The sequence below is a fragment of the Callithrix jacchus genome, chromosome 11, assembly GCF_049354715.1.
Source record: "Callithrix jacchus isolate 240 chromosome 11, calJac240_pri, whole genome shotgun sequence".
Taxonomy (NCBI): Eukaryota; Metazoa; Chordata; class Mammalia; order Primates; family Cebidae; genus Callithrix; species Callithrix jacchus.
Window position 1 is genome coordinate 41,730,536 of NC_133512.1, and position 243,793 is coordinate 41,974,328.

The window sequence follows — 243,793 nt, forward strand, 5'->3', positions numbered from 1 at the left end:
GAATTATTATTATTATTATTATTTTTACTAGGCAAAGAACTTTATTAACCTTGGTTTCAAACTTGATTCCCAGGCTTCTTCGGCTTAATTAGCTACAAAGAATGAATTGTGTATAAGCAAAAAACTGAAAAGAGCTGCAGTGTCCAAGGGGCTTGGGCTTAAAAATATTAGAGATCTATATTTTATCAGATCCATAAACAAAAATTTCTTTAAAAGCAGTCATAATATAAAATAGCAGCTCCCAGTAACTTCTTCAAGTTTGATCTTCAGTTGACTCAATTCAGTTTGCCTCATTCTTGGAAGCCTCGTCAAAATTCTCCACAAGATCTGGAACTTCATCATCATCCTCCTCTCCAGTAGCAAGCGGTGCTTTTCCACCCACAGATTGTTTGGGCAGAGCTTCAGCCAGTCTCCTGAAACTGGTCAGACTGTCTGCCCCACCCAAGCTGGTTTAAGATGCTGGGTAGCATTTCTGTCCACTGCTTTGTCTCAGCATGGCCTGTAATAGTGAAAGTGTTCGCTGCCAGAGATGCCTGAACTTTAGGGTTGTTAAAGTGGATCACTGTTCCTTGGTTTGTAAACATATTCACCTTTTCAATACCAGAGATATTGTTCACCCCTAACTTCTTTAAGGAGAACTGAAGTTTTTTATCATCTGCTGTGGCTGTTCTATGAACCACCTTCTTCTTTCTGCTAACAGTTCCTTTCCCACCAATACACACTTGTGCCTGCAGTTTGGCAAGTTTTTCCTGGCTCATGATTGTTTCTTTCATCTTGTCGGAGCGGATAAGGGGTCGTGCTTGGTGCTCAGGGGGTCTCGGGTGGACCAGCTGAGATTAGGCGCACACACGCGGGGACACAAGATGGCAGCTAAAGGGGCTGTGAGAATTAGTAGTAATACTGAAATAAAATTCAGAGCTGTATATAAGAAACACTTATTTACAAAAGTGAACTGAATCCTACATGTAATCTAAGAGCACTACCGGATCAAATTAGTAATGTGCTAAGTTTCCTGGTATGGTTCTTCCAGTGTTAAAAAGTGGTCTGTAAATTAGCTATTAAAAAGCATTTAGTTTTGCATAAAGCGGCTTTCATTACGTGCCTTAATTAAAAGCCACAACTCAATTATTTATGTATCACTCAGGGTATTCAAATGATTTAGAAGAACTAGCAAGTGACATTTTACAGATTTGGGCCCACTGGCATAAAATAACTCAGGGTAAATTAAAAATACTGTTATGCCTTTAATTCTTTGGGTTTGTATTCATTAGCTTTTAGAGAACACTGCCAGCTAGTGCAGTCTCTGCTGAGATCAAAAGCCAGGGAGATGCTAGACGTATTCTGAATACTTATTTAAAAGTACTGAGAAATTTGAAGTTTTAAAATTTTTACTAGCCCAAAGGAGAACAGTTAGGCTGATAATACAAACAGATCTTTTCCCCCAAGACAGAGTCTTGCTCTGTGGCCCAGAACGGGAGTGCAATGACACCATCTCAGCTCACTGCAACCTCCCCTTCCTGGGTTCAAGCAATTCTCTTGCCTCAGCCTCCCGAGTAGCTGGGATTACAGGCGTGCACCACCACACCCAGCTAATTTTTTTTGTATTCTTAGTAGAAACGGGGTTTCACCATGTTGGCCGGTGTCAAACTCCTGACCTCGTGATCCGCCTGCCTGGGCCTCCCAAAGTGCTGGGATTACAGGTGTGAGCCACCGAGCCTGGCCATACAAACAGATTTTTAAGAGCTAGTTAATAATCACAGCCAAAGAAAGAAGACTCAGGTTTCTAATGCAACTAGACCTCTGCACTCAGTGGTGACTAGGTGGGCTCCGAGGGTGTTGATGTCCCCATTGTGGTGAACTCCAGACATGGGCAGCTGCCTGCCTTGCGGATGAAGGGAGAGGAGTTTAAGGACATCAGCACCCTCAAAGCCCACCTAGTCACCACCGAGCTCAGAGGTCTAGTTGCATTAGATACCTGAGTCTTCTTTCTTTGGCTGTGATTATTAATTAGCTCTTAAAAATCTGTATGTATGGCTAGGTGTCGTGGCTCACACCTGTAATCCCAGCACTTTGGGAGGCCCAGGCGGGCAGATCACGAGGTCAGGAGATCGAGACCATCCTGGCTAACACAGTGAAACCCCATCTCTACTAAAAATACAAAAATTAGCCAGGCATGGTGGTGGGCACTTGTGGTTTCAGCTACGCGAGAGGCTGAGGTAGAACTCTTGAATCCAGGAGGCAGAGGCAGTGAGCCGAGATTGTGCCACTGCACTCCAGCCTGGGTGACAAAGCAAGACTTCATTTCAAAAAAAGAAAAAAAAAATGAAGAAAAGAAAATCCACAATGAGATATTACCCCAAACCCATTTGAATGGCTACTATAAAAAAATAAAAATAAAAAGAGAGTGAAAGAAAAGAACAAGTGCTGGCACTGAAGCAGAGAAAGTGGAACTCTTGTGCATCATTGATGGGAATGTAAAATAGTGCCACTGCTACAGAAAACATTAAAGTGGTTCTCCATTGGAAGACAGTGTGGCGATTCCTCAAGGACCTAGAAATATTAATTCCATTTGACCCAGCAATCCCATTACTGGGTATATATCCAAAGGACTATAAATCGTTCTACTATAAGGACACATGCACACGAATGTTCATTGCAGCGCTGTTTACAATAGCAAAGACCTGGAACCAACCCAAATGTCCATTGATGATAGACTGGACTGGGAAAATGTGGCACATATACACCATGGAATATTATGCAGCAATCAAAAACGATGAGTTCGTGTCCTTTGTAGGGACATGGATGAACCTGGAGACCATCATTCTCAGCAAACTGACACAAGAATAGAAAATCAAACACCGCATGTTCTCACTCATAGGCAGTTGTTGAACAATGAGAACACATGGACACAGGGAGGGGAGCACTACACACTGGGGTCTGTTGGGGGGAATAGGGGAGGGACAGAGGGTGGTGGGGAGTTGGAGAGAGATAGCATGGGGAGAAATGTCAGATATAGGTGAAGGGGAGGAAGGCAGCAAATCACACTGCCACGTGTGTACCTGTGCAACTATCTTGCATGTTCTTCACATGTACCCTAAAACCTAAAATGCAATAAAAAAAAACATTAAAGTGGTTCTCAGAAAACTAGTAATAGAGCTACCATATGATCCAGCAATTCTACTTCTACACACATATCTGAATTGAAAATAGGTCTCAAAGAGCTATTTGTACACCCATGTTCATAGCAGGATTATTCACAATATCCAAGGGATGGAAGAAACCCAAGTGTCCATCAACAGACGAGTGCATAAACAAATGTGGCATATACACACAAGGGTGTATGACTCAGCTTTCAGAAGGAAGAAAATTCTGACGCATGCAACAAGATGAATGAACCTTCAGGACGTTATGCAAAGTGAAATAAGCCAGTCACTAAGACAAATACTGTATGATGCCTCTTATATGAAGTATCTAAGGTAGTCAAATATTTAGAAAGTAGAATGGTGGTTGTCAGGGGCTGAGGGGAGAGGTAAATGGGGAGTTACTATTTAATGGGTGTCTTAGTATCAACTACTACAACAAAATACCATAGACTGGGTGTCTTATAAAGAACAGAAAAGTATTTCACAGAGAGACTGGAAGTCTGAGATCAGGATGCCAATATGGTCATGTTCTAGTAAGGGCCATCTTCAAGGTTGCAGATTGTCAACTTCTTCTTGTAACCTTATAAGGGGGAAGAGGGCTAGAGAGCTATGTGAGGGTCTCTTTCATAAGGCCTAATTTCATTCATGAGGGCCTCACCCTTATTACCTCCCAAATTGTCTTCTAAAGACCCAGCCCGCTAATACCTTACATTGGTGGATTTCAACGTATGAATTCTGGGGAGACGCAAACATCGGTCCACTGCAACAGATATAGAATGTCAGTTTTGTAAGATGAAAAAGTCCTGGAGATTGGCTGCACAGCAGTGTTAATATAGTTAATGCCACTGAACTATACATTTAGAAATGGTTAAGATGGTGATGTTTATGGTACATATCTTTTACTACAATAAAAAAGTATTACTGAAACTTTCTCAAAACATCCTCGTTCTAATACATTTAAATCACTACATTTTCAATGTTTAAAATTTTGAAGAATTTATTCTTCTGAAATTACTAAAACTTAAAACTGTAGTTGGACTTTCTAAATCTCCTGTGCTTTGGGACTTCTTTCCATTTATGACAGATGGTGTACACCGTTAGTGGGCTTTAGGTTTGCAGAAGAGTCATTGCTCTAAAATCCATGTTGCAAATGAAAGCTTCCATATTACTTAGAAATACTTAAGGTTTACAAAGTTTGTATGGATTTGAAACCATTTGCATGGTCACAGACATTTCAATATCACATGTGGCAATGAAAGAGTGAAGTGCCATTAGATTCTTAAAATATAATTTCAAAGGTATATTTTTGTTTCTTTTCAAATGTATATTTTTGAACGGTCATAAGAACTGTTTAAATTTTTTCAATTATAATTATAAAAATTTTCAAACCTATAAAAGAAAAACAGAAATGCACATGCAAGGCACAAATGACCCTACTGAGAAGAGTTGATGGAAGAATCAGAAGATGCATAAACATATTGTGCTACAGAGAATGGGAAATTTTTTTTGTCGTGTTTTAAAATGACAATTTTAAAAATTAACAAAGTATTTATTTGCAAATAAAGTTTTACAACTAAGAAGGCTATGTTGGTCAGGGTGGTCTCGAACTCCTGACCTCTTGATCTGCTGGCCTCGGCCTCTCAAAGTGCTGGTATTCCAGGCGTGAGCCACTGCACCCAGACTTTTAAAGATGTCCTTTTCCTAATCTCTGGAACTTGTGAATATGTTACTTTACATGGCAAAGTGTAATTTACAGATGTGATCAAGAAAGGATTTTGAGATGGGGAGAATATCCTGGATCATCCAGGTGGGCCCCATAGAATCACAAGGGTCCTCTAAGAAGGGGAGTAGGCTCTGTGACCAGAGAGGTAGAAGCTATACGGCTGGCTTTGAGGCTGGAGGAAGGGGCCACTGGCCAAGCAATGTGAGCAGCCTGTAGTAGCTAAGAAAGGAAAGCACCTGGATTCCTCCCTGGATCATCCAGAAGGAACGCAACAACTCTGCCTATTGTAAAATAATACATTTGTGTGGTTTTAAGCCACTACATTTGTAATAATTTGTTTCAATGCCAATAGGAAATGAATGTAATGATCTGTAATCAACTGTCAGCCGTGTCTTTTGTGGGATTTGCATATTTAGTCTTTGGCATTGCTTTTAGGTTTGTGTTTCTGAGACTAAAGCTGTTCAGGTGGCCGCCCATGTTTACTGACCAACCTGAAGGTAGCTGAAGTCTCAGGTGAATTGTGCTACCTAAGCTGTCTTATAATAAATAACTAGAAGCTGGTGTGGGGTGGCTGACACCTGTAATCCCAGCATTTCAGGAGATCCAGGTGGCAGATCACTTGAGGTCAGGAGCTTGAGAACAACCTGGTCAGCATGGTGAAGCCCTTTCCCTGCTAAAAATACAAAAAGTAGCCGGGTATGATGGCGGGTGCCTGTAATCCCAGTTGCTTGGGAACCTGAGGTGGGAGAATCGCTTGAACATGGGAGGTGGAGGCTGCAGTGAGCCTGCCACTTCACTACAACCTGGACGACAGATCGAGAATCCATCTTAAAAGAAAAGAAAAAAGGCTAGGATTCTCCTACAGGTGGCTAAGCTATAGATTAGAAGTCTCATTTGCCATAGCAAAATCACTAGAAATTAATTTTAAGATAGACAATTTTGAGGAAGATTTAAGGAAACACCGGTACCTAAACTCAGTTAGTGACTCTTATCAGGAAATGTTAACTCTTTATCTCTGCTGAATCTAATTTGGGTTTCCTGTAAATTTGAGTAGAATTAACTCACCCTGAACCTTTATTATTTGAGGTTAAGTCTAGAACCATCCAGCCAAATTGATATAAAAAATATTTCTCCACTGCAATACTTTATTTTCCTTAATTAAATATTGATCTTGGAAATTTCCTCTGGCTATCCTCTCACCTATTTAGTTCAGAGTCCAGATTGTCTACTGCTTACTTCTGTGTCCATGTGGAATAAAAATATTCTATCCCCCTTCATTCTCTAGGCCAAATTCAGTGCTTGCTCTCTCGTCCCAGCACTTACCTTCTGAAGTAGTAAACGGAGGGCTGTTCTGCTGTGTGTGTCCTCCAGTACTTTTTGCTACAATCTTGCTGAGAGATGGCCTGTGGGAGTTCAAATTTTAAAAAAGGCAAAGCACAGTTAAATTTAGTTCATTCTGGGTACTGCAGCCCTGAGAACCAGCACCAGCACTAACCATGCCAGTCACGTTGCAAAATAGATCTTCAGCACTGTTTCCTCATTTTTGAATTTGGTTTTCAGTGTTTAGGGGAAGAAAAAAAGAATGCATCCAAAAACAACACTACTAGACTATTATCCTTAATTGACTATTCGACAATTCAAATTTATTACCCGAGTTATTTTTCTTTTTTTTTAATTTAAGACAGGGTCTTGCTTTGTTGCCCAGGCTGCAGTGCAGTGGCACAATCACAGCTCACTGAAGCATCAAACTCCCAGGCTCAAGTGATCCTTCCACCCCAACCTCCCAAGAATCTGGAACTTCAGGTATGTACCACCATGACCAGCTTTTTTTTTTTTTTTTTGAGACAGAGTCTTGCTTTGTTGCCTAGGCTGGGGTGCAATGGCACTATCTCAGCTCACTGAAGCCTCCTGCCTCAGCCTCCCAAGTAGCTTGGATTTACAAGTATGCAGTATCACACTCAGCTAATTTTTTATGTTTTTGGTAGAGATGGGATTTTACCATATTGGCCAGGCTGGTGGTCTCGAACTCCTGACCTCAAGTGATCCGGCCACCTGGGCCTCCCAAAGTGCTGGGATTGTAGGCGTGATCCACCACACCAGGCCCTGGTTATTTTCTTGACTTTTTATACAGATAAGATCTCACTATGTTGCCCAGGCTGGTCTTGAACTCCTGGGCTGAAGTGATCTGCTTGCCTCAGCCTCCCAAAGTGTGGGATTACAGGTGAGTCACTGGGCCTGGCCTATGACTTGAGTTTTTAAAAACAAAAAAATAATTTGAGTTATCTACTTCATAGTTCTTAGAACATGGGCCTTTGCTTTTTTAAATCTTTTCTCCCTCAAACATTATTATGCAGTGTTTTAGGCTCACTGCTGAGTTGTGGACAGGAGAAGGGGGCCATTGGAGCAGGGACTTCATTATGCCAGCACCAATCGACATACAATTCCTTTTTGAATCTCTCTTATTCTTCACACCACATTTTCCCCTTTCTTCATTTTTCCACTGTGAGAATATATCAGAAGGAAGAACAATCCTTAGGACAAAATGAGATATAATTAAGAGACTCTGATATTCAAAATGGCACATACATTTCATGTGAGAGGCGGGCTGTTGGCTATAACTAACTTCCATGAGTTACTTTTGGCAAGCCCTCACTAGCTGGGTGCTATTTGTTTTTTGCAGAAGTGGCATATTCTTTCATGTGTTCTATGTAATTTTCCTGACTGCACACATTTTTAGCATATTTTGCAGTCCAGTTTTCAAAGGCATCTACTGAATTACTTCGGTTACAAATCTTTCACCGTTAGAATCATTGTTTACTTTCAGAATGATTTTAAAAACTAGAATATTTTCCCCATATCTCATATAATGCACAAATCAGAATAGATTCTGGGGCGTTTGTTTGCTTCTAACTTTGTTGGTCATTGTATATGGAAAATAACTTTTTTTTAATTCAAAAGGGGAATATCAGTGGCTTTTATTAATTTCATCGATTGTTAAAAAAAATCGTGATTTGTGCACTTCGAAAACTTTTCAATCTCTCTCTCTGTTTTGTTGTTTTTTTCTTTTGACATAGGTCTCATTCTATCACCCAGGCTGGAGTGCAGTAGCACAATCTTAGCTCACTGTAATATCAAACTCCTGGACTCAAGCGATCCTCCTGCCTCAGCCCCCCAAATAGCTAGAACTCTGGCTAATTTTTTATTATCTGTAGAGACAAGTCTTACTGTGTTGCTGGTCTCAAACTCCTTCTTTCAAGCAATCCTCCCTCCTTAGCCTCCCAAAGTGCTGCAATTACAGGCATGAGCCACCATGTCTGGTCTAATCTTTCTTATAATTGTTTTTAGAGTATCCTGAGAGTGTCAATTCAAAGAGATCAGAAGGCAGTTTTGGATAATCTTCAAGTCTCAGGTCTTATTTATGGAACTATGTAATAGTTCTTAGAAATACTCAGAGAAATACTAGAGGTCATCATGTCTAACTTCTGTGTTGCAAGAGAAGGAACCCAAGACAAGGGGAGATAAGAAGGAACAGCAGAGAAACTATGGTCTTTGAATCCCAACCTGATGCACTGGTCTCCAAAATTATACTACTTCAGACTTTGAACATAAACAAATATGGTTCCCCAGAAACTACTGCAACAATGAAAAGGTTGTGATAGCTACTTTAGAGATTTTCCTGGACAGTTTAGGGAAATTAATTTTTATCTGAAGGAAACTTGAATTCATAATATTTGCAGTACTTAAAAAAATATAATCTTGTTATCCCTATGAAATGGTGTATAAGTCTGTTCTCACAATGCTATTAAGAAATACCCATGATTGGGTGATTTATAAAGGAAAGAAGTTTAAATGACTCACAGTTCAGCGTTGCTGAGGAGGCCTCCCTCAGGAAACTTAAAATCGTGGCAGAAGGCACAGAAGAAGCAGGCACCTTTTTCACAGGGCACAGGACGGAGTGAGTGCCAGCCGGGGAAATGCCTGATGCTTATAAAACCCTCAGCTCTCGTGAGACTCACTCATTATCAAGAGAACAGCATTGAGGGAAACTGCCCCCATGATCCAATCACCTTCCACCTGGTCCCACCCTTGACACGTGGAAATTATTACAATTCAAGGTGAGATTTGGGTGGGGCCACAGAGCCAAACCATATCAAATGGAATAATCACATAATGGTTAAGACCATGGTTTCTGAAGTTAATTTGTTTGCTTCCAATTTTGTTGGTCATTGTATATGGAAAATAACTTTTTTTAAGATTGCATTGGATCCATTTTTATTATCTGTATGAACTCGGGTGTGTTCCTTTTCTATCTTTGTAATATGTGAAAATATAATCACATTGACTTCAAAAAATTTATTTGTGAAGATCAAATAAAATAAGGCATGCATAAGGTTTATTTAACATAATTGCTAGAAATATAGAAGTCACCCAATAAACATAAACTACTAATTTTATTGTTGTTAATAAATATGGAGATACATTAATTTTGCCATCAAGTAAGAATATCTCTTGGAGAGATATGATATGTCAGAGAAAATGAGTTTTTTTTTTTGTTGCTGTTCATTGAGTTGCCTACTTTCTGATGAAATGATGAAATGAGCTAAAAAAGAAGCTAATCTGAACTGAAAGTGAACTACAGAATTAATAGACAGATCAATGATTACCAAATTTTTTAAAAGAACAATGACTAAAGATACACATGGACACACACACACAACATAATAAGGATCAGTGTTCTTATGTATTAAAATATGCTATTCCTAGTCTCCAAGTCTCTTTGGTCATAATTAAGGTCTGTATGGATCAATATGTGGAACTTATTTTATCTTTTTAAGACTAGTCAAGTGAGGTGGGGCACAGTGGCTCACACCTGTAATGCCAACACTTTGGGAGGCTGAGGTGGGTGGATCACTTGAAGTCAGAAGTTCGAGACCAGCCTAGCCAACATGGCAAAAACACATCTCTAAAAATACAAAAATGATCTAGGCATGGTGGTGCACACGTGTAATTCCAGCTCCTCGGGAGGCTGAGGCAGGAGAAGCCCTTCAACCCCGGAAGGCGAAGGTTGCAATGAGCCGAGATCACACCACTGCAATCCAGCCTGGGCAGCCTGGGCAACAAAATGAGACTATGCCTCAAAAAAAATTTTTTATTTGCATATATGGGAAAATTCTTAATTTTCTTAATTAAAAATAACTGTAACTGTTCAAAACAAAAATTAATGTATTCTGAAGTCTATAATGCTTATAGATGTAATATATATGATAACTATTATATAAATGATTGAGGAGAGGGTAAATAGACCTGTATAATTACAAGGTATATTTTATGCAACAGGTTATAATATTAATTCTCACTAGACTGAAAATTGAAGATTGTACAGTGAAATCCCTAGGACAACTACTACAAAGATAACATAAAGAGGTATAGCTAAAAGGCAATAGATAAATTAAAATGGAATTCTAAAAAATATTCAATTAATTCAAAAAGGAGACAGGAAAAGAGGGAGAGAGGAATAAAACCAGAGGGAACAAGCAGGAGAAAACTAAAATTATAGACTTCAAGCAACCATCTTAATAATGGGTTAAACATACCATTTGGAAGGCAGAAATTATCATAATAATTTTTTTTTAAGCAAGACTTGGCCCAGTGCAGTGGGTCATGCCTGATATCTCAGCACACTGGGAAGCTGAGGCAGGATTGTTTGAGCCCAAGAGTTTGAGATCAACTTGGGTAACTAGGGAGACCCTGTGTCTACAAAAAATGTAAAAATTAGTCAGGCATGGTGAGGTGCGCCTGTAGTCCCAGCTACTCGGAGGACTGAGGTGGAAGGATCACTTAAGCCCAGAAGGTCAAGGCTGCATGATCACATCACTACACTCCAGCATGAGCAACAGAGTGAGACCCTGTCTCAAACAAAAAACAGAGAGTTGCAAGACTTAGTAATGTGTTCTGTGCAGAAAAGTCATACTTTAGCAAACAATATGACTAAAAGGGTGGAGTGGCTATCCTAATGTCAGATAACGTAGACAAGAGGGCAGGTGCGGTGGTGCATGCCTGTAATCCCAGCACTCTGGGAGGCCGAGGTGGGTGGATCACCGAGATCAGGAGTTCAAGACCAACCTAACCAACATGGAGAAATCCTTTCTCTACTAAAAATACAAAATTAGCCTGGTGTGGTGGTGCACGTCCATAATCTCAGCTACTCACAAGGTTGAGGCAGGAGAATTGCTTGAATCAGGGAGGTGGACGGTACAGTGAGCTGAGATGGCACCATTGCACTCCAGCCTGGGTAACAAGAGCAAAACTCTGTCTCAAAAAAAAAAAGACAAGAAAAAGATTATTACCAGGTAAAGAAGAACATTTCATTGGCCAACTCATGAGAAGGACATAACAATCATACATGTGTATGAATCTAATACCAGAGCTTCCAGGTATATAAAGCAAAACTGACCAAATTAAAAGAGAAATATACAGTTTACAGTCATAGCCTGAGACTTTAATGCCCCTTTCTCAGCAATTGATACAATCACCTGGCAAAGAAACATAAAACAAAACAAAAACATTAAAGATACAGAACTTCTGAACAACACTATTAACTACCAAGACCTCATCGATATTTGTAGAACACGCCATCCCACAACTGTAGCATACACATTGTTTTCAAGGGCAAATGGTAAATTCACCAAGACAGACCACGTGCTGGGCTATAAAACAAGTCTCAATAAATCTAAAAGCTTTGGACTCTTACCATGTATGTTCTTCTACCACAACGAAATTAAACTAGAAAGTAATTACAATCACATATTTTAAAACCCAAATATATGGAAATTAAACAATGCACTTGTAAATAATTTCACTGGCCATTGCCATTGCTCAGAATATTTCAAAGCCATTTAGCAGGTACAATCTATGATGTGAAACAGGGTGTGATTTGAACAAAATACTAGAGGCCACCTGGGCAAAGGGAACAGTTTTTCTAAAAATCCGTGAAAAACTTTAATTGTTGGTGCAAAGCAAGATAAATGATCAAATATTTCATCTGTTATTTTATTCTCAGCATAAGAATTTTAAAATCCTTGGTTGCAAGCTAGTTAGCCTAGTACCCTTTTATCTAGACTGCTAGAAGCATGTACACAGAAAATGCATCTTTCCCTACTCTGTTGCCCCCATGTTCTTCTCTATTCTCCGAAAGTTTTAGATATGTTGCAAATAGTCATCTCCCAGATTTCCTTGTGTTTAGGAAAGTTGTTTGGTATTACAACAAAAATTGTTATTTGGTTGTAATTGTTGATGAACACACTGGAAAAAAGAAAAAAAAACTTAAATACATTTTCACTTTATTGCTCAATAAGATAAAAAAAATCGAGAAAGACCGGTTTTAGGACTATTATTTTTCACAGTATTTCCACACATGTGGGAATGAGTTCAGATTAGCTGTCATATAGCTACAGGGTACTGACATCTTCTATCCTCCTACATTGGGTAAAACCCGTTGAAGGATGCCAGGTCATCTTGCCCTGAGAGATATTTGTCAGTGTTTAATCTGTTTTCAGGAAAAATGCAATCTATCATCTCACTAATCCCTTATCCTGTGCCAAAGCCTGATCCTGCCTCAGTTCTTGTCTGTTTGTCCTTACGTCTCCTTGAGAATGTGATCCCAGATGTGTTGACACCTGAAATTTGGGTTAGGTCAGTGTTGTTAAGCCCAAGCATGCGTCCGAATTATCAGGAGAGCTTGTTGAAATAGATTGCTCTGGTTTTGTGTATCTGGGGGTGGGATCCTGACAGTCTGCATTTCCAGCTAGCCCCCGGGGAATATCAATGCTGCCAGTCTGGAGACTACACTCAGAAAACCATGAAGTTTTCCTCCTAAAAAGAAAAGATGATGCTACAAAAAGGTCTGAGATTCCTCAAAGGGTTTAGTTGGTTGTAAAACATCAAGGACTGCTTCTTCCCTGGGGTCTAAAAAATCTTTTTAAAGAAGTTTCCCACCCTTCTGTACCTTTTAAAATACTTTAGAAGTATTTTATTTTTGAGACAGATTCTGGCTCTGTCACCCAGGCTGGAGTGCAATGGTTCAATCTCAGCTCACTGCAACCTCTGCCTCCCGGGTTCAGGCAATTTTCCTGCCTCAGCCTCCCAAGTAGCTGGGACTACAGGCATAAGCCACAATTACAGGCATATCCGGCTAATTTTTGTATTTTTAGTAGAGATGGGGTTTCACCATGTTGGCCAGGCTGGTCTCGAACTCCTGACTTCAAGGGATCCGCCGGCCTCGGCTTCCGAAAGTGCTCGTCTTACAGGCATGAACCACTGCATCTGGCTGAAAAGTATTTTTAAAAATACTTGAAAATATCTAAAGAGTAAAAAAAACTTTAGGATTTTAGGAAAAAACCCTGAGAAATAGAAAGTAAATGTTTTCACTTTCACATAAACGATGGGCATACATGGACAGAGTAGAAGAATAGATACTGGAGACTATGAAAGGCAGGGGTGGGACTGAGGGTTGAGAAATTACGTGTCAGGTACAATGTACACTATTTGGGTGATGAGTATACTACAAGCCCAGACTTCACCACTACACAATATATGCACCTAATAAATCTGCACTTGTACTACTTACATTTATAAAAATTTTGAAAACTTTAAAAAGAGGATCCTAAATTGGTATTGTTACAGAGACTGGTTAGACAATCCTCCTCACAGGAAGGTTTTTTTTTTTTTTTGCTTCGTTTGAAAACAATAAAGTGTCAGGAGTATTTCATACATGAATTATGGGCCCACATTGTATTGGCTCTGTTTCAGAGAATGACATATTCAATAATGATGCATTTTTGTTTAGTGCATTAATCCAAATTCTCATGAAGTAGCAGTCAGGTGGTGGTTCCAATGCTGAACTTTTTAAAGAAGGTATAGGAACAATTTAAGATGAATTTATCATCAGCTCTTTAAAAAGGAATTCTTAATGCACATTCACTATTTAGACATTCAAACTTTACGGGACACCAACTTCCTGGCAAGCTGTGTGCTACGCTGTATGGCGATTGAAGATACAGAGTTAAACAAAATATAATCTGTCACCTTAACTGAAGACATAATGGACTTCGGAAAGTCAGCCCAGAAATGGTGCTTAGTAACCATTTGGCCTTGCAGTTCGCCAAGTATGGTTCTGACAGAGTGGTGTCATCTGGGAACTTGTTAGAAATGCAAATCCTTAGACCCAGCCCTACTGAGTCAGACACAGGCTGGCAGGGGTGCCATCAACTGTAACAAGCCCTTAGGTGATCCTGATGCAGGAGGATCAGCAAGGTAGCCCAATCATATTTTACTTTTCTTAGGTTACAGCTCACTGACACGCTGATGAAAAGTTTTGCAGATTACTTTGGGTGGCTCACAGTATTGGTTTAAGGCTGAATCTTATCCAGGCTCTTATTTTTTACAATTAAGCAAAGTAAATACCAAGAGTTAAGTGACTAGCTAACTAGTTTAACAGCAAATTAAATGGCAGAATGGTGTCTCCATGCTTAAGTCAATCAATTCCAAGTTCCTATCTCTACCCCTCCACTTACACAGCGGCAAAAGCCAAATGTGGGAAGAAATACAAAGAACCGAGGCCACAGTAGTTTATGATTTCATTTAAATATATATATATATATCTTGCCGATAAAGATGTGACTACTCTTCCAGAAAAGACATGGATGATGTGCTCCAACTATTATCTCTGAAAAACAGATATGTACCTAGAAATTGTTCTCTGCCAAGAACATAGTGCAACATTCAGGCTCATTAAAAAATAACGTTCTCATGTTTCACATGTTCCTGCTGAGAGCTGGGCATTATTGTTGGTAGGTCAACTGTGTCTACTTAATCACACACCAGAAAACAATGAAACATGAAGACCAACAACAAAAAAAGGCAAAACAAGGTTGAGTAAAAGAAGACATTAACAAAACAGTATTAAATGCATCCATTTCAAACACCAGCAAAAAGATTCCAGGATCATGATTTCCTGGGTGGACGCTGAGGTTGGGAGAGGCAGGAAGAGGCTGACATTTGATTTCTTCATTGGATCACTGATTACACAGGTGTGCTATTTCCATTCAAGTTAACAACTTTGATGCACTTTTCTATATGTTGTGAGTCAATAAAAGTTAAAACACACATAAAACCAAGATGTAAAGGTTTCAATTATGCCAATATCAGTTTTAAAAAGGTGTTTTACATGGAAGAAACATTTTAGACCTATCTATTCCAGAAGTCAAGGGTCATTACAGTGTAGGGCATACCAGGAGGGACCTTGAAGACTATCGTTTGTCAGAAGTACAGAGAGCAGACAGGAAATCATTTCCATTAGTTCAGAGCAGGTGAGGTCAGAAACACTGAATCAGCATGAGCTGGGAAGGCATTTTAGAAATTAGTAATTGATACACATCGTCTCAAAACAAACGATTCTATGAGTATCCAAGACATGGTATGTTTCACAGCCGCTGGTTTCTTGGTTTGAAAATTAAACATTTTTATTTTCCTCTACCCCAGCAAAATTTTACAAATCGGAAACTGCTGAATTCCGGAAGTTTCAAAGTGTAGCATTCTATTTTTAGATACTAACAAATAACTTTTAATTTCTTATTGAAATGATATTGCCTTGAACTATGCCCCATACGGGAGTAAAATGTATTTAAAAGTATAAATGCAAATCCAGAAAGTGAGATCACATTGTGTTAAAATGTTCAAATCCTTTGACCCAAATTCCATGTTTTTTCTAAATAATCATAGATGAACAAAAATTTATATGAAGGTATATTTTAAAGGGTAATTTTTAAAAGCATAAAGATACCTTATACACAACTCTGGAATTATCAAATAAATTGTAACCTTCCAGACCAAGAACAATGATATGTTAAAAAAAACACATGTTTTTAAAGAATAGTTATTGATATGGTAAAATACAGAATATGATTAAATAAAGAGCAGGATATAAAAGTAATATAGAATGGACTGAATTTTTTAAGAATTAAGCAAAACTATATTTGTAAAAAATGTAAGAATGTTAGAAGTTCTAATTTTTGTGGTTGAATACTGTGTAACGTCTGTTTTTTTCCTAAAACTTTTTGATGTTTTCCAAAATAAACACATTAATTTAAAAATTATGACTGTATCAGATACTCCAAGGAAATCTAAACAGGTATTAAGAATAAAAAGAAAAATTATTCTTTCCTTTTCTTCCGTCATTGTCCAAGATACATACAGAAATAACATTTATAACAATTATTAGATAATATTATTGAGAATATTATTTTTCTTTTACGTATTTATAAAGGTATATATACACATAGCTTTTTTGATGTAAAAAACCACATTCTTTAAAACTTGTATTTTTCCTTTAATATTTTATTAACGTGTTCTTTAGTTTGCCTTAACTTAAATTCCCTATCTCAAGTTTTGTTTGGAAAAAATACTTTGTGCTAGAAGATGTTAAGTAGTATTTTTCTTTCCTGAGGATAAACAGGAAATTAGAAAACCCTCTTTAGATACAGGATGATGAGGATACAACAATGATAAGTTTTCTTTTGCTTATTTTAATGAGTACATGGGTTACTAATGTATCATCCTTTTGGTTCTAGTCTTAAATAAAATGTTTCCTTCTTAGGGATTACCATCATCCTTAGCAGCAGGGCAGTACCTTAAACTTTTTAAAAGTTAAAAAAAAAAAAAAGGACTTCTGTAATATAGTTTTCCCAAATATTCAGATATTTCATACTCTTACTATACTATTGAGAGAAGAATAACTTAAAGAATAAGGTTAACCTAAGAATAAAATAACTTAGTCATAAATAAATACAAAGACTTAAACCTATATATATAAATTAGCTCTTCTCTAAGTAGGGAGAAAATAGAGCTGAGGAAAACAACCAATGTGGAACATATATTTATATGCTTAATTAATAATATAACCATGGTATTATCAATAAGACCAATGTACATGTATTTTGGGGTTAATTTCTCCTTCACCATGACTCATGAGATGAGAAACAGAATAGTTTTAATAGGTGACAAGAAATATGACCATTCAATATTGTGGATGAGAAGAGAAAAAACACTGAAATACCACCTGTGTAAGAAGTCTTGTACAAGAAATAAAAGCTCTGACAATATGAGCCCAGATTTTTAAAAAGCCATTTATTTTAAAAAACTGGTTTGTCAAATCACATACACGAGCAGATACACAACTACCAAAGTGGCCTGTAATAGACACCAGTGGGGCGATCACCACACAGTACCTGAAAAATACAGCTAAAAAAAGAGGAGTCTGTTGAGTATTTAATTTCAGATTCCTACTTGACTCCTTGTTGAATGGCTTTAAGTTAGCATATAGTGAGTGAGAGGTAGAGTCCCAAGTATAATAGCTGATGCCTCAGGGCTCCATTTAAAACAAAACAAAAACAAAACCATTTCCCCTCTGCACAAGGGAAGCCTATCCTATTATTGTTTTTCTTTGCAAAAACAGAAGCCAAGTTTCTCTTTCCAAATGGTTCAGCATTCCCAATCAAAAAGTGGTGTGTGGTAACCCAGGTATTGTGCTTGTTGAGCCATTTAATTCTCTTCACCTTCCGATTCAGATTCTAGGAGAGAAGAAAGAAAGAAGTTAGGTATCTCCCCCAATTCCTCTAATTAAGGTCATGAATTTCTACAGTCACCAACTCAGAAACCTGCCATTACCCCAGGTTACTTTTATCCTAGGTACCCCTTATAAGGTAAAACAGTCACATGAGAAGAGACAGCAAACTCTTGCTCTTTACTGCTTTCAGGTAAATTTTGCCTGTCTAAAAATGCAACATGCATATATATATATATATATATATATATATATATACACACACACACACACACAAATATTTAACATATAATATCAAATATATAAATGTATATATTACATATATTAAATGTATACATATAAATAAAATTTGAATATATTTGAATATATATAAAATTGAACAATATAACTTTTCTTCTTTGGATTACCTAAGATAAACTTTTTATTCTTAATCGAATTCACTCTTTTTATTGACTGATTGATTGATTGAGATGGAGTCTTGTTCTGTTGCCAGGCTGGAGTGCAGTGGCACGATCTTGGCTCACTGCAACCTCCACCTCCCGGGTTCAAGTGATTCTCCTGCCTCAGCCTCCTGAGTACCTGGGAAATCAGGTGTATGTCACCACGCCCCACTGATTTTTTGTAGTTTTAGTAGAGATGGGGTTTCACCATGTTGGCCAGGATGGGATTTCATGATCCACCTGCATTGCCCTCCCAAAGTGCTGGGATTACAGGTATCAGCCACTGTGGCTGGCCCTGAATTCACTCTTATCCATTATTAGTCTTCTACCTTGTATTTCCATTATTTAAAGTTGCCAGTTAATTGGTAAAGGTGTCATAAAAAGCTATCGAGTTCCATAATATGTGATTAAGCTAAATGTATTTTTCTCCTTTTACATCTACTGATTGTTTCTTCCTTATTTTCCTCCATCAGAGTAGATAATTCAAGCATTTCATTTCTTTTTCTTTTTTTTAACATGTAGAAATTTTTATAGCCATGATTTCAGAAAGGAGAACTAAGATGTCAGCAAAAGGTTTGATACACCTCAATAATTTTAGTTTTAGGAAAGCAAGTACAATCTGTGGAAGAGGTAAATATTTTGATGGATAAGGAGACAGTGTTTAAAGGCCATCAAAATTTTTAAACAGAATCATACCTTCTTCTGCATTTTGTAACCACTCAACAAATTTCTTCATCTGGTCAAGAAAAACACTTTTGCCTTTAGCAACATGTGCTTCCTTATACCATTTCAGTATTGCTTCTTCGCTCAGCACATCAGCTGCAATTTTAAATCAAAATTCCAAAGTTACTATACAAATGTCATGTTTTAAAATAACCTCATGTTTCCTCTACTACATTAAGAGAAAACAGATATATTAGCTAGGTTTCCTACAGGTTTCAAAGAAAAAATTAACTATTTTTTGTCCAAAACTCTAAATTCCACAAATGTGCTTGGATATTCTCAAGATACCATTAATTGAGAGTATTGAATGTTAAGGATAGGAAGGAGAATATAAAAATGAGTGTACATATTCTCCCACTGTTCTAATGGGTTGTTCTAACATTCTTCTAATGTTCTGATGTTCCCGTGTTCCAATGGGTTGTTGTTTGGGAATTTGTAGTGGGAAACAAGATAAAAAACAGGTATAAAGGATTTATTATTGTTCCCGAGAAGGGCTCAATTCATTATAAATACTGGTGAAGCTATACAATGTTAATAAATTACTCAAAATATAATTTCAACTTATGAAAATGACAGAAACAATTTAATATTGTTTTCATTTAAAACATCACTGACATTTTCATAACAAATAGTGGCTTTTTTTCTTTTTAAAGAATTACTGGCTCTTGTAAAATGTTCTTGAATTAAATTGAAGAGACTGAGCTGGCTAAAATGAACATAATTTGTTTATGAAAATGAAAGTTTTTTTTAACCTGTTTATTATTATCATTAAAAACACTACATCTTGCAAAGGAAGCAAGATGTCTACATTTACTTACAGAGACTGGATGCAAAAATGACAATCAGGAGTTTACAGAATCACTCTTTGCTTCTAGTTATTTTAGCTCTTTGTTTCCAGCTCTCTAGTGAGATGAAAGAAATTTTTACCAGCCATCAGAGCCAAATTGTCCTAGAGTTGAGGAGCAGACAGTTGTGTCCTGTGGAAATGATCTGTTATTGTGTAAGACTGCCTTGCAGAGACTTTTCGAGAACATTAACAGGGATTTTAAAAGTCCCTTTTATATAATTTGTAAATTATCTTTAAGATGCTTGTGACCAGTAATTATCAAACTGCTTTGATCATGTCTTCCTGCCTATAGGATAATTTTAAGCATGTACACCCAATATATGGTTTTTTTTTGAGTTTATAAATTATATTCATGTACTATCGAACTATCATTAATATTCTAAACAAACAATATAATTTTAAAATGTGACAAACATGGAAAAGAGAATTGTTTTTTTTCTCCACGCCTTACTGAATTGAGGATGATACAAAGTACAGGTTGGAAAGCTGATGTATCTGCAGTTTAGTGATATTATTTGTCTGGGTTTTCCTTTTGGAGGTTGAGAGCTCATTCCTGTGTTTTATTGCCCCGCAGAGGCTGAACGAGACCATGCAACTACTAAAATGCATGTCAATGTCAGTGTTTGTGAAAAGCACACTAAATGACAGGTAAAACCAATCAAATGCATTGTTTATTGCAAACCTTGTGCCTTGATATTCTTAAGTTACCATTAATTGAGAATATTTAATGTTAAAAATAGGAAGGGGAATTTAAAATAAGAGTCTACATAGTAACCATGCAATGTTGAATTCTTAGAAGAACCCAATTTGGTAATAACTACTTGCTGAAAGATCAAACTTCTAGTACCCAAGAATTATTAATTAAACGCTATTGCAGTATCCACACAGAGCACCTTACGGGGCAAAGCATGAACATCAAAGAGTTTAGGAAGAAATTCAACTTCTATTTAGTGAAAGGAAAGGTCTAAAAAGGAAGGAACCCCTTGAAGGACAAAGAATCCAGACAATTTCTTCCCCCACTAAGGATAAAGTAGGGAAAACAGTAATTAAAACTGACAAACCATTTTTGGTTAGATGTTTCATAAACACCTATTAGGAATACAGAATAACAGTAAAAGACAGTAAGAAAAAAAGACATTGTATGATGGCTGGCATGTAGAGATTAGAATATATGTTTTTCCCTTCTATCTGGCCAACTTCTTCCTGATGTCTGGTAAGATACATGCACCTCTTGAGAGCCTTCACTTGTACCCCTCCAAATTAGCTTTAACAAGTTAGGTGCCCTTCCTCTGTTTTCCTCGGATACCCTCTTTGTGAACCTTATTTCAGCAAATGACATGGTGAGTACAATTCTTTATTTTCTTCTGTATCATGAAATTTAGGAAGTCAAGGACTATATTTTGTTCATCTCATTTCCAGCATTTAAAGACCTGCCCTTTAGTATCCATTCAACACATATATAGTGAACAAATTTATTATCTTAGCGAGAAAAAATAAATATTTCTCAATTTGTAGAGTTCTAACATGTTCATGAGGATCTAGGAGAAAATATTGTAAAAGTGGCTTGAGAAATGCTATATTTTAGATCATGTTGGTTATTTAGAAAGTTAGGCTATAACTATGTCACTTGAAATTTTTGGAAATTCAGAAATTTTTTATTAGGAGTATCACATAGGGACACAAGTAAAAAATAATTTATTTACCCTAAGAATGCTGGGAATTTATGCTCAGAAGGGCACTCACCTTTTTTTAGAACTAGAATAAAAAACTCCTTTTAGAAAAATTTGCATGCAGGATAGAATGTAACCTAAAAAATTTCTGCAAACAAGAAAACCCATGATAGAGATAATAATAGTACTTGACAAGGAAGTTTTCTATATTTTAGACCATGCTGAGTCTATGGCACTTATCTTCAGGGAAAAAGGAAGCGAAAATTATTTTAAAAAGTCAATAATGTGATGCCTGAAAGTTAGCAATGGATTTACTCTTTCTTACCGCCTCAGAAATATACAAATCTAAATTTTAATACAGAAACACAGTCTTTGCAAAATGAAGAATTGCTACCCTTTTCTCTGCTATTATTTACTTTATTTGCTTTTATTCCACTGTTACTTATATAAAAGATTTATAAATCTTTCAATAATTATATTCGGTTAAGTAATTAGGTTTGCCAATGACGACATGGCTAATAATATGCCCAAGTTTCCATTATCCTCAAGTTCTGGACATGTTGGGAAAGGGGAGGTGTGTGTGTGTGTGTGTGTGTGTGTGTGTGTGTGTGCGTGCGCGCGCACGCTGTGTAAGAGAGATACAAAAATGAAAAAGAAAAAGGAGCAACGGTCTTCATTACATTTTAAAAACCTGTTTCAGAGCACTACGTTTCTTATGACAAACTAAAGGAATCCACAGAAACTTGATAAAAGAAGCAGAAGACACTATTTCATATTTGTAATATGTGCACATGTACATGAAATCAAAGGTAAGTATAATCTTGAACATATTAGTGGAGTTCATAGAATCTGTTGCTTCTTGAATTCTATACACTTTACACCAGTCATCCTAGTATAACAGTCACAGCATCACCTTGGAAACTTGTTAAAATGTAAATTCTCAGGCCCAACCCTGGCCCTACTGAATCAGAATCCCTGGGGTAGCTGTGTTTTACAACAAGCTCTCTGGGTAATTCTTAGGCATATTAAGAAAGGAGAGCTTTAACATGCACTGATTATTAAATCTTTCTAGGCATATAAAACACAGAATAAGAGCATCCAAATCTTTACAGAAACAAATCAAATACATGTCTCCTGGTGCACAAAATAAGATCAAAGGAAAAATCTGGCAAGAAAGAGAGGAGATGGTAAACACAGTTAACACAGCAATGCTCTTAATAGTGGTATGGCACAATCATTCCTCAGGGATTCCATGTTCTCAAGAGAACATGTAATTATTTCACTTAGGAAAACAGACTATATATATCATTTTGTGGAAAATTACAAAATTACCTAGAAAATGATATTTAAAATGTTAGCTCAGTGATATACTTTAGGTTTCCATTTTTTAAAAAGTTTCCCAATTTCATTACCAAAAATAACTAAGGCTGAATTAAGAATGATGTTGACACGCACCCTTCCTGTGTTCCCTAGGGCCAGGTCACACTTGCCACAGATCTCACTAACTTTGGATTATTTAAATGCTGATTACCAAATGAGTGGTCTAAGAGCTCATGCCTCTTCTTTTTACTTCCTAGTACTCACTTCTTGAGTTGTTTTGTAATTTCAGGTCATACTGACCCTTAGCATCTGGGGCTAATGAATAAGAAAAACTCAAAGTAGCCAGTTTTACTACCTGTCAGTAGTTATTTCAAGAAGTCTAAAGGAAAAGGAGGTTGGTGTTAGTGGTTAAAATGTAAAATCAGAAGGATTTTAATAGTCCATATGCCACCTAGATGCCATTTCCCATAACAAGGGGTTTGTTGTTTCTTTTGTGACTGCATTTTAATAGTAAGATGGGGTGCTCATGAAGATGAGACTCAAACAATGATGTCTCAAGTTAAAAAAAAATTTGGTGAGAAACACTTGTTGGGTTATCTTTTAAATGACAAGAAAGCAAACTATGGTCGGGTAACTCATTTATGAATTGTTTGCTTTTCTGTAGTGGAAAAAATCTACCATCATCAAAGCAAATGTGAAATCTGTCCCATAGGTCTCTCTACCAGTTTTACAAATGGAGCCAGCTGTGGCCATTGAAGGGTGGGCCCCACTTCTCATTCTTGGCTCCTGGGTGCCATCTATGAGTTGGTAATACGGCTTGCAGGTTTGGTTCTGATGGATCACTTTGGGTATCATTGGGTGAGGCCTAGTTTTAGGACACTGCTATCTTATGACTACATCAAAAAAGACCCAACTCAGATCTGGTTGGAGAAAACACCAATTACTGAACTTCAAATGGCAATGGTGGCCATCATTGGCCTAGTGACTATTATAATTGCTGCTGAATACCTTAGTGTTCTGAAAAAGTAAAATATGACCTAAATACTTATGAACAAGATTCATTCATTTGAAGAATCTATATAGTCAATTAAAATTCATTGTGAAATGCTATTCAACATTTTTAAAAGAGCTATTACTTATGTAAAACCTTTATTTTCCAAATTTCCAAGATATCATTCAAAATAGATAAATTTAGGAACACATCAAAAAGAAAAGAAACATTTGGCTGGTATTAATTTAACTTTTCTGACATCATGATGCTTATGAATATAATAACAAAATAAGCATGTTATAATGTTCAAAATGTATAATTAAGTGTTCCTTTTTCTCCCTCACGAAACGACATAAATTTACGCCTAAAAAATAGCCTAGGACATTTTTGTATGCTGTAGGTATACAGATTGAGATCAGTTAAAACCTTTAGCATTCATTTTTTAGTGCCAGTTGTCATGGTAACCTAATCCTTATAAATACAATGAAAAGACAGTAAATGTGGAAACCTAAAAATAGCCATTCCCTTGGAAAATAGGAGAATGGCTGGGCCAAGTAACTAAAATCCAAAGTAAAAAGTCTAATTATTTCAGTAATTTTAAAGTCAGTTTTATGGTGCCTAAAAGCATGTCAACATAATATATATAGCATTTTGATAATCATTGTTATTAGAGCTAATCCTTGCAATTCAAAAACAGGCTCAATTTTACATAACTGCATTTTTTTCCCACTATCCCTAAGAAACAATAATCACTAGTTCATCTACCAATGAGAAGGGCCCAGGGGCCTAAGCAGGATTTCCGAGGCAACGCATATATGGCGTGTGTGCCTCCTCTCTCTCCGTGGTAACGTTGCCTCAATAAAACTTCCACAAATTAGCATCTTGCTGTTCCTCTCTAAACAGAGCCCAGTGACCTCCTCTGCCTCATCCCCTGCTCTGCCCCTCAAAGAGCTTCAGCAAAACACAGAAGCACAGCAGTGGCACGTGGATGAATACCTTTGTAAAAGAGAACCACGATCTTCTGAAAGGCTTTCATGAAATGGATGTTGTCGTAGCAGTATTCCTGAACTTTCTGGAGGAGGATCAACTCTGACTGGCCTTGGGAGCTGAACACAGCCAGCAGGGGAGCATATTGCTAGAACAGAAGTAGAAAGTAAAAGCCATTACTTACATGGGAGGTACAGGGCCTACACTGCTGAAACCATAACAATAACCTGGAGGGTTGCTTAGAAAAGATTCACTTTCAGGATTAGTACCTTCTTATCATCATATTGTGCCCAATGGGGTGAGGGGAACAGAACAGTAAGAACAAAGCAGTATGGTGGACCTGTGAGGGCCCTGGGAAGAAGATTCACACTCTTTCAACGGCAGAGCCACAGTCCATTAATGCAATGGAAGTATATCAGGATATGATCTCATTTTCACAATATCCCTTAGACAGAGTAGGCACAGCAATTATCTTTAACACAGGCAGATTCTCTTATTTGGTCTCTTAGAGGGTACAGGGAAAGAATCTTGATGAGCTGCCAGGATAAAAAGCATTCATTTAGAAATGCCCTTGACTTTCTGACATTGATGCACAGCCATTGTTTTTTCTGAGACTTACTCAGTTCAACACTTATCTCCTCCAAAGGGCCTTCCCTGATCAAAGTAACATGCACAGTTTACTCACTGCTATGTTCTCATGAACGCTGAGTGCAACCTTGAAAAATAATGGGAAGTATATGTTTAGCCTGAGTCTGAGGTAATTGTAGTTGGAACCCATTTGTCTTAATTAAGACAAATGTGGGCCAGGTGTGGTGGCTCACACCTGTAATCCCAACACTTTGGGAGGCTGAGGCAGAAGGATCACTTGAATCCAGGAATTCCACTTGAATCCAGGAGTTCAAGACCAGCCTGGGCAACACACTGAGCAAACATCTCTACCAAAAAATGAAGAAATTAGCCAGGTATGGTGGCAGGCACCTGTAATCGCAGATGCCTGGGAGGCTGAAGAGGGAAGATGGTTTAAGCTCAGGAGTTCAAAGATGAAGTGAGCCCAGGTCGTGCCACTGCACTCCAGCTGAGGCAACAGAGTGAGACTGTCTCAAAAAAAAAAAAAAAAAAAAAAAAAAGCCGCAGTTTGCCCTCAGCTGGGTCAGTTCCTTGCTAAGAGATGTTACCTTTAGGTGCTTCAGAGCCTGCTCTGCAACAAGTTCTTCCTTCTTGTTCCACTCAACAGCATTCATTATACAGGTCCACAGAAGACCAATCACAGCTGTTTCTGGAAGATCATTCCTCTTCATTTCTTCTTTAACATAAAGCACCACCTACATTTCACGGAAATGGGGTCAGAAAGTATCAGACAGATGGAGAGCTCCCAGCTCCCACCTAGCTGCCCAGTCAATCAAGGCTTTGTGGCAGCTGAGAAACAATCTGCTTCGTTTCTCCTTTCCTTGTCTGCATTCTCAGACTAGAAGAGGGAGAAAAAAATTTAATAATTTGTTCTCAAAGCAGATTTATTTTTAGCCCCAAAATTAATAGGCTTAGCTCTGGCCAGGAGCTGCTGGAGAGGATTTTTGTTTCCTCATAGAGAAACCCCTTTGAGTCTAGTAGAGTAAAGATACTTGAGCCAGTTTGACTTTTTTGAGATTTAAAGAAGGCAATAGAGTTGTGAACTTTTATCTCCATCCCTAAACTTTAAAACCTCTTGATAGATACCATCTTGGGTTTGTACAAGTCCATTCTCCAAAATTTATTCTTCAATGATTACTTTTGATGATCCTTATGCCCCATCGCAATGAAAAGTTATTTTGTGAATTAATTTTAAAGTGCAAGGTCAATTTTTTAATTTCATATATAACAATTCAGCAATATTTATGTCTCCAGTATACTACTTTGTGAGTAGTGGTAAACCTTTTTTTCCTCCCTTTTCTTTTTCAGTGGAAACACAATGCTTTCTTTACTTCTGGCCTGGAGTGCAGAAATGACAGCAGTGACTTGAGTAGCCTTCAAAAGCAGAAAGAGCTGGGCAGTCACAGTTCCTGCGTTGGCTGGAGGAAGCCACATAAAAGTGTGACATCAGGGCATCTACGAGCATCACAAGGCTTTTTGTTTTTGCTTTTTTTTCCTCATGGAAAGTAATGTGCAAGTTCTTGCTTGGAGAAATATGATTGAATATACTGCTAACCTTAATACCATGAGACATAAGAATATTTGTTATTCCAACACCCCCACCTGCTGGATACTATCAGTCCCACATTCTCCAGCCTTCAACCATGTGAGATGCCACGCAGGGCTTGGAGCATGGAAGAAGGTGGAGTGGGTCAGGCATTTTGGAGCAAGTGGAAAAAAAGAAAGGATTGTATATATTAATTTTTAACTGTTGTGTTAAAGATTGTAAAACTTCAAACAGAAAGCTTTCTCCAGGTACATTAAAAATTTAAAAAGATAATAGTCATAGCTTTCTGAACTATACTATGTAGCATGTGTATACTATAGTTATATGTATTATAAAAATACATGTATAACTGTGCATACATGTATTTTTGTATATGCATATTATAAAAAAACAGAGCTTTTACATTATAGGGAAACACTGCTATTGCGAGTGTCAGTGGGATTAAACAAGTCACTTATCCAACTATTCTTTTCCCATGATGTGAATTCAAACTTTCCCTTTCCAAATAAAAAGCCGACATGCTCATACACAGTGATGAACAAAAAATCCAGTGTTGATTCCAAATTTTACCGCAGGTTAGATAATCTGCAATCAAATGTAAAAACCACCATATACGGATAGTGGCTGGTCAAATCTATTCGACAGATGAAGTATTTTGATAATCATAGCCCAGTAAAATATAAAATAAGTCATTTGTGTGGCAATCACTTACTTTCTGGACCATCCTAGAATGTTAACAAAATAGATTCTGAATCAATACTTTGAAGCTTAGTTAATTTAAGTGGTAGGAACAAGTGGATAAAGTTTACAGTAGTAAGCACAGGGCAGTCTCTTTGAGGGAACCAAAGTCTTTGTTACACAGCCCACATAATTCCTCTTGTTCATGTATATCATGGTGATGTCTGCCCATGGTCTCCCACCTCCTTGATTGGGCATTCCTGAGAAAGACGCTCCTGGAGCTCCTTCTGCAGTTCCTTCCTGGTGCCCAGGGACTGCTGGACTCGGAGGAAGTCGGAAAGCTCCTTAAGACCTGCGTCAGTGAAGTATTTAGCAAAATGATCCACACTCTGTCTGTTAACTGGAAAGAGTTCCTGAAAGAGAAAAAGAGACAGCTATGTAAGAAGCCATTCAAATTTCAGGAATTATAAAGGACAAAAATCTTCATTTCGATTAGAATGTCTCATATTTGGAAGAAAAAAACAAGGACTGTTTTTCAAAATAACAAATTGCTGGTATATTTATTGAGCTAAACATCTTCTGAAATCAGGCAGTTTTACATAGAAAGAGAAAAAAAAAGCTGTGCAATTGAGATAAACTTGGACCTTACTATGGCAGTATTTAGAGGTGAGGCTTTTAAAGAGTTACTGGATTATAAGGGCTCTGCCCTCATGAATGGATTAATCCATTCATGGATTAGTGGGTTATCTTGGGAGGGGACCTGGTGGCTTTATAAGAAGAGGAAGGGAGACCTGAGCTAGGACACTCAGCTGATATCATCATGTGATACTCTGGGCCTCCTTGGGACTCTGCAGAGTCCCCATCAGAAAGAAGGCCCTCACCAGATGCAGCCCCTTGACATGGGACTTAACCTCCATAACTGTAAGAAATTAGTTCATTTTCTACATAAATAACCCAGGTTTTAGGTATTCTGCTATAAGTAATAAAAAATGTCTAAGACACCCACCCTACCAACTCGTTTATTATATAATTCTGATGGAAATTTTCAAAAAGAGCAATATACCATAGCTGCTCTCATATTTTCACCTCATTTCCATTTTACCCTACACAGTTTGGCAGAATCTCAGTAACACTTAGTCATGATCTAATCCTGGGTAAGTTCAACACCCATCTAAGAAATTAAGGTGATTTTCACAGCTCCCACATTTTTCAGACTGCTGCAGGGTCTAAAAAATACATCCAAGCTTTTGTATTGGTTAGACTTGCATATATACGGCCAATGGCTATGTGGTTCCAGGAAAAGCCTCAGTAGAAAGAGCTGTAATGGGTTTGCCACCACCTAAAGGAACACAGCTGGAGGGCTCCTTTGTCAGAATTCAAATTTCAATGTTCTATCATCCTATTAATTTCCCCTGTTGAGTCATATGTTTCAAAATCTCAGAAGAGAGTTGGTGGGAGCAGCTATCAAACACACATTCATAATAAAGCAAACATTTTATACCACACTGAAACTGCGTCACTGATATTTCCTCTGCTGGTCCAGATCTTCCAAATCTGCGGGGCAGGGAACTAATTTATTTTTATTGAGTTTTTTCTATGAATCAGAATGTACTGGCACTTTCCTCGTAATTGTGTAAATCGGACATTTTCCTAGTTTCAAAAAGGTTAAGCAGCTTGACCCAATTTATGTCGCCAAAAATATTTAAGAATAGAGCTGTGTGCCCCAAAGTCAATACTTATTCCATTATTCTGTGGTAGCACTCAATATTCCATTTAGGAAGAGTGTGATTGCAAAGTCTGATTTAAAGTTATGTCCAGAGCAATATGCCATTAAACATAATACTTGTAGTTCACTTAGGAACTACGTCCCCAGTTTTTGTTTTTGTTTTTTTTTTTTGAGGCAGAGTTTTACTCCATTGCCCAGGCTGGAGTGCAGGGGCACAATATCAGCCCACTGCAACCTCCGCTTCCTGAATTTAAGTGATTCTCCTGCCTCAACCTTCCAAGTAGCTGGGATTACAGGCACACACTACCACTGCTGGCTAATTTTTGCATTTTTAGTAGAGACGAGGTTTTACCACATTGGTCAGGCGGGTCTTGAACTCTAACCTCAATGATCAACCTGCCTCGGCCTCCCACAGTGCTGGGATTATAGGCGTGAGCCACCATGCCTGGCTCAAATTCTTAAGAATAGTATATAATACATTGAAAATTATTATCCAGATTAAGTTGAGGGGAAGCCAGTCTAAATCACACTGTGTCATTTTTTTGGCTTGGAACATGGTTTGTATTTTTTAGAGAAACTCTACCCTGGTACAAATCTCTATCATCTCATCCCTGGATTAAGGTCTCCCTGCTTTTGCTCTTGCTCCTGAGTCTATTCCTAAAGTGACAGCAAGAGTGGTCCTGTTGAAGCTCAAAAATCACATTACGCACCATTCTGCAGAGAATTTCCAAAAGCTTTCTCTCATTTGGAATACAAGCCAAAGCTCCAGATGATATGGGCCTTGTTATTTTTCTAGGCTGATCTTCTATTCTACACTTTTGCTCTCCCCACGAAGTCCCCAACAGCCAGCCCCCGTTCCCTTTGCCTGGAATGCTGTATGTGGAGATATTTAAACAGCTCACTTTGTACCACCCTCAAGTCTTTACACAAATGTCATCACAGAGGCCTTTCCACTACCAAAAATTACAGCCCACATTTGGAAGCTCTTTAACTCTTTGCTACTTAATATTGTTTTGTTTTGAGACGGAGTCTTGCTCTGTCTTCCAAGATGGAGTGAAATGGCACAATCTTGGCTCACTGCAACTTCTGCCTCCCAGGTTCAAGTGATTCTCCTGCCTCAGCCTCTGAAGTAGCTGGAATTACAGGTGTGTGCCACCACTCCTGGCTAATTTTTTGTATGTTTAGTAGAGACGAGTTTTCAACATGTTGGCCAGGCTGGTCTTGAAGTCCTGACCTCAAGTGATCCACCCACCTCGGCTTCCCAAAGTGCTGGGATTACCAACACACCCGGCCCCTACTTAATTTTTACCTTTATTATAATACATATTTTATGGGTTTTAGTTTATGGCCCATTCTCCTGAAATAGAATATAAGCTTCATGAAGGAAAGGGTCTATACGTTTGGTTCCTTTCAATCTCCCCAGCTCTTGGAATTTTCTGGCATATAATATGATCAATACACATTTAATGAATAAATAAAGGAAGAGAGCAATATCTTCAATTTCTTAATCACCACTCTCTTTGTCAATAATAAGGGTTGGCTTCTCCCATGCCCTCTCCTCTCTGAGTTGCTATAAATTGTTCTTTCTTCTGTATTATAATAGTGGGTGATAGCTAAAGTCTAGTAATACACTAATTTTCCTAAAATACAGTAGTTCAGAATGAAAGAGGATTTTGTTGTATATGTTCATGAAATAAAATTTCCTTCTTAACAGTGGAACTGGCTGGGCATGGTGGCTCACACCTGTAATCCAAGCACTTTGGAGGCCAAAGTGGGCAGATCACCTGAGGTCGGGAGTTCAAGACCAGCCTGACCAACATGGTGAAACCCAATCTTAAAAAAAAAAAAAAAAAAAAAGAAAGAGTGGAACTGACTCACTAGTTTCTCATTCTCTTGTTGATTCAACAACCATCGGGCAGGCATAGTGCATAGGAAACTAACCTGTCCTCGCCCAGTTTACATGTTTCTTGCAGAAACCATCATCTATATTTCATATGTATATAAACACACACATAGATACACATACACACACACACCCTAATAAAAACAGCTAAATGACATGTGTTTCCAAAAAGAAAATGAATTTTGTGAATGAAGTAATCTCATTAAGTTAACCAGCTATGGTTGTGAGTATATTTAAGAAAACTGCTTTAAGAAATAACTGGAAAGATTGTATCTTTGTTTCCAATCATCCACCTCCTCTCCTTCAAGAGGGTACTAAGAGAACGCCCTCCTTGCTATGTCTATCTGCAGAGGTGGAGAAGAAGCCTATTAGTGGACTGGATTTTCCTAGTCTGTTGCCAGACACGGCAGTAATCCATAGGTGAGTTTTTAAGGTACTTGAGAGGTTCAGTTCAGTCTCTGTGTTCCGGTACTCTGCCTTGAAGACAGAATGGCCCAGATGGGAGCTGCTCCTTAGCCTGGGTCCCTGAATTGAAAAGGCATGTGGAAATGAGCCAGTTTTAGCCAAGATAGAGCTAACCTACAGACAACCCACAGCCTCATGGACAAGAGATATGTTCCCTTTAATATGAATCTCCACCTTCCTCAGGAACCTATTCCCTTATCTTCTGCAAATTTTGCTTCTATTTATAGGGATTTGCACTAAGTCCACTAGAAAGCAGGTTCCATGAGGGCTAGGAACTTTTCTATCCAGTTCTCTATGGGCTTTGCAGCTTGTGGTACCATGCCCAGCAGAGTACGCATTCAGTAAATGTGTGAGGAATGAAAATTATTATGAACTAGAATCTAGACTTCTGTAAAGCTTATTTCCAGAGAAATCTTGCTTAAACTTTCATTTTTTAGCACACTATTAACACACATTTGCAATTAGTGCACTCTGCTACTCAAGACAGACACCACAAGTATTTGACGAAGTGAGACTGATGAAATTTTCATCATATTAAAACCTTAAAATGTCTAGAAAGTTATGGTTATAGGCTGGGTGCAGTGGCTCGCACCTGTAACCCTAGCACTCTGGGAGGTTGAGATGGGCGGATCACTTGAGGTCAGGCGTTTAAAAACCATCCTGGCCAACATGGTGAAATCTCATCTCTACTAAAAAAAAAACAAAAACTAGCTGAGTGTGGTGGCAAGCCTGTAATCCCAGCTACTCAGGAGGCTGAGGCAGGAGAATCATTTGAACCCAGAAGGCAGAGGTTGCAGTGAGTGAGACTGTGCCACTGCACTCCAGCCTGGGTGACAGAGAGAGACTGCGTCTCAAAACATAGAAGTTATGACCATAAAATTAAGTCTTAATTCTGATGAAATGCTAATACTATGTCAGCGAACTCCCAAATTTGAAAGCCTAAGATTCTTTAATTTTATTGTGCCACTTGCTGACACAATAAATATTAAAATGAAATTAGTTTCTACTACCAATTACACAGAAATAAAAGAAACAGTGCTTCAAGCTGACACAGATCCAGGGATCTTATTCATACACTACATTGCAGGCATTGCTTATGCTCCAAGAAAGGTATCATACATACAACCCTTTGACCAAAAAACACTTACGAGCAGCCTCTTGTCTAAGTTGGCTTTTCTCAAAGACGAGGTAACAGAGTTGGCATCTTTTTCTGCCATCCATGCTTTAAAAAGCTTGACAGCAAATGAGGCTGCAATGCCTGTTCAAAAACGAAAGAGAATTCCTTTTATGAACAAAACCAATTGTGATGTTGTGCAAAGCAATCAGGTTTCCTGAAATGCGTAAATAACTAAAAGACTAAATTTGGTACAAAGGAAAAGTCAATAGACCTCTAGGCAAAGTTCCCCTCATTACTGAAAATAGAACATTTTCAAGAAAAGGAAAAGAAATTAAACTATTTTTAAACTTGGACTCCTTTAATCCAACCACCATGGTCCAACTGTAAGTTTATTTTATTTTACCTTGGTCAAAAACACCCAGTATCTCCGGGGTTATTGCCTTTATTTCACCCTCTAGTTCATAAGTATTTCATGTTTATAACAGCGACCTTGAGGCACAAGAAAGTAAATTAGTAGACACAAAACTGCAATGTCAACCTTTATCACTAATTTGCTAATAAAGGATGCTAGTACAAGAACACTGAGAGTGATAGATATAATAATTATTGCTACAAATAGACAAACATGCATCATTTACCTTAGTTTTGCTTTTTATAAAAAGCATTTTATTTATTATTATTATTTTTTTGAGATGGAGTCTCACTCTGTTGCCCATTCTGGAGGGCATTGGCATGATCTTGGCTCACTGCAACCTCCGTCTCCCAGGTTCAAGTGATTCTCTTGTCTCAGCCTCCCAGGTAGTTGGGATTACAGGCATGCACCATCAAACCCAGCTAATTTTTGTACTTTTAGTAGAGACAGGGTTTCACCATGTAGGCCAGGCTAGTCCTGAACCCCTGACCTCAGGTGATCCACCCACCTTGGCCTCCGAAAGTGCTGGGATTACAGCCATAAGCCATTGTGCCCCGCCATAAAAAGCATTTTAAAATATTCCTGAGTTAAGCTATAAAAATATCAAGGCTGTTTCAAGTGAAACTTTTCTGAATTTTAAAAAATGGTTATTAAGCTAGTTATCTTAAATCAGGAAACCATCCAATCACATGTTCATATGTACATTATCACTTATTTCCAAATAGAAATAACCAGATCACAAGAAGACAGTTCTTTGAGCACTTCAAATTTCTAAATTTAGGGTATGATTATTTAATGAAGAGTTAAGATATAGTTGAAAAATTGAACTGAATTTTCTAAACTGAAGGTTCCACTTTGTTGGTGGCCTAAGCAGCCTCTATTCTCTTTACCTTTTTCCTAAGAGAAGTCCCATTTTATCCAGGCCGGGTGACTATTGGTTACTGTAAGTCCTAGTACCACCTCTTTCTGATGATTAATTTAGTGACCTCACTTAACCTCATCTGCCCAAGGCACCCTCCTTGCAATTGCTACAGACCTGCACTGGTTATGCAGTCTGTGGCAGCCAATCAGCTGAAGGAAAGATAAATCATCCTATGTTCAGGAGATGTGTTCCTCCACTGAACCTGAACCAGGAAGAATCTTCCATAAGTGTACCAACAGACATTTTACAACACCGAGAGGGGGGCACCATCCTTGGGATGAAGTTAATGCTCTGAATGATAACAGAAGAAAATACCTGAGTCCTGAGTAATATAACTGTTCAGCCTGAAGTCTGTCCTAATTTTCAATTTATTGTTACATAAGAAATACATCCTTATATATTAATTTGACCCAGGTCTTCTAGTAACTGGAAGGTAATTGCCCTATCAATCAGATAGCCACCAACTAAACCTGATTTTCTTCTCTTGAATAAGCAGAGAAACTAAGTTTAAAAAAAATGGCTATGACAATAAGACATGCATTACACGTAAACTGAAAGTTTATGTTAAACAACTTTTTAAAATGAATTTTTAGCATTATCATTCGCTCATAAAACCAATATAGTTTGGGAGGCTGAGGTGGGTGGATCACGAGGTCAGGAGTTCCATACCAGTCTGGCCAACATAGTGTAATCCTGTCTCTACCAAAAATATAAAATTAGCTGGGCGTGGTGGCAGGCACCTGTAATTACAGCTACTCGGGAGGCTGAGGCAGGAGAATCGTTTAAACCCCAGAGGCAGAGGGTACAGTGAGCTGAAATCACCCCATTGCACTCCAGCCTGGGTGACAAGAGCAAGACTCTGTCTCAAAAACAACAACAAAAAACCCAATATAAATTTTAATATAAATTAACACTAGGCTGTAATCTGTACTGTAACTAAAGAAAAAGTATGCTTGAAATTAGGAGTCTAAAATTGAGATTTAACTTTCTTTATAGTTACTCCTCTACTGAATAGAATAATCCCATCTCACCTGGCCATTTATTGGATGGGGAGTTGGGGAAAAGTATAATTTCTTAATCATTTTCTTTCTCTCTCTTTTTATTTTAGATGGTCTTTCTCTGTTGCCCAGGCTGCAGTAAGATGATGCGATCACAGCTCACTGTAGCCTCAAACACCTGGGCTCAAGCAATCCTCTTGTCTCAGTCTGTCGAGCAGCTGGGATTGCACAGATGTGCCAACACACCTGTCTAGTTCTTTTTTTTTTTGTAGAGAAAAGAGTCTTGCTATGTTGTCCAGACTGGTCTCAAACTCCTGTCCTCAAGCAATCTTCTTACCCCAGCTTCCAAAACTGTTAGGATTACAGTCATGAGTCACCATATCCAGTCTATTTCTTAATCCTTTTTCAATTAGGAAGCAACAGTTTAAACCTCTGGTTTCTAAAAGATGGTAGAGTTTAAGGAAAAGCCATATGACAGAGGCACTATGTAACTTCCATAGCAAAGTTATTTTTCTCCTCATCATGCAGCCAATATTTTACTGTAATACTTTCTAGACATACAGAAAAGCTGAACAAATTGAACAATGAACACTCATATGCCTACCATCTAGTTTCTACAACTAATATTTTGCCATATTTGCTTTATCACATATCTATCCATTTAATAATGTAATTTTTGGATATATCATAAAGGAAGTTACAGACATCACTTAGGTTTTAAAAAGAACTAGAAAGGCAATCATTTTCTGTTATGTTGGCTAGGATAATATAAAAATAATTAATAATTAACATTTATATTTTATGTTGATTTTCTGTGTGTAAAATGGCAAATAGCAAAAATAAGATGTGTGTTGTACTGTGAATTTTCTTCAGGGAAATACTTTAAAATGTCATAATACTAATAACATCCAACAATTACAGAGTCTGAATTGTCATAAATTTGAGTGATTTTTAAGCTAAAAACTAGAGAGAGTCTCTGAATAAGACCAATTGACTCTCAATTTACTATTCTTTTCTTAGCTACAAGAAAACTATAACCCCTTTCTTCAACTACAGGCATGAATGAGGCTAGGGCTTCATATACGTAGGAGGAAAACTTTTTAAGTTCTCAGAAGAAACAGACATTCTCACAAAAGCTCTTTTAATTTATTATTAAGGAAAAATAACTGTGTTTTGTGCTGCACTGTAATTTGACTATCATTATCCTCCTACAAGTAAACAGCCCCACTTTTGTTTTATTCTATAACCAAATCATAGTATGCATGCCTATCCAACTCTTTTATTGCCTTAAAATTAAAACAAGACTCCTTCCAATGCAGCAGACTTAAAACTGTTTTCTAAAACTGAGACAATGTATATCTTAAAAAGTGCAATCAAAATGAATATGTGAGCATCAGTTCCCCTAGACCTTGAGAGGGGGATATTTTTGGTTGTTATAACAGCGGGGACAGTTAAAGGCTGCCATTTTGTGTCAAAAAGCAAAAAGATTAGATGTCTCACAAAGAACAAAATATTCTTCCAAAATGAAGAACTGTCCTAACCTAATATGCCAGGAGCATCTAAGTTGAGAGAAATTATTTAGACCAGGTCAATTGCAGAGTATTTGACCTAGGCATCAAGTCTTCCATATGAGATTTTAATTTGCTATTAGTCTTTCTTAATATGTCTTTATACAGGTATGCATACTTTTTCCTTCAAATTTCCTACAATTAACATGTCCACTCCTTTTATTATTTGAAAGGCAATATACACACATCCACAGATATTCTCTTGTGTGAAGAATGAGTAGTAGAGGATACCAAAAAGAGCCACTGGCATTTTCTATCTGTGGCTTGATTTTTCTTTTGTTGTCTGATAGGCAAGAAAACAGGAGCCTCCTTACCTTCTTTGACTAAGCTGTCAGTGAAGAGACTGGTGAGGATGGTGGCGGGCAGGGTGCCGTTGCCCAGCAGAATTCCTGACAGCATCGCCAACTTTGTCTGCTCTGTTTCGGAAAAGGCTTTAAGGAAAAGGAGAAGCTGTGGGTCAAAAAAAAACAAACAAAATGAAATCATATCTATGAAGCAAAGGACTGAAGTTGGAAGATAAACAGTGTGAACATCCATGGCTAAGTGGCACACACACAATAGGTCATATGCAAAGCATAATTTCAATTCATGATAAACTGGATGCTGTGGAAAGTTTGAGCAGGCAGAGTTCCTCTCTTCTCAGTTCATTTGTTCACAGCTGTAGATAACATTCACGGGAAGGAAAAGAGATACTTGGATGACATGTAAACAGATGGATTTACGTTTGACTATGTGCATGCAAAAGGGTTAAGTATACACAATGGATATGTTTTCTGAAATGTATTGTTTTTCAATTTTTCTACTTCTTTGGGTGACTACCTCTTCCCCTGATACATGTACCCATTTTCTCTGAATAGAATTTTTGCAGCAAAAACATGCAAAAAACAGCCCCACAAAAACAAAGAACCAGGAAAGAGTTGATGTTAAGCTTTGACATTTAATATATACTATTCTGAGCTCACAGAACACAATAGTCTTCAAAACAAGACTGCTGGGGGAGAAAGGGGTTTTCTAGGTTCTTGATTTTTTTTTTGGTAAACTTTTAGACTCTCTTGCCTCAAGAGGCAAGGACCTGAAAAAGTAGCAACCCTAGAATGTTTGAATGTAAGCTAAAGGCAAACAAAACATAAAACTCACTTCTTGTATTATATTCTAAGAGTTTGGAATTTAAACTGTGGGATGCCCTTCTCTTTCCTAACTGTCCTCTGCTTTGTGCTTTGACTACATTCTACAGTTACTTTCTCCATTTCACCAGTTACTAACTAGGGCTTGCCATGGAAATTCCTCAGAGGCCACTATCACTACAGAGGCCTTGCAGATTTTCCATTAGTTTGCACCAATGCAGAAATCACTGGCATTGATAAAACAAGTGTCTCCATCCTAATGACATAATATTCCACTAACTGTGTAGGAGGTAAGAAAATATTAATTTACTATGCCCCAACAATTGAAGAATTATTGTATTATAGACTATTTACATTATGTGTAAGTGACAGAACTGAAACCAAACCAGTCCATTTGATTCTCAATTTATACCTATTAGATTCTCAACAAATTAAAAAGAAGTTACTATCTAAGTAAGTCCCAGGGAGTGAGGGAATGAGGGTTTCAAAGGCTTAAGTTCCAAGGAGCACCAAGAATGGGGAAGAGTGAAAGAACTATGATAACATAGAGAGTTCATGTCAATTTGTCCTTTTCCTCCATTATAAAAATAAACATCATTTAAATGAGAATTAAAAATAACCTCTAAAATAAATTTTCACACCACTTCTTTAAGCTCACGAATGTAATCATATTCATTTAAAATATACTTAATCACATAGAAATGGTAGAAAAATTAGATCATCTTAAAAATAATAACCACATTGCCCAATTATATTAATCAACATTAATACAATAAAAACACAATTTAATCAACATCAAAACATAATTACATGTATACACACATACTGTTTTTTATTGCATCATATGCTGATGATAGCTAAAGCTTGTTTAGTGGACCAGACACTCTACTGATCAATTTATGTGTATTAATACCTACAACAGGCTCAATCTCCAATTATAAAACATTAAGGTACAAAGACATTAACTAATTTGCCCAAGGTCAAACTACTACCAAATGGTTGCTTTGCACCTTGCGTTTTCCATTTAATTTGTCATGCACGTTTTCCCTTATTAATACATGGAGTTATGCCTCATTATTTAAAAGACTGCATAGTATTCTATTGTACTGATAGACTGTAATTTAATTATCTAATCTTCCTCTCCCACCAACGAACATTTAGGCTATTTTTCAATACTTGGGTGACATCTTTATACATATAGCTTTATATATCCATGGAAATAGATTCTCATCAATCCATGATGGCTGGGTCATGGGTCATGTAAGAAAAATTTCTTTTAATGACTATTGCCAAATTGCTCCTCCATATTATACATGGAACCACTTTGAATGGGGTGGGGCAGGGAAGGGGAGAAGTGGGGAGAGTAAATAAATAGGAAAGAAGTATATGTTACGCTAACTTTTTTACTTTAGATAGATATCTAAAATTAGAAACAATGACAAATCTGGAAAAAGTAAATGTAGTAGGTTCTGTATATAAATATAGGAGTTACCAACTGGAAGAGGGAACATGCAATTACTCAAAAGAGGCCATCTTTTAAGGAGGTGCTACTGCTGATTTGACTAGAGACCAATTACTACACTGAGCCCCTTATGTGTTATCTCATATAATTCCCACATCAACCATGAGGTATGCCTCTTATTATAGCTATTTCACTGATAAGAAAGAGCACTGAGATTTACACCCATATACTCTTATCTCCAAAGATATGTTTTTATTCCCTTTGATACAAAAAAAATCAAAGAATTTTACCGAACATTAGCTGCTGTGCTATGTTTTTTCACAGGCTTTAACTACTTAAATCACTTTATCTTGATTCTAGTTTTAATTTTAATTTTTTTTTTTGAGATGGAGTTTCGCTGTTGTTACCCAGACTGGGGTGCAATGGCATGATCTTGACTCACCGCAACCTCCGCCTTCTGGGTTCAAGCAATTCTCCTGCCTCAGCCTCCCCAGTAGCTGGGACTATAGGCACGCACCACCATGCCCAGCTAATTTTCATATTTTTAGTAGAGACGGGGTTTCATCTCATTGACCAGGATGGTCTCGATCTCTTGACCTCATGATCCACCCGTCTCAGCCTCCCAAGGTGCTGGGATTATAGGCGTGAGCCACGGCGCCCGGCTTCATTTTAATTTTTAACCTCTGCAAGGTCAGATATTATAGTCCATAGAACTATTCTTACTGAACAAAGCACACTGTCTTACATTAAATATTAACGGAAAAAGTCCAGAATAATTACATATTTCTTCCTATGGCTATTAAATTATGATCTTTCATACTCATCTATTTACTAAACATTTATTACAAACACTATGTTTTTCACATTCATGTTACTATGTATATGGCACTTTGGAGTATCATTGTACATGTAAAGTTTTTAGCCCCTTCCATTTCATCACTATAAAACAGATAGGCATTATATCTGAATTTTACCTTTTTCATTTCATCTTCAAATGCCTTTTCCAAATACTTATATCTCCTGATGAGTTTATTGAAGACCTAAATATAAAACAGAACCATAAAATACTAGGTCAACCAAAAAGGCATAGGAGGTATAGAAACTCACCATATTGACACCATAGATCTACATTAATAAATATGTATAGTTAAACATTCACACACTGTACTATGAGAACTATAAGCATTTCAAAGATGTTACCATGACCTAGGAGGAAAAAATAAAATCAAAATGCACATGTAGGAGAAAACAAATTCATTCAAGAATATAACAGGTGGGAAAAAAAAAACTTTGATGAAAATAAATGTGATTTTCAAACTGTGAGATGCAGAGATTGAAAATCACTGAAATGAAGCTGTTAAAGATATAATCACGATCCAAGATGGCTGATAACTAGCAGCTCAGGATTGTAGCTCCCAGTGAAAGCGCAGAGAACGAGAGGACACCACACTTTCTGAAGAATTTTTGTTGCTCACGGACCAGGAGAGTCCCAGTGGAGGAGCCCCATGGGTTACCAGCGTGACTCTTGTGGCTGGCATGGCGGTTCACGGTGCAGAGTAAACAGGACTGTGTCCCCTTTTGGCCGATGTTTGGAGCCCCAGGAAGGCAGAGTCGCCTATTCAGCTGATTGAAGGATGGATTCAAGAAGGAAGCCAGACCAGAAATTCCCAGGCAGAAAAACACCATCAATCTTAACACCACTGTTTTAGCTGCGCAGTGGGTTGCTCAGATTCCGGCACTGGGAATCAACTAATTGGACGTCCACTCAGAAACCTAATTAGAAAGTCAGTAGTTACAAAGACGACAAATGGATAAATTTATAACGAAGGGAAGAAACCAGCCTAAAAAGGCTGAGAATACCCAAAATCAGAACGCCTCTCCCTCTACAGGGGATGACAGTTCCTCAACAGCAACAGAATAAGGCCTGATGGAGAACAAGTGTGTTCTATTAACAGAAGTAGGCTTCAAAAGGTGGATGATAAGAAACTTCTGGGAGTTAAAAGAACTTGTTCTAACCCAATGCAAAGAAACTAAAAACTTTGAAAAAAGGTTTGATGAAATGCTAACGAGAATAGACAATATAGAGAGGAATATAAGTGAATTAATGGAGTTGAAAAACACAACAGGAGAACTTTGCAAAGTATGCACAAGTTTTAACAGCTGAATTGATCAAGCAGAAGAAAGGATATCAGAGGTCGAAGACCAACTTAATGAAATGAAACGAGAAGACAAGATTAGAGAAGAAAAAGTAAAAAGAATGAGCAAAGTCTCTAAGAAATATGGGACTATGTGAAAAGACCTAATTTACATTTGATAGGAGTATCTGAATGCAACAAAGAGAATGAATCCAAGCTGGAAAATAGTCTTCAAGATTATTCAGGAAAACTTTTCCAACCTAGCAAGGCAGGACAATATTCAACTCCAGGTAATACAGAGAATACCACAAAGATATTCCTCAAGAAGAGCAACCCCAAGGCACATACTCATTAGATTCACAACGGTTGAAATGAAGGAGAAAATACTAAAGGCAGCCAGAGAGAAAGGTCAGGTTACCCACAAAGGGAAGCCTATCATACTCACAGCAGATCTCTCAGCAGAAACCCTACAAGCCAGAAGAGAGTGGGGGCCAATATTCAACATCCTTAAAGAAAAGAACTTTCAATCCAGAATTTCATATCCAGCCAAACTAAGCTTCACAAGCGAAGGAAAAATAAAATCCTCTGTGAACAAGCAAGTACTCAGAGATTTCATCACCACCAGGCCTGCTTTACAAGAGCTTCTGAAAGAAGCATTACACATAGAAAGGAATAACCAGTATTAGCCTTTCCAAAAATATACCAAAAAGTAAAGAGCACCAACATAATGAAGAATTTACGTCAACTAATGGGCAAAACAGCCAGCTAACATCAAATGGCAGTAATAAACTCACATATATTATTATTAATCCTAAATTTAAATCAACTAAATCCCCCAATCAAGACACAGCCAAAACCCATCGGTATGCTGCATCCAAACCCATTTCACATGCAAGGATACACAAAGACTCAAAACAAAAGGATGAAGAAATATTTACTAACCAAATGGAGAGTAAAAATAAATAAATAAATAAAAATCAGGAGTTGCAATTCTCACCTCTGATAAAATAGATTTTAAAGCAACAAAGATCAAAAGAGGTAAAGAAGGTCATTACATATTGGTAAAAGGATCGATGCAACAGAAAGAGCTAATGATCCTAAATATATACGCACCCAATACAGGAACACCCAGATACATAAGACTTATAAGGAGACTTGTACTCCCACACAATAATAGTGGGAGACTTTAACATCAATATTAGATAGATCAACAAGACAGAAAATTAACAAGAATATCCAGGACTTGAACTCAGATCCAGAACAAGTAAACTTAATAAACATTTATAGAACTCTCCACTTTAAATACACAAAATATACACTCTTATCAGTACCATATCACACCTACTCACAGGTTTAAATGAAAATATTGGTTGGCTGCTTGTTTGTTATTTTCTTCCCTCATTTTTTCCTGTCTCCATTATTAAGCACAATTATTGGCATAAAAGAGGTTTTCAATACCCATTTTTAGACTGCATTCTAGCCAGGGCAATAAAGCAACACTCCTGTTCTCTCTCCCTCTTCCTCTCCTTCATTTTTTTTTCTTTCTTTTTCTTTTTTTCAAAAAAAAAAAAAGATATAATCACTTAGATAACGATGCGATGGAGAGGAGAGCCAAGTGCAGGACAGATTCCACTTAGGTGGACAACAAACATGCTTCTAGCAGATGAGCAAAAAATGTTACTATTTACTGGCAATACAGGATGGCTGTCCCCCATAACTCTGTTAGAACTCTAAAGCAGGGTTTGCAACTGTATCAGCAGGATTTTAGACAGTTTTGTAAGTGGAATGATGTTTTTATTTAAATGGGGATTTTGCAAATATTGGTTATTTTAATAACTCTGGAAATACTTTCTTAACCTAGTTTCTAATTCTCCTGCCTCAGCTTCCCAAGTAGCTGGGATTGTAGGTGCCTGCCACCATACCTGGCTAATTTTTGTATTTTTTAGTAGAGACAGGATTTCACCACGTTGGCTAGGCTAGTCTCAAACTCCTGACTTCAAGTGATCCGCCTGCCTTAGCCTCCTTAAGTGCTGGGATTACAGGTGTGAGCCATGCCAGCAGGCCTATTCTTGCAGTTTTAATGCCCATTCTTTTCGTATGTTTAAAAGCTATCTAAGACTCCTATTTAAAAAGTGAGTGGGCTATAGAGATTCTGTAGTGTTTTCCTCAATCCTCTTCAATGCTTCAAGGGCAATCTCTCAAATAAGCTCTACCTGAGCATAGTTTCGGATGGTTTCATGATCTTCATTTGCTGAAAACACACAGTGGTTGGTCATCTTGGTCTTGTCACCATCATCTATGCGTGTTCCTCCAGGGGCTGAAAAGAGAAGGTAATCATAGTTAGGATAATACTGAAATTGAGAACAGCATTTGCAGAACAGATCAATTCCGGCAAATGAAAGAAAATAATGAAAGTACATATGAAATGTAAGAGTCACATAAAATTTCAAAGAATGACACACATGAGTAGATGTACACATATTGCTATATATTTTTTCCTTTTTTTTTTTTGAGACAGGGTTTCACTCTGTCATTAAGACTTGAGTGCAGTGGTGCAATTATGGCTGACTGCAGTCTTGACCTCTGGGGTGCTCAAGTGATCCTCTCACCTTAGCCTCCCAAGTAGCTGGGACCACAGGTGTGTGCCAACATGCCTACCTATTTTTTTGTAATTTTTGTAGAGACACCGTTTTCCTATGTTGCCCAGGCTGGTCTTTAACTACTGGGCTCAAGTGATCCTACTGCCTCAGCATCCCAAAGTGCTGGGATTACAGGCGTTAGCCACTGTACTTGGCCTTGTGTACTTCATGTTTCCAATATAATACAAATTAGTTGTTTCATTTCATACTCCCACCATAGTGTCCTTCATTTTTGTTCCACATCCTTGCCTTCACTACATCTTATCACTGTAAGTCTGGATCTTTCCAAAGTATATTCTTAATCATGGAAGCTAAAGAACAACCTTTATTCAGTAAATTTTATTTCATTATTCTCAATGCAACACCAGATACTTCCCACTCCAGGACATAGTTCTTTCTTCAGGCTTGCTAACATTTTGCAAGTATTTTGCAGATACTCTATGCTATAGAACTGACCAGACATGACTCATACATCTTTTTGCTTTCTACTTGGGTGGCTATTACCATTGCTCCCTCCTTCACTAACCCAGTTATCCATGCCTGGTTGAGTAGCATGGACTCCAATCCTTGCTATTTGTATTTGACAGCCCAGCTGCTATGTTGGCTAGGAGACAGTATTTTAATCTCTCTCTTTTTTTTTTCTCCATGGACTTAATAGACTAGAACCAAAGAATGCCTTTTTCTTTATTTAATTAACTTTCCATATTCAAAAGTTCCTCCTCTAAGTTTCAATGATAGCCATTAGAAACCTTAGTTGATTAGAAGAGCAGAATGAGAACATTAAGAATTTCTGTTTTCTAATTTTACTTTGTTGTAATTAAGTTAGAAGCTTTAAGCAGGCCAAATTAGATTAGTATCTTTCAAATATACAACAAATGTTTGCAGTATATATACGTATAAGTGTTTGCAGCGTATATACGTACAAGTGTTTGCAGTGTATATACTTACACCAGGTGCTGTGCTAGGCACCAAGTATACAACGGTCAAAGTTGAAAAGACAAACACTCTTTACTCATTAGCTACTCCCTTTATGTTTGTATATTGGTGTATAACCACCTTGATTTAACTTGTGATTTCAGGATCTCTGGATTAAAAGGGCAACCCACAGTCACCTTTGTTAGCAGATACAGGCAAATGAGAATTCAAGTGAGTTATACTTTTCTTAGCTTATCATCCCCTCTATGAGCTTCAGACTCCAGCATACAGTTTTGTAAGTAAATTAGTTTTCGGAGAAGTCAGCTTCTTCAGGAGTCTCTTTTCACTCAATTAATTTATGCATGAGACTTAATTAGCCCTTTTAAATGAATACAACCACCTGGAACAAACTTTTATTAAGATAATCATCTTCTAAAAATTCTGGTGTAATTATTGCTATTGCTTTTGATAGAAATTACGTAACTGAAAAGTTTGATTTTGAAACTGCAGACTTTTGAGTTGAGAGGTATGTTTTTAAAGTTACATTAACAAAATAAAACACTTATTACACATTAATAATATTGCTACAGCTTGAATTAAATTTTTTTTCACTTATATTGGGACCAAGTATTGTTTGCATTCCTAATGTTTTTGGAGTGCCTGCTGTTTTTCTCAAGATAGAGGTAGAAGTAAACTTAATATATTTATTGTATTTACTATACAAAGGACAATATGAAAGACCAGATAGCTGTTGTTTTAAGAACAATGAGGTCGGGCATGGTGACTCATGTCTGTAATCCCAGCACTTTGGGCCGGATCACCTGAGGTCGGAGTTCGAGACCAGCCTAGCCAACATGGTGGAAACCCCATCTCTACTAAAAATACAAAATTAGCTGGGTGTGCTGGTGCATGCCTGTAATCCCAGCTACTTGGGAGAACTGCCTAATTCCAGGAGGCGGAGGTTGCAGTGAGCTGACATTCCAGCCTGGGCGACATTATAAAAGAAAAAAAAGAACAACGGAAGAAGGTAAACTCTGAGTGTCAAGAAAATTTCTACATACTTAATAATTAAACGAAGCATTTATATAAGAAGAATGAACTTAGCTGGCTTCAGTCCTTACATTCTACATCAGACTTGATAGACATCTGGTGTTGTGCAGCTTGTGCTAAGTAAATCATATGAAACATTTGGCCCTAGCTTCTCCTTGAATGTATACACAAGGAGGGAAGAAGTGAAATCTGGGCTGCAGAGATAAATGTACTGATTATGGTAAATGAAACTTTAAGAAACTCAATGCGAAGTATACAGATGATCTTATGGGGGGGGGCAGTTAATGATGGAAGCCAGGAGTAATGTAAGAAGTGGCATCCAGAGACAGGAGAAGGTCTAAGTGGTCTCGTGTAAGGGAATAAAATAAAAGAGTTCAAGAATGATAGAAAGGGCCCATAAGCGACTATCACAGTCGTGTGACTTTGGCAAGAACCAAAACTCACTGAAGATTACTCGGATAAAAATATATCATAATTGATGAAATACTAGAGGTCAATAGTATATTAGGAAATATTCAACATCACTATTAAAAGTTTTAAAATGAAAATACTTATCACTTACCTAATTGACAGAGATCTAGAAAACTGATGAAACTGACTAGCTAACATTGTGAAAAGTGTCTGTAAATAGTAACTCATAATTTTTGATAAATTATATATAATATTCCTTTGAAGACTGGTTTTCTCTCTCAGCTAGGTAGATGAAGACAGATATAAATATCTCCATCTTTTATTTAATCCATTAATCCCTTGCTAAGTAGGTAAAGATGTAATCAGGTAAAAGCACAAAGATATATATGTGCATTCAGACACTGATAACTGTTGTTTATAATCACAGCAACTGGGAAGTAGACTAAATATTCTTTAACATCCATTTGGCTTTAATTCTTTTTAGAATCATCCAGTATTACACTCATGGGTGTGCAAGACAGCAACATATTGCTGAATAAATAGACATCATCATTTAAAATATCATATTTGCATAGTATCACCCATTCTCAAGAGTTTATGAGGTAAAGAGTTTTTGTTTGTGACAGAATCTCCCTCTGTCACCCAGGCTGGAGTGCAGTGGTGCAATCTCCGCTCACTGCAACCTCCGACTCCCAAATTCAAGCGATTCTCCTGCCTCAGCCTCCTGAATAGCTGGGATTACAGTGGCCACCACCATGCCCAGTTAATATTTGTATTTTTTATAGAGATGAGGTTTCACCATGGTAAGGCTGGTCTCGAACTCCTGACCTCAGCTGATCCACCTGCCTCGGCCTTCCAGAATGCTGGGATTACAGGTGTGAGCCACCATGCTCGGCTGGTAAAGAGATTTCTAGAAGTGAAGTAACCAAAATATTAACAATGATTATTTGTGGGTAATGGGATTTGAGCTCAATATAGATAGCTGTTATACTTAGACTTGAATTATCTACAGTCATAATGTAAGCTCTTCATAAACAATAAGAACAACAAAAGTAATTTAGGATGTGGTGAAAACCAGCAATGCAGAATGACAGAAGGCCTAGTAGTCAATGGGGCCATGTACCAAAACAGATTGCTTGAAATAAGAGCTCAGAGAAAAACGAATTTAAGGGCAGTTCCACCTCAAGATGAAGGAATGTATGCACAGTTTTTTTCAAAGCCAAGGTAGGCTGGCTTAAGCAGTGTTTTCTCAATAAAAGGCAATGATGCCATTTTGGGCAAGGCAATCTTTCATTATGCTGTATATTTTTTACACAGGAGAGTAGACAGATATCTGCTCTCTCCGCTGAAGTTTTTTAACAACCAGAACACTTGCACATATTTGCAAACTGAAAATTCCTGGTCTAGGAAATTTGACCATTTCTAGTGATTTATAGCTACCAAAGAACTCAGATTTAAGAATGACTATGAGAGGAAATTGGGTGGTTATTACATTTAATAAACATTAGAATCAACTACTTAATAAACTTAAAGCCTTCTTTCATGATGCCTCTATTCTATAAGGTATAGTTTTTATTTTTTTATCTATCTTTAATGACTTCTAATCCTCTGTCTTTAATTTTTCTAGTAAAATAAAATAAATTTTTACAATTTATTTTATTTTTTACTTTAGGTTCTGGGGTACATGTGCAGGTCATGCAGGGTTGTTGCATAGGTGCATACATAACCAGGTGGTTTGCTGCCTCTATTCCCCCTTCATCTATATCTGGCATTTCTCCCCATGTTATCCCTCCCACCCACCCCACCTTCCTCTGACCCCACTGTCTCTCCCCTATGCCCCCCCAACTAAACCCAGTGTGTGATGCTCTTCTCCCTGAGTCCACGTGTTATCATTGTTCAGTACCTGCCTATGAGTGAGAACATGTGGTGTTTGGTTTTCTGTTCTTGTGTCAGTTTGCTGAGAATGATGGTTTCCAGATTCATCCAAGTCCCTACAAAGGACATGAACTGATCGTTTTTTTATGGCTGCTAGTATTCCATGGTGTATATGTGCCACATTTTCTTTCTCTAGTCTATCATTGATGGGCATTTGGGTTGGTTCCAGGTCTTTGCTATTATACACAGAGCTGCAATGAACATACATGTGTCTTTGTAATGTAATGATTTATATACTGGGTATATACCCAGTAATGGGATTGCTGGGTCAAATGGAATTTCTATTTCTAGATCCTTGAGAAATGGCCACACTGTCTTCCACAATGGTTGAACTAATTTACACTCCCACCAACAGTGTAAAAGTATTCCTATTTCACCACATCCTCTCCAGTATCTGTTGTCTCCAGATTTTTTAATGATCGCCATTCTAACTGGCGTGAGATGGTATCTCATTGTAGTTTTGATTTGCATTTCTCTAATGACCAGTGATGATGAGCATTTTTTCATGTTTGTTGGCCTCATATATGTCTTCTTTTGAAAAGTTTCTGTTTATATCCTTCACCCACTTTTGAATGGGTTTTTTACTTGTAAATCTGTTTTAGTTCTTTGTAGATTTTGGATATTAGCCCTTTGTCAGATGGGTAGATTACAAAAATTTTTTCCCATTCTGTTGATAGCTGGTTCACTCTAACGATTGTTTCTTTTGCTGTGCAGAAGCACTGAAGTTTAATTAGATCCCATTTGTCTATTTTGGCCTTTGTTGTCATTGCTTTAGTGTTTTAGTCATGAAGTCCTTGCCTATGCCTATGTCCTGGATGGATTTGCCTACATTTTCTTCTAGTGTTTTTATGTTGTTAGGTCTTATGTTTAAGTCTTTAATCCATCTGGAGTTAATTTTAGTGTAAGGTGTCAGGAAGGGGTCCAGTTTCTGCTTTCTGCACATGGCTAGCCAGTTTTCCCAACACCATTTATTAAACAGGGAATCCTTTCCCCATTGCTTGCTTTTGTCAAAGATCAGATGGTTGTAGATGTGTGGCATTGCCTCCAAGGCCTCTGTTCTGTTCCATTGGTCTCTATCTCTGTTTTGGTACCAGTACCATGCTGTTTTGATTACTGTAGCCTCATCGTATAGTTTCAAATCAGGTAGCATGATGCCTCCAGCTTTGTTCTTTTTGTTTAGAATTTTCTTGGCTATGTGGGCTCTCTTGTGGTTCCATATGAAGTTTAAGGTGGTTTTTTCCAGTTCTGTGAAGAAGGTAATTGGTAGGTTGATGAGGATAGCACTGAATCTGTAAATTACTTTGGGCAGTATGGCCATTTTCATGATACTGATTCTTTGTAACCATGAGCATGGAATATTTCTCCATCTGTTTGTGTCCTCTCTTATTTCATTGAGTAGCCATTTGCAGTTCTCCTTGAAGAGGTCCTTTACATTCTTTGTTAGTTGTATTCCTAGGTATTTTATTCTGTTTGTAGCAATTGTGAATGACCGTTCCTTCTTGATTTGGCTCTCTTTAAGTCTGTTATTGGTGTATAGGAAAGCTTGTGATTTCTGCACATTGATTTTGTATCCTGAGACTTTGCTGAAGTTGCTTATCAGTTTCAGGAGATCTTGGGCTGAGACGATGGGGTCTTCTAAATATACAATCATGTCATCTGCAAATAGAGACAATTTGACTTCCTATTTTCCTAAGTGAATACTCTATTATTTCTTTTTCTTGCCTGATTGCTCTGGCTAGAACTTCTAATACTATATTGAATAGGAGTGGTGAGAGAGGGCATCCTTGTCTAGTGCCAGATTTCAAAGGGAATGCTTCTAGTTTTTGCCCATTCAGTATGATATTGGCTGTCAGTTAGTTATAAATAGCTTTTATCATTTTATGATATGTTCTGTCAATACCTAGTTCATTGAGAGTTTTTAGCATGAAGGGCTGTTGAATTTTGTTGATGGCCTTCTCTGCATCTGTTGAGATAAGCATGTGGTTTTTGTCTTTTGTTCTGTTTATGTGATGAATTATGTTTATGGACTTGCGTATGTTGAACCAGCTTTGCATGCCCAGGACGAAGCCTACTTGATCGTGATGGATAAGCTTTTTGATGTGCTGTTGCAATCGGTTTGCCAGTATTTTATTGAAGATTTTTGCGTTGATGTTCATCATGGAAATTGGCCTTAAGTTTTCTTTTCTAGTTGAATCTCTGCCTGGTTTTGGTATCAGGATGATGTTGGTTTCATAGAATGAGTTAGGGAGGATTCCCTAACTCATAGTTTCAGAAGGAATGGAACCAGCTCCTCTTTGTACATCTGGTAGAATTCGGCTGTGAACCCATCTGGACTTGGACTTGTTGTGTTTGGTAGCCTTTGATTGCTGCCTCAACTTCAGTTCTTGTTATTGGTCTCTTGAGGGTTTCAACTTCCTGGTTTGGTCTTGGTAGAGTGCAAGTGTCCAAGAATTTATCCATTTCTTCCCGGTTTTCTGGCTCATGTGCATATAGCTGTTTGTAGTAATCTCTGATGGTAGTTTGTATTTCTGTGGAATCAGTGGACATATCCCCTTTATCATTTTTTATTCCATCTCTTTGATTCTTCTCTCTTTTCTTTTTTATTGGTCTCGCTAGCAGTCTATTTTGTTGATCTTTTCAAAAAAACAGCTCCTGGATTTGTTGATTTTTGAAGGGTTTTTTTGTGTGTCTCTATATCCTTCAGTTCTGCTCTGATCTTAGTTACTTCTTGTCTTCTGCTAGCTTTTGAGTTTTTTTATCTTGCTCTTTCAGCTCTTTCAATTTTGATGATTGGGTGTCAATTTTAGATCTTTCCTTGTTTCTCATGTGGGCATTTATTGCTATAAATTTCCCTCTTGACATTGCTTTAAAGGTGACCCAGAGATTCTGTTAAGTTGTATCTTCATTCTGACTGGTTTTGAAGAACATCCTTATTTCTGCCTTCATTTCATTGTTTATCCAGCTGACACTCAGACACAAGTTGTTCAGTTTCCAAGTAGTTGTGTGGATTTGAGTGAGTCTCTTAACGCTGAGTTCTAATCTGACTGCGCTGTGGTCTGAGAGACTGTTTGTTATGATTTCCATTTTTTGCATTTGATGAGGAGTGATTTACTTCCAACTATGTGGTCAATTTTAGAGTAAGTACAATGTGGTGCTGAGAAGAATGTATACTCTGTGGATTTGGGGTGGAGCATTCTGTATATGTTTATTAGGTCTGCTTGGTCCAGATCTGCATTCAAGTCCTGGATGTCCTTGTTAATTTTCTTTCTCGTTGATCTGTCTAATATTGACGGTGGAGTTGAAGTCTCCCACTATTACTGAGTGGGAGTCTAAATCTCATTTTAAGTCATTAAGAACTTGCTTTATGTATCTGGGTGTTCCTGTGTTGGGTGTGTATATATTTAGGATAGTTAGTTCTTGTTGTTGGATTGATCCTTTTACTGTTAATGTAATGCCCTTCTTTGTCTCTTTTGATATTTGTTGGTTTGAAGTCCATTTTATCAGAGACTAGGATTGCAACCCCTGATTTTTTCTGTTCTCCATTTGCCTGGTAAGTCTTCCATCCCTTTATTTTGAGTCAATGTTTGTCTTTGTATGTGAGATGGGTTTCCTAAATATAGCACACCAATGGGTCTTTACTTTTTATCCAGTTTGCGAGCCTGTGTCTTTTGATTGGGGTGCTTGGGCCATTTACATTCAATGTTAATATTGTTATGTGTGAATTTGATCCTGCCATTTTGTTACTGGCTTGTTTTCTTGCCCATTAGTTGACTCAGTTTCTTCACTGAATTTTTGGTATTTGCCATTTGGTGTGCTTTTGCAGTGGCTGGTACTTGTTCCTTTCCATGTTTAGTGTTTCTTCCAGGAGCTCTTGTAAGGCAGGTCTGGTGGTGACAAAATCTTTCAGTAATTGCTTGTCCGTAAAGGATTTTATTTCTCCTTCACTTATGAAACTTAGTTTGGCTGGACATGAGACTCTAGGTTGAAAGTTCTTTTCTTTATGGATGTTGAATATTGGCCCCCACTCTCTTATTGCTTTTAGGGTTTCTGCAGAGAGATCCGCTGTGAGTCTAATTGGCTTCCCCTGGCCTTTCTCTCTGGCTGCCCTTAGCATTTCTTCCTTCATTTCAACGCTGGTGAATCTGACAATTATGTGCCTTGGGGTTGCCCTTCTTGAGGAATACTTTTGTGGAGTTCTCTGTATTTCTTGGATTTCCATGTTGGACTGCCTTGCTAGGCTAGGGACGTTTCTCCTGGATAATATCCTGGAACATGTTTTCCAGCTTGGATTCATTCTCCCCATCACATTCAGGTACAATGATCAAGCATGGATTAGGTCTTTTCATATAATCCCATATTTCTTGGAGGCTTTGCTCATTTCTTTTCACTCCTTTTTCTCTTGTCTTGTCTTCTCTTTTTATTTCATTGAGTTGATCTTCAGTCTGATATCCATTCTTCTGCTTGATTGATTTGGCTATTAAAACTTGTGTTTGATTCAAGTAGTTCTTGTATTGTGTTTTTCAGCTCTATCAAGTCATTTATGTTTGTCTCTAAGCTGGTTATCCTAGTTAGCATTTCATCTAACCTTTTTTCAAGGTTTTTAGTTTCTTTGCACTGGGTTAGAACGTGTTTCTTTAGATCAGAAACGTTTGTTATTACCCACCTTATGAAGCCTGTTTCTGTCAATTTGTCGCACTCTTTCTCCGTCATTTTGTGTTCCCATGTTGATTGAGGAGTTGTGATCCCTTGAAGGAGAAGAGGCATTCTGGTCTTTGATGGTTTCACCACTTTTACGCTGTCTTTTTTCCATCTTTGTGGATTTACCTGGCTCTGATCTTAGGGAGATGCTTGATGAGGTTGTTTGTCTGCCTGTGGAGGAGCTACTGGGTTTCCAGGGACTCCTTCAGGTTACTAGGTAGGTTTCCTGTGTTTTTTTGTTTACACTGAAAGGTTAGGCCCACATCTTCCACTGACTTGGAGGCACTGTTTGGTGGTCAAGAACACCATCCAGTTGCTAAGTAGGCTTCCTGTGTTTTTTGTTAAAACATGAAGCCTAGTCCTGCCTCTTCAATGATGGGTTGGCCTTTCCTCCATGGAGCTGGATCATTCAGGGTTTAGCTCAGTCTGAGGCACTGGCTGTGCAACCTGCCAGGGTTAGTGCTTCAGCCCTCTGGGGTTTGTGGGGGAGGGTAGAGACCTGCCCGGCTACACAGTCTGTCTCCCGCTTTCAGCTCCCTCTCTCTCTGGGCAGGGGGATGGGGTGATAGCTTGGTTTGCAGGCTCTCCCAACCAGCTATGGGCTTATGTGTTTGCTTAGATCTGTGTGAAAATCCGGGACACCGTCTCGGATTATTATTCAACTCTATGCTCGTAATTTCCAGCACTTGACTGGCAAAGATCCCCTGTTCCGTGTACTGCTGAGGCTTTAGGGGAAGCGCTGTATCTGGACCAGGGTGCCAGAAGGGGAGCCTCCGACTCACCAGTCAGATATACTTTCCGGGTGAAGCAGGAACCCTCCCTGTCTCAGTCTGCTCTGCCTGGGCTTTTTGCTCACCATCCGACCAGACTTGTTGAAAGGCACCTAGTACCTTGGTTGGAGCTAGGAGATCTCTCTATTTCTGAGTCTCTCTCTCTGGGTGTTGTGCACCAGAGTTGTGTCTATTCAGCCATCTTGTTCCCCTATACTTACAATTTAAATGATTTTTCAAAAACCAGGTTTAAACTGTATTTCTTTATATGTTTTATTACTTATAGATGAAGTGGCATTAGTTCCATCTTTAAAATTTATACACTAAGTTATAGTCTTTTGCAGAAATTACCCCTTTTATGGCCCCTCCAAAAACACTGAAAGACTAGGGACATATGAGAAAGGTGGCTTTTAGGTGAAGCAAAGTGGCCAACTTTGTAGTAATGTCAACCAAAGTCCTCTGTTCTATGCCTCTATTAACCAATAATCATTTCACATCTGCATTAATACTATTCCAAATCCTAAATCAGGTAAAAATCATAAGCTTCCATTTGTATTTTTTATCCACTCTAATAAAAATAAACTTATAAAGACTCTATCTTATAAGAAAATACTTCAATGAATTAAAAATATATAAATATACTCCAAGATACAATAATGCACATTTACCAAGCATACTGCCGGCCACCAGGATATCGAAGAGCGTGTCTGCATAGCGACGATAATCTAATCTTGAGCCTGTGGAGTCCAGAAATTTGGCTACAGCTTCAAGATCATCACCAGCCTCATTAAGCCCTTGGACAAGTGTATCCCTGAAGACTGTAGGTTCGAATTTCTCTTTTTCATCTAAAATAAAACAATTTAAAATAACCATCAAATAAATAAATACTGATAAATAGTATAACAATCAAAACTTAATTCTATTTTATCTAAGACAGGGGAAAAAATGTACAGAGTATTGCCAAAGAATGCAGGAGAATATACAAATATAAACAAACAAAGATGGTAGTGGGGAATAAGAAGGGATATCTCTTTTTAAAAGAAGTTATTACAGGCCGGGCGTGGTGCCTCACACCTATGATCCCAGCAGTTTGGGAAGCTGAGGTGGGTGGATCACTTGAGGTCAGGAATGCGAGATCAGCCTGGCCAACATGGTGAAACCCCATCTCTATTAAAAATATAAAAAATTAGCTGGGCATGGTAGCAGGTATCTGTAATCCCAGTTACTTGCGAGGCTAAGGCAGGAGGATCACTTGAACCCAGGAGGTAGAGGTTGCAGTGAGCACAGATGGCACCACTGCACTCCAGCCTGGGGGGACAAGAGTGAAACTCCATCTCAAAAAAAAAAAAAAAAAATTAAAGAATTTATTGTGAGTACTTAAACATCTAATAAATGTAATGAGCCATATATGTATATCTACAGGTTCAGAACAGGATGTACTAAACATTTTGGTCTCATGACCTCTTGACACATAAAACGTATATTTGGAATTAGGATTCCAAAGGATTCTCTGGAATCCTAATTACAAAGTATTCCAAAGGGAGTTTTTGTTTATGGAACTTCAATCTATGGATACTTATTTTAAGAAATTAAAACAAAACATTTTATCTTCTTTATTTAACAAAAAATTAGTGAGAAGGATAGTACTGTTTTATACTCTTGCAAATCTCCTTAATGCCTGGCTCAATGGCAGACAGATCAATTTTTATATCTACTGCATTCAATCTATTGCAAAATCACATATCCTCAAATTCTAGAAAACTCCACTGTAAAATTATGAGAGAATGTGTGAAACACATGAATAATATCTTGGTATTATTATAAAAATGGTTTTGATTTTGTGGGGCTTCAGAGGATTGAAAGGGATATAGATATTATATAGCTTTTTTTTCCTTAGCAAAAATACAGAGTGATCACAAAGGCACACATTAAAAGTATAAATGAGCTGTCACAGTGAAATAGACACATGAGCCTGAGAAGTAGTTTGATGTGGTGACTGGGAGTCTGGGTTTGGAAGGAGTTTTAATCTAGACTCTAGCAAGACCTTGCGGAAGGTTGGCTTGGAGCCAGGTCTTGAACAAAGCAGGGATCATATACTGTTGAAAAGAGTGAAGATGACAAACTACATGCCAGATTAGGTGGAAATAAATGAGTAGATTAAAGGGAAAAGGTCTATAGTTCAACTCGAAGGACATTACTCTTTTCTCCCCATCAATGAAGGAGAATAAGACTGGATGTGAGGAGAGACAAGCAAAGGATGAACCTAAAACTTCGAAAGAAAAAAAAAATCATATCAAAGATATCTCTAGAGAGTAAGGTGAGAGATATTGCAACAAAAGTGGAGGGAGGGAAGGAAGAGAATACTATAAAATATTTCATAAATAAAGAGTTCTTGGAAATAAAAAATATGATAGAAAAAGTAAAACAGGTGGGCACAGTGGCTCACCTATACACCCGTAATCCCTGCACTTTGGGAGGCTGAGGCAAGCAGATCACGAGGTCAGGAAATCCAGACCATCCTGGCCAATATGATGAAACCCAGTCTCTACTAAAATACAAAATAATTATCCAGATGTGGTGGCACGTGCCTGTAGTCCCAGCTACTCAGGAGGCTGAGGCAAGAGAATCACTTGAACCCAGTGGCAGAGGATGCCATGAGCCAAGATTGTGCCACTGCCCTACAGCCTGGGTGACAGAGCAAGACTCCGTCTCAGAAAAAAAAAAAAGAAAAAAGAAGAAGTAAAAAACTCAATGGAAGCATTAAGAGAAAGCTAAGATTATCTTTTAGAAACTAGGAAAAAAGGTCAAAGATCTAGAAAATAGTAAAAAGAAGAGAAAAAAGGCAGATCTGTCAAATATCCAAAAAATACATCTAACAGAAGGGCAGAATGAAAAAACAAAACAAAGGAAATTAAAAAAAAAATCTTAATAAACCTCATAGAATTGAAAGATGTCAGTGTTCCCAAGCACAAGGCTATCTGGGAACCCAGCGCAAAGACTGAAAGTGGAGTCGCACGAGCACATTGATTATTGTGAGATTTCAGAATACTGGGAACAAAGCAACTATCTGAAGTTTCTGGAGCAAAAACAAAACAAAAAACAAGCAATATGTAAAAATGTAAAAAGTATCAAGAAACTCGATTGCTCAAGAGAAATACCAGATGCCAGAAGATATTTCTTCAAAATTCTTAGAAAAAGAATTTCCAGCCTAGAATTCTTGTTTAGTGTTCAGCCAAAAAAAATTATTTTTTGAGACAGGATCTGTCACCCAGGCTGGATGCCAGTGGTGCAATCTTGGCTCTCTGCAACCTCTGCCTCCTGGGTTCAAGTGATTTTCCTGCTTCAGCTGCGACTACAGGTACATGCCACCGCATCCGGCTAATTTTTGTATTTTCAGTACAGACAGGATCTTGCCATGTTGCACAGTCTGGTCTCAAACTCTTGGCCTCAAGAGATCCACCTGCCTTGGCCTCCCAAAGTACTGGGATTACAGGCATGAGCCACTGTGCCTGGTCCAGCCAAACTACTCATCAAGGGAAGAGCAATATGAACATACATATAATGAAACACCCAAGGCCTCAAAAATAGTTAATAACTCAAGATTAAGTCATGAGATTGCAGGCATGAGGGAAAAAACAAGACAGGCAATAGTATTCTTTCAAGGATATTTCAAGCTTTTCCTTAAGTGTTTTGTATTAAGAGATCCATACAACAAAGGGAAAGGTTAGGGTTGGCTAATTTTAAGCATAGAAAACTAAGCCCCCCCACTCAAGAGAGAATTACACTATTAAATCAAGAGATAACAAAATAGTGTTGATTTTTAAAAAATGTAATCATATAACAGTTCAGCTGTGAATAGCATGTACAAAGTCACAGAAATGTAAACTCTAAACATTGGTGTAGCTGAAACTATGATACAATGAAAGACTAGAGAAGGACAGGAAGTAAGGCGGTGGGGGGAAGCAAGCAATGAAAGAGCTGAATCATCATTTTCCATAGTAGAAAAGGCATATTTAATATCTCCAACAGAAAAATCAAGAACTAGCCATACTATGTGTTATGCATAACCTTGATAAAATTAAAAATTACATTTTAGAACCACACAGCAACTGCCTAGTTTGTACTGCTTGTAGGGGTCTAATAGAAGGGCAGGGTTGTAAGTGGTTAACACTAGTCACATCAGGATGAGAACCAGAGAAGAATGGCATTCCCAGTACCAGTCAGAGTCACGTAGTGTGAGATACCATAAAGACACACATAAATTAGCTGCGACAATATTCATCATGAACAAGAGATAAAAAGTCCTTTTGATGCTGTAAGCAAAACATTATGCAGTCAAGAACATGCAAATGGTGACTGCAGAAAAAATATAATTAGGATCTTGTTGTGTAGAGGGGGAGGAAATGGGGAGGAATTCTAGAGGAATACATTAGGTGGAGCTGGAGGAGGGGATAACTGTTTCCACACAAAAGGAACCCAATGGCAGGTACAGAAAACTTTACTTCCCAGTCAGGGTCTAGCCAACAGGCAATTATCCTTCCCCATTGGAAAAAAGATATTTTCTTTCCTATCATATGACAATGGCAGAAGTAAAACTACATGCTATCTATTAAGTCTTGTGACCAGTTCCAAAATCAAATAAGGTCATCCCACATCCCCACATGGTTGGATGTTGATTCAGGTGGTAGAACAGATTTTGATGATTTGAAAATTACAAATGGAGGCACTGGGAAATATACATGGATAAATAAGGAAAAACCCAGACTATGCCAAGAATCCATGCAGAGGACTTTGTTTTGAATTTAAGACACAACTTAAAAACTTGTTTTGTAAAAATATCTTTATTATTCCATTCCAAAAGAATTACCAACAAAGAGAAAGGAAGACAGCATATTACAACCAAGGATATTTCAACAGTGAGCAATAGGGTGGTAGTCACAATGATTACTTACAGGTTGGGAATCTTAAAAAGTCATGATAGACCTGATAGGACTAATAACTGTTTTGCAGGCTGAAAAAAGCTCCCAGCTACTAAAACAAAGTACCCATCAAGAAGACTACAAAATTCCCACATAAGAAAATGGCAAGAACACGAATGGAAATTTGAGAAACAAGACAACATTTGACCTAACGAGTCTTTTTCATCTGAAACTACAGTAATGTAGTTTGTATTTTATTAGAGGACAGTCTAGCAGAAATACTAACAAAATTTGAATGAAAATATGCCACTGCCTTCTTGGGTTTCCATTTGGCAGTTCAAGTCTCCTTGAAGTGAGAAGGATATAATTAGGGTCTCCAATTTAAACTGTGCTGGTGAACCACAATGATGATAGTCAAGAGGCATTAATGGACCTTGTACTGACACAGAGAAGAAATGGGCCTAATTCTGACACTCAAATATGCCTCCTATATGTTATCTAACTTGCTTACTATGGGAACCACAGTAACTGGTTAAAAACATGTTAGTGAAGTGATATAATAACATAACTTCTGACTGTCATTGAGGTATAGTACTGAATTTTTTAAATCACATATTTTCTTTCTTTTCCTGTAAAATCAAATGTATCTTCTAATTATATATATACATAAACATATATCTTTCCAGATTTAAAGCTTTACTCATTTAGTTATTAACACCACTTACCATAAAGCTAAAGTGATTTAAAAACCAATATTATGTCCCTGGGCATGGTGGCTCCATGCCTGTAATCCCAGCACTTTGGGAGGCTAAGGTGGATGGATCACTTGAGGCCAGTTCTGAGACCAGCCTAAGCAACATGGTGAAACCTCCTGTCTACTAAAAAAATATGAAAATTAGCTAAGCGTGGCAATGCATGCCTGTAATCCCAGCTATTTGGGAGGCTGAGGCAAGAGAATTACTTGAATCCGGGAGACAGAGGCTGCAGTGAGCTGAAATTGCACCACTGAACTCCAGCCTGGATGACAGAGCAAGAATCTAACTATAACAACAACAACAACAAAACCATTATCACAAAGCTAAAAGTCTCAGGGAGAAACCTGAGCACATGGTTATGCTGAATGCCTGCAGTTTGGCCTTTTTTTCCCCTCTCTCTTGTTTTCAGTAAATATAATCCAATTTTTCTAAAAACGTGCAGAAAGACCAGTTCGTTTATTAAATGTTTCATTTAGCAAAGCATAACCCAATTGCTTGGGGAGAAATGTTCATTCTTTCAGATTTCCACAAGCCACAGTAGAAAACATAATTACTTTGGAGAATGTATCATAAGCAAGATGTATTTCATAAAGGAAAAGAGAATCTGATTAGTGTTCTATTATAGAATGTGTCCTACCATGATGTTTGTATTTTAATGCTAAGCAATAAGAAATAGATTGTCATATTAACTTGGCATGCAGGAGCACTGGCTTTGCTAAGAAATGTTTCAAAGTGAGGAAAATCTTCAGAGAACAGCCTATCACAAGGACCTTGAAATAGCCTCAGCAGTAATTTTCCCCAGCTCTACAAAATTGCTAACCATTTATTTGAAGTCAGCCCCTTCATAATAGCAAAGAAAAGTTAAGGATGAGAAATCATCAGGAGGCATTTCACTACTAAGAGGAACAGAAAATGAGGTTGACTCATTTTTTTCCCCCCATCAGCAGTTTGGCACAAAATGGCCCAAGTGTTGCTTAAATCGCCAAAAAATATGAGTTATATAAATCCAGATTAACTGGAAAATAATATCTATTTCTCAGTGGCTCTCCCTGAGTACTCCAACAGCACAATCTTGACCAAGCGATTCAGGGACAAGCCCTGTTCTGAATGAGAGAAAACTTTCTGGTTCTAAACTGTAGACAAACTGTAAGGGCCAGTTTACTCGCTGACTCACATCTGCTATTGTGCAACACATTCTAGGGCCCTCTCTTGAGCTCAGTTCCCGTGAATTCACGTCACATTAATAAAGCTACTTGAGCTGGAGATCCAGCTCTGAGATTAACACGTTTCTCAGCGGCAGGCAATGGCAAACATTTCTGTGCCTCCTAGTTGTACATATATTGGCTATTGTCACAGTAGTAGGCTCCACGATCCCTTAAGTATAAGTAAGTTTCTGAACTATATTGTTGATGACTGATAAATCCTTTTAAAACCTTCCAGTCCTTTCTTCCAAGGCTGCTTTAAACAGTAAGACTATGAATGCATTCTAGTGAGCACTCTGGGTTTGATATCTGCTTCCAGATTCCAGGCAGGAATGTAGTGGGGCACGATTTGTAAGACTAAGATGAAGACTAAATGAGAAGTGGCTCAGGCTATACTTGTATTCATTCTTCTCATGGGGTTAGGCCAGAAATGAAAAGAAATAGGAAAAGCGGAGCGCAAAACAGAAAAACTGTACAAAGTGACTACTTTGTGCTTAAATTTTTTTTTAATCTTCATATTTTACTGTGAACATGAAGCTTCCCAGCAGACAGCAGAGATTTAAATTCAATCTTACTGTTTCCTACTGAATCTTAAAAACTCTTCTGCCCCAAATGATCTATTATACGGCAATTTCTTTTCCGTCTACATGACTAGACTTGTTACTTAAATGGACATAGCACTGCAAGAGAACACAGGCTGCTTAACACTGACTGCCAAAGGAATCTAAACTCAGTTATCAATGAAATAATTTAGCCCTCCAAGATCAGTACATGGGATTCTGCTCCAACATCTTTTATGTTTATACATACTTCCTCAAATCTTTTTCAGTAATTCCCTTCAACTTTATTTAACTTCATCATCTATATCATCTTTCCTCTTTGAAAAAGTTTCCCTAGTGAGTTTCAGTTCAGCTATTCTTACATTCAAAAAGACCTCTATATAATTATGCAAAACTGACTAAATATAAAATCATGTTTAAAATATTCTTGGCTGGCTGTGGTGGCTTATGTCTGTAATCCCATCACTCTGGGAGGCTGAGGCATGAACGTTGCTAGAGCCCAGCTTCAACAACACAGCAAGACACTGTCTCCACAAAAAAAATTTAAAAATTGGCTGGGCATGGTGGCTCACGCCTGTAATCACAGCACTTTGGGAGGCTGAGGCAGGCGGATCACCTGAGTTCGGGAGTTTGAGACCAGCCTGACCAACACAGAGAAACCCTACCTCTACTAAAAATACAAAATTAGCTGGCCGTGGTGGCGCATGCCTATAATCCTAGCTACTTGGGAGGCTGAGGCAGGAGAATCACTTGAACCTTGGAGGTGGAGGTTGTGGTGAGCTGAGATGGTGCCATTGCACTCCAGCCTAGGCAACAAGAGCAAAATTCTGTCTCAATAAATAAATAAATACATAGCTGGGCATGATGGCTACTTGGGTGGCTGAAGTGGGAGAAGCGTTTGAGCCCAGGAGGTTGAGGCTGCAGTAGCTGTGATTGCACCTCTGCATTCTAGCCTGGGTGTCAGAGCAAGACCCTATCTAAAAAATAAATAAGTCAATAACTAATTTAAAATAAATAAATAAATAAAATCGTCTTTATACAGGTCAGGTGCAGTGGCTCACAACTGCAATCCCAGCACCTTGGGAGGCTGAGGTAGGAGGACTGCTTGAGACCAGGAGTTTGAGATCCTGTCTCTACAGAAAAATTTTTTTAAAGTTAGCCAGGTGTGGTGGTGTGCACCTATAGTCCTAGCTACTTGGGAGGCTGAGGTGAAAGGCCCACTTGGGCCCAGGTGTTTGAGGCTGCGGTGAGCTATCATCACACCACTGCCCTCCAACCTGGGTGACAGAACAAGTCCCTGTCTTTAAAACAATAAAATAAAATATTATTTACACAAAATATATGCTAAGATGAGTATTATATAAAAAAGGTCGCTCACACAAATAGAAATCTTATCAGTCATCAAAATGGGTCTATAACTACTCTTCCCAGAATTAAAGACACTTGAAAATATGGTTTTTAAGGGGAATTTACAGGAGTAAATTTTCTAAAAAATTTTAAAACTCTTCAATATTTCACTTCCTAATTTACTTTACTTTTCATGTTATCATCTTTGCCATCAATGTTTTCATAAAACAACAAAGAAAGCAAAAACCAAATACAAACTCTAATGCCAAAACCAGTAAAATTTATCAATTGTCTTCATAACCTCACATGAAAGTAAGACAACCTGAACAAAGATAATTATCCATTCTGTAGATGAAAAGAAGTAGCTCAGGCATATTAAATAACTTGCCCAACATCAAACACCTAAGTAATTGGCAGTTCTATCGTTTGACTAAAGCACTTCAGATTCTACACCAAGAGCTCCAATGAGTAGAATTAGAGAGGTGGGGGAAAACAGGTGTCGTTCAGATTCTTCTTCTCCAATCTTATATTTTGGTTGCAACTTTAAACACACACATGCACAACCTACCCCTTTTCCGAGTTTTGAACCGCTGGCCTGTTAGCACTGGCTTCTGATGCTTATTCATAAAATTTCTGAAAACAAAGAAAATAAATATTATGTATTTCAAATAAGCAATTTATATGAAAAATATACAGCTAATATGCTGGTTGAACTTACGTTCAAGCTCACCCATTACTACATATACTTTTTTATTCTTTTTTACGAGACAGAGTCTCACTCTGTCGCCCAGACTAGAGTGCAGTGGCACGATTTCAGGTCACTGCAACCTCTGCCTCCTGGGTTCATGCAATTCTCCTGCCTCAGCCTCCTGAGTAGCTGGGACTACAGGTGCACACCACCACGCCCTGCTAATTTTTGTATTTTTAGTAGAGATGCAGTGTCACCATGTTGACCAGACTGGTCTTGAACTCCTGACCTCGTGATCCACCTGCCTTGGCCCCCCAAAGTGCTGGGATTACAGGGGTGAGCCACTGTGCCTGGGCTAAATGTACTTTTTAAAATGACATCTAATTTTAACTTGGACTAGCAAACATTTTAAAGTTTACCAATACTCAGTGTTGGCAAAGGACATAGGAAAAACAACTACAGACACCAACTTTGACATAAAGGCTGTATTTTGAGGAAGAATTTGGTGAGTATCTATAAATATTTACATGGCATAACCTTGGTCCAGCAATACCTTACTGGGAATTTATCCTATAGTTTTATTCACACAAGAATGCAAATATACTTGTATATGTAAAAGGATTTAGTTGCAGCATTGTTGGATACATAAAAAATGGAACATGAAATGCCCTCAAAGAAGTGATAATTTAGCCACCAAGCGGAACACCATGAAGCTTTATGAAAGAATGAATTAGATTTAACTGTACTACATTTCTGATCCATATGTGTCTCTTTTCTGACTATGTATGTGTATTCAATACACACCTCGTCTCATCACTCATTGAGTTACAGTCACATCGATCTCTTTCCTGTTCTTCCAATAGGCCGGATAAGTTCGGCCTTCTGAGGTTCTATACCTGCCCCTCTTTCAGGAAAGATCTTCCCCAGCTGTCCACATGGCTATCTTCTTGCATTCATTCAAGTGCCTCCCTGAAAAGGGAGTTCTCTGACCACTTCCACCTAAGTGGCCCCTTGTCACTCACTCTCCTTACCTAGTTTTATTTTTCTTTAGCAGCACCTGCCATTTTATTATTATCTGATTGTTTGGGGTCTAGACCCCTCGTGAGTGTAACCTCCATCAGGATAGAAACCTTGTAGGTTGTTTATTCCATAGTGTTCCTTTAGCTCCTCCATTCTGCATCTTTTACTCTGAGTAAAGTATAAACATATAATAAATAATTTTCAAATAAGTTGCTGAACTGATATGGAGACATGCTCAAGGCATAAGATAGTGAAAAAAAGCAAGCCGAATAAAAGAATGTAAAGTACTTGGTTAAAAGGAGGGTGTATAGAATAAATGGTTTTTAACGCAACAACAATTTAAGAAGGATACAAGAAATGGGTAATAGATTTTTTATTTTTTGGTTTATCTTAATGGACAGGGATTTGGGTACTTCATATTATTTTAGTGGATTTAATAGACAATTTAAAAAAATGTAGTATGTTATCTTTGAAAACATGTTAAGTTTGTTCCACAAGACTTCTCAAAAATTGAGACTACGTTTGCTGACATAAACTGAAAATATGTCTAGATTGCTTAAATTATGAAGGCCAAACATTCAATATAGCATGCATTATTCAAGCAAATTATTTAATTACCTTCCAAAGCTTTTAGACAATTTGAAAATGTCTAGATTTTCTTATTTACACCACCAAACAATAAAAAATTTACAGTACTAAAGTAATGTAATTACTCCTGAAAGCTTTTTTAAAAAAATCCTTAAGAACATAAAAAAATTATTTATATACCAAATCTTCCTTCTCACTGCATAAAAAAGAAGCTAGTAGATTCACATAAAAAATCTGTTTATTATTGAAAACTTTAAGTTAATCATTATTTTAGAAGGGAAACTAATTAAAAGTCACATAAAAACACAAAAAGTAAATTATGACATGGTTCAAGAAAGAATTTTTATCAACCCTGTAAAGTAAAATGAACTTAATACATCTTGTTTGGAGATTAAAAAGGTCATTAAGCCAGAATCCATGCCCTTGAAGAACTCACTGGAAGGGATAAAATTCAAACATTTGCAACACAATGTAATAGTTCCACCAACAGAAACGGAGACCAGGCCAGGCTTGCGCCTATAATCCCAGCACTTTGGGAGGTGGATGTGGGCAGATAACTTGAGGTCAGGATTTGGAGACCAGCCTGGCCAACATGGTGAAACCGGTCTCTACTAAAAATATGAAAAATTAGCTGGCGTGGTGGCGCATGCCTGTCATTCCAGCTACTTAGGAGGCTGAGTCAGGAGAATCGCTTGAACCCAGGAGGTGGAGGTTGCACTGAGCCGAGATCCCACCATTGCACCCCAGCCTGGGCAACAAGAGCGAAACTTCATCTCAAAAAAAAGAAAAGAAACACAGACCAGAGGGAGAACAAAGTATTTGATTGCTTATGTGTATGGGCCAACAGCAACACACTGAAATCGTTACAAATGCTATAAACTTAATCAATGAATTCCAATTTCATTTGATGGATGTTGAAAATAGAGCTTCTAATGCATCACTTATATTCACTGCAAAAGTTTCATTCACAATCTTTCCTGCTGGCATTATAAACAGATTCACTCAGGATCAGCAAATACTTCATTATTGCAAAGGTGATGATAATATACATGTATCACTGTCTCCATACCTCCCAAATACAAATATTATATAAAATTTATTTGTGTTAGCAAAGAAAAATGTGTCGAGAATTTGGGCCTTGTACTAAGATGCAAAAAGAATGTAGCTCAATTAGACATGTCTCCGACAGACTTCTCTGCCAACAATGGTTTTCTTCTTTTGTCCTTCCTTTTTCTTTCTCTTCCTCCCCTCCTTCCGTTCCTCCCTCCCTCCCTCCCTTCTCTCTCTACTTCCTTAGAGATGAGGGTCTTACTATATTGACCAGGGTGACTTCAAACTCCTGGACTCAAGCAATTCTCCCATCTCAGCCTCTTGAGTAGTGGGAATTACAGGTACATACCACTATGCCAGGCTAAAGATGTTTTTAATTTGTAATTTCAAAAATTCTAAAGTGTGAGTCCTTCCTAAAAGTTTTATTTTGGGGCTTAGAATACAAACTCCTGGAATTCCTTAATTAACTCTTTGCACCTTGTTTCTATTTCTTTTTTCTGTTAATGGAGAAGTACCACCAAACACAGCATATGAAAGAACTAGTGTATTTTAAAATCTTTAGCTTTTATGTTACTTCCCTTCTAAGCATAAAAGTTTGTTTCTTTATAACCCAGTTATGTGGGCTTGCTTTTCATACCCTCAATATATTCCATGTAGAAAAACATATAACAACACATAAACATAAAAATGTATGCAAGGACTTTGATATAATACCCAAAACTAAAACTAAAACTCACCCACTGGTGGTGACAGACTAAATGAAGATATTCTGCTCTCCAAGAGTGTCTAGGCTTTAGCTGTTACTATTTGGAGCAGAGGCCCCGCGTCCCTCTAAATTTAGCTCTTCATGCTACACTATAATCTGCTCCAGTGAGGGTCAGCCTTTATAAGGTACTCACTGAGTACTTATAAAAGCCCTGGCCCAAGAGAAGCAAGGACACTGAATAAGAAACTGCTAGCGTCAACCTAGGAAAATCACAAAGAAAGAATAACAAAGGCCTATTAGGCCAATGTCAAAGGCTGAAGTATACTGCCCTACAATGTACAGTTTCAAATCTAATAACTAAAAATACGTATGTTTAGAAAAATAAAAGTCTAACAGTATCCTCAGAAACAAATCCCTATGGAGTACAACCTATGCATCATGACAATTTGGCTTCTGTTTTAAAAACCATAAGCCACACACAAAATAAGCACATATTCCACCAAAACGGAATAGTTCCATGGTTTAAAACAGTATTAAAATTGTACACAAAATGGTAAACAAAATGGACTTAAGAATTTCATGTCATCTAAGAGACTACATTTCTTGGATACTCTACATGGTAAAAGGCTATAAGAATACTAAAATGGTTCAATCAAATCAAATATTAAAAATTTTGATACTGTATTAATGAATTGAACACTTTTGCATAAATTCCCATTTTAAGTGTAAATTGGAAGGTTTTTAGATCTAGCCTATTACATCTATTTTATTCTGTTAATCTTCTAACTGTCCTAGCATCTTTTGCAAATTCTGTCCCTTAACTTGCAAAGAGACTCTAGGCCTAGGTGTGACAATGAGCCACACTGACATGGATGCATCTCATGGCAACTGTGCACTGATCCTTCTGGTTGCCCAGCCCGCCTTAACTGGATTAGCACCTTTGATGTAGACTGTTCAGTCTTACCTGGGACTCATCCTTAGTTCTCTCCATTTTGGAAAGGAACTGATCTACCAGAGGACTTATCTTCTAGTTGTCCCTACAAGGGAATGATTGCTCCTGTCTAATTATTCAGCACTTTGGTCTGAGATTCTATTTTTGACTCTGGTCTGACTCATCTTTGAACTATGATAACCTGCCTTATGTAACATGCTATATTACTAACATGTGCTATGTATATGTTATTCAAACAACTTTAACTTTATAAGCATATATACTCTAAAGTAGAGAACACAACATTTTTTGTAAAGAAATAAAAGGAAAATATTTTACTCTCTCTGGAGGATATAAGGCTTCTGTTCCAATCAGTCAATTCTGCTGTTACAATGTGAAAGCAGCCATAGGCAATATGTAAACAAACAGTCATCGCTGTATTCCAATAAAACTTCATATTAACACAACAAGTGGTGGACCAGATTGGACCCCCAGGTGGTCCTTTGTCAACGCCCATTCTAGGGCAGTGTATCCAACAGAAGTGTCTGTGATGATAGAAATGTTCTACATCAGCAATATCTAATATGGTAGCCACTACAGATCCCTTGAAATGTGGATAGTGACTAGGAAACTAAATGTTTAATTTTATTTTATTTCCATTAACTAACTTTGAACAGTGTGTCTAATGGTTACTTATGTTGGGCCACAAAATTCCAATGCAATTCTTATGCCCCAAAATACTTAAATTTGATACAAAGATAAAAATACATCTAAAGAATAGACATTTTTAATTAATATTTTTCAAATAAAGTAGTTCTAAGAGTATTCTCTACAAATTTCAAAGCAAGGAAGAAGAAAAAATCAATACATTTCAAAGTAACACTCTGTGTACAGTCAATATTGTTTAAGACTTTAGGGAAAAAGACTTTAACTAAGTTTTTATATTTTTGCTGGAGATAGGGTTTCCCCATGTTGCCCAAGCTAGAAGAAAAGACTTTGGAGTCTAAAAATTATAGAACAACAATATCATTCCCAAAGTACAAAATGTTTCATAAAGATGTAACACACAAAACTCAATACAATTGAGAAACTTCTCAATGCTCATGAAGTACTAATGAAGTACTTTGTGTTCAAGTTTCAAGAATTACCTTTTATTCTATATTTTAAATGAGTAAACTTATCTACTATTAAAATAAACTTTAAAAATTACCCATAATTATACACTGTTTTCCTTTCCATTAATGCTAAAATTAAAAGAACAAGCGACAAAATCCTTTACAGAAAACAAAGGAATCCAGAAATCTTTTGGGTTGGTAACATTGTATCATTATTCTCTCCAAAGAAACAAAAACAATTAAGTTGGTTCTAAAAGTTTAAATTATTGACACTCTAAGAGATAAACTAACTATATGCCTATAATAACACTATACAATTTGTTGCCTGAAATAACATAGCTTGTTTAATATCCTGATCATGATTTTCTAACAGCCTCTGTCTACTTACAAATCACTCAGCAAATACAAAAAGCTTAATTACTAACAAATTCTCTGAAAGTTACAGCATTATAATAATTGAAAAAAAAATTAAAATTTGAAATAGCCAATAGTCCAGCTCTAAGGGCAAAATAAAGTCAAATAGTCTCTTTCCTAATATAAAAGTATTGCTGTCATATCCATATTCCCTTCATTCTTATCCTTAATAATATAAAATAACAAAAATAACTTTAAAAAAAAAAGCATCAAACAGGGTCAGACAAGGATTCCCAGCAATTTGGGAGACTAGGGCAGAAGAATTGCTTGAGCTCAGTTGGAGACCAGCCTGGGCAACATGGTGGAACCCCATCTCTTAGAAAATAAAAATAAATTTTTTAAAAAAGTATTAAACATATAGTCTCTTCAAAAATGTATATATTTTCCAGTGAAGAAGTTTAATGGTGGACTTTTTACTTCTGCCAATTAAAGACTTTATAAAGAATGATTAAAGCCCAAATAACTTGTGTCACGTGAAAGAGAGCACTTGAGTAAAATATGTTAATGCTAATCTCCTTTAAGAAAACATAGCCTGGGTGTGGCAGCTCAGGCCTAGAATACCAGCACTTTAGGAGGCCAAGGCGGGTGGATCACCTAAGGTTGGGAGACCAGCCTGATCAACACAGAGAAACCCAGTCTCTACTAAAAATACAAAATTCGCCAGGGGTGGCGGTGCATGTCTGTAATCTCAGCTACTCGGGAGGCTGAGGCAGAAGAATCGCTTGAACCAGGGAGGTGGAGATTGCAGTGAGATCAGGCCCCTGCACTCCAGCCTGGGTGACAGAGATGTTATCTCAAAACAAAACAAAACAAAACCAAAACAAGCAAGCAAAACAAAAAGCCATAAAGGCACCATATTAAGTTTTCATTTTATTATAATACTTTGAAAACCACTTTACACCTTAAACTTATTAGTAGACCTAAGTTGTAAATGCTTGTTTTAAATCTTTTAAATAAAAATCGAAATATTATAAAAATTACAGTTTAAATATCCATGTATTACCTCTCATAGAAACAAATTAAGGCAACTATACAATGTCATTTGGTTTATCTCAATGAAGCTATTTTCAAAAACTTTTAAGAGGTATAAATTAATTCCTAAAATCCTTTCACTCTAGGGATCACCCCATCCTCTCTAGTTAATCTAATTCTACTTTTCTAAGAGGCCCCTTAAGGTATGTGCACTCCTTCCTCTGGGCCTTTGCACTTTCCCCAGATGGGTTATCTCCCAGGCCCTGCCCTTCCCCCAACAGCTGGCCAGCTCATTCAATCTTCCAGATGGTCTGATTTTGCTGATGTCATTCTCATGTCTTTCAACAGTCTGAAAGACACAAACACAAACACATACACTACCCACATCGTAGCATACTTTGGCTTTTAGAAAACTCATCCTTCAAATATAATGTTTCAGGGTATTTTAACAAAGTGCCCTAAAACGTCTGCTCTCAATAAGTTAAGACCCTTCTGTCTGAAATTTCAATGAAGTGCTGAGGTTAAGAAAGCCTACTCTAGAGAGGAAATAATGGTGAACAAGCCAGAGATGGTCCCTGCTCTCAAGGGCTGATAATTTTGTACCCAGGTCTAAACATACCAGTGGCAACTAGGCATGTATTTCATTGAACTAATTACTCATATTTGCCAAACACTGGTGGCAAATTTTAGAAAAAACAAATTTATCACTGAATAGTCATATCTCAAACCAAAAGTACAGTTAAAATGTACAAAATACATGTTTCCCAGTCTCTGATATGAACAATTTATTTCTGAAATTGGTAATTTGGCATCTTCTGCAATTTAGGGGGAGGGCAGAGGACAGGTAAGAATATGGGTTTTAAAGATAGATGAAAAAAGAAGCTCAAAACCAGCAGACAACCTTTTTCTACTTTAGGATATTTCATCAACGGAAACAAAAACAAGAAAGAAAAGAAAAATCTTAATATGGAATGTGTGACTTAAAAACAAAATTGTCTAATTTCTATGCCTTTGAGAAAACAAGGACATGCTATGCAGATACAGCAAATGCAGTATTCTATATACATGATGTGATAAAATACACTAACATCAAATGGTGGTCACCATGAGTAGTGGGGTCCCAGGCACATTTTATTCTTCTTACCTATACTTGTCTATATTTTCTGTACATAAATACATATCATTTTTATAATCAGAAAATTGTATACACTAAAGTGAAAAGGTTTTAACCTCTTTTGAAGTTCAAACCAATTCCCAAGGAGTCATAAGCAATAACATTTTTGCAAAATAAGATATGTGCCACAGGATCTAAATATCATTCCCTACTGAAAGAAACCAAGGTTTCTTGGATAAATGGCTGATTCCAAGGTTGGAGCAGGGGACATTCACTATGATCCTGGGACGTCTTATGTTAGAAAATTCAAGTGTCTAAAAAAAGAATCAAGCTAGATCAAAACAACACAAGAGCCATCTTGAGGATGACTTGACTGGCCTAGCCCAGGACAATTTGAGGATCCAAATAACTAAGGACAACAACAGCTAATAACCCATTCAACAAAATACAAAGCCACAGGTCCATGCTCATAACTTTTATTCATTTTAAAGTAAACAAATTTTTCAGTACACAAGGAAATGAAAGTACGTACAAGATTTTCTTTCAGTAGAATGTCAACTAATAATAAACAGGGAATGAAGCGTTGAATTAGAAAATCGCTATTTTGCAATAATTACATCAAAAATTGATTTATGCAAGAGTCATCCACGTATGCTAAACCTATATGGGTGTGTATGTGTGCTGGGGAGTGCTTGATGATCAGCAGGATACTGACATGGCCTCCAAACATCTTCACATTAAAAAAAAGTAAACTACACATTGGAGAAACAAAACAATCCCTTAACCCAAAGGACAACAGACATCACCGCAACTCCAGATGTTTTACACTTTGAACACACTGCTCATGTGGTATTCTAAACCAAAATACGTGACCCAAATATCTAATCATGAGGAAATATACGTGTTATCTAGGGACACTCTCCAAAACAACTGGTCTGTATTCTTCATAAATGGCAACATCTTTCCAAAACAAAGGCTGAAGAACTGTTCCAGGAGAATTAAAAGGACATTGCTAAATGCAATGCACATTCCAGGACTGAATGCTGTCCTGGGAAAAAATATGTATGTATAGATAATCATTCATGTATATGTATATTCATCTATATAGTCATTAGTCATATATATATATATAGATGTATAATATATATATGACACTATTGGGACAACCTAAGAAGGTGGAGTATAGACTATAGAGATAAAATTATGGTTTCTATGTTAAATTCACTGAATTTTTTTTACACTGTCATTCTGTAAGAAAAGTATCTTATTTTTACAAAATAAACACTTCAACATCAATATTAGATAGATCAACGGGACAAAAAATTAATAAGGATATCCAGGACTTGAACTCAGATCCGGAACAAGTAAACTTAATAAACATTTATAGAACTCTACACTTTAAATACACAAAATATACATTCTTATCAGTACCACATCACACCTACTCACAGGTTTAAATGAAATATTGGTTGGCCATTATTAAGCACAATTATTGGCATAAAAGAGGTTTTCAATACCCATTTTTAGAATAAAATAACACTCCCGTTAAAAAAATAATAATAAAAACTAAACACTGAAGAAATAAGGGATAAAGGCAGAAAGTGTATGTGACCTACTTTCAAATGATTATGAAATCGATTATGTATACATAGGACCATGGAGCAATGGCAAACACAAGAAGCCATATGTATTTTAAGGCCAGGAGTGATGGCACAGGCCTGTAATCCCAGCACTTTGGGAGGCAAATATCGTATGATTTCAGTCATGTAGAATCTAAGAAAGTTGGTGTCCTAAAAGTAGAAAGTAGAATAATAGTTTCCTGGAGACATAGGAGAGAACAGGAGTGAGGCAGGGATGAGGAGACATTGGCAAACAGGTACCGCCACAGATAGGAAGAATAAGCTCTAGTGTTCTATTGCACAATACAGTTATTATAGTTAACAATAATGTGTCATATACTGCAAAATAACTCGAAGATTTTATTTGATCTTACCACAAAGAAATGACAAGTGTTTGATATAATAAATATGCTAATCACCCTGACTTAATTATTACACATGTATATGTGTATGGAGACACAACACTGTACCCCATTATATGAGCAATTACTGTATGTCAGTTAAAAACAAAACTTTAAGAAACTCTTCAAAAAATTATTTTTTTACAGAGTATTTTAAATATTTTTCAAAGCAATACACATAAACACAAAATGTTATATAGTAACAAGTGATTTTTAAAAAATGTTTTCTAGCATTTACCCATCAAAGTAATTTTTTCCTTCAACAAAGAAAAACTATAAATTAATAATGCTTCCATTAATCAAAACTCCTTTTAATTAATAGATTAACAAACCTTTTTTAGAATTTTCTCTAGAGTCTACAGATCATTCTTTTGATTATCCTCAATGATGAGAAATTTCATTGTTTGATAGAGGATTTAATTTTAGAAAATTGCCAGTTATAATTCAGAGTCTAATCCATTGAAAAAAGTAGGTGGCCACCTTGAAGCTATCTGGTGTGTCTAGGCAGGTTTTTATAACAAAATGCTGAAAAGAAGCAAAAAAGTAGGTGATCAAGGTGACAGCACTTTTATTAAAAGTGAGAGGGGTAACCTTCAAAAATGACTGACTATAAGATCAGTTCATCATGCATATTATAGGATATTCAGGAAAAAATTAGGAAAAACTATCAGTCTAACTTTCAGTAATGACCACTGTTCACATTTAGACGTAGTATATAGGTCGGGCACGATGGCTCACGCCTGTAATCCCAGCACTTTGTGAGGCTGAGGCAGGTGGTTCGCCTGAGGTCAGAAGTTTGAAACAAGCCTGGGCAACATGGTGAAACCATGTATCTACTAAAAAATCCACAAAAATTTTAGCCAGGCATAGTGGTGCATGCCTATAAATCCAGCTACTTGGGAGACTGAGGCACGAGAATCACTTGAACTCCAGAGGCAGAGGTTGCAGTGAACCAAGATTGTGCCAGTGTACCACAGCCCGGCTGACAGAGCAAGATACTGTCTCGAAAAAAAAAAAAAAAAGCCTCCAATTTTTTTTTAAGGGGGGTGGTGGTGATGTTACATATAAAAATAAAATAAAATAAAATTCTACCATCCTTTCTCAAATTATACTAAATTACAATTTAAAAATTATTTGCATTTGGACTTGGAGCTATATAAATTGATTCAGTGACATCCTCTAGAATCTTTATTTTAAAAGTCATCTGTTCCACTGCATCACTTCAGGAAACGCAGAAACTCTTATAGAGAGGTAAATGTCCTTGAAATTTGTTAATAATAGTATAATCTGGCCAGGCTCACGCCTGTAATCCCAACACTTTGGGAAACCGAGGCGGGTGGATCATGAGGTAAAAAGAGACGATCCTGGCCAATATGGTGAAACCTTGTTTCTACTAAAAATACAAAAATTAGCTGGGCTTGGTGGCGTGTGCCTACAGTCCTAGCTACTCAGAAGGCTAGGCAGGAGAATCTCTTGAACCTGGGAGGCAGAGGTTGCAGTGAGCTGAGATGGAGCCTGGAGGCAGAGCAAGACTCTGTCTCAAAAAACAAACAAACAAAAAAATTGCCAACTCCGCCTTCCTTGGATTCTAATGCCTCCCAAGTAATTAATTTTTGTATTTTATTTTTTTTAGTAGAGATGGTGTTTTTTCATGTTGGCCAGGCTGGTCTTGAACTCCTGGCCTTAAGTGATCTGCCCACCTCGGCCGCCTAAAGTGATGGGATTACAGGCATGAGCCACCATGCCCAACCAGTCTCTATATTATTTTAACTAATCTTGTAAAACTATAAAGAATAATACAGTGATGGCAAAAATAAAACAAACAGAAAACCCCAACACAGCACAGAAGGGTAGTGCTCTGCCCAGTCTTTCATTCCTGACCTTATATCCTAGCCCTACTCCACGGAAATGACAATAATTTAAACCCTTTAACATCATCCTATATAATCTTTTAGAAAACGTCTATGCATTTGAGATTTTCACCTCCAGTGAAGACAAAAGTAATATTTATTAATGAATCTCCTCATCTCCAATGTTCCTATCTCCAGAAAAGTGCTTTTTCATGGGAAGATACTTAAATACATGTTGAGCTTTATGTAGTAGAGGAGAAAGACGGTTTTATATGAGATTTACTTTCCACCTAGAGGAAAGGAGCACACACAACACTGACCTTTCTAACTGAGGCGACTAGACCCAGGGATGAAAATCAGCAAGGAGTGGAGTGGCAGATGCCAGAGAACAAGTTAGTTTATGATAGACACAAAACCACTGGGAGTGCTGGTGATTATTAGTCCAATGGGAAATCAGAACGTAAGTTATTATAGTAAAAAGGTGTTGAAGTGTTTGCCTCCCTTCAGAGGATTTTAATCAAGGAAGAGGGGAAAATAAAATCTTCAGAAAAAAAAAAAAGAAAGAAAAACAAAAGCAAGGCCTAGACTAGTAACCAGTGAGAGAATTGTTTTGGAGCAAGTGCTTAAACACCTTCTTAACAATGGACCTTCAGGAAGCTCAACGGTGGTGGTAGGCATGAGTCCAAATACTTGCTCAATTATTAGTTCTCTCAACCACGAAACTCCCATCTTCCCAGAAGGGGACCTGCCCAAGCCTGTCTAGCAGATGAAGCTTTATTTGAAGAGTTGCACACACACAAAGTTACTTTCCATACGCACGCTTATTACACAATGACAGCATGAACTGGATAGAAATGCCAAGCTTAGTCTAGGGCACACTGATGATATGGGACTGTATTCCCTGACACAACTTTATAGAAGTGGACCATAAAAACTTGAATTAAAAAAATAAAAAATAAAACAGAACTAGTACAGAGCTACTAACTCTCTTAATCATACCTTTTAAAAAAGGTTTAAGCCAGGTACGGTGGCTCACACCTGTAATCTCGGCACATTGGGAAGCCAAGGCTGGTGAATCACCTGAGGTCAGGAGTTCAAGACTAGCCTGGCCAATATGGTGAAACCCCGTCTCTATTAAAAATACAAAAAATAGCCGGATGTGATGGCAGGGGCCTATAACCCCAGCTACGTGGGAGGCTGAGGCAGAAGAATCACTTGAACCCAGGAAGCAGAGGTTGCAGTGAGCCAAGATCGTGCCATTGCACTCCAAATTGGGCAACAAGAGAAAGACTCTGTCTTAAAAAAACGGCCTAAATCTACAGTCATTTATTTACTTGTTTACAAATACACTAGGTCTGGTACTAGTCAACAGGGATGCAGCAAGCACGAAATCAGGCAAGTTTCATAGAGATCACTTTCTAGCAGGTGGAGCTTTGTTCCAAGTATTGCAGAATCGGGCAGAGAAAGTTAGCAAGTACGGATGGTCTCCAGTATGTTTAAAGACAACATATGATGCATTCGACTTGCAGCTGTGTTTATTAACGTTTTAATAAATGAGTGCATTTTTTTTTACTTTTAATCTTTTTTCTTTTTCACCTGCAACTGTCTTTTTATAACTCACTTTTTTTTTACTTTTTAACTTACAAGTGGCATCCATGCAGAAGAGAATACTTGGAAAACCATGGATTTAAGCCCGGTCCCTAAGCTAACCCTCAGATAGGCACTGAGATGTCAAACCACTTGGCTGAGGTCAGGAATTCCATTTTAGCATTGGTAAGACAGTAGAGATCAAAGCAGAAAGATCCCTGCCCATCTGGAGCTTGTGCACGTGAAAGAGTTGGGGCCAGAACCCAATCCACTGTCTCTACTCAGCGCATTTTCTAGGGAGCCAACTAAAGCTGTTGCAATGTCTTAGAGAATTATTTATATGATTCTCGAAGGCAGCTTTTTCATTATTTGCCTCATAAATTTTACAGTTTGGAATTAGGTGGAGTAGAGCACAAATATTAATTTAAAGTTGAGTTCAGCACTTGGATAAATTGAATTAGCATATGCTACTTCCAAAATACCAAAAAGTTCTCCATAGAGTTTCTACTAAGAAAAAAAAAAGGCATTTATCTTTAAAGAGAGAATTTAACAATACTGCCTCTTAGGGACATACAAATATTAGAAAATTTATGGCACCATAATTTCTAGCACTATAAGGATCCAGTTTTTAAATTGTTTCCTGCAGAAGCTCAGCTCTGCAAAAACACAATCTTCACACTCCCAAATACTAACACTGCATCCTTTTCCTCCAGCCAGCAGTTTCCTCTGCACCATCAACTAGGGGTTCTCCTTCCTGTTTATAACAGTCCCATTCTATTACCTTGTACAATAAGAAAAACTTATGACTTTTTTTTTCTTCTTACAAATGACCATAAATCCAGGTTAGTTTGAAAAGCATTAAAGTCTTCGCTGTGGATATATACAAAGGATGATATTAGATTATCATAAAACTACACATCCATTAGTAGCTTACAATATATTCTCTACAGTGATAAATGTTATTATTCCTTATTATTTATCTCTGCCCCAGGACTTTTCTTGAGATTTATTTAGAAGTCCTCAAAAATAACAGTACACCTGCTATATTTTTAAAGTTCACATCTAGCATAAAAGTAAGTTGAGATGTGAAAAGAAAAAGACATAATTCTACATCTGATGCCAAAAATAATTCTACATTTTATTCTTTTTTCTACGAAAATATTAATATTTTCAAACTTAAAAGAATTAAAGATAGCCAAGAATTATACCATCTAATAGTATATAGGGCACTATACTATTAGATTATACTGTCTAATAGTAACAGGGTATTATTCTTTCTTATTGTCATTACACTTTTTTCCTTTCCTTTTTGACATAAATTTAAAAAACATCAATGGAAACATGTACTGCTAAAAATCAAGACAGAATAATGAGAACATTGTCTTTTTGGCATTTAACAAAGAATAGTTCATTCAGTGAGTTATCTAAACCTTTATTTTCAAAGTAGTTTACAAATATGACTATCTGAACATTTTTGGCACTCTTCACTCAATACATGCCAAATTTAGAACAGAGCAAATCATTCCACTTGGCACCTAGCTGCCCCAAAGATATTTGCTAAAGAGCACCACAGCCTCAATACACAGACATCAGATTGAGTTAAGAATGAAAAGTATTCTTGTTTATGACCCGCTAATATTTGTGGATTTCATATTAATTAAGCATTCTTTTAAAAATCCCAAAGTCTAGGATGACATGTTATAAATGACACTTCATATATCTAGCAATCAAGACAAAAAATTTAAACATCAAAAAATAAGTGTAGAAAATTGCACGAATCAGAAAGTAGGTGTCCGAGGAAGTATTCAGCCAAGTAAACACTGAGTAAGAACCCACCAGTCACACCTTATCCTGGGCCTGCGCCTGATTTTCCTAGACTAATATACTTATCCTAACAGTGCTGATATTGCTCGAAACAGTTCTGGTACTCCCTTTTTTGGAATGCCTTCTAAGTTGGATTATGAGGCATCAAAGAAAATCAGTATCTCTACTTCATTCACAAGTTGATTTTATCAAACTAAATATATCTGTACCCCTTCTTCAGAATTTTCTGTAAATTACTTTGTCAATTTTCAAAAAAGATGAAGATTAACTACTGGTAAGATATTCATCAATTTGTTCCACAGTCACTGAGTAATGCCACCAAGCTTTTAGTTTTGTGGAGAAGTTAAAATGTGCTATGAAATGTTTATGGAAATGCATTGTTCACAAGACAGTTCTTTGCAGATTTAGGTGTAACTGCTTTAACACTTAAATGAATAATCACATAAGCGAAACTCCAAGTATAGAAAAAAGAACATTTGTATTCATATTACTTTCTTATGTTGTGTTAAAAAAAAATTCTTAGAGGCTGTAATACTTCCAAATTTTCTTTTTAAAAACTTCATTATGAAAAATCTCAAATATATCCAAAAGTAGAGTGAACAGTATAATCAAGCAAATGTACTCATCACCCATCTTCAACTGTTAACATAGTCAATTTTATCTCATCTATATTCTCATTCAGTCTCTCTTCCTTTCTGTCACAGAATTATATTAAAGCAAATCTCAGATGTCTTATCATCCAGTTCTGAAATAATTCAGTTCCTATCTCTAAAAGATAAGTAATCTTTTAAAAAATATAACCATAATCGACTTCAAACCTTAAACAAAATTACAATTTCTTAATATTATCAAATATCCAGTCAAGAAATATACCTAAGTATAAGAGAAAACGTCAAATGTCAAGAAAACCCCAGTACTCTGAAAGATGTAATACTCAAAAATGCAATAAAAAGGCAACATTTTCTTAATGTAGAGAGCTGGAGATCAGGGGCTTCAATGAGGTAAATCTAGGAATGGCATGCCAAATTTCTAACATATGCATAGGAACAATTTTTCTTGGTTGATAGCATTCATCAGAATGTCAAGAAGCTTGAGATCCAAAACATTTAAAGACTTTTTGCCTCTGGTTATGATTGTGTGTGCTTAGTGCCACCTCACCTCACATTGCCAGGAAGGATTAGTCAAGTAGGAAAACAAATCCACCTAAAATAACGTAGAGATCAAACTGAATTCAACCCAGCTGGTACTGAGCATACACTAAGTGCAAGACATTGGGTTAAATCTTGAGAAACAAAGATAATTTTGACCTAGTTAATGTATATTCTAGGATGAGAAGAGACCAAACAGATTAATAATAATAACTATAATAGAATGTGATGAGAAAGTGCTGGCTTTAGTTATTTTCACAGAGATCCAGATGAAGAAGCAATGTCAATTTAGCTGGTGAAGGGGGTGGAAGCAGTAAAAGGGGTTGCTAGAATCCATAAGAAGAGAGAACTAAAGGCTGCCAGTCATGATACCAGCAGCCATGTTGCATATCAATATCCTCCATACAAAGATTTTACTTATAACCCTTGCCAAGAGACATGAATAAATGTATTTACTAGCATGTATATTTCCCTTACTGGATAGAGAGGGGGAGATGAATATGAAAGCTCAATAAAAGAGGTTTTGTTTAAATTGTGTCTGGAAAGTTGAATAGTTCATCAGATCTGGAGAGGAGATTCAGTGAAAAGGGAAGGGAAGTCATTCCAGGAGGAGAAAAGCAGGAACAAAGCGGTGGAAATTACTGGCAGGTTGGGGAACAAGCAGAGTGGTGACCTTAGAGCCCGGTGTATGGGAAGGCCCAGATGACTAGAAATGCCTGCTGAGACCACTGGTGGACTGGAACCTTCCAGGACAGATCTAGTCCTCTATTCTGTGGCCAGAGGAGAGAGCCATTCACAAGATGACAGGTGCTCAATGTTTATTGAACTGGTAGTTCCCTGAATTAGCTAGAAGGAGACAGGTGGGAGAGAAGCAGGCTATTTAAGATGTACTGCAATAGGTCTAGAGTGCTAGTAGTAGAAAAAGATATGAGAGGACACATACAACATTTCAAACATTTCAGAAATCATTATTCCAATTCTGGCTCTGACATTCCTAATATGGGATTGTGGGCAAATTATTTCCCTTCATTTTTGTCCTCTTATTTGCAGAAATGGAGACAATACTGGCTAATTCCTGGGTTGTCATAACACTAAAATAATTCTATGCAAAGCATCTAGTAGAATATCTAGCAAACTAAATACTCAATATGCAGTAGCTATTTTACTATCAATAAAACTTCTTTGATGTGAATCTATTTTACTATGCTCATTATCTTATTCCTACATTAAAAATTTACACTGTACAAAACTACTAATGTAATCAATCCATCTAATGAACAGTGCCCATTAGGCATCTGTTTCTAGAAATATAAACTCAACATGATCTATCTGCATTTCTAGGTAGTTGTTAGATTCTCTTCAAATGTTATTGTCCCTAAATTCACTGGCCACGTATTTAGAGAGAACTAACTACCAAGCAGGTGTCATACGGCATTAAGAAAACAGATAGTAAGCTGCTCTCCTCGAGGAACTGACAACCCCAGTGAGACAAACAGGTGTGACCTTCAAGTAACCATGGCCCAGATTTGGCACAAGAGATGGAAATACTAGCAATGAAGTACCCAATTCTGTGTACGCATCTGCTGGTAAGATGCTAAATCACATGTTCCAGGAGGTTACTACTCAAGCATTTTTTTAGGTTTGTGGGTTTCTTCTGCATGATACTATGTTATAAATCAAGTAACTCTGGCACTAACCGCATTACAAAAGATTGGTCACTCTCAGAAAAGCCTTACTCTTGTTTGAACAGCCACATCATTATTAAAGCATCATCCAACAAAAGTATCTTTGTTATACACTGAGATGAATAATTTCAAACCATTTTCATGTAAGATGTGCTGGCTCAGATCTGCCCCAGTTTAGAGGGGGGAAAACAGCTGGAGTTTAGGAAAGATTTTTGCTAAAGGCAGGAAATAATGATAAACATATTCCAGGAGATTTCAGATGTATTAGTGAAAGCTTCACGCAAAATGAATGCCTAAGGCCAGAGGAAAATGCCTTTCACTTTTTGTATAGCACTATGAGAAGAAACAGTGGTCCTGGGGATGCTTAAAAAATAAAAACACCTACACAATTATTCAAATATTTCTCTTTGACACATACACGTCTCTTTGACACACATATTGAGAGAAACATCAATACTACTCTGTAGGGAAGCAATAGTAAAACATAAACACTAATTTGCAAAGAAACTTTCATTGATGATGTAAATATAAACGTGCACCCTGGAGAAATGACTGATTCCCACATTTTAGCAAGCAAGTCTTCTTTCTAAATACACACTTGTATTTACCCCCATCTACGTATAGTCGAAGCTCTACATATTACACTTGAATGAAGGTTGGATTAAAAGGCTAATCTAAGACTATATATAGGCAGCAACACCAATTTAATCTCCGCCCTCTCCAACCTCCCCACCCTCCACTCCCTATTTCCATAAATCTCAAGATCTGAGTTACAAAGGGAACTGAGAACTCTAGCAGAGCAAAGAGGCCTTTCCCTCCCCCTCCCTCAGGTTGTCTCTCATAAACGAAGTATTAGTGCAAGTGTAAATTGTTTCTAAACATCCTTAACAGGCAACATAGGGCCATCAGGTCCGGTTTTCTTACACAGCTTCCACAGAGGCCAAGGAGATGACAAGTGGTGGGGAGGGCGAGGATCATCAGCAAAAAAACTATCGTCTCCCAAGTCTATTCTCATCAGGCACTCACTCGCTCCTAACGGGGCGCTCTCCTCCCCACCCCTAGCCCAAGCCCCCGCCCCAGCCTGCCCGGGAGCCGCGTCTGGCGGTGCCACGCACGAGACCATGTGCACCCGCCACTTCTCACCGCGTGGCTGGCCCCCGCCCGCCGGCCCGCGGTCCCAGGGTCTCCCGGGACGGCCAAACGAGACGAGTCTAAGGTCTTCATCTCCATCCTGGGGCACTGATACCCCGTGCGCGCGGTGATGATGAGGTGAAGCGAGGGCTTCTCCGAGACGCAGGAAGCCGCCCCAGGAGGCACACGATTCCTCCCCGCCAGCTCCGGCCCGGTGGAAGCCCCTGAGGGGCGGCAGTCGCGGCTCTCGCAACCCTCCCGGCACCCCCAGCCTCACCTAGGCAGCTTCTCACCTGTCCGAGGAGGTAGCGACGACGCGCAAGGCTGGCGGCTGCGGCGATTCGTGCAGCGGCAACGACGGCAGCGGCAGCAGCGGCGGCAGACAATGGAGGAGTGAAGGACAGACACATTGACATAGACACACGGAACCCGGCGCAGTCCCGCCTCCCGCACCGCCCCCGCCTCCCAGCCCGCCCCCACCCGGACCACGCCACTCCTGGGGGCATGGTGGGGATACGGCGACAACCGGGGGTCTCTGCACGCCCCAGAAAGCCGTCGTTGAACACAGAACCAATATCTAGGAAATTATTCAATACTACACGTGGCCAAATATTTGAAGCGGACAGGATAGGGGTGCGGAACGTGTAGGAGGAATTTAATTCCCCCCTCCGGGTTTCTGCATTTGGTTTTTCCCTCCCAGGTTGCTCCAATGGCGGTCTCTCGCTGCCGCCTCCTGCGGCTCCTCCTCCTCGGCCGGCCCAATGACAGGCGGCGGGCGGTGACTGCCGCGAGGCCTGCAGAGACCGCCCGCTCGGCTCGCCCGAGCTCGCCCGCTGTCCGCTAGCCTGCTGGAGGCAGGAGAGAAGCGGAGCGCTTCCGCGGTTGGCACTCAGTGTCTTGGTCTCAACTTGCCTCTTTGCGGCAGGCGTTCCCAATACAGACGCATCATTTCTTTTTTAATACTTCCTAAGACACGGAATAACCTTCAAGCTGGCGGGACCAATGGTTCACATAAAGAAAGGCGAGCTGACCCAGGAGGAGAAGGAGCTGCTGGAAGTCATCGGGAAAGGTATGGGTGCTGGGCTGCGACGCGGACGCTGCGGGCCTGACCGGGGGGCGTGGCGGAGCCCGGGGGGCGCCCCTGGCCTGAGTGGCCTTTGGCTGCGGTTCTGCAAGGTTGGCAGCCTGGAACCGGGAAAGAGCGTTTCTCCCTTTGGTCCGGGACGGGTTGTGGGTCAGAGAGGGGAGGTAGAAGCAGTGCTGGGACAAGAGAGGTTACAGAGGCTCGGCCTCTAAATCCGCTTTCGGAAACGTACGGATTTCCACGCCCAACCTTAGATTAATGCGAGTGTCCCGGGGCTTGGGCCCCAGTGTGTGCCTTCTTCACTGCTCCCCGGGGATTTTGACCACGGTGGGTCCTGGTGGTTTCAGGTTCTTAGGCGGGTGTCTAAAGCGCCCTTTAGACTTCCGCAGACCGAATGATCTGGATACTTTGCTGCGCCCCGCCCCCGCTTGGGAGTGTAGGGCGCCCTTAGGGAGAGGGGTTCTTTATAAGGGCACAGAACTAGGTCTGTAATTTGGTGCATTGAGACTTCCGCATCCAGAGCCTCCCTGGCTTCCATAAGCCCCCACAGCCGCAGGAACCCTAGAGAGACGAGGAAATTGGCGAGGCGTCCACACCCACCCCTCGGCCCACGTTGCACAGCAGCGACCTTCTCATTGTGCTCCTCCGTGCTTTCTCATCCACTCTCCCGATGCGTGCCCCACTTCCGCTCACAGAGTCCCGGCAGGGAGCCCCAAAGAGGAGCCAGAAGCCATATTTTCCCGAAGTCCCCGAGTGGACGTCCCAGAGGAGTTCCCTGCCGAGTCCCGTTACCTGGCAGGTGACATCAGCGTGACTGCATGCTTCTCCTGCACTCTCACGGCGCGGGGCTGGGGATGCCTGGGACTGCGGGCATAATTAATGTGGTGATTTTAAACGCAATAATAATATAGCCATGTCTGCCCTCGAATGGCAGAGGTTCCAGTCTTTGTAGCATAAGGCTTCCTAGTTTCCAATTTTATTTACTTAGTAGCCAGGCCAAAATGTGGAATCCTAGACAACAAGGCAGACTTATTCTTCATAGAAACAAGGAAACTCAAGGAGAAAAAATTCAGGTTTGAACTCAACAGGTGCTGATGAGCTGAGCCCACCGGATCAGATCTCAACTATTCTAAATCAATCAATTTATCAATAATGTGTTCTTTGCATGGAATTTGGGGATTCGGGTTAGAGTTTTTATTGTTGCACTACATGGTCCTCTCTGACCTATTTGACATTTCAGTCTTTCAGTTCTTCCTGTCTCTGGGTAATTTCTCCCTGCCTTTGATGGCTCCGGCGTTCATTTAAGCAAACATGCAAGTTCTCGCTGTGTTCCAGGTACTGTGTTGGGCACAAAGGAGACAAATGATCAATTCACAGTCCACCAGGGACAAAAATTCTTTTAAACCTGACAGAGCTAGTACATGTCCTCTCTTTTTTTTCTCTCCCTCTCTCTTTTGTTTCATTGTTTGAGACAGGATCTTGCTCTTCACCCAGGCTGGAGTTGCAGCTCTTTGCAGCCTCCACCTCCCTAGTAGCTGGGACTACAGGTGTGAGCCACCATGCCTGGCAACTTTAAAACTTTTCTTTTTTTTTTTTTGTAGAGATGGAGGTCTCCCTATGTTGCCCAGGCTCGTCTTGAACTCCTGGACTCAAGTGATCCTCTGCCTCAGCTTCCCTAAGTGCTGAGATTACAGGCATGAACCACTGGGCCTGGCCCATCATGAGTGCTCTTAAAAGTGGAAAATAGTGAGCAGTTTTATAAATTGAGTCTCTGACAGGGGAGAAGGGATTCCTTGGATACATTCTCAGGAGTCCACCAGTTTTTATTTCAAAGATTATATAAACTTGAATGAATGTGCATTTATTCTGGTTAGTGCTGTGAGATTTCTGAGCTCACATGGTACATCAAGTTTCATGAGTGCATTGATGCTTTCATTGCTTTAATTGGCCCACGCCATTGAGAAAAGAACTGATGTGGACCTAGAATGTGATGCCTTCTTGTCAAATGAAGGTCTGTGGGATATCACTTGCACTCACAAAGAAGAGTAATGGGCCAGGCACGGTGGCTCATGTCTGTAATTCCAGCACTTTGGGATGCTGAGGTGGGCAAATCATGAGGTTAGGAGATCAAGACCATGTTGGCTAACACGGTGAAACCCAATCTCTACTAAAAATACAAAAAAAATTAGCCAGGTGTGGTAGTATATGCCTGTAGTCCCAGCTACTCAGAAGGCTGAGGCTGGAGAATCGCTTGAACCCAAAGCAGTGAGCAGAGACTGAGCCACTGCACTCCAGATTGGGTGAAAGAGAGACACTCCATCTAAAAAAAAAAAAAAAAAGAAAGAAAGAAAAGTAATGGGAGAATGGGAGATAGGAGATGAACAACCATAGCCAACATTTATTGACTGTTATCGCCAGCCACACATAATTTTAAGTATTTTAAACATATTAATGCATTTAATTTTGATGAGCTAGGAATTAGTTTTAAGCTATAACAATATGAGAGACAGCATGGGATAGTGGTTAACCATGCAGGCCATGTTTGAAATTCTAACTCATTTACTGGTGATGTGGCCTTTGGGCAAGTGACTTTTCCTCAGCCTCAAGTCCTCCATGTGAAAAATGGGAATAATAATAATACCCACCTCCCAACGTTGTTATAAGGATGAAAGGAGTTAGTATAGTTAAAGCATTTAAAGCACTGCTTGTGTTTGAGATAAATTTGGTAATCTTCACTTTATAGGCAAGGAAACTGAGGAACCTGGGGAGTTAGGAAACAGTATCAAATAGGTGAGTGGCAGAGCAGAAGTATCACAGGGCAGTAAATAGGCTGTACTTAAAAGCAAACTAAATGAAATGTGAAACCAGCACCATAGCAGTCCATACAGTATTCACTCTGAGAGGTCATTTAGGTTTACCAAAACAGCATCTGTCAAGTTATCTCAGTTTTAAATGTTACTGATTTTGTAGTTTTGTGTGCATTAAATATAAAATAAATTTTTATTTTATAGTTGAAGAAAAATCATAAGCAAAGTTTATATTTCTGCCAAAAATAGCCTTTTTTTTCTTTTCTTTCTTTTATTTTTTTTTTTTTTTTTTTTTTTTTTTTTGAGACAGTTTCGTGCTTGTCTCCCAGGCTGGAGTGCAGAGGCGTGATCTCAGCTTACTGCAGCCTCCACCTCCTGGGTTCAAGTGATTCTCCTGCTTCAGCCTCCTGAGATTATAGGCACCTGCCACCACACTGGGCTAATTTTTGTACTTTTAGTAGTGACCAGGTTTCACTATGTTGGCCAGGCTAGTCTTGAACTCCTGACCTCAGGTGATCTGCCCAGCTTGGCCTCCCAAGCATTTTTTTAAAAAGTGGGTGAAGTGAGGGTTTTTTTTTGTTTTGTTTTGTTTTGTTTGCTTTCATACATTTTTCAACTTTGAAAAACTCTAGACTAGACAATAAGTTCTAGTACTTTGAACTAACAGTAACTTTTCAGCAAAATCTGGCCTGGCATCTTGAACAATCTAAAATGAACTTGGCAAATATTTAAGTGATTCCCCACCTGCCAGCCACTGCTCTCCAGAAATTAGCAGACTATAAATGGGACGTTTTATTTATTAGAATGCCAAGAAGTTCCAGATGAAAATAAAAATATGTTTCCAACGTACTCATTTAATAGTTAATGACAGCATTCATTTAACAATATGTAAGAGAAAATTGAAATCACCGAACTGTGTTTAATTGGCTTATATTACATGTAGAGTGACCCATTCTTCTAAGCTTTGATACCTTTTTCATTAATATCTGAGCAAGCACTATTGTGAAATAAATTAAACCTTTTTTTTTTTTTAAAGACTGGGTTTTGCCATGTTAGTCAGGCTGGTCTTGAACTCCTGACCTCAGGTGATCCGCCCACTTTGGCCTCCAAAGTGCTTGGATTACAGGCGTGAGCCACCACGCCCAGCCAATTAAACCTTTTCCAAGGCTATGAACTAGATGATTTTCCCATTACTTATTTAGTACCTGAAATTCCTGAGCTCACTGTTGCTAACAAGAAAGTGATATATTTCCTATTTTTTAAATCATATCTGTGTAAAAGAAGCTATGAAACAGGTTTGGACAATAGAGGTTTTCTTACCTACTTTATTGAGATGCAATAAATTGCACATATTAAGGTACACATTTTTTAAATCAGTTTTGATTTGAACATATGTCTGTGAAACCATCACTAAGATCAACGTAATGAACATCTCTATCAACCCCAAAAAGTCCTTATGCCTCTTTGTAATCTGTGACTACCTTCCCCCTCATCTGCAGGCAATCACTAACAGATATCTGCCTCTTGATTAGATTCTATTCCAGAATTTTATATTAGTGGAATCGTACAATAAGTATCCTCTTTTTGAGGGGGGTACCTGGCTTCTTTCATTCAACATTATGATTTTGAGGTTCCTTTGTATTGTGTGTACCAGTAGTATGTAGCTTATTTTCTTCTTTCATTTCCACTGGAAGGATATACTATTACAATTGTTGTTTCCAATTTGGGACTATTGAAGTAAGATCCTGTTCTAAGGTCCTATGCAGTTAATAATACTTCTAGTGACTTTATGGTTGAGAAACATTCAAGTCTGCTTATAACCAATTATAGTACAGAGTTCAAAGAAAAAGTTAACTTAAAATATATGGTTACCATTAGTTGTATGGCCAGACAGGTTATGCAACCTATATGGGCTTTATTATCTTGATTTTCACAACAGTAGCTCTTTTAGAAACTCTCAATGTTATACCAAGCTCTGTAATACTAATTTAAGATCATTTTGTTACAAAGTCTAAAAATAGATATGAGGAGAAGACCTTTTAGAAACATCACACAAAGTCACTATTTAAAAATACATGTTATAATTAGGTGGCTCACGCCTGTAATCCCAGCACTTTGGGAGGCCGAGGTGGGTGGATTACGAGGTCAAGAGATTGAGACCATCCTGGTCAACATGGTGAAACCCCGTCTTTACTGAAAATACAAAAAAATTAACTGGGCTTGGTGGCGCGTGCCTGTAGTCCCAGCTACTCAGGAGGCTGAGGCGGAATTGCTTGAACTCGGGAGGAGGAGGTTGCGGTGAGCTGAGATAGCGCCATTGCGCTCCAGCCTGGGTAACAAGAGCGATACTCCGTCTAAAAAAAAAAGAAGTCTCCACTTTTAAAATATATTTACAGCTTCAGATCTATGATTATATCAAAATTTATATCCATATGTTGTTTTAAAATTAAGGCACTTTAAACATTTTTACATGATTTTTATATGTAAGTACTAAGCACTGTAACAACTAACAAAGCTAAAGTGATTTCTAAATCCTTAACTTGATTATATAGTTTTAAAAATATCCATATTTGTGGATTCCAATAAATAATGATTGAGATCCAGCTGGGCACAGTGGCTGAATCTATGGAGTGACCCTTCTGTGCTTTGGGAGGCAAAGGCAGGAGGATCACTTGAACCCATGAGTTTGTGACCAGTCAGGGTCTCAACATAGTGAGACCCCATTTTTACAAAAAATGTAAAATTTAGCTGGGTACAGTGGCATGGACCTATAGTCCTAGCTACTCAGGAGACTGAGGCAGGAGGATTGCTTGAACCCAGCAATTCAAGGCTGCAGTGAGCCATGTTCATGCCTCTGTACTCGGGCCTGGACTATGGAGCAAGGACTTAGATCTATAAAAAATTAAAGTAATAATAATAAACAATGATTAAAATTTATACTTATTTGAATCTCATTGTTGTGTGATGAATTGCTGAAAACAGAATGTTTGTTTCTCCTGTTGTGTTTGTTTTGGCTATATCTGCTTGTCTTCGGTAGAGACCCGTGTTCCCTATCTGGATATTGGAAATGTTACGAATTATACTGTGCTCCTCTGAATATAAAATAAAAAGAAGATATAATAAAGGCTTATATGTATGTGCTCCAGCTTAGGACAAGTCCCCAGTACTCTTCAGATAACTATGGATGGATACTATTGTCCTTGTTTCATAGATAAGGAAACAGAGTTTTGCAGGTCTATTTATTTATTTATTTACTTACTTATTTTTTTGAGATGGAGTCTCGCTCTGTTGTCCAGGCTGGAGTGCAGTGGTGCAATCTCTGCTCACTGTAACCTCCACCTCCTGGGTTCAAACAATTCTCCAGTCTCAACCTCCTGAATAGCTGGGATTACAAGCACGCACCACTACACCCAGCTAATTTTTGTATTTCTTTTTCAGTAGGGACAGGTTTCACCATGTTGGCCAGGCTGGTCTTGAACTCCTGACCTCAGGTAATCCACCTGCCTTGACCTCCCAATGTGCTGGGATTATAGGCATGAGCCACCCTGCCCGGCCAAGTTTTACAGAACTTGTTCCACTTTATAGTATTCCTGAAAGAGCTGTCATGTGGTAGAAGAGAGCAGCAACACTAAGAATATCATTTTTTTTGAGACAGGGTCTCGTTTTGTTGACCCAGCTGGAGTACAGTGGCATGACGATAGCTCACTACAGCCTTGACCTCCTGGTCTCAAGCAATCTTCCTTCCTCAACCTCCTGAGTAGCTGGGACTACAGGTGCATGCCACCACGCCTGGCTGATTTTTCAGAGATTTTTTTGTAGAGGTAGGGTCTCAGTATGTTGTCCATACTGGGAAAATATTATGTATACAATTTCTTCTCTCCTAAAATGCTTGTTCATCCAGATAAAGTGATCAGTCCCACCCGAATGAGGCAGGTTGTGCTGTATTTTCTTCTTTGTTTTGAGCAATTGGAGAAATTCTCTAAAGGGAAATAAATCACTAATTATTTCATTAGTTGAGGTCTGTTGTTTCTTATCTCCAGTGAAGGTAAATGTTGGCTCCTTGCACATTCCTTCTTAGAGTACTCTATCTTCCACCCCCAGCAGTTTGTAAAATCAGATTTTACGTATTTCTTTCCCAGAATAAAGCAATTAATCTTTTAAACTTACTTGTAAAATATTTTTTAAGTCTACTATGGACAGTAGGAATGACATAAAGTAAAAAATCCTTCTGTGTGAGCCATGTGTTTCACATTTCTATGCTATTCTGGACTTTCTATAATTTCCAACTAATGTCATTACATTGTGAACACCAAATTGGAAATCATGACACTTTTTCCTCTTGGAGTGTTTTGCTCATCCGTGTTCCGAATCTATTTTTATTCTCTAGAAGCCCAATCTGTTTCAGATTATTTTTCTCATTTGGGTCCCTGCATTTCAAAAGGCTAACCTTAACCTGTTGAGTGGCGTGTGTGTGATTGTGTGTGTGTGTGTACATGTGTAATGTAATAAGAAATATCTATTTGGTCTCTGCCCCTGGCTCCTAAGGCACAGCTCCTAAAACCCTTATAATCTCCTGAGCAATAGAGGTGCTAGGTGAATCTTTTCTTCTCATATTTGGTCGTTGACCCTGGTTCCTGACACAGAGTTCCTAATCCCTTGGAATTTCCTGGGTGTTAGGAATGTCTTTTGTTCTAATGAGGTGACTGTTGGATAGCTTCAGGATGGGGTCTGGTCAAGAGAAAGTCCAAGCCATGATTAGAAAGTTCAAACTTTCAACTCTACCCCTCCCCTGCATCTTTAGGAAAGGGAGAGGAGCTGAAGACTGACTTAATAATAGATAACATCTATGTGAGGAAGCTTGCATAAATATTGCTGAACTATAGATTGCAGAGAGCTTCCAGATTGCTGAACTCATGGAAGTTCTTGGAAGAAAGAGTGCCTGGAGAGTGTGGAATCTCCGTGTCCCGTGCCACATACCTTGCTCTTTGCCCTTCTTCCATCTGGCTGTTCATCTGACCCTTTGTAATATTTTTTGCAGTTGATGGGTAAATGTAAGTAGTGTTTCCCTGAGTTCTGTGAGCTGTCCTAGCAAATTATGGAATCTGAGGAGGGGATCATGGGAACCCTGACTTACAGCCAGTCAGAAGCACAGGGGGTTATGATTGGCATCTGAAGTGGGGACAGTCTTGTGAACTGAGCCCTTGACCTAGGAGATCTAACTCTAACTTCTGGTAAACAGTGTTAGAAGTGAGTTAAATTATAGGAACCCCATTAGTGTCCAGTGGAGAATTGCTTGGTGTATATGGAGGAGACCCCCATATATCTGGTGTCAGAAGTGAAGGACTGAGACTATTGAGTGAGAGTTTAGTAGGAGAAAACTGTTTGTTTTCTATTATACATGCATCGTCTTTAAAATATATTGTTCCCTTACAGAATATGTTAACTTAGATTAGATTGTTGGCTATTGGGCAAACATCTTAGAGAATTATCAGCTTGTTCTCTAATGAGAGCCAAATGTTTATGATCTTAATTCCCATTCTACTGTTTACGTGTAGCAGGCCTTGACATGCTCTTGCCTTCTTCCCATAGTATTCTCCCTTTCCTGCAGAAACATCTCCTGGGCAGATAGAAAATAGCTTTGGTTCTCAGTGGAGAATGGGATTTGGATGAAGCATCTTCCTCAAGTGAAACTGGGGTACAGGGTTTTTTGCTCTGGTTTCATTCTTCTATAAAGATTTTTGAGAAAGTCTCTGATGAGAAGCCACAGGTATGAATAAGGTTTCATAAAGAACTGGCTTGCATGCTTTTTTTTTTTTTCACACAAAAGCTTTTTGCCTTCTCATAACCATTCAGCCAGTGATACTAACTGCTTTCAGATGGAATACAGGGTCAGAAAAATGCACTATTTATAAAAAATAGCTGTCATCATACTCCAGGGACATGTAGATCATTCACTTGACATTTTCCCAACAGAGCTATTTCTCTGTCTCTCTAGGAGACATTTCTTTTTCTCCTCTGTTGGTGAGGGGAACTCAGGTGACTTACTTAAGAAGTGGGTCAGAGAGAAAGAAGCATGCTAATCTTTATTTTGCATTCCACCTTTAACTTTAGAAGGCTAGTAGAATTTAGCACATTCTCACACTACAAGTCTAAATTTAAAGAGAGGAAATAACCTGGTTGGGAGATTCATCTAATCTTTTATGTTCTTTTATAGGAGAGGCTTATCTCAGCCTTTTTTCCTGAGCACATTCAATTTCATTGTTCTCTTCCCAGTGAAACCAGAAATTTCTTGGCAGAATGTATGGCTGGCTTATACTAATAATAATAGCAACATTCTCTCCTGCAAGTATGCTTCTGTCATTATGCTTTATAGAAGACTGGAAAAACCTGACAATTGTGGCCCAATTATAGCTTATTTCCAAATGTACAGAGGAGTGACCTTCAGGTTTACATTAAATGACTTTCAGGGTGGTGAGTACTGATCATAGAGCACTTTTATATAGTACTAGGCATTAAAGATACATTTCACCTAAGTTTTTTCAAAACCAAGCATTCTATTATAAATAGGCCTTCAATTCACAAGATATGGTGCTGACAGATTATATAAATACTGACTGCATTTTGAATTCCAAGTATTACATTGAGTGGAATTTAAGCTTCAGATGGTGATTTGGATTAGATGCCCTTTAAGATTTTTTTCAGTATTAAGTCTTATTCTTTGTGGTCATTGTATTGCTGCCAAAAGGAAAATGTGGCCAATTTAATATACTTTAAGGTCTGTGAAAATAAAAACAAGATGGAGCTATTTTTGGCTTCCATAAATCTATTCTACTGGACAATTACTTTGTAAAATAAATAGTATGTGATTGGATGTTTCATTTCTTAGCAACTACCCTGACTAGTCTTAGTTTTACAGATAACTTCTTAAAGTTTATTTCCTTGATGTTAAATAACCCTACTTTTCATGTTTTTTTTTAAGGTACTGTCCAAGAAGCTGGAACATTATTATCCAGCAAGAATGTTCGTGTCAACTGTTTGGACGAGGTAAAATTTTAGAAGTTTAATAAAGGATTTTACTCCCTATGAGAATAGATAATATAACAAATCTGTTAATACAAGTTTTTTTCTAGCACTTATGCTCATGTTATACTAATAATTCCTAAACTAAATGTAAGCAAATAGGTCATAAAAGACAAGTAAGTATATAAAAGTTGTTTAATCTTGTTAGTATTCAAATAAGTGCAAATAAAGTCAAAATCATATTATTTCTTGTCTAGAATGGGGAAAAATGGACTAAAATTCCAAAGATTTAAAAGATGCTAATGGTTAAGTGTAAATCGATGCACTCTTCTGTAGAAAATTTTGGAATATGTGTCAATTTTAACCGAGTATATTCTTTGATCCAGCAACTTCACTTCTAGGGAAAGTTAAGTGCACCTAAACTCAATTTCCTAGAATAGTTGCTTCTAAAATACGTTTTGGAAATAGTGGTAACATCTGAGCATTACAGTAGCCATTGGTCATGTGTGACCATTAAATTCTTCAAATATGGAAAGTTTGACTGAGGAAATGGATATTTATATTTCTTCACTTTCCTTCATTTCTTTCATTTATTAGCAGCTTTTATTGAGATATAATTAATATACAATAAGGTGTACATATTTAAAATGTAAAATGTATGGAGCTTTGATATATCGCTATACCTATAAAACCATCACCATAATCAAGACAATATATCCATCACCTCAAAGGTTTCTTTATACCCCTTTGTGATCTTTCCTTCCTGCCCTTCCCCACCCACTCCTGCAGAAAGCATTAATTTGCTTTTAGTCACAATATATTAGTCTGCATTTCCAAGAATTTTATATAAATGAAATCACACAATAAGTACTCTTTTTTTTTTTAAATCTAGCATCTTTTACCTAGCATAGAGATTCACCCATGCTGTAGCATATAGTATTACTTTTTCTTGCTGAGTAATTTTTTTTATTGTTTGTGTATATCATAATCTTTTTATCTATTCAACTGCTGATAGAGTTTTTGGGTTGTTTCCAGTTTGGGGACTATTACCATAAACCTTCTAAGAACATTTATGTACAAATATTGGTTGCGAATGTGTTTTTATTTCCTTTGAATGATGTATCTTCTCTTTGTGTTGTAGTTTTTATCTTTCTGTATTGGATTGTTTTTTATTGGGTGCTAGATATTGTAAATTTTGCCTTGTTGGGTGCTGTATGATTTTGTCTTTTGATAAGTACTCCTGAGCTTTTTTTTTTTTAATGAACACAGTTAAGTTACTTGAAAGCAGTTTCATTATTTTAGTTCTAGTTTTTAATTTTTGTTAGGTGGCATTAGTGAAATGCTCGGTGAAGGATTTTTTCCTGGTGCTGAACTAAGACACTTCCTTGTCCTCTATGCAATGTTCTCAGATGCTTGAGATTTTCAAGCCCGGCTGGTGGGAACAGGCACTCTTCCTGGCCCCGTGTGAGCTCTGGAAGCTGTTCCTCCTAATGCTGTCAGCTAGTTCTCTGCCCAGCCTTGGGTAGTTTCCACACATGCTTGTGTTGATCAGTACTCCAGCCAAACACTCAGAAGAAACCCTCTGTAGATCTTTAGAATTCTCCTCCTGTGCAGCTCTCTTCTGTCTTTTACTCTTCCTGGGAACTTAAGCCAATTTGGTAACCTTGGGTGCCCAACTGCATCACCTCAGTGCAGTCTGCCAGGCTCAGTCTGGATGACCTCTCCATATACTGTAACCTAGAAACCTGTTAAGGTGATAAGCTAGGCAATTGTAGGAGCCAATTCAGTTGCTTTCCATGCCTCCGAAATCACGTTTTGTTGCCTGACTTACTGTGTCTTGTAAATTGTTATTTTATATATTTAATGTGTTTTTCTGTTATTCTAGGAAGAAGATCACTCTGGTTTCCATTACTATATCTTGGCTGGAAGTACCAGTTTATAATTTTGTTCAATTTTAATTAATTAGAAATTAAAATTTAAATAGCCAATATGTGGTTAGTGGCTACTATATTACATAGCACGGTCTAGTGCTAAAAAGTTACTTGAACTTCCGTTTCTCATGCAGAAGGGAAAGGGGTTCTGTTAACTCTTTACCCACACATGGGTAGCAAAATTAATATCACGCAAAACAAAGTTTAAAGCAACATGTAATTATATGAATTTTCTCTCATATATTAAATTAATAATCCACCTTAAGCCTTTTCTTCTAAACTTATCAGCTATAAGCAATGAGGTTCATAAAGGAAAAAATGATAATGCTCAAAGGAGAAATCTGTGAGACCAAAATAGCACCTTTTAGAAACTAACAGATTAAATAGAAAAAAAGTAACTCAGAACAGAAAATGTGGATTACCCAATTAACAGTAAATGGACTGTATATCAGCAGAAAAAAATTAATGTATCTTCTTTTTTACACGTAACATTGATAAAAATTAGTCCATGTATTATACTATTTTCTAAAGGAAATTGTAGCTGATTTCAAACAGCTTTGCTAAATGTAGTATAATACATTTGAAAAGAAACAAAAATATAATCCAGATAATGGAACACATATCTTGGAATTTGTTTTTTTGATTCTAAATAATGCTTCTGTTAATGAAGATATAGAAATAAAAATTGCCTACTGTTTACAACTGAAAATACAACATTTATCAAAACCTTTGTTTGGTGGCTGAAGTGATACTTAGAAAAATTTTGTAGTGTTTATTATTCTACTTTTAATCTTTGTGTTGTTCTGAGCTTTCAATTCATGAAATTATTAAAAGAGTATGTATACTAAAAAAAATAGAAATGATTTATAAAAAATAAAGCAAAAAAATTTAAAAGCAGATTAACATAAGCAACAATATGAAAATAGGTAAACTGGAAATCATCAAAATTAAAAACTTTTGTGTTTCAATGCATACCACCAAGAAAGTGAAGACAATCTATAGAATGGGAGGACAGTTTTACAAATTGTATCTGATAAGGGACTTGTAACTAGAAAATATTAAGAACTCCTGTAACTCAATAATAAAAAATTTATAACTCAATTAAAAAATGAGCGAAGGATCTGGATAGACTTTGCTGCAGAGAAGATACACAAATGATCAATACATAATTTAAAAAGGCTGAACATCTTTAACAATCAGGGAAATGCAAATAAAGAACACAGTGAAATACCACTTCATATCCACCAGGATAGTTATAATCAAAAAGGTGGTACAGCAGGTATATTAGATAAAGAAATTGGAGCCTTCATACATTGCTGGTGGGAATGTAAATTGTGTAGCCATTTTGGAAAATAGTCTCGCAGTTCTTCACATAATTAATTAAATGTGGAGTTACCATATGACCCAGAAATCCTAGATATATACTTAAGAGAAATGAAAGTAAATATCCACACAAAATTTTGCATATGCAAAGACATGTTTATGACAGCATTATTCATAATAGCCAAAGGTAGAAACAACCCAAATGTTCAACTGATGAATAGTTCGACAAAATGTAGTATAATCCTACAATGGGTATGATTCAAGATGAAAGAAATACTGATATCTGCTACAATATGTGCAAACTTTGAAAACATTAATGCTAAGTGAAAGAAATCAGTCACAAAAGACTGTGTATTTTATGATTCCATTTATACAAAATATCAAAAATAGGCGAATTCATAGGGACAGAAGGTAAATTAATGGATGACTAGGGCTGGGTAAGGGAGTGTGGGGAATGACTGCTAGTGGGTATGAAGTTTCTTTTGGGATGATGAAAATGTTCAAAAATTAATTGTGATGATGGATGCATAACTCTGTGAATATATTAAACCCATTTATTTGTACAAATTAACTGGGTAAATTGTATGGTATGTAAATTGTATTTCAATAAAACTGTTAGGAAAGAAAAAAAACAGTAAAAATTATCAAATTAAAACCAAAATATAGATACAACTTGGGAAGTACAAGCAAGAAAATAACATGTATAAACAGTAAGAAGGAAGAAAGGAAAAGAGAAAGGGAAGGAGGGAAGGATGGAGAAAGGAAAACATAACTGCAATTATAAAGAAGATTGTCATAACTTTTTTATTATGCCAACGGATTTCAAAACCCATATGATCTTTGTAGAAAAATTAAAACAGACATATTAATCTCATATAGAAGTAAAAATACTGGTGCGGGTGTGCTGACTTCAAGTGATTGGCAGCACTTTCGGAGGCCGAGGCTGGCAGATCACCTGAGGTCAGGGGTTCAGGACCAGCCTGGCCAACATGGTGAAACCCCATCTCTACTAAAAATACAAAAATTAGCTGAGTGTGGTGGTGGGCGCCTGTAGTCCCAGCTACTCAGGAGGCTGAGGCAGGAGAATCACTTGAACCCAGGAGGCGGAGGTTGCAGTGAGCCAAGATCTCGCCGTTGCACTCCAGCCTGGGTGACAGAGCAAGACTCCATCTCATTAAAATAAAAAAAAAAAAAAAGAAGTAGAAAAACTGTAATAATCAAGGGAAATGTGTGTAAATATTTTGAAATCTCCTATCACCTTTAAAAGCTGCAACCCAGAGTAAGCTTTACCAAACCTTAAGGACCAGTTAATTATCATTTTACGCTAGTTATACTGTTAGTTTAGAAAAAGATGGGAAGATACTCAACTCATTTATTTAATAAGGCTAGTATAATGCTGATGCCAAATAGTAAGAAGTTCCACAAAACTATGGACCCAATTCACTTCATAAATACAGAGGCAAAAATTCTAAAAATCTTAGCAAGTTGATCCAGCCATCTCTTGAAATGTTGTACAACATCATAAACAACTAAGGTTTTCCCAAGAATGTTAGGATCGTTCAGTTTCAGAAAATCTTTCAACATAATTCACTGTATTACAGAATGAAAGAGAAAAAAATAGGATCATCTCAACAGATGCTAAAATGTATATTATAAAATTTAATAATCTTTGATGGTGTAAACTAACAAATTAGGATAGAACTACTCTTCTGTAACTTGATAGGTTAGCAGAAACCTTCCACAAACATTTGCATCATACTTAGTGTTCAAATAGAAGTACCAGGATCAAGACCAGAAGCTTCCTGACATGTTCCTGAAGATTGTGAGTGGGCTACAAACACACTTGGCCTCTCTGACGATCTAGAGTTCTGCACGTTCATTCCCTTTCCCTGGAGCATTCTTCCTGTAGTTATTTGCATTCCTTGCCTCCCCAACTCCTTTCAGGGCTTTGTTCAAGTGCTACCTTCCTGGAATGTCCTCTTTAAATTAATAGCCTTCTCTTTCCCTCTGGCACTACTCCCCTTTACTCAATGTTAGTTTCCTCTAGCATGTGGATCACCATCCCCCTAGTCTTCTGTACTGTAAGTGCCAGGGACTTAGACTGTGGGAGGCATGGAGTTTGCTTATTGCTACCTCCAATGTTTAGATCAATGCCTGACATATATTAAGCACTTATTAAATATTTGCTGAATCAATGGATGCCACATTTAATGACATGGAATTGCAATATAATAGCCTAGTGCTGATGAATTCTTTGACTTAAGAATTATGGAAGAAGACCTTTAATTTTAAGGTAATTATATCTAAAGAATTGTAGAAGCTTGTTTCTCATGCAATTCAAGTAAGCAGACTACCTGCAGGGTTATCTTTGGGAAATCACAAGGATGCGAGGATTTTTACTCTTACATAACATTGAATCTAAGATGCCATAGATTTAAAATTTCATCTAGATGTTATTTAAATGAGATGAGTGGAAACTGATGGTGATTTGTGAGACTTGAGTAAAGTGAAACTCAATTCTGGAGATTTTAAATATAAAAATGAGATACATCTAAGAACTGATGAATTACAGTGTAACATTTTATGAAATCTTATCACTACCTTTCTAGTTTGAGTAGAGATGGACATTTATTATTTTACTATTCTGTCTGATACTAAGTTATTTCATCTTTACAACTGTAATGTAACATTTTAAATTTACTTGCATCATGTATTTTGAACATGGGAATATTTTCTTGTACTTCTAGTAGATAAGCAGTATTGTTTCAAATTATTTTCTTTTCTGGATATTTCAACTATAAAAATACTAGAATAAATAGAACATTTATAGCATGGTGGCTTTATATCTCTATGGAGCATCAAAATTTATTAATATTACCTCTCTTTACTTTGCCCATGGGAAAGTTTTTATAAATAACGTGGTACTAGAACCAAGATAATGTATAGAAATCATTGCAGTCTAAATTTATAATTTTCTTTGTACTGTTCTAAATTCTTATAACACAAAATTGTACTAAGATAGAAAAGTACATGTGATAGCCTCTTTGAAAAATGAGTGTAAATTAGTTACTTATCACTAGTTTGGTTCCTAATACCCGTGACCATCCCATCTACCATAGCACTGAAATTTGATATGGGAAGATCATATACCTGCATTATAAACATGACAAAAAGAGGATGTTCAGAGATGGCACAGCAGATGATATGATTGGGATAGATATTTACCTTTTGTTTTTAATTAATTAATTTATTTATTTTTGAGATGGAGTCTTGCTCTGTTGCGCAGGCTGGAATGCAGTAGTGCCATCTCAGCTTACTGCAAACTCTGCCTCCTAGGTTCAAGTGATTCTCCTGCCTCAGTCTCCCAAGTAGCTGGAACTATGGGTGCCTGCCACCATGCCTGGCTAATTCTTGTATTTTTAATGGAGACGGAGTCCCACCCTGCTGGCCAGGCTGGTCTCAAACTCCTTACTTCAAGTAATCTGCCTGCCTTGGCCTCCCAAAGTGCTGGGATTACAGGTGTGAGCCACCGCGCATGGGCAATATTTACCCTTTTGGAAAGAAACTCTCTCATTGGTTTGCTCTAAAAACCAATTTCTGCTAAGGTGACAGCTGGTAAACAAAAAAGAACAAGGAAGAAAGAGAAAAGAGACAGGAAAATTTTTTTTAAATGAGAGGAAAGGGAGTAGTAGGAGACATGATGACAGGTAAATGGGCAGAAGTGATTAACACAAATGACAGTGAAAACACAGGTACACTAAAAAATAAGGACAGTTGGCGATGTGAGACTCTAAAGCTTTCCATATCTCTTTTGCTCTTAAGCAGACTATCACTTTCTGTTGAAAGCTTTGTGTTTTGTTTTATTTTGCTTTGTTTTCTTAAAAAAGCTTCAGAACCCTTCTGTAGTCTGGAGATTATTCATTCTCAGAGTTAGAGAACCTCTTGCAGGATTGGATTCCTGGGTGATTGACTGCCCACCTATTCTGGATAAACAGAAAAAAGCTAACTCGATAGTGAAGTCTGGATCCTAAAATCTGTATCAGAAACAGCTGTTTCCTTCTTTGCGGTGGCCTTCCTGATGGTACTGTGTCCTTTCCCTGCCACCTATCAGGCTAGCCACTAGCTTCTTATGGACAGTTATATCATCCTTTAGGAGCTATCACCCTAGTCATGCTCGCAATACGGTTTTGCCTTATTTAAAAGCTAGAGTTCATGCAGTCCATTCCTATTCCCTTATAGCACTCCATTGGCTGGCTCTATACAATGAGATTGGCCCGCACTCACCCACCCACTTCCAACATACTAGTATTCCATCCCTATGGAAACACCGAGCTAAGGGAGTGTTAAAAGTTATCATCTGCTAATCATTTTTCCATTCTTACTCTCAAGAAATGCCCATAGCTTCCACGAAGTTGCCTCTTGTGCAGCCAACTGAAAGATCCCAGCCTTTCTATCATTCCTGTCTCCACAACCCTCTGAGCATACTGTGTACTGTGTTAACAAGAGGATGACTTATGTTTGTAGTAATAATCTGGAAGCATGAAGAATAATTCACATTATGTTAGCATTCTAAGCTTCACTAAGGTAACAGATTATATCTTTTACAGAGGTTTTCATCCAAAACAACTTTGATATTTTGGCACCATTTAGCTTATTACTGAGAAAATTTACTCACGGGAACAGTTCATCCACTTATCTACCAAATAATAGTAGCACCTAGGACATAAAAAGTTGGATGTTTCATTGGATATGCACAAAGCGTATGGAGACCAAACAGTGTAGCCTAAATACTACCAACCATTTCACAATATATATACAATCACATGCAATCAAATCATATGTCTGATCAAAATATATGTGTGATTTGACTAAACAATGTAGCCTAGGGTAAATACTACCAGCCATTTCTCCATATTTATGGAATCACATATAATCAAATCATATGTATGATCAAAATATATGTGTGATTTGGGGGATTATGGTTTTTAAAAATACTACTACTATAATATGCATTTCCTGTACCTTTTCTTATTGACAATAATTTGTTAAAAATTTTCCAGTTCAAGGCTGGGCGTGGTGGCTCACGCCTGTAATCCCAGCACTTTGGGAAAAGGCAGGTGGATCATCTGAGGTCAGGAATTCGAGACCAGCCTGACCAACGTGGTGAAACCCTGTCTCTTAAAAAAAAAAAGAAAAATTTTCCAGTTCAGTAGATACAGGTGAAGTCATTCATTTAATGTACCTTCATAATATCCCATGTTATACATATGCTGTAGTTTTTTCAGTCTTCCCCTTGAGAGGCATTGCTTGAGATTTTTCTTCTTTTAAAAAAAAATGTGTGTATCTGTTTGTTCATTTGCTTTCTGAGAAGGTAAGTATGTTTAGAAAATTTGGGTTTCAATCCCTTCCCCCACCATTATTAGTCATGTGCGGTTGAGCAAGTCTTCTCTGAATCTTTTTGCTAATCTGTAAAAAAAAATCTCCAGTAATAAAATCATCTCTTTTCCTCAGAAGTTTAATGAAGATCCAAGTGTGGCAGTAAATATAAAAATACATATTATAAAGACCATCTTAATTAATTTATATTCATTTTGTGTTTCACCAGATTGGCCAGGCTGGTCTCGAACTTCTGACCTCTTGATCTGCCTGCCTTGGCCTCTGAAAGGGCTGGGATTACAGGCGTGAGCCACCATGCCTGGCCCCTCATTTTATGTTTCTAATTGCAGAAATTGTTCATAGGTACAGAAAAGATAAAACAGTAGCAGTAATACTTTTTTCCCTTTCTATTAAAGAATGGAATGACTCCTCTAATGCATGCAGCATATAAAGGAAAACTCGATATGTGCAAATTACTACTGAGACATGGAGCCGACGTAAATTGTCATCAACATGAACATGGATACACAGCCCTCATGTTTGCTGCACTTTCTGGTGAAGTTTTAGTATTTATTTATAAATTTTAGTTACCTATACAAACTAAGTACATATATACTAACAGATTAAATTCATTTTTATTTTAGTAATTTTAAGATCAAGTTTTAAGGAAAGGAATGATGGGAATTGATTTTTGAGAAGCTACAATGTAGGAAATAAATTATATAGTTAATTTGGTGATCTGTTTCTTGTGTTATTTAAATCAATTGATTCTTTATGTGGACAACATTTTGATGGAACTGAGGAACTGGATCTATTTTTCTTTCAAGGTACCGCCTTTGATGTTCTATATCTTTATATTTTCAAATGTATGGAAACTTCTTTGTTCTCTTGATCAAACAGATTCTGTGATAGAACTGTCTGTTTACCTCACTGGCATTTATATACTAAATATAATGAGCCATGTAGAAAGTTACTCTGATTTGTATCATTTATTATTTGCTGAATAAAGACAATTTAGAAATACTGTCTAAAATTAAATGGGGTTATCTGTAATTGGTACAGCTTTTTGAAAAATACAGAAGTAATATAATATCCTTGTACTTTGAATATAATAATCTATGTTTTCATAATCCTGGAACCTAGAAGCGTTTCTAAGCATTATATAAAACATAGAATCCTAAAAGGACAATTTTGACCAATTTAATTACATAAAAATTTAACATTTTCATTTGTAGAATATACCATAAATAGTTAAAATACAAATGAAAAACTAAAAATATTTATTTTACATCTTAAAGGATTATATTGTTAAATATAAAAAGTTCTTTTAGCCAGCCACAGTGGCTCACACCTTAATCCCAGCACCTTGGGAGACCAAGGTGGGCAAATTGCTTGAGTCCAGGAGTTCAGGATCATCCTGGGCAACATGGTGAGACCCCCGTCTCTACCAAAAATACACATACTAGCCAGGCATGATGGCACATATCTGCAGTTTCAGCTACTTAGAAGGCTGAGGCAGGAGGATTTTTGAGCCTGGGAGGCAGAGGTTGCAGTGAGCCAAGATCGTGCCCCTGGACTCCCGCCTGGGTGACAGAGTGAGACTCTTTTCCCCCCACGAAAGAAAGAGTTCTTATAAATCAATTAGAAAAAGAAAAATAACCGGTGGCTCATGCCTGTAATCCCAGCACTTTGGAAGGCTGAGGCAGGTTTATCACGAGATCAAGAGATCGAGACCATCCTGGTCAACATGGTGAAACCCCCGTCTCTACTAAAAATACAAAAAAATTAGCTGGGCATGGTGGCACGTGCCTGTAATCCCAGCTACTCAGGAGGCTGAGGCAGGAGAATTGCCTGAACCCAGGAGGCGGAGGTTGAGGTGAGCCGAGATTGCGCCATTGCACCCCAGTAAGAAGAGCGAAAACTCCGTCTCAAAAAAAAAAAAAAAGAAAAAGAAAAATACCGCAGTAGAAAATTGGACAGGAAACAAAAGAAATACAATCTGCTGATCATACAAAACATTTTCTGCAGTAATCAAAGAAATGCCAATTAGAACAATAAATTATTATTTTTTAGCTTATTATACTGGCAAATGTTAAGAAAGAGCTATAATGCTCAGTAACTTCTTTACACTATGTTGGGCAGTACCTGTCAGTCCAGCCTTGCTGGGTGGCAGCCTGGCAAAATGCATTTAAAATATGTGTAATCTTTGATCTAGCAATATTTCCCAGGAACTGTTCCTAAGGAAATCATAATTCAAACTTGTGAAAATGAATGAAAAATACCACTGAGTGTAATTCTTAATAGCAAAATACCCATAATGACTATGTTAGTAGAAGAATGTGAATAGAATAACATGTGTATCTTTAGATAGAAAAAAGGTGTAGAAAGATAAATTCCCCAATGGCTAACAGTTACTCCAGAGCCAGTAGGGTGTGAGGAATGGGAGGGGTAGTTGATATTAAAGGGGAATCATATTCATTGTATCTCTTTTAAAAAATTTTTTTGTATGTGTATTTTGATTTCATACTAAGTGTTACCTCTAGGAAAACATACTTCATTACTTCATTTTGTTTAAAAAAGCAATATTCAATTCTGTACTGCTTTTTGTATTGCTTGATTTGTTTTCCAGAAAATAAGGTTAATTTCTAAGTAGGTTCTGTAGCATTTTATTCTTTACTGTAGTTATGATTCATGTTTTAAAAGAAAATGAAAATATCCATCTGACAGAGACCTAAAACTAACTGGGGGAAGAAAGGGTACAGAGAGCTTAGAAGGGGATGTTTAAACTGTGTCCTCCTTAACATTGACAAATATGTTTTCTTTAAAACTTAAGGTAATAAAGACATCACATGGGTAATGTTGGAAGCTGGTGCTGACACAGATGTTGTCAACTCCGTGGGAAGAACAGCAGCTCAGATGGCAGCCTTTGTGGGTGAGATTTTGCTGCAGTTTTACATTAGATTATACCCAAAATTTCCCTTGTGGGGAAAAAAACCACTTTGCTTCTCATGGTGAAAATATTATCATGTTGCTTTTAAAAAAACTAAGTACAGTCCACTGTAACTTAATGAAACACCTAGTGACTTTTTGGAGAAAACAAACCGCTATTTTGAATTTCCATTTTTTGGAATACGGGGAGTAGCGGGCCATTGTAATTGCACGCAAATGCTTATAACATGTATATTTAATGTCTCTAATAGAAGTAGCTAAACCTAATGTTTGAGAATGTGAACAGTGAAGTCAGTAATCTCAAGTTAAATTTTGGCTGTGTTATATAATAGCAAAGTACTTAATAATTATGACCTTCAGCTTCCTCATGGTAAAATGTTACACGGTTATTGTGAGGATTAAAAGAGATGATAGACCTGAGCTTTCCATGTAACACTAAATAAATGTCATTAGTTACTGTTGTTAGTAACTATTACAACATTGACATGACTCCCAGGAAAGAGTACTTGATGGTAATGTACAACTACTTCATTATCATTATCATCAACCACAGACATTTGTGGTCCAATAATTCTTGGCATGTTAATCCTGTTATTTGACATAACGTAAGTAAAGAGTGGGAGTGAATTCTTGATCTTTGGTATTTTTAGGCCATTGAATTGATGGTGAAGAGAATCCACTGAGAGAAAATCAAAGATAGCGACGTGATTTATTGGAAGTGCCATAAGTGGCCTTATAGGGACTAATAATTCATTAAATAAATAATGCTCACAATCTATAAAGCAAGCATCACTGTAAGTGTCTTGGTTATAGTGATAACAACACAGAGATTGTTCATGCTTTCATGGCACTTAGAGGGTAATAGCAATGACAAATGGTGCAAAAATACATACTTTGAGGTAGGGCTTAAGAGCTACATAAATTTACATAGGAAAGGAGGATCTATCCCATTCAAGGGGGTTTAGAGAGAAGTCAAGCTCAGATACAGTGGAAATTAGGTACAGAGGATGGTAAGTGAATATTATGTTAAATTTTATTATGGCATTTTCTTGAAACTACTAGTAGTAGCTGCCATTGATTAAGCCAGACACTCAGTTGCCTTATGACAGCTTTTTCTGTTAGAAGAAATTTTCTTATTTTAATTTCAGGATTTGAGAAAAGTGTGGCCTTGTATAAGCTTCGGAGAAATCTTTTAACTCCCATACATACAGGCCCCAAGTTGCCCCCAGCTCAGTTCTAAGCTAATTTTGATGGTGTCACTGGGGGAAAGAACACTAAGGTAGGAATCTGGAGACTTGAACTTTAGTTCATGTGTACTGATAATTAGTTCCAGGATCATGGGGCAAATTCCTTTACCTCCATAGGCCTCAGTTTTCTAATCTGTATGCAAAGAATCAGGGGAATTAATGTGATCTCTGAACTTCTATTTAATTTTACAAGTTTTTATTATATCCACAATGTAACAAAATAGGGCTCAGACAGAGGTAAAATAATTATCCCAAGATCACAGGTCTGGAAATGGAGGAGTCTCTTGTTTCAGGCATTAATACCATACTCCTTGCTCTTTCTTAACACTGTAATACCAACAAAATTCTCACTAAGGTAGAAATTGTTTATAATCCCATCCTAAAATAAGAGTAATGTTTTCATTCCATTTTAATCTATTCAGACTAATTTCACAGACAAAAAATTACATTGCACCCTTCCAGTTGTTATTGTATTTTCCAAATAATTAGCCTTTTAAAAAGTTCATTCTCTTCTTTTTGTTTCCTTGAAGTGGATCAGTATGTATACATGTGAACATACATATATAAGGTTTTTGTCATTCTTTAAAAATGCCGTCCATCACACAGCAGGTATTCCTTATAACTTGTTTTTTTCACTGGAAGTTCCTCCCATCTCAGTAGGTATAATTCATTTCCTTCAACAGCTACATGATATTTCATGATATAGGTGTTCCATAGTTCAGTTAGCTCTCCCTTATTGACATATTTTACAGTTTTTACAAATAATGTAATAGTCATCCCTGATCTTATATTTTTTACATTTTAGAACTTTAATATTTCTAAAGTATTTCCTAGAAGTAAAATTGCTGAGATAAAGGTTATAGAGTTTTAATTTTAGTGTAAGTCTAGATTCCTTTCCAAAAGGGCATAGTAATTCACAGTAGTGTCCTCATCAGAGCTGGGTATACCATACCTTGATTTTTGCCAGTCTGATAGTTAAAAAGATGGCACATTGTGAATTTACTTTCCCCTTATTATTAATGAAATTAAGCACGTCTGTTGTTGGTAATTTGTATTTTCTCTTCTGTGGATTACCCACTTGTACTCTTTATTCATTTTGGCGGGGGGGATGCCCTTTTTTTTTTTATTGCTTTGAAGAGCTTTATGCATACAAATCCATTATCTAACAAATGTGTTCCAAGTATTTTATATCAGTCGTTTTTCTCCTTTCTCCTCCTCCTCTCTTTCTTCCTCTTTCTCCTCCTCTTCTTTCTTCTTCCTTATCCTTCTTCCTTCTTTCTTCTTCCTTTTTAACTTTATGGACACCTTTGCCATAGGAAATGTATTTATTTATTTGTTTGTTTGTTTATTTATTATTATTATTTTGAGATGATGTCTCACTCTGTCACCCAGGCTGGAGTGCAGTGGCATGATCTCAGCTCACTGCAATCTCCACCTCCTGGGTTCAGGTGATTCTCCTGCCTCAGCCTCCCGTGTAGCTGGGACTACAGGCATGTGCCACCATGCCCAGCTAATATTTGTATTTTTAGGAGAGATGGGTTTTGCCGTGTTGTTCAGGCTAGTCTTGAACTACTGACCTCAGTTGATCCTCCTGCCTCCCAAAGTACTAGGATTATAGGCATGATCCACCATGCCCGGCAGGAAATTTATTTTTAAGTAGTTATATATTTTCTTTTATAGCTTCTGTGTTTATTTTCTTGCTAAAAGTGGGGCACTTGACCGGGAGTTATATAAGTATTCTCCTAAATATCCTTCAGTTATTCTTTATGATTTTTTTCTGGTACCTCTAGAATTTATTTATTTAGAGTTCATTTCCCCCCAGATACATAGCTAATTATGATGGCACTATTTATTACACCAGCTAACATTTTCCCACTAAACTGAAATACCACCTTTGTGGTAAGTTAAGTTCTCTTTTACTAAATGATTATATAATTATTTGCAGAAAATTAACATTTGTATGATGTTAGGACTTCCCATCCAATTACACAGTATACCTTTACATTTCTTTTTGGGGAGGAGACTGGCTTTTGCTCCTTCAATAATATTTAATAGGTTTCTTTATATTCTTTCTTTCAAAATTTGTTTCTTAGTAATTTGTGGTTATTGTCCATATGGTACGAATTTGCACTATCACCTCCATACTCAGTCACTTTTTTGGTAATGGATAATAAAGAGAAAAGCTATTAATTTCTGTACTTTTTCCTTATCATTTTTTTATTACAGTTTACTGGGTTTTCTATTAAATTTTATTTTGTTTTCTATTTGAATTTGCTTGGGGCTTCAAAGTAAGAAGAAATAATAGTGATAATTGACATGCCTTTTTCCTGTTTTTAATGAAAATATTTTTAGCTTTTCACTTTTAATATGATATTGCTATTGGTTTTATCATTGTATAATATCACTCCTTTTCTTGTCAAATTCTTTTAGTTCTACTTTTACTGATATTACAGCTATTCCTAATTCCTTTTTTTGAAAATAATCTCTTTGCCCATGTGTCATTTTCAGTCTTTATCATTTCATTTAATAGTATAACTTACTTTTTAATTTTTTTAATTTTTATTTTTCCCTGTTGATTTGCAAAAGTAGTATAACTTACAAACATATAGGTAAGTTCTGTTTTATAATCCAAAATGATAGTTTTCCTCTCTTAATAGGTATTTAGCTTATGTATATTAAATGTAATTACTGATATACGTGGTTGCATTCCTCCTCTTTTATCTCATTTTTATTCTTAATTTTACTTGACTATCATTTTGCATGTGTGTTTGTGTGCATAGGTGCACGCATGTATTTCCCTAAAGGGTACAGTACCATATGTCCCATTCCCAAAGCCCCATATTTATCCATTTAGCAACTTTATAAAATGAAATCCGTATACTTCATTCATTTCTCCACATTCTCTGTTTTTGCCTTATCAGGCCTCAGGTCTTTCCTTTCTGCCCGCTCTGATACTTCTTTAAAACCCATGCCAATCATACCTGTAGCTGTGGACTTTGCTGAGAGAGTCTACTATTTTTAGTACCAGAATGAGAGTGTCATTGACAGCGTGTTACTTCTCTTTCAGTAATCCACACCACTGACTGTATGATTTGCCTGTCATCTCTCTTCACCCACTCATATGAACTCTCTCTCTTACTGTCCTCTCTCTCCTCCCCTTTGTCTCCATTTGTCTTTAGATCTCTGTTCTCATTTAGATTTTGGTTATAAGACGTTTTCAAATGGGTTATGTAGGTTGTGTATTCTTTGAAACCCATCATGACAGAACTATTAATACCTTTCTTTCTGAAATGCGATTCATATTTTTTGCCTAGCTTTCTGACTCATATCACAGTTCTTTTCTCTCAGATATATAGAAGTTATTCTAAAGTTTTGTAAGTTCTGGTTTTGCAAATGAGAATTCAACTTACTTTCCATTGTAAACTTTATATTTCTCATTCTGGAAGAGGGTTTGCATTTTAGGTTATCTTTGAAAGTAAAAAATTTGATTAGGATGTATCTTGTTGTATGTGTGTGTTCCTATGAATCACACTCAGTGAGCCCTTTAAAAAAGCTAGAGGACTCAAGTCTAGGGACTGTAATATAAGAGCAAAATGATATACTGGCTTTTCCACCCACAGCATTTATTTTCTATGTTAATAATATTATTTTATTTATGTATATCCAGAATTTATAAATTTAAAACCAGTAAAATTAAATATTTAAAATTTTCAGTTACAAAAATGTAAACCTAAACAGTCAAGTATTTACAAAGAAAAACTTTAAACATATCACTCAAACATGTTGTTAGCAGATTAATTAAAATAAAATATCAAAATAAGCACTACCTAAAATGAAAAAACTTAATCAGGAAGAAAAGGTAAAGTAATATTATTTTTTCTTTTCAAAAAGGTATAATTAGGCTGGGCGCAGTGGTTTACGCCTGTAATCCCAGCACTTTGGGAGGCCAAGGTGGGCGAATCACCTGAGGTCAGGAGTTCAAGAGCAGCCTGATTAACATGGAGAAACCCTGTCCCTACTAAAAAATATAAAATTAGCTGGGCATGGTAGCACATGCCTGTAATCCCAGCTACTTAGGAGACTGAGGCAGGAAAGTCGCTTGAACCCAGGAGCTGGAGGTTGCGGTGAGCCAAGATCATGCCATTGCACTCCAGCCTGGGTAGCAAGAGCGAAACTCCATCTCAAAAAAATAAAAAGGTTTAATTAAGAATTACCTAGTCTTGTGACAGTATCTTTGTTATGTAGAAATTATTTTTGTATACAGATATTCCCAACTGCTGCCTGCTTTTCCTGACTGTACTAGTCGAAGGCCTGATGAGAAGATATAGTTATAAGCTGATTCCATATTTTCCTCTGACCCCTTTATCATCAAGTTTTCCTATGTCTGGTTTAATACTTTTGATGAGATATTTTAGAAATTTTTTTTTTTTTAGTGGGATCACCTACCTTTTTATTGAAACTGGATGTAGATTTTGTTTTAAGGAAGCATATGGTATATACAGTTTGTCTTCATCTTCTCTGGTTTCCTCATACACAGTTGCAAATTTCCCAACAGTTTCCCATGTGGATTTTGATGCTGTGTTCATAACCCACTTGCATTAGATTTGCTTGGTTGAATGTCATTTTTCTCTCTTCTTGAAGATTCTGGAAGGAGAGGTGATCATTTTTTAAGCAGAGCACCTGACTCATTTTACATTTTTAATATAGACTGCTACTGTTTGACTTCTCAAGACATATATAATGGGGAAAGACATAAAAGAAATACCCACCTCTCCCAATCCCCGCAAAAAGAAAGAAATTGGGTATTCTGGTACTTAACAATAGCATAGAATACCAAAAATGGTATCGTGATCACTGATAAATTCTCTTTTCAAATCAGGGAAGTTTTCTTTTATCATTCGTTCAATTCTCCATCTATTCCTTTTTTTTCTTTTTGAGATTTCTATTATTTTTCACGATTAGATTTCCTGTATTTGTTCTTTAGCTCTTTTATCTCTTGTGTAATGATTTCCATATCTGAATTTTTCTGTTTTGAGATATTTCATCCACTTGATCTTCTTTTTTTTTGTTTGTTTTGTTGAGACAGAATGTCTTTCACCAAGGCTGGAATGCAGTGGTGTGATCAAAACTTGCTGAAGCTTTGGCCGGGCATGGTGGTTCATACCTGTAATCCCAGCACTTTGGGAGGCTAAGGTGGGCAGTCACGTGAGGTCAGGAGTTTCAGACCAGCCTGGCCAACATGGTGAAACCCTGTCTGAAAATACAAAATAAGTTAGCCAGGTGTAGTGGCACACACCTGTAATCCCAGCTACTTGTGAAGCTAATGCAGGAGAATTACTTTGAACCCAGGAGGCGGAGATTGCAGTGAGCCAAGATTGTGCCACTGCACTCCAGCCTGGGCAACAGTTTCTGTCTTCTATCTTCTATCTCACCAAAAAAAAAAAAAAAAAAAAAAAAGCTTACTGTAGCTTCCAACTCCTGGTCCCAAGCAATCTCCTCCCTTAGTCTCCCAAGTAGCTGGGACTACAGGCACACACCACTGGACCCAGCTAATTTTTTAAATTATTTGTCGAGACAGGTTGCACTGTGTTGCCTAGGCTGGTCTGCACTTCCTGTGCTCCAGCAATCCTCCTTCCTCAGCCTCCCCAAGTGCTGGGATTCCAGGCATGAGCCACCACGCCTGGCCTTGATATCCTCTGTATTACTAATTTAGTTCTCAATAGTAACCAGGATCACCTCTTTCAGTTTGCCTGTTAATTTTTAAAATTTGAATCTCTCTGTGGCTCTTGAAAGTCTATTTATATATTATAATTGAATCTGCTTAATTTAATTGCTCTTATTAGCTGTAGTTGTGGTGGTTATTGTTATGGTAAATGTTATCCATATACTTCCAACCCAAGAAGCCCTCTGTTGGAGGCATTGCATAGTTTTCAGAGTTGCTGGGTCCCCCTAGGTACCTTGTTCTGTACCTCCCAGGCAGTCACGTAAAGCTGATAGGGTCCTGGAGCAGTAGAAGAAGAAAGTTTCATGTCTCTGTACCTGTGGGCCCAGGTCAGCAAATCAATCACCTGAGGTGCAGGATGAAGTCCTCCACTCCCAGGTTCTCCCAGGAACTTTAAAGGACAAGCAGAGCCCTCTGCCAGCCTCAGGCGCCAGGATCCAGCCGGCCCACAGTACAATCCCCATGCAGGTTACCTGTTGTTGGCCGGATCAAGCAGATGCTCCCTGGACCAAGCACAAGTGGATAGGGGCTATGCAGGCTGCCCAGGGTGGACCACTCTCTGGGTGCGGGGGCCATGGCGTCTGGGCGCTTTCCCCAGGACTCGCCCCCACTGGTCCCCCCGTCCCCATCAGGCACAGTGGAGGAATAAGTCTCTCCTCCCAAGACCTTTGAAGAGTTTGTGCCCTCCCATGTGTTCTGTGGTTCTGGCTGCTTGCCCAGAGTGGCCACTGCCTTGCTCCCTCAGAGAGGTAGTAGAGAGGGAGCTAGGGAGGGGAGGCCGCAGGAGCACATTTGCAGGTCAGCAGCTTCGACAGGGAAGAGTCTGCTTTCACTGAACCATTTTTAACTAGAGATGGCTTAGAGAAGGACCTTGGAATTCTATGCAAAGTCACAATGTGGATGCCAAGCTTATGGGAGCAAAAGCCTTTTCTCTACTTCATTTCATAAAGAGGCCAAGCTAGAAAAGGGCAAATTTAGGGGGGTAGGAAGTAGGGGGAAGAAGGATTTAGTTTAATATTAGTTATTATTAAATAAGAACAATGCTTTATATGGAGTAAATTTAAATTATGTATAAATACAACCAGATGAGATTAGGGAAGCATGAGCATCATTTGTGTAGGGTTGAAAGAAGAGCGTTTAACTTTTAAGCAATTGTTATAAAATACTTAGGATTACTTACAAGTTGAGCAGTACTTTCTTGTGTAATTCACATAATCTTCATATGTATTTTGGATTCCATGTTTTGAAAAGATTGTTTCTCAACTTTATAAGGAATGTTTATGAATGTTCTCTAAAATATTTTACCCCTCTTCCCCCTCCTGTAGTCTCCTTTCCTGAAAAATAAAGATACTGGTGCATGTTTACATGACAAAAATAGCAACATAATTAATTTTTAAATCCAGATATGTTATTTTTAATACCAAAACTACAACTTTTGTGTTTTTCTATGAAAAGGTCAACATGATTGTGTGACCATAATCAACAATTTCTTTCCTCGAGAGAGACTGGATTATTACACTAAGCCCCAGGGACTGGATAAAGAGCCAAAACTGCCCCCAAAGTTGGCAGGCCCGCTGCACAAAATTATCACCACAACGAATCTTCACCCTGTCAAGGTAGCGTGCCATCTACTGTATTTGTCTTATATGTAAATATTGCTTCAGCATTTATGATCTCATTATATGAGATCATAATTTTCTTGGGTTGAGTTTTGTAGATGTAGAACTTGCAATGGGCTCCTTTGGCCTGTTGATTTATTGAAGGAGTGCTCTCCGTTGAAACCTGGAAGCGAGCAAGCAGGAGAGAAGCAGACTAAAGCATCAGGAAAGGCCATGCCAAGAGATGGGTTTGCTGAAGCCTGGCTTCCACCTCATCCCACCGGGAGCTCTGGAGTGTGAGTAGCTCCAGAGAGGGAAGGGAGTCCAGCTTTTGTATTCATCAGTCTGTTGCTGGCTGAGGCCTGTCCCCAGAGGGAAAGGACAGCCTCCCAGATAGTACCAACCGAGGTGGCTCCCTTTCAATGAGAGCAGTCCTCTGGAGAAAAGACCGTACTAGCTGATCCTCAGAGCCCTTGGGGTCTGGTGTACAGGCCTGTTAAAGAGGATGTAGGTGGGGCACTAACCGCATCTATTGCAATAATTGTCTTCCTAAGAAAGATTCTGAAATGTAATCATGAGCACGTTTTTATTTGATGCCTTTAAGTAACATAGCTCTTCTAGTAATTCTCCAATCAAACAGATTTTCAAACTTCTAGACCAGCATGTAAGTTCAAATGGCTTAACTGAGAAACTTCAAGAGCTGTTCTGAAATATTTCACTGCTATTTTCTTCCACATTCTAAAAATACAGACTTGTGCTGTTGTTGTTTGCAACATAATTTTTTTAAAAATCCAGCTAAACGAGTATAATTTCCTCAATAATCGTCACAGAAAACTACACAGTTACATATATGGCATAGTGATGAGATCCTATTTCAATTTCAGTATCTATTACATGCTTTTACTCATAGTGTAAAGATTTGATAGTAGTTCAGAGCTATTTAAGTGAGCAAGATAGTAAGTTGGATCAAAAGTTGAGAGTCTTCCTTAATATAAGGTGTTACTATCATGTAGTAAAATAGATTTCCCCAGAAGTTTATTACAAAAGAAGAATCTGTGAAGCCTACTGGGCATCATGAAAATGAGTGGACAGTTCTTATAAGGTAACTCTTTTGAAGACTAACACTCATTCAAAGACATAAGATCCGAAATGTGTATAATCTTATTACTTTGCATCCCTGTGCATCTTGAGTATTTGAAGGTTGAGAAACAAACTAAATTTACCCATTGTGTGGTCCTCCACCCAAATTAATTTTCTAGGCCTTTAAGAAACATGAGAAACTAGTAGATACCTTTCCCCTCAGACTGAAGACTGAAATCTGCTATTTTTACTTTAGAAAACTGAGAGTTTTTCTTAACATTCTAGAAGTACCAGAGGCAACACTTGTGATACTAAGTGGGCAAATTTCAGCTGTGACTCTTATGCTCATGTGTCTAGTGGAGATTACTGGGGGCTAAGAATTTAACCTTTAAAAAATATGTATCCTCTTCTGTGTTAGTGGTTCTCTCCCTGCCAGCACACCTAGGGAAGAGGACTCCCTAGAGAAGCACTGACTCCTGTCTACAGTGCTCTCTCAGGCATAGACTGGCTGGGACGGGGAGACAGGTTTCTGTCAGGGTACGTTTCTCAATGTAGAGAATGCATGTTGTTTTATACATCCCTTGTCCCTCCACTGCCTGAGCGCTACAGGATATTCTGACTTAGACTGATTGGAAGAAGTTCCTTGTATTTTTCTGAGTCACTGTCTTTCATTCCTATGCTTCTACCCCTACAGATTGCAGTAAGAGTTTGTGGAGTATTTTTTTTTTTTTTTTTTTTTTGACAGAGTGTGGCTCTGTCGCCCAGGCTGGAGTGTAGTGGTGGGAATCTTGGCTCACTGTAGCTTCTGTCTTCTGGGTTCAGGCAATTCTCCTGCCTCAACCTCCTGAGTAGCTGGGATTACAGGCACCTGCCTCCACATCTGGCAATTTTTTTTTTTTTTTTTTTGAGATAGAGTCTTGCTCTGTCTCCCAGGCTGAAGTGCAGAGGTGCAAATCTCAGCTCACTACAACCTCCACCTCCCGGGTTCAAGCGATTCTCCTGCCTCAGCCTCCCAAGTAGCTGGGATTACAGGTGCCCACCACCACATCTGGCTAATTTTTGTATTTTTTTTTTTGGTAGAGATGGGGGCTTCACCATGTTGTCCAGGCTGGTGTCTAATTCCTGACCTCAGATGATCTGCCCACCTCAACCTCCCAAACTGCTGGGATTACAGACGTGAGCCACCACACCCGGCCACCTGGTTGATTTTTGTGTTTTTGGTAAAGACAGGGTTTTGCCATGTTGACCAGGCTTGTGGAATAATTTTAAATGTTTTCTTGTAACCCAGTCTCTCAGGGTTAAATGTCCTAATAATTATTAATACTCTACCTTCAGTTATCTTTGCAGGCATATATTTTAAGTAAATTAGATTGAGGGCATACTTATTCAGGCAATAATTAGTAAAGTATATAGTCTGAAATAGACTATGTAATATTTTTAGAGTATAAAGGGGGCTATCCTATTATATACCTTCCTCCATACCAGACCTCGCTTTTTGTAGCTATAAACAATCTATTCACTTGAAACCCTTTCTTCCTTTTATCTATAAAAGAAAATGTGAAAGCCACCCAGTTGCTTTTGTTGTTGTGGCCCACTTTTATTGCTCTGCCCCTTTTTAAGCTAGGATGGCTTTTCCTATGGAGTATTATTTTTACAGTAATAACTACTGTATAATGTCAAATAGTTTATAAAACAAGCTCAGAAATTCTCCCTAATACACACCTCACTTTTCATTACAGTGCACATAACATAGCTATATTTGTGTCTAGGTTAAGTGGCTGCTAAGCAGTAAGCATGCGTTTGTTTTCAAAAGGGACCGAGAGGATTGTGCTGATGCCCAGAATATGAAGGTTATTTAGGAGAAAAACAAAATCACTGAAGAAAATGTCAGCAGAGCAGGGTCTCTACATGGACAGGAGGCAGATGTGCACAGAGCAATTCTGTCTTAGATTATTGTGATTTTTGAAGCTCAGTATTGTAGTTAGCAATTTTTTTAAAATTGGGATTTATAAACTGAAAAGAATTCAAAATGCCACTACATAAACATATTCTTAGGCAGCAATCCTTTAAATGGTTAAATGTATTTAGTTTTTAATGCCAATAGAAATATATTTATTTACTCCTCCGCATTAATTAATAAAAAGGATTTCCTTTGTAATGTATTAGTTGATAATGCTGCAGAGATTAAGGAAGGAAGCAAGTACAATATTATTCTTTTGTTTGCAACTATGTAATTGTTTCAATAAGCTTATGGTGGCCGAGCCAGTGGCTCACACATGTAATCCTAGCACTTTGGGAGTTCAAGGCAGGTGGCTCATGGGGTCAGGAAATCAAGACCATCCCGGCTAACACGGAGAAACCCTGACTCTACTAAAAATGCAAAAAGTTAGCCAGGCATGGTGACACATACCTGTAGTACCAGCTACTTGGGAGACTGAGGCAGGAGAATCGCTTGAACCCAGGAGGTGGATGTTGCAGTGAGCTGAGATTGCACCGTTGTGCTCCAGCCTGGGTGACAGAGGGATGCTCTGTGTCAGTAAGTCAATAAATAAATAAAGTTCCTGGTAATGATTTGCTTATCATTTTTCTTGATGTGCATTTGTGCTGTGTATTAAAACATAATGTCTCCAATCAAAAAATTATTAATCTGAGTTCTGTTGGAAATTTTTTAAAAGAATTCTCACTTGTAACTTTAAGATTTTTTATAAATGCCATATATAAAAATACTGATCAAACAATTGTAAGTGATTGAAATTAGCAGAAGTCTAAACAGATAATTAATGATTCTTTTCTTCTCCACCATAAATTAATTGTCGATGTATGTTTTGGTAGAGAGAATTAGCAACAAATTTACCAGTGAGGATCCTGATTATACTTACTTCATTAACTCTAATAATTTATTATTAAGTGTTGGAGTTTTGTAAAACACCGGATTGTATATAAATGTAATGTCAAAAAGTGAAAATCTTTTAATTTCACAGGGACATTTTATCTGTATTAAAATTCTAATTGGAGGGCTAGCTATGGGCTTTACTGATAGATGATCTTTTTTCATGCCTAAAGAAAAGAGTCTAATTCAAGAAAACTACCTGTTGTTCCCTGACATGTCCAGTCCCTGGGATATTGACTTAGCTGTAGCAGGTAGATTAGCAAGTACTGACTAGCTATCTGCTCTGTGCATTCAGTTGTGTCCCCTGTTACATATGTTGTGGTCTTTCAGCTCCTTAGTTCGGCTAGATCCAAGTTCTTGTCTCATAACTAGGAAGAATGAGGCATATGGACACTGGGGAGTGAATGGAATAGAGTTGTTTAGGTGAAAAGAAAGCTCTCAGCAAAGAGGGGATGCAGCAGGGTGGTTCCCCTACCCGAAAACAGGAAAGTACCCTGTGTTCCTGGGTCCAGGTCCTTTTATGGACTCAGAATGGGGAGTGCATGCTGATTGGTTTGTGAGTATGCAAAAAAGGTTAAAGCAAAGACACCACTCATTGGGGGGCACAGCAGTGTAGAAAGCCAGTTAGGAAAGGGTAGGTGTATATAAAATAGGTGGAGGGTGTGGATCAATCAGAAGAGATTGAGCCAAACAGGAAGACAAGTTCTCAGTCTGGTTCGAGGATTTAATTTGTAACTTGGCTTTCAGGCTTTAAACTGTCTTTGGCTTGGAAGTAGGATTTCACTGGGGATCCAGCCCTATCTGCTTAGGCATTTGGCTGCCTGCTGCCACTCTCACATTCATGTTTATGTTACTGTTATGCCACCATGGATGTTTACAGCAGTCCTGTACAGACCTACTTCAAATAATCTACCCTACAACAAAGCTAATACAAAAATACTCCATATTACACTAAATTGAGCTTAATCTGTGCATACATAGGAAATGTGGGACTCATAATGTATAAGATTTGGTAATTCTAATAGTTCCCCTTTAAAGTTATTTATGGTTTCCTCTTTGACCTATTCTCATTACCGTAGATGATTGGAAGCATCTTCAGGAAAATTTCCACAGAAAAGTGTAGTTAATTGGAAAGTAAAGCACATTCACTTTTAGACTTTATGCTAAAAAAAATCTCATTTCCTTATTCTTAATAAGAATTAATGAGAATTGTAGTTCTCCCCGCCATGAAATTGTAGAGCTGAGTAGTGTTAACTAAAAGTGGTTATTGCTCAATGATTTGATTCTTTATGTAAAATGTACAAATTTTTCGTGTTTATTTCTAGTAAAAGTACGTTTAACAGAGACTGTAAAATCATGTACTCTTGAGGGTATACTAGCACTCTGGCTTAAGTAGATGCTGATTGCTTTGTGAGTATGCAAAAAAGGTTAAAGCAGGCCGGGCACAGTGGCTCAAGCCTGTAATCCCAGCACTTTGGGAGGCCGAGGCAGGTGGATCACGAGGTCAAGAGATCGAGACCATCCTGGTCAATATGGTGAAACCCCGTCTCTACTAAAAATACAAAAAATTAGCTGGGCATGGTGGCGCGTGCCTGTAGTCTCAGCTACTCGGGAGGCTGAGGCAGGAGAATTGCCTGAACCCAGGAGGCGGAGGTTGTGGTGAGCTGAGATCACACCATTGCACTCCAGCCTGGGTAACAAGAGCAAAACTCTGTCTCCAAAAAAAAGTTAAAGCAAAGACAGCACTCAATGGATCACATTATAACTTTGATATACAGAGTTCAAGAGATTTCACTATTTAGGGTCTTTCTATATTAGTTCTATAAGTTTGGTCAGGGGTAATTTGCATTCTAACAAATGACATAAAAACTTTATGATCCTAAGGAAGGCTTTGTTTGGTAATCTTTTGAAATCAACTAAATGGATTCCCTAATTTGTACATGGAAAAGTATCTCCTTTTTAATACCTGAGTATATTGGGATTTCCTCTAGATCGTGATGCTTATAAATGAGAATCCTCTGCTGACAGAAGAAGCAGCCCTGAATAAATGCTACAGAGTGATGGATTTGATTTGTGAGAAATGTATGAAGCAAAGAGACATGAATGAAGTATTGGCTATGAAAATGCATTACATAAGCTGTATCTTTCAGAAATGCATTAACTTCTTAAAAGATGGAGAGAATAAACTGGACACCTTGATCAAAAGGTACTCATTTTACTATATCATTTATAAAATACACTCGAGTAAATATAGTTTTTTTATATGAAGCCTCATTATTATGGGTTTCAGTATTAAACATTTTGGCACCAATTGCTATTGTTGTAATCACATTTAGTCTTTAACAAACAGAATAATATTATAGTTACATTGAGTGATTATTCAGTTCTGTATCCTTTACTGTGATGTTTTTATCGTTACTAGTGATTTACAGATGAGGAATCTGAGGTTTGGAGAGGTTAAATAGCATGTGTAAGATCACACAGCTAGAATGTGGTGCAGGTCCAAATTTGAGAATATTTCATGCCCTAGGTTGCAGCTCTAGATTTATAATGGCATCCAGGGTGTCTCTGTTACTGTACCTTGGAGAGCCATGTGTTCTGCTTGTTCTCTGCCCAATAGAGATGAAATTCTCTTGCATCCTTACCTAGAAAAGGGAACTAAGTCTGAAGGGTGTGACTCTGTGAGAGTTTTTATTCTTAGTACAAATAACTGACATGGTAATAAGTAGCTAGCTAATCTGATAACAATGTTTAGTGTGTTTTATGGTGGTAGTCACCTTTGCATATTCATTTTCTGGGCCCAAAAACCTTATAAGGCCTAGCCTAACAGGTAGGTTGAACAGTAATTTGAATTCAGCTCGTCACAGAGAAGAAACTACTAAAAACTGTTGGGTTCAGCTAGGAGAGAATGCTTAGTGAGTCAACTCCAATTACTCTTTTAAAAATATCTTTCAGCTTGTTAAAAGGCCGAGCTTCTGATGGCTTTCCAGTATATCAAGAAAAGATCATTAGAGAAAGTATCAGAAAATTTCCTTACTGTGAAGCTACACTCCTCCAGCAGCTGGTTCGAAGCATTGCTCCTGTTGAAATTGTAAGGCTCCTCTGACCTAAGTTGACTCTATCAGTAAGACCTAATTACCACATATTGTTTTGTTAAAGGCAAGTTCTCTTTAGTATTTATTTTTATTGTTTCAGAATTTTTTTAGGAACAAAGGTGAAGATAGGTTTGCCTGCTAAACCTGTTCCTGTTTATCCGTTTCCCATCTCACGATTCTCTTTTTATCTTATTAAGTTTCATAGTTTAATAAACAGGATGTCCCTGTGTTGAAATGTAGATGGTTAGGGTAGGAATTTACATTTTAAATACATCCACTATGTAATATAGGTACACACATATGCACTTGTAGCTATAGCACAAAGTCATAGACTAGTTGCATGTATGAATTGATCACCTAGGGTGATAGTATCCAGGCAGTGGGGATGTAGTGGGATAAGCCATGGGAAGACTCATTGTGGTTCCTGATAACAATCTCAAAGCATGCCCCAGCTTCTTATAATCCACATTAATGCCTCTGATTAGAAAATGTCCATACTTAAAACCTATTTATACTTCCCAACTATATAAGTACATTTTGTTAGCTTTATCTGTTACTTAAATTACTTACTACTCATTTTTCATATATTTTAACTTATTTTGTCTTTTCTATTTTGAGACAGAGTCTTGCTTTGTCACCCAGGCTGGAGTGCAGGGGCACCAACCATCTCAGCTCACTGCAGCCTCCACCTCCCAGGTTCAAGTGATTCTCCTGCCTCAGCCTCCTGAGTAGCTGCGACTATAAGTGCACGCCACCATGCCCAGCTAATTTTTGTATTTTTAGTAGAGATGGGGTTTCACCATGTTGACCAGGTTGGTCTCAAACTCCTGACTCAGGTGATCACCTGTCTCGGCTTCCCACAGTGCTGGGATTATAGGCATGAGCCATTGTGCCTGGCCACCTTTTCTATTTTGAATAGGTTTTTGTTTACCCTATCTATACCCATTCATGCTTTTATACATTTCAGTCAAATCCTTGATCAGCTTTTGTCTATCGGGCAAGAAATTGATCCTAAGATCATTCCCAACCGTTGCTTCCTCCCTCCCTCTGGCAAATCTGTTTCCCTTCTCTGAGCCTTCTCTGTGGGTCATTATATCATTCTTACTGTGGAACATCAGGGCTCAAAGTGGGCTCTAGATGCTGCTTCATACTTTAAGACTTAACCTATTCTGAACCACGAAATAAACAAGAAAGACCTGAGCAGACAAAACCATCTCATAAAGTTCATGCATTAATTTATTCATGTGTGCCCCCCATAGTTTCAAGAGTTTCTTTCTTCATGCTTTTTAATATAGTTGGCTATTTAGTGTTTATGCTTTTGGAAGACTAAGGTTAGCTAATTATAATTTATCAATTATAAATGTGTTTGGCAGCACATATCAAAGCCCAGCCAACCATGAATTAAATAGATAAGGGTTTATGTATTCACATATACTTAGATGCCCAAAGGTAGGCAGACTAGTGACTCAAAAATAGTTTGGCAACCCAAACACTTTTCCATCTTTCCCTCCAATATTCATTAGCTTTGTAGGTTCTCATACGCATACTTACTACCTCATGGTTACAAGACATTGATGTTCTTCCTTCAGCTCACATTCCTATTCCAGGCAGGAAGAGCAAAGGGGTCTATATCTGGAAGACATGAGCTCTCCCAGAAGCCCTCTGCCTGTGTAACATGACTCCCCTTAGATACACAGGAGTCTGGGAAAATGAGTATTTTTGGCTTTTCTAAATGCTGCTGCTCTGAACAAAATTACACTTCTGTTAGTGAGGAAGTTGGGAGAATCAATATCAGAGAAGCAACTAGCAGTACCTGTTATGTGGGATTTCCAGCAGTCACAAATGGTTGCTGACCTTCTGCCTTCATGGGAGAAAACACAAAAACTAAAACAGCACCACAGAGTTCTCTGAAAAAAAAGCAGGTCAATATCATGGTCAACAAGTTATCTTAGCCCCATATAGTAGAATGTAATTGGAGTTTATAAAGTATAATGATTATCATTTTTTAAATTTTTTTATTTTTTGAAACAGAGTCTTGCTCTGTCACCCAGGCTGGAGTGCAGTGGCATGATCTTGGCTCATTACGACCTCCGCCTTCTAGGTGTAAGCAATTATCATGTCTCAGCCTCCTGAGTAGCTGGGACTACAGACACACACCACTACGCCCAGCTAATTTTTTTGCATTTTAAGTAAAGATGGGGTTTCACCATGTTGGCCAGGCTGGTCTAGAACTCCTGTCCTCAGGCGATCTTCCCACCTTGGCCTCCCAAAGTGCTGAGATTACAGGCGTGAACCACTGCACCCAGCCCGGAGTATAAGATTGTTTATCCTAGTGATCTGAGTCATCAAGAAAAGGTTTATAATAAAGTTAAGATAGTATTTCATGCATTTTAGAAAGACTTCTTTTTAAAATTTTTGAAAGTTTTATGTTCTACTCTCTGGAAAACTTTATCCCAAATGCTTGTGATTGTGCATATCTCAGCCACTGTTTACTGCCTAATAGGTTTTGATATTCTGCCAGTTCTAAGCCTCTGAACTGATGCCCACCTTTTCCCAGCATATGATGGTTCTCAGGGCTGCTTGTTGTGAGCTTCATTGTGTTGTTTTCTGACAGTGCTAATGCCTGGGCCCTCCTGCTCAGCTTTTGCTTCCCTCTGCATACTGTGGAACTCTGGCTTCTGCATGTCATAAGGCTGAGCAGGAAGTGCAAGGCATAGCTGAGTTTAGAAAGATTGCTCCAGCATCACAGCAGATCATACCATTGAAGATAAGTTTGCTTTATCCATTGACAGTATGTATTTTAACTTCTGGAAGGCTAGCTAATGTTTCTGATTTTACAGCATAGGTTGAATAAAGTATCCTATTTGTTTTTAGGCTGAATATCTTTCTATGGGAGAAGCTAAATAGGTTTTAGTAGCATCATCTCAGACAGATAAATACTTACGATTTTTTTTTTTTTTTGGATACAAGTTCTTGCAGTGTCACTAAGGCTGGAGTGCAATGTCATGGTCTCAGCTCATGCAACATCTGCCTCCCAGGCTCAGGTGATCTTTCTGCCTCAGCCTCCCAAGTAGCTGGGACAACAGGTGTGCCACCATTCCTGGCTCATTTTTGCATTTTCGGTAGAGTTGGGGCTTCACAGTGTTGGTCTGGTCTCGAACTCCTGACCTCAGGTGATCTGCCTGCCTCTACCTCCCAAAGTGCTTGGATTACAGGCGTGAGCCACCGCTTCCAGACCCTTATAATTTTCTTTGAAAAAAAAAATTTATAAATCTTTTTTAACAACCTATTTTAATTTTCCATAGCCGATTAGTAATACGTTATTTAACAAAGTAGATGGCAAGATTTTGTATAACGAGGTATTTATTGTCAACACCAGGACCAAGAAAGATTCTACATGGTTACTCATCTGTACCACTGTTACTTTTCTTTGTAAGCCATAGTTCACTAACAGGTGTGCTCCTAGCAAAATATTCTTTTCTCTTCAGTTACATCTGTGAGAATGTTAGTGTGTGGTATGGCTCCCACAACTGTCCCATTTATGGGAGATTTTGAACATGTCTCAGGCAGTTTTGTGAAGAAATATTTGACCATGAAAATATCATTGTTGTAATGTCTGTTGAATGTATCATATTCTGTTGATTTGGACCAGACTGCTCCCTGATCCAGTACTCTACTTTTCAGGCAAAAAAATTATGTGGATTTGTAAGCCTTCAATGTACTATTAAGAACCAGTTATACTCAAACTTTTAGTATGTATTAGAATTACTTGGGAATGTTGGTAATAATGCAGGTACATAGATCACATCCTTAGAAATTTTAAGTTAGAAGGTATGGGGCAGTGGGATGGATCTGCATTTTTAACAGATTCTCTGATGCCCTCCAGCATTTAAGCACAACTAAAATAGACCTTCATTCCTGATGAAATTATTAACTGAAGTATCTAATATTTCAAACTTCATTTCACCTAATTTTTCCTCACCATTATACTATTTTCATTCTGAAAGAGAATTCATAGCAGTTTCATGTAAAAGTAAACCAAATAATTATTACTTGTATTCAAGAAGAACATGGCAGTTTCAAAAGCTGTGCTACTTTTAAAATACATCTTCTATCTTTGAATACTATCTTTGACTATCTTGAATATACAGAACAGTGCAGGACATTGTTCCCAGGTGGTATTTTTAAACAAATATAATATAAAAACAAATATTCTTAAGAAGAAAAGGTAATATAAAAACAAATATTCTTAAGAAGAAAAAGCAAATATTCAAATGAAAATTAAAATTATAAGGAGTGTCAAAATTCTGGGTTGGAATAAATGAACAAATTTGAAAAACTCAGAACAAAGAACTGTTAGGAGTAGGTAAGAAAAATAGATACCATGTAATTATTTTTTGCTAAGTAGGTTTTAGTAGCATCGTCTCAGACAGATAAATACTTTTTTTTTTTTTGATACAAATTCTTGCACTGTCGCTAAGGCTGGAGTGCAATGTCATGATCTCAGTTCATGCAACATCTGCCTCCCGGGCTTAGGTGATCTTTCTGCCTCAGCCTCCCAAGTAGCTGGGACTACAGGTGTGCCACCATTCCTGGCTAATTTTTGCATTTTCGGTGGAGTTGGGGCTTCACAGTGTTGGTCTGGTCTCGAACTCCTGACCTCAGGTGATCTGCCTGCCTCTACCTCCCAAAGTGCTTGGATTACAAGCGTGAGCCACTGCTCCCAGACCCTTATAATTTTCTTTGAAAAAAAAAAATTTATAAATCTTTTTTAACAACCTATTTTAATTTTCCATAGCTGATTAGTAATAAGTTTCATGTGTTTGATTCAATTGCATGTATATTTCTTAAAGAATTTGGAACATACCAATTATAATGGTGATAATTTATTAGAATTGCAAGCCAACATCAAGTAAATGAGTTTAAACATACTGTCTTTAAAATACTTAGATTGTACTAAACTTTTAGGAATTAAGATAGTTAAACATTTCAGATGTTTAACTGTAACTATAATTGTCTCATGGAATATGAATATTGTCTGGATGTCAGTTCTCAGAAAAAAAAATTCCACTCTGGAGTCATTGTCCTAAATCTGAGTCATTATGGGCTTACTGAATTAACCTAATTGGAAAAATCATTTTATTCTAGATTAAGGCTTTTTTCTCTTTAATTATTTGGACCCATGACTTATTTTTCATATGTTTTGTATAGAAAATGATATTTTCTAAAAGATTTTTGTCATTTTATCATAAATTCTATGTAATCTATAGCCTTATGATTTCTTCCCTTTTTGTGTCAACATTGTAGGACAGCAGTGTCCATGGGCTGATATCTCTGTAGTGTTTCCACAGTGATTTCAGAATTTGTTTTTTCTCCTCTTCATGCCCACTCTAGGGTTCTGATCCCACTGCATTCTCCGTCCTTACCCAAGCCATCACTGGCCAGGTGGGTTTTGTGGATGTGGAATTTTGCACTACCTGTGGAGAAAAGGGAGCAAGTAAGCGATGTTCAGTTTGCAAAATGGTAAGAATGGAGTTCTTTTTACTTCATTGACCTCTGGTTTAGATTCCACCAAGCTGATGATTGAGTTTTAATTTTCTGTAACAGTTGACATTAGTTTTCTAATAAATTCTAACAATAAAAATATTGTATTTAATACTTAAAAAGTAGTTTTGGAAGAGAATTAATAGGATCAGTGTAGTTCTATACTGTGTCAAATTGCCAAATTTCTGCCAAACTGCCAGTCTTCCTTTGCCTCTTTGCTGATCACCTCAGGGAAAGAAAGGATATGAATGAATGAATGAATATGAGAAAATAAGATAAAGATTATCTGTGGGGCAAGAAGACTGAGGCTGGTGCAGATGTGAAACCTAGAATAGGACAGTTCATAAATATATAATCTTTTCTCTTCTGATGTTGACTTTAATGACAGTCTCTTCATCAACATGTCCTTATAAAACTACAATTTCTGACTGTTGCTAATCTTTCATCCCTATGGACTATATTGCCCCCTTCTTCTGGAATTACTTTGTAAAAGGTATATCTGATAGTATTGTTCTCACATCCACATACTGGACACATGCACGTGTTGTACATTCACTTAATCCCATAGGTAGCATCAACTGCCTGTTGACTTTAAGGTTGAAATGAAATCCATTATAATCTGCTGTCACCTACTTCTTCAGCTTCATTTTGTTTAATGACTTACTTCTCTGAACCTCACTTTCCTGAATTAAGCGAAATTCCAGAATTAAATGGAAATACTTTAACTAGCACTGCTTATAAAAACACAGTAAAAGTGTTTAAAACAATAATCATTTAATCTTTCTCTCACAGTTGTGATTGGCTATTGTTAGCTGGGGCAGTTGTGCTCCATGTGACTCTCATCCTCCTTATACTAGCAGGCTAGGCTAAGCATGTTGTCATGGCAGTAGCAAAGGTATGTAGCTAGAACCACAGAAGGTCTCTCAAGGACTTGCCTTGAAGCTGCCATGTTGTCTCATGCTATTGGCCGAAACAAATCACATGGCCCAATCTGAGATCAAGTCTCCTCCCCTTCAGTGCAGAGAACTTTGAAATCATGAGAAAGTGTATGAATGCAGGGATGAATGAAGAATTGGGGCCAATAATACAATTTATGTATAAGGGCCTAGCACAGTGCTTACCATATAATAAGTATTTAATAAAGTTCATTTCCATCTCCTTTCCACCCCCACTTGCAAAAATATAAGGTCATTTACAAAAACTTCTTGCTGTTCTTAAACATGTCATTCACTTCCCTGTCCCTGCATTTTTGTACAAGAAATTTTCTCCAGTTGGAATGCTTCTTTCCCATTTTTCTGTGTACCTTGACTCACCACAGCTAGGGTGAGTCGCTGCTTCCTTTATGCCTCCATCACCCTTACATCTTGTACTGTGTTTAAAAATTATGTATTTAGGTGCCCGCCTCTCTCCCTTCTTCCATATCTTTCTTTTTCTTGACCCTATCTACCTTTGGGACAAAACTCTATCTTCCTTGACATTGTAATGTACCATTTCTGGCACATAGTGGGTTTATAATAAGCTATTTGCTAAAGTCTTTGGTAGACTGTTTGTTATATATTCATTATTGTTTTAAAGTAAAGCTACAAAGTACAAATCTAAATGAATACACAGATACCATATTAGGCCATTCCTATCCTTCTATAAAGAAATACTTGAGACTTGGTCATTTATAAGTAAAAGGGGTTTAATGGGCTCACGGTTCTGCAGGTGTAAAAGAAGCATGGCACAGGCTTCTGGTGAGGTGTGAGGAAGCTTTCAATCATGGTGGAATGTGAAGCGGGAGTAAGCATATCACATGGCAGGAGCTGGAGCAACGGGGGCAGGGGAGGTGCCACACGCTTTTGAACAACCAGATCTTGTGAGAACTCACTATTTTGAGGATGGCACCAAGGGAAGGTTGCTAAACCATTTATGTGAAAACCACCCCCATGATCCTATCACCTCCCACTAGGCCCCACCTCCAACATTTGGGATCACAATTCAATATGCAGTTTAGAGGGGACAACATCCAAATTATATCAGCCACATATTACGGTTTTAAAATAAAGTATGGGAAACAACATTTTTACAGCATAGTTCTTGGTTTAATGTCACAGTAGGGAAATCATATAATCCCAGCTCTTGAAATGAAAATAAACCTACAATTGCTTTCAGGTAATATATTGTGATCAAACCTGCCAGAAAACACACTGGTTTACTCATAAGAAAATCTGTAAGAATCGGAAGGACATTTACGAGAAGCAACAATTAGAGGCTGCCAAAGAAAAGAGACGAGAGGAGAATCGTATGTATATAAAAACCAAGTTCATTTGGCTTCTTAGTGGAGAGAGAGATGATAGGTGATCTTAACACCCTGGAACTGAGTCTCCTCTGGAAGCCAGAGGAGCTCAAGAGTGACCAATGTAAGAATCACATTTAAATTTAAATGTATCCCTTTTTTAAAATTCTTGGGATACAGTCAGCCTAGACATCACTGGAAAACAGACATCAAATTCTGAGGAATGTAGTTTATTTCATATTCTACATTCTAGCTTAGGTGACTGCCCTGGAACAATGGGACTCTTCATGGGTATTAACTTATATTCTGCTTATGAAGGATTTTAAAGTTTTTGAATAAGGGAATTAATTAAATTTCCACTAATGGCTACCAGAAGATTGTGAGAGTGGAAGCCTTTAAATTCCTTAATTAAATTTCAGAACTACAGGTGAAATTACAAAGTAGCTTTATAAATCACTCGTTAAATTGCAGATCTAATACACAGAGCAAATTTCTACAAGTGTCAGAGCAGTGAATTTTGTATTTTTCTCCACCCCTCTTGAGGTTTTATGACCCATTTTCATCAGAAATAGTGAGTTGCTTCAGCAGTGATTCTCGATTGAAAAGGATAACCACCCCCACCTTCATGCCTCACTCTAGACAATATATCATATGTTCTGAGGGAGTGTATGTAGTTTGAAAAAGCTGCCTTGGTTACTCTGATACCAGGCATTTCCACCTCCACCCCTCAAGGAACCATATCCCTTTTACTACTGGGTTGAAAAATACTCTCAGTGGAATTAAATAATTTGTACACAATTAAACCATTTATCCTTAAAAGAATAGTCAGGGTTTCTGACTGCCATGCCTTCTCTTGTTTTCTTGACCAAACTTTTTTATTCTATGTGCTAAGGACAGAAAGTAACAAATGTTCATTACTAACACACCATTGATGGAGAATAAGATTGTCAGTAGAATGGGCACTCCCAGCTGTTAAGCATCATCATGTGCCAAACACTGCTCTAAATATTCAGACACCTTTATTCTTCACCAAAGTGGGATAGCCTTTATTACCTCCATATTATAGACAAAAGAATCAACTGCATGCGGGCAATTACCTCTCCAAGGACATCAAACTAATTCAGAGAAGAGCTGAATTCAAATACAGGCTTTGTCAAATCCCAAGCAACAATCCTGATTTAGAGGTGGCTTTGGAGCCAGAGGCCTGAATTCAAATGCTGGTTCTGCTGTTTCACTAGCTAGGAATCTTGGAGCAAGTTACCAAGCCTCTGTTTTCTCAGTTTTCTTATTTGTAAAATAATGATAGCAGTGATAGTAGAGATAATAATATACCTCATGTAGTTGATATGAAGATTAAATAATAGATGTGAAGCATTGGGAAGAGTGTCTGACATGTGGTAGGAACAAAATAACAACTTCTTTTTTTTTTCAATCAGACCACAAACTTGATGTCAATTCTAACTGTGTTAGTGAAGAGCAACCAGACGATGAAGTGGGTGTCTCCCAAAAGGATTCCAACCCTAAAGATTCCGGGGAAGAAGAGAAAGAATCTCTTGAAAGTGAGGCTGGGTTGGAAGGCTTACAGGAAGCTCCTGCAGGTCCACAGGTATCCGAGGAGTAAAAGCCAGAGCAAGTGCTAGTGCGGATGGTCCTCACCCTGCAGGGAGCTGGGAACTCATGGGAATGCGTCCTCCTCGCCTCATTATACCTGCATGTCACCATGGCAGGATTCCTCATTTCATAGAATAGAGGTTTTCAAGCAAAACCCTCTTGGCCATGCCCTAATTTCCTATTGATTTCTGTTCTATAATTGAATGGATATTCCTATGGAAATTTTTTTGTCTCAAAATACAGGAAAAACATTCCTATTACCTTTCTGAGGTTGGCTTTCCAGCAATTGTTTCAAAGGAAAATAGATCCCCTTAAAGAAAAAATATAGGGTTTAGAGAACAAAGTGACAAGCAGAGCAGGTGTGAAAGAGAGATTTTCAGGAAAGAAAAAATTTATAGCTACAGAGATGGGTAGTTAGAGAAATCATAACTTATATGTGAATGAAATACATATAAACAGCATTTACTGTAGTGACATTCTACTTATTAAAGTGCAATGAAATGAAGAAAAGCTATATGTTCAAGGACCCTTGCCATAGTTCAGCTAATTGTAGTTTTATATAGAAACTACAGTTTCTGTATAGTATACTGATCCTGAACAGTCTGAACTGTACGTAGTCCTGCAGTGATGTTCTGTCTGCAGTATTTGTACCTCCAGGATGGCAGACCCCTCAGCAGGAACAAAGGCTATTGACGGTTCTCTCAGCATGTGCATTAAAAAAGGTACTTCCTGAAACTTTTGATTAAATAATGGCTAACCATACCATGTACACAGTTATTGTAAGGCTAATTCACGTGCCATACTCCACCTGATAAACTGACTTATTTTGCTATAAGCTTTTCATGGAGCACTTCCTTTCCAGAAACTGATTTGTAACTGTCATTTAGAGAATGTCCTGGCATCAGTTTTTAGCATATGTGGTATTTAAACAGAGCTAGAATGTGATGTCTGAAGATAGTGCTGCATTTCTAAGTTTCTTGTGTGGATTTTAAAATAAATTGTGCCTACAAATATAAGCAACTCATCTTGGTTTATAATTTATTATTGGGAGTGGCAAATATTAGAGAAATATTAGGAAACTTTTAATAGGGAACTTGACAAATATTGGAGACCGACAAAGTACTAATTATTTTAATATGTACAGTTGCAAAACAGAATGACTGGAATTCTTACTCATTTGCTGATCAAATGGTATCTTCTGGATTTGGTGGGTTTTTTTTTTTTTTTTTTGAGACGGTGTTTGGCTTGTGTCATCTAGGATTGAAATGGTGCCATCTTGGCTCACAGCGACCTCCACCTCCCAGGTTCAAGTGATTCTCCTCCTTCAGCTTCCCAAGAAGCTGAGATTACAGGTACCTACCACCATACCCAGCTAAGTTTTGTGTTTTTAGTAGAGATGGGGTTTCACCAAGTTGGCCAGGCTGGTCTCAAACTCCTGACCTCAGCTGATCAGCCCGCTTTGGCCTCCCAAAATGCTGGGATTTCAGGTGTTAGCACCGTTCCTGGCCCATCTTGCGGATTTTTCTCTTCCTAACACTCCATTATTCTCTTCCTGTGCTACACACACCCTATACCATGCTGGCTCTAGGATGACTTTGAGCAAATTCAATGTTGAGGGTTAACTGGTTAGGAATCCAGCAGGTGAATTTAGACTGAATTTGTTAATCGTGACAAGCCTCCCTTGGAAAAAAATAAAATCATTTATTCAAGTACTTCATCTGTGTACACACTTATGAGCATTTATCTTTTGGTAGTAAAGGAGGCCTCCCAGCCCCTCCTCTCCCACTGACATGCTTTTTACATGAGTTTCTGGGATTTTAGTGATTTTGTATGATGTTTGTGTTTTTCCCAGGATTTTCGTGATTTTGTGTGATGTTTGTGTTACCGTCCTTCTCCTTTTCCTCACCCCACTCTGTCACACACTGTGGAGGGCTCTGGCAAGAGGGCATGGCCCCTGTCTTTGGATACCCTGGAGGGTTGTGGAAAAGCAGAAAGAATTGTCACCCAGTACTGAGTTATTTCCTTGCTCTGCATTTGCTGCAAAAAAAGAACATACAATTGGTAGGGGAAAAGGCAAGCAGGTTTTATTCCCGGCCAGGAATGGAAAAGGAGGGAGCTCTTGCTCTAAAGACATCTAACTCCCAAGCTGTGGGAAGTTGGGGAACTTTAAGGAGTTAGATGTGGGGTGGGAGGAAAGTAAGCATTTCAGAGTGGAACTCCAGATGCACAGGCGTACATCATAAACGTGTCTCCATACACGCCATGTTCAGAAAAGGCATCTGAGCAGGTGACCAGGCAGGTGACTGGGAAGAGTCAGCATGGAGGAAGGGACTGGGGTAACAGATGTGAACTACTGATTAGAACTGGTAAAAAAGGTTGTTTACTGAAACTTCAAGGAAATCAAACTTTAAAATGTAGAATTAAGGAATAAGAGAGCTGAACATACTGACATACTGATTCTTCAAAGAGAAACTTGGGGTTCACTATATTTAACAGGAGCAATAGTAAAGTACAAGTATTTGGCTCCAGAACTGTCTGAGGCCATGACTCCTGACATGTGAAGGTACCTGAAAATGCAGTTTCTACGTAGACACCATCAAGACAGGTCTAGAGAGAGGAAACGCTATTTGAGCTGTTGAATCCAGTGGGCTCTGACAGAGTCCACACTTGGGGTTTACAAGATCCACTTACATGAGCAAATGCGTTTCCCATTTGAATTTCTGTCACTTAGAACCAAAGAATCCTTATCTTGTGGCAACTAGAAAACAAGCAAATTTTAAAAGTTAAATACATATAAATATAGGTAAAAGAAAAATGAAGGCATATAACTTGAATTTTATGATTATATTCTCTAGAAAATTAACAATGACAGTTCAAATTTCAAATTAGATTTGAGGACTAACCTCTGATAATTTATCTTGCCCAAATTCCTACCTAAGGGGTCTGGGGAGACATACCCTACAAACCATGGATTCTCATCAGATAGGTTTTATTTGACCCTGTATATTGTGACTTGCTTTTCAGTGTGACCTGGCATAACATTATAAGACAAGGAAAAAATATATAACCCCAAAATATATTTATTTGCCATATCTTGAAACTGGGTGGGAAGGATCCACTTCTATAGAGAATCCCTTCCCCACTTTGTTTTCCTTTCTTTCTTTGCAGATCCAGCAGATAATCAACTAACAGCCAGGTGCCCTTTTAGGACTGATAAGAAACATTTTACAACCTGTTCTCTCTCAAGTCTATCTGAGAGATTCCTCTGCACAGCACAATAAAACTTAATCTCCACAATCCTTTATCTTTAACCTGAACATTCCTTTCTATGGATCCCAGAGTTTTAGACAAAGTCAACCAACTGTCAGCTAGAAAATGTTAAAATTTACCAATAGCCTGGAACCCCCTGCTTTGAGTTGTCCCGCCTTTCTGAACCAAACCAATGTATTTCTTAAATGTATTTGATTGATGTCTTATGCCTCTCTCAAATGTATACAACCAAGCTGCACTGGGACCACCTTGGGCACATATCTTAGGACCTCCTGAGGGCTATCATGGGCCATGGTCACTCATATTTGGCTTAGAATAAACCTCTTCGAATATTTTACAGAGCTTGTCTCCTTTCGTTGACAGATTGCCATTATTTTTGTCGCAAAAACCAACACAAGGTATTTTTGCACCTATTTACTGATGTTTATTTTTAAAAAACCTCATATTTAAAATTGGAATAGGGAATGGTTATGTAAATTTTGAAAATATCAAAGCATAATTTCTATGGACAAAGACAATATCTTAATTTAGTAAAAAGAAACTTTCTTCTTCTCATAATTATTTCAGTAGATGAGCAGATTTTACCCCCAAAGGTAGCTCTATCCTGGTTCACAGGGCTGGTTGTATATATCCTTTGAAGTCCTAGTTTTATAAACAGCCAAAGGCAAATGGTGATCATACTTTGCAGCAAATAAATTAGCTAGCTACATAATTGACCATTTCAGGGGAATGTAGCTAGCTAATTCAAATACTCATACAAAACCACTTTATCTGATGAGATTCCAAATGGTTAAGATTTTAATGTGGAAAAAATAATCCCAGGAGAAAACATGAGAAACCCAGAAACCACAAAAGGAAATAAATTTGGCTACATTTAAAACATAATCTGAATATTTTTGCTCTTGGGAAGGTGGAGTGGACATACTTTTCACTATTATTCCCACTAAGGAAAGCTAAAAACCCTGAGCAATTGTATATTAAAAAAATATAAGAAGGCCCTGAAAGTTGGAGAGGTAGTAGACTGGCTAGGGATCCTGGACCCAGCGGTTCCATGTAGCAACACCTACTGAGTTCTCTGGCTTTTCTTCCTGCCTCACATAGCCCAGACTTGGAGCTAAAGAAGCTGGAAAATGGAAACACCAACAGCTACAGACCAAAAAAAGTCCCAACAAAGGCCTGCCAGTCTGCCAGCCTGTCCTGTGGATTTCCAAATCATTGCAGCATCAACTCATACCTGAAGCTCTGGCTGCTCTACCAACTTTGAATTTGCCAGTCCCCACAACGGCATAAACCAATTCCTTAAAATAAATCTCTAGTTCTACATATGCTTGTATTCTTCTGGTTCTGTTTCTCTGGAAAACCCTACCAATAGATCATTTGCCTTAGTCAATTCAAGCTGCTGTCACAGATTACCACAGACTGGGTGGTAAAAACTACAATTACTTATTACTCACAGTTTTGGAGGCTAGAAGTCTAAGATTGGGTTTCCAGCAGGATTGAGTTCTTGGTGAGCATCCTCTTCTTGGTCTACGGAGTACTGTGTTACTTAAGTGGAAGAAGTAGCATAAGCTAGTTCTCTGGTGTCTTCTTATAAGGGAACTAATCCCATTCATGAGGGCGCCACCTTCATGACCTAGATGCCTTCCAAAGGCTCCATTTCCAAATACCATCACAATGGGAATTTGATTTCAACCTTAGAATTTGGGGAGGACACAGACATTCAGTCCATAACACCAAGTATAGTCCCTAAGGGGACAGCTGCCCTTGGGATACGAATAATAGTAATAGCTAACATATATGGAGTACTTTAAGAAAGCCACTTAACTTGACATACCATTATGCAAATTGCTGAGACTTTATGAGGTAACTTATTATTATTGTTTTAAATACAAGGATATCAAAGCCTTGACAGGTCAACTAACTTTTCCATCTAGTAAATGGAACAGCTCAGCTAGATCTGTTGGATTCCAGAGTCCCACTTCCACTTGAGACAGTTTGAATGGGCATCTTGTTGTGTTGGGTTTTTTTCTTCTTCTTTTTTCTCTTTCTCTTCTTTATTTTGAGATAGGGTTTAGCTTTGTCACCCAGGCTGGAGTGCAATGGTGCAATCTCAGCTCACTGCAACTTCTGCTTCCCAGGCTTATGGAATCTTCCCACCTCAGCCTCCCAAGTAGTTGGAACTAAGGGTGCATGCCACTATTCCTGGATTTAATTTTTTTTTTTTTTTTTTGGTAGAGACAGGGTTTTGCCATGTTGCCCAGGCTGGTCTCAGACTCCTGGACTCAAGCAATCCGCACTCCCCACCAGCCTCCCAAAGTGCTGAGATTACAGGGGTGAGCCCACTGCACCCATCTGGGTCTCTTGTTTAAATTAAAGAACTTAATTTAAAATACCCTCTTAATAATGACATATTCTATTTTGGTAGAGTTTTAGGTAACTTAAAGATCATGTCTTCTATTTTGTGTTTCTCCTGAAATGGTATTTCATACAGTGTTTCCCATTTGCAATAATGAAGGGCCATTTATTAGCCCTCCATTGTTCAATAATATATCCAGTATTGAGGAATGCATTCTGAAGCAAATCTTTTTTTTTTTCATGCAGGTGACACAGTTATGTAAAAAGAAAAATAATTTCTACCTCTTACTAGATTAAGTAAAATTTGTTAGACATTTTAAAATTGGAGTAAATATTTCGTTTTCAGCAATTTTGGGATTAAGAATATAATGTCAAAGACTACACATTTGAAAATCATTCTTTTAGTGGTTAACCAAGAGATTATATTAGCCCATCCTTAACTTACTTCGATCTTATTAAAAATTAATGCTTCTTATGTAACCATGGGCCGCCTTAAACCTGATGCCAAATATACTATTTCCGTCATGAAATGTCTTGTTGTCACCCAATGTTATTGCTTGGTGGATCCGGTAGTATTCAGCTAATGATGAATCGCTTTGGTCAAATAGCTACTTGGTCAAGGGTCAGATTCTCAGTTAGTAGTAGAATCCATGGAGCAGCATGCCTAGATGTGCTATTTAAACAGTGGCTATTTCTCTGCCGTAGATGGTGTGGCCTTGTTCAAGAACCCTCAAAACTGCACTGTGACTCTCCTTTCAGTGCTGGCTGGAGACTTCACTGAGGTATCCTGGATTACGCTGGGATATTGTAGTAGTTATCTGTTGCTGTGGAACAAATTATCCCTAAATGTATCAGCTTGAAACAAAAGTAAGCATTATCTCATGATTTCTGCAGGCAAGAAATCTAGAAGCAGCTTAACTGGGTGGTTCTGGTTTGGGATTTGTTTGGCTTGAAGATAAAGTGAAGCTTTCAGCCAGGGCTATAGTCATCTGCATGTCTAACTGGGTCTGCAGGATATGCTTGCTTGTCTGTTAGCAGAAGGCCTTATGCCTTACTGGCTTTTGGAAAGAGGCCTCAGTTCCTCAGAATATCAGCTACGACAGAGGACTGCTTAAGTGTTACAATGACATGGCAGCTGGAATCCCACAATATAAATGATCCAGGAGACAGAGAGTAAGAGCAGTGCCAACCATAATTCCAAAAGATGCAATCCCAAATGCCAAATTCACAGATGTTATTACTTCTAAGATCAAAATCCCTAAAGGTTAAAATTCCTAACATCTAAAATTCCCCAAATCACAATTCGTGCATTTACAGTTGTACACAGGATAGTTGCGGCATAGTAGGCACAACTAGTACCTTGTCCTTTTCCTTATTTGGAAACAAAGTGTGGTTTAAGGAGATGCACATGATGCCAAGCTGACAAGGGGTAGACTTGTGGACTTAATCTTAAGTGTCAATTTAACTGGATTAAGGAATGCCTAGGGACCCTGTAAAGCATTATTTTCAGTATGTCTGTGTATTTCCAGAGGAGATTAGTGTCTGAGTCTGAGTGGATTGCGTGGGGAAGAGCTGCCTTTATTGTTTCTAGTTTTTCAAAGACCATCAAAGAAATGAAAATGCAAGCAAAAAATATAAGAGGCCGGGTGACATGGCTCACACCTGTAATCCCAACACTTTGGGAGACCAAGGCGGACAGCTCACTTGAGGTAAGGAGAGCGATACCAGCCTGGCCAACATGGTGAAACCCCATCTCTACTAAAAATGTAAAAAGTAGCCAGATGTGGTGGGACGTGCCTGTAATCCTAGCTTCTTGGAAGGCTGAGGCAAGAGAATTACTTGAACCCATGAAGGCAGAGGTTGCAGTGAGCTGACATCAGGCCACTGTACTCCAGCCTGGACAGCAGAGCAAGACTTCATCTCAAAAAAAGAAAGAAAGAGAGAGAGAAAAGAAAGAAAGAAAGAAAGAGAAAGAAGAAATAAAGAAAAAGAAAGAAAGGAAAAAGAAAGAAATCTCTCCTGCCAGATTATTCAGTTGTGTACTACTCCTGCCCCTTCACACATAACGTCATGCTTGCCTTTTTAAAAAATGCATGAGAGATAAAAAGAATTCAAGTTCAGAGACCTTCTGAACCAAAGACGTTTGCTGATTTTGAGATTCCTCCAGTGTTACAAAAAATTAAACAGTGACCTATTCTTGGTTAGGGATTTGACTATTGAAGAAGATAGACTTTTTCTACTGAAAATGTAACATAGAAAAACTAGCACATGCTTCACTTTGGCTCATGACTGTGTTGACCAAAATTAAGCCTGTTGAGGCAGAAATAATTTGATAAAAATTTATTGGAAGCTGAATGTGAGGATGGACATGGAAGACCCAACAAAGTTGAGCATGCTCCAAAGTCTGTTACAAGTTGGAATGCTTTTTCATAAGGAAGTTTAGGAGAAGCGATAGGGAATTCTCATATTGGACTTGGCCTTTGTCTTTGGAGAGTACAATACAGAGGTTACCGTCATTGGCTACAGATATCAACATACAGGCTGAAACGTTCTAGGTGCAAGACAATCAATACAACTCCATGATTCAGAAACAAATCAGCAAAACTTTATGATTTAGAAACAAACCAGTGTCCTTTTCAATATAAGTCATGTATTAATCAGTAAACAACAGTTTGAGTAACTCACAATAAGATTTGAAGGAGTAACAATACAATTCTTTACTCCAGTACAGGAAGTAAGCTGTGAATCACGACTTTCCCCAGGCAGTTAATTTGGAAACCTGCCAAATGTGACCTGTAAGTTGTCAGATGGCACATTCAAAACTGTCCCCACTGTGTTTTAATCAACTAGGTACTATTCATGGCCCTACTGGATCTGAAAATTACAGAAATTATCCATTTATTTATGTATTTATGACTGGAAAAAGTGAAGCACTTTATAAATGCTTATTTGAAGATTTGGTAGAGTTTCCAGGAAAAAAAAAAAAAAGGATTCCAATTAAACTCCCAAACCATAATGACAGATTCAGAATTAGGTATGAACAAGCCTTTTAAAAGTGAATTTCAAGAAGTTATCAATAAAGATTGTTTTTCCCAATCAGTCGGACGCTTTTGGCAAAGAAGAAAAAATTAGATGAGTGGATTGGTCGCATAATACAGCAACGACAAAAACTTGAGTTTAAAAATTTGTCTGCATTGGCATTCTTTCCAGCTGTGAAATTCCAGGAGCCTTTAATAGCTTTCTCTGCATTTGCCTGGAGAAGCCAGTAAAATTACTGACTTGTTTAAAAATAATTATGTGCACAGTAGGACAGGAAAACACTTACCCAACAGTTTTCCTGTTCCATCACCAATATTATTTCTGCCAAATTAGTGGTCTATAAGCGCATACAGAACAGATTCTGAGCACCCCAGACAACACAGAAACATGGTACAGAAGATGGGAAAATTTAAAAGGGAATGCTCATGTGAATGTCTATTGAATCATAGAAGCATTTCAGAAAGAGCAGCACCACATTGAAAATGAATTGGGGGCAGGTGCATGATCACGATTCATTGCAGCCTCGACCTCCCTGGGCTCAGGTGATTCTTCTATCTCAGTCTCCCAAGTAGCTGGGACTACAGGGATCACTTGAGCCAGGAAGGTCAAGACTGCAATGAGCTGTGATTTTGCCATTGCCCTCCAGCATGAGTGACAAAGGGAGAGCCTGTCTCAGAGGCAGAGAGAGACAGACAGACAGACAGAACAATTAATTGTGATCTTAATTACCTTTTACTTTTGTTCACTTCCACTTGTTTATTGTCATTGTTTTTTTTTGTTGTTGTTGTTATTATTGTTATTTATTAATTAATTTATTTTTGACTAGGGTCTCACTCTGTTACCCAGGCTCCAGGTCCTAGGCTCAAACAATCCTCCCACCTTGGTCTCCCAAACTTCTGGGATTACAGGCATGAGCCACCATGCCTGGCTTGGTCATATTTTTTATGTATTGATTCCTTCCAGTCCATGTTTCAGTCCAGATGCATAGTGATAATTCAAGGATTGAAAACAAAAATTTTGAGACAGATCAATCTCACGAACCTGCCTTTCTTTTCTAGTGGTACAAGCCCCATTGAGTGAAGTGCTCCTAATCTCTGGTGAATTTAAATACTATAAAAGCATTGCTGTATTTAAGTTTGTGCACTGAAGATTTTTCTAGTCCTAGAATCAATCCTAGAGATCAATCTAGCTGTATAGTCTCGATCAATCACAAGGGATCAATAAGTCTTTTTCCTTATTCTATGTGCCTTTTTTGAAAGGGCCTTGATTTGCATTTGCTGCTTACATACAGCAATTGGTCTGATTTTTTTTTTAATATTCAGGTACATGTGCTTGTTTCTTAAATGAGCGTACTGAACTCTGGTGGGAAGTGGGTTTCCAGTGTACCTAATACCTACATAATGAACATTGTATCCCACGGGTAATTTTTTCATCCCTTGCCCCTTCCCACTCTCCTCCCTTCCAGAATCCCTGAGTGTCTATTATTTCCATCTTTATGACCATGTGTACGTACTGTTTTGCTCCCACTTACAACTGAGAAAGTGCAAGATTTGCTTTTCTGCTTTGAAGTTAGTTCATTAAGTATAACGGCCTCCAGCTCCATCCATGTTGCTTTAAAAGCCAGAAAATCATTGTTTCTCATAGCTGCATCATTGGAGAATTTTAACATTTTATTCGATGCTCTCTCTCTCTCTCTCTCTTTCTCTCTCTCTTTCTTTCTTTTTGCATCTCAAATGACACAAACCAAAGTTTGTTGTTGAGATAAGGTCTCATTCTGTCACCAAAACTGCAGTGTAGTGGGAATGATCCTACCTCACTACATCCTCAGACTTCCTGCCCAATAATATATGAGGTTCCCAATAATACATGAGGTTAGAAGAAATTATTTAGACAGATAGTGAGCATAAGGAAGTCCTCGGTAATGTTTTCCTTCTAATGAAAATCGCCCCCAAATTATTCTCTTTTCTAACAAAGAGCAGCCAGTAAAATCGAGCTGCAGACATAGACAAGCAAGCTAGAAGCTTGTAGGGTTGAATGCCAGCAGCTGTGCCAACAGGAAAAGGCCACCTGGGACTAGGAATGTTCAAATGGTGACTCCATCTTCCCTTTTCCTTTCTAATCGCTTGTACAGTAGGGAAAAGACAACATGGAGCGGCCAAGGGGAAAGTTCATTTGCATAATAAGATTAGAGTAGGGCAGCCAGCTTCCCAGAGCACTATGTAAATATCGCACTTGGTTCAATGAGTCTGTAGGCCCTATGTAAATCAGGCACCGCCTCCTCAAGCCCGTCTATAAAATCCGATGCGCTTTGCTGTGGTCTGGAAGTCCCATTCTGAAACCCCCTCATTTGCAAGAGAGAGAGAGCTGTTCTCCTTTCTCTTTCTGCTGCCTATTAAACCTCTACTCCTAAACCACTTCTTGTGTCCCTATACTCGATTTCCTTGGTGAAACAATGAACTCCAGGTATTTGCCCCAGACAATGATGTGGCTTCACTGAGTTGGGCTGGGTGTGAAGCCTGGGCCCCCCACTGCGCCTGGATTTTTCTTTTTATTTTTTTAAAGGACTGGGCTCATTTTTCCAATGTTTTTGCTCAGGCTGGTCTCCTGGCCTTTTTTTTTTTTTTTTTTTTTTTTTTGGCTATTGCTACATAGCTGTTCTATGTAGAAGAAATCTGTCTTTACAAGAAAGGCAGAGGGGGATAATCCTTGGAACTTTTCCTTTCAAATGTAGCATCTGGTTGTTAAATGAGCATCTGTAAAATGGAAAATATTAAAATATAAAAATATAAAAATAAAAAAAGAGAGAGAAGGAAATGAATGGGAACATACTCTACAAGGAGAGCCACGCCTAAGAGAAAAAAGCAGCTATTCATCAAGATGCAATACTGATAGATGACAGAGGCCAACAAATGCCTATGCAGATAAGGAAGGGTCCCTGGAGAATCTCCTACCCGCCCCACAAGTGTTTATACCAGATGTTTTTGTGCAAATAAGGGAACCTGCACAGGGTCTTGCCTGGGCATGCCTGCAAGGGACTGAGGCCCAAATGCACTGGGGGAATGGGGTGGAGCCACCAGGATTCGTGCTTACCTCAGGGAGAAGCCGGGACTCTTCAACTCACGTGTGGTGTTCTGGCATTCAATTTGTGAGGTGGAAATCTGCATGCAGGACTCCTCTTTTTGTCAAAAGCTTTCCTTTCACTTAATAAATTCCGCCCTCCTCACCTTTCAACGTGTCTGCGTGCCTAATTTTTCCTGGTTGTGAGACAAGAACCGGGATTTAGCTCAACTAAGGAGCAAAAATATCCTGCATCAACACTTCAAAATATAAATAATAATTGTGGCTCTCTCCATCCCTGACACCACAGGGCTCCCCCTGCCCACCAATGGCAGCCCGGTTGCTGGATCCCTCTCGCTTCCCGCACACTCCTGCAGGGCTCCAGCCCCGGCTCCCTCTCTCCTTCCCTTCCCTCTAATTCCTCTTCCTGCTGCCATCATGTTGAAGCTTCAGCCACCACAACAGCCCTCCCAACCCAAAGGCATCTTCTTGGTGCCGCAGCACCAGGAGTGGCCGGGAGCTGCCAACATCGGCAACACCAGGGGACAGAGGACAGGAAAGGGACCCTCCCGCCCCATAGTCACCTTTGTTTGAAGGCATCTACAACAATTCCAGAATGCTGCATTTCCTCGCAGCATTGTGAGGCTCCACTTGTGATGTAAAGGTGAAAAATGGCGCCAACTCTGACGGTATCTTCAAGACGCTGAGCTCAAAGTTTGAACTAGCAGCGGATGCTGTGCAGCAGAGAGCATCTGAGCCAGCAGGGGGCCGTCGTTGGGAGGACATCGTGGACACCACGGTGTTGAAGCCAGGGGATGTCATCCTCGTTCTCTTCCGAAACATTGACTTCAGCTACGCTACCAAAGACAAGTTCAGCCATGTAACCATTGCCAAGAACTCGAAAGTGAATGGGGAACACAAAGAGAAGGTGCTTCGGCGATGGGAGGGGGTGGTGACAGCAGCAGTGACGACTATGACCTCGAGTCCTACATGTTCAGTGTATGGGACCCCAATGAAATGTTCAAGTTCAATGAGGAGAATTACGGTGTGAAGACCACCTATGATAGCAGTCTTTCTTTTTGTACGGTGCTCTTAGAAAAGGACAACTTGAAAGAGTTTCATAAGTGACAGCTGCGTGCGGCCTAGCTGGCTTGAGAAATTGAATCAAACTCCCAGTACCGTACTGAAGAGAAGCACTGTGTGGTCCAGCGGCAGGGCTCTCGGTGGGACAGCCCCAGCTTGGCATCCAGGGAGGGAATGTGTATCCCTCTGCCTTGAGGAGTCCAGAAAGGTCCCCGGGGAGGAGTTTGATGCAGCAGCTCTTGGAGCAGTCAGCCTGTCCTTAGCTTTTCGCCACTTTGTGGCCCTCACCCATCTGGACAATAGCAGCCCTGGACCAGGTTCTGAGGCCTGTGTATCAATGGAGGCCCTTCCTGCATGTCTCCAAAGGCACAGTAACCTCTGAGAGGTGCGGAGACTTAGTCTTCGCCCAATAATAGGCATTCTGGAGAAACTTCTGTTCCACTTCCTCCTGCAGTGGGCCAGATGTATCCCCCACATTCTCCCAAATCTGCTGCCCCTGCCCCAATCTCAGCTTCCTGTCTGAAGCCTCCCATCGGTTTGGCAGTGCCAATCTCTTCAGCCTCTTTTCCTGTGACCTCATCAGTCTCAGATTCTGGAGTGGGCTCCATTTCCCCAGCTTCTCCAAAGATTTCTCTGGACCCCACAGGTGTAAAAGAACTCTCTGCCAAGGAACCTGGGAGAACTCTGGAGCTGCAGGAGCTGGCCTGGATAGCTGAGAAAGTCCCTGGTCTTCAGAATGAAAGTTTGGGGCCCAGTTTAAGCTTCAGCCCAGCAGCTCCTCTGAGAATAGCCTGGATCCTTTTCCTCTTGGGATTTTTTTTTTTTTTTTTTTTTTTGAGACAGAGTTTCACTGTTGTTACCCAGGCTGGAGTGCAATGGCACAATCTCGGCTCACCGCAACCTCCACCTCCTGGGTTCAAGCAATTCTGCCTCAGCCTCCCGAGTAGCTGGGACTACAGGTGCACGCCACCATGCTCAGCTAATTTCTGTATTTTTAGTAGAGACGGGGTTTCACCTTGTTGACCAGGATGGTCTCGATCTCTTGACCTCATGGTCCACCCGCCTTGGCCTCCCAAAGTGCTGGGATTATAGGCATGAGCCACCGTGCCCGGCCTCCTCCTGGGATCTTAAAGGAAGAGGCCAAAGGAAAGGAGAAGGCTGATCGTCTGTTGACTTCAGAGACAATGGGGTCCCCTGTCTCCTTCAAGAGAGAATCTATATCAGATAAGGAGGACAAACCATTTCTGGCACCAGCAGGAGGCACTGAGGGGTCAGAGCAGACCTCACCACCTTGCCCAAGCCAAACTGGCAGCACCCCTGGTGGACCTCATCAAGGGAGAGGACAAGGATGAGGGCCCTATTGCTGAACAAGTAAAGAAATAAACATGGAACCCCAGTGCCAAGGAGTTCAATCCCACAAAGCCTCTGCTGTCTGTGAATAAATCCACCAGTACCCCAACTTCTCCAGGGCCCCAGACTCATTCAACTCCCTCCATCCCAGTGCTGACGGCAAGATAGAGTAGGTTATACAGTCTTTAGTACATCTCCTACATACCTCAGATCCATATAGGACTGGCTATGGGGCACCTCAGATATATTTGTATCCTGCATCCAATTCAGTGCCTAGGAAGCAGGGAAAGTACTGGGAAGCAAAAGGCTCCTTGCTTCCACAGAGCTCAGACCAATGCCAGCCAGCCTCAGCCATGCCAATGATGCAGGCCTCTGTGGCTGCTGGCCTGCCTCTGGTGTCTGCCATGCCCTATTCTTCCTACATCCCCTACAACCCTCCGCAGTTCTCAGGCCAGCCTGCCACGATGCAGCCCATGGCCCACTACCCCTCACAGCTGGCATTTGCCCCCATGCTTCTGAGCAACCCACGCATGCTGATGCTGGGCAGCCATCCCCAGGCCATCGTGTCCTCCTTCATTCCCAGTACCCTTCTGCGGAGCGGCCCACCCCCCAAGCCCTTTATGCCACTGTTCACCAGGCCCTACCCACACTATGCCATGCAGCTCCATGCCCCCAGCCATAGCTGGCTACCATGCCTACTGGGAGCCAGCCAGAGTCCCAGCATGCAGCCCCCAGTCCCATCTAGCATCAGGTAGGGCAGCCCCCACAACTGGGCAGTGTTCTGTAGATATAATATTTCTCAAACAAATCTCGAGACATTTTTGATCAGTCTCAATGAAAGACTTAGGTTGTCTTTCTTTTTATTTATTTATTTATCTTTATTTTATTTTTTTTTATTGCATTTTAGGTTTGGGGGTACCTGGAAGAACATGCAAGATTGTTGCATAGGTACACACGTGGCAGTGTGATTTGCTGCCTTCCTCCCCTTCACCTATATCTGGCATTTCTCCCCGTGCTATCTCTCCCCAACTCCTCACCCCCCCACTGTCCCTCCACTACTTCCCCCAAACAGACCCCAGTGTGTAGTGCTCCCCTCCCTGTGTCCACGTGTTCTCATTGTTCAACACCCACCTGTAAGTGAGAACATGCGGTGTTTGATTTTCTGTTCTTGTGTCAGTTTGCTGAGAATGATGGTCTCCAGGTTCATCCATGTCCCTACAAAGGACATGAACTCATTGTTTTTGGTGGCTGCATAATATTCCATGGTATATATGTGCCACATTTTCCCTGTCCAGTCTATCATCAATGGGCATTTGGGTTGGTTCTGGGTCTTTGCTATTGTAAACTGTGCTGCAACGAACATTCGTGTGCATGTGCCCTTATAGTAGAACAATTTATAGTTCTTTGGATATATACCCAGTAATGGGATTGCTGGGTCAAATGGAATTTCTATTTCTAGGTCCTTGAGGAATTGCCACACTGTCTTCCACAATGGTTGAACTAATTTACACTCCCACCAGCAGTGTAAAAGTGTTCCTATTTCTCCACATCCTCTCCAGCATCTGTTGTCTCCAGATTTTTTAATGATCGCCATTCTAACTGGCATGAAATGGTATCTCAATGTAGTTTTGATTTGCATTTCACTAATGACCAGTGATGATGAGCATTTTTTCATATGTTTGTTGGCCTCATGTATGTCTTCTTTTGTAAAGTGTCTGTTCATATCCTTTGCCCTCTTTTGAATGGGCTTGTTTTTTTTTCTTGTAAATTTGTTTTAGTTCTTTGTAAATTCTGTATATCAGCTGTTTGTCAGATGGGTAGACTGCAAAAAATTTTTTCCCATTCTGTTGGTTGCCGATTCACTCTAATAACTGTTTCTTTTGCTGTGCAGAAGCTGTGGAGTTTGATTAGGTCCCATTTGTCTATTTTGGCTTTTGCTGCCAATGCTTTTGGTGTTTTGTTCATGAAGTCCTTGCCTACTCCTATGTCCTGAATGGTTTTGCCTAGATTTTCTTCTAGGGTTTTTATGGTGTTAGGCCTTATGTTTAAGTCTTTAATCCATCTGGAGTTAATTTTAGTATAAGGTGTCAGGAAAGGGTCCAGTTTCTGCTTTCTGCACTTGGCTAGCCAGTTTTCCCAACACCATTTATTAAACCGGGACTCCTTTCCCCATTGCTTGTTTTTGTCAGGTTTGTCAAAGACCAGATGGTTGTAGATATGTTGCATTGCCTCTGAGGCCTCTGTTCTGTTCCATTGGTCTATATCTCTGTTTTGGTACCAGTACCATGCTGTTTTGATTACTGTAGCCTTGTAGTATAATTTGAAGTTTGGTAGTGTGATGCCTCCGGCTTTGTTCTTTTTGTTTAGAATTGACTTGGCTATGCAGGCTCTCTTTTGGTTCCATATGAAGTTTAAGGTGGTTTTTTTCCAGTTCGGTGAAGAAGGTCATTGGTAGCTTGATGGGGATAGCATGGAATCTGTAAATTACTTTGGGCAGTATGACCATTTTCACGATATTGATTCTTCCTAACCATGAGCACAGAATGTTTCTCCATCTGTTTGTGTCCTCTCTTATTTTGTTGAGCAGTGATTTGTAGTTCTCCTTGAAGAGGTCCCTTACATTCCTTGTTAGTTGTATTCCTAGGTGTTTTATTCTCTTTGTAGGTTGTCTTTCAATGAGACTGATCAAAATGATTCTTCCACAGTGGTGTGGAAGACTGCAATGATAAAGCCAAGTGCACAGAATTACTAGCCGTGGTGATAGGCATTTATAAATTTTGCTTTTTGACCTATTTCTTTATGAATATGGTCTATCTACTCATAACTTTTATACTTGTGCAACCATCATTAGTATACCCGAGTCCTTATGCTTGCAAAAATGTGTATGTCATTATTGTCTATTTTATTGTATAAAGTGGCCTATAAAATGTTCTGTAGATATAATGTTTCTCAAACAAATCCTGTATTAAAAATGTAAATAAATGTATTTAAAAATTTTTTTTATTTTTCCAGAATTACATTTTTGAGACTATGTCTTTTGGATTATGGCCCAAACCCAGGCAAGAGAATGTCTCAATTCTTTCTATCACCTAATCTTGGAAGCCACATACAACCACTTTTGTCATGATATCAGCCACTTACCCACATGAATGGTCAAACTTTTGCTTTTTCTTTACTCTAGCTGCAAACTTCTTCCAGGGACCATATCTGAATTTTTAGTCTCTGGCTGTGCACGTTATGATAAGTACCCACAGTTGAATGAAGGCTGTAGATTCTCAATGTAAATCCACTATTCCTTCTAGGCTTTCATCTCTTGCCTATTTTGATTCCAGTCTACTTCCACAGTGTGTCTGTGTTTCCCAAGCACCATCAGCTAGAGGGAGATGTCACTCTGCTTTTTGTAAGCTTTTTATCTAGCTCCTTAGGGAAAGCCAGTAATGAATTTGAGTTACCTTCAATGTCCACTTTTATCACTCAGTACTAGGCAACTGCTGAAAGTGTTGGATTTTTTGTTTTTTTCTCCTGAGGAGCAAGTTTCTGGCTACACCAAACCCAGGTCATTAGCCAGAACTGGCAAATATCTCCAGAGATGAGAGTAAAAAATAGTACACTAAATAAGTTAATTGTGTCATAGTCTTACAATGATATACTATATAGCAGTAAGACTGATAGAATCGGGAATGATCCAAGATGGCCGATCGTTAACATCTCGGGATTGCAGCTCCCAGTGAAAGCTCAGAGAACGAGAGGACGCCACACTTTCAGACAAATTTTGGTCACTCATGAAGCAGAAGATTCCCAGTGGAGGAGCTGCACGGGTCGCCAGCACGACTCTTGTGGCCGGCGCAGCGGTTTTGCTGGCCCCTTGGCGCGGCAGCTCTTGGTGCAGAGTAAACGGGACTGGTTCTCCTTCTGACCAACGTTTGGAGCTCCGGGAAGGCAGAGTCGCCTATTACGGACTCAAGAAGGAAGCCAGACTGGAGATTCCCGGGCAGAAAAGCACCATCAGTCTTAATGCCGCTGTTCTGGCTGGTGCAATGGGTTGCTCATATTTCAGCCCTGGGAATTAACAACTTGGAAGTCCACTCAGAGACCTAATTGGAAAGTTGGTAATTACAACGATGACAGGTGGATAAATTTACAATGATGGGAAGAAACCAGCATAAAAAGGCTGAGAATACTCAAAATCAGAAAGCCCCTCCCTCTAAAGAGGATCACAGTTCCTCACCAACAAGGGAACAAGGCTTGATGGAGAATGAGTGCATCCCATTAACAGAATCAGGCTTCAGAAGATGGATAATAAGAAACCTCTGTGAGTTAACATGTTGTAGCCCAATGTAAAGAAACTAAGAACTCTGAAAAAAGTTTGACAAAATCCTAATGAGAATAGACAACTTAGAGAGGAATATAAGTGAATTAATGGAACTGAAGAATGCAATACAGGAACTCTGAGAAGTATGCACAGGTTTAAACACTCAAATTGTTCAAGCAGAAGAAAGGATATCAGAGGTCGAAGTCCAACTTAATGAAATTAAACAAGAAGAAAAGATTAGAGAAAAAAGGATAAAAAGGAATGAACAGAGTCTCCAAGAAATGTGGGACTATGTGACAGAGAGAATGGATCCAAGCTGGAAAATATTCTTCAGGATATTATTCAGGAAAATTTTCCTAAACTAGCAAAGCAGGACAATATTCAACCCCAGGTAATACAGAGAACACCACAAAGATATTCCTCAAGAAGAGCAACCCCAAGGCACATAATCGTTAGATTCACCAGGGTTGAAACGAAGGAGAAAATACTAAGGGCAGCCAGAGAGAAAGGTCAGGTTACCCACAAAGGCAAGCCTATCAGACTTACAGCAGATCTCTCAGCAGAAACTCTACAAGCCAGAAGAGAGTGGGGGCCAATATTCAACATCCTTAAAGAACAGAACTTTCAGCCCAGAATTTCATATCCAGCCAAACTAAGCTTCACAACTGAAGGACAAATAAAATCTTTTATGAACAAGCAAGTACTCAGAGATTTTATTACCACCAGACCTGCTTTACAAGAGCTTCTGAAAGAAGCATTACACATAGAAAGAAACAACCAGTATTAGCCTTTCTAAAAATATACCAAAAAGTCAAGAGCATCAACATAAAGAAGAATTTACATCAACGAATGGATAAAATAGCCAGTTAACATCAAATGGCAGTAATCCTAAATTTAAATCGACTAAATCCCCCAATCAAAAGACACAGCCAAAACCCAACGGTATGCTACATCCAGACCTGTTTCACATGCAAGGATACACAAAGACTCAAAACAAAGGGATGGAGAAAGATTTACCAACCAAATGGAGAGCAAAAATAAACAAATAAATAAAAAGCAGGAGTTGCAATTCTCATATCTGATAAAATAGATTTTAAAGCAACAAAGATATAGTGGTAAAAGGATCAATGCAACAAGAGCTAACAATCCTAACACCCAGATACATAGAGACTTAGACTCAATGAGACAGAAAATTAATAAAGATATCAAGGACTCGAACTCAGATCTGGAACAAGTAAACTTAATAAATATTTATAGAGCTCTCCACTTTAAATACACAAAATATACATTCTTGTCAATACCACATCACACCTACTCATAGGTTTAAATGAAATATTGATTGGCCATTATTAATACTCATTTTTTTAGAATAAAGCAACATTTCCATTCTCTCTCCCTCTTCTTCTTCCTCTTTCTTCCTCTCCTTCACTCCTTTTTTTTCTTTCCTTCTCTCAAAAAAAGAAAAAAAGAAATCAACTTGTAGACCTCTAGATCCAGGTCGGCAATGTCTCTCTCATTGCCTGATTTCCTTCCTTCCCTTCTCTCCCTTCCTCCCTCCCTTCCTTCCTCCCTCCTTTCCACCTTTCCTCCCTTCCTGCCTTCCTCCCTTCCTCCCTTCCAAAAAAAATTTTTTTTAATAAATAAATAAATAAAAAGACTGATAGAATCATTGCTACTAGCAATGACAGGGATGAATCTTACAACGTCAAGTGAAAGAAGCCAGATACAAAATATTTACTTCTAAGATGCCATTTATATGGCTTTTGCAATCAGACGTAATTAATTTATTGTCTAGAAATCAGGAGAGTGATTACTTTGGAAGGCTGAGTAGTGACTAACACAGGAAGAAGGGAGCTTTTAGAGTCCTGATAATGTTCTATTTCTTGATCTAGAATGGTAGTTACATAAACATGTTCAATTTTTGAAAATTCCTTGAGCTGAACACTTAGGAATTACATACATTTCTGTATACATTTTTACTTCAACAACTTTATATTTAAAAACCTAAAATGTAGGAATTACTTTTCATCATTGGTGTTTCTGTTTACATTTAAATGTCTCAAATAATATCATAGTAAGTATGTAATATTCTAAGTGACAGGGAACTTTAATATACAACTGAAAACCACTAAGATTTCTAGAAATACCAGGGCTTATCTCAGTGTAACTGTGAGCATCTGAGCAGGTTCTGGGCCTTCCTCTTCAAGGTATCTTTCCTCTCGTGTTGGAACTGTGTCCCAGTTCATACAGGAAAAAGTCATCACTGATCTCTTCATGGACCTGACAAAAACAGCATCTTCTGGGTCGTCAAACACAGTTCTGCAAAAATAGCAATTATGTCAGAAAAAAATCAATCAAAAATGAAAATTTGACCAAAGTAAAATTTTTATTTAAATGAATTAATGCTATGTTTTTCTGTGTTATTTTCAGTATAGTACCACTAACAAATAATTTGCAGGCTCCACTGACAAATGACTTTCAGAGTAAGTGGCACTTTTTATAGTATATATTGTTTATTTTATAAATAAGGTATCTGAACATATTTGGGGATCAACTATTACAGTTTAGGTCTCACATACTCCTGTAGTAATGTTTTAAAACCAAGTTAAAAGGGATGGTTAAAAGATTTATTGATATATGCATATTATTAAATTCATTATATTGCTGTTATTTTTTATATTATGCCATATTTTATAAATGTACATAGAGATAATATTCAATACTGTATCTAAAGAAAATGAAAAAATAAAAAAAAATGATGACTTTAAATTCATCAGTATTCCTCAATTTGAAAAGTCTTCCATAGTGAGGTGCTTGCTTTTGGAAATGTATATTCCAATGAGTATAAAATGTTAATCTACATGATAATCACTATGACTTAACATATTTAGAGAATAACTAAACAAGGGATGTAAAACCTGACTTTCAGAATAGCTAATAGTTAAGGTTTATTTTTTATTTTTTTATTTTTTGAGACGGAGTCTCACTCTGTTGCCCAGGCTAGAGTGCAGTGGCACAATCTAGGCTCACTGCAACATCTGCCTCCTAGGTTCAAGCAATTCTCCTGCCTCAGCATCCCGAGTAGCTGGGATTATAGGACTCTGCCACCAGGCCCGACCAATTTTTTCTGTTTTTAGTGGAGACAGGTTTTCACCATGTTGGCCAGGCTGGTCTCAGAATCCTAACCTGAGGTGATCCACCCACCTTGGCCACACAAAGTACAGGGATTACAAGTGTGAGCCACTGCACCTGACCAAGCTTTATTTTTTTAAGCATCAAATTATCTTTTTACTTATTTGGGATTTCCATAGTAATATTAATAGTCTAAATATGTCAAATATGAATACAGAGCTTGAACTCATGTATCACAGAAAGACCTAGCAATTTTTCTCATCTATTGAAGAGTGAGTCATTTTTAAAATGCATTTTAGAAAATAGAGGTGATTTAAAGGGACAATACAATTATGAAATAATATGATAATAAAAGTATAGATAAAATTACTTACTTGTCTACATTATTTGCAAATGCAAAATCTAAAAAAAATACATTTTAAAGTTAGAATTTTAAAATATTTATCCAGTATTTTAAAACAATGGAACAATGCTATAAAGGAAAAGTATTCTGTTTTCAAGTTATCCTTTACACAAATAGTTCAATCTGTCAAAAATGCCCTTTTATCAATCTCCAAACTGAAACTTTCTCTTAGATATATTGGGTTTTGCCTTAGGTTTTGAGGCAAATTTTTTAATACAATGCAAATCTCAAAACCCTGAGAACAGAAAGCTTAGTCAATTTATAATGTACCAATGGAATCCAAGTGGGAATTTTTAATATTTAAGATACTGAGGCTGATATGCAAAAACCGATCCTTTTTCTTCTGAAAGGCACATGCATCTGTAAAAGGACTAAAAGTCCAAATGAGGAGAAATATTTACGAACATTTTAACCATTTGGATTTTTGGCATTAACTTCAAAGAAACAGAATAAACAAATACTAGATTACAAGAATCTAGATGTTCCTAGCTGTGAAACTCCAAGATAAGTCCTCAAAACCCGGATTTCTTATGATGTCTTCCAGATACCGTCATTGCTTTGTTGATTTCTCTCCAGAAAGCCTAGTGCCTGTCCAGAGATGGAGTTTACCAGCACCTGTTGCACCAGTAAAGCCCACAGTATGAGCTTTTGCCATTCCACAAGGAGCAGCAAGCACACAGTCTCTCCACCTTAGAATTCATGGCATTATTCCCTTCACAAGTGGCTGATAAAAGTCTCTCAGTGCGTTTTTGATCATTATAGCTTCTTTCTTTTCTACATTTTTCTCCCAGCTTTATTAAGGTATAACTGACAAATAAAAACTGTATGTCTTTAAGGTTGAAAACTTGACATTTAATATACATATTCATTGTGATCACTGTGAAATAATTAGCACACTCAATATAATTAACATATTCATCAGCCAGACAGTTGCCATTTTTTGTGTGTACGTGGTGAGAACACTTAAGATCTACCCTCTTAGTAAATTTCAAGTATACAATATGGCTAACTGTAGTCATAGTACATAAGATCTTCAGAATGTATTCATTTGTGTAACACAATTTAAACGTTGTACCTTTTGATTAACATCTCCCATTTCCCCTTTCCCACAGCACCTGGAAACCACCATTCTACTCTCTGCTTTTATGAGTTCGACTATTTTAGATTCCATATATAAGTGAGATCATGCAGTATTTGTTCTTCTGTGTCTGCCTTATTTCACTTAGCATAATCCTCTCCAGTTTCATCCATATTGTCAGAAAATGAAAGAATTTTCCTGTTCTTTTCTATATTTTTAATTACAAAAAGTACATATTTTACTTCTAATGAATATAAACAATAAACAAAATAACGAGTAAAAAGGAAAATTTTCCTTTAACCTTTCCACTTCCTCTTATTACTGTTAATATTACTATTAAAAGTTTTGTTTGTATGTTTCCATATGTCACACATGTACTCACACATATACATATGTTTCCTATATGTCACACATGTACTCACACATATACATAGAGATTTGTTTGTTAACCAAATTCTAATTTTGTTATTACTTTATAGTATACAACTTTTTCAATGTGTATGTGGTTTTTCATTTGTTTGTTTTGAGGTGGCAAGGAGGAGAGCTTATGCTTGCATGTCTGAGATAAGACCTATCTCAAGGGTATTCCAAAATAACCCCACAATAAATGCTTTCATGCCCTTCACACATCTCATGTTTGTCATGGCCTACATTTCTCATGTATGCACACACTAATATGACCAGGTTTATCACTACACATTCTTTAGGACTCAACAATTCAGAGAAGATCCTGTGAAAAGAACGTTTGCCTAGTAACTGAATCTCCACCAATGAAGTTGTGGCTTTGGGCCTCTGGAATCAATGAGCTGTGCTTTCAAGAGGCTTATGTGAACTCTTTTTTTCTGAGATGGAGTCTCGCTCTGTTGCCCAGGCTGGAGTACATTGGCATGATGTTAGCTCACTGCAACCTCCACCTCCCAGGTGCAAATTCTCCTGCCTCAGCCTCCCAAGTAGCTGGAATTATAGGTGCCACCACCACACCTGGACAATTTTTGCATTTTTAGTAGAGACTGGTTTTCGCCATGTTGTCCAGACTGGTCTCAAACTCCTGACCTCAGATGATCTGTCCGCCTTGGCCTCCCAAAGTGCTGGGATTACAGGAGCGAGCCATTGCATCCAGCCACTTTTTGCCAAATAAAAACCTTCCTTCCAGTCCCTTCCTCTCTTGCAGAGGCTTGCCTGTACATCCAGAGTTATAATTCTTTTTGCTTACTCCAAAATAAATTCATTATCTTAAGAGATATTTTTCTCTGATGTCTTTTTTTAGGACAGGAGTGAAATGTAATGATGTCTGCTACTGAAACATTTAAGTCCTTCTGCAATACATTGATTTTCCAATTTACACTGTAGTTGGAAATGACAAATGAAGACGTCCTTAAATAAAGCTTCAATATTATCTTCTGTTCAATTTCTCTCTATAATTTGTTTTTCAGGAATTACTACTACTCTATTGGACCCTCTCTTTCTAATGTCTCTCCTTTTCTCAATATCTGACTCATATCTATCACTTTCATTCTCTATGTAGCATTCTGGGTAATTTCTTCCAAACTATTTTTCAATTCAATTTCTCCTTTATTTCTAGATAATTGATTTGGTTCTTTTAAAAGATATATTGTCTCTTTGGCAAAGTATCATAAAGAAAAGGATTTTGCCTTTGCATCTTTTATTCATCCACCCTCTCTTCCTTCCTGGAATGAAGATGTGAGGCTTGGTGGTATACCAGCCACTTTGCAATCATAAAGCAGAACAAAAGACAGATGACATCATAGAACTTTACACTAACCCTAGACACCCTATTTGTGTATTCTTTGCTGTCTGAGAAAACTAAACCCCATTTTTTTTTGCATTTCTGTTACAAATAAGAAATTAAATTCCTACTAATGAAACATCCTGAAAATATACAAGTTATACTTGCATATAATGACCCTGTATGTGAGCATAATCAAAATATTACCAGTACTTATTTCTGGATGGCAGAATTGCAGATGATCTTTATTTCTTCTTCATATTTTTTCTATATTGTCAAAAATTATTTAACCTTAATTGGTAAAATCATTCATGTTAGTCATAATAAAAATAATGATAGCTTACATATTGAACCCTTTTTACTGTGTTAAATAATGGGCTAGAGGCTTCAATGTATTATCTCATTATTATCACAGCACTTCATTTAATTTAACATGCATGAGTGAGGATGAAAATTAAACACCTACTTTAACTGGACTAAAAGTATTATAAATTTAGCAAATATATTAGAAATTATTCCATTATATAGATACTTAACTTTATTGTAAATTGTAGTTGTTATTATTATAATCAAATTACCCAAAAGTTTGAAGAGTTTTAAATTTCGTAACTTTTTTTTTTTCTTGCAAAATACCTGAAGGTACTCTCTGGGCTGGTTTTTGCTTAAATGGTGATTTAGGATCCCATGAAGCATCTACTTTTCCTCCGAATGCTATTGATTGAACAACATGAGCCTTTTTATGGTTAAAAATGGTAATCATTGATCTTCTTTCTTTTTCTGTAACTTCTGATAAATGCAAAAAGTAATATTACTGCATAGCATTATAAATAGGCAGAGTGATTCAAAATAGAACGAACACTTTCCAGAATGTGTTTATCTGAACTATGTTATAGGTGAACATCCTGTCAAAATTGTTTTGTAAAGGGACTATCACAGTTATTTCCATAACCTCACAAGAAATATACACTCCACATGTCACAAGGCACAGCTTAATTCTTCAGTCTAATGCGTCCCAAACACCTACTAACACATCACTATGGATGATTAAAATTTTTGCATGATACATCCTTTCATTTCCTCAAGTCTATTAGAAAGAAGAGGTATAATTATAAGTTTCTGATGTATCCCATAGAAACTGGTTACTCAGGAATAAACTAAGAATGTTCAAACCTGTGGAGACAGAAAGGTAAGTAGATAGATAATATAGCACTTGGCAAAATAGGTCTCAAAAAATGTTTAAGTGTAATATGCTGAGGTTGGTTGTGTGTGTGTACATGTGGCTTACAGAAGTCAGACATGCTATCTTGAAGATGTATTCATAAAGAAGTCATCATTGATTATATGTTTCAATATATATATTTACAGAATTTTAAAAAGCACGACTTTTAGAACTTAAATATGCGTTATGAGATTTATTCCAATTCCCTCACTTTTGAGATAAGAAACTAGGGTGCCAGGAGGTAAATGATTTGGCTTCAGACAGGTTAATGTCAAAACCAGGATGAGAAGGAACACTTTCCTCATGCTCGGTTAGAGGGCGTTTCTAATAAAGTAGTAGAGAGACATGAATTGCTAAATTAGGGCAAATTTCAGAGAGCAGATCTTTCAAAAAGAAATAATTGAAAAACTTTCATTTACAAAGGTAATTATTCAAAGTTTTTTTTTTTTTACAAAGATATATTTTTCAAAGGTAATCTTCATTTTTAAACCACTGAGGTATAAGACTGCTTCCCAAATATTTCTGTGGAAGAAAGAAGGATCCTTACGTTTTCGGTCAAGCAGCTCCACTCCTGGAAGGTGGTAGATGGTATATAAACGATACAGGTTATATTGGCACAAAGGGTTTTGGTATAGACCTGCAAATGAAGAATCCAAAATAAGATGTCAGATTTCAAAATTAGTTTCATTTATCACTTATAAAATACAAGAAATTGCAAGATTCATATAAAACCTAAGAACTTGTAAAGCTCTTCTTCATATCAAGCAAGAGACCCATTAAACCTTTACTTAGAGCAGCAGTTAATTTTTCTATCTGTTAAATTCATGTATTCAACAAATGTTTGCTTACTATCTACTAGGAACTGTGCTAAGGGCTAGGATCATACCATTAACCCAAATCTGCCAAAAATAAGGGAAATTTTAACATGTTCATAAGTAAATTAGTAAATGGAGAACTAGATATCTTCTCTATTGGAGTCTTGAGGCTACTTTTTATTAAAATATCACTTGGTACTCTTCTTTCAGTCTTCAGGATTACAAGGGTGCATGTGTGAAGATAGGCAGAGACACAACACTCTGCTTTAATAGAATTTACTTCTTCTACACCATTGCTCATAGTTCAAAATGGTCAGTAGTAGCTTCAGAGCTCAGCAGGACCAGAGCTGAGCAGATGTGGCTCTTGTATCTTGTCTACCTCTGTCCAGGCCCGTGCAGCTCTGAGATCCTGGTGTGCAGTCGCTAGCTTTTGCAATAAATCGCACTTCCTAATGCAGTGGTTGGAAGAGGGAGGTATGTGGATGCAGAAGCAGCCCTGGCACTTCTGACATCATATCCCTTAGAGATCAGCACATAGGTATGTTTTTAAACATCTTCAACTAGAAGTTGTAACGGCTTTATTTTTTTTTTCAAAAAAATATATTTTCCCTATTCATCCTAGATGATAATAAACATTTTTTTTAACACAACATGAAATAAAACTTTTATAATTTTTCAGTTGGGCATCTTTTTTTTTTTTTCTTTTGAGACAGAGTCTTGCTCTTGTCGCCCAGGCTGGAGTGCAATGGCATGATCTCAGTTCACCACAACCTCCACTTCCCAGGTTCAAGCTATTCTCCTGCCTTAGTCTCTGGAGCAGCTGGGATTACAGTCGCCTGCACCACGCCCTACAAATTTCTGTATTTTTAGTAGAGACGGGGTTTCCCTACGTAGGCCACGCTGGTCTTGAACTTTTGACCAGCCTGGCCAAACCTGACCTCGCGATCCCATCCCCCCACCCCGCCTCCCGCAACCTCGGCCTCCCAAAGTGCGGGGATTACAGGCGTGAGCCACGCGCCTGGCCAGCCAGGAGTCTTTAGTTTTTCGAATTCTGTCAACCCACATAAAATTTCTAGGAAATACTTGGGAAAATACATCTAATAAGGAGAACCACTAGATGGCAGTAATAGAAAGAGCTCCAGCTGCACAACTACTTCCCTCAACAAAATGAAGCCCGCTTAATGTACTTGCTAAATTTAAGAGTACTGTTGTAGACTATTGATAAAATACAAAGAGGCTTGATAAAGGCATGAAAATAGTAAGCATTAGAAATGCTAAGAAAAAAAACCATGATGAATATTTATAAAGAGCAGTTTGTAACAAATAAGATTAGGGTGGGTGCATAGCAAACTAGATAAAAAACTTTAAAAAGTCAATAATTTGGATGTTTTTTCTGTAGTAATAAAACATCCTGATATTTGTTGTATACACACAATTTTTTTCTGGCCTATAAAAGCGTTATATATAGCTATTCCCTGTGTAAAACACAAGCTTTAGAGGGACATAAAGCAGGCAATGGAAGACACCTGGTGCATAATAAACTAAAGTTATAGGAGGAAAGGCATAAAGGAAAATGTAGAGCCAGGAGCCACAAAGAAATTTAAAAGAAAGGAAATATGTATGTAATGGAGAAAATGAGAAGACAAAACAATTTTCTGTTTCAAGATTTTTTAAGAGACAGAAGATGGACTGAATTTTATTTTTATTCTTAAAAGAGAAGAATTTTAAAGTGGTAACAAATAATTATAACTGCAGGACAGGGAGTAGAACACATGTATATTAAACCAGTAATAAGGATAGATTTTAAAAGAGCCACAGGGATCATGAATTGTAGTTTGAGCCAGAGAAAGTAAAGCAAAGGAAACCCTTCAAGGATATAAAAGCAAAGCACAATTGTTTTTAATGAGAACTTAGGAGGAAGAGAAAATCACGAATGCTTTAGTACAGAAGTCTGGTTTGTGGTTACTGTCTTGAGGAATGACATCTGACACTTCATAACCCTGTTATACATTATAGCATCTGGAAGTAGAGTAGGCCTTTACATATGATGTTAATGGAAAATGTACCAACATCTTTCAATGACGTTTTCTCTAGGTGTACCCTTCGTCTTCTTTTCCCTCTGAGGACATAACTATCCATTTCATTTCATTGCTTGGCTTTTTCTGCTAATCCTTGGTGAAGTAACTTCTATATGGAAATTCAAAACCTAGCTTCAGCTAAATAAAACACCAAACTTGGATTTACTACTGTTCCATTACTTATTAACAACATATTGATACCAAAAACTCTATTGACTTGTGGCTGACCATTCATTTCATCCTAAAGTAAAAACTGAGTGACACAAAATCAGAACACTGAGCTGTTAGCCCAGCCTCTGCTTGAATTAACTTTAAAAAATTGAATTAAATAAATTGAAAGGCATTTCATCATTATTATTCACTGTTTCCCAGATATTAAATTTTAGAAGGAAGCAATCTTATTTTTAACTCTTTTTTCCTTCTATACTATTAAACATTTAACATTTTGGATTTACGAGTTTTGGCTTGATGCTACTAAAATCGCTATAAATTAAATGTCTAAGAGGTGAAATTGGTTTCCTGTGTCTGAATGTTCTGAAAGCCTTCTATGATGTATGGGCACATTCTTTTAGAAACTATGAAGCGAAATTGCTTACACTTTCACTTTCAATAGGTTAATACTATTTAATCCACCTTCCCTCTAGGCTACTTACAGAGTACACCTCAGTGGCGCCAGCACTGTCTTGCTTATCTTCATTTGGGATTCTGCGTCTAAGCAATTTACATTTACACAATGATATACCGAAATGTCTCTACTACCTTACCACACAAGCTTGACTTACGTGAGTCATGTGGATGAAGCTACTTATTATTGAGACAGAAGAGGGGAAAAAAAGACATCTAAATAACTGGCTCCAGTTATTTTTTTGTAAACTTTTAAAGCAGAATTAAAAATTGTTATGTAAATGAACCCCCATGCTTTTAAGACTGCCTTTGAAGAAAGTTGACATGACTAATAAGGGACCAACATCCCAATTTTATATGGGGAAATGAAAATGATATGGAGAATGTTAAAAGCCTATAGAGAACAGCCTGTGGAAGAAAGTGCAGCTGTCAATAATGAGATGCCAGGATTGTGAGGCTCTGGGTCAAGGTTACGTAGTAAGGTCAGCATCTCCATTGTTAATTATCATCTTGTTTTTACTAAAAATCTGGGGGCCACCACACATCATGTGCTTTTTACTGAATATGGAAATCACCCCTGATTGTAAAAGGCAAACTGGGATAAAGCAGAGGATCAATAGAGGAGAGATCAGAACATCCTCTTTTTCAGGACAAACAGGGGTGAAAAACACTTTTGGTTCTTTTTCTTTGGTGGATTGTTTTGTCTTTTGGGAGAGGTGGTCCCACCTGGAAGAGCATTATAGGAGAGGCTCAAAGGAAGAGACACTGAAGATCCTAGTCCCACCCCATCTCCCAGCATCCCCCTACACTTACTGTGTGTGACTTTTGCCATTGGCAGTGGATTGGGGCCACTGCTAAAGAGAAAGGCAGACAACGTTTGAAAGCAATACCTGTGGAAACATGGAGATCCTCTCTCGAAAGGAGGACCTCCCTGTTCCCAATGCTGATTCCTGGAAGCTCTGGTAGGAAGCAGGTCTTAACAATTATGGCATGCAGGAGTCTTATGCATACTTTCCAACAGCGGAGCATAATAAAACAAAATTAGTGAAAAATGAGGAAACTGAAGGTTTAGAACAGGAGAATGGATTAAGCATTTTGTTGCTGTGGGTTTTGGTGGTGGTGGTTTTTTCCCCTTAGTGCTGGAAATGGGGGAGGAGTTAATGAAAGCCTTTAGCCACCAAGTGGGTCTTTGACATATGTGGATTCTGATTTAGAAAGTGTTTGGAGGAGGGAAGAGACAAGGAAAACAGAGCTGGAAAGGGAGGGTGTGGAAAGGTAGACCACCTGGAGACAAGAGGTGGGGCACCCTGACTCTGCCCCGGAAGACAGGAATTCCAGTTCCCAGGACCTCACACTCTGCAGCTGGTTTAGGCCTCCCTAAAGCTCTCAGCCATGAGTCTCTTAGGCAATCCTTGGCAATTCTCCTCATAAATGCCAATGGAGGGTGCAATGCTGAGAATGGATTAGCATTTTATCCTTCAGGCTATTTTCTCACCCTCTGAAGAACTTGTAATTTAAGAGGATTAATAACAACACTTTATATTTTCATATGAATTTACAACCTAAAAAGAAAAAAATGACAACAATCTAAAATACATGAATTTCTCATATTAGTTAATGAGCTGACACTAATCTATGATTGCAAATGAGGCTCATAGAAAGTCAATCTGAGAACATGACTGCACAAATAACATTAGTTGTCTAATAAATACAAACTATTTTTCATACAATATCTTTAACCAAAATGGGACATGTGTTCAAAATGTGAACCTTCAGAAAATGCTTTTTGTTTTTTGTAATTTGACATAGAATTTTCTCCATTTCAAACAAATGACCCCACAACAAGATTCTCAACTGGAAAATTATAGTTATATAACTTGAATTATGTCACTATGATTTTAAGTAGTGGTCATAAACTGTTGTGACAGGTAATGATATGGACATTATACTACCAGGCTGGTATTTACAAACTAGAAAAATCCACTCCCACCCCTCATGCTTGGCACAATGTGCTCACATACACCCTTGACAAGTAGGGAATGGGCTGGATTTCAGGATCCATTTGGTCCTGGGCTGGGCACCTTTGTTTAGGGCATAACCCTGTTTATTACTATGGGCATAACCCTGCTTATTACTATGGGAGCAAGCTTGTTTACTACTCTCCAAATGTTGTTTTATAACAAATTTGCTTAAATTATCGAATTTAGGAACTAGCATATGAAATCATTTTTCATCAAACTCCTTCAACTCTCTAAGAAATATTTAGGCTGAAAGTTATAAATTTGTAAACCCTATATAGGTATAGACTGGGTCTTTCTTGCTCAACTTTGAGTCCTATTTCTAGTATAGCCTCATATAGTGAATGTGTGATAAACATTTATTAAATGAATGAATGAATTATAAATATTTCTTGAATGAATGGAATGAATGAATAAACGATAAGTGAAATAAGGCATGAGTTAATGTTTCACCATTCCTTAAGAGTTTGGTTAAATCTCTGAACTTTGCATTTCCATGATTGAAGAGGGCATAATTCTAATCATGTCATAGAATGCTATAAAGATTTAAATGAGAATATAATAAAACATTTGTTTCAACAGGAAAGACATTCAAACATGTCACTATATGATTATTATTTAAATTATCAGTTATGTTTTCTTGAGAATTTCAAGACTGAATACAACTTATTTCATTATCTGATTTACATAATTCACAACAAAACAATTTTTTTCTTTTTTTTAAATTTCAATTTTTGTTGTTGCTTCAAAATAACATTAATGATGAGAAATGTTTTCTTAAAAAGTGTTTACAGAGTTATCTTCATGTTTGGAGGAATCCTGAGAGGTAGCTGTCAGCTCATTTTATAGAAAAACAAAGGTAAGAGATCTAGGTCTAACGTGACTAGACTTTTAATTATAGCAGCATTTTTTCAGCAGACAAGGGCCAGGTAACTCAAATATGCGGGCCAATTCTCTCACAGAAGATCCAAAACCTGTGAAAACCTCCTGACAGCAGGCAGTCTTATCTTGTCTCTAAAATAAGCTTAAAATTGCCATGAACTTGGTGTAATTTTGTGATTTTAACAATTGGGTTTAAAGAATCTAACTATAACAAATGAATCATTTTCCCTCATTACAGTAGATAACACTGAAAATATGTGGAAACCGATATAAAACTGATAACACTAAAAATACATAACTGGTAATACTGAAAATATATGGAAACCTTAGTAACTCTCTATATTGATCTGATTAGAACCTTCACTATCAATAGTAGTTTACAATTATTCACTGTCTCAGGCAAATCTGAGAAATAAATAGAAAAGGAATTTTTTAAAAAATCTATTGCATTACATTATATAATGAGGTCTCTAAACTCTAAAGTCTGAAATCCTACTCATTGATCTGCAGGTCTTTCACCTTTAGTACCCAGAATCCTTTATATTGTTTTGTGGTTGTATACATGTTTATTTACCCTTCAAGATCATAAGTTTTTTGAGAGTAGGAGTGGTATATTATTATTATTATTATTATTATTATTATTATTATTTTTGAGATAGTCTCTCTCTGTCGCCCAGGGTGGAGTGCAATGGTGCAATCTCAGTTCACTGCAACCTCCACCTCCTGGGTTCTAATGATTCTCCTGCCTCAGCTTCCCGAGTAGACCACACCTGGCTAATTTTTATATATTTAGTAGAGATGGGGTTTCACCATGTTGGCCAGGCTGGTCTTGAACTCCTGACCTTGTGATCCACCTGCATCAGACTCTCAAAGTGCTAGGATTACAGGTGTGAGCCACCGTGTCTGGCTATTATGTTTTTTTTAATTCATTTCACAATGCTTTCCAATAGGTCAGTTCCTTACTGGGTGTGATTCAATATATATGAATAAAGTTTGCTGGTTGCCCAGTTGAAAGTTTAAAAAGTCTTTTGGTTTGTATTTCTTTATTTTTTTGGTATCAGCTTAATTAATATACTTCCTGTACTACACAATTCACCCATTTTAAACATACAATTCACGTGTTTGTGGTAGACTCACAGTTATGCAACTTATCACCACAGTCAATTTTAGTACATTTTATCACCCCGAAAATAACCCCACCCTCCTTACCCTCTAGCTTTTACAAACCCTAATACCTTGGCCCTAGGCAACACTCATCTATTTAAAAACAGTTATCTCTCAGTGTTGCTGGCTCTATAGATGTGCCTACTTAAGCACTTATATTAATGGATTCATATAATATGTGTTAAAACTTCCTTTTGAGATAAAACCAAAAACAAATTTAAACATGTAAATGCTTTTGTTACTTTTGTTGTTTTCATTAGACATGTGATAGATAGCATTTCACACACACAAATTTTTCTACCTGTGTTTTTTCAAAACCATGTCTTAAAAGACGGTAAGATCTAGTCTTATTTTCAGGAATATCTTAATTTTTTTTTTTTGAGACAGGGTCTCACTCTGTTGCCCAGACTGGAATGCAGTGGCGTGATCTCTGCTACTGCAATCTCTGCCTCCTGGGTTCAAGTGATCCTCCTGCCTTAGCCTCCTGAGTAGCTGCGATTACAGGCATGTGCCACCATGCCTGGCTAATTTTGGTATTTTGGTAGAGACAGAGTTTTGCCATGTTACTCGGGCTGATGTTGAACTCCTGGGCTCAAGTGATCAGGCCACCTTGGCCTGACAAAGAGATGGGATTACAGGTGTGAGTCACAGTGCCTGGCCTAAATATCTTAATTGTAAACATTGCTCCTCTAATTTTAAACTTGATAAATGGAAAAAAATGTCTTATGTTAATACTACTTTAATTTATGGCCATATAAAAGTGCAAATTGTTACTTAGGATCTTCAGATTTAGCATTCCCTTTAATTCCTTCACTGTCGCATCAAGGTTGGTTAACTCATTGTGGTGTAGCAGGAGTATATGCAATGAAGGCAAATAATGCAGGCCTAAAAAAAAAAAACAAACAAAATTTTTTACAAGATTTTAAACACTATTTCAATTTTTTTTTTTACTGCAAATAAAAATAAACATTTTAAATGCTAATTAACATGCTAACTAAAAAGGAAAACATGATTGCTGGTTAAAAAATGAATAAAAACTAGTAAGATATTATAAATTATTATGAAGAATACAGTAAGGTATAAGTCATGTAATTAATTGCAAAGTGGGAATATAGAGTAAATTTCTTTCCACTGTTATTGTTTTACTTTTTAAAACATAGCAATGATTTTGTTTGTTTGATTGATTTTGGAGGGGTTATTTTCTTTCTTCTTTTTGTTTGGTTTTGAGATTTTTTTTCTTGTCAATCTTATTTAGATTTATAATGCCAGTCAAGGGAAAATTTTCCTCCATATTGCTTAGCAAAGTATTTTTTGTACATAACTGGAAGCCAAATATTCATATCATTTTCATTGATTCTAAATTGTATATTTTCCCACATTTTTAACATAAATGAAAATGGGATGTGTCTTTTTGATAGCCATGTCATAGCTTCATTGGCAAGATGTTCTTTCTTAGTGGTGCATGAAATCATGATGGGCCTTAAAATTTATGACATTTTGATTCTATGATATGCTATTAAAGAAAAGTAGTTTGTACTGTGCCTCTGTATTTCATGATCATAGTGTGCTACATGCTTTTATAACTGGCTTGAAATGATCAATTTTGAGAGTGTGTTACATATAAAATTAACTCAGCGTGAAAGCAAGAATTTGGTAAAACAATAGCCAATAAAAATTTTTAAGACAATTTAGAAGGTTTGTATTTATTAATGCTCCCAACTATTGTTAAAATTTGCTTCCATATGTCTAGTTTATATCTGAAATACCTGTTAAGAGTTATTTTACATTTTGAATGAGACATATAGCAATATTAAATTAGAAAAGTAATCTAATAGCACATTTCTTGAAAAAAATGTACATTAAAACATTTGAGAAATAGATTTTATAATATATTTCAAGAGAAATGTTAAAACAGATTTTTGTATGTCATTAGCAATTACCATAGTTAAAAGTTATTACTTAGTAGAAAATCTATTAAATCAACAGAAAATTTAAGACATACCTTCTATCTCAAATACTGCATTGTTGTTTAGATACAGTTCTGTCAGACAATAGTTTCTAGTTAGAAATGTTATTCCATGGAGCTAAAAATGAGAGTTAGAGAACAATATACTCTCTATAATGACTGTATATATTACAGAAATGTAAATAATATGATATACATAAATATATATTTAATTATAATAAGGTCAAAGTTGGACCTTTGCTATTATTATTTGTGACCTTTTGGTCTGGCCAAGTTACATTTGGATTGTCTTTTAGGAGAATGTGACAAAAAGAATATTTTTAGCCAACTTAAACCTCTCTTACCATATCTCAGCCAAACTCGCTTGCCTGGCTTTCAAAACCTCTGCCACCTGGCGTAGCCCTTTTGCTCTAACAATATTTCTACTTCTGCTCCACATAGTCTCACTGGATCTGGCACCACATATCTACCCTATAATATTATCATGTGCCAAGGGCCCTCTCCTTAGATTATGCCAAGGCCATTTTTGCATCTGTAGGAGTCAAGATTTCTGTTTGCCTGCATCTCTTTTCTTCTTGGTACACTTGAAATTACTTTTAAGGCTTAGCCCTAGGCCAGAAAGGCATACTAAACCATATGAGTGGACTGCCGCAGTACATTTTTACTTCCAGAAATCTATTTAAACCAAGGGTTGATCTCCTTGTATCTCACTGCTGTCTTTTTGCTCTGTTTTGACCCATTTTTTATTTCTCTAAAGTTCTACCTGCTTCAGCACTTTGAGTCAGATTTCCTGAGTGATGATCTAATCCTGGATTCTTTCTTTATGGCCTCGTCTCTATAATCATCTCCTCTAGCTCTCTGCCCTTCTGGTAAACAGATCTCAGTTTAGCCAAGGGCTCTGCAATCTGAATATACACAGGAGGTAGCTCTGCCAGATCAGGCCCAGTGCTAACAGCTTAACCAGATACCATCTGCAATTAGCGGGCAGGGCACAGTATAAAGCTGTTGATCATTCACAGTCCATCCTTTTTCACAAAGCCTTTCCTGACAACTCCTGTGCTCATGAACCTCCATTTTCTTGACCATCCCCAATGCTTATTTTGACATGTACAGTTAATCACTTGAATATTAGAGTTTTGTGTGTTCCTTAAGGGAAGGAACCATGTTTCTTCAGCATCTCGTCTTTTCTACCTCCCGACTCTCTTAACAATATAGTGAAGACATTGCACCTTACTTTTAAGGTTAAATTCAAAATTTCATATGAATGGAAATAGTAAAAGTACTGTCTCTAAATTCCTCAAATGAACCATTATGTACTATATACATAATATGCTAAACTGTATGTCAGAAATCATTCTGGTACCCTGTAAGGAGAACTCCTATTTGTTTTAAAATATTGACTCTATAACATCAATCAAATGTATAAGGTGCATTTGCATTGTGAAGATGAGGCATGGTAGAGCCATAGAGGAGGTGCAGTTATGTTCTCAGAACTGCAGGTAAGTTAAATGTAAGAATGATACCTTCACTATTTAACACAGAATCTAGCAAGAAAAAGATTCTCATGAAAGAGTTATCGATCAAGTATTTAGTACTTTATATATATAAAAATATATGTTCCTGATTGTAAATTCATTTTTTCGTGTGTTTTCTAAAGCTTATCGTAGGACTTTTTTTTTTTTTTTTTTTTTTGAAATGGAGTCTTACTCTGTCACCCAGGCTGGAGTGCAGTGGTTTGATCTCAGCTCACTGCAACTTCCACCTCCTAGGTTCAAGCAATTCTCCTACCTCAGCCTCCCGAGTAGCTGGGACTACAGGCACATGCCACCACACCTAGCTAATTTTTTATTTTTAGTAGAGACGGGGTTTTGCTATGTTAGTCAGGCTGGTCTCGAAGTTCTGACTTCAGCTGATCCACCTGCCTCCCAAAGTGTTGGAATTACAGGCGTGAGCCACAATGCTTGGCCAGGAACTATTATTATCAGTTAAATAAAACTATTTTTCTCATTAATGAACAGATTCAGAAAATGGATGCCAACCCATCTGACTTAGTGAAGATTTATTGGACATTTTATTCATGCCCCTCTCAAATCTCAGAAAAGCTGTTTTAGATTTGTATTCAAAGTTTAAAAACTGACTTCTTTGATGAATTTTCTTTGCTTTGTTTTTATACTGGCAATATTCACAAATTATGAAGCTATAAAAGGCATATCATGTGCTGTTCATCTGATTGTTCACAGACTCATCTCCTCAAATTATGCCAGCACTCCTTCTGGAGGGCCAGCAGTAATCTCCCCACGTTTTGTTATGTCATGAGAGATGCCATGTTTCCCCAAGGTAGGAGAAACCATTCAAAGCCAGGAGTGTCCCTGTTGGCCCCTTATCCCTTTCTAACTTTTCCAATTGGCCTCCTGGCAGCAATTCACTGCCTTCTTTTCTTCCTGTCACCACTCCCTGCTTTAATAAGAGCCACACTTGACATCAGCATAGGAAAGGAACGCCAGTGGAAATCATGACTTTTTCCTTTCTCTTCTTCCAGTTACCTGCCAACCACACATTCACAGAACATTACTCATTAGCTGAGACTTTAATTTCTCTTGCACTGCTCATTAAAACAAGTTGAACACTAATAAATCTGACAGTTTGACCTTAATTATAGAATCATAGTGTTCCCCTAAGCATGAACATCCTTGGACCATGATTATTGGGATTATAGGATTGCACTGTTAGTGAAGGTGAGAGGGAGTGAAGGGAGATAAAGTGGAGTCAAAGCCAGATCATGAGGGCCTTGGGGAGCAATTAAGAGATCTTGTTTAGAAGAATGTTATTGCCCAATTAGATTTTAGAAAGAAAGTGGCAGTTTTACAAGGCATAGTAACTACCAACAGCAGGAGATGAAAAAGGAGAGTGTTTCTCTAATTCAGAAGAATTTGTGGTGGCCCAAAGTAGAGTGATGGTGGCAGGAGAAAAGAGAAATGGAGGAAATTGTGTGAGTATTTCAAAGGAGAATTTAACAGACATTGCAAGATAGCAAGTTGTTAAAGTCAAGAACATCATAAAACATGTATTGTCCTGATACTCAACTATTATTAAAGTCAAATGTTATTTTATTTATTTATTTATTTTTTGAGATGGATTCTCACTCTGTCACCCAGGCTGGCGTGCAATGGTATAATCTCTGCTTACTGTAACCTCCGCCTCACGGGTTCCCTGTAACCTCCACAGGATTCTCCTGCCTCAGCCTCTCTAGTAGCCGAGATTACAGGCATGTGCCACCACAGCCAGCTAATTTTTGTATTTTTAGTAGTAGAGGTGGGGTTCTGCCATGTTGGCCAGGCTGGTCTCGAACTCCTGACCTCAGATTATCCTCCCGCTTTGGCCTCCCAAAGTGCTGGGATTACAGGTGTAAGCCCTCATGCCTGGCTATAAAATGTTATTATAATTATCCATTTAGAGAAATCTATGCCACTGCTTCTCAGGATTGCTGTAGGATTTATATTTAGTGTGGCATTTCACAAATCATATGTTTTACTTTAGGCTTGGACCATAGCAAGTACTCAATAGATGACTATTATTTAACCATTATTAATTTTGTGGAGCTGGGAGCTTTTATATTTAATATAAAATACATATAGGTAATCACTAGGGTACTACTAGGTACAAATGTATACCACCATGAATTTAAAATTAAGGAAAAATTGAGGTTTTCTTAACTTCTACAACAATCACATATATTGAACAAGATAATTATTCGCTGGAGTTGATGGGGTAGGGGCTACCCTGGGGGTTGTACATTAAACCCACATAGTGTCATCGGTATAAAGAATGGCTTCAAAAACTTTATTATTGTGAAACAAGACTATGGAACTTTACATTTGGAAGTGAACTTTAAAATCATGCATGTGAGACTGCATAGGTGAGGTAAATGATCTCTGGTTCAAGATATAGATGAAACACACATATTTGCTTTCGTTCATCCAAAAATTAATCTTAAATGACAGTAAAATAATTGTTTTCAAAGTTGTATATCCATAATGACAGAGGGAGCAGGAGAGGAGACAGCAGCAATATAATTTTGGAAGCTGGGAAGCATATAGTCAAGTTTGGAATTACAGAAATAAGAAAGTCAAATTCTAAACCAGAAATCAAGCTGATACAAATGCTCCTTGACTTACAATATGTCTATGTCTCAATAAACTTATCATAAGTTAACAATGTTATAAGTGGAAAGCGCATTTTCAATTTAGGATATTCTCAACTTATGATGAGCATCCATCCACCAACTTATGATGGGTATCTGGATGTAACCCCATTCTTACTCTGAGGAGCGAACTCAATATATTGCATTTGCACCATTATTAAGTTTAAAAGTAATTAAACTGAACCATTGTAAGTCAGAGAGCATCTGCATTTTTCACAATGTTTTAAAAGACTCAGTAACTGGAAGCAAAGGTAAAGGGGAGGGGATTAAATAAGCATTACCTAAAGCTGTTTAAGAAGCAATTCCATTTCTAGAGAATGTACCCAGTGTACTATTAGGTAACTGAGTCTCACCTACCACATCAAAAGACTGAAAGTTTATTCTCTAAAGAGAATAAACCCTGCAGAGTTGAATACAGAGGAGCTTCACAGGAAGATCAAGGAGAATGTATGTACACTGAATGTTGAGTATTCCCAGCCCTCTTCCCCAGCTTGGCTCTCAGAATGCTGGTAATCTTTACCCCTGGGAAGAAGATTGGAAAAAGCTTTGATGGGGATTCTATCGTCCCAAGAGGACAGACCTCAAGATATTAAGGTTATGATTCCTCCAAACTCTGCCCTGCCAGACAGCCCTACAATGAAGCTCACTGTTGACAAGCCTCAATCACACATGCTCAACATGTCCAATCAACATTTTAGACTTTCATCTTAATTACAGCCAGTTTGTCAAGGACATCTGAAGCAAAATTTGGACCTGAAAAATAGAGATCCAAATGTATATATGAATAAGATTAACTTAGAGAAAATAGATATTATGTGAACAGCAGCAGTAACAATACCATTACTATTATTATGCTCAGAGAGATTAGAGAGGATATCTTATCCTAGAAACAAGGAAAAGGTAATATAAAATAAACATTTGAATCACCTCACACCTGTTAGAATGGATATTATAAAAAACAAAAAATAAGTGTTGTCGAGGATGTGGAGAAACTGGTACCGTTGCACACTGTTGGTGGGAATATAAATGGTGCAGCTTCTATGGAAGACAGTATGGAAGTTCCTCAAAAACTTAAAAATAAGTCTACCATATGATCTGGCAATCCCATTTCTGGATGTAGGTCCAAAACAATTGAAATCCGGACAGTGAAGAGATACTGTACTCCCACGTTCATTGCAGCATTATTCACAATGGCTAAGGAGTGGAAACAACCCAAATGTCCATCAGTAGATGAACAATTAAAGAAAATTTGTTGCTTACATGCAATGGAATGTGATTCAGACTTCAAGAAGAAGGAAATCTTACAGCTGAGACAACATGGCTGAACCTGGAGGACATCAAGGACATCAAACAAATGAAGTAAACCAGTCACAAAGGACCAATACTAAATGATTCCACTGACAAAGTATGTAACACAGTCAAACTCATAGAAGCAGAGAATAGAATGGTGGTTGCCAGGGGCTTGGAAGAGGGGGAAACGGGAAGTTTTGGTGAATGGCATAAAGTTTCAGTTATGCAAGATGAATAAGTTCTAGAGATTAGTGGTGTAACTTAGTGCCTATGATTGAAAATACGGTATTGTGCACTGAAAAATTTGTTAAGAGGGTAAATCTCATGTTCCGTGTTCTTAGCACACACAAAAACAAACAACCAAAAAAACTCCTCACACACAAAGGGACACTAAGAAACTTTCGGAGTGACGGATCTATCTCATTACTTTGATTGTGGTAATGATTTCATGGGTGTATGCAAATCTCCAAACTCATCAGGTTGTATACATTAAACATGTACACATGTTTTTTTAATTTTATATATCAATTATGCCTCATTAAAACTGTTAAAATATATACTTTCATATAATAATATATTGTATATCAAGGTAATATAAAATATAAATATAATTAATCAAAAATATGCAAATATGTAATTTTACTATATTATATAATATAAATAACATAAAAATAATCATTTAGAAGAGAAAAGCTCTTAAAAATTAAAACTATAAAAGTGGACATTAAAAATGTAATAGGAGAGTTGAAAGAGAAAGTTGAGGAAATTGCCAAGAAAGAAGAGCAAAATATTAAAGAAAAAAATAGGAAATAACAAGGAAAATATAAGAAAATTAGAGGACCAATTCAGTACCTCAACATGTGCATAGTAGAAGTTCTAGTAAGAAAGAGAAGCAGACAGAGAAGAAAATTAACAAAATACCTGAAGAAAATTTTCTAAAACTAAAAGGCAAGAGTTTTCACATTGAAATTTCCCTAAGCTCAGCACAGTAAATGAAAATAGGCTCACAACAAGGCACGTCACTGTAAACCATCAGAACATTGAACACCAAGACCAGAGCCTACAGGCCTCCACACAAGACACACACACAGACCAGGGTCAGGGCTCAGTATAATTTTCTCTCCTCAACAGGTACACTAAAAGCTAGAAGACAATGAGGAGATGCCTTACCTTCAACCTAGAATTCCACCAGCCAAACAAGCCAAAAGATTGGGTCAAATTCGAGAATTGAATAAACTCAATTGTAGGCATGCACTATTTTAAAAAAATTTACACCTTCAACCCTTTCTCAGGAACCCACTGGAGGATATACTCCGGAAATAATAGTAGTAAGAGACAGTACAATAAACAAGAGGCAAAGGAAATACTGAGGATGGTGAAGGAGAGTGATTGGGATTATACACAGGCACACAGGGCAAGCAGTTGTGATCGCAGCAAGAAGGTTTAGGGCAGATAGCATGAAGAAAATGAAAATATTTGAATGCATTGAATAGATTTGGTCAACTCGAAGAGAGTTTGGGTTAAATAAGTGAAAATAGCAGATTTTAAAAAGTGTATGAGTTTGTTAGGGCTGCTAAAACAAATTCCACAACCAGGTGGCTTAAACAGCAGACACTTATTTCCACAGTTCTGGAGGCTGGAAATCCAAGGTCAAGGAGTCATCAGGCTTGGTTTCATTCTGAGGCTTCTCTCCTTGGCTCGTAGGTGACCATCTGCCCCTGGTGTCTTCATGTGATCCCTCTCCATGTGCATATGTCCGGTGTCTCTGGCTCTCTCTTAGTCTTTTTTTGTTATAAAGATTTTAGTCATAATGGGTTAGTGCCCACTCTAATGACCCATTTTGGCTTATTCATCTCTTTAAATGCCCCATTCACACATACAGCCACATTCTGAGGGACTGGGAATTAGGGCTTGAACATATGAATTTGAGGGAGACACAATTCAGTTCATAACAAAAAGCTAACAAAAAAGTCAAACAAATGTAAACTCCAGGGAATTGAAGGAAGTATAATCAAGGAAAACATAAAGCTGAATACATGACTTAACTCTGAATAGGATACTTTGTCATAACAATATACCAGTGAATATTAATTTAACCAAAATTACAATACAACCACATCAGGAGAATGGGGAATGGAAAGTATGCATGTGTGTGGTATAAGAAAGGGCAGGAAAGAGAAAGAACTAAATGCTCATTTCCTTAGTGAAAATTCAATAGCTATTTTCTAAAAGGGAAAAGTCAAGAAGTCACAGCAATACCAGCAAGTGACTTAGAGAAAAGCTGATAAATAATAAAAGATCACTTAAAAGAACTGAAAGTTGTTGCAACTAGGGAATGACAAGTGAGGGCGGATGTGTGCAATTCTTGCTGACTTAGAGAATTAGTCAATTCTTTCAACTAATATTATATGTTTATATTGCTATCTTAAGAACAACGTAAAGAAAAAGAGGAAAGAGGTTGGGTCTTATTGTTTATTCTGTGACTACTGCGTGCAAGTTTCTTTGATTAGTACTTCACACTTGTTATTTCATTTATTTTTTATGACAACCCTAGAAGCAGTCAGAAAGAATAAATACCTCATATTCTCTAAGAAGAACATAGTTTTAGAGATATGATGTGACTTGCTCCATATTATCATCTGGTTAGTGACAGAGCCATTGCTACACTGCAGTTCTTAGTTTTACATTGCTTTTAATTTATTTTTTTGAGATAGGGTCTCACTCTGTTGCCCAGGTTGGAGTGCAGTGGTGCAATCACAGTCACTGCAGGCTCACCCTTCCAGGCTCAAGCATCCTCCCACCTCAGCCTCCAAGTAGCTGGCACACATCACCATGCATGGCTAATTTTAAAATTTTGCATACAGATGTGTTCTATGTTTCTCACGCTGGTCTTAAACTCCTGGACTCAAGCAATCTTGTAATCATAGCCTCCCAAAGTGCTGGGGTTACAAGCATGAGCCACCTCACCTGAAAACATTTGCTAATTTAATAACTATTCTGTTCCTGGTACTCTGATAGGAATCATTAATGCAGATATTAGTACTATTCCTTTTTTTATCTTTCTAAACAATAAAATATGGGACACACTTACAACTCTTTGGTTGTATAGCATCTAAAACTCCCCACAACTCAAGGAATTTCTTGTCTAATGAGTCTTGGTGGCAATCAGAAACTACACATCATTGTAAGAGATATTTGCTTTTCCATACTTGTGGCAGGTAGGGCATAGATTCATGACCTAGGCTAAGACAATCTGATGCATCCACTCCAAACTTCCAATCAAGAACTACTCATGCAAAGAAGCTGAGACAGTTGAAAGTTAATTCTGGTGGCTGTAGAATTGAAAGTTAGTTCTAGTGGTGGTAGAGATGGAGAGAAAAAATAATTGCTTTCCATAGCAGTGGAAATGGTGGCAATGGTGATGGTGGATTGGATGTGTCCAGTGGCTGGTGCTGGTGACACCAACAGTACAAGCCACTGCTCCTATTGTTGATTGTTTTTCCACAAACAAGTGTTTTTGGAAAATAGTTCTGTGACATAATTTTGACCATGGCTCCCTTTGATTTTGAGAATTTTCTGAACTTGATTCTCAAGCTCCATAATATCTATTCAATATCTTCTTGATAAATAATTTTTCTGCTTAAATCAGCCAAAGCATGCTTCTGTCATGTGAACTTCTGTTACCTTAACTAATACTCATGCAAAGAAATATTCTTAGCCATGAAGTCCAATAAATAGAAACTGATGTTTTTAAATGAACAAAAAGTAAAATACTAAACAAAATATTATACCATCCTCAAATTTGTAATTGGTAACTAATTACATGCCATTTGGATTCACTGACAAAGTGAAAATAAATATTGTATTTATGAGAAAATCTTAGAGTTTTTATTTGATCACTCCTCTACTCAGCAACTGTTTGTTGAGTACCTATTATGTGTCAGACTCTGTGCTAAGTTCTGGGGAAACAGCCATGAAGAAAATAGACAAAAATCTCTCTCTTATTACAGTAGGGAAAGATTAAATAAATAATACATACAATGAGTAAATTATATATTATGACCTAAGTTGATAAGTGATATGTGAAAAATAAAGCTTGGAGATTGTGTTCCGGAATCTTTGGGGTGTTGCTTCACCAGCTGGAAACCTCTGTGGCCACTGGCACCTTTGTCTTGAGTTTTGCTCTGGTCTGCTGGGCTGGTTTTGCCTACTTAGCCTGGAAGGCTGTGCTCAGCTCTTGCTACCAGCTTGGATCCCCTGCCTGTCAAGGATGAGCCAGGCACAGAGCAGTGAGGGGTGTGTGAGCAAGTGTGGGGTCTGGCTGACTGTGGTAGGGCAGGCAGCTCCAGGGGTTGGCATGGATGCCAGCTTCCTGTGAGGCTATGGCTGGACAGGGTGTATAATAAGCAGCTCCCATGGCTGACACTGGGAAGTGCAGTGTGGAGCCAGGAAACGAAGATGCCAGGAACCGCAGAACCCTAAATAGGATATCAAAGCCCTGGCTTGGGGAGCTCCTAGGCCTGGGATCCCCAAAGGGCTTCAGCTCTTCTCTCCTTCTTGTCACTCATAGTGTGGCAGGCAAAGAGTATGTTTTCAGCCCTGTTTGTGTTGCAGGTTTTTAGCCCCACCATTCAGCACGTCCCGAGTTCTTGTCCTGCATCCAGGAAGAATGAGGTACACAGACGACTGTAGGGTAAGCAAGACAAAGAGGAGCTTTACTAAGCAATAAAACACCCTAGGGAAGACCAGCAGTGGGCAGCTCCTGTCCATAGTTAGGGTGTTCCAACAAGTGTCCAGCTCCTGCAGAGGGGATAGCTCCTCTCTGCAGCTGGTCGTCCTGCTGTCTCAAATCTGGCTGAATTCAGAGCTTTGATGGGCCTTAGAAAGGGGGAAGTGCTTGCTACTTGGTTCATGGGCAGCCATAGGTGGGCACAGAAAAAAACACCACAAGTTCTCACTCTAGTCCATGGGAATGGTAGCTCAACCCTTAGCCTTTAGGCCCTTCCAGCTTGAAGGTGGGGCTTCACTGGGGACTTGCCTTCTTCTGCCCAGGGGCCTGTGTGCCTCTTGCTGCTGTTCATAAAGCTCAGGCTGTTCCTGCCAAGGGGCACCTGCAGACCAGTGCAGAGCTGCCCTTAACTCCCTTTTGGCTTCCCTCTCGTAATTGTTGGTACCCAAAGTCTGGATGGGGCCAAAGTGGTAGGGGGCTGGCGTGTCAGCTTTGCCCCAAGTGTGTGTATCCCCAGCCAGCTTGCGACAGCAACTGGCCTTGGGCTCAACTTTGCTCTGTTAGTATAATGGGTGCTGACAGCAGGAGAAGCCAGATAGTGGGAGGAGGCACTTCTGAGGCTGTGGAGGTACAGGGGGCCTTCCTGGGTCTCCATGAGGGCAGAGATGCCTGGGTCCACAGCCACAGTTGGGGCAGTTGCAGCTGTGCCTGGGAGGATGGGGCTCCTGCCTGCTCCCAGCTCCCAAGAGCACAGGGGTGCCCAGGTTGCAGCCATGATTTGGGCTGCTGCAGTTGTGTCTGGGGAGCTCCCACTGGCTCTGTGGAGCATGATACCGCCCCGGTCCCAGCTCTGCCTTGAGATCCCACTCTGCATGTCCCTCTATGCCGAACTACACTGTTCCTCCACCAGGGAGTTATTCAGCCTGGCCCCATTGCAGCAGCTCCCAGGGTGGCGGGCTCTGGGGGTGTCTCGCACGAGTGGGCTCCAGGGACTTTCCACCTCTTCTCAATGTTTCCCTTGCTGTGCCTTTGGCTGGGTAATCACAGGCTCCCAAGATACGGTGGGTCGTTGAGGCTGAGGCCACAGTGGAGGCTCCGGGCCTGGGAGCAGGTCCTGTGGGGCTGTGCTAAGGGAGTGGTGATGTAGTCAGCTGCACTGGGGAGGTTAGGCACAGAGATCCCACTGCCACCACTGCTGCTCCCACAACTGCTCCTGCTGCCAGTGTCCACACCTCCCTGCTGCAGCTGGTGTCATGACAGCAGCGGCTCCAGACAGCCTGCCACCGCCAGAAATTGGAAGTGGAAAAAAGAGATAGTGTTACATTTTAGTGGGGTTGGACTGAGTAGGCCTTGTGGAGGAGGCAATGTTTGAACAGACTGTTGATCATGGGGAGGGAGAGGGCCATTGGAATATCTGTAGGAAGAGCCCTGGGGGGCAAGCCAGTGCATAGGTCTAGAGACAGTACAGTGCCTGGTGTGGCTAAATGAGAATGAGCCAGGGAGAGATGGCAGGTAACAAGATCAGAGAGAACCAGAGGCCCAATGTGTATAGGACCTTGTAGGTTACTGGAAGAACTTGGCTGCATGTAGCAGAAAGCCATCAGAGCTTTTCAGCAGAAGAGTGCCAGTTTTCAGTTAGGTTTCCACAGATCACTCTGTCTGCTGTATTGAATAATTCTCAGTGCTGGTGGGGGGAATTTTGTCCCCCAGGGAGCATTTGACAGTCTGGAAACATTTTTCTTTGCCACTCCTGGGGGGCATCTCCTGTCATTAATGGGTAGAGGCCAAGGATGCTGCTGAGCATCCTATAATGCACAAGACAGATTCCACCACCGAGAATTATCCAGATTAAAACTCAGTAGTAGCAAGGTTGAAAAACCCTAGGGGCAAAGACCTATATATAGACCAGTGATTAAACAACATGGTGAAATTCTGAAAAATTCTGTACTTACATGTTAATTAAAGGGTATATTATTGCATGTTTAGTACTGAAATCCCAAAATTACTAAATTTATGTAGAACATGAAACATTGGTTGGGAAGCAGTATATCCTAAATTATATAGGAGTTAAAAAAAGAAAGATTTCAATACACTTTTAGTATGTACTTTTTATTATTTTGAGACAGAATCTCACTCTGTCACCCAGGCTGGAGTACAGTGGCACAATATGGGTTCACTGCAACCTCTGCCTCCCAGGTTCAAGTGATTCTCTTGCCTGAGCCTCCCAGGTAACTGGGACTATAGGAATGCACCATCACATCTGGTTAATTTTAGTATTTTGAGTAGAGACGGGGTTTTACCATGTTACCCAGGCTGGTCTTGAACTCCTGACCTCAGGTGATCCACCTGTCTCAGCCTCCCTAAGTGCTGGGATTACACGCGTGATTCAGAAGTAACGATTTGTAACCAATCCAGACTTTCAATCTCAGGTTTTCCCCTCTCATTTCCAATTTGCTAAAATATTTCTACTTGCTCTTTCCAAAATAGGTTATATTTTTTGTTAAATTATTAAAAACCTTAACTAGATATGTGTTGTACACATCTTCAGATTTCACCACCATGAAGTGAAGTATTATTTAGCTTATTTATATTGATTTTCTTTTTAAAGAAGTTTTAAAATATTGAGAAAAGTATAATTTTTTCAACAAAATTGACACAAAGGATACTCTTAATGTTGCTCTAAGATAACAGGCACACAGAAGGGCCCAAAATATACTGAATGTATGCTAATCCGTCTGGTTTTACACAGTGGAGTTTTTACTCCTCCAAATAGCTTTGTGGAAAAAGGTATTATACATATAAGTGAATAAACAAATACATATACCTACACTTAATATACACATAAATCTGATTAAAGAGGCCAACAGAAATTCCATGATACAGTGTGTTGTAAAGCTACCTGAAAAAGTACTGCCGTTCAAAGAATTCTTTATCCAATATTTGTAACAGCACATTAAAAATCGTTATTTCAATTTCCAAATACATTTTGCTAATTTTGTAAACCAATATTCCTTCCTAAAATACATAAATCTGTGCTCTTTGCTGAATTCTCAATATGTGCTTCATGTCTAGGCGCTAGGAAGCCATAACTTATCTTAACAGCATAGAAGACTAAGCTTAGGACAGTTCTTAAAACATTTATTCTTTATTTTATTTTACCTTAAGTTCTGATATACATGTGCAGAACGTGCAGGTTTGTTACATAGGCATACATGTGCCATGATGTTGTGCTGCACCCATCAACCCATCATCTAGGTTTTAAGCCCTGAACAAGTTAGGTATTTGTCCGAATGTTAAAGCATTTATTCTAATCTGACCATTCTCTACTCAGTTAGTGTGAGTGATGTTACTACAAATATTTCACTTTTTCTTTAGATAATGATATTTATAAACAATGACTTTGCCGGAAGCGGTCTTTTTATGGAAACTGAATTTATACAATTAGTTATCCATTTGGTTTTTGCTGCACAGCAGAAATCAGATTCCATTTTGAATAGTGGCTTGATGAGGCATTAGAGAGGTTCTTCATGTAATGGTTATCCTAATCTGAGACAAAATGAAATATACCAAGCTACTGCTGCACTTCCAGATATAGAAGTATATTAACATTGTGGCACCAATATTAGAATGCATAGTCATTTTTGGACATCCATAAAAGAAAATTTTGAAGTAATGAGCACAGACAGAGGGAGATCATATGTATGTGCCATCTAAATTGTATAAGATATAGGTCACGTACGTCATTTACCTGAGCCAAATACAACCTCTCATGAGAGGCTGGAAAGAATGAATTTGTGGACCTGAAATTCTCTGGGTCAGACTTGTTAGAGAATGAAATGAGGGAGACTTTAGACCTAAGAGCAGCTGGCTCCCATTAATTATGTCAGGGGGTGTTAGAAAAACATGGTCTCAAAAAGGAAGAGAGGCAGCACTAATGAATATCTGTATAACAGGAGGCCCAGCAAGCCCTCAGAGAACATAATGAGAGAACTAGAGTTTCCAAATCAAATCTAGGAAAGTTAGGACATCGGAGATTCTTAGAAATAAACTTGTGCTTTTTCATCAGCTAGTTCAGGTTCGGACCAGAAGCTCAAGTTTTATCATCCACTAGATAATGATTTGAAGAAATATGTACCCTTCTAGCATACTAGGCTCCAAATTTACCAAATTACATTTATTGCCTTCAGAGGCAATTGTGTTGTCTCATTCCAGGCAGCTAGCAAATACAATATACTTTCAAGGAGTAGAGCCACTACTCCCTTTGCCCTTCCTAATTCTATCACTAGAGCAGGGATCATCAGATTTATTGTTATATTCTGTAGCAGCCTAATGAAAGTACAGAATAAGCTATATCCAAGTAGGATGCTTTGGGCTCCAAGTAACTTTTAAGCCCAACTCAAATTGGCAAATAAAGAAACATTATTAATTATCTCACATATCACCAAATTGCAGAAGTTGTAATAGCCTTAGTCTTGGTGTCTCCATGAATCTCTGGGCTCTGCCTTTCTGTAAGTGTTGGATTCATCAAGTTCATAGGATAGTTAGTTCCTGGCTTCACATCCAGGTAAAAAAACATCCAGAAGCAAAATACTCTTCGAGTGCTCTCTTTTAGGATTAAGAAAGCCTCTCCCAGGAGCCTTCCAGCAAATGTGCCCTTGTGTTTCTATTACAATTGGGTTATATGCCTGTTCATTGACTAGTCACTCACCAGGAGAGTGGGATTATTCTGATTGGCTTAGACAGTTCAGGATCCAGCATGGACCTGGGTGGGGCCACCTATTTGAGTAGAACGGAGGAGGAGTATGTACCAAAACCCAAACCCAAATTCTGTTGGAGAGGAAGAAGGAAAGAATGGACATGAGCGGACAACAAATAATGACCTCAATAAATATTGTGGATTGAATAAGTGAACAAATGAAAAAATGCATTCCTTTATTTTACTCGTTTTGCCTTATTTTTTCATAAATAGAGAGTAGCTAAAATATTCACTAATGTAAGAATAATGCTGGTCAGGAATTCAGATCATTCTTAACATATGTTGTAACTCTAAATATATTCATATGTCACTGTTAATGTTTCTCACAAATCTCAATATCATTTCTACAGTGGCATAGTTTCTTTTTAGTGGTCAATCTAGTATAATCTAGATTTTAAAGAAAACTCATAATTAAAATTTCATGTATGAACTTTGATGAACTATTATAATAGTCAATATGTCCGTTAGAGTTTGGGATCCAAATAAGACTTTAATTTTTGATGGAGTATGAATATTTAGGCAGCTTAGCACCCAGTCAATTATTGATCAGTAAGAAAACCCACATTAGCTTATTTACTTATCCCATGACCACTCAACACCTGTTTTGGGTATGATATCCTTTCGGTACTACATGGACTAAATCAGTCTCTGTCATAAAGAACAAACTAAGTGATAGTGATTTTAGAAATGTGAAAGAAAAATAAATTGTAGGATCCCAATAGCACAAGCTAAAGGGAAAAATCAAACTGGGAACTACTTAGGGCAAACCTCTCTCCCATTCTATTCCTATAAAAGATAGCTACTATGATGAAAAAAAAAAAAAAAAAAAAAAGCTACACAGCTCTCTCACAATTTGTCCACAAGGAAATTCTTTGGGGACAAAGGACACACAGAACTCAAAGTCCTTCCTCTGCTCACTGAGATAAATGCATATCTGATTGCTTCCTTTGGAAAGGCTTACCAGAAACTCAAAAGAATGCAGCCATTTGTCTTTTATCTACCTATGATCTGGAAGCCTTTTTCAGGTCGCAGGTAGATAATTGATGGATGTCTCATCTCCCTAAAATGCATAAAACCAAGCTGTGCCCGGACCACCCTGGGCCCATGCTGTCAGGACCTCCTGAGGCTTTTTCATGGGTATGTGTCCCTAACCTTGGCAAAATAAACTTTCTAAATTGACTGAGACCTGTCTCAGATATTTGGGGATCACAGAAACAATATGATTTTTACATACAAATAATCAAGCACAAGAAAAAAAATCAGCCTTTTATTGCATCCCTTTCCTACCCCGCCTGTTCAAAACCAAAAGAACGGAAAATAGTTAATGGCGCATATAATCCTTTTTTAAGTGCAGATGCATCTCCAAGTCCATTTTGTGAATATTCAATGAGTAGTTGGAAGTCAGATTATATCAATTCCCAGAAATATTCCCCCAAAATTATAAAATCCCTAATCATACCTCTTCTAGACATTTGTACATGTTCTTTCCCTGCAAACTGGACACCACTGAACACAAAAACACACTAAAAACAAAGATTAGTCAGTTTTGCCATGCCTGATGATTTTCGTCTTTTTCTAACAGAAGTCACACACTGTGACCCAGGATAATTTTTGGCAGTGTGTTTTTTTAAAAGCGTTTTGAATTTGTATGCCCTGAAGTGGTGTGTGTACTTTCCATTCCAGCTGTTAGCTATCTGGGCCTTGAAGGGAATTGTGTTTGTTCTCCTGGAAATTATTTCAAGCTTATGAGATTTGTGCTTATAGTTAATACCAAAGCACTTTCATTTTTCATTTTCCACTTAGTTGGTGTTTAAAAAGACTAAGAATGAAATAAAATATTGAAATATTTTTATAAACATGGCTGTTTACATATTCAATGCTGAGATCTGGACTTACTACTTGACAGGCAGATGACTGCTGAAAACTCAAATTATTTCTTTTGTCAGCTAGTGTTTGAAAGTCTACATTCAAAATGCTAAGATTGGGTTATCAATATACTGTATAATGAACAAATACAAGCTGTCAGAAGGTAAATTTTTCAAAGTTGAAAACAACCTAGTCACTAGCTTAACTGTAATGATTGCCTGGGTTTGAATTTTAGTTCAGTCTTGCTCTTGTGCTTGGAAAAATCTGAGTCCCACACTCAGGCCCTCACTATGAGGGAGGGGGTGGAAGAGCACTGCTTTCTTAACCCTAGTCTTTAAGAAAAGCTTCAACAGCCACACTTGGTGATCTTGAGACATGTTTCCTCAGCTGGGGGCCTTGTGGTCTGGTGCCTGACACTTCCTGAGGAAGTTAAATCAGCTTGGATAGTGTATCAGTCCGTTTTCACACTGCTATAAAGAACTACCCAAGACTAAGTAATTTATAAAGAAAAGAGGTTTAATTGATTCACACTTCCACATGACTGGAGAGGCCTCAGGAAACTTACAATCATGGCAGAAGGTGAAGGGGAAGCCAGGCACCTCTTACATGGTGGCAGACAAGAAAGAACGAAGGAGGAAGTGCCACTTAAAAACTATCAGATCTCATGAGAACTCATTCACTATCATGAGAACAGCATGAGGGAAACTGCTCCCATGATCCAGTCACCTTCCACCAGGTCCCTCCCCTGACATGTGGGGATTACAATTTGAGATGAGATTCAGGTGGAGACACAGAGCCAAACCATATCATTTTGCCTCTCTTCCCTCCCAAATCTCATGTTCTTCTCACATTTCAAAACATAGCCATGACTTCCCAGCAGTCCCCCAAAGTCTTAACTCATTCTAGCATTAACCCAAAAGTCTAAGTCCAAAGTCTCATCTGAGACAAGGCTAGTCCCTTCCACCTATGAGCCTGTAAAATGAGAAGCAATTTAGTTACTTCCAAGAAACAATGGAAGTACAGGGATTGGGTAAATGTTCTCATTCCAAATGAGAGAAGCTGGCCAAAACAAAGAGGCCATAGACCTCATGCAATTCCAAAACCAGGTGGGGCAGTCATTAAATCTTAAAACTCCAAAATTTATTTTGGTTCTGTAAGGCTGGTTGCTTCACCGGGAGCTCAGACACGCCCATCTCTCTCCCCGCCTGAAAATTACATCACCAGAATATGCCCATCATCTAGCTCCACCTTGGAAATCCCCTCTGCTCTCGGCACCTAGCCTGCCCTTGGAAAGCCCCACCAAAACCTACCCAATAGCACATTGCCCTGTCTGGAAATCCTGCCTACCTACCTATAGCAGCTTGCCACGTCCATGTCCTGTTTCTCCACAGCCAATCAAACACCTTCACTTCCTATAAAACCCCACACCCAGAGGAGTCGGGTGTGACTTCTCTGGCCTCTTTCCCCAGGACCACAGACCCTCGCCTGGGAGCCGAATAAATTGGCATTTAATCTTTTTGTGCTGGCCTCAGTTTCCTCATTTTTAACTCGGCAATAAACCTCGCAAGACAATAACCCTTACAGGTTCCATGTCTCATACTCAGGGCATGCTGATGCAAAAGGTGGGCTCCTATGGCCTTGGGGAACTCTGCCCTGTGGTTTTTCTCCATGTGCCTGGAAAAGCCACAGGCTCAATGCCGGCCCATGAAAGCATCCAGCTCCCACACATGCTTTCATGGGCTGGCACTAAGTGCCTGCGGCTTTTCCGGGCACATGGTGCAAGTTGTTGGTGAAGCTACCATTCTGGAGTCTGGAGGACTATGGCCCTCTTCTCACAATTCCACTAGGCAGTGCCCCAGTGCGGACTCTTGTGTCGGGGGCTCCAACCTCACATTTCCCCTGTGCATTGCCCTAGTGGATGATCTTCATTAGACCTTCAACCTGCAGCAGACTTCTGCCTAGACATTCAGGCATTTCCTTATAGCCTCTGAAATCTAGGTGAAGGTTTCCAAAGCTCAACTCTTGTGTTTTGTACACCTGCAGGCCCAACATCATGTGGAACCTGCCAAGGCTTGGGGCCTGCACCCTCTCAAGCAACAGCTCTAGCTGTACCTTGGCCTCCTTTAGCAGCTGAAGTTGGAGTGGCTGGGAAGCAGGGCATCAAGTACTAAGCTGCACAGAGGAGCAGGGCCCTTGGCCTGTGATGCCCTGAAGATCTCTGATATGCCCCAGAGACATTTTCCCCCATTGTTTTGGCTATTAACATTTGGTTCCTTGTCACTTATGCAAATTTCTGTGGCTGGCTTGAATTTCTCCCCAGAAAATGGGTTTTTCTTTTCTACCTAATGGTCAGGCTGCAAATTTTCTAAACTTTTATGTTCTGCTTCCCTTTTAAATAAAAGTTTCAGTATCAGATAATCTCTTTGTGAATGTATATAACTGAATGCTTTCAGAATCAGACAGGTTACGTCTTGAACACTTTGCTGCTTAGAAATGTCTTCTGAAAGATACCCTAAACCATCTCTGTCAAGTTCAAAGTTCCACAGATCTCTAGGGCAGAAGCACAATGCTACCAGTTTCTTTGCTAAAGCATAACACGGGTGACATTTACTCCAGTTTCCAATAAGTTCCTCATCTCCATCTGAGACCACCTTAGCCTGGACTTACCACTGTCTATATCACTATCAGCATTTTGGTCAAAATCATTCAGCAAGTCTCTAGGAAGTTCCACAGTTTCCCATGTCTTCCTGTCTTCTTCTGAGTCCTCCAACTGTTCCACCAACCTCTGCCTGTTGCTAAGTTCCAAAGTCGTTTACACATATTCAGAGTATCTTTATAGTAGTATACCACTCTGCCAGTGCCAATTCTCTGTATTAGTCCATTTTCACACTGCTATAAAGAGCTACCTGAGACTGGGTAATTTATAAAGAAGAGAGGTTTAATTGACTCACCATTCCACATGGCTGGGGAGGCCTCAGGAAACTTAGAATCATGATGGAAGGTGCAGGCACATCTTACATAGTTGCGGGTGAGAAAGGCAGTGATGGAGGAAGAGCCACTTTAAAAATCATCAGATATTGTGAGAATTCACTCACTATCATGAGAGCAACATGGAGGGAATCACCCCCGTGATCCAGTCACCTCCTATCATGTCATTCCTTCAACATGTAGAGATTACAATTTGAGATGAGATTTGGGTGGAGACATAGAGCCAAACCATACCTGGTAGCAACTGAGTAGTACCAACCCTCCTGGCCTCTGATTGTAGGACAAAGGTATGTGGGTCTGGGGACTAGGTATGTTGATCTGGGACACTATGTAAGAGATTCTGCACATGAGGGTTATTTGCTAAGGCCATAAGACCCTCAGTTGTAAGTAGCCCTGGGAAAAAGGTGAGGTGAGGTCAGGAGTGGTAGTGAAGAGGAGTCTATGTGGGAGAGGCCTAGCAGAGGAACTTAAGCCATAAAGGGAAGGATCAACTTTAAACATCTGTTAGTGTTTCAGGGTACTAAGCAAAGAACTTTGCTTCTCCCTTGCCTTTTGTCTACTGCTACACCACTACTCCACACCAAACCTGGAGAAGGCAGAAGTGGAGATAAGAAGGAAGGAAAACAGCCAACCATGGCTTTCTAGTTACTAAAGAAGGTAGGTGGCCATCTGCAGTCTGTCATAGCTGGATATAGATGGGGGCATATCTCATTTGTGATTGAAGATTGACAGTTAGCTATTATATTTTCATTTATGAATTGGGACTATGACTATGACTCAATGGGCTGTTAGATTTTGTATTACCTAAGAGAGATGAAAAAAGGTTATGGGGCTGCTCAGGTTTTCTTTCAGCAGCCTAAGAAGGAATAGCTTCCACTAAGTCAATTTGATAGGACATGAGAGACAAAAGTAAAATTGCAATTTGATAGCACCTCACAGATTGTCATTATTCAATATATTTCTGTGTGTGTGTGTATATGTGTATGTATACCAAACATATATATATATAACAGATATATATATATATATACAACATATATATATATAACAGATATATATATACAACATATATATATATGAGATATATATGTTGTATAGCAGTTTCTTAGTCAAATTTACATTTTAAGCAAAAAATTTAATACTTTTAAAGATTAACTCTACTAGGAACATACAACTAAGATAGTAATTTTAGTAATTGAAATATAAAATACAATACTACCTTGTTATGATGAAGCCATAAGTATTTTAATTTTTTAAACCTGGAAAGATCAATGACCTCTGTCAGTTCCCTGGGAAGAAAAAAAAAATGTGAAATTAGCAACAGTTAGTTCACTCATAGGTAAGCCTGGGCATGTAGTTAGTAAGGCTTGGGAGTAACTAGAAAGGCTTTGTCTTTTCAAAATTATTGGCATACTCACCTGCTTGTTTCAGAAACTATCATTATAACTTCATCCATCTGGATTATGGTTTTGTCAGCTAGTTAAAGCTAATACTTAAGGGAGAGCACTTTATCACATTAGCAAAACTGTACACCTCATTATGACTGAATTTATTGGAACCTTACTTCAAAACAAGTTTTACTGGGGAGAGGACAAAGGAAAAAGGTGAAGGTGATATTGGACTTTCAAGTAAATGTGGGGAATGTAGCTGGGTCCTGCTTCAATACTGTCTGTGACGTTATTACTGTAGGGCAATAATCCTGAAGTTTTTGGCCAGACTGGACTCAAATGGAAATTGCAGGACATCAAGAGACAGATATTGTGGGAAATGCTTTATTCTCCCTTTATTTATTAATTATGGGATTAAAATATTACCCACTTTTCTTGAACTGTATGAGACTCCACCTGTCCAAGTGGTCTTGGTTCTTGTTGCTAAGGCAGCTCAGTCAACAAAGGGGCAGATGTGGGTTGGGGAGAGGGCACTGTCTGAGGATAGTTGGTCATTTGATGATGTGGCCTGGAGTAGTTGGATCCCCTATTTCTCAGGGCAGAAATTGTGGAACACAGTCTATACATATATGTATCTGTTTATTTATCAAATGCTTCTGGATCACATATTGTGTGCCAGGTACTTTTCAAAGCACAAAAATATCAATATTTATTATTATTGTTACACATATTTATGGTAATATTCTACCACAATTATTTTTAATCTTGGGACAGATTAGAAGGACTAAAGCATGCTAACATTTCTAAACAAAATAAATCTTTTGTCACCAACTTTTTATATTGAAAAATGTCAAACCTGAGAAAAGATAAAGGAATAGTATAATGAGCACTTGTGTAACCATCATAATTTTCAACATATTGTCACATGCTCATTCTATCTATCTAGTTTACATATTTATTGGTTGATAATTTTCTTGGTGAATCATTTGAAGATAAAGTTGCAGGCTTATTGCAGATGTCTCAACCTAGGGAGTTCAGCATGTGTATCTCCCATAACAGAGCATTGTCCTGAATAATCACGTTACTATCCTCACACCTAAGAAAATGAAATTGAATTCAGTAATATAATCTAAAATGCCATTCATATTTACAATTTCCCTGTCAATCCTGCATTTCTTTTGGTTTAAATCTTGTATCCTATCGACAATCATGCATTGCATTTTAGTGAAACCTTTTAGTCTTATTAAAGGTAGTCACTTTCTTTTCTTTTAGACAAACCTTTTACTCTTTTTAAAGGTAGTCACTTTCTTTTCTTTTTCTCCCTTAACATCAGCTTTTTCGGCTGAGCGCCATGGCTCATGCTTGTAATCCCAGCACTTTGGGAGGCCAAGGTGGGTGGATCACCTAAGGTCAAAAGTTTGAGACCAGCCTGGCCAACATGGTGAAACACCATCTCTGTTAAAACTACAAAAATTAGACAGGCATGGTAGTATGCGCCTGTAATCCCAGCTATCTGGGAGGCTGAGGCAGGAGAATCACTTGAACCCAGGAGACAGAGGTTGCAGTGAGCCAAGATCGCACCATTGCACTCCAGCCTGGGCAACAAGAGCAAAATTCCATCTCAAAACAAAATAAAACAAAATAAAAACCAAAAGACATTAGCTTTTTGGAGAGTCCAGTATAATTCTCTGGTAGAACGTCTCACATTATTGATTTTTTTTTTTTTTTTTTTTGAGACGAAGTTTCGCTCTTGTTACCCAGGCTGGAGTGCAATGGCACAATCTTGGCTCACTGCAACCTCCACTTCCTGGGTTCAGGCAATTCTCCTGCCTCAGCCTCCTGAGTAGCTGGGATTACAGGCACATGCCACCATGCCCAGCTAATTTTTTTTTTTGTATTTTTAGTAGAGATGGGGTTTCACCATGTTGACCAAGATGGTCTCGATCTCTTGACCTTGTGATCCACCCGCCTTGGCCTCCCAAAGTGCTGGGATTACAGGCATGAGCCACCATGCCCAGCCCACATTATTGATTTTTTTTATTTCCTAATGATCAAATGCAAGGAAGATCATGTCTAGTTCTCATTTACATGGGTGGTAATTAATGAATCATGTGAGGATATCAGTCTGTCCCACTCTTGATGAAGCTAAATTGAGTCATTTGGTTAAGATGGTATCTGCCAGTTCTCTCCACTGTAAAAGTACAAATTTTATAATTGGAAACTCTTTGATGAGGTGAATATCTGAGACCATGTGTATATCTTGTGCCCTGACAACTCTTTACTCAATAGCTTTAGCTTTCCTTGATGATCCTTACCTGAGCCAACAGATTTGGGATTATAAAATGATTTTTTTAATATTCTTATTCTTTTTACATTAATTAGCTGTTATTCTTCTGTAATGAACATCTGTCCCCTCCTCTTCTTTCTTATTCATTCTCCTTCCCATCTTCCCTGAATTTTCAAGAGTTTTTCCTCAATCCTTTATTGCTTAAAACAATTATCAAATTCTCCCTTTATAAAAGACTTTTCAAGCAGAATCTTGTGTCTTTCTAACATGTACCATTAGTTTCTTAGCAATTCCCTGGCACAACAAAATATTTCATTGTCTCCCAAAGCAACTTATTATTATTTTTAGAAAAATAGAATATTATTTTAGACTCTTGCCCAGGCTGGAGTACAGTGGCTCAATCTCGGCTCACTGCAACCTCTACCTCCCGGGTTCAAGTGATCCTCCCACCTCAGCCTCCCAAGTAGCTGGGACCACAGGCACATGTCACCACATCTGGCTAATTTTTGTAGAGATGGGATTTCACATGTTGGCCAGACTGGTCTCAAACTCCTGGGCTCAGGTGATCCACCTGTCTTGGCCTCCCAAAGAGTTGGGATTACAGGCATAAGCCACCTTGTCTGGCCTCAAAGCAACTTTTAGTAGGAAAGTTGCAGAAATAATAATACATTCTCCTCTCTCACTGTAGATACGTAGCTTATTTCAGGGAAAGAGTACTTGGACCTTGGGGTACCCTAATATTGCAATGGGCAATAGTGAGAGTATGTTAACTTCATCTGTTCCCATGATAAATAGTAAAGAAATCATTACATGGCTACATTAGAGTATCTAAGGCCCCACTCAGAGAATTTTCCATAAAAGATTTTTATTTTTTAAATAAGAGTTAAGATAGAAAACTCTTAACTCATTTCAATCCATTTAGTTTTGATCCAAGGTGGCTGATCGCTAACAGTTTGGGATTGTAGCTCACAGTGAAAATGCAGAGAATGAGAGGACGCCACACTTTCAGACAAATTTTCGTCGTTCACAGACCAGAAGATTCCCAGTGGAGGGGCCCCACAGGTTGCCAGTGCGACTCTTGTGGCCGGCGCAGCGGTTTTGCCGGAGCCTTGGTGTGGCAGCTCTTCATGCAGAGTAAACAGGAGGAGATTCCCGGGCAGAAGAGCACCATCAGTCTTATTGCTGCTGTTTTGGCCTGCACAGTGGGTTACTCGGATTCCAGCGCTGGGAATCAATAAACTGGGCATCCACTCAGAAACCCAACTAGAAAGGTGGTAATTGTAAAGACGACAGATGGATAAATTTATAACAAAGGGAAGAAACCAGCCTAAAAAGGCCGAGAATACCCAAAATCAGAACCCCTCTCCCTCTACAGGGGATTATAGTTCCTCATCAGCAATGGAACAAGCCCTGATGGAAAAGGACTGTGTGCCATTAACATAAGTAGGCTTCAGAAGGTGGATGATAAGAAACTTCTGGGAGTTAAAAGAACTTCTTTTAACCAAATATAAAGAAACTAAGAACTTTGAAAAAAGGTTTGACGAAATGCTAACAAGAATAGACAATATAGAGAGGAATATAAATGAACTAGCGGAGTTGAAAAACACAACACAAAAACTTAGCAAAATATGCACAAGTTTGAATAGCCGAATTGATCAAGCAGAAGAAAGGATATTAGAGGTTGAAGACCTACTTAATGAAATAACACAGGAAGACAAGAATAGAGAAAAAAGGATAAAAAGGAATGAGCAAAGTCTCCAAGAAATATGGGACTATGTGAAAAGACCTAATTTATGTTTGATAGGTGTACCTGAATACGATGAAGAGAATGAATCCAAGCTGGAAAATATTCTTCAGGATATTATTCAGGAAAACTTTCTCAACCTAGCAAGGCAGGACAGTATTCAACTCCAGGTAATACAGAGAACACCACAAAGATATTCCTCAAGAAGAGCAACCCCAAGGCACATAATTGTTAGATTCACCAGGGTTGAAATGAAGGAGACAATACTAAGGGCAGCCAGAGAGAAAGGTCAGGTTACCCACAAAGGGAAGCCTATTAGACTTACAGCAGATCTCTTAGCAGAAACCCTACAAGCCAGAAGAGAGTAGGGGCCAATATTCAACATCCTTAAAGAACAGAATTTTCAGCCCAGAATTTCATATCCTGCCAAATTAAGCTTCACAAATGAAGGAAAAATAAACTCTTTTATGAACAAGCAAGTACTCAGAGATTTTATTATCACCAGGCCAGCTTTACAAGAGTTTCTGAAAGCAGCATTATACATAGAAAGGAAAAACCAGTATTAGCCTTTCTAAAAATATACCAAAAAGTCAAGAGCATCAACATAAAGAAGAATTTACATCAACAAATGGATAAAATAGCCAGTTAACATCAAATGGCAGTAACCCTAAATTTAAGTTGACTAAATCCCCCAATCAAAAGATGCAGCCAAAACCTAACTATATGCTACATCCAGACCCATTTCACATCCGAAGATACAAAGAGACTTAAAACAAAGGGATGGAGAAAGATTTACCACCAAATGGAGAGCAAAAATAAATAAATAAATAAAAAGCAGGAGTTGCAATTCTCGCATCTGATAAAACAGATTTCGAAGCAACAAAGATATAGTGGTAAAAGGATCAATGCAACAATAAGAGCTAACAATCCTAACACCCAGATACATAAGACTCATAAAGAGATTTAGACTCAACAAGACAGAAAATTAATAAGGAGATCCAGGACTTGAAGTTAGATCCTGAACAAGTAAACTCAATAAATATTTATAGAACTCTCCATTTTATATACACAGAATACACAAAATATTGATGAGCCATTATTAATACCCATTTTTAGAATAAAGCTACATTCCCGTTTTCTCTCCCTCTTTTTCTTCCTCTCCTTCACTCCTTTCTTTTCTTTCTTTCAAAAAAAAATGTTACTACAGTTTCTTACTTCATAATTTCATCATGAGGATTCCTTATCTACCCAGTGACCTCAGATGCTAAGGAGGAAAAGTGTTTCCAAATGCCCAGCTCTTATCTGAGCATCGTCTGAATTATGCAAGGACCCTGAATGTATGCATTTGGGTTGGCTCTCCATTGGAGAAGAGCTCACATAAGGCAAAAAAAAAAAAAAAAAAAAAAAGAAAAAAATAATAATAATTAAAAAAAGAAGAAAACAAAAAGATTTTTATTTTATTTTATTTTTTGAAACTGAGACTAGCTCTGTCACCCAGGCTGGAGTGCAGTGGCATGATCTCAGCTCACTGCAACCTCCACCTCCCAGGTTCAAGCAATTCTCGTGCCTCAGCTTCCTGAGTAGCTGGGAGTACAGGCATGCACCACTATGCCCAACTAATTTTTGTATTCTTAGTAGAGACAGGGTTTCACCATGTTGGCCAGGATGGTCTTCAACTTGTGACCTCAAGTGACCCACCCACTTCGGCCTCCTAAATAGCTAGGATTACAGGAGTGAGCCACTGTGCCCACCCCCAAAGTTATTTTAATACACTAATATATTAAAGTATTAACTGTGTTGTTACTTTCATTAATTTTTTGGTAGTAATATCAATCTTGAATTTTCATTGATTAGGTAATGTAATAAATTCAGTTTTTTCTTTTTTTAAATTTAATTAAAAGTATTAAGCCCACATCTAACATTATGTAAATTCACTTTTCAATGGTACTTTAACTCCTTCTTGTCAGAAGGGTTTATTCTGCACATAAATGTGTCCTAAATCAATAACGGGCTGTTACACCATTAGGTGAGGCCAGTCAAAGGATAATGAGAGGTAATTCTACTAACGATGGCTATGACTACTGCTGACAATAATTTTCAACATCTTGTTACAATGTATATTCTCCCTGATCACTCAAGAACACATCAATAAGATGCTTTCCATTTCCCAGAGTCAACAGAAACTTATGCAAATAACCCAGCATACCAGTGTATTGGCATCTGGACTGGGAATTACTTTTTAGATACTTTTGGAAATACAGCTGGATGAAATGGTAACTTAGTATCCTTAAAATGCAAAAGGTGTTGTCCTTCTCACAAGGAGACCATTAATTATCCACTGTCAGGTGGTCAATATCTCAATTTTTCTAGTATTTGTAAAGCTATTCTTATCATCTACTATAATGATCAGTAGTATACAATTGTCAAAATTATGGAAGATACAATCTTTTGACTACATGAAGTATTTATTGTTATTGTAAAACTAACTGACCTATATTAAGAGGCTCAAAGCATGACCTTAAATATGTCAGAATGCTCTCCCATACCTGTTCCATACTAAATATATTTTTAAACATTTCAAACAGGTCATCAATTTATTCCTTTACTACCAAGAGATTCAGAGCCATTACAAAGATAAACACTTTTCTCTGCACTGATAAGCATAGATATTAATTTATAATAAAAAGAATATAATAATAAAGGATTTCCCCAAATCACTAGAAATAAAAGCAATTAAAATCATTGATAAACTAAGGCATTTTCTTTATAAGAAGCTGAGTTCCAAAGATTACATATGAGCAAAAATATATCAAACCTATTTAAAAATAATACACACAATTCAGAGGCATCAAAAAGTACAAAGCAGGGAGACTAAAATATAGAAATAGGGTCATTGTGGTTAAAATGCAAACTTAGTGTCACTTATTGGCCAATGAGAACTGTAGTATCAGAATCTAATCTTACTTATAACTCCCTTTTCCTCTCATACCTGGATTCTATCTCATTCTACTCTATAGAAAAACCCAATTTGTTGTCTACCACCTTGGGGAGTTTGAGTGGAATCAAAGTAGGCTGTTGATATAAGAGAGTGGTTTTCCTATTCACCAGTAAAATTGGTATGGGGATTGTTAGAGGTTGTAGTATGACAGGGATTATTATTATAGTATGTGGTATAATGATTCCTAATAATTGTGATAGTATTAACTGTACTAATGCTCATTGAGTGCTTACTGTGTACCAGTAACTTTGACCAACTTTTACTAACTCACCCAAGCTTCACAACAACCCTGAGAATGAGGTAGTATAATTATACCTAGGGAATAGGGTTACCAGATAAAATATGGGATATTGGGCTACATTTGAATTTCAGGGAAACAACAAATTTTCCAACTACTGTGTGAGACATACTATACTAAATAAAATTATATTTGTTATTTCTGTGAAATTCAAATTCAGCTGGTTGTCTTGTATACTTATTTGTCAAATCTGACAATCAAAACAGGGAGGTTATATGATATACCCAATGTTATGATACCCCAAGTTTCTCTTTGAAGAATCAGTATGTCAGTTATGTTCAGCTCTCTTATTCTTTAATTCTCCATTTTAAAGTTTGACATCCTTGTCGTTTCAGTAAACAACCTTTTCCACCAGTTCTAATCAGTAGTTCACATCTGTTCTCCGGGCCTTCTGCTCTGTCCTGACTCATCCTGGTCACCTGCTCTGGTCACCTGCTTTGACCCCTAGCTACCTGCTCTGACCTGCCTGTAACCGTCCTTCCCACCAGACAACCCACCCCACCTCTTCAGCTCATACCCCTGCTCCCTTTAAGATACCCAGTCAGAATTAGTCTAGACTGTACAGTTGCCATGTAACCCTAGCCAGCAGGGGAACGACACAGCAGTAGGGGCAATCCTCCATCAGGAATAAGTATTCCTTCTTCTCCCTTATCTGGGTGTGTGCTCACCATTGTTCCATCTGTGAGCCGCACCCTTCTATAGAAGAAAATTGCCTTGCTGAGGAAATTTATATTTGAGTGCTACTTCTTTTGTGGCACCAAAAATTTTGCTTATAACACCAAGATCACCCAGCTGGAAGAGACAAAGCCGCTGGAAGAGACAGAGCTGGGATTCAAACAGCCTGTTTCCATAATCTTTGTTTTTATCAATTTCAGTATCAAGTCTTTCCAATAGAAAACTGTGGACTCCAGCAAGTGGTAAAATAATTGGAGTATGGAGTATAATTGGAGTAGATTGCAGTCCTTGAGGGGAAAAAATGAAAACATTTGAATCCATGAAACATGATAACATGATATTCTTCCACTTTTTCTGTTAAGTACACTTACTTTTTAGAAAGGAACAGTTCAAAGACATCATCATCCCTCTTGTGGCCACATATCTTTAGCTGATCTTCAACTGCCTGATAACATATAATTAATGTCAAACTACATTCCAACGAACAAAAATGCTGAGGCATTTGCAGTCAATAACAATAATGTCAACAACAAGATCAAAAGAAAGGTGAATATGGAGGTAACCATTCTAAACTGATAAATGCGAACACTATAATTATGTATTATTTACTCATCTTTGTGGTTAAATTTCATTACCCTTAATCCTGGGCACAGATGTTTAAATAATTTAAATTAGAGAGAGAAAAATATTTATGTGTACATATACACCAAATGCAACTTTTTTATTCTCTATGAGGCAAGGTAATTTGGTCTTTAAATAACTATTCTTAAATGTTTCTTTGACCATGAAGAATTAGTATTTCATAGATTTCCTATATAGAAATCACCCAGCATCAGGGTTGGAGGTGGAGGGAGTAGGATAAAATGTACATTATTATAGGACTTTCTTTTTTGTGCCTTTCACATTATGCTTGGCAGGCAGTAAGTTCTCAAAAAACATAAAATGAATGAATACATGTCATTTTTCTCTGAACAAATGAATAAATACATTTTTCCTTGCTTGGCAAGCAATGGTGCCTTCATTTTTCATGAGTTGCTAACATACTCATGCTGTGAGAATTTTTGGTGGAGAAGCAACTTTTATTCGCATAGGTTTTGTATTGAAAATAAAAATTTAACCAAATAGATGCAATAAAAAATGATAAAGGGGAAATCACCACAGATTCCACAGAAATTCAAACCATCATCAGAGAATATTACAAACAACTCTATGCACATAAACTAGTAAACCTGGAAGAAATGGATAAATTCCTGGACTCCTGTGTCCTCCCAAGCCTAAACCAGGAGGAAGATGAAACTATGAATAGACCAATAACAAGGTCTGAAGTTGAGGCAGCAATTAAGAGCCTACCTCACAAAAAAAGCCCAGGTCCAGATGGGTTCACAGCCGAATTCTACCAGACACACAAGGAGGAGCTGGTACCATTCCTTCTAAAACTATTTCAAACAATCCAAAAAGAGGGAATCCTTCCCAAATCATTTTATGAGACCAACATCATCCTGATACCAAAACCCGGCAGAGACCCAACAAGAAAAGAAAACTTCAGGCCAATATCCATGATGAACATAGATGCAAAAATCTTCAATAAAATATTGGCAAGCCGATTGCAACAGCAAATCAAAAAACTTATTCATCATGATCAAGTAGGATTCATCCCAGGGATGCAAGGCTGGTTCAACATACGCAAGTCTATCAACGTAATTCACCACATAAACAGAACCAAAAACAAAAACCACATGATTATCTCAATTGACGCAGAGAAGGCATTTGACAAAATTCAACAGCCCTTTATGCTAAAAACCCTCAATAAACTCGGTATCGATGGAACGTATCTCAAAGTAATAAAAGCTATTTATGACAAACCAACAGCCAATATCATACTGAATGGGCAAAAACTGGAAGCATTCCCTTTGAAATCTGGTACTAGACAAGGATGCCCTCTCTCACCACTTCTATTCAATATAGTACTGGAAGTTCTAGCCAGAGCAATCAGGCAAGAAAAAGAAATAAAGGGTATTCAAATAGGAAAGGTGGAAGCCAAATTGTCTCTATTTGCAGACGACATGTTAGTATACCTAGAAGACCCCATCGCCTCAGCCCAAAAACTCCTGAAACTGATAAACAACTTCAGCAAAGTCTCAGGATATAAAATCAATGTGCAAAAATCACAAGCATTCGTCTACACCAATAACAGACTTAAAGAAAGCCAAATCAAGAACGAACTGCCATTCGCAATTGCTACAAAAAGAATAAAATACCTTGGAATACAACTCACAAGGAACGTAAGGGACCTCTTCAAGGAGAACTACAAACCACTGCTCAACGAAATCAGAGAGGACACAAACAGATGGAGAAACATTCCATGTTCATGGTTAGGAAGAATTAATATCGTGAAAATGGCTATACTGCCCAAAGTAATTTACAGAATCAACGCTATCCCCATCAAGCTACCATTGACTTTCTTCACAGAACTGGAAAAAACCACCATGAACTTCACATGGAACCAAAAGAGAGCCCGCATAGCCAAGTCAATTCTAAGCAAAAAGAACACAGCGGGGGGCATCACACTACCGGATTTCAAACTATACTACAAGGCTACAGTAATCAAAACAGCATGGTACTGGTACCAAAACAGAGATATAGACCAATGGAACAAAACAGAGGCACCGGAGGCAACACAACATACATACAACTATACAATCTTTGATAAACCTGACAAAAACAAGCAATGGTGCAAGGATTCCATGTTTAACAAATGGTGTTGGGAAAACTGGCTAGCCATGTGCAGAAAGCAGAAACTGGACCCCTTCCTGACACCTTACACTAAAATTAACTCCAGATGGATTAAAGACTTAAACATAAGACCTGGCACCATAAAAACCCTAGAAGGAAATCTAGGCAAAACTATCCAGGACATAGGAGTAGGCAAGGACTTCATGAACAAAACACCAAGAGCATTGGCAACAAAAGCCAAAATAGACAAGTGGGACCTAATGAAACTCCACAGCTTCTGCACAGCAAAAGAAACAGTCACTAGAGTGGATCGGCAACCAACAGAATGGGAAAAAATTTTCGCAGTCTACCCATCTGACAAAGGGCTGATATCCAGAATTTACAAACAACTCAAGCAGATTTACAGGAAAAAAACAAACAAGCCCATTCAAAAGTGGGCAAAGGATATGAACAGATACTTTACGAAAGAAGACATATATGAGGCCAACAATCATATGAAAAAATGCTCATCGTCACTGGTCATCAGAGAGATGCAAATCAAAACCACATTGAGATACCATCTCACGCCAGTTAGAATGGCGATCATTAAAAAATCTGGAGACAACAGATGCTGGAGAGGATGTGGAGAAAAAGGAACACTTTTACACTGTTGGTGGGAGTGTAAATTAGTTCAACCATTGTGGAAGACAGTGTGGCGATTCCTCAAGGCCTTAGAAATAGAAATTCCATTTGACCCAGCAATCCCATTACTGGGTATATATCCAAAAGACTATAAATCGTTCTACTATAAGGACACATGTACACGAATGTTCATTGCAGCACTGTTTACAATAGCAAAGACCTGGAATCAACCCAAATGCCCATTGATAATAGACTGGATTGGAAAAATGTGGCACATATACACCATGGAATATTATGCAGCAATCAGAAATGATGAGTTCGTGTCGTTTGTAGGGACATGGATGAATCTGGAAAACATCATCCTCAGCAAACTGACACAAGAACAGAAAATGAAACACCGCATATTCTCACTCATAGGTGGGTGATGAAAAATGAGAACACATGGACACAGAAAGGGGAGTACTAAACACTGGGGTCTATTGGGGGGAAAAGGGGAGGGCCAGTGGGAGGGGGAGGTGGGGAGGGATAGCCTGGGGAGAAATGCCAAATGTGGGTGAAGGGGAGAAGAAAAGCAAAGCACACTGCCATGTGTGTACCTATGCAACTGTCTTGCATGCTCTGCTCATGTACCCCAAAACCTATAATCCAATAAAAAATTAAAAAAAAAAAAAAAAAAAAGAAAAGAAAAATTTAGCAACATCTACTTAAATACTTTGCTTTTTTTCCTTGAAGTCCTTTGCTAAATTATAAAATAACATTAATAGGCCACATGACCTGAAATAATATGAAAAAAGTAAGGTCTGTCTATAATTTGCCATGAAAAAGAAGAGCTAACAAGACATGACAAAAGTGAAAAGTATAATCATTGTAATTCTGGAATCTGACAAACATTGTAATTATCAGGGTCAAAATAGTCACCAAATTTTAGCTTGGATTTGCTGTGACTGGTGAGGTTATAACTGAATTATAAATCTTTCTGAGTGATTTATGAAATTTTGACAGTGGTTTTACTATTTAGCAGAGGACTTTAACAGGAGTTATATTTACTGTAACAAACATATTTACAGAAATGAGGAAGGTAGGTATCCTAGTGATGGAGAGCAGCTGCACTTTTATAGTCCCAAACTTCCTTTGACTCCTTGTTAAGCAAGCTGAATATAGGGGCTAGGAGTATTCATAGGCTCAGGTGTAGACATTACCATCAGGGTGTTTTGTTACCCACTTACACAAGCTAAACCTGGGCCTTGGAAAAACCCATTGGATCAGGCTTAGACATTCTCATCTGGGTATTTAAAGATGTCAGCTACCAGCCTCTATTATGTACAGTCAGTCACAACTTTGCATAGTGTTTGGGGTGGTTATAGCCTACCTAAAGAAGAATTAAAACTTGGCAGCCATCTATTAAAATTATAAATGTGCTTTTAAATTGATCCAGCCATTCTACCTCCAGGACTCAGAAACACACAGGTGCAAACACACAGACAAATATGATTATCACTGCTTATTTCAGCATACATTTTCTGTGGTTGTGAAATAGTCCCCATTAATTAGAATGCATGTTAAATTGACATGTGACGTCACAATGGAATACTGTGAAGTGGTTTAAAAATAGAGAGGTGGTCTGATGGCTAATTTTATATATAAATTTGACCGGACTAGGGGATGCCCAGATAGCAGGTAAAACATTATGGGTGTGTTTCTGAGGATATTTTTGGAAGAGATTAGCGTTAGTATTAGTGGACTGAGTAAAGATCACTCTCGACAATGGGAGGTGGATATCATCCAAGCCACTGAGGGCCCTAGTAGAACAGAAAAACAGAGGAATGTGAATTCATTTTTTCTTCTGGAGCTAGGACATCCATCTTCTGCCTTTAGCATTCAGCATTCCTAGTTCTCAGGTCTTTGAGCTTGGACTAAATGACATTAGTGGCTCTCTCCCGGGCTCCAGATTGCAGACAGCAGATTGTGGGACAGCCTTCATAATCAAGTGAGCCAGTTCCTCATAATAAGCATTTTTCTATGTATCTCTATATATCCTATTGTTTCATTTCTCTGGAGAACTCTAATACAGATGGATATCTAGACATCTAAAGATATCTAAAATATATTTATAAATAGAAAAGTAATTGGCAGTATAATATGTGTAATAATATTTTTGTTAAGTCATATTTATATGTATACAAAATGCACACACTTCAAATTATTAGCCAAAGTCATCACTTGAGATCATGAGGGACTTTCATTTTCTAGGCAATATATATTTTTAGTGATGTTTTAGTATTTTACAATAAGCGCATATTAATCTGATAATCAGAAAGTAATGCACGTTTTGAAAATTTTAGCCATAGAATGTCTAAAGATTTAAATCAAATGTCAAAAAATATAAGGTAAAAGAGAAATGAAATGTATCAGCATAATATGTAAATCACTATCATAATTATTTATACAAGTTTTTATCACAGCATGTTTCTTTCCAATCAGTAATTCTGCATGAATCTGATACAAAAAATATTAATATAAAAGTGCCAAGAAACATGAAAATGTGCCAGTTCATATTTTAGTGAATCCGTGGTGGAACAATTCCAGTTCCCAGTCAACACACAGTTTCACTAGTCACATGCCTTCATCTAAAGGAATTTAATTAAGTTCGCCAACTTATAGAGGCACAGTTTGTGGTCTCTTAAACAATTACAATAGTAACATTAAAAAAAAACCCCAGTACGTGCAAAGCACAATATAGTGAAGCACAGTAGAATGAAGTATGCCTGTACTGTTAGCTTGAACATGATGGAAGATTTCAGGGCACAACTGACAGGCTGGGCCTTAAGAGGTGAAGAAAATTAGAAATCGGATGTTGGTGGAAGAGGAGACTAAATGCACAAAACAGAAGAAGCAGTGGCCGGGTGCGGTGGCTCACGTCTGTAATCCCAGCACTTTGGGAGGCCGAGGCCGGTGGATCACGAGGTCAAGAGATCGAGACCATCCTGGTCAACATGGTGAAACCCCGTCTGTACTCAAATTACAAAACATTAGCTGGGCATGGTAGCGCGTGCCTGTAATCCCAGCTACTCAAAAGGCTGAGGCAGGAGAATTGCCTGAACCCAGGAGGCGGAGGTTGCGGTGAGCCGAGATTGTGCCATTGCACTCCAGCCTGGGTAACAAGAGCGAAACTCCTTCTCAAAAAAAAAAAAAAAAAAAACAGAAGAAGCTGAAGAATGTGTAAGGTACATGGGTCTGTACAGCCTTAGGCTGAAGTAAAAGGCATGTGGAAGCCAATTGTGAGAAATAAATTAAGAAAGATGGGTTGGGCTCATATTATTTATGCCAACTTTGAAATTTAGGCTCAGAAGTGTGTACTTAGTGCCCAGAGAAAACCTCTTCAGGCCTTGAGAACTCTATCTTAACATCATTTAATTTTAGATGATATATAAACATGTATATGTACATATATATGAAATATATATTCTAGGTAACTATATGGTAAAATTCATGTAAGAAATTTTAATTCTGATTTTTTCCCAGGATAACAGTATCAATGCTTTTATACAATATTGAATATCAAGTTATTTCGCAAACATGTTTCCTCCTCTGTTGGTGTCCTTGGTTTGTTCAATCACCTAACTCATGTGTGGTTCAGCATTGTGCTCACTTCTGGGGCAACAGGAAGATATTACTGGATTTTGATCTAGAAAAAACATGTGAGAAAGCTAGGCATCAGGAGAATGACTCACAGTGATGTGTATGGGATCCTGGGGTAGAGTGAGAACTGTAGACAGGAAGCAAGGCTGCCTCTGGAAAATGAAGTGCACCAGCTAATGAGCCTGCCCCAGGGTGGAGGCAAGTGTGAATGAGCAATGAACAGATATGACATTGGGCATGTTTAGGGAGAATGAATGGGAACTGACAAGTAAATGGAGGCAGAGACTTAGCAGGAGGGAAGTCACAGGCGATGATGATGATGATGTGGTGACTTGATGATCAGAAAGGTGACAAGGAGGGAAGACAGATGCAGCTGAGAAATGCTGAGATTAAGGCCCTGGTGGAACATACAGGTCAAGGCACCCACCAGAAAGCTGCAAATGTAAATGTGGACCTCATCAGAGATCTCATCCCGGCAGCTGTGCAGATCTGATGAGTTAGTTAACCAGAGGAGAGTGGGTCTAAAGAAGATTATGATGAAGTGTCTACATGGAGAGAAAGGAGAGGGAAGCATGTTGAAAAGGAGACAGAGGAGTCAAGTGAGGTGTAGGAACAAAAGGACAGTGGAGGCAGAGGGGCATTTGAAGAAGGTATATTTTCGATCTACAGCATTATATTGGCTGGTGGAGGATCTCACTCAGAAACAAGAATGAATTTGGAGGGAAATTTCAACAGCCTGAAGAGGGGGAAAAGTCAGATTTCAAATTAATTGGTTAACATGAAAGGAAAATAAAAAGAGTTCATCACAAAATTGGGTTGTGAACAGTTCTAGTGTGGGGAGAACAGCAGTTGCTTCCTCCACAGCCCAGTGCCTGAGGATCTATAATCAAAGGAAAAAAAAGTTTGAAAATGGTAGCATTATTAAATCCCAGAAGAATAAGGCCAGTACTAAAACCTACAGAAGAAAATGTCCTCTCTGATGATAAATTCTTATTCCTCCATGCAACACGCAGGCACAAGTTAGGACTTAGTGTGAGGAGCTTTCAATTCATCACAGAACTCTCAGGTTGGTTTAATCAACCACCCCCCCACCCCCAACCACCACCACCACCACTTTGCAGATGAGTCAGAGAATTCCAGAAAACCTTGCTACGTTGCTAGGTCTCACCTGTCACAATTCTGAGATTATTTTTTCCCACCCAAATATTCTTTTAATCATTATCTTAGCTGCTCTCAACTCTGCTTGTAGGGTTCATCAAGTAATGTTTGCTCTTCAAGGTGTCGATTACACTTGCTGGGAACAATATATCAGGGATACACACACACACACACACACACACACGGAGAATCAGGACTGCAAAATTTACTTAATCTCCATTTCACTTAATCTCCAAAGCACCATAATTATATACGCAGCAGATGTTGAGTTTCGAAAGGTCAATATGAGCCTATTAGTGTGGATGGGGAAGTCCCCAAACCCCACCTAGGAGAATAAAGACTTCCAGCCCAGGCGGTGCAGAATGGGGTTTGCCACCGCACATTGCTGTTCACATCCTAATTTTGTGCTGGACTCTTTTTTCCGTTTATGGTAACTAACTAATTTGAAATCTGACCTATCTCCATCTTCAGGCTACTGAAATTTCCCTCCAAATTCAGTACCTGCCTAGAGTCCTCAGGAGGACGTGAGGCCCTGGGGCAGGGGGCCTGAGGGGCTGGTGGCCTGGGAAGGCAGGTACTGCTTACCCGGCGACTGCTCTGTAGGGCCGTTTCGGACGCCCTCCGTAGGCTCCAGCATCGGAAAGCACGGGGTACGGGGATCGGGTCCCAGGACATCAGCACACAGGGGTGGCCAGCGGCAGCGGTAGCGGTGATTAATCCTGCCGCTCCCGCCTGTGACACCAAGAGACTTGGCTTGGCGCGCAGCTCATTGTTCTGTTACCAACGGTTACTGCATTCCCGTTGACTGAAAGCCAATCCACAATGGGGAATATTTGAAGCCAAACACTGACTTCTGTGACGTTTGCACGTGTGGCCCTGCAGCACCCACGCTTCTGCCTTGGACACACGCATGTTACCCCTGCGCGCGGTGGATGCCAGGAAGAGGGGGATCAGCTACGTCCGAGGCCAAGTGGAGATCAGAGCGCTTCAACAGCAGTCACCCAGTAATCATCGTTTTGATTCAAGATTTGAATATCAGAAAATTTAGGTTTCTGAAAATTAGATGTGTGTGAGTACCTCTGGTCTTATGTTCAGGGTGGGCGGGGGGGGGGTCGAGGAGGTGCCCTGCAGAGTCTCTGTGGAACTTGAAGCAAAAGGATAAAAGCCACTACTACTTATCATGTCTCTATTTAAAAGTTTGACATTTTGTTCATCATGTGTGCTATTTGCATACATTTTGATTTTTTAAAAAATATTACATCAAAGCGGCCGGGCGCGGTGGCTCAAGCCTGTAATCCCAGCACTTTGGGAGGCCGAGGTGGGTGGCTCACGAGGTCAAGAGATCGAGACCATTCTGGTCAACATGGTGAAACCCTGTCTGTACTCAAAATACAAAAAATTAGCTGGGCATGGTGGTGCACGCCTGTAATCCCAGCTACTCGGGAGGCTGAGGCAGGAGAATTGCCTGAACCCAGGAGGCGGAGGTTGCGGTGAGCCGAGATCGCGCCTTGGCACTCCAGCCTGGGTAACAAGAGCGAAACTCCGTCTCAAAAAAAAAAAAAAAAAAAAAATTGCATCAAGATATTTATTTTGATGCCAGGCATGGTGGCTCACGCCTGTAATCCCAGCACTTTGGGAGGCCAAGGCAGACAGATCACAAGGTCAGAAGATCGAGATCATCCAGGCCAACATGATGAAACCCTGTCTCTACTAAAAATACTAAATATACAAAATACTAAAAATACAAAAATTAGCTGGGTGTGGTGGCACACACTTGTAATCCCAGCTACTTGGGAGGCTGAGGCAGGGGAATCACTTGAACCCAGGAGGCAGGGGTTGCAGTAGGCTGACTCTGTCTCAAAAAAAAAGGAGAGAAACTATTGTTTAAGTAGTTTCTATCCTAGAAATAAAACTCAAATGAGAGAAATAGTCCACTGAGAAGGCATATATAATAATTTATTGGCCCATTTTTGCTGTTGATATGTGTTATAGCATTTCAGATATTCATGAATATTCTACATAAAAAAATAAAAATTCACAATATTTGTTCAGTTTTCTACATTACACAAATGTAATTTTATAACCATATGCAAAATAGTTTTAAAGAGCATCTTGCAGATGTAAACTAGTCACCAGTTAATTTCTACTAAAATCACATTTAAAATGTTTATCCTTTATTTTTAGCATTTCACCTTATATTAAACAGGTAATTTAAAAATATTCTTGGGAAAGGAACTCAAGACTCATTTATTATAAGGTCTTAACATGTTCCTTCTTCAAGAAAAAATTAACTGATCACAAAGGCTAAATAAAGCAAATTTAATTATGGAATGTCAAGGATGGAGGTTAATGAAGACAGTTTTTTTTATAAAGCCTCCTTCCAAGACATTCTCACATTGGTGACATGAAATTTTTACAAAAGAATTATTCCTAGTAGAGTGAACAGAGAGAATTTTACTTCCATAGAGTCAGATTATAGCCTGAGGAATCCAGCCTGAAATTTTTCAAATTCATGTAAAATATGCATTCTTCTTTACAATCAATCTTGTTTTAATATAAAAATAAAGCGGTTCCCCTAACTCTCCTCAAATCTTTGTGTAATATTTACACTGAAGCAAGACACTCTGTGTTTATCCTGTGGCTTTACCTCCCTGGCTTGCTGCCATTGCCTGCAGGGGTACGCATACCCCAGTTTGAAAGCTCTATCATATCATGTATGTGGATTTGGATAAGAAGACAGAATCCTTTGCTCCAAGTCCGGGCATGTGGGATTTAGTCTCAGCTCTGACATTAACTAGTTGTTGGCCACCTTCAAATCACATTAGTCTTTGGGTTCAATTGCTTCAATAGTAAAAGCTGGAAGTTCAGTTCAAAAAATCTTTTATTTAATTGACTCTCCTAGACAGGTAGTGTGTATTGTTTACAAAGTAAAAGATCCTTCTATTGATATTGAACAGGTTTTTAAGAATAAATTTTCAGTAAAAAATATGTGATAAAAAAATATACCTGTGATGGCTATAATTAAAGCTGCATAATTTAAAAAATTCTCTATATAATTTTTTCTTGAATAATTCCTGTTATCAGTCTAGATATTGTTTTTCTAAGTGAGTAAAAAACATGTATTAAATAAAATGATCATTATCACTCATTTTCTACTGTGTAAAATGAGCATAGAATAAACAATATGTTGGCCACAATCAATATATATATTCTTATATCACATGCATAAAAAGATATATCTGGCCAGGCACAGTGGTTCATGCCTATAATTTCAGCACTTTGTAAGCCAGAGCGGGAGAATCAGTTGAGGACAGGAGTTCAAGGCTGTGGTGAGCCAAGATCACACTTTACTCCAGCAACAGAGCAAGACCCTGTCTCTAAAAAAAAAAAATGAATATTCAAAATTAATAAAAACATATGTTTTTATGATATTCAGTGACCAGGTTATCAAAATTTTCATTGTTATAAGTTTAGGTAAAATAACATCCCATTTTATTTGATAGCTACAATTCTTTTTTGTTGTTGTTTATGTAAAATGCAAATAACAATGGCATATTGAGGGACAATTCTCCAGGAGTCTCTTCTGTTATTGAGCATAAGCAAAGCCACTAACTGCCTTTGGTAAGGACTACATTTTCAAGGACATTTGTACAGCAAACCGTTTTTGAAGCTATAGTGTCTACCCACAGCCTTGGTAGATATAGTGTCTACCTTCAGAGCAAAGAGTAGGTGTTTTGTTTTTGTTTTTGTTTTTGTTTTACTCAGCAATATAATAAAGATAATGTCTCCCTTGCTTATTATAAATTTAAGCTCAGACAACTTACTGCCTAGTGTAAAAGGTCTGGCTTCCTTAAGTTCAAATTCCCTCTTCTGTAACATAACCCACTCTATGTGCTGGTATCATCTGGCCCATTTCACATTGCCCTCTGGAAATTGTACATAGGAGAATTGGTAGAAATACTAATATCCTGTCTATGCCATTACTGTGAGTAATAAGCTATCCTTTATCTCAGAAGTATCATCTTTTGCTAGCATCCGTGAAATTGTGGTAGGCTAACTTTTGCTTATATTTAATATAGGTAGATATTAAATGGGATTAAACCGTGTAATTTGTTCTTCATTTTTCATTTTTCTCTTTACCATCTCATGAACCTCCATCTTTTCAAGTCAGTGTACATAGCATTACAAAATTGAATAGTGGCATTATGTACCATTGTAATGTATCTTACAGTTTATTTACTTCTTACTCCATTGATAAACATTTATGTTGTCCATGTTTTTGCTGTGACAAACAATGTTGTAACAGATGTCTTTGCACACCTGGATTACTACTATTCCAGTAGCTGAAATTCCTTCATGAGATTATTGGATCATACATGATAATGCCCCTTTCTGGATAGGGTATCTTCCTCTATTCAATATCAATTTTGTTGAACTTTGCAATCTAATTGGAGAAATTTTTAATCTCAATGTTTTGTTTTATATTTATTTAGTACAGTTTACTATCTTTCCAAAAGCTTATTGGTCATTTGTACTTTTTTGTGTGAATTGTCTTTTCATATTCATTGCTTAACTTTTAACCTCCAGATGCCAATGAATAAAGCCCTGCAAGCTGGATCTATAAAGTGTTTGCCATTTATTTCTTGAAGTCGCCAATGAGTGGCCTCTAGTCATCTTGCAGCATCCTGCAAAGCTGTCTTCTCTTACCCTTCTCTTCCTGGCTAATGCCTGCTGCCCTTCACACTATTGAAATAAACTTCATTTCTCTAACCCCAAGTGCCTTTTCCTAGTCTCTAGGGTCCATGCCCTGGATGCTATGACCTGATGTTCTAAGTATCAACTTTTTTTTTTTTTTAATTATTAGAGTGGTGATGGGTTGTGAGCTGATAGGAGAAGCACTGTCTTATTCCAAACCCATGCAACACTTTGCCATCAAAATTCTGAAGAAACACAGCTTACATGCAACTTTTTTCTTAAGCTCTTTCAGGAAAGCAGCCACTTCCATTTCTTCTATATGCACCTCATCTCTTTCAAAATTTGCACTCAATCTCTGAAATATCTACTTTATAGGAACAGAAACCGGTTCAGATTTGTAAACATTCCTACACTGGCTGGAAAAGCTGGATGCCTGTAGACACAACTTCAGCTTAACTAAAATAATAGCAATAATAATAATTTCAATTCCAAACCAGGACAGTTTCAGTGTGATTTCACATTTTCTACCAAGAATAATGGGTCTCCATGTCTAAGCTCTGTCCATCCTCACAAACAGCCACCCTTTGCTTATCCTCTGGGTCTAGGGGAGCACATGCACATCATTTCAGGGCCCTAGGTAAAGAGTGTGAAAAAGATGAGGAGGTAAAATCTCCAGTGAGCCCTCCTTTTCCTCCAGTCAGGAGGTCCAAAGCAGCCTTTCTAAATCATGGAACCAGGAACAAAGGAGTCTAGCCTGAAATTAGAGATGGAACAGAATGGAAAAGTCCAATAACTTATAGAAGTTAACTTCCATTATGCCTGAAGCCACTGAAGTTACTAACCCTTTCCTCACTTCACTTAATTTAGACTTGGTGATCATTATTGAAAATTATTCTCTAACTAAATAAACTAAGAGAGAAGTCTTGTAAATGTTAGCAGGAATGCCACATATTAGCACACATATGATATGACAGTCAGGCATTCGAAGCATAAATACTCTAGAAATATATAGATACACACACGCATAAATACCTATGTGTATGTGCACACATACATGTGTGCGTGTATTTAAATTTAAGTGTATGAGTAGGTATACATATACATGATCATATACATGTACATGCATACATGCATGCATGTGCACGTGTGCACAACCTCTGCAATACTCTCAGTAACCTCTGCCTCCTGGTTTTTATATTCCTGTGTGATTCCTTCTTCTTGCATGTGGGCTGGATTTGTGGACTCATTTCTAATGAACAGAATACAAAGGATAGGATATTACTTCTGAGATTAGGTGACAAAAGACTGTGGTTTCTATCTTGAGCAGCTTCTCTTTCTCTCTCTCTCTCTCTCTCTCTCTCTCTGGCCTATTCTGAGGAAAACCAGCTGTCATGTTGTAAGCTGACCTATAAGGGGACCCACATGGCCAGGTATTGAAGTCTCTGGCTAATAGTTGGAGAGGACTTCAGGCTTGTCATCAGCCAGGTGAGGCAGCTTTGGAAGTGGATCCCCACAAAAGATACCTTGAGATAACCACAGCCTTGCCCTGGATTTCAGCCTGGTAGGGGACTGACTGGAGATACCCAGCCAAGCAACCCCCAAAGTCTTAACATTCAGAAGGGAAGATATTAAATACTGGTTGTTTTTGTAGCTGAGTTTTGAGATAATTTGCTTTGTATATATCTATATATGTATATTATCAGTTATTATATATATATATATATATTCTATGTAAATTAAAATTACAAATACATGTAAAACCCCAAAAAGACATTTTGCTGGTCAAACTCAGTTTTTTTCAAAGTAATCCTTACCCTTGCCTGTCTATGTAGTCAAAATTTGACAAACTTTCTTACTCAACAATTGCTGGGTTATTGTTTAAATCTAGAATGACATATTTACTCTTGGAACGCCATCTGCATGGAGCCTCCAGTTCAAATGTAAAAATAAATTAAATTTTTTGCCATAAGAGATAATAATTAAGAAAATATTTTTTAATGTTAAATAATCTAAGTTGAATGTTGACTTAAAAAATCATTTGCTAGAATGTATACTATTACCAGGTAAATAAACATTTTTCTCAAAATAATGGATGCTGGCAAGATTGTGGAGAAAAAGAAACACTTATATACCATTGATGGGAGTGTAAATTAGTTTGATAATTGTGAAAGAGTGTGGTGATTCCTCAAATAGCTAAAAACAGAACTACCATTTGACCCAGCAATCCCATTACTGGGTATATACCCAGAGAAATAGAAATCATTCTACCATAAAGACACATGCATGCGAATGTTCACTGCAGTACAATTTACAATAGCAAAGACACGGAATCAACCTAAATGCCATTCAATGATAGACTGGATAAAGAAAATGTGGTACATATACACCATGGAATACTATGCAGCCATAAAAAGGAAAGAGATCATGTCTTTTGCCAGAACATGGATGGAGCTGGAGGCCATTATTCTTAGCAAACTAACACAGGAACAGAAAGCCGAATACCACATGTTCTCACTTATAAATTGGAGCTAAATGATGAGAACTCATGAACACAAAGTAGGAAACAACAGCCACTGGGGACTACTTCAGGGTGGAGAGTGGGAGGAGGGAGAGGAACAGAAAAAAATAACTATTGAGTACTAGGCTTTGTACCTGGGTGATGAAATAATTTGTACAACAAACCCCCATGACACGAATTTACCTATATAACAACCCTGCACATATATGTGCCCCTGAATCTAAATTAAAACCAAAAAAAAAAAAGTATTTTTCTTACCTGTTTATGAAAAGCTTTGCAAATGTGCTACACACTTAAAAAACATGGGGACAGTGTAAAGCACAATTATTACATGAAATATATTTGAGGTCACATAGCTAGTCAGGCTATCTTCAGATATTCTCTCCCTGATGATTCTTCACAGGACTTTTTTACTCCCTTTCTGGATTATCTTTAAATTTTATTTTTAATTTCAGTAGCTTTTTTGGGGGTACAAGTGGTTTTTGGTTACATGGGTGAATTGTATAGTGGTGAACTCTGTGATTTTAGTGCACCTGTCACCCAAATATCATACATTGTACTCAATATGTAGTTTTTAAAATCCCATACCCCTTTCCATCCTCTCCCTTCTAAATCTCCAAAGTTCATGATATCACTCTGTATGCCTTTGTGTGCCCGTAGCTTAGCTCCCACTTATAAATCAGAACATAGGCTATTTGGTTTTCCATTCCTGTGTCATCCAAGTTGCTATGGAAGACGTTATTTCATTCTTTATTTTCTGGTTGAAGTATTCCACGGTGTATCTATACCACATTTTCTTTATCTACTCATTGGTCAATGGGCTCTTAGGTTGGTTTCATATCTTTGCAATTATGAATTGTGCTGTAATAAACATATACATGCAGATGTCTTTTTGATGTGACTTCTTTTCCTTTGCACAGATACCCAGTAGTGGGATCGCTGGATTGAATGGTAGATCTACTTCTAGTAGCAGATTATCTTGACTTGTGGGTAGCTTGTTTTCTGCAGCTCATTGCCTCTTTAATCCTATTCCAGTTTTCTTATTCAAAATCTTTGCAAATCAATGTATTTTGCTACTTTTCTTTAATTCCCTAAAAGCCTTGGCTTCTAGATTTTCTATCATCTTATATTCTCACCAGAAGTTGAACCAATACAGGTAAAGAAAGTTTCCTTAACAATCTTTGTAATGTATTATTTAAAGCTTCCCAATATAAGTATTTTTAAAGGTTATATTTTTGAAAGTCACAACAATGATTTTTCCTGTTTTCTCATAGAACAGATTGTCATGGGATAACAGTGTTCCCTAGCTTCTATTTTTCCAAATAAATAAGTAGAACATGTTCTTGGGATCATACTAGAAAAGGTTAATTTTCTTCAAAAGAAAGAAGAAAGATTAACGGACGGCTGAGGTAGAAACGGAAGCACGAAGCTTCACATTAGGATGAGTCAGATTAAGTTCCTTTAGGTCTGAAGCGGGCCCTCCCATCCTACTGTGAGAGGCGCTGTTTGGAACACACAGAGAGGATTGGCTGGGATGTTTTGAATTGAGGATCCGAAAAAGAAAAAAGAGTCTTGGGAAGAACTACTAGCTCTGTCATGAATGTTTGCCCCATCACTAACGTGAGTCCACAGGCAAGTTTTCCTCAGCTGGGGTTCAGTCTATTATTTCTCGTCCATGTGTTATTAATTTGTTCTGGGTTATTTTGACTCATTTTGGTTATTTTTATAAATGTGTTATTTGACTCATTTATTTGGTTATTTTGGCATTTAACCAAGTAAAGGTAATGGGGTTTTTCCTAAAAAAAAAATTGGGATATTATCTGTCAACACATGGGTTTCACTATCTATTAACATATGGGTTTCTTTGATTCTTTTTAACTTAACCATTTGAGGATACTGAGATTTTCTTCTCCATACTCCCATAATTTTTAAGGTAAATTTCAGAAAGAAGAATCAGCTTGGAAGTCATTTTCCTTGTCCTGGAATTGTTTTACAGATGACCTCTGTTAGCAGCAGCATTCAGGATTCTTGGTAGCAGAGTCTTTGCTCCTCTCATTTTCAAGCTACCATGGCAGGAAAAGACTCCCAAACCAGTTCCAGGAAGCCTGGATCACCACGTATGGCCAGATATGGGCCATGAAGCTATTTAAGGTGTTCTTACTACATGAAGAAACTGTTTTAGATATTCTGGCATCCTTCATTTATTATTGACTTAGCCAGGCAGGCTGTAAAATTGACTGAGTTCCTACCATAAATCACACACTCGACCAAGGACTGCGGGACGTGAATAAGACAATCTCTAAGGAATGACCATTAAGAAGCAAATAGCCTGAGTACCCACAGCTTTAAACCTACCTTAATTGTATTTGGTCTGTTTGATATAGACTGGCAATCAAATGGATTATTAAAGATGTTATTCTTATCTCCTTAGAGCCTGAAGTGTTTCAATTGCCTTCATGCATAATTCCACACTATCTTCCTTACCACATTAACCGTGTGCTCTTTGTGGCCTTTATTCTGCTGCTAGGTTCTTATTAATGATGTTTTCATTACCACTCTCTCACACAAAGCAAATAGCAGAGTAAAGTTCAATAATCATATTAATTAGAGGCAGTATTTGTTGGAAAGTAGTTCAAAAGAAATCTTTTTCATAAAAAATGCAAAGATATTGAGAGATTTTGGCAGAGAAAATTCAAGACTTTTAAAGTTTTAGAAAATAATTTTTGTTTCATTTGCAGCTATAACAAAGGAAGAAAATCTCTTTTCACACTTGCCAAGAACTTGGCAATTTTCCATAAATTTGGACAGGTGAGATACATTAGCAGTGAATGTAGGTCCTGTCCAATTATTTACCATTTATCAAGTGATCTGAATAATTCAGGAAGAAGTAGAAATCAAGATGAAGGCCACCAGATCACCTATGACTTGTGTAGGTGATGGCTGTGGGTGGCTTTTGTTGGAATGCACTATTAAAAGCTGGCAGAGAGATAAGGAAAGAGTGAAAGAGAACAGAACAAAAACGAAGAGAAGGAGGAGAGAGAAGAAGAAAAAATGAAAAGACGATTGCAGAGAAGAGACAGAGTGAAGAAAAGAAATGAGAGGAGAAAGGATGCGAAGAGAAGGGAAGGAAAGAGAAAGGAAGTTTAATATAGAGAAATAGGTGCGAGGGAAAGGAAGGTGAGAAATAGAAAGAAGGGTGGTTAGGAATTGATCCCCCTCATCTTTTGAAAAGAGGATGTCCTCTTTGTGGACACGTTTTCATTATCAATTCCGTGTCTCAGTGATGCTGACAAACATAATTTGCCATACTCCTGGCATTAAGGGTAGGCATGCAACCTTGCCAGTATAAACAGAATAATCCCCCCAGATTTTTCAAATTGGGACTAAAGAGAAAGGAGCAGTCTATTGTTTGCAGTGAAGCTGTGTGCCATGAGGCCTAAAATTAATATGTGTTCTTTTGACATGTGAAACAGAGAGGACTTTCAATGGCCTAATTGCAAGTTCCCCTTCCTATTCTGCTCTCTTATTCTGTTGCCTGTCACTGGGTAGCAGGTTCTGCTTTCTGTCTTTATGAATTTACCTATTCTGGGCATTTTACATTAGTGTTATTACACAATATATGACCTTTTATGCCTGGCTTTTTTCATTTAGCAAAATATTTTTGAAGTTCACATACACTGTCACATGCATCAGTACTTCATGCCTTTTTATGACTGAATAATATTCCATTGTATACCAGATTCTGTTAATCTGCTAATCAGTTGGTGAACATTTGGGTTGTTCCTACCTTTGCCTTTTATGATTAGTGCTGCTAAGTACATTTGTTTACAAATCTTCATTTAAAGACCTGTTTTCCATTCTTTTGGGTATATATCAAAGAAACTATTGAGTTGTATGCTAATTTTATGTTTAGCTTTTTGAGGAGCCACCAAACTCTTTTCTACCATGATGGCAACATTTGACACTCTCACCAGGAATGTATGAAGGTTCCAACTTCTCAGTTCCTCACCAACATTCATTGTGGTTTCAATTTGTATTTTTCTCAGGGACTGATTATGTTGAATATCTTTTTATTTGTTGAGATTTACCTATCTCCCTTTGAGAAATGTCTTTCAAGATCTTTACCCATTTTTTTAGTTGAGTTGTCTTTTAGTTGTTGAGTTGGAAATGTGCTTTATCTATTCTGAATAGTAGTCCCTTATCAGATATGTGATTTGCAAATACTTTCTTCCATTCTATGTCTTGCTTTACAACCTGATGATTTTCTACAGACTGTTTCTAGCCTTTCTCTAATTAATGCTAATTCGAATTTCTTCTACATGTATTGTTATTGAGTATTCATTTTCTATATTATTCACATAATGAGAAGTTTTGTTAATGAGCCAATAAGAATAGGAACTATATGGCCCACCTCCCAGTCACAGTTTCTGGTCTAAAGATGGGAACTTAAACTGAAGTGGACTTCACAACTTTAGTCACAGCTCTTGGTCAACCACAAAAGGTAGGCCAACTAAAATCCTTCCCTAGAATGTTTCCATTGTCTTATTAAGCAGGAGTCTTCAGGTTCAATAGTGCATGAGCCTAGAAGCTGCTATCAGCCATGCATTTTCCAGCATAGACAGTAGAAGAAAACTAAACTAATGCAGAGAGCAAGAGATGATCAATTCTAATAGTGTTTCAGTCCTTCATTCTAGTAAGCTCCACACCTACTTTTACTGTAGTTAAGTTATGCAAGTCAATATACCACTCTTTGGATTTAAGCTGGTTTGCATTAGATTTTTCTACTTTAAATCAGGAGTCTGACCAAGTCAGTGACATGGTAACATAATCCTGTGAAGTAGCTCACAATATCATCACAGTTCAAATTTATGTGTCATTTCTTGGGTCTATATTCTGCTCATATTGATTCTAATTTTTGTTGTAATACTTGCCCAGAGTTTGCATCTTTTGACCTTTTCCATTATATTAAGAGCTAAGAGAAATACTGAAGTTATTTCTAGAGGAATTGGTTTTTTTCCTTTCTCTCTTTTTAAAAAAAAATTTCATTAAAATTATTGGACAGCTGCCAAAAGCTTGAAGAACAGCTGCATTTTGTAAATTAATTAAATGTCATAATCCTGTTTGCAGTTTCTATCAGTAACTGGAATGATATAAAGAGGCCATTTATTGAAAAGAATGTGTTGTGTAATTTAATGTATGCTAGCTGTAGGTGGTCTAAAAGCATTTTACTGCATTCCTACTTTTACTCATAAACTTTTAACATACTGTCACTAAAGTGTGAATGCCATTAGACAAAAGGAAGTCAACTAAGATCTTTACATGGCATTATTTTAAATAATCCTTTCTGTGTGTCCTAAGTCAGATTGTATAGTTAGCTAATCCATTTACTCATTGTAATATTAGGTGGTGAAAATGTCATGCATCCTGTCTTTGCTATAATTACATACATTCCTTTTCAATTTCCTTGTGTTGACTTTTGTTATATTTTGTATCATAGCTATTAGTAACTAGGATGTCTCTTGGGAAAAGAAAATCCCTTATTTCCGATCTTTGTCATTTATAAATTAATGACTCAAAGAATTACATGTGTACTTCCATAATTGTTTGTCTTGGTGTGGCCCACAATGAAAATTATTTCCACTATCAAAGTTATGCTGTTCTCTGACATAATGTTTTGGTATTTTTGTGTTTTCTCTAAAAGTTCAAGAATTGTCTGTCAGAAGTTCCTTGACAAGAAAATTTACCAAGAATATTATTAGATTGGTAAACTTGACAGTTTCTTTGCTAAGAAATGCTAGCTTCCCCAGCTTAAATTCTTCTTACCCTACAGCTACTTTTTAAAATCTTGCCTCATTTTTTTTCATAAATTACTCTTGTTTGAACAAAATTCTTTTTATTAACTTCATTTTGTTACTTAGATATGGATCACACCTAAACTGTATAGCTATGGTAACATAATAAGTTCATTCTTTGTATCAATTATGGACATTTAAGAAACTTCATTGGCCAGTCTTATGCCTGTAATCCCAGTACTTTGGCAGGCCGAGGCGGGCGGATCATGAGGTCAGGAGTTTGAAACCAGCCTGGCCAACATAGTGAAACCTCATTTCTACACAAAGAAACAAACAAAAATTAGCTGGATGTGGTGTCAGGCACCTGTAATCCTAGCTACTCCGGAGGCTGAGGCAGGAGAATCACTTGAACCAGGGAGGTGGAGGTAGCAGGGAGCTGAGATCGCTGCACACCAGTCCAGGTGACAGTGTGAGACTTCGTCTCAGAAAAAAATAAAAATAAAAAAAGAAACTCCATGTAGGCTCGGCATAGTGACTCACGTCAAGCATGATGGCAGGTTCCTGTAGTACCAGTTACTCGGGAGGCTGAGACAGGAGAATTGCTTGAACCCGGAAGACGGAGGTTGCAGGGAGCCGAGGTGGTGCCACTGCATTCTAGGCTGTGCTTCTTAAAAAAAAAAAAAGAAGAATAAGAAGAAAGAAATAAAATAAAGGAAACTCTATTTAACTGGTGGGATGACCCTGAGTCTCTTGTGCAGTCCCACATGAGACCCGATGGGCAATTGTAAAGCCTGGCTATGGCTTTCTCCCGGTTAAGGGGAGGCTTCTAAGCTCTGATTTCTACACTGCTTATCTATAAATAATCCTAGCTGTTATTTCCAATAACCCAGGATGTAAGTCTCTACTATTCAGCATGTGCAGAGCTGCCAGCAGACTCACTGGCAATGATATGTGCTAAATTTGAAGTAAAGGTATTGTTACCAATGAAAATGTTTTTATTGCAATATCAGAACACCGAGATCTACTTGTTTAAATAACAAAGAAGTGTCTTGAAGATGTAACATGGCGGGGGGAGGGGAGGTGGGGGCTGGCGTACTCATCTCCTTCCCCATTCGGATTCCAAAGGTTTTTGTCCTCTCTTACCCTGAAGAATGGGGAAAGGGGCCCCAGAGACACGGTGAGTTTGCCATTCAAATAAATATTGTGGACCCAAAGAGCTTTTCAGAGAGCGATTAATTAGGCAGAGAGAGAGAGAGAAAGAGAGAGGAGACACAGCTCCCACACTGCTGTGAGAGAGGATCCAGAGAAGGAATCCGTACAGGTAAGGAGTAGCAGAGTTTTAATCCTGGAGTTATTCTCTCGCATCCATATTCTCCTCCAATGAGAGGAGTTCTTTCAAACTTCCTCTGGGGTGATTGATCTTTGACCTTGATATTGGATTGGCTAACGGTTCACAAGAGGCCCCTCCTCCTAGAGCTTTTGGCGAGTTTTCTGAACGAAGAAGCCCACCTGGGTTTTTCCACCTAGCCTGCCAGTGAAACGCAGACAAAGAACTTCACATTTGAAACCCCTCTGGTTCCTGGATGGAGGGGTGGAGCCAGGAAACTCCTGCCTTAGAAACCTCGCCCCTTGCGAACTGAGAGCCTCTCACCTCCATCAGCAAGAAGTTTAAAGGGAGAGCAGTTTTAGGTTCCATACAATCAGGGCCAGAGCTCTAAATCTCCGCTATTAAAAGTTTTAAGTCCTACATGCTTCTAAGTTGGCTTTCTTTTCAGCTTCCCATTCATCATGAGATAGCCATAACAGTTCCAGGATTCACATACTGACATGTCACTCTTGAGAGGAAGTAAAGGGCCTACAATCAACGGTGACCTTCTTAGGAGAGAGGAAAAAATAAACCCATTTTCTGGAACCTTTCCCTTGTAACTCGGTTTTCTGGAAATCTGGTTCTTGGCCTCTCCGACGCCAGCAAATGGGGAAAGGGACCTTGGTGTTGTGGTGAGTGTTAAAGCTCAAATAGAACTCACGGTCCCAAAGAGTGTGTGGTAGTGCGGTTTATTAGGCGGAGCAAAAGGACAGCTTCCACAGTGTGGAAGGGGACCTGGACCAGATGCCGCTGCAGGCTTGGACAGCTGGAGCTCATACCCCTGAATTATTCCTTCCCCTTTCTTGTTCTCATCCAATGAGAGGGGTTTTTTCAAACTTTCTCTAGATCAGTTGATCTTTGAATCTTTTACCGGATTGGGTACTATTTTAAAACTCTGAGTCACTGAGCCTCTGCCTTTAAGAGCCAGAGGCGGGAAAATTCCTACACTGGGAACAAAGCCTCTAGCAGCCAGAGGTTGGAAAATCCCAGTCCTTGAAACAAAGCCCCTAGCCGACCCTGGAAGTTCTTCTAACAGTCCCTCACCCTGAATGGTTCCCTTCATGCATCATTGGCCAGAATAGAGTCACATGCCCTCCAAAAATCAATCTCTAACCAGTGATATTGCAATGATTGGTAGATAATTAAAATTCAGCTGGAGCTAGGGATGCCTGAGCAGATTGGGTGGTCAGTTGAACAAAGAGGCAAGGTTTCAGATTGGGAGGAGAAAATGATGTTGGTTAGAATGGATGTTTGTGGGAAAAATGATTTCTCCCCAAGCCATTGCCCACTCCATTCTGAACAGACATCATTTTCTTCTACAGTACTGTTTTCTATCCCATAGCAGCAGAAAATGCTGATTTTATAGTTCTTCCTACCTCTAGTGCATTCCTGACATCTAATTATCATCAATCCTTGGTGATTCGACAGGAGAGAACCTCTTTTCCTGATGTTATTTCTGTTTGAGAGAATCAAGAACACAGTCAGGGAGCTCTGCCTAATCATTGAGCAATTTTCTTCAATAATTTCAGGGCTACAGTCTTAGTCAGTTTGGGCTGTCATAAAAAAATGCCATAAACCTGGTGGATTATGAACGATGGAATTTTATTTCCCAGAGTTTTGGAGGCTGGAAGTTTGAGATCAGGGTGCCAACATGACTGGGTTCTTATGAGGGTCCTCTTTTGGGTTGCAGATGACCACATTCTTGTTGTATTCTCACATGGTGGAGAACAGAGAGAGTCCTCTCATGTTTCTTCTGAGAACTCTGAAAAGTTGAGACAGGTCTCAGTTAATTTAGAAAGTTTATTTTGCCAAGGTTGAGTATGAGCCCGTGACACAGCCTCAGAAAGTCCTGATGGCATGTGTTCAAGGTAGTCAGGGCACAGCTTGGTTTCATACATTTAGGGAGACATGAGACATCAATCAATATATGTAAGAAGTACATTATTTTGGTCTGAGAAGGTGGGACAATTTGAAGCAAAGGCAGGAGGACCAGAAGGAGCTTCCAGGTCACAGATAGGTGATACACAAATGTCTACATTCTTTTGAGTTTCTGATTAGCCTTTCCAAAAAAGGCAAATCAGATATGCATCTATCTCAGTGAGCAGAGGAGTGACTTTGAATAGATTGGGAGGCAGGTTTGCCTTAAGCAGTTCCCAGTTTGAGTTTTCCTTAGTGATTTTGGGGGCCCAAGATGTTTTCCTTTCACACTTCTTTCATACCTTTATGAATGGGATTAGGAAGAGCACTAATCCCATTCATAAGGGGCTCCACCATCATGACCTAATTATCATTCAAAGGCCCCACTTCCAAATCCCATTGTGTTTAGAGTTACGATTTCAACATTTGCATTTTGGGGGAACACAAATATCCAGCTCATCACAATTCCTAGAGCATGGGGTAATATGTGTCTGTGAAGGTTAGCTATCCCTTTTCCCACACCCACCACAGACCCTGCTTACTGGTCATCACAGTGCCATTGAGTTGTGTTGTGTTTACCCCACTCTAAAGGGATGTTTGAAATCAGATGACAGCATTTTATTTTTATTTTTTAATTATTATTATTATTATTTTTTTTTTTTTTGAGACAGGGTTTTACTCTGTCACCCAGGCTGGAGTGCAGTGGTATGATCATGGCTCACTACAGACTCAACTCCCTGGATTCAAGCAATCTTCCTGTCTCAGTCTTCCAAATATCTGGGACTACAGGCACATGCCATGCTGCCTAGCTAATTAAAAAACAGGGTCTCAATATGTTGCCCAGACTGGTCTCAAACTCCTGGGCTCAAATGATCTTCCCTTGCAAATGCTGGGGTATGAGATACTATGGCAGTCCAGTGGTACAATTTATTTATACATAGTTATGAGGGTAAACTTGGGATTCTCTTTTTTGTTTGACACCTTCAAACAAAGAAACACTCTCTTAGAAAGTTGTTGGTTTCTCCGTATACAGAGAAGGCACTCTCATGGAGTGTTACTGTGGCATCCTGTGTGCCCTTTTGTGAGTAGGTGTGGGTAGAGACTGCTATCTCTGCACTTGACTTTACTCCTGGCACTGAGAGAAAGTGAAAGAAATATGAACCAAACTTGGCACAGAGTGACCAGTTTTCAACAAGCGGTGTATTACAAGTGGCATTATTTGAGATGGAAGTATAAACATTTAGGGCTTGTGCTGCTCGACTTTGCTGAGATTGTCTTATCTACATTCTTATTGGTGCCACATTACCCTGAGTAAAATGTACGTGACACCACTTTCACTTTTTTGTTGTGGTTTTTACACTGGTTGCTTATTTCAAAGGGTTGAACTGAGGGAAATAAAATCATTTATTTATACATATTTGCACAGTATTCAGACTTCATGGTGAGGGACTCTGTTAGAGGGACTTCCCACCTCTGACTGGCTAGGGCCTTTTGTTTTCACTTTCCCACCTCTTGCTCTTGGAGGTGGGGGCTCTGCGACTCAGGGTTGTAAAACAGTAGCCAATTTGGTAAAGGATTCAAAGATCAATTAAACCAGAGGAAGTCTGAAAGAACCTCTCTCATTGGACGACAACATGAATGGGAGTGAATAACTCAGGGGTAAAAGCTCTAGCCGCCCCATCCTGGACCAGCACCCTCTCTCCAGGTCCCCTTCCACGGCATGGAAACTATCCTTTCACTCTACCTAATAAATTGCATTATCACACACTTTTTGGGTCCACGAGTCGTATTTGAGTTGTAACACTCACCATGACACCAAGACCCCTTTTCCCATTCTTGGGGGTTAGGAAGGCCCAGAGCCTAAGTTCCAGCTACAGCTACTCCATTTCTGTGGTGGTCTAGGGGTTAGGATTTCTAGTTTTCACCCAAGAGGCCCAGGTTTGACTCCCGGTATGGGAACCAGGGAGTCTGGCTACAGCTACTCTGGTTATAATGGGTTGGACTTTGGAAGCATGAACAGATGAAAAATCATGTCCAGAGTCACCTGTATCTGAGACCATGTCAACTTCTGCTCAGATTGGCTTTACAAATATACAATGACACTCTGGATCCACATGGCCAGAAGCCCTGCTGGAGGGATTGGGGCTGGAGTGAGCTCAGCATTCTCTGACCCTCTCTGAGCCTCTTCTTGTCAGGGATGCCCATCAGATCCTGACTAGGCTCTGACCCCCTGTACCTGGCTGGCACTCTGCATACATACCCTACCCACCCAACTTGCATTCTGACACCACATGTTTGATTTCCCCTTCCCAAGGATACCCTACTTACTTTTCTTGGACTCGAACTTTTTACAACAATGCTGCCCCTGCATGGACACCCACACCTGTCTCTGCCTGTGCCTGCTTAGCTTGCATTCCCAAGCCATTCCGTTCTTGGTCTAAACTCCTTCCTCAACCTGCTGAGGCTCTGATACACCATGATTCCAGGTTCCTCTGCCAAGCTGATGCTCCCCTTATTTAGGTGGAGGCTGACAGTCCACACTTGGGTGCCTGTACCTCCGTCTTCACCCTGCTGGAGCTCCCATGCCACCCACTGGGCTGCCCTGCTTCCATATAGACGTTCTCCTCACCTGGCTTGAACTCTGACTGCACCTGTGCTCCTACTCTCTTCCACTCACAGAGTAGCTCTCTGCAATGTGCTGAGGCCCTGAATCCTCAATATGAACCCACCACACAGATGTCTTCACTTAGTTTGGGCTCTGACATCTGTGCTCTTTTTCATGCCACTGAGACGGACCACTCACTCAGCAAGTCCGTTTCATCAAGAGTTAAAACCTTTCTCAGATGCGATTTTTATAGGAGTCTATTTAAAGAAGCAAGTTGATATCTCAAATAACTATGTACAAAGTAAAAAAAAAAAAAAAAGAAAAAAACCCCTATTTTTCCACTCACAGTGAATAAAATGGGATTGTCAGGATAGAAAGCTGTGATGGTACATGCAGACTGTTGCTAATTTTTGTATTTTTAGTAGAGACAGGGTTTCACCATGTTAGCCAGAATAGTCTTGATCTCTTTGACTTTGTGATCTGCCCACCTTGGCCTTCCAAACTGCTGGGATTACAGGCGTGAGCCACTGCACCCAGCCAGATTTAATTCTTTAATCATTTTGATTTGATTTTTGTATATGGCAACAGATAGGTATCTGGTTTCACTCTTCTGCATATAGATATCAAGTTTTGTAAGCACCACTCATTGAAGAGACTGTTTCTTTCCCAGTGTATGTTGTAAGGCCGGTTGCCTTGCGGGGAGTCAAATGGACACATTCATCACTCTCTGCTCCTGATAACGGTGTCATCACCTGAGCTCACTATCTGTCTTCCCCACATTGCTTCCCTGCACCTGCCTCAGCATACCATGCCCAAGCCCACACTCAGCACTAAATTATGCATCCAACCTCCAGCCCGCTGTTAAAAAACCCTGCAGAATCATTTTTAAAGAAGCCCCACCATACCCTGCCCGGCAACAGCTTGCCTAGCAAGGCCCGCATACCCGAGGTCCCGCCCACCTACCAATGACAGCTAGTTTCATGTACTTCCTACTTTAACTCCATATACTTCCTGCTCCTCAAAAGCCAATAGAAATGCCTTCTCTTTGTTTCCCCAGTAGTCAATCAAGGCCCACTTACCCAGGGTCCCACCCACCTACCAATGACAGCTAGTTTCATGTACTTCCTATTTTAACTCCATGTACTTCCTGCTCCTCAACAGCCAATAGAAATGCCTTCTCTTTGTTTCCCCAATACCCAATCAATTGCCTGCCCTTCCCATAAAACCCCACACCCTGAACAGCCGGGCACGACTTCTCTGGCCCTACCTTGGACCACTGAACCTCGCCTGGGAGCTGAATAAATTAGCTTCTCACTTTCTTATACTTGCCTCAGTTTCCTCATTTTACCTCGGCAATAAATCTTACATATGTTCTTGGCACCTTTGTTGAAAATAAGTTCACTGTCAGTGTGTGGATTTGTTTCTGGGCTTTCTATTCTGTTCCATCGATACATGGTGATTTTTAACATCATGAATAGTAAGTAGCCTATTCATGCTTTTTAATATTAATATTAATTGTTCTAATAAATGATAACAATATACTTAGCTCTTTTCTTTTGCCTATGCTTACTTTTCACAAGTTTATTTACCCTAAAATATTTGTTTGAACTCTCCTAGGTTAAGACATAGACATACATAAGTTAAAAAGTTATTGCTCTCATAAGGATTACATTTTAGTGGGTAAAAAACAGTTAAACAACATATTGTATCTTTATGCATAGATGCCTCTATAAAAAGCAAGAGAAACAAAAAGCTGACTTTTTCTCAATGAAGTGTGGTAACATTCTGGTTGTGTGTCATATTTCTGGTCTTCTCCACTTTCTGACATGTGGTTAAATTGCACTTCTTTGACTCTTTCTGGTTGAGTGGGACCAGGTGACTAGTTGTCACCAATGACTTGTAAGTAGAAGTAACTTGGGGAACTTCTGAGCTGGAGCATTTAAATGCCAGTGCAAGCTGCCCCCACCCACTCCCTGGACATTTTTATTGCTGTGACTTGAAGATGGATAGCACTGGAGATAGTGGCTGCTTCATCTGGCTGGGCTCCTGAGTAACTACCAAAAAAGAGACCCCTTACACCTTACCTACCCCCAGTTGGCATGGTCTGTGACTATGACATTTTGTGGCTTTTCTCCTCTGAGATTTTGTGGGGGAGGCATTATTTGTTACTGCAACATGACTCAGCCTATGCTGACTGATACAATGTACTTGTAAGAAAATAAAATAAACCATCTTTAGGACTTGTGAGCAGCCAGGTGCTAAATTATACCGCACAGCACAAGTTGGCAGATACTGCTTTGTGCGATATTCTTTGCACTAGAATTAATTGGAGCTATCTAGTACTTGTCTCTTCTTGCCTTTTCTATTTTCCATTCCTGATCATTGTTCCCTATTTCGCTGCTATAGTTCTGGTTCCTTCTCTATCCAATGTTTGACATCTTCTCTTCATACACTCTATATATAATATTCTAGAATTGGATCTGCATTGACTTTCTGTTATGATCACCACATATTTCTGATTTCAGTCTTCCTATGCTCCTTTTCCACATTAAACCAAGTACAACATGAACATCTTCCTTGCATCCAAAATAGGTCATTCAGTCCAGATGGCTTGCTAATTTATTTGAACAGGCAAAGGCAATGCTACATTGTTTCAATGCGTACTGATAGACTGGCTCTATCAGTTTTAGCTTTATTATGTTATTAGTAAGTGGCACTTTAGATATCCCATGCCCTCTTCCTGGTTTACACGAGTGGAGATTGTTGGATTGAAGTACCACTTAGGCAGCCAGAAGTCTGAGAGATGTTTCTAGAGCAGTATTTTGTAATCTCTGCTGCACAATAATGTTAGTGAGGAGCTTTAAAAGATCCCAAAGCCCAGGCATCACCACAGCCAGTTGCAATGATATTGCTAAGGTCAGGACCTTGGCAACAGTATTTGTTAAAGTCTCATCGTTGACTCTTAAGAGAGGCAGTTGAGATTGAGAATGACTCTTAGATGTGCGTTCTGGATCAGATGAAGGCAGGTAACTAAAGTAACTAGCAGCAGTCAGACAGGAAGAAGAATGAAACCTAAGAGACAAAATTTCCCAGGGCTTCCCAGTAAGGACTAACCTGCTACAAATCCTATTGTTGACATGTATCATAGTTGGGCTTAGACCCCCCTTGAAGACCACCAGGCCTCTGCAGTTTGCATCAGCTTCTTTTGTCTTCTGCTCTAGGCAGAACATTAAAGCTACTCTTAGGCTAGCAAATATTTAAAGTCAAAGCCAGGTAAATGGACTCATATTGTAAAGTCCAATAAAAAAGAAACAAAGATTGTGAAGACACTGGAATGGAGTGTCTGGAGTTGGGAACTAGAGCAGAGACAAGAGGGAAAAATAGAAGCACACACATGATCAAGCAAATAGGCAAGGAGGACCCAGCTCCTTTGTTGGGGCAGAGCCATCTTCACACTGCTGGATGGGCCGAGAGGGGAGAGATGGGAGATGGCACACCACATATTTTGAAATAGAAACCAATACCTAAGCAAGTAACAACAAAAAAATCTAACAAATTGCTTCTACATTTTTTTGAATAATAGATGATATATTACTATATATTTAGACAAAGAATATTGTTCGCTTCTGAGAAAAAAAATCCAAGCACTTTTAATATCTCATTAAAACGGCACACCTTAGGGAGAAGGCAACTTGAGTTCACCTTGATGTTATACCTTGGTATTATTCTTCCCAACGTGCATTGAATGTTAGGTGTAAATGTGTTATACATTAAAGATGTATAAGGGGCTCCATAGGCTGACGCAACACCCACTTTTGTACTTTCTTCTTTGCTTTTCTCCCCCCAACCTCCCTTTTTTGTGCCCATCTTCTCTTTTTCCCCTCTCATTCTTTCCTTGTCTTCTGTATTTCCTAGGTTTTCTGCCTTCCCTGGCCTCTCTCACTAGCAGATCAACCCACCTGGCAGCTCTCATACTAGGTTCTCTTCTCTCCTTGATTCTACTTCATCAAAACCACCTCTTCTTGCCCCTTGTGTCTGTTCTTCGGTTTTCAATCTTAGTCTCTCCTAGGAGGCTTTCCCTAAACTGTGTGTGATTGCATTTCTCTGCTATCTCCGTAAGGCCCCCTGTGAAGCTTGAAGCTGTGGCCAGATTTCTCTGGGACTCCTTGCAGTGACATACCCAGTGAAGCTTTGTTTAACATTTGTAAGAAATGAGTCATTGAAGCCCTCCATGTTTGAAGAAAATTCCTGCTTGTCTAAGGAGGCCTGGATGCTGTCTGAACTTGATGTCTACAAATCCCATTGGAGAGTTTAATTATTTCCACTCCTTGATTTTCTTGCTTTGGATCCAACAGATCAGCTCCTTATTCTGTCTCCTTTAGCTGACACGCTGTCAAGAATCTCTCTGGGCCTAATTACATTGATGCTTCATTTTCTATATCTTGTCAGTGGGGAAGCTGGCATGGCTTTAGGTATTAGAGGTTGATGGTAGCTCCTGTGTTGCTTTTGCCTCTGCTTCTCATCCTTTGCTGCTACAGGACCTCTTGCTTCTCTGCCTTCAGTCTGCCATTTTGTCTGTTCCCCCTTAAATGAAGATTGTCACCTTAATGTTACGGTTTGAGGTGGGTGGAGAAAGTACAGAACATCTCAGAATCTCTAGAGGTGAATAGTAGTTTGAAAACTTTTTCACTATTATATTATTATCATATAGTACAAAAATAACAAGCAAAAACTTGCTATTTTCTTTTTGTTAAGTTGTGCTCCAGTGACTTAATATTGGCTAAATGTAGAACTTTTAAGGTAACTTTTTTTCTCAAAACGGGGTTAATAGTACTAGTGTTCAGTGAAAAATTCCTTACTGGGCTCACATTTATTACAAAATAAATTGCTGAACCTTTAGTATGCAGTTGAAGCACCCCCTTGATACACACACACACACACACACACACACACACACACGTACACACACACACAGTATGACTCCAACATAATTTTTTAACATATTCCTATGAGCCAACTTACTTTTTAAGTAAGTACAACATATATTTTAATGCTTAAGGAGACTTTGCTTATTTTCTTTCTCCTCCAATGCCTTCTTTATTATCACCACTCCTGATAATACTTTTTCTATTCCTTATTTTAATGCAAAATTTCTAACAGATGTAAGGGCAGAGAGAATAATATATGACTAATCTTTTTTTATCTATATATCCATATTTTTTCCTGGAATATTTTAAGAGAAATATCAAATGTCATATCATTTTGCTTGTAATTCTAAAAGTTAAACATAACTAAATACTAAATACTTCTATCAATTACCTCATATCATTTAATATTTACTTCATGCTCAGATTTTTTAAATTGTTTCAATAATGTCTTTTTACAATTGGTTTCAGTCACTATGCAAACAATGTCCATAATCAGGATTTGGTTGATGTGTTTCTTAAGTCTCTTTTAATCTACTTCCATTTACCACCCTACCCCTTTTTAATGTCCTTTAGTTTTTAAATAAATCAACTCATTGGCCCTGTATAATGTCCTATCTTCTGCATTTGGTTGCACAGTTCCTTATGGTACTACTTATTATTATGTCCTTTTTTTGCCTGTATTTTTAGCATATTGGGAGTTAGACCTATTCAGAGGCTTGATTTGGATTTTAGCACAATTGTTTTAGGGAAGAATACTTTACAGATGGCCTTGTGTACTACATGATTTAGAAGACCCACAATGTCTTCTGTTCTCCTTTAGTGATATTGAAGCAGGGTATTTCCCTGACCCCTTCGTGGGACTGGTGAAGGGGGTACCTCATTTACTTAGCCTGTTACTCTCAGCTCCTCGTGGGAGGGCACAGGCGAGCAAATGAGTTGGGAACTGAAGTGCACAGGCCCTGGAATTGGCTGGCCACTTCTGCGCTGGCAGTGGTGAACTCCACTCACTCAGACCCGCTGCTGTGCTCCACCCCTCACGGGAGGGAGCACCCAAATGAACAGCTGCAGGAGCTGGGGTGAGTGCTTTTGAGTCCCTGCAAGAGCAAACTCTGTGGTGACTGTGGGGCAGCATCTGCGGGGTGCTCGCGACTTTTGAAACCCCAGAGGGAGTGGCACAGTGCTCTTTTAGTTCAGCCATCCACGGAGGGCTTAAGTGCTAACAGCTCAGGGGGCGCTCTATCTTTTTGTGTGAGTCGGCTGACTTATGCTAGCAAGGGCAAAGGGCAAGTATGACACCCTTTTGCATCCACACTCATGGTTCCCAAGTTCTTGTCCAGTGTCCAGTGTCCAGGAGAAATGAGGTCTCACGAACTCACTGAAGAATGATAAATGCGGAGGATTGTATTGCCAATAGAGGTGGTTCTCAGCTGGAAGGGGAACTGGAAAGGGGACAGGGCAGGAAGGTAATCGTTCCCTGAAATCCAGTTATCTCTGGCCAGATTCTTCTCTGAGGTTACACTGTCAAGCTGTCCCTCTGAAGTCAAGCTGTTTCTCTCCGACGTCCAACTGTAGTCTCTGATATCCAGCTGCTGCTGCTTCTCTCTTTGCAGCTAAGTTCTGGGGTTTTTAATAAGCCCAGGATGGCAGGTGGGGCGGGCCATGGGTGGTTTTGGAAGAGGCAACATTAAGCAGGAAATCATGGATGTAAGTTCTCACTTTGGACCACAGTTTCAGGTTTTTCTGATTGAAAGTGGGGCCCTCACCGGGGCCCTTTTCTGCCCAGAATTTCCCTGCCTCCTGTTCCTATCAATATTAAGATTGATCTGTGGGCCAGGTGTGGTGGTTCACACCTGTAATCCCAGCACTTTGGGAGACTAAGACATGAGGATCACCTGAGGTCAGGAGTTCGAAACCAGCCTGGCAAATATAGTGAAACCCTGTCTCTACTAAAAATACAAATAAAAATTAGCTGGGCATGGTGGCTCATGCCTGTAATCTCAGCTACTTGGGAGGTTGACGCACAAGAATCTCTTGAACCTGGGAGGCGGAGGTTGCAGTAAGCTGAGATCTTGCCACTGCACTCCAGCCTGAGTGACAGAATGAGACCCTGTCTCAAAAAAAAAAAAAAAAAAAAAAAAAGATCAGTGGATTCAAGAGATTTCAGCCTGCTGATCTCATTGCAACTTTTCCTATTAACCTTTCTTTCACTTAAAGGTTTTAGCAGCCTTTAATGTTTGTCTATTTCCTTTATTTCATTAGGGGTTGTAAAATGGTGACTCTTCTTTCATTCTGTCTGCATTTATTAGTTGTCATTTTCTAAAAATAACTTTCTCTTGTCTGTAATTTAATTGCCCAGAAATACAGTTTGTACAGGATAAAAAGAACAAGTGCTTTATTTTTTCCCTTTACTGATTCATTTTCAGAATGGTAAGTTGGTACTTACCAACCTCCAAGATGACTGATGAATTTTTGTTAACATTTTATTATAAATTTATAAATCCCTACATGTTTAATGTGTTTTAATCCATTGCAGTCATTATTATTTTTAATCTGCTATCATAATTCAATCCACAGCTTATAAAGCCTGTCTAAATTTTCTTGTCTGGTAGGGATACAAGGCAACATAGCAAAGATCCTCAAGGTAACCTGTGTGTTAGCCTACGGGGAATAAGGGATGATGGTTTTATATTAGCCAAAAGGGGCCTGTATGTGGTAAAGAGGTACTGGTAAGGTTATAGTAAAAGACAATATATGTAGGGGTGCTCATTGTAAAATTCTTTCGCTTTTGCTATAAGTTTGAATATTTACAGTAAATAATTGGACAAAGTAAAAAGAGGAGGAATGTGGTTTTAAAAGGTGAGACTCCCTTGTGCGAACACATGGAAAGTTACAGCACTACAGAGGGAAAAAGGGAGTTAAGGAATTTCTAGATTTTGTATGTAAAAGGTGATATATATTATATCTTTATTAGTACAATAAAATTTTTAACAGTGGCACTCAGACATCTAAAATTTCAGTTGACCTCTGATATGTAAGATTTTTCTTGAATTAAATCAAGATTATTTAGCTATGTATGGATAAAACAATCTTGATTTATTTGAGAAACACATCGGGAAAAGTTATGATGAACTTTAATGGAAAACACATTTGTATAGAAGTCTGGTCATAAGATTGAAATTGATCATCACATTGTTTGTTTTGAAAAGAAAACATAACATTCAAAGAATATGTTGGAAGCATTGGATTTCTTCACATGAGAACACACACATTGAAAATGATGAGGCTTGGATGAAGCACAAATTACAGACTACTTTTTTTTTTCCTTGAAAGTGTTGAGCTTTAAAAATATACATATATTATTGGAAATACTAGAAGTTAATTAGAATATTTCTGCATGGGGAATACTTTTTGGAAAAAGATACAAAATAATAAAGACTTAAAAAATAGACTAATGACCAAACTTTAAAAATAATTCTACAAATGGCAAAATGAAGTCACAGACAATTTACAGCAAGCCAAATAGGCAGATTTTAGGTGGTAGCCTATCACTGCCAGCATGGGTGGTCTCCCATTTCCCAGAAGAGGGAAACAATGAGCTTTGTGATAAAGGCGTGATGTACTCAGCACCCAAGGGGCCTTTGGGCTGTGGAGGGAAAGGAAGAAAGGGGGGCAACTTTTTTAAAAGTCATAGAATGGGGTCAAAAATTAATAGAGGAAATTTTGCAAAGTTATATAAACCAACCCATTTACCCCCAAGAAAAACCACACCTAAATTCTTCTAGAAAGATTACAATCTTTCCTATTTTTAAAGACCTCCGGTGAAGGAGTTTCCATTGCCTTGCTTTAGTATTTAACAAACTTCATTCTCTGGAATACTGTCCTTGTCTATGTTAAATCCTCAGTGATACTGCCAAGACCTTTGTTTGTTCTCATAATACTCAAACAGGGAAGGAAGACAACTGAGGGAGCTGCTTCAAGAGCTCTCTCAGTCCCTTTTAGCTTCCCAACCCTACCCCACCCTCACGCTCTTTTCTCTATATTTCTTATCTCAGCTTCTCTTTTCTTTCCCCCCCACTCCTCTCCTCTCCCCTCCTCTTCCCCTACCCTCCTCTCCTTTCTTGAGACTGAGTCTTGCTCTATTGTCCAGGCTAGAGTGCAGTGGCGCTATCTCAGCTCACTGCAGTTTCCACTTCCCAGATTCAAGTGATTCTGCTGCCTCACCCTCCTGAAGACCTGGGATTATCAGCGCCCACCACTATGTGTAGCTAATTTTTGCATTTTTGGTAGAGACAGCGTTTCATCATGTTGGCCAGGCTGGTCTCAAACTTCTGACCTCAAATGATCTGCCTGTCTGAGCCTCCCAAAGTACTGGGATTTACAGGCATGAGCCACTGTGCTCAGCCCTCAGTTTTTTTAAGGCAGGGATTGAAAGTGCCTTTAGGGTTCAGGAGGATAATATACAACTTGTAGACTGCAGAGAGAGGTGGCAAAGTAAAGAATCCAATGCTACATTCTAAAGGCGTTTGATTATATATTCATTACTCATTAAATGCACTGATTAGGCCAAGTTGAATCTGACTTTGGGCTGAATTCTGCTTGAGAGCTGCCTATTTCTAGCCTTTGCTTCATACCTTTACTAAAAGAGTACGGCAGATCACAAGGTGGCAGTTGCCTGTGTATACAAGTGAAAAAATACAAGGCTTAGTTTAGCTCTGTTGAAAGACAGTTCTTGTCAGTATTCTCCAGTGCAATCAGCACTCTTATTGTCACAGTTTCCTCTGGATACTATACGTATATATATTCTGTAGTAGATGTTAATATATACATTAAATACAAGATGAACCCAATTATCTTTGCCTCCCAGTATTCATAGCCTTGTGTGCTAACCCTGTGACTAGCAGAATACAGTGGAAGTGATGGTGTGTTTCTTCTGACACTAGGTCATGTCAGTCATTGCAACTTTCACCTCTGTCTCTTAAATCACTTGCTCTGGAGGAAGCTGGCAATCATGCTGTAAAGACACTCAAACAGCTTTGTGCAGAGAAACTGAGGCCTCCAACCAAGTTGCCAGCCTAATGAGTGAGCCACCCTGGAAATGGATCTTCTAGACCTAATCAAGCCTTCAGATAACTGCAGGACCAACTGACATCTGACTGCAACTACATGAGCAACTCCAAGTGAGAACTTCACACAACAGCCCTTTCAGAGTTCTTGATCAGCAGAAACTTGAGACATCATGAGTGCTTATTGTTTTAAGCCACTAAGTTTTAGGGGTGAATTATTTGGCAGCAGCAGATGACAAAACAGAATTGGTAGACTGAGAGTTGTACATTCATGACTACAGAGATCTGTCACTTAAAGTAAGATCAAACTTGGTGACCCGTTCCTTTAAGTTTTTTCTTTTTTTTAGTAATGGGAAAGGAGATGTGTCCTTCCTCAGGAATATAGAGCCAGGATTCATACAGAAAGTAAGTGATTTTTATATGTAACATGAGTTTTTAATGGTAGGTCAATAATAGCTAATATTGATTAAACTTAATGGTGGTTCAACAATAGCTTAATATTAATATTAGTTTTTAGTGGCAGTTCAATAATAGGCAATATTAATTGAACTTTTACTATGTGGCAGCACTGTGCTAAGAACTTTACCTGAGTTATCTTCAAATGATTCTTATAGTAACCCTACAAAGTAGCTAGTGTTACTATATCTCAGCAGTTTGTTGCAAGAAAACTAAGGAGCTGTTGAAATAAACTGATGTCTAAGTAGCTGTGATTTGAAAAAATATAAAATTTCCCTGCTCAAAAATATCTTTACAAATCAGATATCACAGTTGCTTAAATTTCATGATTATGAGCCTTAAGCATTTTCAAAATTATCTCTAAACAGGGTACTCAGTCCATTAATGAGTACTTAGCAGGTTTGTTTTTCTACCTCTTTTGGTGAAAGATTTTGTCTAGTAGCCAGCCATGAAAGTGAGCCTCACAGATCTGGGACTGCGAGGAGCCCAGCTGTGGTGCCATGAACTTCATGCATGTCTGCATGGAGGCCATGCTTCCCATGAGTTGTTCCTGGCCAGTGATGGAGTGGCAGGGTCACTTACCCAGGCCAGTTCCTGCCAGCTGCAGGACTTCTGTGATGGTGGATTCCCCCATGGCTCTGCTAATCTCTCAGATGAATAAGTTCTATATCTAGTTTACAGCACAGTGACTATATCTAATAATACTTTTTTTTTTTTTTTTTCAGTGTAGACCATCTTTATTGGCAGGTGTTAGGAGTGCAAAATAGCAACAAATCCAGGGGAATGTGCAGGGCGGTTACAGGGCTCCCCCCCCCCACATGAGAGCCCTGTAACCAAGCCAGTGGGGCAGGAATGTTGTCTTCACTGTGGCAAATTAGGCTCAGCACCCTCCAAAAAACAAGCTCCCAGGCAGGAGGGCTCCTTGCAATACAAGGGGGAAAGGAGTGACACCCTGGAAGGGCTTGGGCTGTGACCCGGCCTGGGCTGCTTGGCTCCTGTGCACTGCCCATCTCAACCCTTCAAGAGGAAGGCTTCACAGCTTAGGGTATCTATTTCAGAGAAGCAGGCTAAACCCAGCCCTCCCCAAACCAAGGTAGCTGCCTCATGCCTCAGTTTCCCACCCCCTAGTGATTACCCAAGTTGGACCATCAGGCCCTGTAGTGGCCCAGCCTAACCCCTTACAATTTGATAAGAGTAGATTTTAAGTGTTCTCTACAGGCACACACACACACACACATACACACATACACACACACAAATGGTAACTATAGTGGTAATAGAAATGTTAATTAATTTGACCATAGCAATCATTATATAATGTGTACATATAATCATGATGTTGCACACCCTGAATATATATAATTTTTGTCAATGAAATATTTTAAAATCAAACAACAATAACAAAAACTACACTGCAGTCAAGACACTTCTACCATCCCTTTTCCTTTCATCTCTCATTTACCTGTGATCAGACTGCATCGTGGTTTGACCAGCCCCCAGTCCCTTATCCCTCCCATCTCCTCCTTAGAGGAAGAAATGTTGCCTGATATAGTTTGGCTGTGTCCCCACCCAAAGCTCATCTTGAATTGTAGCTCCCATGATACCCACTGTCGTGGGTAGAACCCAGTGGAAGGTAACTGAATTCTGGGGGTGGGTTTTTTCCATGCTGTTCTTGTGATAGTGAGTAAGTCTCACAAAATCTGATCATTTTATAAAGGACAGTTCTGCATACACGCTCTTGCCTGCCATCAAGTGAGATGTGCGTTTGCTCTTTCTTCACCTGCTGTCATGATTGTGAGGCCTCCCCAGCCATGTGGAACTGTGAGTTCATTAAACCTCTTTTTCTTTATAAATTAGCTGGTCTTGGGTATTTCTTCATAGCAGTATGAAAACAAACTAATACATTGCCTTAATAAATCTCTTGCACATCTACTCCTGTCTTGGAACCTGCTTCTTAGAGGGCCTGGACTAACATGTTCTGGTATTGCATGAAGCATCTATGATCACAGAGTAACAAGAAAATAGCACAAGCAAACATATGAGGACTTGAGATAATTCAAAAGGTAAGTAACCTGTGGTACAATTTTACTTTAGGAAAGCTGGCACTATACAGAATTAAATAAAAAGATTATTATGAGGAGGTCAAGTGGAGACCTATTACTAACAATAAAAGTGCTGACTAGAAAAATGAACATGCATAAGGATGAATATGTATGGTGTCCTGACTGGTGACGGTGGTAGATTTATTCTTTATTTAAAATAAAGAATACCCATGGGTTGCAGATGCTTTTGGTTCTCTTCTTTACCTCCCTTGAACCCACCTCTGATTTTAGCTGCAGCAGGTGCAGCAAGGTCTGGGCAACCTTGGACTCATGCTGACAGCACCCCATCTCAAGCATGTTCCAGGAGTGCTGTCTAAAATCCTGATTTAGACTCGGTGCAGTGGCTAATGCCTGTAATCCCACCACTTTGGGAGGCCAAAGTGGGCAGATCACCTGAGGTCAGGAGTTCAAGACGAGCCTAGCCAACATGGCGAAACCCCATCTCATTTAAAAATACAAAAATTAGCCAGGTGGTGTTGCGCAGCTGTAATCCTAGCTACTTAGGAGGCTGAGGCAGGAGAATCACTTGAACCCAGTAGGCAGAGGCTGCAGGGAGCCGAGATCACACCACTGCACTCCAGCCTGGGTGACAGACTGAGACTCCATCTCCAGATATAAATAAATAAATAAATAAATAAATAAATAAATAAAATAAAAATGGAACCAAATTTAATTCGGTTTTGTATTTTACTGGTGCCTCTAGCCAGAGCTTTTCCTGAAGCCACAGGGTCCTCTTCAGCCCAGCAGTGTGAAGGACTAATTGTGCCCAGGTAACCCTGCATGCACTGACGGAGGGCAGTAGCTGTCCCTCAAGTAGAGAGTGTGGGCGTGCTATTTCTCAGAGGTCTGGCAGCCTCACCCCTGCTGCCTACAGCAGCCATTGTAATAACACACTCTTGTGCTGGCCTCTTGCCTTGTTTACCTCCCTAGTCCTCCACTCCTGCTTCCTGTGAATGCCCTTTAAATAAATCTCATTTCGTGTCATGAGATCTACATTTAGGGGCCAAATTAAGACAATATATGTATGAATAGAGGGAAGCGTCAGCAATGTCTTTCCCCTAAAATAATTTTAAGTAGGCAGAAATTTGAAAAATGAGTTCAGTAATAAATGGTTACTTAATTTCACAAAGATATAATTTCAGATTCTAAGTAAATAGAAATCTTAGTCAATTTCCTTTTTGGGAAGGGCCATTTTCCATATTTGACTGTAAAGAAAATAAACTACTTACTTGCTCATATTAACTTATGATAAAAACATTTTCTTGTGCAAATAATAAATCACTAGCATGTACGAAGTGAGCAACTGAAGCTAATCAAATCCATTTTCTAGTGTGTATATACTTAAAAGGCAATAATAGTTTTGTTTAAGGAAGTAATGAAAACATAGTTTTATATGGATATCCATAGTATATTTGGGAAGTTTGTGATTATTAGTTCTCAAGTACTTTTGGTCATCAATATAAATATTGTGATAATATTCAAGAGTTACATTCATTTTTTTGGCAGTAGTTTGCATTTCGTCAACAACAGATTTCAAGTACCTTTAGACCCTGTGAGGTTCTGCATAGAATAATCAATCATCCCCTTTTGGCTGTTTGGCAGAGACAGCCAATGACTTGTTCTGTCATGAAATGAATTAATATATATTCATGAGGCACAGAGCAACACTTCATTGTTTCAGACTGTTTTGTTATTTTAGAATAAATCACAAAGGCAGCATCCCACTCATAGCTGGTAGAGAAATATTTGTCCTATGATCCTTACCTTTATGATTTGTAATGTTTTAACTTGCACAGTTTAGCCCACATAACATGTTTTTTCTTAAGTAGTAAATCTCATGCTTTTAAAAAAGTACTGTGTCTCTGTTACCTTTTATCAGCAAAATTTAAAAGCATTAAAAACTGACATAAAATGCATTCCTAAGTCAGGAATTTTCACAGACTGAGGGAAGCATGGCAAAATGATAAACTTAGTACAGGTAAGTATTGTTCAAGCTTCCAAATTCTATCAATCCCAAACTTTATGGCATGTCATTAATTTGTGAAGACCTTTCAAGAATCAGTTGTAATTGCAAAATTTCTATCCTGCCAGGATATCTGTGTGAACCTTCCATAGGACAACCATAGCACATAGCATGAAAAAGACTTGCTGGAAAGCTATTTTAGCACCTCTGATAAACAGAAAAAAAGGTGAGTATTCCTATTTCAAGCTATCTAACTTTATCACTTTGTCTGCTTTTTCTAATCAATGTTATCATCTGCTGGAAAAATCTTGTAAAATTCAGAAAGCTAAAATCTAGGAAAATGAAACCCAGGGACAACAACTTCCAGAAATGTAAAAGCCATTGAACATTCTCTATTGCCCTAAAGTGGTTGTCAGAAAAGACAGTTTATTGGCTCTTCCCTAAGAATTATGTTTTCAGCAACAATACTTAAACATTTACTGTCTTGGATTGTAACAATGGCTATTTGTTTAGGTGGCACTGTGCCTATTTAGAACTTTGTAAAATTCTTGCCATAGAGATCAACAACGTTTAGGAGGACAAATGTTAACATAAACACAGCTCCCCACAGAGTTGGAGTTAGATTTCTTGGGTTTGAATCCTGGCCCTGGATGTATTAGGTAGTTAACTCAGACAATTTATTTGATTTTAACCCTAGATTTTCTCATCTGTAAACTATAGATAATAGTGTATACTTCGCCATTATGGGAATATGTGCCAGCATACAGTAATTATAAATTATAGTTATTTTTTATTATTATCAATCAATGTGCTTAACTGCAAAAAATAGAACCCATTCCAGCTAGATTAAGCAGAAAAGGAATTTATCAAAGGAACCAGGTGACTCATAAATCCTGGGGGTGGGAGGGACAGAGAGTCAGACTTAGCAATGGCATAAAAAGGACAATGCCTAAGTCATATCATAGCAGGTGCAGAGTGACACAGACAGTGGAGCTCACACAAGAACTACATAAGTTGTAGGGCCTAGTGCAAAATGAAAAGATGGGTCCACTTGTTCAAGTAGAATATTTCCATTGAAGGTACTAAAATAAAGCTCTTTCCTTTTTCTGCAGTCTTTCTCAACTTTTCACAGTTTTTTTTTCTTCCCATTTCATATTACTCTAAGCTAAAAAAAATTTAAATTAATAAATTTTTAAATTAAAACATTTGGGCATGAATTTTATCATTTATCTTTATATCTGTTTTAAAGATGATATGTCAGTTTTAAATGGAAATATAAAAACATTCAACTCATATGCAGAATTACAGAAACTACCATAATTCATAGATTATAGCTTATATGTGCATATGCACTTTAATTTTACAAGGAGAGTAGAAACACTGTGGCTTTTATTTCACTTCTTGATACATGCTCGTTCTGCCAACACTCTTTGTCTGCCTTTGGCATACTGGTGAGAAAGGAAGAACTAAAAAGAAAAGTAGCTAACTAGGCTTGCCCAGTCTTTCCATTTCCTTGTGTCATCATTTTCAGTGTAAGTGGTTGGTAACACATGAAGAAAAGATACGAAATAGTTGTCCGTGTTTCTTGGAAAGACATGGTGTTGTTTACTCTGTTGGAAGTAACTTCTGGTTTAAAAAGGAAAGTTTCAGCGTCCCCTACTGCCATTCTAGTTTCTCAGTAATAGACACCACACGTTTGCTTTGTACTTGCTTTGAGCCTCACTGAACTCCTGTACATTGTGGGTTTACTGAAATGCTATGCTTATGGGTCAGTAAATGTTACATGCAAATGGGCAGTAAGGGATGGGGATGGATAAATTCAGTGTGCAAATTATCACATTCAGCACAATCTGGTTGGGGTGTGCCTTGGAAGATTTCATTTTTAACCAAGAAAGGCATATGTTTACTGTCTGGATATTTCTTTCCTAAAAAGTAAATGCTAGTGTCAGAAAATGCACATATTTATTCTGCTTAAAGAAATATGTACAGGCTGCATGAGACTACGCAGAAGAAACATATACTGTATATTTATTTGTCATTGTCCTGTTAAGTATAAAGAGCATGAGGACAAAAGTCATCTGACATAGCCTGTTGTATTATCGTGATCCAGAATTTTAAAATGCCTATTGGCAAAATTCACAAAAGCTTAAGCCATCCGTGTTATCCTATAAAGTGAATTTGGTAGAGTGGTATACTTTGTCACTTAGTTCCTGAGAACCTTTTCTGTGACCAGTCATCAATATTCACCTTCAGTGCACACTGATGAGTCCAACTAATATCAAGAAAGGGCTTTCCTCAGGTAACTGAAACCAAATGTATAGATTCCCTGTGATAGACAGTGTGTTATGAATTTCTGAAGTTCATTTTCAAACTCTTCTTTAATTCTACTTTAACTTTGTATTATTCTTGTTGTTCTCTATCTTTAAAGACAGGTTTATTTTCAGGACAAACAGGTTTCACTTTATCAATATGTTATCCAAATAACTTATGTGAAAAATTTCCTGGCTATCAGGTATTCATATATTCATGTATCTTCTTTTGTTTTATTTTTGTTTGTAAAAGTAAAGGCCTTACATTCTGAATCTTATAAGAAATTTTAAATTACACAAGTCAGAAATACATAATTGTTTTCATGATAGAAATAACATTGGTAAATTGGCTTCTCTTTCTTCCTTAATATTTATCAATTTAGATGATTTGGATGAAATTATATATATAGATAAATGAATACTGAGAGTCTTCTTTCTGATATGTTTTTCATAATTCATGTAAGCAACTTATTGCTCAATAACTATTTATTTGAATGAATGACTCTTAAACCATTCTAAAAAATATGTTGGCCCAAGTCATAAGAGCTAATAGATTCAGGTAAAGAAACTTCACAAAACTTGATTTCTTATTTTGGGTTACCTGCATTTTTTTTTTTTTTTTTTTTTTGAGACGGACTTTCACTCTTGTTACCCAGGCTGGAGTGCAATGGCGCCATCTCGGCTCACCGCAACCTCTGCATCCTGGGTTCAGGCAATTCTCCTGTCTCAGCCTCCTGAGTAGCTGGGATTACAGGCATGCGCCACCATGCCCAGCTAATTTTTTGTTTATTTTTAGTAGAGACGGGGTTTCACCATGTTGACCAGGATGGTCTCGATCTCTTGACCTCGTGATCCACCTGCCCCGGCCTCCCAAAGTGCTGAGATTACAGGTTTGCGCCACCGCGCCCGGCCTACTTGCATTTTCAATTCAAATTTAAGAAGCTTTATAAAGAGATTAAATCAACTATTTTGAGGAAAAAAGCAAGAAGCTGCCACTAGAAAAGTGGTTGTTAGAGTTCTTTTCTAGACTGAATCATGAGGTTATTGAGCACAGCCTGGGGCAAAGTTCACTCATTCTTCCCTTTGCCTTTAGCAATAAAATATTTAGCTGGGTTCATGGGGGCCTGGATCAAAGACGGCATTTTCCAGACATTCTTACTATCTGTGGTTGTGGGGCTAGATTTTTTTTTTTTAATGTGACTAAATTTTAAGTTCAACAATAAATTAGCACAAGTAACATCTGCAATTCAGATTGTGTTAGTCAAGTCATGAGAATAAAAATTAATCTTAAGTCACTATGATTCTGGTTTTGTATTGTGTACAGCTAAACCTTCATTCTAAACCATTAAATTCCCAAGATAGAATGTCTTCAGGGACAAAAATATGGTAAAGATTAGTTAATTTTGCAGTGAAATAAATTAGCGTAAGATGAGAATATTTGGTTTCTGTATATATACATGCATACATACATATATATATATATATATGTATGTGTCTGTATGTGTTATTTGTATGAGTTATAATAGTTTAGGACCTTTCGTACAAAATAATATGCTTCAACTCTTCCTGGTTTTGGCACCCCAAATTCTCGAGGTATCAAGACCTTGCCTAATACAGTTCTGGCCTTCAGGATCACCTGGCTGGTACTCAAGCCCTCTAAAGAATGTATTATATGTTCAGCACTGAGGTTGCTGCAGTCCCATATATGGTGGAGATTGTAAAAAACTTCAACAAAATGAGGCAGAGTATAATCAAAATAAAAGAGTGTGGTACACAGAAAGAGTGTGATACACTTCTTTCTCAGCTTTCTGATCATAAAGCCAAACTTTCTTTCCCGGATACTATGAGATCTGCTCACTACAACTGATCTCAATCTGTTAGCATGCAAATTAGAAAAATGTGCCCCTTATCATCTGTTTGAAAGTTGTCATAGGAACCTGATTTTATTACAACCAGGCATTTCTTTGCCATCTACTGGAAAGATGTATGTATGTATGCATATATGTATGTATGTATGTATGTATCTATCTATCTCTGCAGTATAAATGGTAAACTTTTAAACTTGTTCAGTGTACTGCATGCACAACTGTACAAGGCAAGCAGTGTATAACCACAGGTAGAAATTGTGAGTTAAGAAAAGTGTTTATTGCTCTTTAATTTGCACTAAAATTAGACAATTAAAGAGAAGTGAATAAGTTTGGAACAACTTCTGACAAAGAAGTTTCAAGCCATAACTACTATTTAAAAGAGCAGTCACAAGATACTGAAATGTTTGACAAGTCAACAAATTGCTTAAGAGTATGCAAATATATACTAGAGACCATACATGAGAAGAAACACACTTCGATGGAATTTGTGGCAAATGAAAGTTGGATGTCCATTAAAATTAAGTACAATTATGGTAGAGTCCAATTTTAATACAAGTAAGGTTGTGGAGGCTTAAGGCTAGGCTGAAGTGTTTACAGAGATGGAAAAAAATTAAAAGATTGAGAAGCATTAGCTTAAACATTCCACTGTGCTTGTACTTTTAGCAGCTATAGAAGTGGCATTCGAGTTTTCTTGAAAAGGGGAATAAAAGGTTTTATTTTCTACTTAATCATGATTTGCACAAAAATCTCAAGACATATTAATAAGTAAAGAAAGATACAAAATAGTTAATACAAATTACATTATCTTATATAGGATATGTAAACAATTCATGTGTCTATATATCTCATATGATATTTCTGAAAAGATCTCCAGCCAAAGTTTAACAGTAGTTATTTAGTGATTTAAAGGATTTTACTTATTTGCCTTTAAAATTTTTTTTTACAATAAATATATTTTGTTTTGGGATTTAAATAATTTGGGATATAAAAAAGACTATCAAGTAAAATGTCAGTGTGCTCATAAACATTGGACCCGAATATTCTCCAGTCCTAATGATACAACCAATAGGATACATAATTGGGAATGCCCTGTAATTCCACATGCCTAGAAACCCTGAGAATTTCCTACTAAATACAAAGTCTGTTTAAGGAGACAGAAAAAATCTTGGCGAAAGCAAACTTACAGCCTCTTTTATTTGGTTCAGTATTTATTTTCACTAACTCAGTGAGCAATATATTATTTTCTTTTTTTTTTTTTTTGAGACGGAGTTTCGCTGTTGTTACCCAGGCTGGAGTGCAATGGCACGATCTCGGCTCACCGCAACCTCCGCCTTCTGGGTTCAAGCAATTCTCCTGCCTCAGCCTCCCGAGTAGCTAGGATTACAGGCGTGCACCACCATGCCCAGCTAATTTTTGTATTTTTAGTAGAGACAGGGTTTCACCTTGTTGACCAGGATGGTCTCGATCTCTTGACCTCATGATCCACCCGCCTTGGACTCCCAAAGTGCTGGGATTACAGGCGTGAGCCACCGCGCCCGGCCAATGTATTATTTTCATAATTAAAATACTCAAAGTAGGTTTTTTAGTTAAGAAAAGTTACAAAGTTTCACTATTGTCAAACACTATATACAATCCAAATATCCACTGGGATACTAATTAAATAAATGATAGCGTGGATACTTTATGAGATACAATATAGAACTTAAAGAGAATGACGTTGACTTTCTTTATAGGTTCTGTACAAATCATTCATAGTTGTTATCTCTGAAGAAGGAAAAGTAAGTAAGGGAATAAGGTGAAGTTGGAATTTAACTTTTGAGTTCATAAGCTTCTTTTTGTTTTAATGGTATACAAAGAATATGCAGTCAGAAATTATGCAGTGTGTGTGTGTGTGTGCGTGTGTGTGTGTGTGTGTGTGTGTGTGTGATATGACAAATGTGAAAGAGAACTCGAGAAATTTCAGTTTGGTTATGTTGCCTGTGAAAAATGTCTTTAGATTTTTTTCCCCCCAGATTTGACTCTTGGTTCAATAACTCGCTAGCTGTTGATAATGGGTAAGGTGCACACATTACTTGAAAAGTGTAGGTTATAATGCAACCTTGCAGGGTGGCTGCTAGGATTATAGATAATATCACCAGAGCATTTATGTGCTGTTGCCTGGTACATTAGAGGTACTCAATAGATTGATGCTATTATTACTGTAATTGCTTTCAGAATGTAGAAAGCTGGAATGAAATCTCTTTGATATATGAGGTTTATAATTTCATTATGTCAGGCAAAAGTTATAATGGAGAAAAAGACAAAGTTTGATAGGAAAAAATGTAAAGAATATTTTAAATAAGTGTATTTTGTAACTGAATTCCCTGAAGCTACTGTTAAAATATGTTTTATTACATAACATTACGGATCACATAGACAACATGATGAAAGAGTTCTATTCATAGTGGAGAAACCAATAACAACTAATATAAGAAAACCAGGAAAACTCTTTTAAAAATCTATAAACTGGTCAGGTCTTGTGACTCATGCCTATAATCCCAGCACTTTGGGATGCTGAGGTGGGTGGATCACTTGAGGCCAGTAGTTTGAGACCAACCTGGTCAACATGATAAAACCATATCTCTACTTAAAAAAAAAAAAAACAAAAAAACACAACTTAGCCTGGACTGGTGGTGCGTACCTGTAATCTCAGCTACTCGGGAGGCTGAGGCAACAGAATCGCATGAACCCGGGAGGTAGGGGATGAAGTGAGCTGAGATTGTGCCACCACACTCCAGTCTGGGCAACAGAACAAGACTCTGTCTCAAAAACAAGACAAATAAAAAAACAAATCCGTAAAACTTATATAAAGAAAGGTTTGCTACCAAATGTATAAGAAGATGAATAAATTTAGAGACACTGTATTTCTAAATGGAAAAACTAAGTATTAAAGTAACTTTTTAAATAGATAGGTTTGGCACTATTTCAATTAAATTTGTCACAGTTTGAATTCTTCAAAGAAAGAAGTTGAGGTGGAATTTAGCATATAAGACATTGTATAGAGACTAACATCTGAGAAAAGAAGGGAGAAGTCACAGGATTGAGCGAAAGGAAAAGTGAAGATGAGATGCAGACCCAACAAAGCCTCAGCCAAACCAGCAAGGAAGCCCAGGAGCAGGTGTTGCCTACCAGAGTCATCCCAGGTCTGCTGAAATGACTGATTCTCTTTATCACCAATTTGTCCAGTTACCTGAGGGAAGTGGCATCAGAAGTACATCACCCGAAGGAGTCAACAGCTGGAAGTTGTCCATGTGCTCCCAGCAGCTGGGCAACAAGCACTTCCTTGATGTGGCATTTGGGGGTGCATCTCTGTGTCTACCACATTTTGGGGTGAACTCGACAACATGATTTTAAAGTTCAACAAGCAGGATGAGCAAACAGAAGAGCCAACACATTCTTGAAAAAGGAAAATACTGAGAAGGGATTTGTTCTGTCCAGTGGTTTTTCTTTTTCCTTTTTTTTTT

The 243,793-nt window shown here is 38.3% G+C and overlaps 3 protein-coding genes, 1 long non-coding RNA gene and 2 pseudogenes across 13 annotated transcripts; 3 read left to right on the forward strand and 3 right to left on the reverse strand.

The window, feature by feature from the left end:
• Positions 1-37: 37 nt before the first annotated feature.
• Positions 38-878, reverse strand: LOC100895526 (transcription factor BTF3 pseudogene; annotated as a pseudogene).
• A 16,156-nt stretch (positions 879-17,034) lies between these two features.
• BZW2 (basic leucine zipper and W2 domains 2) lies at positions 17,035-82,585 on the reverse strand. 3 transcript variants are annotated; one of them, XM_002751537.7, is made up of 12 exons: positions 82,484-82,585; positions 62,916-62,980; positions 54,233-54,409; positions 43,360-43,463; positions 39,986-40,051; positions 36,740-36,875; positions 32,557-32,666; positions 27,557-27,727; positions 25,639-25,785; positions 24,473-24,611; positions 18,622-18,744; positions 17,035-17,492 (listed from the first exon to the last, which is right to left on the reverse strand). In XM_002751537.7, exons 2-12 carry the CDS (start codon positions 62,971-62,973, stop codon positions 17,464-17,466), a joined length of 1,260 nt encoding a protein of 419 aa, XP_002751583.1. In that variant the 5' UTR covers positions 62,974-62,980; positions 82,484-82,585; the 3' UTR covers positions 17,035-17,463. The 3 variants fall into 3 exon arrangements, with proteins under 3 accessions (XP_002751583.1, XP_009000565.1, XP_035109603.1); XM_009002317.4 differs by lacking the exon at positions 82,484-82,585 and adding an exon at positions 66,431-82,087; XM_035253712.3 differs by lacking the exon at positions 18,622-18,744.
• A 394-nt stretch (positions 82,586-82,979) lies between these two features.
• On the forward strand, positions 82,980-134,340 carry ANKMY2 (ankyrin repeat and MYND domain containing 2). Of its 5 annotated transcripts, none has more exons than XR_008473353.2 (12): positions 82,980-83,259; positions 93,061-93,125; positions 102,148-102,286; positions 104,565-104,663; positions 113,105-113,265; positions 119,209-119,423; positions 120,173-120,308; positions 125,707-125,835; positions 128,011-128,140; positions 129,571-130,467; positions 131,004-131,097; positions 132,914-134,340. XR_008473353.2 is itself a non-coding variant. In XM_035253710.3 (11 exons), exons 4-11 carry the CDS (start codon positions 102,154-102,156, stop codon positions 129,753-129,755), a joined length of 1,188 nt encoding a protein of 395 aa, XP_035109601.1. In that variant the 5' UTR covers positions 82,980-83,259; positions 93,061-93,125; positions 101,416-101,574; positions 102,148-102,153; the 3' UTR covers positions 129,756-130,761. The 5 variants fall into 5 exon arrangements, 3 of the variants coding, with proteins under 3 accessions (XP_035109601.1, XP_002751586.1, XP_035109602.1); XR_008473352.2 differs by having other exon boundaries at positions 134,117-134,340; XM_035253710.3 differs by lacking the exons at positions 131,004-131,097; positions 132,914-134,340 and adding an exon at positions 101,416-101,574 and having other exon boundaries at positions 129,571-130,761.
• A 7,415-nt stretch (positions 134,341-141,755) lies between these two features.
• On the forward strand, positions 141,756-144,686 carry LOC100409157 (ataxin-2-like protein pseudogene; annotated as a pseudogene).
• LRRC72 (leucine rich repeat containing 72) lies at positions 142,050-203,515 on the reverse strand. Of its 4 annotated transcripts, none has more exons than XM_078342632.1 (11): positions 203,294-203,515; positions 194,929-194,998; positions 186,387-186,456; positions 165,374-165,455; positions 164,146-164,256; positions 156,338-156,427; positions 155,205-155,357; positions 151,718-151,745; positions 150,359-150,530; positions 145,031-146,616; positions 142,050-142,318 (listed from the first exon to the last, which is right to left on the reverse strand). In XM_078342632.1, the coding sequence occupies exons 1-9, from the start codon at positions 203,343-203,345 to the stop codon at positions 150,365-150,367; spliced, it is 822 nt and encodes a 273-aa protein (XP_078198758.1). In that variant the 5' UTR covers positions 203,346-203,515; the 3' UTR covers positions 142,050-142,318; positions 145,031-146,616; positions 150,359-150,364. The 4 variants fall into 4 exon arrangements, with proteins under 4 accessions (XP_078198758.1, XP_078198757.1, XP_078198756.1 ...); XM_078342631.1 differs by having other exon boundaries at positions 145,031-145,114; positions 194,929-195,002; XM_078342630.1 differs by having other exon boundaries at positions 194,929-195,002.
• Positions 203,516-203,586: 71 nt separating this feature from the next.
• Positions 203,587-237,245, forward strand: LOC118143671 (uncharacterized). Its single transcript, XR_004727966.3, has 5 exons — positions 203,587-203,777; positions 231,470-231,997; positions 233,766-233,869; positions 234,007-234,111; positions 236,242-237,245. It is a non-coding gene; the product is annotated as an uncharacterized LOC118143671 (long non-coding RNA).
• The last annotated feature ends 6,548 nt before the right edge of the window (positions 237,246-243,793 follow it).

What these genes read in the sequence shown, in the direction of transcription:
- BZW2 (XM_002751537.7), bottom strand. Translation starts at nt 62,973, where the DNA reads ATGAATAAGCATCAGAAGCCAGTGCTAACAGGCCAGCGGTTCAAAACT. An exon ending in GTTCAAAACTCGGAAAAGGG is followed by an intron (nt 54,410 to 62,915) that starts GTAGGTTGTGCA and finishes GTTTTATTTTAG; the next exon opens with ATGAAAAAGAGAAATTCGAA. An exon ending in GGTGGCCGGCAGTATGCTTG is followed by an intron (nt 43,464 to 54,232) that starts GTAAATGTGCAT and finishes TTCTCTTTTCAG; the next exon opens with CCCCTGGAGGAACACGCATA.
- ANKMY2 (XM_002751540.7), top strand. Translation starts at nt 83,193, where the DNA reads ATGGTTCACATAAAGAAAGGCGAGCTGACCCAGGAGGAGAAGGAGCTG. An exon ending in GCATTGCTCCTGTTGAAATT is followed by an intron (nt 120,309 to 125,706) that starts GTAAGGCTCCTC and finishes TGCCCACTCTAG; the next exon opens with GGTTCTGATCCCACTGCATT. An exon ending in GATGTTCAGTTTGCAAAATG is followed by an intron (nt 125,836 to 128,010) that starts GTAAGAATGGAG and finishes AATTGCTTTCAG; the next exon opens with GTAATATATTGTGATCAAAC.
- LRRC72 (XM_078342631.1), bottom strand. Translation starts at nt 203,383, where the DNA reads ATGTCCTGGGACCCGATCCCCGTACCCCGTGCTTTCCGATGCTGGAGC. An exon ending in CCCTACAGAGCAGTCGCCGG is followed by an intron (nt 195,003 to 203,293) that starts GTAAGCAGTACC and finishes ATATGTTATCAG; the next exon opens with GCAGTTGAAGATCAGCTAAA. An exon ending in GAACTGTTCCTTTCTAAAAA is followed by an intron (nt 186,457 to 194,928) that starts GTAAGTGTACTT and finishes TTTTCTTCCCAG; the next exon opens with GGAACTGACAGAGGTCATTG.